This window comes from Phasianus colchicus, chromosome 7 (assembly GCF_987193195.1).
Source record: "Phasianus colchicus chromosome 7, bPhaCol1.hap1.1, whole genome shotgun sequence".
Lineage (NCBI taxonomy): Eukaryota > Metazoa > Chordata > Aves > Galliformes > Phasianidae > Phasianus > Phasianus colchicus.
Genome location: NC_143442.1, coordinates 28,952,734 through 29,184,572, shown reverse-complemented (window position 1 = coordinate 29,184,572; position 231,839 = coordinate 28,952,734). Strand labels below are relative to the sequence as shown.

At 46.9% G+C, this 231,839-nt stretch overlaps 2 protein-coding genes and 1 long non-coding RNA gene across 3 annotated transcripts; all 3 read right to left on the bottom strand.

Moving 5' to 3' along the window:
• Positions 1-626: 626 nt before the first annotated feature.
• On the bottom strand, positions 627-42,861 carry LOC116235970 (uncharacterized). Its single transcript, XR_016468381.1, has 4 exons — positions 42,302-42,861; positions 1,566-1,678; positions 1,094-1,156; positions 627-712 (listed from the first exon to the last, which is right to left on the bottom strand). It is a non-coding gene; the product is annotated as an uncharacterized LOC116235970 (long non-coding RNA).
• Positions 42,862-44,103: 1,242 nt separating this feature from the next.
• CAVIN2 (caveolae associated protein 2) lies at positions 44,104-53,200 on the bottom strand. Its single transcript, XM_031601137.2, has 2 exons — positions 52,778-53,200; positions 44,104-46,526 (listed from the first exon to the last, which is right to left on the bottom strand). The coding sequence occupies exons 1-2, from the start codon at positions 53,165-53,167 to the stop codon at positions 45,738-45,740; spliced, it is 1,179 nt and encodes a 392-aa protein (XP_031456997.1). The 5' UTR covers positions 53,168-53,200; the 3' UTR covers positions 44,104-45,737.
• Positions 53,201-67,001: 13,801 nt separating this feature from the next.
• On the bottom strand, positions 67,002-173,979 carry TMEFF2 (transmembrane protein with EGF like and two follistatin like domains 2). Its single transcript, XM_031601138.2, has 11 exons — positions 173,739-173,979; positions 173,200-173,309; positions 168,019-168,148; positions 165,605-165,631; positions 109,955-110,051; positions 92,516-92,664; positions 91,601-91,660; positions 72,396-72,519; positions 71,334-71,492; positions 67,889-67,975; positions 67,002-67,480 (listed from the first exon to the last, which is right to left on the bottom strand). Exons 1-11 carry the CDS (start codon positions 173,911-173,913, stop codon positions 67,384-67,386), a joined length of 1,215 nt encoding a protein of 404 aa, XP_031456998.1. The 5' UTR covers positions 173,914-173,979; the 3' UTR covers positions 67,002-67,383.
• Between the last annotated feature and the right edge of the window lie 57,860 nt (positions 173,980-231,839).

The following is a 231,839-nucleotide window of genomic DNA, read 5'->3' as shown; positions in this document are numbered from 1 at the left end:
AGCGTGCTGTCCCGGTAAGTCAGAGCCAGGTGTCCCCAGTCCTCCTGCTGCAGCAGACCTGGGCTGGGCTCACCTGTTTAGAATTGCTGAGCACTAAATGCATCGTAACTGTTGACTGCACGTGGGTGGCCTTGGTTTGCATGTCTTCGTTCTTAATTCTGCAACAGACTCCTTTAGTTTTTTGAGAGCTTTGCACCAGCAGGCAGCAGACTGTGTTGCAAGGCAGGTCCAGTACACAGCTTCAAAAATAAAACATGCATTAAATAAAAGGAATCTCACAACCTCAAGTGATGGACTAGTACAATTACCGTGCAAGCTATCCTAAGGAACTGTGTCTTTAAGCTGTTCCAGCACAGAGTTTTTGCCTAAAGAAGGGAGAACAGGAGTTATTACTGAATCATGCTGACTTTGGGTTGTATACAGTGATGTCCAGTGGAAGTCTCCTCTTTCTGCCTGTTTGTTTTGTAACACCAGAGAGATATATATGTTAGGAACCGCAGAATGATTGTGATTAGAAAAAAGTCCTCCAGAGAGAAATAATGACTCATAGTTTATGTTCTCTTGAGCGTTGCTATGGAAAGAGACGTTAGTGCCAACGGTCATACAACAGTATTAATCTCTGATGTGAAAGAGGAAATAAAAAGCAACCTCTCGTTTAAACCAAAGCAGATTTGGTCTGCATTACAGCAGCAAGGTCCAGTAAAGATGATAACTGCGTAAAAAAAAATTGAAGGTGACATTGATTAACAGCCTTCAGCACAGGCAGAGATACCTTTAAAAAGAATGGTCACAGCCGGGTTGAGCACGGGGCCGGAGGAGTAAGGGGAGGGAAGCAAGATGTGTGAACCAGGAGGGCAGGAGCACAGCCCGGCTGCAGGTCAGAGCCTCCTTGTGCTCGCAAGTGGGCCCACCTTAGGGCTGGCTCCAGGTAAGTTTACAAAACAGAATCTTAGTAACAGGCAGCTACAAGTGGCTATTGGCCTATTTTTTTCCCCGTTGTCCCAACATTGAATCTTGTTGGGACAAAAGCTATAGCCTAGTTATGGCAGGATCTTAAGTGAAATTAACTAGATGCCATCAAGATCAAAGTTACCTTCATTTGTGTTCTCCCAGATCGCCTTTCAAATTCCAGCGGGTAAAATATTTCCTTTACCTCCTACAATGAAGAGCCAGTCATCCTGTTTAGTTATGGCAAGTGCATCTACAATTAACCGGTGGTCTTTTCAGTTAGTTCTTCCCTGCTGACATAATACATTAGATAAGTACCACTGATTGGTTCCCACTGCTGATAGCAAAGACTGCAGGGTGTTGCAATGCATGATGCATTTGTTGCATCTGACACCCCATTTTTATTCTTCTTTGTCCTGCATCTCCTCACAATTGCCGCTACAATCCTGGCCCTATTCATCTCCTGAATATATTTCATTCTGTGCAGTGGTTGAAAGGGTTAAGCTTCTCTTAGAATTCGAATTCAGTCCATACACCCAGTAAGCCCAAAATAGGCATGGGACTGTGACCGGCCACTTAGTGTGACCAGATCAGCATAAGCCACGAAAAATATTTACCTGACAAAAATGCCAGTCCCAAACACTGATGATACCGCAGGGATCCCAGGGAAAGGAGCAAGGCAAGAAGGGAACTTGTGAGGCACAGCAACACAATCAGCATTTGTAAGCATCTGGAGAACAAAAACAAGAAGAGAACTTGTCAGTTCCAGAAGAACTGAGGTTGGCAAAGGCATAGCTGGAAAACAAAAGTTAACAAAAAAAATTCCTGGTCCAAAACAAACCACAGCTGCAAGGTAGGTCAACTCCAGTTAGTTTATTTTGTACCTTTCCTCCTGATCATCTTGAACCTTTCAGATATATTTGTTCAGAGGCTCCTGGCTGGTAAAAGGGACAGGACCAATGCACAGATCAATCCACATCAGTTGTTGTCCCAGTAACCATCCCAATAAGCAGATCTTTGATTAAGGGACCACGGGGCACAGTGGTTGCCAGTGGTTAAAGATATGCCAGGTTCCTAACAACTCTGATTCCTTTTCAATCAACAGGATCTCTTCTCTGCGCTAGCCACACTTTCCACACATACTCGGTCTCTGATTTCCTAGGGGTGTGACCAAAATCTTTCTTTAATTCAGACACATCAGTAGCAGAATAGGGGACCTTCTCAGTACGAACAACGGAGTACCCACCTTCACTCCCCTCATATGCATGCCCACTTCCTATCGGAGGGCAGAGAAGGGTCACCAGGTTTTATGCTACGTCTTTTTGGGCTTTCACATCCTCCTGATTTTCTCCTCAATAAAAGTCACTATCTGGGGAACTAGCATTTATCTCCCTCTCTTCTAACAACAGTTCTCTATGGCTTGCTGAAAGAGGGCTTGTTGAGTTTTTCTTCTTTCACAGTCCCGTTAGGTCTTCTACTTGATCCAGCACATATGTAACCAATTCTTACAAGGACTGAATAAATTGCGTTTCTGCCATGTACTGATCATTGCTGTTCTCCGAAGGGACACTAAGAGCAACACCTAGGACTATACAAATAATTGCTTCTAACTTGTCCTCCACCATATGAATCAGCCTGTGGACAGATTTTATTTGAGCCACAGCTCCCTCTAAGATGGGCCAATTATTCTGCACCCACTCCAGCTCCATGGGGAAAGAGTTTAATACCGTGCTTTTCTGAGAGGTTGAAGAGCCAATTCCTGCCTTTTTTTTTTGGGGAAAGGCTACTGCTGGGGAAAGGCTACTGCTGGGGAAAGGCTACTGCTGGGGAAAGGCTACTGCTGGGGAAAGGCTACTGCTGGGGAAAGGCTACTGCTGGGGAAAGGCTACTGCTGGGGAAAGGCTACTGCTGGGGAAAGGCTACTGCTGGGGAAAGGCTACTGCTGGGGAAAGGCTACTGCTGGGGAAAGGCTACTGCTGGGGAAAGGCTACTGCTGGGGAAAGGCTACTGCTGGGGAAAGGCTACTGCTGGGGAAAGGCTACTGCTGGGGAAAGGCTACTGCTGGGGAAAGGCTACTGCTGGGGAAAGGCTACTGCTGGGGAAAGGCTACTGCTGGGGAAAGGCTACTGCTGGGGAAAGGCTACTGCTGGGGAAAGGCTACTGCTGGGGAAAGGCTACTGCTGGGGAAAGGCTACTGCTGGGGAAAGGCTACTGCTGGGGAAAGGCTACTGCTGGGGAAAGGCTACTGCTGGGGAAAGGCTACTGCTGGGGAAAGGCTACTGCTGGGGAAAGGCTACTGCTGGGGAAAGGCTACTGCTGGGGAAAGGCTACTGCTGGGGAAAGGCTACTGCTGGGGAAAGGCTACTGCTGGGGAAAGGCTACTGCTGGGGAAAGGCTACTGCTGGGGAAAGGCTACTGCTGGGGAAAGGCTACTGCTGGGGAAAGGCTACTGCTGGGGAAAGGCTACTGCTGGGGAAAGGCTACTGCTGGGGAAAGGCTACTGCTGGGGAAAGGCTACTGCTGGGGAAAGGCTACTGCTGGGGAAAGGCTACTGCTGGGGAAAGGCTACTGCTGGGGAAAGGCTACTGCTGGGGAAAGGCTACTGCTGGGGAAAGGCTACTGCTGGGGAAAGGCTACTGCTGGGGAAAGGCTACTGCTGGGGAAAGGCTACTGCTGGGGAAAGGCTACTGCTGGGGAAAGGCTACTGCTGGGGAAAGGCTACTGCTGGGGAAAGGCTACTGCTGGGGAAAGGCTACTGCTGGGGAAAGGCTACTGCTGGGGAAAGGCTACTGCTGGGGAAAGGCTACTGCTGGGGAAAGGCTACTGCTGGGGAAAGGCTACTGCTGGGGAAAGGCTACTGCTGGGGAAAGGCTACTGCTGGGGAAAGGCTACTGCTGGGGAAAGGCTACTGCTGGGGAAAGGCTACTGCTGGGGAAAGGCTACTGCTGGGGAAAGGCTACTGCTGGGGAAAGGCTACTGCTGGGGAAAGGCTACTGCTGGGGAAAGGCTACTGCTGGGGAAAGGCTACTGCTGGGGAAAGGCTACTGCTGGGGAAAGGCTACTGCTGGGGAAAGGCTACTGCTGGGGAAAGGCTACTGCTGGGGAAAGGCTACTGCTGGGGAAAGGCTACTGCTGGGGAAAGGCTACTGCTGGGGAAAGGCTACTGCTGGGGAAAGGCTACTGCTGGGGAAAGGCTACTGCTGGGGAAAGGCTACTGCTGGGGAAAGGCTACTGCTGGGGAAAGGCTACTGCTGGGGAAAGGCTACTGCTGGGGAAAGGCTACTGCTGGGGAAAGGCTACTGCTGGGGAAAGGCTACTGCTGGGGAAAGGCTACTGCTGGGGAAAGGCTACTGCTGGGGAAAGGCTACTGCTGGGGAAAGGCTACTGCTGGGGAAAGGCTACTGCTGGGGAAAGGCTACTGCTGGGGAAAGGCTACTGCTGGGGAAAGGCTACTGCTGGGGAAAGGCTACTGCTGGGGAAAGGCTACTGCTGGGGAAAGGCTACTGCTGGGGAAAGGCTACTGCTGGGGAAAGGCTACTGCTGGGGAAAGGCTACTGCTGGGGAAAGGCTACTGCTGGGGAAAGGCTACTGCTGGGGAAAGGCTACTGCTGGGGAAAGGCTACTGCTGGGGAAAGGCTACTGCTGGGGAAAGGCTACTGCTGGGGAAAGGCTACTGCTGGGGAAAGGCTACTGCTGGGGAAAGGCTACTGCTGGGGAAAGGCTACTGCTGGGGAAAGGCTACTGCTGGGGAAAGGCTACTGCTGGGGAAAGGCTACTGCTGGGGAAAGGCTACTGCTGGGGAAAGGCTACTGCTGGGGAAAGGCTACTGCTGGGGAAAGGCTACTGCTGGGGAAAGGCTACTGCTGGGGAAAGGCTACTGCTGGGGAAAGGCTACTGCTGGGGAAAGGCTACTGCTGGGGAAAGGCTACTGCTGGGGAAAGGCTACTGCTGGGGAAAGGCTACTGCTGGGGAAAGGCTACTGCTGGGGAAAGGCTACTGCTGGGGAAAGGCTACTGCTGGGGAAAGGCTACTGCTGGGGAAAGGCTACTGCTGGGGAAAGGCTACTGCTGGGGAAAGGCTACTGCTGGGGAAAGGCTACTGCTGGGGAAAGGCTACTGCTGGGGAAAGGCTACTGCTGGGGAAAGGCTACTGCTGGGGAAAGGCTACTGCTGGGGAAAGGCTACTGCTGGGGAAAGGCTACTGCTGGGGAAAGGCTACTGCTGGGGAAAGGCTACTGCTGGGGAAAGGCTACTGCTGGGGAAAGGCTACTGCTGGGGAAAGGCTACTGCTGGGGAAAGGCTACTGCTGGGGAAAGGCTACTGCTGGGGAAAGGCTACTGCTGGGGAAAGGCTACTGCTGGGGAAAGGCTACTGCTGGGGAAAGGCTACTGCTGGGGAAAGGCTACTGCTGGGGAAAGGCTACTGCTGGGGAAAGGCTACTGCTGGGGAAAGGCTACTGCTGGGGAAAGGCTACTGCTGGGGAAAGGCTACTGCTGGGGAAAGGCTACTGCTGGGGAAAGGCTACTGCTGGGGAAAGGCTACTGCTGGGGAAAGGCTACTGCTGGGGAAAGGCTACTGCTGGGGAAAGGCTACTGCTGGGGAAAGGCTACTGCTGGGGAAAGGCTACTGCTGGGGAAAGGCTACTGCTGGGGAAAGGCTACTGCTGGGGAAAGGCTACTGCTGGGGAAAGGCTACTGCTGGGGAAAGGCTACTGCTGGGGAAAGGCTACTGCTGGGGAAAGGCTACTGCTGGGGAAAGGCTACTGCTGGGGAAAGGCTACTGCTGGGGAAAGGCTACTGCTGGGGAAAGGCTACTGCTGGGGAAAGGCTACTGCTGGGGAAAGGCTACTGCTGGGGAAAGGCTACTGCTGGGGAAAGGCTACTGCTGGGGAAAGGCTACTGCTGGGGAAAGGCTACTGCTGGGGAAAGGCTACTGCTGGGGAAAGGCTACTGCTGGGGAAAGGCTACTGCTGGGGAAAGGCTACTGCTGGGGAAAGGCTACTGCTGGGGAAAGGCTACTGCTGGGGAAAGGCTACTGCTGGGGAAAGGCTACTGCTGGGGAAAGGCTACTGCTGGGGAAAGGCTACTGCTGGGGAAAGGCTACTGCTGGGGAAAGGCTACTGCTGGGGAAAGGCTACTGCTGGGGAAAGGCTACTGCTGGGGAAAGGCTACTGCTGGGGAAAGGCTACTGCTGGGGAAAGGCTACTGCTGGGGAAAGGCTACTGCTGGGGAAAGGCTACTGCTGGGGAAAGGCTACTGCTGGGGAAAGGCTACTGCTGGGGAAAGGCTACTGCTGGGGAAAGGCTACTGCTGGGGAAAGGCTACTGCTGGGGAAAGGCTACTGCTGGGGAAAGGCTACTGCTGGGGAAAGGCTACTGCTGGGGAAAGGCTACTGCTGGGGAAAGGCTACTGCTGGGGAAAGGCTACTGCTGGGGAAAGGCTACTGCTGGGGAAAGGCTACTGCTGGGGAAAGGCTACTGCTGGGGAAAGGCTACTGCTGGGGAAAGGCTACTGCTGGGGAAAGGCTACTGCTGGGGAAAGGCTACTGCTGGGGAAAGGCTACTGCTGGGGAAAGGCTACTGCTGGGGAAAGGCTACTGCTGGGGAAAGGCTACTGCTGGGGAAAGGCTACTGCTGGGGAAAGGCTACTGCTGGGGAAAGGCTACTGCTGGGGAAAGGCTACTGCTGGGGAAAGGCTACTGCTGGGGAAAGGCTACTGCTGGGGAAAGGCTACTGCTGGGGAAAGGCTACTGCTGGGGAAAGGCTACTGCTGGGGAAAGGCTACTGCTGGGGAAAGGCTACTGCTGGGGAAAGGCTACTGCTGGGGAAAGGCTACTGCTGGGGAAAGGCTACTGCTGGGGAAAGGCTACTGCTGGGGAAAGGCTACTGCTGGGGAAAGGCTACTGCTGGGGAAAGGCTACTGCTGGGGAAAGGCTACTGCTGGGGAAAGGCTACTGCTGGGGAAAGGCTACTGCTGGGGAAAGGCTACTGCTGGGGAAAGGCTACTGCTGGGGAAAGGCTACTGCTGGGGAAAGGCTACTGCTGGGGAAAGGCTACTGCTGGGGAAAGGCTACTGCTGGGGAAAGGCTACTGCTGGGGAAAGGCTACTGCTGGGGAAAGGCTACTGCTGGGGAAAGGCTACTGCTGGGGAAAGGCTACTGCTGGGGAAAGGCTACTGCTGGGGAAAGGCTACTGCTGGGGAAAGGCTACTGCTGGGGAAAGGCTACTGCTGGGGAAAGGCTACTGCTGGGGAAAGGCTACTGCTGGGGAAAGGCTACTGCTGGGGAAAGGCTACTGCTGGGGAAAGGCTACTGCTGGGGAAAGGCTACTGCTGGGGAAAGGCTACTGCTGGGGAAAGGCTACTGCTGGGGAAAGGCTACTGCTGGGGAAAGGCTACTGCTGGGGAAAGGCTACTGCTGGGGAAAGGCTACTGCTGGGGAAAGGCTACTGCTGGGGAAAGGCTACTGCTGGGGAAAGGCTACTGCTGGGGAAAGGCTACTGCTGGGGAAAGGCTACTGCTGGGGAAAGGCTACTGCTGGGGAAAGGCTACTGCTGGGGAAAGGCTACTGCTGGGGAAAGGCTACTGCTGGGGAAAGGCTACTGCTGGGGAAAGGCTACTGCTGGGGAAAGGCTACTGCTGGGGAAAGGCTACTGCTGGGGAAAGGCTACTGCTGGGGAAAGGCTACTGCTGGGGAAAGGCTACTGCTGGGGAAAGGCTACTGCTGGGGAAAGGCTACTGCTGGGGAAAGGCTACTGCTGGGGAAAGGCTACTGCTGGGGAAAGGCTACTGCTGGGGAAAGGCTACTGCTGGGGAAAGGCTACTGCTGGGGAAAGGCTACTGCTGGGGAAAGGCTACTGCTGGGGAAAGGCTACTGCTGGGGAAAGGCTACTGCTGGGGAAAGGCTACTGCTGGGGAAAGGCTACTGCTGGGGAAAGGCTACTGCTGGGGAAAGGCTACTGCTGGGGAAAGGCTACTGCTGGGGAAAGGCTACTGCTGGGGAAAGGCTACTGCTGGGGAAAGGCTACTGCTGGGGAAAGGCTACTGCTGGGGAAAGGCTACTGCTGGGGAAAGGCTACTGCTGGGGAAAGGCTACTGCTGGGGAAAGGCTACTGCTGGGGAAAGGCTACTGCTGGGGAAAGGCTACTGCTGGGGAAAGGCTACTGCTGGGGAAAGGCTACTGCTGGGGAAAGGCTACTGCTGGGGAAAGGCTACTGCTGGGGAAAGGCTACTGCTGGGGAAAGGCTACTGCTGGGGAAAGGCTACTGCTGGGGAAAGGCTACTGCTGGGGAAAGGCTACTGCTGGGGAAAGGCTACTGCTGGGGAAAGGCTACTGCTGGGGAAAGGCTACTGCTGGGGAAAGGCTACTGCTGGGGAAAGGCTACTGCTGGGGAAAGGCTACTGCTGGGGAAAGGCTACTGCTGGGGAAAGGCTACTGCTGGGGAAAGGCTACTGCTGGGGAAAGGCTACTGCTGGGGAAAGGCTACTGCTGGGGAAAGGCTACTGCTGGGGAAAGGCTACTGCTGGGGAAAGGCTACTGCTGGGGAAAGGCTACTGCTGGGGAAAGGCTACTGCTGGGGAAAGGCTACTGCTGGGGAAAGGCTACTGCTGGGGAAAGGCTACTGCTGGGGAAAGGCTACTGCTGGGGAAAGGCTACTGCTGGGGAAAGGCTACTGCTGGGGAAAGGCTACTGCTGGGGAAAGGCTACTGCTGGGGAAAGGCTACTGCTGGGGAAAGGCTACTGCTGGGGAAAGGCTACTGCTGGGGAAAGGCTACTGCTGGGGAAAGGCTACTGCTGGGGAAAGGCTACTGCTGGGGAAAGGCTACTGCTGGGGAAAGGCTACTGCTGGGGAAAGGCTACTGCTGGGGAAAGGCTACTGCTGGGGAAAGGCTACTGCTGGGGAAAGGCTACTGCTGGGGAAAGGCTACTGCTGGGGAAAGGCTACTGCTGGGGAAAGGCTACTGCTGGGGAAAGGCTACTGCTGGGGAAAGGCTACTGCTGGGGAAAGGCTACTGCTGGGGAAAGGCTACTGCTGGGGAAAGGCTACTGCTGGGGAAAGGCTACTGCTGGGGAAAGGCTACTGCTGGGGAAAGGCTACTGCTGGGGAAAGGCTACTGCTGGGGAAAGGCTACTGCTGGGGAAAGGCTACTGCTGGGGAAAGGCTACTGCTGGGGAAAGGCTACTGCTGGGGAAAGGCTACTGCTGGGGAAAGGCTACTGCTGGGGAAAGGCTACTGCTGGGGAAAGGCTACTGCTGGGGAAAGGCTACTGCTGGGGAAAGGCTACTGCTGGGGAAAGGCTACTGCTGGGGAAAGGCTACTGCTGGGGAAAGGCTACTGCTGGGGAAAGGCTACTGCTGGGGAAAGGCTACTGCTGGGGAAAGGCTACTGCTGGGGAAAGGCTACTGCTGGGGAAAGGCTACTGCTGGGGAAAGGCTACTGCTGGGGAAAGGCTACTGCTGGGGAAAGGCTACTGCTGGGGAAAGGCTACTGCTGGGGAAAGGCTACTGCTGGGGAAAGGCTACTGCTGGGGAAAGGCTACTGCTGGGGAAAGGCTACTGCTGGGGAAAGGCTACTGCTGGGGAAAGGCTACTGCTGGGGAAAGGCTACTGCTGGGGAAAGGCTACTGCTGGGGAAAGGCTACTGCTGGGGAAAGGCTACTGCTGGGGAAAGGCTACTGCTGGGGAAAGGCTACTGCTGGGGAAAGGCTACTGCTGGGGAAAGGCTACTGCTGGGGAAAGGCTACTGCTGGGGAAAGGCTACTGCTGGGGAAAGGCTACTGCTGGGGAAAGGCTACTGCTGGGGAAAGGCTACTGCTGGGGAAAGGCTACTGCTGGGGAAAGGCTACTGCTGGGGAAAGGCTACTGCTGGGGAAAGGCTACTGCTGGGGAAAGGCTACTGCTGGGGAAAGGCTACTGCTGGGGAAAGGCTACTGCTGGGGAAAGGCTACTGCTGGGGAAAGGCTACTGCTGGGGAAAGGCTACTGCTGGGGAAAGGCTACTGCTGGGGAAAGGCTACTGCTGGGGAAAGGCTACTGCTGGGGAAAGGCTACTGCTGGGGAAAGGCTACTGCTGGGGAAAGGCTACTGCTGGGGAAAGGCTACTGCTGGGGAAAGGCTACTGCTGGGGAAAGGCTACTGCTGGGGAAAGGCTACTGCTGGGGAAAGGCTACTGCTGGGGAAAGGCTACTGCTGGGGAAAGGCTACTGCTGGGGAAAGGCTACTGCTGGGGAAAGGCTACTGCTGGGGAAAGGCTACTGCTGGGGAAAGGCTACTGCTGGGGAAAGGCTACTGCTGGGGAAAGGCTACTGCTGGGGAAAGGCTACTGCTGGGGAAAGGCTACTGCTGGGGAAAGGCTACTGCTGGGGAAAGGCTACTGCTGGGGAAAGGCTACTGCTGGGGAAAGGCTACTGCTGGGGAAAGGCTACTGCTGGGGAAAGGCTACTGCTGGGGAAAGGCTACTGCTGGGGAAAGGCTACTGCTGGGGAAAGGCTACTGCTGGGGAAAGGCTACTGCTGGGGAAAGGCTACTGCTGGGGAAAGGCTACTGCTGGGGAAAGGCTACTGCTGGGGAAAGGCTACTGCTGGGGAAAGGCTACTGCTGGGGAAAGGCTACTGCTGGGGAAAGGCTACTGCTGGGGAAAGGCTACTGCTGGGGAAAGGCTACTGCTGGGGAAAGGCTACTGCTGGGGAAAGGCTACTGCTGGGGAAAGGCTACTGCTGGGGAAAGGCTACTGCTGGGGAAAGGCTACTGCTGGGGAAAGGCTACTGCTGGGGAAAGGCTACTGCTGGGGAAAGGCTACTGCTGGGGAAAGGCTACTGCTGGGGAAAGGCTACTGCTGGGGAAAGGCTACTGCTGGGGAAAGGCTACTGCTGGGGAAAGGCTACTGCTGGGGAAAGGCTACTGCTGGGGAAAGGCTACTGCTGGGGAAAGGCTACTGCTGGGGAAAGGCTACTGCTGGGGAAAGGCTACTGCTGGGGAAAGGCTACTGCTGGGGAAAGGCTACTGCTGGGGAAAGGCTACTGCTGGGGAAAGGCTACTGCTGGGGAAAGGCTACTGCTGGGGAAAGGCTACTGCTGGGGAAAGGCTACTGCTGGGGAAAGGCTACTGCTGGGGAAAGGCTACTGCTGGGGAAAGGCTACTGCTGGGGAAAGGCTACTGCTGGGGAAAGGCTACTGCTGGGGAAAGGCTACTGCTGGGGAAAGGCTACTGCTGGGGAAAGGCTACTGCTGGGGAAAGGCTACTGCTGGGGAAAGGCTACTGCTGGGGAAAGGCTACTGCTGGGGAAAGGCTACTGCTGGGGAAAGGCTACTGCTGGGGAAAGGCTACTGCTGGGGAAAGGCTACTGCTGGGGAAAGGCTACTGCTGGGGAAAGGCTACTGCTGGGGAAAGGCTACTGCTGGGGAAAGGCTACTGCTGGGGAAAGGCTACTGCTGGGGAAAGGCTACTGCTGGGGAAAGGCTACTGCTGGGGAAAGGCTACTGCTGGGGAAAGGCTACTGCTGGGGAAAGGCTACTGCTGGGGAAAGGCTACTGCTGGGGAAAGGCTACTGCTGGGGAAAGGCTACTGCTGGGGAAAGGCTACTGCTGGGGAAAGGCTACTGCTGGGGAAAGGCTACTGCTGGGGAAAGGCTACTGCTGGGGAAAGGCTACTGCTGGGGAAAGGCTACTGCTGGGGAAAGGCTACTGCTGGGGAAAGGCTACTGCTGGGGAAAGGCTACTGCTGGGGAAAGGCTACTGCTGGGGAAAGGCTACTGCTGGGGAAAGGCTACTGCTGGGGAAAGGCTACTGCTGGGGAAAGGCTACTGCTGGGGAAAGGCTACTGCTGGGGAAAGGCTACTGCTGGGGAAAGGCTACTGCTGGGGAAAGGCTACTGCTGGGGAAAGGCTACTGCTGGGGAAAGGCTACTGCTGGGGAAAGGCTACTGCTGGGGAAAGGCTACTGCTGGGGAAAGGCTACTGCTGGGGAAAGGCTACTGCTGGGGAAAGGCTACTGCTGGGGAAAGGCTACTGCTGGGGAAAGGCTACTGCTGGGGAAAGGCTACTGCTGGGGAAAGGCTACTGCTGGGGAAAGGCTACTGCTGGGGAAAGGCTACTGCTGGGGAAAGGCTACTGCTGGGGAAAGGCTACTGCTGGGGAAAGGCTACTGCTGGGGAAAGGCTACTGCTGGGGAAAGGCTACTGCTGGGGAAAGGCTACTGCTGGGGAAAGGCTACTGCTGGGGAAAGGCTACTGCTGGGGAAAGGCTACTGCTGGGGAAAGGCTACTGCTGGGGAAAGGCTACTGCTGGGGAAAGGCTACTGCTGGGGAAAGGCTACTGCTGGGGAAAGGCTACTGCTGGGGAAAGGCTACTGCTGGGGAAAGGCTACTGCTGGGGAAAGGCTACTGCTGGGGAAAGGCTACTGCTGGGGAAAGGCTACTGCTGGGGAAAGGCTACTGCTGGGGAAAGGCTACTGCTGGGGAAAGGCTACTGCTGGGGAAAGGCTACTGCTGGGGAAAGGCTACTGCTGGGGAAAGGCTACTGCTGGGGAAAGGCTACTGCTGGGGAAAGGCTACTGCTGGGGAAAGGCTACTGCTGGGGAAAGGCTACTGCTGGGGAAAGGCTACTGCTGGGGAAAGGCTACTGCTGGGGAAAGGCTACTGCTGGGGAAAGGCTACTGCTGGGGAAAGGCTACTGCTGGGGAAAGGCTACTGCTGGGGAAAGGCTACTGCTGGGGAAAGGCTACTGCTGGGGAAAGGCTACTGCTGGGGAAAGGCTACTGCTGGGGAAAGGCTACTGCTGGGGAAAGGCTACTGCTGGGGAAAGGCTACTGCTGGGGAAAGGCTACTGCTGGGGAAAGGCTACTGCTGGGGAAAGGCTACTGCTGGGGAAAGGCTACTGCTGGGGAAAGGCTACTGCTGGGGAAAGGCTACTGCTGGGGAAAGGCTACTGCTGGGGAAAGGCTACTGCTGGGGAAAGGCTACTGCTGGGGAAAGGCTACTGCTGGGGAAAGGCTACTGCTGGGGAAAGGCTACTGCTGGGGAAAGGCTACTGCTGGGGAAAGGCTACTGCTGGGGAAAGGCTACTGCTGGGGAAAGGCTACTGCTGGGGAAAGGCTACTGCTGGGGAAAGGCTACTGCTGGGGAAAGGCTACTGCTGGGGAAAGGCTACTGCTGGGGAAAGGCTACTGCTGGGGAAAGGCTACTGCTGGGGAAAGGCTACTGCTGGGGAAAGGCTACTGCTGGGGAAAGGCTACTGCTGGGGAAAGGCTACTGCTGGGGAAAGGCTACTGCTGGGGAAAGGCTACTGCTGGGGAAAGGCTACTGCTGGGGAAAGGCTACTGCTGGGGAAAGGCTACTGCTGGGGAAAGGCTACTGCTGGGGAAAGGCTACTGCTGGGGAAAGGCTACTGCTGGGGAAAGGCTACTGCTGGGGAAAGGCTACTGCTGGGGAAAGGCTACTGCTGGGGAAAGGCTACTGCTGGGGAAAGGCTACTGCTGGGGAAAGGCTACTGCTGGGGAAAGGCTACTGCTGGGGAAAGGCTACTGCTGGGGAAAGGCTACTGCTGGGGAAAGGCTACTGCTGGGGAAAGGCTACTGCTGGGGAAAGGCTACTGCTGGGGAAAGGCTACTGCTGGGGAAAGGCTACTGCTGGGGAAAGGCTACTGCTGGGGAAAGGCTACTGCTGGGGAAAGGCTACTGCTGGGGAAAGGCTACTGCTGGGGAAAGGCTACTGCTGGGGAAAGGCTACTGCTGGGGAAAGGCTACTGCTGGGGAAAGGCTACTGCTGGGGAAAGGCTACTGCTGGGGAAAGGCTACTGCTGGGGAAAGGCTACTGCTGGGGAAAGGCTACTGCTGGGGAAAGGCTACTGCTGGGGAAAGGCTACTGCTGGGGAAAGGCTACTGCTGGGGAAAGGCTACTGCTGGGGAAAGGCTACTGCTGGGGAAAGGCTACTGCTGGGGAAAGGCTACTGCTGGGGAAAGGCTACTGCTGGGGAAAGGCTACTGCTGGGGAAAGGCTACTGCTGGGGAAAGGCTACTGCTGGGGAAAGGCTACTGCTGGGGAAAGGCTACTGCTGGGGAAAGGCTACTGCTGGGGAAAGGCTACTGCTGGGGAAAGGCTACTGCTGGGGAAAGGCTACTGCTGGGGAAAGGCTACTGCTGGGGAAAGGCTACTGCTGGGGAAAGGCTACTGCTGGGGAAAGGCTACTGCTGGGGAAAGGCTACTGCTGGGGAAAGGCTACTGCTGGGGAAAGGCTACTGCTGGGGAAAGGCTACTGCTGGGGAAAGGCTACTGCTGGGGAAAGGCTACTGCTGGGGAAAGGCTACTGCTGGGGAAAGGCTACTGCTGGGGAAAGGCTACTGCTGGGGAAAGGCTACTGCTGGGGAAAGGCTACTGCTGGGGAAAGGCTACTGCTGGGGAAAGGCTACTGCTGGGGAAAGGCTACTGCTGGGGAAAGGCTACTGCTGGGGAAAGGCTACTGCTGGGGAAAGGCTACTGCTGGGGAAAGGCTACTGCTGGGGAAAGGCTACTGCTGGGGAAAGGCTACTGCTGGGGAAAGGCTACTGCTGGGGAAAGGCTACTGCTGGGGAAAGGCTACTGCTGGGGAAAGGCTACTGCTGGGGAAAGGCTACTGCTGGGGAAAGGCTACTGCTGGGGAAAGGCTACTGCTGGGGAAAGGCTACTGCTGGGGAAAGGCTACTGCTGGGGAAAGGCTACTGCTGGGGAAAGGCTACTGCTGGGGAAAGGCTACTGCTGGGGAAAGGCTACTGCTGGGGAAAGGCTACTGCTGGGGAAAGGCTACTGCTGGGGAAAGGCTACTGCTGGGGAAAGGCTACTGCTGGGGAAAGGCTACTGCTGGGGAAAGGCTACTGCTGGGGAAAGGCTACTGCTGGGGAAAGGCTACTGCTGGGGAAAGGCTACTGCTGGGGAAAGGCTACTGCTGGGGAAAGGCTACTGCTGGGGAAAGGCTACTGCTGGGGAAAGGCTACTGCTGGGGAAAGGCTACTGCTGGGGAAAGGCTACTGCTGGGGAAAGGCTACTGCTGGGGAAAGGCTACTGCTGGGGAAAGGCTACTGCTGGGGAAAGGCTACTGCTGGGGAAAGGCTACTGCTGGGGAAAGGCTACTGCTGGGGAAAGGCTACTGCTGGGGAAAGGCTACTGCTGGGGAAAGGCTACTGCTGGGGAAAGGCTACTGCTGGGGAAAGGCTACTGCTGGGGAAAGGCTACTGCTGGGGAAAGGCTACTGCTGGGGAAAGGCTACTGCTGGGGAAAGGCTACTGCTGGGGAAAGGCTACTGCTGGGGAAAGGCTACTGCTGGGGAAAGGCTACTGCTGGGGAAAGGCTACTGCTGGGGAAAGGCTACTGCTGGGGAAAGGCTACTGCTGGGGAAAGGCTACTGCTGGGGAAAGGCTACTGCTGGGGAAAGGCTACTGCTGGGGAAAGGCTACTGCTGGGGAAAGGCTACTGCTGGGGAAAGGCTACTGCTGGGGAAAGGCTACTGCTGGGGAAAGGCTACTGCTGGGGAAAGGCTACTGCTGGGGAAAGGCTACTGCTGGGGAAAGGCTACTGCTGGGGAAAGGCTACTGCTGGGGAAAGGCTACTGCTGGGGAAAGGCTACTGCTGGGGAAAGGCTACTGCTGGGGAAAGGCTACTGCTGGGGAAAGGCTACTGCTGGGGAAAGGCTACTGCTGGGGAAAGGCTACTGCTGGGGAAAGGCTACTGCTGGGGAAAGGCTACTGCTGGGGAAAGGCTACTGCTGGGGAAAGGCTACTGCTGGGGAAAGGCTACTGCTGGGGAAAGGCTACTGCTGGGGAAAGGCTACTGCTGGGGAAAGGCTACTGCTGGGGAAAGGCTACTGCTGGGGAAAGGCTACTGCTGGGGAAAGGCTACTGCTGGGGAAAGGCTACTGCTGGGGAAAGGCTACTGCTGGGGAAAGGCTACTGCTGGGGAAAGGCTACTGCTGGGGAAAGGCTACTGCTGGGGAAAGGCTACTGCTGGGGAAAGGCTACTGCTGGGGAAAGGCTACTGCTGGGGAAAGGCTACTGCTGGGGAAAGGCTACTGCTGGGGAAAGGCTACTGCTGGGGAAAGGCTACTGCTGGGGAAAGGCTACTGCTGGGGAAAGGCTACTGCTGGGGAAAGGCTACTGCTGGGGAAAGGCTACTGCTGGGGAAAGGCTACTGCTGGGGAAAGGCTACTGCTGGGGAAAGGCTACTGCTGGGGAAAGGCTACTGCTGGGGAAAGGCTACTGCTGGGGAAAGGCTACTGCTGGGGAAAGGCTACTGCTGGGGAAAGGCTACTGCTGGGGAAAGGCTACTGCTGGGGAAAGGCTACTGCTGGGGAAAGGCTACTGCTGGGGAAAGGCTACTGCTGGGGAAAGGCTACTGCTGGGGAAAGGCTACTGCTGGGGAAAGGCTACTGCTGGGGAAAGGCTACTGCTGGGGAAAGGCTACTGCTGGGGAAAGGCTACTGCTGGGGAAAGGCTACTGCTGGGGAAAGGCTACTGCTGGGGAAAGGCTACTGCTGGGGAAAGGCTACTGCTGGGGAAAGGCTACTGCTGGGGAAAGGCTACTGCTGGGGAAAGGCTACTGCTGGGGAAAGGCTACTGCTGGGGAAAGGCTACTGCTGGGGAAAGGCTACTGCTGGGGAAAGGCTACTGCTGGGGAAAGGCTACTGCTGGGGAAAGGCTACTGCTGGGGAAAGGCTACTGCTGGGGAAAGGCTACTGCTGGGGAAAGGCTACTGCTGGGGAAAGGCTACTGCTGGGGAAAGGCTACTGCTGGGGAAAGGCTACTGCTGGGGAAAGGCTACTGCTGGGGAAAGGCTACTGCTGGGGAAAGGCTACTGCTGGGGAAAGGCTACTGCTGGGGAAAGGCTACTGCTGGGGAAAGGCTACTGCTGGGGAAAGGCTACTGCTGGGGAAAGGCTACTGCTGGGGAAAGGCTACTGCTGGGGAAAGGCTACTGCTGGGGAAAGGCTACTGCTGGGGAAAGGCTACTGCTGGGGAAAGGCTACTGCTGGGGAAAGGCTACTGCTGGGGAAAGGCTACTGCTGGGGAAAGGCTACTGCTGGGGAAAGGCTACTGCTGGGGAAAGGCTACTGCTGGGGAAAGGCTACTGCTGGGGAAAGGCTACTGCTGGGGAAAGGCTACTGCTGGGGAAAGGCTACTGCTGGGGAAAGGCTACTGCTGGGGAAAGGCTACTGCTGGGGAAAGGCTACTGCTGGGGAAAGGCTACTGCTGGGGAAAGGCTACTGCTGGGGAAAGGCTACTGCTGGGGAAAGGCTACTGCTGGGGAAAGGCTACTGCTGGGGAAAGGCTACTGCTGGGGAAAGGCTACTGCTGGGGAAAGGCTACTGCTGGGGAAAGGCTACTGCTGGGGAAAGGCTACTGCTGGGGAAAGGCTACTGCTGGGGAAAGGCTACTGCTGGGGAAAGGCTACTGCTGGGGAAAGGCTACTGCTGGGGAAAGGCTACTGCTGGGGAAAGGCTACTGCTGGGGAAAGGCTACTGCTGGGGAAAGGCTACTGCTGGGGAAAGGCTACTGCTGGGGAAAGGCTACTGCTGGGGAAAGGCTACTGCTGGGGAAAGGCTACTGCTGGGGAAAGGCTACTGCTGGGGAAAGGCTACTGCTGGGGAAAGGCTACTGCTGGGGAAAGGCTACTGCTGGGGAAAGGCTACTGCTGGGGAAAGGCTACTGCTGGGGAAAGGCTACTGCTGGGGAAAGGCTACTGCTGGGGAAAGGCTACTGCTGGGGAAAGGCTACTGCTGGGGAAAGGCTACTGCTGGGGAAAGGCTACTGCTGGGGAAAGGCTACTGCTGGGGAAAGGCTACTGCTGGGGAAAGGCTACTGCTGGGGAAAGGCTACTGCTGGGGAAAGGCTACTGCTGGGGAAAGGCTACTGCTGGGGAAAGGCTACTGCTGGGGAAAGGCTACTGCTGGGGAAAGGCTACTGCTGGGGAAAGGCTACTGCTGGGGAAAGGCTACTGCTGGGGAAAGGCTACTGCTGGGGAAAGGCTACTGCTGGGGAAAGGCTACTGCTGGGGAAAGGCTACTGCTGGGGAAAGGCTACTGCTGGGGAAAGGCTACTGCTGGGGAAAGGCTACTGCTGGGGAAAGGCTACTGCTGGGGAAAGGCTACTGCTGGGGAAAGGCTACTGCTGGGGAAAGGCTACTGCTGGGGAAAGGCTACTGCTGGGGAAAGGCTACTGCTGGGGAAAGGCTACTGCTGGGGAAAGGCTACTGCTGGGGAAAGGCTACTGCTGGGGAAAGGCTACTGCTGGGGAAAGGCTACTGCTGGGGAAAGGCTACTGCTGGGGAAAGGCTACTGCTGGGGAAAGGCTACTGCTGGGGAAAGGCTACTGCTGGGGAAAGGCTACTGCTGGGGAAAGGCTACTGCTGGGGAAAGGCTACTGCTGGGGAAAGGCTACTGCTGGGGAAAGGCTACTGCTGGGGAAAGGCTACTGCTGGGGAAAGGCTACTGCTGGGGAAAGGCTACTGCTGGGGAAAGGCTACTGCTGGGGAAAGGCTACTGCTGGGGAAAGGCTACTGCTGGGGAAAGGCTACTGCTGGGGAAAGGCTACTGCTGGGGAAAGGCTACTGCTGGGGAAAGGCTACTGCTGGGGAAAGGCTACTGCTGGGGAAAGGCTACTGCTGGGGAAAGGCTACTGCTGGGGAAAGGCTACTGCTGGGGAAAGGCTACTGCTGGGGAAAGGCTACTGCTGGGGAAAGGCTACTGCTGGGGAAAGGCTACTGCTGGGGAAAGGCTACTGCTGGGGAAAGGCTACTGCTGGGGAAAGGCTACTGCTGGGGAAAGGCTACTGCTGGGGAAAGGCTACTGCTGGGGAAAGGCTACTGCTGGGGAAAGGCTACTGCTGGGGAAAGGCTACTGCTGGGGAAAGGCTACTGCTGGGGAAAGGCTACTGCTGGGGAAAGGCTACTGCTGGGGAAAGGCTACTGCTGGGGAAAGGCTACTGCTGGGGAAAGGCTACTGCTGGGGAAAGGCTACTGCTGGGGAAAGGCTACTGCTGGGGAAAGGCTACTGCTGGGGAAAGGCTACTGCTGGGGAAAGGCTACTGCTGGGGAAAGGCTACTGCTGGGGAAAGGCTACTGCTGGGGAAAGGCTACTGCTGGGGAAAGGCTACTGCTGGGGAAAGGCTACTGCTGGGGAAAGGCTACTGCTGGGGAAAGGCTACTGCTGGGGAAAGGCTACTGCTGGGGAAAGGCTACTGCTGGGGAAAGGCTACTGCTGGGGAAAGGCTACTGCTGGGGAAAGGCTACTGCTGGGGAAAGGCTACTGCTGGGGAAAGGCTACTGCTGGGGAAAGGCTACTGCTGGGGAAAGGCTACTGCTGGGGAAAGGCTACTGCTGGGGAAAGGCTACTGCTGGGGAAAGGCTACTGCTGGGGAAAGGCTACTGCTGGGGAAAGGCTACTGCTGGGGAAAGGCTACTGCTGGGGAAAGGCTACTGCTGGGGAAAGGCTACTGCTGGGGAAAGGCTACTGCTGGGGAAAGGCTACTGCTGGGGAAAGGCTACTGCTGGGGAAAGGCTACTGCTGGGGAAAGGCTACTGCTGGGGAAAGGCTACTGCTGGGGAAAGGCTACTGCTGGGGAAAGGCTACTGCTGGGGAAAGGCTACTGCTGGGGAAAGGCTACTGCTGGGGAAAGGCTACTGCTGGGGAAAGGCTACTGCTGGGGAAAGGCTACTGCTGGGGAAAGGCTACTGCTGGGGAAAGGCTACTGCTGGGGAAAGGCTACTGCTGGGGAAAGGCTACTGCTGGGGAAAGGCTACTGCTGGGGAAAGGCTACTGCTGGGGAAAGGCTACTGCTGGGGAAAGGCTACTGCTGGGGAAAGGCTACTGCTGGGGAAAGGCTACTGCTGGGGAAAGGCTACTGCTGGGGAAAGGCTACTGCTGGGGAAAGGCTACTGCTGGGGAAAGGCTACTGCTGGGGAAAGGCTACTGCTGGGGAAAGGCTACTGCTGGGGAAAGGCTACTGCTGGGGAAAGGCTACTGCTGGGGAAAGGCTACTGCTGGGGAAAGGCTACTGCTGGGGAAAGGCTACTGCTGGGGAAAGGCTACTGCTGGGGAAAGGCTACTGCTGGGGAAAGGCTACTGCTGGGGAAAGGCTACTGCTGGGGAAAGGCTACTGCTGGGGAAAGGCTACTGCTGGGGAAAGGCTACTGCTGGGGAAAGGCTACTGCTGGGGAAAGGCTACTGCTGGGGAAAGGCTACTGCTGGGGAAAGGCTACTGCTGGGGAAAGGCTACTGCTGGGGAAAGGCTACTGCTGGGGAAAGGCTACTGCTGGGGAAAGGCTACTGCTGGGGAAAGGCTACTGCTGGGGAAAGGCTACTGCTGGGGAAAGGCTACTGCTGGGGAAAGGCTACTGCTGGGGAAAGGCTACTGCTGGGGAAAGGCTACTGCTGGGGAAAGGCTACTGCTGGGGAAAGGCTACTGCTGGGGAAAGGCTACTGCTGGGGAAAGGCTACTGCTGGGGAAAGGCTACTGCTGGGGAAAGGCTACTGCTGGGGAAAGGCTACTGCTGGGGAAAGGCTACTGCTGGGGAAAGGCTACTGCTGGGGAAAGGCTACTGCTGGGGAAAGGCTACTGCTGGGGAAAGGCTACTGCTGGGGAAAGGCTACTGCTGGGGAAAGGCTACTGCTGGGGAAAGGCTACTGCTGGGGAAAGGCTACTGCTGGGGAAAGGCTACTGCTGGGGAAAGGCTACTGCTGGGGAAAGGCTACTGCTGGGGAAAGGCTACTGCTGGGGAAAGGCTACTGCTGGGGAAAGGCTACTGCTGGGGAAAGGCTACTGCTGGGGAAAGGCTACTGCTGGGGAAAGGCTACTGCTGGGGAAAGGCTACTGCTGGGGAAAGGCTACTGCTGGGGAAAGGCTACTGCTGGGGAAAGGCTACTGCTGGGGAAAGGCTACTGCTGGGGAAAGGCTACTGCTGGGGAAAGGCTACTGCTGGGGAAAGGCTACTGCTGGGGAAAGGCTACTGCTGGGGAAAGGCTACTGCTGGGGAAAGGCTACTGCTGGGGAAAGGCTACTGCTGGGGAAAGGCTACTGCTGGGGAAAGGCTACTGCTGGGGAAAGGCTACTGCTGGGGAAAGGCTACTGCTGGGGAAAGGCTACTGCTGGGGAAAGGCTACTGCTGGGGAAAGGCTACTGCTGGGGAAAGGCTACTGCTGGGGAAAGGCTACTGCTGGGGAAAGGCTACTGCTGGGGAAAGGCTACTGCTGGGGAAAGGCTACTGCTGGGGAAAGGCTACTGCTGGGGAAAGGCTACTGCTGGGGAAAGGCTACTGCTGGGGAAAGGCTACTGCTGGGGAAAGGCTACTGCTGGGGAAAGGCTACTGCTGGGGAAAGGCTACTGCTGGGGAAAGGCTACTGCTGGGGAAAGGCTACTGCTGGGGAAAGGCTACTGCTGGGGAAAGGCTACTGCTGGGGAAAGGCTACTGCTGGGGAAAGGCTACTGCTGGGGAAAGGCTACTGCTGGGGAAAGGCTACTGCTGGGGAAAGGCTACTGCTGGGGAAAGGCTACTGCTGGGGAAAGGCTACTGCTGGGGAAAGGCTACTGCTGGGGAAAGGCTACTGCTGGGGAAAGGCTACTGCTGGGGAAAGGCTACTGCTGGGGAAAGGCTACTGCTGGGGAAAGGCTACTGCTGGGGAAAGGCTACTGCTGGGGAAAGGCTACTGCTGGGGAAAGGCTACTGCTGGGGAAAGGCTACTGCTGGGGAAAGGCTACTGCTGGGGAAAGGCTACTGCTGGGGAAAGGCTACTGCTGGGGAAAGGCTACTGCTGGGGAAAGGCTACTGCTGGGGAAAGGCTACTGCTGGGGAAAGGCTACTGCTGGGGAAAGGCTACTGCTGGGGAAAGGCTACTGCTGGGGAAAGGCTACTGCTGGGGAAAGGCTACTGCTGGGGAAAGGCTACTGCTGGGGAAAGGCTACTGCTGGGGAAAGGCTACTGCTGGGGAAAGGCTACTGCTGGGGAAAGGCTACTGCTGGGGAAAGGCTGCTGGGGAAAGGCTACTGCTGGGGAAAGGCTACTGCTGGGGAAAGGCTACTGCTGGGGAAAGGCTACTGCTGGGGAAAGGCTACTGCTGGGGAAAGGCTACTGCTGGGGAAAGGCTACTGCTGGGGAAAGGCTACTGCTGGGGAAAGGCTACTGCTGGGGAAAGGCTACTGCTGGGGAAAGGCTACTGCTGGGGAAAGGCTACTGCTGGGGAAAGGCTACTGCTGGGGAAAGGCTACTGCTGGGGAAAGGCTACTGCTGGGGAAAGGCTACTGCTGGGGAAAGGCTACTGCTGGGGAAAGGCTACTGCTGGGGAAAGGCTACTGCTGGGGAAAGGCTACTGCTGGGGAAAGGCTACTGCTGGGGAAAGGCTACTGCTGGGGAAAGGCTACTGCTGGGGAAAGGCTACTGCTGGGGAAAGGCTACTGCTGGGGAAAGGCTACTGCTGGGGAAAGGCTACTGCTGGGGAAAGGCTACTGCTGGGGAAAGGCTACTGCTGGGGAAAGGCTACTGCTGGGGAAAGGCTACTGCTGGGGAAAGGCTACTGCTGGGGAAAGGCTACTGCTGGGGAAAGGCTACTGCTGGGGAAAGGCTACTGCTGGGGAAAGGCTACTGCTGGGGAAAGGCTACTGCTGGGGAAAGGCTACTGCTGGGGAAAGGCTACTGCTGGGGAAAGGCTACTGCTGGGGAAAGGCTACTGCTGGGGAAAGGCTACTGCTGGGGAAAGGCTACTGCTGGGGAAAGGCTACTGCTGGGGAAAGGCTACTGCTGGGGAAAGGCTACTGCTGGGGAAAGGCTACTGCTGGGGAAAGGCTACTGCTGGGGAAAGGCTACTGCTGGGGAAAGGCTACTGCTGGGGAAAGGCTACTGCTGGGGAAAGGCTACTGCTGGGGAAAGGCTACTGCTGGGGAAAGGCTACTGCTGGGGAAAGGCTACTGCTGGGGAAAGGCTACTGCTGGGGAAAGGCTACTGCTGGGGAAAGGCTACTGCTGGGGAAAGGCTACTGCTGGGGAAAGGCTACTGCTGGGGAAAGGCTACTGCTGGGGAAAGGCTACTGCTGGGGAAAGGCTACTGCTGGGGAAAGGCTACTGCTGGGGAAAGGCTACTGCTGGGGAAAGGCTACTGCTGGGGAAAGGCTACTGCTGGGGAAAGGCTACTGCTGGGGAAAGGCTACTGCTGGGGAAAGGCTACTGCTGGGGAAAGGCTACTGCTGGGGAAAGGCTACTGCTGGGGAAAGGCTACTGCTGGGGAAAGGCTACTGCTGGGGAAAGGCTACTGCTGGGGAAAGGCTACTGCTGGGGAAAGGCTACTGCTGGGGAAAGGCTACTGCTGGGGAAAGGCTACTGCTGGGGAAAGGCTACTGCTGGGGAAAGGCTACTGCTGGGGAAAGGCTACTGCTGGGGAAAGGCTACTGCTGGGGAAAGGCTACTGCTGGGGAAAGGCTACTGCTGGGGAAAGGCTACTGCTGGGGAAAGGCTACTGCTGGGGAAAGGCTACTGCTGGGGAAAGGCTACTGCTGGGGAAAGGCTACTGCTGGGGAAAGGCTACTGCTGGGGAAAGGCTACTGCTGGGGAAAGGCTACTGCTGGGGAAAGGCTACTGCTGGGGAAAGGCTACTGCTGGGGAAAGGCTACTGCTGGGGAAAGGCTACTGCTGGGGAAAGGCTACTGCTGGGGAAAGGCTACTGCTGGGGAAAGGCTACTGCTGGGGAAAGGCTACTGCTGGGGAAAGGCTACTGCTGGGGAAAGGCTACTGCTGGGGAAAGGCTACTGCTGGGGAAAGGCTACTGCTGGGGAAAGGCTACTGCTGGGGAAAGGCTACTGCTGGGGAAAGGCTACTGCTGGGGAAAGGCTACTGCTGGGGAAAGGCTACTGCTGGGGAAAGGCTACTGCTGGGGAAAGGCTACTGCTGGGGAAAGGCTACTGCTGGGGAAAGGCTACTGCTGGGGAAAGGCTACTGCTGGGGAAAGGCTACTGCTGGGGAAAGGCTACTGCTGGGGAAAGGCTACTGCTGGGGAAAGGCTACTGCTGGGGAAAGGCTACTGCTGGGGAAAGGCTACTGCTGGGGAAAGGCTACTGCTGGGGAAAGGCTACTGCTGGGGAAAGGCTACTGCTGGGGAAAGGCTACTGCTGGGGAAAGGCTACTGCTGGGGAAAGGCTACTGCTGGGGAAAGGCTACTGCTGGGGAAAGGCTACTGCTGGGGAAAGGCTACTGCTGGGGAAAGGCTACTGCTGGGGAAAGGCTACTGCTGGGGAAAGGCTACTGCTGGGGAAAGGCTACTGCTGGGGAAAGGCTACTGCTGGGGAAAGGCTACTGCTGGGGAAAGGCTACTGCTGGGGAAAGGCTACTGCTGGGGAAAGGCTACTGCTGGGGAAAGGCTACTGCTGGGGAAAGGCTACTGCTGGGGAAAGGCTACTGCTGGGGAAAGGCTACTGCTGGGGAAAGGCTACTGCTGGGGAAAGGCTACTGCTGGGGAAAGGCTACTGCTGGGGAAAGGCTACTGCTGGGGAAAGGCTACTGCTGGGGAAAGGCTACTGCTGGGGAAAGGCTACTGCTGGGGAAAGGCTACTGCTGGGGAAAGGCTACTGCTGGGGAAAGGCTACTGCTGGGGAAAGGCTACTGCTGGGGAAAGGCTACTGCTGGGGAAAGGCTACTGCTGGGGAAAGGCTACTGCTGGGGAAAGGCTACTGCTGGGGAAAGGCTACTGCTGGGGAAAGGCTACTGCTGGGGAAAGGCTACTGCTGGGGAAAGGCTACTGCTGGGGAAAGGCTACTGCTGGGGAAAGGCTACTGCTGGGGAAAGGCTACTGCTGGGGAAAGGCTACTGCTGGGGAAAGGCTACTGCTGGGGAAAGGCTACTGCTGGGGAAAGGCTACTGCTGGGGAAAGGCTACTGCTGGGGAAAGGCTACTGCTGGGGAAAGGCTACTGCTGGGGAAAGGCTACTGCTGGGGAAAGGCTACTGCTGGGGAAAGGCTACTGCTGGGGAAAGGCTACTGCTGGGGAAAGGCTACTGCTGGGGAAAGGCTACTGCTGGGGAAAGGCTACTGCTGGGGAAAGGCTACTGCTGGGGAAAGGCTACTGCTGGGGAAAGGCTACTGCTGGGGAAAGGCTACTGCTGGGGAAAGGCTACTGCTGGGGAAAGGCTACTGCTGGGGAAAGGCTACTGCTGGGGAAAGGCTACTGCTGGGGAAAGGCTACTGCTGGGGAAAGGCTACTGCTGGGGAAAGGCTACTGCTGGGGAAAGGCTACTGCTGGGGAAAGGCTACTGCTGGGGAAAGGCTACTGCTGGGGAAAGGCTACTGCTGGGGAAAGGCTACTGCTGGGGAAAGGCTACTGCTGGGGAAAGGCTACTGCTGGGGAAAGGCTACTGCTGGGGAAAGGCTACTGCTGGGGAAAGGCTACTGCTGGGGAAAGGCTACTGCTGGGGAAAGGCTACTGCTGGGGAAAGGCTACTGCTGGGGAAAGGCTACTGCTGGGGAAAGGCTACTGCTGGGGAAAGGCTACTGCTGGGGAAAGGCTACTGCTGGGGAAAGGCTACTGCTGGGGAAAGGCTACTGCTGGGGAAAGGCTACTGCTGGGGAAAGGCTACTGCTGGGGAAAGGCTACTGCTGGGGAAAGGCTACTGCTGGGGAAAGGCTACTGCTGGGGAAAGGCTACTGCTGGGGAAAGGCTACTGCTGGGGAAAGGCTACTGCTGGGGAAAGGCTACTGCTGGGGAAAGGCTACTGCTGGGGAAAGGCTACTGCTGGGGAAAGGCTACTGCTGGGGAAAGGCTACTGCTGGGGAAAGGCTACTGCTGGGGAAAGGCTACTGCTGGGGAAAGGCTACTGCTGGGGAAAGGCTACTGCTGGGGAAAGGCTACTGCTGGGGAAAGGCTACTGCTGGGGAAAGGCTACTGCTGGGGAAAGGCTACTGCTGGGGAAAGGCTACTGCTGGGGAAAGGCTACTGCTGGGGAAAGGCTACTGCTGGGGAAAGGCTACTGCTGGGGAAAGGCTACTGCTGGGGAAAGGCTACTGCTGGGGAAAGGCTACTGCTGGGGAAAGGCTACTGCTGGGGAAAGGCTACTGCTGGGGAAAGGCTACTGCTGGGGAAAGGCTACTGCTGGGGAAAGGCTACTGCTGGGGAAAGGCTACTGCTGGGGAAAGGCTACTGCTGGGGAAAGGCTACTGCTGGGGAAAGGCTACTGCTGGGGAAAGGCTACTGCTGGGGAAAGGCTACTGCTGGGGAAAGGCTACTGCTGGGGAAAGGCTACTGCTGGGGAAAGGCTACTGCTGGGGAAAGGCTACTGCTGGGGAAAGGCTACTGCTGGGGAAAGGCTACTGCTGGGGAAAGGCTACTGCTGGGGAAAGGCTACTGCTGGGGAAAGGCTACTGCTGGGGAAAGGCTACTGCTGGGGAAAGGCTACTGCTGGGGAAAGGCTACTGCTGGGGAAAGGCTACTGCTGGGGAAAGGCTACTGCTGGGGAAAGGCTACTGCTGGGGAAAGGCTACTGCTGGGGAAAGGCTACTGCTGGGGAAAGGCTACTGCTGGGGAAAGGCTACTGCTGGGGAAAGGCTACTGCTGGGGAAAGGCTACTGCTGGGGAAAGGCTACTGCTGGGGAAAGGCTACTGCTGGGGAAAGGCTACTGCTGGGGAAAGGCTACTGCTGGGGAAAGGCTACTGCTGGGGAAAGGCTACTGCTGGGGAAAGGCTACTGCTGGGGAAAGGCTACTGCTGGGGAAAGGCTACTGCTGGGGAAAGGCTACTGCTGGGGAAAGGCTACTGCTGGGGAAAGGCTACTGCTGGGGAAAGGCTACTGCTGGGGAAAGGCTACTGCTGGGGAAAGGCTACTGCTGGGGAAAGGCTACTGCTGGGGAAAGGCTACTGCTGGGGAAAGGCTACTGCTGGGGAAAGGCTACTGCTGGGGAAAGGCTACTGCTGGGGAAAGGCTACTGCTGGGGAAAGGCTACTGCTGGGGAAAGGCTACTGCTGGGGAAAGGCTACTGCTGGGGAAAGGCTACTGCTGGGGAAAGGCTACTGCTGGGGAAAGGCTACTGCTGGGGAAAGGCTACTGCTGGGGAAAGGCTACTGCTGGGGAAAGGCTACTGCTGGGGAAAGGCTACTGCTGGGGAAAGGCTACTGCTGGGGAAAGGCTACTGCTGGGGAAAGGCTACTGCTGGGGAAAGGCTACTGCTGGGGAAAGGCTACTGCTGGGGAAAGGCTACTGCTGGGGAAAGGCTACTGCTGGGGAAAGGCTACTGCTGGGGAAAGGCTACTGCTGGGGAAAGGCTACTGCTGGGGAAAGGCTACTGCTGGGGAAAGGCTACTGCTGGGGAAAGGCTACTGCTGGGGAAAGGCTACTGCTGGGGAAAGGCTACTGCTGGGGAAAGGCTACTGCTGGGGAAAGGCTACTGCTGGGGAAAGGCTACTGCTGGGGAAAGGCTACTGCTGGGGAAAGGCTACTGCTGGGGAAAGGCTACTGCTGGGGAAAGGCTACTGCTGGGGAAAGGCTACTGCTGGGGAAAGGCTACTGCTGGGGAAAGGCTACTGCTGGGGAAAGGCTACTGCTGGGGAAAGGCTACTGCTGGGGAAAGGCTACTGCTGGGGAAAGGCTACTGCTGGGGAAAGGCTACTGCTGGGGAAAGGCTACTGCTGGGGAAAGGCTACTGCTGGGGAAAGGCTACTGCTGGGGAAAGGCTACTGCTGGGGAAAGGCTACTGCTGGGGAAAGGCTACTGCTGGGGAAAGGCTACTGCTGGGGAAAGGCTACTGCTGGGGAAAGGCTACTGCTGGGGAAAGGCTACTGCTGGGGAAAGGCTACTGCTGGGGAAAGGCTACTGCTGGGGAAAGGCTACTGCTGGGGAAAGGCTACTGCTGGGGAAAGGCTACTGCTGGGGAAAGGCTACTGCTGGGGAAAGGCTACTGCTGGGGAAAGGCTACTGCTGGGGAAAGGCTACTGCTGGGGAAAGGCTACTGCTGGGGAAAGGCTACTGCTGGGGAAAGGCTACTGCTGGGGAAAGGCTACTGCTGGGGAAAGGCTACTGCTGGGGAAAGGCTACTGCTGGGGAAAGGCTACTGCTGGGGAAAGGCTACTGCTGGGGAAAGGCTACTGCTGGGGAAAGGCTACTGCTGGGGAAAGGCTACTGCTGGGGAAAGGCTACTGCTGGGGAAAGGCTACTGCTGGGGAAAGGCTACTGCTGGGGAAAGGCTACTGCTGGGGAAAGGCTACTGCTGGGGAAAGGCTACTGCTGGGGAAAGGCTACTGCTGGGGAAAGGCTACTGCTGGGGAAAGGCTACTGCTGGGGAAAGGCTACTGCTGGGGAAAGGCTACTGCTGGGGAAAGGCTACTGCTGGGGAAAGGCTACTGCTGGGGAAAGGCTACTGCTGGGGAAAGGCTACTGCTGGGGAAAGGCTACTGCTGGGGAAAGGCTACTGCTGGGGAAAGGCTACTGCTGGGGAAAGGCTACTGCTGGGGAAAGGCTACTGCTGGGGAAAGGCTACTGCTGGGGAAAGGCTACTGCTGGGGAAAGGCTACTGCTGGGGAAAGGCTACTGCTGGGGAAAGGCTACTGCTGGGGAAAGGCTACTGCTGGGGAAAGGCTACTGCTGGGGAAAGGCTACTGCTGGGGAAAGGCTACTGCTGGGGAAAGGCTACTGCTGGGGAAAGGCTACTGCTGGGGAAAGGCTACTGCTGGGGAAAGGCTACTGCTGGGGAAAGGCTACTGCTGGGGAAAGGCTACTGCTGGGGAAAGGCTACTGCTGGGGAAAGGCTACTGCTGGGGAAAGGCTACTGCTGGGGAAAGGCTACTGCTGGGGAAAGGCTACTGCTGGGGAAAGGCTACTGCTGGGGAAAGGCTACTGCTGGGGAAAGGCTACTGCTGGGGAAAGGCTACTGCTGGGGAAAGGCTACTGCTGGGGAAAGGCTACTGCTGGGGAAAGGCTACTGCTGGGGAAAGGCTACTGCTGGGGAAAGGCTACTGCTGGGGAAAGGCTACTGCTGGGGAAAGGCTACTGCTGGGGAAAGGCTACTGCTGGGGAAAGGCTACTGCTGGGGAAAGGCTACTGCTGGGGAAAGGCTACTGCTGGGGAAAGGCTACTGCTGGGGAAAGGCTACTGCTGGGGAAAGGCTACTGCTGGGGAAAGGCTACTGCTGGGGAAAGGCTACTGCTGGGGAAAGGCTACTGCTGGGGAAAGGCTACTGCTGGGGAAAGGCTACTGCTGGGGAAAGGCTACTGCTGGGGAAAGGCTACTGCTGGGGAAAGGCTACTGCTGGGGAAAGGCTACTGCTGGGGAAAGGCTACTGCTGGGGAAAGGCTACTGCTGGGGAAAGGCTACTGCTGGGGAAAGGCTACTGCTGGGGAAAGGCTACTGCTGGGGAAAGGCTACTGCTGGGGAAAGGCTACTGCTGGGGAAAGGCTACTGCTGGGGAAAGGCTACTGCTGGGGAAAGGCTACTGCTGGGGAAAGGCTACTGCTGGGGAAAGGCTACTGCTGGGGAAAGGCTACTGCTGGGGAAAGGCTACTGCTGGGGAAAGGCTACTGCTGGGGAAAGGCTACTGCTGGGGAAAGGCTACTGCTGGGGAAAGGCTACTGCTGGGGAAAGGCTACTGCTGGGGAAAGGCTACTGCTGGGGAAAGGCTACTGCTGGGGAAAGGCTACTGCTGGGGAAAGGCTACTGCTGGGGAAAGGCTACTGCTGGGGAAAGGCTACTGCTGGGGAAAGGCTACTGCTGGGGAAAGGCTACTGCTGGGGAAAGGCTACTGCTGGGGAAAGGCTACTGCTGGGGAAAGGCTACTGCTGGGGAAAGGCTACTGCTGGGGAAAGGCTACTGCTGGGGAAAGGCTACTGCTGGGGAAAGGCTACTGCTGGGGAAAGGCTACTGCTGGGGAAAGGCTACTGCTGGGGAAAGGCTACTGCTGGGGAAAGGCTACTGCTGGGGAAAGGCTACTGCTGGGGAAAGGCTACTGCTGGGGAAAGGCTACTGCTGGGGAAAGGCTACTGCTGGGGAAAGGCTACTGCTGGGGAAAGGCTACTGCTGGGGAAAGGCTACTGCTGGGGAAAGGCTACTGCTGGGGAAAGGCTACTGCTGGGGAAAGGCTACTGCTGGGGAAAGGCTACTGCTGGGGAAAGGCTACTGCTGGGGAAAGGCTACTGCTGGGGAAAGGCTACTGCTGGGGAAAGGCTACTGCTGGGGAAAGGCTACTGCTGGGGAAAGGCTACTGCTGGGGAAAGGCTACTGCTGGGGAAAGGCTACTGCTGGGGAAAGGCTACTGCTGGGGAAAGGCTACTGCTGGGGAAAGGCTACTGCTGGGGAAAGGCTACTGCTGGGGAAAGGCTACTGCTGGGGAAAGGCTACTGCTGGGGAAAGGCTACTGCTGGGGAAAGGCTACTGCTGGGGAAAGGCTACTGCTGGGGAAAGGCTACTGCTGGGGAAAGGCTACTGCTGGGGAAAGGCTACTGCTGGGGAAAGGCTACTGCTGGGGAAAGGCTACTGCTGGGGAAAGGCTACTGCTGGGGAAAGGCTACTGCTGGGGAAAGGCTACTGCTGGGGAAAGGCTACTGCTGGGGAAAGGCTACTGCTGGGGAAAGGCTACTGCTGGGGAAAGGCTACTGCTGGGGAAAGGCTACTGCTGGGGAAAGGCTACTGCTGGGGAAAGGCTACTGCTGGGGAAAGGCTACTGCTGGGGAAAGGCTACTGCTGGGGAAAGGCTACTGCTGGGGAAAGGCTACTGCTGGGGAAAGGCTACTGCTGGGGAAAGGCTACTGCTGGGGAAAGGCTACTGCTGGGGAAAGGCTACTGCTGGGGAAAGGCTACTGCTGGGGAAAGGCTACTGCTGGGGAAAGGCTACTGCTGGGGAAAGGCTACTGCTGGGGAAAGGCTACTGCTGGGGAAAGGCTACTGCTGGGGAAAGGCTACTGCTGGGGAAAGGCTACTGCTGGGGAAAGGCTACTGCTGGGGAAAGGCTACTGCTGGGGAAAGGCTACTGCTGGGGAAAGGCTACTGCTGGGGAAAGGCTACTGCTGGGGAAAGGCTACTGCTGGGGAAAGGCTACTGCTGGGGAAAGGCTACTGCTGGGGAAAGGCTACTGCTGGGGAAAGGCTACTGCTGGGGAAAGGCTACTGCTGGGGAAAGGCTACTGCTGGGGAAAGGCTACTGCTGGGGAAAGGCTACTGCTGGGGAAAGGCTACTGCTGGGGAAAGGCTACTGCTGGGGAAAGGCTACTGCTGGGGAAAGGCTACTGCTGGGGAAAGGCTACTGCTGGGGAAAGGCTACTGCTGGGGAAAGGCTACTGCTGGGGAAAGGCTACTGCTGGGGAAAGGCTACTGCTGGGGAAAGGCTACTGCTGGGGAAAGGCTACTGCTGGGGAAAGGCTACTGCTGGGGAAAGGCTACTGCTGGGGAAAGGCTACTGCTGGGGAAAGGCTACTGCTGGGGAAAGGCTACTGCTGGGGAAAGGCTACTGCTGGGGAAAGGCTACTGCTGGGGAAAGGCTACTGCTGGGGAAAGGCTACTGCTGGGGAAAGGCTACTGCTGGGGAAAGGCTACTGCTGGGGAAAGGCTACTGCTGGGGAAAGGCTACTGCTGGGGAAAGGCTACTGCTGGGGAAAGGCTACTGCTGGGGAAAGGCTACTGCTGGGGAAAGGCTACTGCTGGGGAAAGGCTACTGCTGGGGAAAGGCTACTGCTGGGGAAAGGCTACTGCTGGGGAAAGGCTACTGCTGGGGAAAGGCTACTGCTGGGGAAAGGCTACTGCTGGGGAAAGGCTACTGCTGGGGAAAGGCTACTGCTGGGGAAAGGCTACTGCTGGGGAAAGGCTACTGCTGGGGAAAGGCTACTGCTGGGGAAAGGCTACTGCTGGGGAAAGGCTACTGCTGGGGAAAGGCTACTGCTGGGGAAAGGCTACTGCTGGGGAAAGGCTACTGCTGGGGAAAGGCTACTGCTGGGGAAAGGCTACTGCTGGGGAAAGGCTACTGCTGGGGAAAGGCTACTGCTGGGGAAAGGCTACTGCTGGGGAAAGGCTACTGCTGGGGAAAGGCTACTGCTGGGGAAAGGCTACTGCTGGGGAAAGGCTACTGCTGGGGAAAGGCTACTGCTGGGGAAAGGCTACTGCTGGGGAAAGGCTACTGCTGGGGAAAGGCTACTGCTGGGGAAAGGCTACTGCTGGGGAAAGGCTACTGCTGGGGAAAGGCTACTGCTGGGGAAAGGCTACTGCTGGGGAAAGGCTACTGCTGGGGAAAGGCTACTGCTGGGGAAAGGCTACTGCTGGGGAAAGGCTACTGCTGGGGAAAGGCTACTGCTGGGGAAAGGCTACTGCTGGGGAAAGGCTACTGCTGGGGAAAGGCTACTGCTGGGGAAAGGCTACTGCTGGGGAAAGGCTACTGCTGGGGAAAGGCTACTGCTGGGGAAAGGCTACTGCTGGGGAAAGGCTACTGCTGGGGAAAGGCTACTGCTGGGGAAAGGCTACTGCTGGGGAAAGGCTACTGCTGGGGAAAGGCTACTGCTGGGGAAAGGCTACTGCTGGGGAAAGGCTACTGCTGGGGAAAGGCTACTGCTGGGGAAAGGCTACTGCTGGGGAAAGGCTACTGCTGGGGAAAGGCTACTGCTGGGGAAAGGCTACTGCTGGGGAAAGGCTACTGCTGGGGAAAGGCTACTGCTGGGGAAAGGCTACTGCTGGGGAAAGGCTACTGCTGGGGAAAGGCTACTGCTGGGGAAAGGCTACTGCTGGGGAAAGGCTACTGCTGGGGAAAGGCTACTGCTGGGGAAAGGCTACTGCTGGGGAAAGGCTACTGCTGGGGAAAGGCTACTGCTGGGGAAAGGCTACTGCTGGGGAAAGGCTACTGCTGGGGAAAGGCTACTGCTGGGGAAAGGCTACTGCTGGGGAAAGGCTACTGCTGGGGAAAGGCTACTGCTGGGGAAAGGCTACTGCTGGGGAAAGGCTACTGCTGGGGAAAGGCTACTGCTGGGGAAAGGCTACTGCTGGGGAAAGGCTACTGCTGGGGAAAGGCTACTGCTGGGGAAAGGCTACTGCTGGGGAAAGGCTACTGCTGGGGAAAGGCTACTGCTGGGGAAAGGCTACTGCTGGGGAAAGGCTACTGCTGGGGAAAGGCTACTGCTGGGGAAAGGCTACTGCTGGGGAAAGGCTACTGCTGGGGAAAGGCTACTGCTGGGGAAAGGCTACTGCTGGGGAAAGGCTACTGCTGGGGAAAGGCTACTGCTGGGGAAAGGCTACTGCTGGGGAAAGGCTACTGCTGGGGAAAGGCTACTGCTGGGGAAAGGCTACTGCTGGGGAAAGGCTACTGCTGGGGAAAGGCTACTGCTGGGGAAAGGCTACTGCTGGGGAAAGGCTACTGCTGGGGAAAGGCTACTGCTGGGGAAAGGCTACTGCTGGGGAAAGGCTACTGCTGGGGAAAGGCTACTGCTGGGGAAAGGCTACTGCTGGGGAAAGGCTACTGCTGGGGAAAGGCTACTGCTGGGGAAAGGCTACTGCTGGGGAAAGGCTACTGCTGGGGAAAGGCTACTGCTGGGGAAAGGCTACTGCTGGGGAAAGGCTACTGCTGGGGAAAGGCTACTGCTGGGGAAAGGCTACTGCTGGGGAAAGGCTACTGCTGGGGAAAGGCTACTGCTGGGGAAAGGCTACTGCTGGGGAAAGGCTACTGCTGGGGAAAGGCTACTGCTGGGGAAAGGCTACTGCTGGGGAAAGGCTACTGCTGGGGAAAGGCTACTGCTGGGGAAAGGCTACTGCTGGGGAAAGGCTACTGCTGGGGAAAGGCTACTGCTGGGGAAAGGCTACTGCTGGGGAAAGGCTACTGCTGGGGAAAGGCTACTGCTGGGGAAAGGCTACTGCTGGGGAAAGGCTACTGCTGGGGAAAGGCTACTGCTGGGGAAAGGCTACTGCTGGGGAAAGGCTACTGCTGGGGAAAGGCTACTGCTGGGGAAAGGCTACTGCTGGGGAAAGGCTACTGCTGGGGAAAGGCTACTGCTGGGGAAAGGCTACTGCTGGGGAAAGGCTACTGCTGGGGAAAGGCTACTGCTGGGGAAAGGCTACTGCTGGGGAAAGGCTACTGCTGGGGAAAGGCTACTGCTGGGGAAAGGCTACTGCTGGGGAAAGGCTACTGCTGGGGAAAGGCTACTGCTGGGGAAAGGCTACTGCTGGGGAAAGGCTACTGCTGGGGAAAGGCTACTGCTGGGGAAAGGCTACTGCTGGGGAAAGGCTACTGCTGGGGAAAGGCTACTGCTGGGGAAAGGCTACTGCTGGGGAAAGGCTACTGCTGGGGAAAGGCTACTGCTGGGGAAAGGCTACTGCTGGGGAAAGGCTACTGCTGGGGAAAGGCTACTGCTGGGGAAAGGCTACTGCTGGGGAAAGGCTACTGCTGGGGAAAGGCTACTGCTGGGGAAAGGCTACTGCTGGGGAAAGGCTACTGCTGGGGAAAGGCTACTGCTGGGGAAAGGCTACTGCTGGGGAAAGGCTACTGCTGGGGAAAGGCTACTGCTGGGGAAAGGCTACTGCTGGGGAAAGGCTACTGCTGGGGAAAGGCTACTGCTGGGGAAAGGCTACTGCTGGGGAAAGGCTACTGCTGGGGAAAGGCTACTGCTGGGGAAAGGCTACTGCTGGGGAAAGGCTACTGCTGGGGAAAGGCTACTGCTGGGGAAAGGCTACTGCTGGGGAAAGGCTACTGCTGGGGAAAGGCTACTGCTGGGGAAAGGCTACTGCTGGGGAAAGGCTACTGCTGGGGAAAGGCTACTGCTGGGGAAAGGCTACTGCTGGGGAAAGGCTACTGCTGGGGAAAGGCTACTGCTGGGGAAAGGCTACTGCTGGGGAAAGGCTACTGCTGGGGAAAGGCTACTGCTGGGGAAAGGCTACTGCTGGGGAAAGGCTACTGCTGGGGAAAGGCTACTGCTGGGGAAAGGCTACTGCTGGGGAAAGGCTACTGCTGGGGAAAGGCTACTGCTGGGGAAAGGCTACTGCTGGGGAAAGGCTACTGCTGGGGAAAGGCTACTGCTGGGGAAAGGCTACTGCTGGGGAAAGGCTACTGCTGGGGAAAGGCTACTGCTGGGGAAAGGCTACTGCTGGGGAAAGGCTACTGCTGGGGAAAGGCTACTGCTGGGGAAAGGCTACTGCTGGGGAAAGGCTACTGCTGGGGAAAGGCTACTGCTGGGGAAAGGCTACTGCTGGGGAAAGGCTACTGCTGGGGAAAGGCTACTGCTGGGGAAAGGCTACTGCTGGGGAAAGGCTACTGCTGGGGAAAGGCTACTGCTGGGGAAAGGCTACTGCTGGGGAAAGGCTACTGCTGGGGAAAGGCTACTGCTGGGGAAAGGCTACTGCTGGGGAAAGGCTACTGCTGGGGAAAGGCTACTGCTGGGGAAAGGCTACTGCTGGGGAAAGGCTACTGCTGGGGAAAGGCTACTGCTGGGGAAAGGCTACTGCTGGGGAAAGGCTACTGCTGGGGAAAGGCTACTGCTGGGGAAAGGCTACTGCTGGGGAAAGGCTACTGCTGGGGAAAGGCTACTGCTGGGGAAAGGCTACTGCTGGGGAAAGGCTACTGCTGGGGAAAGGCTACTGCTGGGGAAAGGCTACTGCTGGGGAAAGGCTACTGCTGGGGAAAGGCTACTGCTGGGGAAAGGCTACTGCTGGGGAAAGGCTACTGCTGGGGAAAGGCTACTGCTGGGGAAAGGCTACTGCTGGGGAAAGGCTACTGCTGGGGAAAGGCTACTGCTGGGGAAAGGCTACTGCTGGGGAAAGGCTACTGCTGGGGAAAGGCTACTGCTGGGGAAAGGCTACTGCTGGGGAAAGGCTACTGCTGGGGAAAGGCTACTGCTGGGGAAAGGCTACTGCTGGGGAAAGGCTACTGCTGGGGAAAGGCTACTGCTGGGGAAAGGCTACTGCTGGGGAAAGGCTACTGCTGGGGAAAGGCTACTGCTGGGGAAAGGCTACTGCTGGGGAAAGGCTACTGCTGGGGAAAGGCTACTGCTGGGGAAAGGCTACTGCTGGGGAAAGGCTACTGCTGGGGAAAGGCTACTGCTGGGGAAAGGCTACTGCTGGGGAAAGGCTACTGCTGGGGAAAGGCTACTGCTGGGGAAAGGCTACTGCTGGGGAAAGGCTACTGCTGGGGAAAGGCTACTGCTGGGGAAAGGCTACTGCTGGGGAAAGGCTACTGCTGGGGAAAGGCTACTGCTGGGGAAAGGCTACTGCTGGGGAAAGGCTACTGCTGGGGAAAGGCTACTGCTGGGGAAAGGCTACTGCTGGGGAAAGGCTACTGCTGGGGAAAGGCTACTGCTGGGGAAAGGCTACTGCTGGGGAAAGGCTACTGCTGGGGAAAGGCTACTGCTGGGGAAAGGCTACTGCTGGGGAAAGGCTACTGCTGGGGAAAGGCTACTGCTGGGGAAAGGCTACTGCTGGGGAAAGGCTACTGCTGGGGAAAGGCTACTGCTGGGGAAAGGCTACTGCTGGGGAAAGGCTACTGCTGGGGAAAGGCTACTGCTGGGGAAAGGCTACTGCTGGGGAAAGGCTACTGCTGGGGAAAGGCTACTGCTGGGGAAAGGCTACTGCTGGGGAAAGGCTACTGCTGGGGAAAGGCTACTGCTGGGGAAAGGCTACTGCTGGGGAAAGGCTACTGCTGGGGAAAGGCTACTGCTGGGGAAAGGCTACTGCTGGGGAAAGGCTACTGCTGGGGAAAGGCTACTGCTGGGGAAAGGCTACTGCTGGGGAAAGGCTACTGCTGGGGAAAGGCTACTGCTGGGGAAAGGCTACTGCTGGGGAAAGGCTACTGCTGGGGAAAGGCTACTGCTGGGGAAAGGCTACTGCTGGGGAAAGGCTACTGCTGGGGAAAGGCTACTGCTGGGGAAAGGCTACTGCTGGGGAAAGGCTACTGCTGGGGAAAGGCTACTGCTGGGGAAAGGCTACTGCTGGGGAAAGGCTACTGCTGGGGAAAGGCTACTGCTGGGGAAAGGCTACTGCTGGGGAAAGGCTACTGCTGGGGAAAGGCTACTGCTGGGGAAAGGCTACTGCTGGGGAAAGGCTACTGCTGGGGAAAGGCTACTGCTGGGGAAAGGCTACTGCTGGGGAAAGGCTACTGCTGGGGAAAGGCTACTGCTGGGGAAAGGCTACTGCTGGGGAAAGGCTACTGCTGGGGAAAGGCTACTGCTGGGGAAAGGCTACTGCTGGGGAAAGGCTACTGCTGGGGAAAGGCTACTGCTGGGGAAAGGCTACTGCTGGGGAAAGGCTACTGCTGGGGAAAGGCTACTGCTGGGGAAAGGCTACTGCTGGGGAAAGGCTACTGCTGGGGAAAGGCTACTGCTGGGGAAAGGCTACTGCTGGGGAAAGGCTACTGCTGGGGAAAGGCTACTGCTGGGGAAAGGCTACTGCTGGGGAAAGGCTACTGCTGGGGAAAGGCTACTGCTGGGGAAAGGCTACTGCTGGGGAAAGGCTACTGCTGGGGAAAGGCTACTGCTGGGGAAAGGCTACTGCTGGGGAAAGGCTACTGCTGGGGAAAGGCTACTGCTGGGGAAAGGCTACTGCTGGGGAAAGGCTACTGCTGGGGAAAGGCTACTGCTGGGGAAAGGCTACTGCTGGGGAAAGGCTACTGCTGGGGAAAGGCTACTGCTGGGGAAAGGCTACTGCTGGGGAAAGGCTACTGCTGGGGAAAGGCTACTGCTGGGGAAAGGCTACTGCTGGGGAAAGGCTACTGCTGGGGAAAGGCTACTGCTGGGGAAAGGCTACTGCTGGGGAAAGGCTACTGCTGGGGAAAGGCTACTGCTGGGGAAAGGCTACTGCTGGGGAAAGGCTACTGCTGGGGAAAGGCTACTGCTGGGGAAAGGCTACTGCTGGGGAAAGGCTACTGCTGGGGAAAGGCTACTGCTGGGGAAAGGCTACTGCTGGGGAAAGGCTACTGCTGGGGAAAGGCTACTGCTGGGGAAAGGCTACTGCTGGGGAAAGGCTACTGCTGGGGAAAGGCTACTGCTGGGGAAAGGCTACTGCTGGGGAAAGGCTACTGCTGGGGAAAGGCTACTGCTGGGGAAAGGCTACTGCTGGGGAAAGGCTACTGCTGGGGAAAGGCTACTGCTGGGGAAAGGCTACTGCTGGGGAAAGGCTACTGCTGGGGAAAGGCTACTGCTGGGGAAAGGCTACTGCTGGGGAAAGGCTACTGCTGGGGAAAGGCTACTGCTGGGGAAAGGCTACTGCTGGGGAAAGGCTACTGCTGGGGAAAGGCTACTGCTGGGGAAAGGCTACTGCTGGGGAAAGGCTACTGCTGGGGAAAGGCTACTGCTGGGGAAAGGCTACTGCTGGGGAAAGGCTACTGCTGGGGAAAGGCTACTGCTGGGGAAAGGCTACTGCTGGGGAAAGGCTACTGCTGGGGAAAGGCTACTGCTGGGGAAAGGCTACTGCTGGGGAAAGGCTACTGCTGGGGAAAGGCTACTGCTGGGGAAAGGCTACTGCTGGGGAAAGGCTACTGCTGGGGAAAGGCTACTGCTGGGGAAAGGCTACTGCTGGGGAAAGGCTACTGCTGGGGAAAGGCTACTGCTGGGGAAAGGCTACTGCTGGGGAAAGGCTACTGCTGGGGAAAGGCTACTGCTGGGGAAAGGCTACTGCTGGGGAAAGGCTACTGCTGGGGAAAGGCTACTGCTGGGGAAAGGCTACTGCTGGGGAAAGGCTACTGCTGGGGAAAGGCTACTGCTGGGGAAAGGCTACTGCTGGGGAAAGGCTACTGCTGGGGAAAGGCTACTGCTGGGGAAAGGCTACTGCTGGGGAAAGGCTACTGCTGGGGAAAGGCTACTGCTGGGGAAAGGCTACTGCTGGGGAAAGGCTACTGCTGGGGAAAGGCTACTGCTGGGGAAAGGCTACTGCTGGGGAAAGGCTACTGCTGGGGAAAGGCTACTGCTGGGGAAAGGCTACTGCTGGGGAAAGGCTACTGCTGGGGAAAGGCTACTGCTGGGGAAAGGCTACTGCTGGGGAAAGGCTACTGCTGGGGAAAGGCTACTGCTGGGGAAAGGCTACTGCTGGGGAAAGGCTACTGCTGGGGAAAGGCTACTGCTGGGGAAAGGCTACTGCTGGGGAAAGGCTACTGCTGGGGAAAGGCTACTGCTGGGGAAAGGCTACTGCTGGGGAAAGGCTACTGCTGGGGAAAGGCTACTGCTGGGGAAAGGCTACTGCTGGGGAAAGGCTACTGCTGGGGAAAGGCTACTGCTGGGGAAAGGCTACTGCTGGGGAAAGGCTACTGCTGGGGAAAGGCTACTGCTGGGGAAAGGCTACTGCTGGGGAAAGGCTACTGCTGGGGAAAGGCTACTGCTGGGGAAAGGCTACTGCTGGGGAAAGGCTACTGCTGGGGAAAGGCTACTGCTGGGGAAAGGCTACTGCTGGGGAAAGGCTACTGCTGGGGAAAGGCTACTGCTGGGGAAAGGCTACTGCTGGGGAAAGGCTACTGCTGGGGAAAGGCTACTGCTGGGGAAAGGCTACTGCTGGGGAAAGGCTACTGCTGGGGAAAGGCTACTGCTGGGGAAAGGCTACTGCTGGGGAAAGGCTACTGCTGGGGAAAGGCTACTGCTGGGGAAAGGCTACTGCTGGGGAAAGGCTACTGCTGGGGAAAGGCTACTGCTGGGGAAAGGCTACTGCTGGGGAAAGGCTACTGCTGGGGAAAGGCTACTGCTGGGGAAAGGCTACTGCTGGGGAAAGGCTACTGCTGGGGAAAGGCTACTGCTGGGGAAAGGCTACTGCTGGGGAAAGGCTACTGCTGGGGAAAGGCTACTGCTGGGGAAAGGCTACTGCTGGGGAAAGGCTACTGCTGGGGAAAGGCTACTGCTGGGGAAAGGCTACTGCTGGGGAAAGGCTACTGCTGGGGAAAGGCTACTGCTGGGGAAAGGCTACTGCTGGGGAAAGGCTACTGCTGGGGAAAGGCTACTGCTGGGGAAAGGCTACTGCTGGGGAAAGGCTACTGCTGGGGAAAGGCTACTGCTGGGGAAAGGCTACTGCTGGGGAAAGGCTACTGCTGGGGAAAGGCTACTGCTGGGGAAAGGCTACTGCTGGGGAAAGGCTACTGCTGGGGAAAGGCTACTGCTGGGGAAAGGCTACTGCTGGGGAAAGGCTACTGCTGGGGAAAGGCTACTGCTGGGGAAAGGCTACTGCTGGGGAAAGGCTACTGCTGGGGAAAGGCTACTGCTGGGGAAAGGCTACTGCTGGGGAAAGGCTACTGCTGGGGAAAGGCTACTGCTGGGGAAAGGCTACTGCTGGGGAAAGGCTACTGCTGGGGAAAGGCTACTGCTGGGGAAAGGCTACTGCTGGGGAAAGGCTACTGCTGGGGAAAGGCTACTGCTGGGGAAAGGCTACTGCTGGGGAAAGGCTACTGCTGGGGAAAGGCTACTGCTGGGGAAAGGCTACTGCTGGGGAAAGGCTACTGCTGGGGAAAGGCTACTGCTGGGGAAAGGCTACTGCTGGGGAAAGGCTACTGCTGGGGAAAGGCTACTGCTGGGGAAAGGCTACTGCTGGGGAAAGGCTACTGCTGGGGAAAGGCTACTGCTGGGGAAAGGCTACTGCTGGGGAAAGGCTACTGCTGGGGAAAGGCTACTGCTGGGGAAAGGCTACTGCTGGGGAAAGGCTACTGCTGGGGAAAGGCTACTGCTGGGGAAAGGCTACTGCTGGGGAAAGGCTACTGCTGGGGAAAGGCTACTGCTGGGGAAAGGCTACTGCTGGGGAAAGGCTACTGCTGGGGAAAGGCTACTGCTGGGGAAAGGCTACTGCTGGGGAAAGGCTACTGCTGGGGAAAGGCTACTGCTGGGGAAAGGCTACTGCTGGGGAAAGGCTACTGCTGGGGAAAGGCTACTGCTGGGGAAAGGCTACTGCTGGGGAAAGGCTACTGCTGGGGAAAGGCTACTGCTGGGGAAAGGCTACTGCTGGGGAAAGGCTACTGCTGGGGAAAGGCTACTGCTGGGGAAAGGCTACTGCTGGGGAAAGGCTACTGCTGGGGAAAGGCTACTGCTGGGGAAAGGCTACTGCTGGGGAAAGGCTACTGCTGGGGAAAGGCTACTGCTGGGGAAAGGCTACTGCTGGGGAAAGGCTACTGCTGGGGAAAGGCTACTGCTGGGGAAAGGCTACTGCTGGGGAAAGGCTACTGCTGGGGAAAGGCTACTGCTGGGGAAAGGCTACTGCTGGGGAAAGGCTACTGCTGGGGAAAGGCTACTGCTGGGGAAAGGCTACTGCTGGGGAAAGGCTACTGCTGGGGAAAGGCTACTGCTGGGGAAAGGCTACTGCTGGGGAAAGGCTACTGCTGGGGAAAGGCTACTGCTGGGGAAAGGCTACTGCTGGGGAAAGGCTACTGCTGGGGAAAGGCTACTGCTGGGGAAAGGCTACTGCTGGGGAAAGGCTACTGCTGGGGAAAGGCTACTGCTGGGGAAAGGCTACTGCTGGGGAAAGGCTACTGCTGGGGAAAGGCTACTGCTGGGGAAAGGCTACTGCTGGGGAAAGGCTACTGCTGGGGAAAGGCTACTGCTGGGGAAAGGCTACTGCTGGGGAAAGGCTACTGCTGGGGAAAGGCTACTGCTGGGGAAAGGCTACTGCTGGGGAAAGGCTACTGCTGGGGAAAGGCTACTGCTGGGGAAAGGCTACTGCTGGGGAAAGGCTACTGCTGGGGAAAGGCTACTGCTGGGGAAAGGCTACTGCTGGGGAAAGGCTACTGCTGGGGAAAGGCTACTGCTGGGGAAAGGCTACTGCTGGGGAAAGGCTACTGCTGGGGAAAGGCTACTGCTGGGGAAAGGCTACTGCTGGGGAAAGGCTACTGCTGGGGAAAGGCTACTGCTGGGGAAAGGCTACTGCTGGGGAAAGGCTACTGCTGGGGAAAGGCTACTGCTGGGGAAAGGCTACTGCTGGGGAAAGGCTACTGCTGGGGAAAGGCTACTGCTGGGGAAAGGCTACTGCTGGGGAAAGGCTACTGCTGGGGAAAGCAATAAATAAATGAACCAATAAAACCTGTTTTACTGTTGACATGCACATTTGAAACCTGACAAATACAATCCTTATCAGACATTTATTTCAGCCAAAGTACTCGTTCCCCTGCAATTGGGGATTCAGGCCTTATAAGACCAACACATGATCTATTAATTTCCCATTTATCCTTATTCCTGGATCTCAAATCTATCTTCCAATTTCTCATCATACTTCATAAAGGACTTACAGCAGTCACTGCCACAGAGGCCCTCTCTCTGTCCCCCACCTTGGAACTCTTATTCCCCATTTCTCTCAGCAGCCTGCAGTCATACTACAGGAACTGCTCTTCTGCAGCACTGCCTACAGTGATTCTCAGTTCTATAAAATGAGGTGTACCATCAAGCAACCCTTCCTGTGAGACTTGTGAATACAGCATAAGAGTCCCTGACCTCAACCTCCAAGGCAGTACTTAATCACACAATTGTTCTTACCCTGGTCTGTGCACAGCAGACACTGCAAAGTTGTACTGCAAAGTTGGGAGGATTGGCTGACACACCCGAAGGCTGTGCTGCCATTCAGCAAGACCTGGACAGGCTGGAGAGCTGGGCAGTAAGAAACCAGATGAGGTTTAACAAAAGCAAGTGTAGAGTCTTGCACCTAGGGAGGAATAATTGCATGCACCAGTATAGGTTGGGGGATGACCTGCTGGAGAGGAGCTCTGCGGAGAGGGACCTGGGTGTCCTGGTGGACGACAGGTTGGCCATGAGCCAGCAGTGTGCCCTTGTGGCCAAAAAGGCCAATGGCATTCTGGGGTGCATTAAAAGGAGCGTGGCCAGCAGGTCGAGGGAGGTGATCCTCCCCCTCTACTCTGCCCTGGTAAGGCCTCATCTGGAGTACTGTGTCCAGTTCTGGGCTCCTCAGTACAAAAAAGACAGGAAAGAGTCCAGCGAAAGGCCACAAAGATGGTGAAGGGCCTGGAGCATCTCCCCTATGAAGAAAGGCTAAGTGAACTGGGTCTGTTTAGCCTTGAGAAGACTGAGAGGGGACCTGATCCAGGTCTATAAATATCTAAGGTGTGGGGGGCAAAGTGGCGAGGCCAGACTCTTTTCAGCAGTGTGCGGAGACAGGACAAGGGGAAATGGCCAGAAGCTGGAGCATAGGAAGTTCCGCACCAATGTGCGCAAGAACTTCTTTACGGTGAGGTGATGGAGCACTGGAACAGGCTGCCCAGGGAGGTGGTGGAGTCTCCTTCTCTGCAGATATTCAAGACCCGCCTGGATGCCTACCTGTGTGACCTGGTGTAGGGATCCTGCTTTGGCAGGGGGGTTGGACTCGATCTCTGGAGGTCCCTTCCAACCCCTACGATTCTGTGAATGCCTGCTGTCTTTCCCTGTCCCCCAGCTGTTCATATAGCCTGTCCTTGGGTCTGCAGCTGACTTCACAATGAACAACCACTACCAACACACAGTGTCAGTAATCGGTACTAAACTTAGCAATAAGGAACCCAAAGGCTTTCCCTTGGAGTTACTCCTTCAGTGTATTTGGGGTCCCAGCAACCATCTAATGCACTATTATTTTTTTTTAAAGAAAATCCATTCTAAGTAGTATCTGGTGGGGCCACCAAATATAATACTATAATGCTACAGTGTGATAGAAAGAACAACAGTAATAGCAGCATTGCACAATCCTAGGCTACAGCAAGGGAAAACAAGTCCAAATGTAACAATTGTGGATACAGAAACAAAAGAAGAAAATCTCCTTACCTTCACAAGCCTTCAGCTATGCAAGGAAGCCCCGTAACATACCTTTACCTCCACTGCCAGCCCTTAAAAGAGGTCTGGGAAGGGGTGGATCCTGCCTCCAGCCCCTCCGTTCGCTCAGATTCATTGCTTACACCTGAGCTCCCCTGCCTTGGCCCTGCCTTCCCACCAGGTGCTCAATCACTGCTGCAGGCCCTGGCTGCCTCACAATTCAACAGCACAGACAGCCCAGGCGTGTCTGGAAGCAGCTCACACAGTTCAACACAGATATGCTTTCAGGGCTATTTAAAGTGGTCTGATAAAGAGTGCATGTGGAGCTGGCAGGTTTGGGGGAACTGTCTGGCTGTGCTCGGGTGTGTTTGAGGTCTGATGGTGTCTGGAAGCACAGCCTGAGCACCTTTGGTGTTCGCATCACTAAATGGCAGCACTGAGGAAGAAAAGCAGGGGATGTCAATGCACTCAGAAATGCCTGACCTTTAAATTTAATCTGCTGCCTTCTCGCGCCGCTTCTCCCAAAGACTGAAAGACCTCTGTTTCTTGTTATGCTTTTATTTGTCATATTTGTCGTTAGTTACAAGTAAAAACATTGGAGATCCACTGTAGTTAATACAAAATAGAAATAAAGTCACATGAGTTACGCCTTATTTTTTCCTTGCAAACAGTATCTCCTAGATGACGCTGTATACTTCAGAGCTTAACTTCTAACAGTACTTGCCTACTGTAAGCTCTTAGCAACTAATTTCCAGTGTGATCTGGAATGTGATCTGTGAGGTCACAGATACCACCTCCATGGAGCAGTATCTGCTAAACATGTCACAATGGCATTTTTTGCTGTAGTTTTTATTCCCCCTATAACTGGTGATGCTAAATACAAGTTGAAGGAAGCAACCTTTTAGTGCAGTGTTAAGCATCTGTAGAATTATATTTGTACGTATATATAAAAAATAACCCAACGCATAAACAAACAAGGATGTAAGGTGATTGTTGCAGGTGCTGTGCTTCCCTTTCTTCGCTGCACCCTCATCTTTGTGAAGTGACAGGAATGAATGTTCATAGCAAACGGGCTCCTCCGGAACGTCTCATTTTCCACAAATCTTGAAAAATTAGGCGTCCGATTTTGACAGCACGGAGGTGATCCCGAGCTAAGTTATTAACAGAGAATCAAATCTCGTGCCTTTGCAGACTCGTTCCTATGTAAACTCATGCCTGTCGTCATATTCAGTCCCTAACGCAATTTGCCCTCGAGGCATGCCTAAAAAAGCATTTTCCCCTTTTTGAAGCATTGCCCTTACATCCCTGTTATTATCTAACTCTTTTGTGTGGATATAACTCTATATATGAAATAATTTGTAAAAAGATAAATTATACTGTTTCCAAAATACTCTGAGATACAAAGTTGTGCAGTGCAAAGTTCGATAGCAGTTTGTTACAAGGATTAAGGATTAATTAATTAGTGTTATCTGAGTATATATTCTTTAAGCTGGAAGTATAGACTTAATATAGTGGGCTTTTATTTTTTGCTCCCCCCCCCTTTTTTCCTTAACACTTCGTAGCGTTTCATACTTCCTTCAGACTATCTCTGTGTTTCTAATGTTTCTATCAAACTCCTCTCTCTCTTTTTTTAAACTACTTCCGATCCATTAAAGGTACAGCAGCTGATTACACATTCAAGCCTGTCGCTAACATATTTCTATAACTCCGGTAGTTTGAAGTACATCTTTTCATTTCCGTATAAACACTGTCATTTCTTCTAAGTGAGAGACTACTGGCACAAAAATCCTGTGCCCATAGAGACTGATGGAGCCAACGTTTCAGTTTTGCTATGTACTCTGCCCTTTTGGCCTTGCAACATTAGGGAGCAAAGCTCCACATCAGCTGCGCAGGTTTGCAGCTACAGAGGCTCTCAGCACTCACAGAGCATAGCGAAGAAATCACTTTCAAGTGTTCTCACCATTTCTACACTCACATACAAAATTACTGACAGTACTAAATACTCCGAGAGAGGGAAACAGAAGTATTTGGGCATTCCAATACGACGCGGTAAATTATCATTGCAGAGAGAAGGCTGGAAGAAACCCAAACACCGCTACCGCACGGGTAGCAGAAACCAGTCATTCACCTAGGCAAAACCGTGGGCATCTGGAAGCTGAAGGATGGCTTTGACGTCTTAGGCTGTTTGGTCTATCTGCAGAACAGCTGCTTGGGTTGTTTCTTCATCGGAATCTTCCATTTCTCCGCTGACCGGTTTGCTCCTCTCATCGTACAGTTTCTGGCTGGAGTCTTCGAGAGGCACCCCGTACTCTTCATCATCCTCAACAATGGACAGCTCAATGTTGTTGTTTGTCACGGCGCTGCTTTCCATCCTGGCTTCTTTCTCCAAAGAATCGATGACGGCTTTGCTCTCCTCAGCCAGAGACGTGGTGGGGGTCATATCTGAGTGCATGTCGGCGAAGGACATCTCCTCCTCGTTCTCGGCCTGCTCGGTGCTCGCTGTATCTGCCGGTCTGTCTTCGCCTTCAGCGGGGCTTTCTCCTTCACGGGATTTCTTCACGTTGAACGTGAGCGGAACTTTGAAAGGCGAACTCTTGGAAGAGGAGGATTTCTGATGGTGCACTGTAAGGGATTTCTTAATCTTCTCTCTCCGTTCAGGTGAGACGATCTTCGTGCTGATCTTGTTCATCTTCTTCTCGATGTTTTGGCGGGAGAACGCTTTCTTAAGGCTGTCGACCTTCTTCAGGCTGGTCCTTTTAATTTTCTCAGCTCTTGACTCTTCTGCTTTCTCGTCTGCGCTGTCGCCCATATCATCTTCGTGATGTATGTCATCCTCTGAAGATAATTCCACTGTATGCAAGGTTTCTTCCAGAGTTTTGTTCTCATCCACGGGCTCTTCTTTTCCTTCTGTAATGCTGGGAATAGGCTCCTTTGCAAAAACACTGGCAGGGATCTCATTTTCCTCCTGAAAGAAATGACAATATTTGAGTTTCATAGTTCACAGATTTAATAAACAAACCACAACCTTGAACAATTATTATTATTTTTTTTTTAAATTCCAACAGTGAGAGGAAGGATGCTGTACATCTCTTGCTGTTTCAGCGTATTTAACCAGTAACAAGCCACTCAAAGCCTGCTGAACCATTATCTGGTACAGTTTAAGACTAATGAGCTGTCAACTGTTAAGATTTCTCTTTCAGAGTGACTTGGAATGTATACATAATGGAAATTCCATTATTTGTCATTTAAATTAGCTTCTGTTTTTAAACACTTCGGAGGTTGTACACCTATCCTTGAGAAGAAGGGGTGATATCGTGGCTACGGAGGCGTTGGTGCAGACAGATCACCTCTGCTGGCTTCCTTCCCAACTAGAAGAAAAGACATTGAAGCTTCTTGGCTAACACCGGACTTAGCATGGTGTGTAAAGCACGACCCACAATTTATTCTTCTCCTTTCTACGATCACAGTGATCTGAATATTACTTTCAGGAGTTAAGGCTGTGAAGTTTTGCCCACTGGATGTATAATAAGATTTATTACTCCTTGCCTGACCCTACTTCCTCTGGATGGCCTCAGGTCTTTGGGAAGAGTTGTTTGGGTGGGGATGGCCCAAAACACTGGTGCTAGTGTTGATGTGCCTTAAACTCACCTCAAAGGCCTCTGTGCTACACAGAGGACTGCTCAGGCACTGAGAATGCTTCTCTTTCTTCATGGAGAGAGAATCAGGGAGTCTGGGGAAAATCTGTAGACCTTTCCTCTCCCAAGAGTCTTTCTGTAGAGTAAGCCATGTGGCCCAGGATATTTAGAATGCATGCTGTTCTACAGCTATTTAGAGCACAGAAAAAAATAAGAGGGAAATTTTCTTAGTGTACTGGGAAATAGTAGAAATTAGTAACTGAGAAATGAAAAAAAAGCTCTGTGATTTGGAAGGATTTATTTGGTCTTTTTTTGCGTTTGTTTGTTGTTGTTTTTTATAACAACAAAAAAAAATATCATTAGATATGAGAGCAACAAGTGCTGAGTGAAATGGTTGTAATAGCCTCAGCTCTCTCCCCAGTGGGCCTGAGCTTACAGTTAAAAGGGGAAAAAAGGCCACATACACTGCCAAGTACATGCTCGTTATTTCAGGGCTGGGCATACAATTGTGAGTGCTGAGAGCAGTGTCCTGGGTTAGATTTGCTGGCAAGGCTGTATAAGGATGGCAGAAGATGCCATGCTACTTTGTGCAGTTCTGTTTCTTTCTTTAAAAATAAAGCAGTAAAGGCTACTGTGCTACACCCTTCTGCAGCTCAGCGATACGCTGGTGAATAACTGCACACTAGTGGGACTTGGGTGTGCTGGCGAGCTACGCTGCAGGATAAAGAAAAGCGTCACCAAAGGGATGGCTGGGTACGGTCTGGATGCTCCCATGGTTTGGGTGCAGTTGCACAGACGGCGCTTTCTCTGCGGTGGGAGCCCTGACAAAGCCAGCACCCTTCTCCATCTGCTGCTGCAGTTCTCCTCGCAGTGACCACAACTACAGAAAACACCTGTGCCAGCTGTAAGCGAGCGTAACTCTTACTGCAGTACAAATATTTGTATTTTCTTCCTGCTGCAGATAATGAAATGTGGATTACGTGAGTGGGTGCAGTTTTAAATTACTCCCTAGAGCATGAGAACTCAGTAGAAAACATAATTTTCTCGTCTTGTGCATTCTTTGCAAACCTAGGTAATTGCTTATGGTTTTAAACAACTCAGCATTCAGCTGCGAGCTCCTGAATGGCACAGCAAACTGATTTCAGTACGTATGGATAGGCTTTTGACTTGTGACTCTAGGAGAGAGGCATCACACAAGCTGAGCACAGAGAGGTTAAACACAGAAGTGACCAGCATGGCTCTCTTCAGGGACAAACTGTGGCCTACTAAAAATACAAGCGTGGATTTTATTTCACCTTCTGTCAAATTTGCGACTCAGTAGAAGGGAAACAATCAAATTATCCTTGGGTTTTTTTTTTTTTTAGTAATTAATAAAACCCAACCAAACAACCCTCTGTGTGCTAATGAGCCAATGATACAACTAAAAGCTGATTATAGGGGGTCTTTGGCAATCAGATAGTACTGGCAGTTGAGAAATCGTGTGTGTCCAAGCTTCCTGTATGGCCTCGCAAACACCAGCCTCTGGGCACCACTTGCTCTGCTTGAAAAATGGGAGTAGCATGCTTTCCTATCTCACAAGTATAGAAGACCTCAGGATTATGGGAACCATTAAAATGCAAATAAAAATAAATGACTTAGAAGGCTTTGGAAACGCAGAGGTAGTGCAGTAGGAGTGTTCTGTGCTGCAACAGCCTTTCCCATTTCAGTCACTGGTATGGCATTATAAGTGAGCTGCTGTTAACTTTTAGGCCTAACGTGTCCACATGACATCTGTATTCTCTTCTGATAAACATCTGAGCTGTCTGGTATTTCATTTAGAAAGATGAGAACAATGCAGTTAAAAATGCTGACGGTTACGAACTGCGTAGCTATTTTCCATGAGAGGAGAGGGAAAAAAAAATAAAAAAGAGGAGCAACTTTTTACCTTTTCCTCTTGATCTAATCTAAAAACATAGGAAAGGAGCAATACTTCTTTTCATTATCTACGTTTGAGTTCAAAAATGGCACTTGCATTTTCTGATGTCAGTTTGTACGTAGCTTGTGAGCCTGAATTCTGTTTTTCCTTGTAGAGCTGAAAAGAAGGGTGCAAGATCTCTGCATGCGAGCTCTTGCTAATGCCAGGAGTATCAGCAAAATCGAAAGCAGAGCCTTCCTCTGGCTGTGACCAGCTCTTCCTGAGAACCTCCCATAGATCATCATCCACAGCACATGCTGAGAAGGAGCACGGCAGCCACGGTGAGTAGTATATCTGAAGCCTGAGGGAACAAGTGGATGTGTGCCTGATGCTGCAGCAGGGAAGTGCTTCCGTTTGGGTTTTTGTTGGATTTGCCATATTGCACGTAGAAAGAGGCCCTCAAGAAGGGCCTATAGCAGTCTGTGCTGCTAGGTGCTGTTACAATGCCTAAATGATTACTAGCCTCAAGCTTGTTTTGCTCTGCAGAAAGGTATTTCTGTCAGAACGTGACTAATGCTTCTAAAAGCAGCCGGAGCTCCACCTCCACCTCCTTCCCACCCGTGTTCTTCAGATCAGCATGTCCCAATGGGGCTGGAGCTGCAGGAGGAGGAGGATGCGTCTGGCTGCCCATCTCACGTCCTGTGCAGGCTGCGGTGTCTGTGGCTTGGCCACCCCATCCCATTGCCCTAGCTGGATCACATCCCAGGAGCCACGCGAGATGTTTCTGTCATTAATCTATGTAAGAGTAACCAATATGGAATCAGAGAATCATTACAGTTAGAAAAGACCTCCAAGATCATCTAGTCCAGCTGTCCAACTACACCAATATTATCCATTAAATCACGTCCCTTAGTACCAGACCTACACATTTCTTGAAGACTTCCGGGGACAGTGACTCCACCACAGGGCAGCCTGTTCCAGTGCCTGACAACTCTTTCAGAGGAGAAGCTTTCCCTAATATCCAGCTTGAACCTCAGAAATGAGAGCACTCATCTGGGGATGAAGCATTCACCAAGAGCAGCACCTGACATGGGTTTGAGTATCAGGGTGCTCAACCCCAGGCTATAATTTTGTCATACTGTATCTGGCCTAGTTTCACTAGCAAACGTGACATTTTACTGAAAAGTTAAACACGGGCCTTTCTCCTCTTGAATTCTGCTTCTACAGCTAAAAGTAAAACAGCCCACCAAACCACCACCAAAAACCCAGTCATGTGGCAAGCACAAAATAACAATGCCAAAGCTTAACAAGGATTTTTGAAACAGTCATTTCAGTGTTTTGCTAAATTGCTGTGTCATTTGTAATAACTTCAGCATCCCCAGACACTTGGATACGGTGCCATTAAAACATGCCACTGATTACTGCAAATATACTCAAACTAGGAGCAATGCAGACAGTCTAGGGAGAGAAAACTTCGGTTTTGATTTTCACTCTAAGCTCCTCCCTAAGCTGGAAAAGCAGGTCCTACTAAGAAAGGTGCTGTGTGACGTCTGTTTTCATTTTGAGTTGAAAAGAAGTCTCCCCAGATCGAAGAGAAGTTGCACGCAACCAGCTTTACCTTTGTTTTTAAAGAAATCTGGCATCAGTATGGCCTCGCTGACTTCTCCTTCCTGGTATTGTTTTTCTCTGGAAAAGCAGAAACCCCAGCCAGCCTTCTGCTCCCTTTTCCCTCCCTCCAATTACCCCACGTTGGCTAGCACTCCTCTAGCCCCAGCCCCTCCCGTGGAGAGGCTGCTTGTGCTCCTGGCAAGTTTTCACTTTCCTGCTGGCTGCATCCTCCCAGTGGAAAATCCCACCTCCTGCCTGGAGCGAGCCCTGGGCGCGCCCCGGAGCACCCCAGTCATTGCCTTCATCAGCTGAATGGCAGCCTTTCTTATGCTTCTACTCCCACTGTAGGTCAGTGATGTTCCCTTCCCCACCAGCACACGGTCGGTGACATCCTTGTGACAGAGGCTGTGTTTTAGGACCCAGCGTTAAGGAAGGGCTTTGACTTTAATGGATGTAAGCAGTTCCTAACTTTGCAGGGCTGGTTAGTGGCAGGAAGCAAGCTGTCAGTATGCTGCTTCGTCCTCCAAACATCTCCTGGTATGGTTTCTTTTGCTCACAGCCTGCAGTTGTTGTGGTAGCAGCGGGGTCCCTGCACAGCACACATACAGCTGTCTTCACTCTATGTGCTATGCCTTCTAAAAATGCTAAAAGTTTCCCTGAAGGAAAACACTGTATAGCTTGTAATATGTGTCATGAAATTTCCTTCCCCCTGCTCAAGTTAAGCGCACCCTCCCCTTGGGGTGCAGTCAAGATGTGGGCCGGGAGGTGCCCATTCTCAGCTAACAGGAGGTGGCCGTGCTCTGACTCACACAGGCAGCTCCCAAAGCCCTCAGAGGAGCCCAGCAACGTGCATCTTTCCATTTAGCTCTTCCAGGAATAATTTCCACATTCCTTCTGGGGTGGAAACTACAATGGCCCCTCCTCTCCGGGCCACACCACACACACTGTCATTTGGGAGAACAATAAGCAGAGCGGAGGGGGCTTCCTCTCCGTGAGGATGTGGCTGGGCACTGGCCAGACCTGCCAACTTTGTCAAAATTAAGGGTTTGTTTGGTTGTTGTTTTTTTTTTAAACAGGAATCAACTGTCCAAGAAGCAGAGTGAGCAACCGAAGCCATAATACGCAGCCGACAAACTCAGTGTACTGAGCTGTGACACACCCAAGCTGTAGCCCCACATCTGCTCTCCATCTCTGGTACATTCTGTAGGTCTCTTTTTCTTTTTTTTTTACCCCCCTCCTTTCCTTTTCCTTTTCCTTTTCCTTTTCCTTTTTCTTTTTCTTTTCTTTCTTTCTTTCTTATTTTTTTTTTTTTTTTTTTTTTCCAGATGTAAAACTCACGTCCTATGTTTAGTTAAAGCTCATGCCGCGTTCTGTCCAGCCCATTGCTTAAAAAGGGGAAAATATGCAAACTGCTGCTATCACTGGACAGGCTCCCGGGAGGTTTCGCTGCATTTTTAGCTCCTCTCTGATGGGGTGGGAGTGGGGCAGGAGCTGCACTTCTGCCCTGCTCTTGCAAGCAGATGAAGGGTGGCGTTCAGGGGCTCTTTCCCCAAGCTGGCCAAACATTAGCAAACTGGGAACATTCCCAAAGTTTGCTGAGAGTTAACTAAAGCGGCTCTGTGCCCAAGTTTGCTAAAAGTTAGGAAAACAAGGGATCTGTGTGCCAAGTTAGCCATGAGTTAGCAATACGGGATTGCGCTCCAAGTCTGCAAAATGGGCTCTTTCTCTGAGTTTGCTAACAGCTGTTAGCAAAACTCAGAGAAGGCTCTTTCCGAAGGTTTGCTAAGAGGGGTCATGGGGCCTTCCTCGAACTTCACTAAGAGCCGGGGAAAGAGCTTCCATCCCCTGTGTTTGCTAAGAGTTGGCAAAAGGAGACTTTTGCTAAAAGTTAACAGGCAGGGCTCTTTCCCCAAGTTTGCAAAGAGCAAAAAAAAAGGGACCTTTCCCCGAGCTTGCCAGGAGTTACAGCGGGCCCTTCCTGCAGGCTGACGAGGCGGCAGCAGCAGCAGCAGCAGCAGGGCTCCCTCCCTCCCCACGTCCGCCAGCAGCAGCAAAGCCCCGTCCCGCTCCGCTCCTCACCTGGAAGATGAGCACTTTGAAGCGGTCCCTGCGCAGGAGCTGCGCGTGGTGCTGTTCCAAGCGCCGCACCTGCGCGCACTGCCGCTCGAGCCGCTCGCGCACCGCGCGGGTGTGAGCGCACACCTTCTGCGACTTCTCCAGCAGCTTCTCCACCGCCGCGCCCGTAGCCCCGTGGCTGCGGCACAGCTTGCCCAGATCCCCCTGGATGCCCTTCACCGCCCCTTCCAGCCCCCGCTGCCTCTGCTCCATCTGCCGCTGCTGCCCTTCCACCGACTCCAGCATGGACACCAGCTTTTCCAGCAGGGCCAGCACGGTCAGGGCGTTCACCTGCCCTCCGCCCGCAGCCTCCGCCGGCGGCGGCACCGCGTTGCCCCCCGCCGCCTCCCCCATGGCTGCCCCGGCGCGAGCCGCCGCCCGCGGCCGCCGCTCTTAAGGGCTGCGGGAGGAGCCCGGCACCGGTGTCGGCCCGCCCTGGGCGGTGGAGGGCTTCCCGGGGCGGGCCGGTCCCGGCGCCGGGCTCGAATCCCATCGCTCGTCGTCGGTAGGTGGCGAGAGACACCGCGGAATGCGTACCGCTTTCCTGACTCCCGCGGCTCTTCCGAGCCTTCTCTAATGGTTCTGAAAGTGCTCGAGGTTCGCCCTGCACCCGTACTCTGTGCACCACCGGGAGAAACTGCAGTAACGTAGCCAGCACGAAATGCGAATGAAAAAAATACGAAACTTGTCCCATGCCCTAGCAAAGCAAATTCATGGGTAACATCTCTGTCTTAGCTGCAAGGCCCCTCAGCCCACACCATAGACTATTCTTTGGGAGACCCATGGCTCAAGAGGTTCTGCTTGGTGCCACCCACCGTGGGGATGCACCGTGAGAGGTGTGGTGCTGTGTCAGAAGCGGTGAGATGGCCCCAGAATGGTGCCTCTTCCAGCCAGCCACGGCATTCCAGCTGGTGGCTTTGACAGCAGCTGTCAGATCTGATTACATGGCGCATTTTTTAACAGAGATGTCAAGTCGGCTGAGCAGTTTGGTCTTTGAGGAATCAGCATTTTGATCACAGAATTGTAGAATCACAGAATTACTTGGGTTGGTATGGTGCCACCCACCAGCGTAGGCTGCCCAGTACCCCATCCAACCTGACCCTTAACACCTTCAGGGATGGGGCATCCACAGTTCTCTGGGCAGCCTGTGTCAGCACGTCACCATCCCCCGAGTAAAAAATTTCTTTCTAACATTTAACTTAAATCTACTTTCTTTCAGACCACTGCCCCTTGTCCTATCACTATCAGACCGTGTAAAAAGTCGATCTGCTTCCTGCTTGCGAGCTCCTTTCAAGTACTAGAAGGTCTCCCCAGATCCTTCTCTTCTCCAAGCTAAACAAACCCAATTCCCTCAACGTTTCTTCGTAAGTGAGGTGCTCCAGACCTCTGATCATCTTCATGGGCCTCCTCTGGACCCAGTCCAACAGCTCCACATCCTTGCTGTACCGTGGGCCATAGGTTAGGACGCAGTACTCAGATGGGGCCTCACGAGGGCACAGTACAGGAGGACAATAGGACAATCACCTCCCTTGCCCTGCTGGCCACCCCTCTTCTGATGCAGCCCAGGATACTGTTGTCTGATCCCAAGACAGACCCCTGGGCGACACGGTTTGTGACCGGCATCCACCTGGACATTGAGCCATTGACAACAGCCCACTGGCTACGACCATCCAGACAAATATACACTGAATCCTTCAAATCTATCTCTCTCCAATCTAGAGATAAGAATGTTGCGTGGGACCGTGTCAAAGGCCTTGCAGAAATCCAGGTAGGTGACATGAGTTGTTCTTTGTCTACTGATGCCGTCACTCCATCACATAAGGCCACCAGTTTGGTCAGGCATGATCTACCCTTGGTGAAGCTGTGCTGGCTGTCTCGGATCACCTCCTCGTCACACATGTGCCTTAACATCTCTTCCAGGAAGATCTGCTTCATAATCTTTCAGGCACAGATGTGAGGCTCACTGGCCTGTACATTGATGCTGATTTTATATTTATTAAGCTTTACTGATTAACTTGGAAGGGTGGCATAGGAGGTTTTTGCCAAGTTGTGTTGCAGGTTTTACTGGTGAAAAACTTTAGAGAGGAAAACATTTTACGTTTATTTAGAATGAAGAAGCATTAAAGAGATTAAATTTATCAGGGTTCATCTCCTCCAAGTCAAGAGTGATTTTCATGTAAAATCAATGTGCGTGAATTGTACAGACAGAAATTTGAGGTTAAGTCACTCATCAGTCACGTGGTGCTCAGGATAATAAATGTTTTATGCTGGAGCATTACTACTGATTTATTAGGCATGGAATAATAGGTAAAACTATATAGCAGGAGGGAAAGAGAGGGGAGATAATAGGGGAAAGAAGGACTGTGGGTACTGTAGACATCATCTTCGGTTTTCAGATCAAAGCTCCCACTGTGATGGTGTCGTGTGAGGCCATCTAGATGGGAAAACTGATAGCATCCATTTTGTGGTGTGCTATAAAAATCACGCCAAGATTCATTTATTCCATTGCATTTGGCACTAAGAGTGGTTAAGTGTTGGAACGGGCTGCCCAGGGGTGTGGTGGTGGAATCAGCATCCCTGGAGGTGTTCAAGGAACGTATAGATGTTGTACTGAGGGACATGGTTAGTGGGAAATATTAGTGATAGGTGGATGGCTGGTCTGGATGCTCTTGGAGGTCTTTTCCAACCGTGGTGATTCTATGATTCTATGATTCTCTGGCCCAGTACTGAGAACTCAGCCCTGGGGATCCTTAACTGCTCTGTGTGGCCTTGTTGTTCTCACTGGATCTGCTGGCTGCTCGTCACTGCCTGTAGAAAAGGGCTGATGCTCCAGCCCTGTACAAATTGGGCTTGTTGCAGGAGAACAAATATATGGGAATGGGAAATTTGGAGAATCACCGCTGGGAGAGATTTTAATATTTGGGGAAAGAGAAAAAGATGAGGATGCCTGACAGGAAATGTATCATCATAAAGGAACATGAAACTGCAATTTTGCTTCTTGTGCAAATGGCATGCAGTGGAACTTAATATGCCACCAAGAAATCCACTTCCACTTTATTGGCCAGACTAAATCACGTTATGCACAGGAGACTTCCTTTTGCTGTGTGCCAAATAGCAGTAATTCTGCGCAGACTTGTAGACAAGTGAAAAAATAAGCCACATAAAAATACCATATGTGCCAAGCATTTTCCGTGTATTTCCTCAGACGTTTGAGGAGCCCAATAATAAACTACAATTTTTCTTTGAAAAGCAAATTAAGTTTATGTGACGGGGGAAAAGAATAGCTTCCTTAGCTTCAGGTGCAGGAGGATTCTTCAGCTGCTCGGTTGGACGTTAAGCAGCTCAGACAAAAGTGAGGTCAGGACACCAGCAGACACAAATTGAATGGCATATGGGCAGGCCGGACTTGCCAATTTCTTGTTTTCATCTAGAGAATATGTGGGGTGCAGTGCAGGATAAGTGAGTCCACTTAGATCAGAATAATAACGTTTTAAGAGGAGCTAGCTGATATTAAATGGACATAAAAAATAGTAGGATCTGCAGAATGGAGCATGGCTACCTTCTTGGAGATGGCTTTGCTTTTGGAGCAAGGAACCAGCATGACCCTCTAAGCATCATCCCACATCCAGGCTTTTGTGGTGGGTGTGAACGCTAGGGAACTTGAGCTTGGTGGACTTCTTGTGGTGGTGTGTGTTTTTTGCTGAGAAAAAGCCCTTTCCAACTGGAAGATTGGTTTTTATTTCTTCCAAAGCTGTCAGCTTCTGTTGAAGGATGTGCTCTTTTTTCTTTTTCTTTTTCTTTTTTTTTTTTTTTTCCTCCCAATTTGAGGATGTATATGAAAACAGAGCTGTCTTCACCTTTTTTTTCCTGGACGTTTCTGTAAAAATGGAGATAGCTTTAATGAAAAGCAGAGCTACCCTGTCTGCTCTCTCTCCTCTAGAAGAGAGTGAAAATCAGAATGCTTTTAGAGTTTGACGCTGAATACACATGGTTACTTTTTATGCCAGGACACTATTACAATCTTTCCTGTGATTTATCATTTTGAGGAATTTCTCAAGGGACATTGACCAAAGAGACCTTCTTGGAGAGCAATGCGTGTTCCCGCATTGCTGTGCGGGGCTTTGCTCAGGATGGTGCTTCTCCCCAACAGAAGGGAGTTTTTGTAAGGGGAAATTGGGAATCATGGTCAGGATTACACTGAAAAAGAATCATCCTTTGTCTGGCACATACCTCATTATTGGTAAAAAGCTGATGGTGGAGCCTTTCTTCCCTTGTAATCAAGCTGTTTGGAAGAAGAAGGTAATGAAATCACCTATAATGAAAGCAAATGGAACATTAATTATGTGAAAAGCAGGTGAATTTAGCGATCCGTTTGCTGCGGATAGTTGGGGAGACGTGTGTAACTTTCCATCTGCAGACATACTGCCATCCCTGTCCCTTGAATCTTGTGCTTGGGGTGAGCCGCCACGGAACTGGAAAACAGCCAGCATCTCTCCCTCATTGCCACGGTAGCTGTCATGTTGTGTCATGGTGCTTCTCGTTGTTCAAATGACATCGTGGGAGATAACAGCGCAATGCGAAGCGAAGCGTTATAAATCCGACATGGCATGTCCAAAACAATACTTGCTTTTAGTAGATCAGTTATCCTTTAAAAGGGAGTATTTAGGTTTGTGCTTAGATAATTCAGTAGCTCCCGTCTCTGGTAGGAGTGATGTCAACCTGAGTTACTCCTTCTGATGAGCAGTGATGATGGGGCAAGAAGGCATGAAAAGGATGAAGAGCATCGGGCTTTGGGTGCACGTCCCAGAGCTGTCTCATGTGATCAAGGCAAGGATCCTCGGGCTGCCCACAGTAACCCTGTAAGAGAGAGGTGAACAGGATCTGCTATAGGCTGGCTGGCTTCGGTTCTTAATGGACATAATTTTCAGCTATTGAAAACTTGCTAATTTCGTCATATAAAAAACTGCGTATTTTTCAGAGTCCCTGTTGAGGTTAGAAGATAAAAAAGGTTAAATCAGCTCCTGGCTCCTGGTATTAATATCCTATTTATTATTGCGCAGCCATTAAGGGTGTTTATTCAGAAATATTGAAAGTCATCTACATAGGACACGGCTAAAATGTCAAGCTGCAAATTAGCTTGTTTACTCAATAAGCAGTGAGGTTTTTCTAAACGTTTTTTTATGAGCTGCCATACCCTGGGTTGCAGGTGAACTCCAGTGTGAAGCCAAGCCTTGGACAGGGGGATCTTGCTTTGTTACTCGGACAGGGCTAAAAAGTGGGCTGAAGAAACAGAGCCTCGGGACTTCTTATTTTGTAAATAAGGAAATAAATAAGTAGATAAAAGCCTGTTTCTTGATTGCTAAACGTGTCTGTTCAACTTCGCTACTCGCTCTGCTATGCACTCAGCATCAGAGCCACTCTGTGGCACTGCACTGTGCTACGGAGTGTTGGTTAGCTTGCTTCTCTCTGCATGATTTCCAGGTGCTAGAGGATACCCTGGTGTGTTAAGGCAAGTGAGGTGCAGCACTTTAGATGCTGTTTAGCTTTATACTCTCACGCACAGGCAGAAAAAAAAAAAAACAAAAAAACAAAAACTGGCTGTTGCGAACTACCTAAACCCCAGAAACACAAGCACATTCTTCAAGGTAGCACAACCTGAAGGGGCAGCATGATTTTAAGGATGCATTTTCCCCATATGCATTCAATGTCATTGGGTCAGGCTGCCGGCAGCTGCCTTCTGCAGCTTTAATGAGATTCAAGAAGACCGGGCCAGCAGGACCAGCATCATCTCTGTGTCTTTTCCCATAGCCACACTCATGAGTGTCCTGCATCTGAGAGCTCTCCATCCTGAGATATAGGAGCGTGGGTGTTAATAAAAATGAAGTGATTAAAAATAAAGCCTCTGGCCGAGCTGCACTCAAGATATTTGCCAGACGGATGGTGCAGGAGGCTCGCAGTGAGTCTCTGGCTGCTTTGAGAAGAGCAGATCCAGGCTAAAAAGAAAATAATTGAATTTTCTCCATGGAATATTTCAGCAAATACTTCCACGTCTTTTCCACTTACTAAATACTGTAATATTTAGACAATTGGAGCACATGAAATGTCAGGTTGTAGGAGCTTCAAGTCTTCTGATTTAATCATTGTAATAATTTATTTTAATAATTTCAATTTAATAGTTTTCCGCTCGCACGACAGATCTGACCGCCTTCAGGACAGCCCAGTTTGGACTGCCTTTGATGGTGGTTACCGTGCCAGCTTACATCTTGCAGTGAAACCTCAGTGCTCCCTGGCCTGGCTGTTGCCTGCTGCCCATCTTCATCCTGTTTCCAAGCCCATCCCATGCCGTTCCCCAAAGGACAGCCAGCTCGTCCTGCCTAACACAAACCCTGAAGCATGCCAGCAAGCTGCTGCCTATCGCTTGGTTTCTAATTAGGAAGAGGTTAATTTTGCACCTTGGTCTTCTCTCTGATATTATTCAGGCTCTGGTTACCTCTCCCTGCCGCCCTCCTTCCTCTGTCTCTCATGTAAAAATGGCCTTTTAAGATAAGTCGGCTTCTGATCTCTGTATTTTTGCCTTGTATGTCTCTTTTTAAAAGCTCTACTAGTGCCACTTTATGCGAAATTTGTGTCATTATTATTTTTTTTTCTCCTTAGGTTTGAAAGGATTTTGCTTTTAAAGGGAAAATAGCACATCTCTGCATTCTTCTCCATCGTACTGGGAGAAGTGGGGATTTTGGAACACTGCCTGCGGAGCGGTTTGGCACTCAGTGCTGATGGATGTTGAGAAGAGCCGACTGATGTCCCTTGACACCTTTGTTCTGCTTAGAGGTGAATAATGCCCACCTAGGATGGCTTCTCAGAGGCATGCTTTGAGTAAGTGAATTGTGTCAGCTTTTAAAGAGTTAATGGAAACCCTTCTCAAAAAACATTTACTTATTTCTGGTTTTGTTTTCTCGTCACAAATACGAACCAAGCTCAGCGTGACTTGGCCAGCCGGCCAGGTCAGGTGGGACTGGGTCCTCTTCCCCCAAGGACCACCAGCAGACCTATATCCTATGTGATGCCCAAGCAGCACATCCTGCATGTCCTTCAGCCCTGCCTTCAGCTCGCACCCCGGCACGACGATCCTCTGCAGTGACCCCTCATGCCTTGCAGGGCCCCACGGCACTGGTGGCAGAGAGCAGCCCGTGGCCCTGCTCCCCACCCAGGTAGGTCTGTCACTTTGGCCAGGCCAACCCCCATCAGCACAGCAGGGCTGCAGCAGAGCTCCAAGCAGCGGATACAGCCGTCGCTGCCACTAATGAGTTCGTTGCCGTGTCTCTAATGAGTGAGTGCTGTGAGTACATTTTCTCCTGTGCTGGTTTCCCAAGCCCCTTCTTGAGAAAGCAAACCCGATGCAGATGAAAGCAATATTGCAGTACGCTAGATAAAATTGCTTCCTTTGTTAATTTTTCTTTTCCTTTTAATTTCCTTTTAATCAGCGCAGAGTCTCTAGAGGCATCAAAATCAATACTTTTTGCATACACTCTGCTGCTGCCTTTGAAAATATTTGCCCTTATTAAGTAATGTTTTCCTACCAGACATGACTGTTCCTGGCTGACCAGCATCCCTACTGCCAGAAGATTTCTAGGAGGAGAGAGCTTAATGCAGCCACATACCGACTGATGCGCACAAACCAAAGCCAGCACTGCTTGTGCTTCTCTCAACACATTTTCCATAGACTTCTGAAAGGTTCTTTGTGGAAAGAGCAGCAGCTTGCTTGGCACACACACATTCTCTGACACCTCCAAGCAGTGGGAGGAGGTGCATGCATGCCATGCCACTCTGTGCCATCCACCATGCCAGCCTGCCCTGCTTGCTGCACCTTGCTGGGATCCTGGCTGCGGTGGGCAATGGCTCGGAAGCTCAGGTTTGTAGTCCATATGAAAGGCACAGAGGAAGGAGGAAAACCATTTAAAACATCCCATTAGAATGTCACTCCACAACTGAAAGAACCCGTTACAACTTTTATGGAGCTCCGTACATTTGTTTTCCTGTTCTGCACGATGTATTTGGCTCAGATGTGCCACCCCCCCATTTGTAACCAACCCTGGCAGCCTGACAGGAGCCCCTCTGTACCCACCCCAGGGCTCTGAGCACCTTTTCCTCACACTTCTGGTCACGCTGGAGGACAACTGCTCCAAGGTGCAGCCCCATGCCTGCTGTTGTAGTTTGTCTCTGTATCGTGGAGCTTGCCAAACCCGCTGGCCTTGCCATAGCCGAGCCCAGGCTGTTGGCAGCACCTCCTGCCTCACGTGCTTGCCCTCACTGCTAATCTGTCCTTGATTGCAGACCCGGCATTCATTGTTGTCAATTAGCTGTGCCTACAGAGATGCCGTGTAATGGCCTTAATGCTCAGGATCTGGCCCATGATCCCCTCTCTGTGGGCTGCCGAAGGATGCCTTTGGCTGTGTGCCTGGCCACGGGAAGCCAGGCATGGAGCAGCAGTACGTGGCTGCTCACTGCAGGGCAGGGTGGAGGTGAGGACAGCAAGGGGAGCGGCAGCCTGGGGCTGGGATGGGGCTTGCCATGGCTTCAGGAGGTGTGGAGCAGCCTCGGGACACCCTGAGGACAGCCTGACTGTCATCATCTCCTCCCTCCTAGCTTTGGGTGCAGTGCAACAGCCTGGGTGTAAATTTTTCAGAAGACTTCAGTGCAAAATGCTGAGGCAGCAGCACTGGGCAGTGCACTGGGGCTGCCATCATGGTCACAGCAAGCAGCAGTTCCCATTGCCTTCACATCAACAGCTCAGAGTTATTACTGCACTTTAAAGATCCCTAAAACTGGGCAGTCCTTTAAAAAAATATATTAAAAAAAAAAGAGAGAGAGAAAATTAACCAAATCTCAATCTCTGAACCAGGGGCCAGCAGTACCTGCAGGACTACGGGACCTGGAGTACAGAAGGACGCCCTGAGCTCTGCATCTCTACTCAGCAATGCTGTTGCTAAGCGACAGGTGATGCTTGCTCTAGCCAAAATTTGGCTCTTAAAGCTACGTTTGCAAAGAGCAATCTTTTGTGTGCGTGAAATTAATTTGCAGTTATGCGCCGTTATATTAGGTAAAAGTAATAGAGTTTTGAAGTGCTTCGGTGTGGCATTAAAATGGGACACAGCACGTCATGAAGACACTGCGCAGCCAAAACTTGAAGTCCTCCCCTTTAATTAATTGGAATTTAAAGTCAGGATACCTTCCTCACCAAAATAAATTAACAGTAAATCAGGCTGCAGAATAAATGAGTGAATTAAGTCGGTCTGGTTGAAAAGTTCAAAGAGAAGCATGTCCCTGGGCTGATGACTTGTGGTTCCGTGCAGCTCCCAGGGGCTGCTTGGGGAGCTGTGGGGCAGGGGAAGGTGCTCCGCTGTGCTGCTGTCAGGTGGTTGCCACATCTTTTCTAATTAAAATAAAATCATCTTAGGATTCCTGAAATGAATACTCGGTATAATAGATTCTGAAAGTGATGAAAATGTTTTCATTAAATAGTGAGAGAGGGAGAGAGACCCTGTGAGGCACAGCGTTTTATCTCAAGTCTCTAATAACATTAATAAACTCTTTAATCTTTGTCACGTTTATGACTTAATGGCAATCCTTACAGACGTGACAGACAAGTGAGCGCTGCCAGGTTTCTCTAACCTCCACATAGTCATATTCTTTGCAGCAATGTGTGATGGAGGACCGGGAGGTGTCATCCCCATCTCAGCTCCCTGTACCCCAGCACTGACCGGGGTCTGTGCTCTGTTGGCTGTTATTCAGCTGGACGCTGATGGCAAAATGAACCATCACCATTAATCCCTCCTTTATTTGCGTGGTTTTGATGCCGTCAAAACAGATGACACTGATGTAGCATAAGGAGAATTTTTAAACAGGAGCATTATGTTTTAAAACCCTAATAAAAGCGAAATAAATGCTGGAGTTTGAATCTAGAGAATGGGAGGAAAAAAAGGCTATTCTGTGCTGGTGAAGTAATGAAGGTACCGGCTGGTAACAATGCTTAATAGCACATTAATGCTGAATTACTTCGGAATTTCTGCAGAAGTCGAGATGACATCCACATAAACACCAAATGAATTCCAAATGATCGGTATTATCATAAAAAGCACCAAATGAATTAATAATGATGGAACACTTAAACTAAAACGTTCTCTTTCCTCATCTCCTGTCTCTTTTATGCGCTGCTCTAGTCACTTTCGTCCAGCCACATGACCCTTCCTTTCCTTCGTCTTTTGATTTTTAAAGAAATGTACTTTTGCATGACTGCGTCGTTCCACGTGTGGAGCAGGGCATGGACCGGTCCTCGTGACAGTGCTGCATTGGCACTGCAACGTGAAGGGCTGGTGGGAAGACATCTGGACTTATTGCTGGGAGAACGATGGTGACTGGTCATGACCGCGACAATAACGATCGCTGCTGGATGGCCCCACGTGTGCACAGGCCTTGGGGCACCTTGGGCAGTGCTTAGTTAAGTAAGTGGCTCTCTCTTGCAGGCCCAGCAAATCCCCTACTGATGCAACTGCTGGATTGCTGAGAACTTTCAGAGCAGGACATCGGGCTGCCAGGAGGATGACACTGCAGGGCTGTTTGTTGGGAAGGTATATACGTGCCAGGCATGGCTCCAGGGAACAGTGCAGCCCCTTGAGTTTAGAGCAGCACCTTCTGCGAGGGAACTCCTGTGCAATATCCTTCACTGTGCTGTTGCTGCTGGGCCCTGGCCCATCATGTGTGCGTGGCTTCTGTGACAGGAGCAGCATCATGGAATTACATTACCAATTAATTTGCAAATGATGGTGGAGATGTACTCAACAGTCCAAAAGAAAAAAAAAAAAAGGAGAGATGGGTTTCATCTTCCCGTGTGCCTTGTAGCTGGTCCTTCCAGCCCATTCTGCATCTGTCAGAATCAGCACCCTGGGAGCAGTCATCATTTTTATTAACCATTAAACAAGCAGCTCCTTTTTATTTGGAAATGTAAACCATGCAGGGAGTGCTAATCAATGGCCTCTATCCCAGCTCGCATTAACCTACGCTGCTGGGAGCTCCCCAAAACCTGTCCACAAGCAGGGCTGGCTGCGCCCTGAGGACCTACACCTTGCCTATGGGTGCCTGATGTGAAGTCATCCCTGGGTGCCTTACAGAGCCCTGAGCAAGCCTGAGGGTGGGAGGCTGCCGTAGGGATGGCACACGGAACAGACTATAGGGCAAACTCCCTACGTGCTGTTTTTTTAGATTTATTTTTATTGTGCTGCCTTGGCTGCTTCTGTGTGAGACTGCAGAATATTTTACTGCTTTGTGGCTCTCATTCAAAAAAAAAAAAAAAAAAAAGGAAAAGTTAACAGAAAAAGTGTGTGTGTTTTTTTTTTTTTTGTAGAAAAGCTCTGCATCTTTGTTTTCAGCAGCCTTTCTACTGGGATGAAACTATTAATCAAACAGCAACTGAACTAAATTAAGCCCACCTAATACAGACAGCCCTATGTCAGATGGAGGACGCAGTGCCACAGGACAGGTCTCTGTCCACCTGTCCTGCTGCCCAGCCCCGTCTAACACCACACTAGTGGCCACGTGCATGCGGAGTGAAGAACACAAATTTTGACATCCATGTCAAACAGGAGGATCTAATGGGCTCAGCTGGCCAAATTCGGGTTCATCCAGACTGTAATTCTGAATAAAACATTCTCAATGATAAAATGGCTCTGATGGCCTAGTTGTGATGAGGCAGAGGATCTCCATGTACCAAGACCCACTGAAGTTATTGGAGGAAAAACCCAACTCATTGCTAATCCCAGCCCCACTTTGCTTCCACGCCAATGGGTACCTGTAGATACCTTGCAACCAGCCACAAAGCCATGAGTCAAAGCGAGGTGCGTAGCCTTCTTGTGCAGTAACGAGCCTGCCCCTAATTGCGGTGTAACTTCCACTCGCACGCGGAGTTCGGAGCATGGCGAGGCGTGCATAATCAGGGTGAGAGCACGGCTGCGGAGCGAGATGCGTCTGATGTCAGATGAGAGGAGCGAGAGCCTTTAATCATTTTGTTTTCAAAGACGCTTGAGAGAACTCTTTGAAGAGGAGGCTTTCTCAAGAGCAACTTCTGCAAAACAGGAGGCAGCGCCACGCAGTGCGTACCACCGCTGGCCCCACGCTTCACCTGCGTGGGGCACACAGACACGCACCTATAGATACGTATGTATAGATGTGTACGTGGCCCTGGCACCAGGGAGCTCATCCAAAGTTCACCCCATCTCGCTCTGCCTGATGTCTGCTGCAGCAAGGAAGTGCGGCCCCAATTATTATCTATTCTGTGTTATCTAATATTAATCATCTCATGTTTAATTTTTCGTTTTATTATTTGAGGTAACCACAGTTCTCACAGAAGGCAAGCTAAAGGGGATGACGGCTACAACAGGATGCCCAGCCTCCCTCTGTTAATTCAATAATGTTATGCACAGTGTCTCACTAGCGTTGGATGAAGAAGTGCGACAGTGAGCGCTCGGAAGGAGAGGAGGCTGGGGAGGGAGTTGGAGCTGGAACTAGATAAGCTTTAAGGCCCCTTCCTGCCCAAGTCATTCTAAGATTCTGTGATACCTACAAACGTGGCTGGGGTGTTTACAGGAGACGGCACAGCGCTTGGAGAAGCAGCCTAAGAGGTGAGCATTTGGGCTCTGCCTCTTGTTTAATTCTTAACCGCCATACCTATGAAATTAATATTTCTCTTGCTCCCAGCATTTTTCAGCTTCAGTAGCAGCCTCAAGCAGCCAGTATCACTTCCAGCTTTGACCCATGGATCTCCAAGCAATAAAATTGTGATTCTTTTCCTCCGCAAACTGCAGTGTCCTTTTTTTCTGGTGACGTACCTGTCCTCAGCCCCAAACCCTGCTACTGTGGCTGCCTTGGTTCCCAGTACAGCAGCATGGGAAACTGTGCCAGCTCAGAATGCTCTTGTCTTTTCAGGAAAGGAGAAAAGCAACTCAAAGCCCAGTTCTCCAAATTCCTGCCCAGCTTTGATTCAAGTTCTGGATATGTTTGATGCAGAAATCTCCACTGCTTTCCACAAACCCCCAAGACACTGTTATTGTTGGTCTGCACACCCACACTGGCATGCTGAGGTTCAGTTTCAGAGGCACAAACAAGGAGGTCTCTGTTCCTGGAGGGAGCCCTCCCCTGGGCTTTGCCAACATCACCGCTCTTCCTGTCCTTATGTCTGCAGCTAGTACTCAAAACCAGCCCAGTTTTTGGAGGTGCTGCTGCTGGGGATGCAGCCACTAACAGCTCTCCAGCTGGGGCTGCTTGGGAATTCCTTGTGGCACTATACAGAAAAGGCAGGGCCAGTGGCTTTGCTGCCTGCCCTGGCACCGCACTCCCACTCCCATCAATCAGCACAGACCAGGTGCCGGGAAGCAGCTCTTGCCAATCGCCTTTTATTACCTTTAAAAATTCAAGAAACCCGGAACAAGACAAAAACTGAGAACGTGTGAACATCATGCAATGGATTCACTTTTAAGCAGATTGGGGTGGGGGAACCAAAAGCCATGTTAAGAGTAGAAATAGCGCTTCTCCCATGTCTGGATGCCAGATGGGGTGGGCTGTCACCAGTGGGGCTGGTGGCGACTGTTGTGAGTGATTTGGCTAATGCTGAAGGCAGCAGATGGAAACACACTCAGGAACCACCATCCCGAGTAACCCCAGGCCCAACAGAGAACCAAATGCAATTTCTCATGAGCGGTGATAGCAAAAAATAGGGACCCCTAACTTTTGGCATGGGCAGCTTTTGTTCAGGCAAAGCCTCTTGGGGAAGAGAGGCATGACGAACTACAAGTTGTTTTTTAGTTCAATTATGCTATTAGTCCAGCAGTCCATCAGCAGAGCGGATGCTATCCAGCATGACTGAAGTGACCACTCGCTGCCCTTCAGTGTCACTCTGCCTTCAACATTCAGAGCACAATATTTGCTTCTCAAAAGAGTTTTGGAGAGTTCGAACTACCATAGAAATCACTGCATCTTGTCCACGATGTGGATGCGACCAAACTCATGCCCTTGTTTCCCCAAGGTATAGGCAACATTTTGAGTTCATTACATTTAATAGATTAGGGTCACCCATGAAGTTGAAATTCATAAGGTGTTTTCTGAGTGGTTTTCACCTTCTCTTCAAAAAAAATAAATTATATCAGCATGTTCATGAGGTACAAACTGTGCTGGCAATTCAGCTGTTATTATGTTATTAACTTATTTAACCTGATAATTTTCAATCAACAGTAGGAAGCAATTTTCACTCACTCCAGTGACCAGTTGGAGATGCTTGCAATGCATGCTCTCAGGGTTCACCTCGGCAAACACCTACTCCCTCCCAGTTGGAGACAATTACCCCCGTCACTCCCATAAGCAGTCACCAAGAATTTCCATTTCCCCTTCAGCTGGGACTTAATTTAGAAGGCGAGGACTTTCTAAGCTATGGGAGAGTAAAGATAGATGGTATGGGAGAAGGCAGCTGATGAAATGTAGTTGAGTCCGGATCTGAAATATTTTATCCCTCCTCAATGTAGGTTAAATTATTCTTCACCTTTCCCACATCCATAATTGTCGCTGATCTTGGACCAACTCAAAACCCTACTACTGAGTTCAGTAGACTCAAAATTGCCACTAGAACTGGAAAAAGAAAAAAAAAAAAGAGATTTGTTAGTGTCCACGTACAACATCCCAAGACTATACACAGCTATGAGATACAGCAAATTTAAGAAAGCCAATTCTTTTTTTCTCATCACTGAGTATTTATTATATATAACAAATACATGAAAAAGAAAAAACTATATTGTGTGATATAAATAGTTTATTTACATTACAGAAAAACATCAAGACAATGTATACTATTTCAAATATATCCATACATAATCAAATATAGCTGTAGTACATGTTCTCATTGGTGTAGATTACCACAAATGCAAGGCAACATGTGTAGATCTTGTCTTAATCTTTTGTCTATAATACTGTATTTTGTAGTCCAAGCTCTCTGCAGTTAGTTTTGCCATTGTGGAAACATGCGCTCTTTAAATTAACCTTGTCGATGCTCTCGTCGTGTTGTCTGAACTGTAGTGCCCCGTGTTCTGCTTCTGTCTGTGGATTCTGTTGCTCCTGGGACATTTCCTGGAAAAGAGAGTGGTGAGAGCACGCAGTTTGGAACAAGTCTCCCTGCTGGGGACACGCCGTGACAGCAGCGCATGCGAGCGCTAAAGTGGAACTTCTGTCTCACTCCCTATTGCCAGGGGAAAAAATAGCAAACCTTAGACAAAAATACAGCAGGGAAACTTCAAGAGCGCCGCTTCTTGCTACAGCACCGAGGTGCTCAGCTGTAGTTGGGCTATTTTTATAAATAACAGGACCAAGCTCTACGGTGCTCCTTAGCAAGGGCGCGCTCCAACCTTGAACCTGAAGCAGCATCGGCTGCGGGGGTTGCTTGGGCATGGTTCTAACTGATGGAATAGCAGCAAAATGCAGTGAAGTTAAATTTTAGTGACCCCTTCCCATCAGAAGGGCTATGGCTTCTTTTCAGTGTTGAATGAGAATGATGCTATAGTTCTGTGACTCCATTCAAAGGGCTAGATGAGCATGAGGACTCCCGGAGCATTTCACATTGTTGAAACACAATTATATAAGCGTCTAACATAATATGGGCCAGATTGTCCCGACGTGTCTCATTTCTAAGCCAACAAGACTACCCCCTCATGAGAAGCTGTACGGCTGTGTGCTGTATTTTGCCTTTTTCCTTCCTTGGGAAGCCGGCTGCTATCATTACTAGGGGAAAAATGAGCTTGCCTTCCCAGTGCTCTCAGAGGTTATGGCAGAGCTCTCATTAGGAACTAATGCAGACTTGAGCTAGTTTCTGATTTCCCAATGAACTTGTTACTTGCTGCCTGCTCCCAAAAATTTGACTGAACTTTTCAGCATAAGGCACTTGTGATGGAACCACTGCTAGCAAACATGGGGCAGTTCTATTCTGCAGCACCAGCTCTGGTAGCACAGCAGGACCCCGTAGGGCATAGCAGGCTGCCAGCAGCTCCTCTACACCACCCGTGATGGGGGAAAAGCCTGTAGTAGGACTGGTTTCAGCAGAAACACGGTGGCTGGGGAAGGTCAACAGCCCTAGGGCAAGTGGCCGAGTGCTCTGGGAGATAAGAGGATGTGGAGTACCCCAGCTGGAAGTGAGGAGAAAAACACTCAGGAGGTACTTCTCCAAAATCTGACAGTACCCAGATGGTAGCGCAAGGTTGAGAGAAATCGATACACATGTAGAGATTACTTCAATTAAGGCCATGAAAAACCACCACTTCACCAACAATACACATTTTAATTGCATAATACACTACGGTACCAATCGATGGAAGCAAAGAAGTGCGCTGGAAAAACACCAGGGCCAAGTACTGATACCACAACTGCTTAAACGTAGTGCTATCGGACTTACAGGTGTGTTGTGTCTGGGTTCTTAAGCGGGATGCTGGCATTTAACCAGCCTTTCAGACGCAATCATCTGCTTAAAACTAAGTGATATCTTTACCTTGGCCCTTAGCTCTCTAACCAAGTTTCTCTGCTGTGTGTGGTGGTGGGGATACACTCGATTACAAACACACTGGGGTACTGAGGCAGTGGAGCACAGCCTGCCTGCCTGCCTCCCCAGAAGCCTGCTCACAAGCATGACTCACTCGTAATGCAATTCATAGCAGGTAAAAGACGCATTACACATTCATTTTTAATTAAGTTATTTCTTCCCATAAATAAGCTGTTGTGACTAAACATTACTAAAGCACTAGAAAATGCAAAGCTATAAAGAAAACTGCTGAGAATCATTATGACACTCAGCCATACCTACGTTATTTTCTATCATCCTTCACTTCTACCACCGGCTGTCTTTTGCTGTACTTCTAAACCTGGAAGCCTCCCAGTGTGAGGATGATGGTCCTCCCTGCTTTCTCCCAGGAACCTGTGAAGGTGGCTTTGGTGTTTTCAGGGCAAGGAGTTCAAACCAGCACAGCCAGGTTCTCCGAAGGAGTTGACTTCAAGAACTCAATTACTTATGCACATGCTGCCACAGCATTCTCCTGTCACATGGATTCCTCTTAGCCACTTACGGCTATGCTTTTGCAAATGTATCTCAAATCATTATGCCGGGATGGAGGATACTCTGCAGTAATTACACGCATTACAGAGAAAAGTCAAAAGATCATAAATTAACTTGGTTACAAAGCCTCTGGGAAAAGGTAACATCTATATAGGAAAATGGGGTGATGGGCAATTTACATCGCAGTGCCGGGTCACTCAGAGTGCAACTGTCTTCATCCTTCAGTATGAAGTAATTTGCTTTACTGCATGAAGGTGACGAAACCAGACTCACTCAAAAAAATGACACGGAGCATTTTCTCCATTATCAGTCAGTACACTGCCTTCTTTTTCTTCCTGCACACTGCCTTTCTGGTTGTTTGAATGACTTCTGCGGATGCCACCATGATATTATCTATTGCCCCTTCTGGCATCCAGCACTCAGGCGATGGCCAAAACCCAGCTAGGTTTTATCAGATGGTTTTGTTTTATGCCTTTAGGCCACAGAAGGATTTATGAACCTTTTTTTTTTGTCTCTTCCTGGAGGAAATGCGGTGCTCGTCTTCCAGCGAGGCAGTGTAACACAAGGAGCGAAATACATTAGAAATGTTATTTCCTACAGCGTCATGACACCTGGCTTTTACTTTCTTGTCTTTTTAAGAGAAATTTATTTCTGAAAGAGTCCTGTATCAGGGTTGCCAGCTGAGTGAATTTAACCTTGTAATTCCAGAGAGGAGGCTGAAGACACCTCAAGTTCAGAACACCCTGAGACAATAAAGTGGTTCAGTGGGGAAGAGCAGCACGTGCAGAGAGACTGAATTCATCCCTCCCCTCTGAACCACCTTGGGGCTGTCATTCACATTCAAACAAACTCCTCTTCCTCATTAAAAAATGAACAGATTCATACACGGCTCAGCGTGCCACTGTCTAGAGAAGACCGTAAGCACATGCAATACCTGTGAACATGTATACAAGCCTAATGAAATCATTTAATCAATGGGATTGCAAACAGGCTTAAAAGTTTGTTTGTGTCGCCTGATTAGGACTAAGGGAATGGGCCCTTGAGGAAACCAGATGGGGATATGATTAGTTTTATTAAGTGTCGATCCAGCTGCTGTATTTATATTCCCCTTATTTATGTGAACAATAGTTGTCCAAGCATCTGAATACAAAATAGGAAACTTCATTTGCTGCAGGCACCGTCGCTACCCAAGTTTGATTAAGATGGAAGTAAAAACAACAATAACAGTAACAGAGCACCGGCTGGTGGGACCTGACAACATCACCTGTTTGCTGGTGAATTAAGTAGCATTTGTTATCACAAGTGTCACAGCAGAGGTCTGTATAATCAGAGTATAAAGCAGGAAAATAAAAAGTTCTTTCGTGTTCGACAAATATCTGAGATACTGACCTTGTAATACAGAGGACTACAACACAGATGATAGCAATCTGGATAGTTCCAATCACAGCTGCTATTAAGACATACTGAAATCGTACCGGACCTGGAACCACATATAAAACGCTGTAGTCCTTTTTTTCACAGTGTTGTCCAGTATAGCCGGCATCACATCTGAAACAAAAAACACTTTCCCCAGTTACACCTGTTGTTAATTTTGAAGCACTTTGAAACAAGTTATCTGAAAAAAAATACATATTGGTGTCTTGAGCACAAGCTTACATGGATTTTTTGAAGGATGGGGTCCCAGCAAGAGCACTGATGCCTCCCTGGACCTCTCTAAGGGAAAGCTTCCAGACCCCAGCATCACTGAGGTCTGTGCAAGCCAACAACAGAAGCAGTGCCGGGTGGTGCCCAAAGGACCAGGACTCATCCAGCACTTGCACATCAGGATCCATGTTGTACTCGCACATCGTATTTTAGACTTCTCTCTTTCTTTGGGGAGGTGGGGGAGGGCTGAAAGCCATCTAGTCATGGCTCCTTATGCAGATTACCCCTAAGGAGGTGATAAGCAATCATTCGAGCTCCATACGAAATGTGATTAGATGTTCCTGCAAGTGGATACAGCATTTACATTTTGTCTGGATGCTATAAAAAGCCCTCTGTTGGTGCTGCAACCATCCGCCCTGGGCCGCCCAACACCTCCCTCTGACTCTGGGGAACAGGCAGTGCCCTTCCCATTATCTCTCGCCCTGTTCCCACTCAAATCCCCAGCAATCTGCTCGTCTGGACTGCGGAGGCTACCTAGCGGCCGCCTGGGTGCTTTGTGGAGTGCTTTTACAAAAATATTTAAATACAACTGAAGGTTACCGAGTGTTTTCAACAGCAACCGTGCATGACTCAATACCATTTTGCCACAGATGACGGGGACATTGTTGAATAATTAAAGTCTACTGGGTTTTGTGGCACAAAGGGACCGGTTACCACCACTTCCCATAGCTTATCTAGAGTCAGTGTATTCTCTAAGACAAGATTTTTGTGTGGGCAGCCTTCCCTTCTTGGTAGGCGAAGGGTTACCTGCAGGACGGCTCCAGCATGTTGGTGGAGTGCTCGCACTTGCCGTGCATGCAGAAGCCATTGTAGTGCTCTGGACAGGGGATGTAGATCCCTCGTGCGCTCTCTTCCAGTTTGTTGGCATTCTCTGTGAACACAGGTGGAGGCAGCGTTAACCTGGCTGCATGGGAAAGGGGAAGAACTCAACAAAGAAAGGACAGAGCTCAGAGCTTCAGAAAGAATGTCTTCCTTTTGCTGCTGTCCAAGGAGAGTTTCAAAAATTTCTGACAACTTGCACTAATAAAGGAGGCTGTGCTGCCCTTGTGTTAAGACAGACAGGAACAAGCTCCCAGAAAACGTGAATGACAGGGCAGCCTTCACATCCCTTTAGAGCACTGCCGGCTCTTTCATCTCTAGGACTTTTAGGACATTTCAGGATCAAGCACTAAATCCTCCTCTTTGGGAGAGATGAAGAGATTAGAGATGAAGAGAAAGGAGGAAGCGATGCCGGCCTTATTTTTTCACAGCCCTAGTTGTTTTCTCTTAACTTGAAGAAGAAACCTGCAGCAAACACAAAAACGCGGCCCACAGAGTCATAAACGGAATCAACAGCACTTAATTTCTAGAGGAAATTCAATTTGTATTCTTCCACTGGTCTACAGGAGAACAGGCCATACAGCTGGGTTTCCACAAGGTTGGTACCACCAAGTGTGACGTGTGCCAGCCACCAGTGGACCCACCTGGTGCACACAGGAGATCCCAATGTGCTTGGGATCCATTGCGAGGATCCTGCCTCTCTCAGATCCGCCAGCAGCATTACTAAAACAGTAAGGTGCCATTTGGTTTCTTTTTTTTTTTTTTTTTAAGGCACGCTTCAAGCTGGTGAGGGAAATTTCAGGGCAGATTAATGTGCTAGGAACTGATGGGGATGCAGACGCTTCCATCGCACGTTGGCTGTGGAAGAGAGGAATGATTTTTCCTTCCCCTGCAATCTAATGGGCAGGAACAGTTCCCTTTAGAAGGTTCCCCAGCATACTTTTACACAAATCTAGGACCTTGAGGAACCTCAACTGCATGGTAAACATACACCAAATTCAGCCATGAGCAGTCCCTCATTTTGACTGCTGACCCTTCTAAAACAGATAGAAATTAAACTTAAAGGCAGAGAAGGGACAGAAACAAATGAATTCTTGTGATCTGCCATTTCAGTCACTCACTAGGCAGACCACAATAAAAGCACAGTTTAGCTCAGCCAGACAAGAGTTTGGGACAGAAAGATGTAAAGCCTAATGAAAAACCTGGACTGACTCCATCACTTTCCTATCTGTGGACGAATGTAATTCCTGCCACTGTCCTCACAATGCTTCTCCTTTTTGTTTTAAAAACAAATACATCCTCACCCTTCAGACGAACAGCATTCAGAAACTTATCTCTCGGAGTGTTTCTCTGACAGAAAATGCCAGCTTGATGAAACCAACATCTTCTGCATTTCTGCCGCATTTTTTTTTCCGCATCTTTAGCCTAACATGACATTTCATATTGTGCACATCTTTTGTTACTGCCAGAACATGACATGATAGCCTATCATGTAAGATACACTAGTCAAAACAGATTATTTTTAAACACATTGAGGCCAGATGCTGCTTTGTATATACTGAAGCCGCTTATCTTCTTGCTCGAAGTCTCCTTCTGGTTGCACGTTGCTCTCCGGCCTTTCTGTGGATGGCAGGGAGATGCTAAGCTCTTTTGCTGGGGTAGGGAGCTGGGGCCTGAAGCTTCCCAGTGTGACTGATCTTCATTCTCCTGATGGATTATCCTTTGAAAAGTTAAACTAATTATTTAAAGTTATCTTGTCTAAATTCCTTAATATATCTGCCTGTTCCTGTTCTCCCTTGAATAAAAAAGTTGGAAGAATTATTTCAGATATTCTTTTAACTTATGACTTCATTATACGTCTTTTCTTCAAGGTTCCTGGAAACTGAACGAGCTCCAGAGGATTCTCAGCTAGGGTATCAGTGCAGGCTAAAACTCAAACCATGAAGCAGACTGTCCAGCTGTGGGACCTGAATCTGCAAGTGACAAAAACAAGGCATTTCCAATTCTTCAGCAAAGCAGAGGCACGGAGTTTCTGGAGTAGCACCTCTGGCAAAGGGGAATAAACCCATTAATGCCCTTGATAAAGATCACATGAAATACCGCCTGAATTGCACCAAAAATTCCATCCAGGCCTAAGTTCCTGCAATCCACTGGGAAAAAAAAAGATTAAAATCTAGTCAAAACTAGGATTCTTATGTCCAACAGCTGACTGCCAGACACTTAACAACCAGTTCTGCAGGGCTATGAATCCTATTGTTCTGTTGTTCATTGAGCCTGGCTGAAACGGTGACTTCCAGGTGACTTCAGGCAAGCCAAGTGCAGAGCCACAGTCTGTCAATTCTCATCTTAGTATTTACACTGCTTATGGATATAATATTGGATAGGTTACATCCATATGTTAAAATATTGGCTCAAGTGCGGTGCTAATGCCTTGTGTACAGTCAATGCTGTGGTGAGGAAGGTCCCGCAAATACATAAATTTTATCAAATGAAAGAGGAGATGGTGAATGATGTGCAGTGAAAACTATTTTGACACCTATCTCATCGAAGACAGCAGTTACAGAGAACTGACTTAATAATTTAAATCTCTTAATAATACTGAGGTCAGTCACACTGGCAGCCAAAAGCTCTCAATGATACCGAGGTACCAACTCTTTGCACGTCACATTTTCAGGGGATTTATACAGGGTGGGAAGGAATTTTGTGTCAAAAATACATCCTTAACCTTCCCAACCCTTTTTGGAAATCTGTTCCCCTTTTCTACGCCCTTGGCAGGCCTCCCACAAGGATGCTGCAAAGCACAGCACTGGGAACTTACTTAACAAAGTTCTTCTGATCTGTATGATAGTCTTGGTGAGACTGCTCTTACCTGAAATCTAAATAAAGATCCAGAGAAGGATGCCCTGAGGTTTGTGAGAGTGACTGAGTGGGGATGGGAGACCTTATCCTGTGGATAAACCAAGGGACAGGACATGGACCTCATCTGCTGCTCTTTTTGGAGAAAAGGGAATTTCCTCAACCCAGCAACGCTCGCACTACATGCAGAAATTTAAATGCGCTACTGCAAAGTCAGGAGAAATGAAGTAGAAATGGTGTCACAACCGAAAGTTCAGAACTGCTTTAGCAGGATTTTTGGCACCTTCCCCCTCTTGGTAGCACCTAACAGCAACTCTGAGGGAGAAGTCCATCAGTAGGCTTCCTCCTCACCACCAATGAAGAAGCATCCTGACAAATCCTGGCTCTGCAGTCCGCCAGCACAGCCCTACTTCCTCACTGGCAGCTGCTCTGTTCTGACCTATTAATTATCTTGACACAGTATTTCGTTGTTAACACCTTGTTGCTGGAGATCTTGTGAATAGAGTGTCTTTTCACAAAGAAGAAAGTATGTGAAAGAATCTGCCTGACAATTGCTGTTTTAGTAGGCGTTGGACTGGAAACTGAGGAGGAAGTACTCACTGCCACTCCAAAGGGGATTCACCAGCCCACTCCCCTTGGAGGAGAGATACCAAATGTTAGCTGATGATGGCTGGCACCAGTATGCTGTAGCCCTGAGCTAAACGCATCCTGCAGCCATCCAAGTATACATTTCAGGCTAATCTTCCCACACAAAGTGCACAAAAATACCATCTCTACATTAGCTACTTCAACAAGAGGAAAAAAGAAACGGAACCTTATGAATTAAATTACATTCACTTCTTTTCTCAGGCACAAAATAGACTTGCTTGACACACTAATTTATTAATTTCAAATGTCCCCATGCAAATGACTTTCCTGGAATAAGCTAACATCCACTTTCCTTTTTAAAAATAATCTAGTGCTTTTTACATTTGAGATGATGGTAGGATGTTCTAATATACTTGAAAAAAAAAAAAAATAGTGTCCTCTCTTTTGCAGCAGTGTATTGTAATTATTCAGTATGCTGCCATAATTTATTACAGAAGTGAATGAATTAAGACACTAATAGCCCCCAGAAATTCAAATGGACAACATAATATTTTAAGCCAGTCTGCTATATACGTCAGAGCTAACTCTAAACTTCTGAAATGCAAGAGTACTGCTACTTGTAGCACCTCTGGATGGTTCTTCCCTATTGGAAAAGACCTGTACATCTTTTTCCTGTACAAAGCCTCTTGTTGAAGGAGAGGTGACAAAACACATCCACACTTGGGTTCATTGCTGCACGGTTCCAGGTTGGGTGCAGCATGGTGCGTGCTGCCCAGCATTAGGGCCTGTTAGGTTTTCACTGCGAAACGGAGGCCTTCAGCTCCTCATGTTGTCTCTGTGTGAGCTGTCCTCAAGGCACTTCCCCGTGCTTCTGGGGATAAACTAGACTTTTCAAAGACCACGACTGTGAGGTCAGGTCTCGGGACCTGCAATCATTTCTATGGATGAAATGTAATGGTGCGAGGCCTTATTGTAGATGCATCAAAGCCCTGGGTAGAAGGGGCCTGACAGTTTGTGCTTTCTTCTTTTGTACCAGGATTGAATAAATCTGCGTTAACACCATTCCTAGAATAGATTAAATCCCTCGTTGTGCTAACTCAGCCAGTCTCTGGCTTGCCATTGATGTCCCTGTCACTCAGGTCCCCCCCCACAAGAGGCAACACTGGCTCCATGGGAGCTGCTCCCTCCCTGCTCACTAACCAAACAAGCAGCTGGGCCTGTAAAGGAATAAAACAGTGGTTTTTCCCCTCCTCTATGATCTCCTTAGGCAGTTCGTGACAAAGCCCTTAAGAGGATGAGTTAACTTTATCATTATTGTAATTCTGTTTGGAAAAAAAGTTGGTGTCAGTGTGGAGATTTGTAAGGCTCCCTCCAATTAGGCTGTGTGCCTGAAGGCAAAGGCTGCATCCATCACACGTGGCACTGCACGGGCAGAGCAGATTGCACTGCTTCAGTGAGGAAGTCCTCGATGGCCCAACAGATGGCTCGCCTTCCTGGCCATCCACCTCTCCTCCAGTACTTGGTACTGCCAGTGCTGGAGGTGGTAAGAAATGGACAATGGCTTCTCTCTATGCATCCTCCCCTCTGAAAAACTCTGCTGGAGATTGTAATTCACTCTTTAATATCAGGCTAAACAGAGATGAAAACACCATCCCTGTTTATGAATGCTTTAGTGGCAGAAGTTACTTCTTTGTATGACTGAACTGGATCATCTCTGCAGCCAACAGGCAATTCAGCAGAGTGAGGCAAAAAGGTGGCCAAGAGCAGAATTACATAGGAGCCATAACATGCTATCTCCCAGGCCCACACCAGCATGTCCCAGAAGGAGGACTTTTTGCATTTTGCAAGTGCCCCAAAGCAGGAACTGAACCTTTGTCCCTGCTGTGCAGCCTCATTCAGCACTTACAAACATTAAACGTCTCCCCTAGAGCAAACTCAGCATTGCTCCTATGAGCACTGACAGAGCAACAGTAGTTAACTTAGTTAAGTGGTGATTTAGGAACAAAACTCAAACTTGACTGAGTGGTATACTGCTGTTTCTGCTTTGTGTACTATCATGCATTTTCTATATCAAAGTAGCCTTGCTAATGCAGCACTCAGAGAGCAGCTTATTTATATGTAGATGCCGCTATATGACATTTCCAAATGCCATCATTTGCATATGAAGGTTCCACTTTTTTTTCCCCCTTTGAGTAAACAGAGTCTGCTGCTACTCCAAAGCAATGCGTTCATGAAAGTAGAGCTTTCTGAGAACCATCATCCTCCTTGCGCAACTAAAAAAATCTGAAACAACTCATTTTCATAACTTGGCAGCCTTGGCTGTCAGTGGTGTCTATAGGCCAGTCTTTTGATTCACAACTCCAACCTTGGTACCAAACAGAGTGCAGAGAGAGCAAACCTGCAAGATCTTAAGATTTCCTATGAAACTAGAGACAATCTGCAGGATACATCAATATCTGCAAATAGGCCTCAGACATCTGATGGAACTTGTGGTCATCCTAAAACAAATAGGCATTGGGTCAAGCTCATTATAGCTATGAAGCTAGAATTGATTTTTGTTGAGGATCTGTCACTGGAACAAGAGCAGGAGCTTGCTGCAAGAGCTGCTTGGGACCTCTGAAACCTTACATTACACCATGAAAGCCAAGTGGACGTTACATATGCAGCTTTCCTGTCAAAGAAAGATAAGGCTGGAGCAGATGGTATGTGGGCAAAGTTTCAACCTGAATACACTGCCTTCTAAAAACCTGCAGTGCGAAGGAGACATCCCAGTTTCAGTGCACGAGGCAGATGAATGTGTTATCTGTGCATTAAAGAGCTGCTCCTCTGCTGCCTGATCACTGAGCAGGAAAAGCACCCACCATGGTGCTTATGGACAACACAGACCCTTGATACCTCAGCCCTCTGAGGCCCTGCAAAGCGTAGCCAAGAGTGCAGCTAGAGATTCTTCTGTACAGTACTGGGGCATCAGCAGAAAGCACGGAGCACTGCTGCCACTTGCAGCACACAATGGGATAATGGGCAATCAGCTGTTCCCAGCTCACAGTGCATCCAGCTCCTAGGCAGTGAGAAGACACCCCAAGGTCATCCCACCCTTCTGGCGTGAGGTGGAACACCCTTCTGTATGCACCCTTTTGGCAGGTGGTGACAACAGGAGCTTCCTGACTGTAACGGCAGGCACAAGAACCCCAGGACTCATCTTTAACCAGGGCTGCAGCCTTCTTCACCAGGGCTAAAAGACTTTCACCCATCTGCCAATGTATTTCTAAAGGAACTTTGTGCCCTTGACTTTGTAGATAGCATCAATACGACAAATGGGACAAGGCGCCAGAAAGCTGATAAATACTTTTGACACAACCCTAAAAATAGTGATGTGTGTACCCTTCTGGTGCTTTTCCAACAGTAGACAGATATGCACGAGCAAAGTTTTAAGATGGGTGTCAAGAATACTGATGTGCAGAATGAAGCTGGATTGTTCAACCAGCTCTGCCACGGCAGATGGCTGCATGATCAATGACAATTCCCATAACCAGGAAGGTGTGTGGGGAGGGGGCGTGGGACGCTGTGCATTTGGAGCCTGTGTAGAAATAAAGGGGTCTGTTGCAGTGGTATTTCTGTTCACCAAGGATGCACCTTTTCCTTCATGGGATGAAGGACGGGAAAGGCAACGCTCTCAGTACCCAGGGGACTGGGCTTGGCTGGCTGCCACACAGCTCTTATCAGCTGGGACTTCTGTATGGACTGAAGGATTACATGGGAATTCAGCTGCCTAGAAACACACTTCATAAACACAACAGGACAAAGCATTCTCCCTTGCTCAGATGGAATAAACAAGATACATTGGGTAAGACCTGTAACAACAATTTGGTGTAGATTTTCTATGGAGGAGTAATGAAAAAGGGCAGTGTAGCACCCTATGTGCTTCACAATTACAGTCCTAATTCAATTCAAGATTCCTGACCCACCTCTGGAAATACGGATGTCAAACTCGTTTTTTTTCCTCTCCCCTCCAATCCCTCTACTAGTGTGTACTCTAAAGGCCACACATTCACACATATAATCCCAGTGTCCTCAGGCTATTCCAGCTCTGGCACCTGTGAAGGTGGCTGGCAGGAGTTTTTGCATTGACACAATTGGTGACACTTCCAATTTTTAAGGACCACATTGCTGAAAACTGCTTTTAGGCAATGTAACAGCAGATTAACAAAGCACATTTTTGCATCTGTGCAGAAGTGTACTTATGCTCTGTATTTACCTGATTACATTCAGAGAACATGCACATACTATGGAACAAGATGTTGTATTTTCTATCAAACCTCACCCTGTCTCTTTAGTGATGTGAGTGGTTTTTACTGGCAGAAAGATTGGGCAGACAATCAATGAAACAAAGCAGGAGCTCCATTCTGAGATGCTGCTGCAAATAAAAACACACCCTAATCCAGTTACCAAGCTGTTCCCTAACTTCTAATTGTTTTCTACCAGGATCAATGGATGGCATGAAGCACTATTTGGAAAGGTCTCCGATTTATTTTTAGGCCTGCCACCATGATGCTGCTAGAATTTACTGTTTGGTTGCATGCTTTGAGCAAAGCTTTCTGAAAAATACAATTGAGAGCAAGTGTGAATGGCAAACCTGTCAGAGAGGTTTGATGGGTGGCATGCAGATGGAAAGGTTAGCCCTGGTGTGCGACAGACTGGACAAGGACAGCATTTTGGCCACAGGGCATTTCCCTCAACACTTTTGACAACCTGAAGATTCCACAACCCTAATTTTACTCTGATTTTATATTTCATTTTGATTACTCTAAGCAATTTTTTGCCTTTTTTACTGGAGAGGCTTGTATCTATAAGGTGCTGCTGTGCTTGCATGTAACACCCACCAGCTCCCTTCCGTCCTTTCTCTTCTTTTTCAACACAACATCCATGCTTGCAAGAACATTCCGCCCAAGAGAATTAATCCAGGAAACTGAATAAAGAGCTGCAGAGTTATGGGCAAGGATGTGTAGGAAAACAGGAGACTGAAGCAAAAATGCCCAGCTCCTCTTCATGCTATTTTGAATGCTTCTTGAATCATACACCTTGCAAATCCCTCATGCAAACTTTAGTTATTTTAGTTAGCAGAATATGACCCTGAATGGCTGAAGACTATTTAAGAGAGAAGCCCAACATATACTAAAAAGCATAGTTCCAGCCCAGCTTGTCACTGCTTCTGTTCAAGATCATTGGAGAAATAAATATATTTTACTGGCACGTTGGACAATGTGATCACTGCACTTTGGGGAGATGAATCCTCAGTTTGCTGGCCTCTATTCATTCATCTCCCCAACTCCTGCTTCATAAAAAGGTGACAGTAACAGGACCATGCAGCCAACAACTTGCTTTCTGTATCTGCTCCATTCTGCTGCTGCAATTTTTAGCATCTGTTCAGTTTTTAGCAGACTGTATGTTAGAAATTCCCACTGGGTAATGAGGAGTTTGATATGTTTCCTCTCCCATGCCTGAAGCTGGAAAGACATCCCTAACTAGTCTCAATTTTATGTATAAAAGAAAATAGTAAAACAATATAAAATGCCACTGCAGCAAAAACTTCCGTATTCTTCTACCTAGTTTATCAAAGATACACTTCATGTCCCATCTGTCACTAAACCATGCAATCACAGATTCACAGGAGAAGACAATAACTGGACCAAGCCCCAAACTTCTACTTGTTGCTGGTTTTGCAATGAAAGGGGCCAATCCCACCATGTAAACTGAAGTCATCTTTTTGTTACTCAAATGATAAAGGTCTATCAGTGAGATATGGCGAGAAGACTGCCCACTGCTCGAAGACAAGCTGTATATACCTACCACCAGCTGCAGGAGCTCAAAGTGCCCCCAAAACAAGCTGAAAACGAGCTGTGGGAGTTGACCTCCAGCTTGCTATTGTGTCCCTGGGATGTCCATCTCTGTGGAAATACCACGGTCTCCACATCAATGCTCTGTGATGTGTGACCAGACATGTCATGAGTAGGACCTCATATGGCTATTTGTTTGCACAGAGACCAGCAGAACTTTCTCACATTCTGAGGTTCATTGATGGTCACAAAGAGAAGCACTGCCACGGAAATCTATCAGGAGGGTCACTTGTATAAACAAACACCTGCACTCACTATTTTTACACACCACTGTTAGTGCCTTACGTAACTGCAGCAGAAGGGAGCTGCAGGGATGGCATCTGTGTAAATAGCAGGATTGGTACTTTATCTCAGCACATGCCCCTGGCACTAATATTCAAAGGGGGAGAAGCTGAATGGATTAAAAAAAAAAAAAAAAAGAGCAATTTATAGAAATTGAAAATTTAATAAGAATAAAGATGGATTAAAAATGCCCACAGAAATCACAAAGCCATTTAAATTCAGTAACCGTTCTCTCACTAGCCTCAACGAGGCCAGAATTCTGCCTCCTGCCTCTTTAAATCTCACTCCCTCTTCTAACTGCACTTTAAACAGCTGACATCCTCCTGCCCAGCCAAGGCCCTTTAAATCACTGAAACACAGGATAGGAAAAAAATCTGCGGTGCCAGATGTGTCTGAGCCCAGTGGCAGCTCTAGTTGAGGCAGGCTGCAGCAGAAGATGTTTAGCATACATTATGCCAGACAAAACACTAACAGCTTATCAGTTTCAGTATTATAGACCAATAGCACGCCCTTCCCTGGCTACTTCATTTGCAGAGCACAGAGACAGGTGAGATGTATGCTACTTGATTTCAGAACAATATTTTTTACTTAATCCTTTCCCATCCTAGCTAGATGGAAGTATGCTACTGTTATTAAATGAAATTGTAAATGAAATACCCCGGGGAGGGGGTGTTTTTGATGTACACCTGACACAGCTTAAAACCACAGATGAAAGAGGGAGATTAAAACCACAGGGAAGGTTTTAATTTTTTTTTTTTTTTTTTCCCCTCCTGAAAAATATTTTTGCCATTATGTAATGCTGCCTAAAATGCACAACAGCGATGGGCAAAGAACTGCATTTCAATTCAGCGCCCATCAAATTACGAGATTCGCTGCCACTGCTTACATAACTGCACATTTTGGGTACAGCTGTTGCATTCCAGGAGGGGAGCTTCACGCCAACCTAACACTGATGGGTACAGGCTACACGACAGCCTTGGTGGGGGAGAAGTCACCTTCCTATGCAAGTGGATGCTGCTTTTCCAAGCTCGCTTTTTAGCAGCACTTCCTCCCGCTTGCCGGTCCAGATGTGCACCTCCAACCACCTGAACACCGAGCAAAGCTTCTCTGCAAAGAGGCAGTGCAGAAAGGAGAGCTGACATGCAAAACGCTGTACCTCCCCGTTGCCTATTCACTACCAGCAGTATCCATTCCTCCTAAGCCATGAGTTCTTGTCACTGATAGTTTCAGTGTGAGGAAATAGGGAAAGCCTAAGTACGTTGCACAGCTTGAACAACCAGTACCAGAAGTAGAATTTAGTGGATGCGTTCAATGAAAAGAAGGAGAACCACTCAGAAAAGTGGACCATAGAAACATAGAACAGTTTGGGTTGGAAGGGACTTCTAATATCACCTAGTTCCAACCCCCTGCTATAGGCAGGGATACTTTGCCTTTGCTATCTTTACCATATACATGAAACCAAGCAAAAACTGCTACTTTTCTCCCCACAGCCTGAAGGTCTATTAAAAATAAATACACCAGTTCTTTCTTTTCTTCCCCAAACAAATCTCTTTTCCTTCTACCAGATGCATTTGCAATTCCTGTGTCTGTGTTAAAGCCTTATTTATCTGTAGGCTCAGGTTACCATTTCACGTGCTGAAATGAGCAAATAATCTTGTGTTTGTATCCTAATTTGACATGATAATACTCCTTCTGGGAAAGATGTTTCAGTCAGTTCTGAGCAGCAACTTCCCTTAACATACAACTTATTTTTCGCAACTGTCACATGCTTTCATCTCATGATTTTTGATATCTAACATTTCATAAAGAATGCCAAAATATCCTATGAAATAAAATTCTGAAGAAATTCAGTTCTATGAATATTTCAAAATATTTTTTTTTTTTACATTTCAGACTAGATCAAACATGAATACTTAAATGCTGATGTCTCCTGAAAATGGATACTCCAGCAGCTCATTATAACTTTAACTCTCAAATCCTTGGGAAGAATTCCTCCTAATGGCAGATCTTCAGAAACCTAAAACAGAGCTGCTAGGCATAAAAATACACTTCTTCATAACCATCAACTAATTCAAATGAGTGTTGTGGATGGCAAACAGCCACTGGGCACCACCTCGAGCAGCATCTTTCAAGGACAGCTGGAGCTGATAGAAGTGCCTGGAACAAGGGTAGGACAGAGAGTGAGAGAAATACCCCCTCCACTCCCCAAATCCTGACAGATCTCTCTCTTTACAGACTCTATTTAGGAATAACATAAAGGGCAGCTTGAGAAATCAGGTCTACTTCAAGCTGTAATGAGTTTTAGGGACCACATTTTCATGTTGTACAAGCAACAAAAGAACACTTAGAGTATCACAGTGAGAAGGCAAAGGAACAACCAGAGAAGGAACACTCACCTGCACCCAAAGATTTAGGCTTATGATGAAAAGCTCCACCAAGGAGGGATCTCCAGAAGAGAACCTTCCCCAGGGGCAGTCAGCCCTTAAATGGGGTCTAAGAGAGATGCAGTCAGGCTGCACCCCTTCCTGTCACACAGCTGAACTGCCTTCACCTGTGCTCCCAGGGCTGACCCAGTTCTTGCCTCAGGTGATCAATCAGTGGTTCAGGCTGTGACTCAACAGTTCCCATACACGAGTGTAAGCAGAACAGGCTCTCTTCTTTTTTCTTATTCACTCCTCTGATTAAAACCCATGGATATGGAGCAGAGGACAAAAAGATTAATGGGTACTGAAAGGTTTGGATTGCTCAGGAAGATTTCTACGTTCCAAATAAGATGAAACACAGATAAACCGCTTACGTGATGGCATAAAGGAAAAAAGGAAACATAAGGTTCTTTGCAAAGCAGAAGCAGGAGACAGAGTTTAGAACACGCTTTCCAAACCTTGCACGGTTCAGATGCAAACTGATGGGAAAACAAACTTGTATTACAAACTCCACTCCCACCCTCAATCCCTGACTAAGCTTCACGTCCAAGACTTTAAATATTTCAGTGGAGCTGGAACAGCAAAATAGCTTCGTCCAGCTTCATGGTTCTTAGGCTGCCTGTGTCTGCCCTGGTGCTGCGAGCACTTATTTTTCCTGTTCATTCCCTGCAGATCAAATTCTTAGCCTGGACATACTGTATTTCCAGGCTACCGCCCTTCTGCACAAATGAAATAGCTTTTATTATAATGCTCATTCACAACATTACCGGATTTGTTTACGAGGGGGAAAAAGCACAAACCAATTCTGCAACTTTTGATTCACATTCATTAGCGATTAAATTAAGAGCTAAGCTTTAAAGGCACAAATGGAAATGCTCTTTTTTTTTTTTTTTAACTTGAGTTACATAAATCTCAGTAAAGAGATGTGTAATAGTTCACCTGAAACCCAATTTCAGTTTTAATGCTAACAATTACAGGTTCCATGAGCACGACACCGGGAAATTGTAAGTAATGAAAAGGTGCAATTTCTCTCATTACAAAACCATGCAGACAAAAAAAAAAAAAAAAAAGCAAAAAAAAAAAAAAAATCCAAACAAATGAGGCACATTTTATCCAGCTTATCATATGCAATTCAAAGTTAAAGGAGAACTCACAGGATCTAAAGATGAACTGCTCTGTATAAGAAGAACGCTCCATGGAACTACTGCCAGTACCAAGACAATTACATTAATGCTCCAGATTTTCCTATTTTTGAAAGAAATCATCTGGTCCCCATGATGACACAGAAAAATGCCAGAGTGGGACTTTCTGCACCGCACCATTTGAAAACTAGGAGTTATATGACAAAAAGTAGCAGCTGCAATTTTTCATTTAAAAGAGCTCTCAGGGACCAACCTGACATTGCTGGCCACTCAGACTTTAGCTCAAATGTAGCTGACAGTGAGATTTATTAACCTACCAGCTGGCCTCTATCTTCACTTTTTCATTTCCTTCTGGATATCCTCAGAGATGGAGGAGCTGAAAGGCAGCAGAGGAGCTAGAGACCGGGGTGCTACCAGAACACAGTAATCTCTCTTTGGCCTTTGAAAATCATTCAGAAGAATCCCGAGTTCATAATTTTCTTATATGTGTTTTACAGTCCTGCTATGAAGCTGAGTTACACACAGTCATTATTTCTGAGTCAATGCTATATAGCTCTCTGTAAGCTTGATTTTGGAAGCCTCCAGATCCCAGACAGAGAATGGAGAACTCCCTCTGGTTGGCTTTTGTGGAAAGCCATTCTATCAGGATTGCCCAAACTGGGAATGCAAAGCAAGGACCAAAACAGCCTCTCCACCTGAAATTATTTTGTAAGTTTAGACCAGCTCTGCACTTACATCATTTTGCATAGACATGTCCCAGACTTCAATTTTTGTAGACCTCTGCATTTTTGCACGATCCAATGAGCTGAAGGACATCCAGGCACATGAGGCACGATATGGTCGCATCTCCCAGCAGGAGGTGCCCTTTTTGCTTTCCTCAAGTCAAAGGCCAAGAATACCTAAATTGAACAGCCTGAAATACTGCCTATATTGGGCTCTTCCATTGTTTTGAACAGCTTATATGTCTTTTGTGCATTTGCACTGTGAGTAAACCTTACGTGCATTTTAATTGCACTTGTAAATGCAGCGAGCAATCCTAGCAACATTTAAATGCTTTACATTTTTAAGAAATGCATCAGTTGTATTATTCTTGTACTCACAAATGCCAGGAATGTGTGGGAGTATGGGCGGCAGCCGCAGCCAGCAAGCATTCCTGCTACCACACAGCTGTCCAAATAGTAAAATATATTCTTAATTTTATTTTTTCTTTAATTTTTAAGTGATTTACTGAAAAAGTAACAACATTTCCTAACTAATCTATTTGTTTAGAGACAACCTCTGACTTAAGAGTCTGCTACACTGAAAGCCAAGTAAATCTGTATAGGCAAGGATGCAATTTTCCTAGTGCTTTTATGAAGCTGCAGATGAGAAACTGTTTCTCTCTATCTGTGATGGATGCACGGTGCTCAGCTCTATGTCTCACTTGCTGATTCCATTAAGGAGAAAGGAAAGCCTGGTTCACAAAGGCAGAGCAGATGCCTGCACAATAGTTTATACGCCATAGCTAAGCTCTGGGGCTTTATCATTATTCTTCACCAGTTTTACATCTGGCTGACATGGTAGTAGACACAAAATCTAATTTAAAGGGACAATGTCAAGTGCTTTACACTCCAAACTTAACCTACTTGCAAAATTTTATAATCTGGAGAAAGAATCCAGTCTGCATTCCCTATTTAATTCCTGGGACTGGAAAAAAAAAAAAAAAAAATTCACACTTTGTAAAGAAATCTAATGCTGCTGCTCTAATTCTTGGAGCTAACTCAGGCACTGTTACAGATGATTAAGACAGTGACTGAAGCCAGGAGGCCTGTGAAGGAAGGCGTGCATCAGCCCAGAGGTGCTTCCTACATGTTCTTAATCACAGTTTCTTTGATAAACATTACTTCTTCCCCCATTCAAAGGAATTAGAAGACAATGGTACGGAATGTTGGAGTTCAGTCACGTTTTAGGATATTTTTCTTTCTTCAAACGTAAACATTACGTGGTATTTATTTTGGAAAAGGGGTGGTCCAAGACCCTTCTTCATCCTTGGAGCAAAGAATCTGCGGTCGTTTCGTGGCCTCCATCCCACAGGTTTGGCCCAGCCAAGGGCAGGCGATGTGTTGACACAGATGGATGTTGCCCTTTTTGGTGGAGAGTTCAGTTTGCTTTGACAACACAGCCATCTGTTCGCAAGCAACCCAAGAATACAGCTCAAAATGACTGTCTGTGAGTGTGCATTTTCACCCAAGGAGACTATCATGGCTGGAAACACCCTTTCTCACCAACTTCACTGCAGAGACTTGATCTAATCAATGCTCATAGAGGGAATTTTGTCTGGTCTGGAAGACTGTACTATTGAGTAGGTCTATCAGATCCATCAGTGTCGTCATTGACAATTTTCATGAATATATAACATAGAAATGTGGCTCATCCATATCTACTTATTCTTTGAAGTGCTTGGGAAAAAAATCTCTGTAAGTTGATAATGAAAAAGGATAAAATCAGTAAGGGGTATAATTGCTAATATCCAGATCTTAAGGAGGGAGTGTAAGTATAGAAGAGCAAAAATAAACTGGCAAATGAATAAACAAGATGAAAACTCCCTGATTGCCCAGACTCTGAAAGCAAAAATGCCACCGAAACAGCCATCTTCTTTATACATCTAATGGAAAAATTCAAGAAAACATCCTTCACAGGACTTTCAGTTGCTACCTTCTAAAACGTATATTGCATTTAGAATGGTTAAAAATGTCCTTCCATGGAAACTTTGAGATCAAGCATGTTTCTACTGGATTTGAAGAAAAAGCCCCATTGGCTAAAACAAAATTGCCATCTCACAAGCATGATCAACATTAACAAGCCGGTATTTGTTGAAAAGAGTGAAAACTGCCCAAAGTCTGATACATCATTTGGGGTGCCAGAAAAACGAGAGGGGCCAGAATGTGCAAGTAGAGACACAGACACACACTGTGCTGACACATTTCCAACTTTAAAAACAAATCTTACCTCTATCAAGTATGAGCACTCAAAATAAACAAGGCTATGCAAACTTAAAGTAAAGATTTCTGTTCCAAAGGAATGAGTGCTCTCAGCTCTGCAGACCGAAGGATTCATGCGTTCATTAGCAACAATCAATAGGCTTCAAAGAAGAACAGTAAGGAGCAAAGACATTGATTGAACAGACAGAACGAATAGCTAACAATGAAAAAAAATCTGCTGGTTGTTGGGTTGTTTGCAGAGAAGCTGCCTCCCCAGGATCTCCAGATGAGGATGCAAGGGTTTTGGTGAAAGAGTACGCACCATTTGGTTACTACCATCTTTACAAAGAGCATTACCGCTACATTAGCACAACTGACAACATACAATCAGAGAATCATGTAGGTTGGAAAAGACCTCCAAGACCATCAAGTTCAACTGCCACATGAATTTACCCAGTCCATCACTAAACCATTTCTACAACAAATATCCCCACTTATTATTCTTGTAGTAAACATAATAAAAGTTTCATATCCTTTATAGAATGCGAGGATGGCATGAAGCTTCCTGCTGGATAAACCTTGAAGCCAGAACCTAGAACCTAGTCTCAGTTTTATACTGCTATCCCCCTTCCATTTACCTACTTACTAAAGGCTGCAGTAACAACTTCTTGTTCCAGTGGTCCCTTTCTCCTAGGGTTTTCTTATAGTAGTATGCCACAAACATTTAGGGAAACTGGACTCGTGGCTTATCCCACATGAACTTGCAGCTTTCAACCTACATGCTGTTACCGTATGTAAAAGTGAAAAAATAGGTGGGAATAATAGTTAGGTGCACAGAAAGATGTGTAATCAACTTCAGTACCCTGCTGTAGTTCATTATATCAATGGATAACACCCAATGACATTGGCCCATGCTGCAACATCACTGCCCTTAAGAAACCCACTGGAGCCTGAGCCATAGCAGAAGGCCTGAAGATCTGCTAGCTGTGGTAAAATGATGGCACCTTTCTGTGCCACACACGTACCTATTGGACATCACTGATGGTTCGGGATGTGTCCACCCATTTAGGGGACTGAGAAGCACCGTGTCCCCTGCACAGTCCCATCACTTCTGGCTGGACCCGTGGGCACACTCCTGATGTCTCAACGCATCTCTGCTGTAGACTCATTCCTCGGTGCTGTTGCTCTGCCCCTCTCCCTGCCCAATAATCCAGTTTCCCTTTGTGTTCCCTTCTTGGCTCCCAACCTCACATCATTTTCCTGCAATCAATTTTCCCCTCAGGACTGCTACCCACACCTCTCCCTTTTGAGTGTGGGCTGAAATATCATCTCCGCTAAAGTGAGGCTGCTCTCCTCCTCCTGCCCACTCTCAAACTGAAGGTGCCTTCTATGCTCCTTTTCCTCCATGACCCCACGACTTTTCTTTCTCATCTCATTGCTGCTATTTCCTCCTCCACCCTAATCCTCAAGCTGCCTTTCCTCCCGTTTTGTTGCAACTCACTTGCTTCACACCCAAATGTGCTAAGTTACCAGGCTGGAGCAGAACAGGATGGGTTATACAGCATTCAGAAAGGGCCTGCAGGCTTCCATTTTAATTTGGAGACTCCAGTCATCTCCCCAGCTCTCCAGCAAAGAAGAGAAAGGATCTAACACAGCTGTGCTTCTTGCTGTTGTTTCTATCTCAAAATAAATCATTTTGTCCTACTTTGTCGTGCACCCTGCCCACCATGGGATACAACCTCAGGCCTTCCAGCTTTTTAAGAAAACTGACTGCAGACTTCTTTCCTTGCATGACTTCACCACGGAAGGGCTCCTTGGCGGTAGGAAATATCTGGACCACGGCACTTCTTTGATCTTCTGGAAAGTAATCCTGGCATCCATTTTCCATAGAAATTTCCTCCCTTGCTAATTTGTCCTGCAGTCACCCCGATACCTCAAGCTCCTCTGGCTCACCAAGCCATCATTTATTCATAGCTCTATGTTTTAATCATCACGCATCATTGTTAAGTAGGAACAGAACAATCCCTTTGTAACGACTGGGTGTCATATTAACTCAAGGACATCCTGCATGCAGCACCCTGACAGCAGTGACCAAACTGAGTCATCATGCTGCACGATTCTCTCGATAAGAAATTTTAAGAGCTGTGAAACCATCAGCTGGACTTCACCTAAGCAACGCAGCAAGATGCTCAGGTAAAGTCAGCAACTGGCATCTACTCTCTAAATAGCTACTTTCAAATTACAACAATCTGAAAAACCTAAGCCACAAATACATCGCTTGACACGTTTTCACCTTGCCTTCTCAATTGCTTGAATTTTCAGCACGAGCTGTGAACATTAGCCTGCGTGCATACACATACCCAAACCCACATATATATATATACACATTCAATTTTCTAAATCAGTCGTCCTGGGCAAAGGGTGTAAAACAAATACCTCCCAAACCTCACTGGCATTTGCATGTTTTTAATTTCAAATGCCGTATAAGGTTATTCAGCCGTTATGTTTTACTGTAGCTTCTAAATAAATTAAAACCATTTATCACTTTAAAAAGCATTTAAAGAACCTTGTTAACTTTACAGGTAATAATATCTTCTGTGGCAATGTTTCACAGTACCAGAGCTGTGCTATGGTCTGGATTTTCTCCTTCTTAAGCCTGCATATTGTGAAAAAAATATGTATATTCTAGGCATGGTAATTCAGTACTTTTCATCAGTGTCCACTCATTCTGGCAAATAGGTTACTGCATTTGTTACTTTCACTGTCCGAATGGGTGTTTTATGTCTGTACAGTGATAAAAACGGAAGAAGACCACTTATTAAGAAGAAAGATAGTTTCTAGCAAAAGAAAGCAATGAGAACACAGTGGTTTCTTTTAAAGCAAACAAACAAAACCATAGCAGAAGACAGGCCACCTCTGTAAAGAGAGGAGAAAAGTGACTCGGCACAGCTCTCGCCAACGGTGATTCTCACACAATAGGAACCATACCTGCATAATCTGTCCGTGCGTAATGCCCATCTTCAGATTTTGTAGTTGTTGTAGTATTATCTGTGGGAAAAGAAATACACTGGATTGCTTGGGGAGTCTCTGCTCGCTCCTGAATCCACCCCACTACCCACGCAAACCCAGCATCCCTTCTGTATACAGCATTGCTGCTGGCTGCAGGGCTCCCCTGGGCTTGCCAGGTGAAAACAGCAGGAGCGGGCTTTTTGGAACGAAACACCAAGCATCTTCCATTAAGAAAACACATTTTTCTAACAATATGTGACAACAGATTGCAGCTGGGATAAATATATCAGTGCAAAGCAGGACTTGTCATTTCTGCTCTATTTGAAGTAATCGGGGAGTTTTAATATGTACCCTGAAATGAACCTCCACATAGGGTGGTTAACTTTAAGGAAATGGGAATAAATGAGAACGTGTTTAATAGACAGGTAGAGTGTGGCCTTGTAAGTAGATGTACTGAGGATTTATGGGTCAGAAGCTAAGGGGGAAAAAAGCTATTCAGTGTCCGAGTCCCAGTAGGCACTTTATTTACAGGAGCTATTTAAAGGCAAATTTGCATCATTTTTATTTCAGAACAAACCGGAGTTTTTAAAGCCAACTCAGGGCCTTGTGACAGAGCACCCTAAGAGCCAGGCAGGAAGCAGCACGGTAGTCATGGCAAACATGGCCAGTCTGCAGCTAGCATTAACATAACTTCCTTCCAGGCACCGCTGGCATCCCACGAGCCCAGCAGATGAGAAACAAGCACCAGCACCACGCACCACACACATTACAGCAGCCTAATGGAAATGCGAGAAGTGCCAAATGAGAAGGCAGCCCCAGTTCTCTTTTTCTTTTTTTCTTCCCTGAGCAAAAATTGAAAACATTCTTTGAAATGAGTTTTGTTATGAGTGTTACCTTGACATCGACCCAAAGACATGACTTCAATTTTCTCCTGTTTCTGGCATGATGCCTCTTTGATTTGACATGCATTATCATAAGATTTCCCATCGGAAGCACAAAGAGGATTGAAGTTGGTTTGAGAACAGTCGATGTTGCACACACACCTGAAAAGACAGAAGAGAGAAAAAAGAAGAGGCTAATATGAGTGAGTTCTTTCCCGTCATCAACAATGCATCTCAGAAAAGCGAGTGTTCGTATTTTCCTGACTGAATAATGTAAATCAACAGAACGAAAGTGGAAAATTCTGTTAAAAGGTCATTTGTATTTCTGGATGGAAAAGAATGCGGGAAAAGAGGAGAGAGAAAAGCAAGAAAAAGGACAGATTAAAAAGAGAGTTATACTTGGAAAACTAAATGACAGCGTTACCAGCTGCAATTCTTGTAAACCAAAGAACATCCAAACAGATATGTCAGTAATTTATGCTGCTACGCCCTCCTGCAATTAAAGAAGCCACTAAATTTACCCCTGTTGAGTTGCTGCGCATTGCATGTAACTCAGCATCTGTGGGGCTTTGTACTGATTTATCATTTGGATGATAATGATGGCAGCCATGTGCACACTGATCATAATAAAGGAAGAAATGCTGCAACCACACCCCATCCGGCTGGGTAAAACCACCTGCCAAAGCCCAGAGTGACATCAGTGAGGCACCGTGTCCCACTCGTGAGCTCCTGCCTGCCCCATGACCTGAACCAAAAGCCAAGTCAGGACAATCGAGGCATTTAGATATTAGGAGGAAATTCTTTACTATGAGGGTGGTGAGACACTGGAACAGGTTGCCCAGTGAAGTTCTGGATGCCTGGAGGTATTCAAGGCCAGGCTGGATGGGGCTGTGAGCAACCTGGTCTAGAGGGAAGTGTCCCTGCCTATAGCAGAGGTTTGGAATTAGATGGATGATCTTAAAGTTCCCTTCCAACGCGAATCATTCAGTGATTCTAAGGTTCTGTGATTTGCTCCAAATGCAGGGTCTGGATCTGAAATAACATGTTAACACGGCCATATCCACCAACAGTAGGCTGCAGCCTTTTTCTTTTAGGTTTCTCCTATTTCATCATCATCAGTGATGTCAGACACCCCTGGGCATCGTTGAAGGCAAGGCATGCTCATTTTCCATCCCTGGTGCCTCATAACAGACAGCCCAGCCTCAGTGAGGTCACATTAACACCAATGTGAACCTGCTCAGGGGCAAAGCCAGAGGTTTAACCTAGCAGCTGCTTCGACTTCTCTGAGCATGTAATTGCAAACTGCTGCTATCTCGATTTGTCCTGGCTCCTTTCGACGTTAAAAGCAGGGCAGCGCTAGTGCTGCTCCATCTCCAGCTCCACCTCAGCCTCACCACACGTGCTCACAGCTCTGCCTTTTGGAAGTTAAGCAATGAGCAGGCCAGGCTGCTAGCTTAAAAGTCAGCTCCTCTTCCATTCACGTCAGGCATCCGGACGCCTTTGGGTACAGGGAGTGGAGAGGGATGTACACAACAGAAGAACTTTGGTGGAAGAGAGGATGTGCAGGAAATGAAGCGCTGTCAATCAGATTCCTCCATCACCCCTCAGCCTCTGCCCTCCACAAATGTGCCCAGCGTAACAAAAATCAGGGGAGCTGGGACTCACCTGCGCTCAGACTTATTTTACATTAGGTAGATCACTACCAGAAAACTCCAGCTCGGAAGGAGGCCAAAGGTGAGAAGCATGGCTATAAATTAAATTAAATGATTTCATAACTAGCAGAAGACAGGAGCCTGGCTCCCCGTGTAACGCTTTCACCACGCTGATGAATACGCAGTATATAAGAAAAAATCCAGTCCATTTCCTAAGAACCTCCTTATCAGCAGAATAAGGATGTTCTGCTCTACCAAAATATTAACTGCCCTCATTTCTTCCTGCAGTCATTGCCAGCTTCCCACCTTACTCACACTCATTTCATTAGGAACCGTTTACCGCTCGAGTAATCGGAATTTTTTCCACGTAGCTCCACCATTTGCATTTCAGATGGGACACATTCAGCCATATGCTCCTTTCTTGTAATAAAACAGCTCCGAAACAGCTTCAGTTCTCAACACCTTGCCGCAAAAAATGAGTGCAGGCTAATATCTATTATGTCTCAAGTCAAGAGACAATTCAGTCAATGAGAAAATTAAAACAAAAGGATACTCTTCAGGGGAAGTCTGGGCACCTTGGGATGCAATTTAAAAAATGCCGAGGGATGCACGAACCTATGCTTAGAGTTAGGCACACAAGAGACACATTTTCAAAGGTGTTTAGATGCTTAAAGACGCATGCAAACATTTTGTATGGGATTTCTGAGAGACTTCTCGCTGATTTCAAAGAGCATTTCAGCGCCCATTAGGCATTTGCTTGCATCTTCTGATACCTTCCCGAAACAGAAGTTCCAAAATGACTTATCCGACCTCACTCAGCAAACGTGAGAAGAAAACAAAGATTTTCCAAACTCAGTCATTAATTGTGAGGCCAAGCTTTTCCCCTCTCAGGAAGGAGCCCTCCAGCTGCACGCTATGAGCAGGATGAAGCACGCACTACTTGCACTCATAGCACAGTGCTCGTGCCAGAGAGACAGCAGAAAGGGGCCCTCAGCGGGGCACCACATGCTCAGGTCTTGTGGGTAAGGCTAATTTTCAGGCAAGACTACATAGGTGGAGAAAAGCACCATAATATACTTGTCACCAGGATCTCCTTGCTGCGATGGGCTGCGTGCCATCCACCAATCGTACTTTAAGGCTGCACAACATTAAGTCTGTGTCAGGAAAAGCTGAAGGTAGGGTTTCATCAGTGAGATTAATGCACTGGGGTGGTGACTCTGTTTAATTTATAGTGCTCATCTCATCAGGGAAGACGAGAGTATATTCAAGCACATTTTTCTCAAACCAGAGGAACAAGCAGGCTGCCATTTCAACCGTGCCCCCGAGGTTGAGAAGCGTAAATCGCAGAGAAGAAGGTGGGGAGTTTTCTGCAAACGTCTGCATCCAGGCACATACACAGCACGCAGCAACCTTGAGCAGGATCCATCCTGCCGGAATGAATACAGAATGAGTGGCACTTAACACGTGCCATTTAATGAAATCCTAGAGCAGCCAGTAAAGACGCCCTCACTTTTTAAAGCAGGATAAAGCAGAAGCGGGGCCGTCTCCTGCTGAACAAGCAGACCACGCTGTGATGTCCCTGATGAGGTCCCAGGGAGGTGGCAGTCCCCGCAAGACCACGCTCTGTCCTTTGGGTCCTGCAGCACATCGGTGCTGGGGCTGCTCTGTGCTCCTCCAAGCTGGCAGCGTGGCAGCTTCCCACCTCTAAGGCTCTTCACTACATCCCTGACTGTAAGTAATTTGGTCATCTGACCGTTTTATCATCCTGGCCGTGACTTCCGATTATCGTTATATCAATAAATCTATCTGCTTGCTGTATTCCTAAGTGCAGTGCTGAGGAAAGCTTGGCAACAGAAAGGCTGACTGTTCTTTTCTTCGGGCTCAAGAAGCTGCGAGAAGGTTAATGAGGTCTCCTAAGGGTCACAGGATGAAATTGTACCCAAGAGCATACACAGAATACACATGTAAGGTTTAGCCTTGCTTTCTGCAGAAAGAAAAGCAGCTTAAAAGCATCTGTGAGGAATAACTGCTTCTAAGAAGTCAGCTGACACTCTGCAGCTCCCCAGAGAAGCGAAGGAATACTGAGTGCTGTCCCACAGGCCTGCTGCTTCCTTCAGGTAATGGGGCTCACACACATCAATTGATTAAAATCTGGGCTGTCACTGTAAACAGCCACTACACAAGGCTCACTTTCTTACATTTATTCTTTCAGGTCGTTGTGATCATCTCTGATGAATTCAATGGTTTTTTTATACATTTTATTCCATTCTGTTTGGTACAATTAAAATCTTGGATGAGCTGAACACCCCACTCGGTTATTTTGCTGATCACAGAAGCATAAAACCAAAACAAACCAAGGAAACCTCCAGCCAGCAAACCAGGGCACCTTCTCAGGGGATTCTGAGCAACCTGGTCTAGTGGGAGATGTCCCTGCTGATAGCAGGGGGTTGGAACTAAATGATCTTACAGGTTCCTTCCAACCCAAACCATTCTATGATTTTGGGCACTGACCTGGTCTCTGTAAAAACTACTGGCGTCAATAAACCTGCCATGGGTGAGCACACTGGTGAGCGCCTGCACTCCTCACTCTCCCCTCCTCTGCACATGACAGATGGTATTGTTCTCTGAGCAGTGCCTTTGCCTGCAGAGGGAATACCACTGAAGAGCAGATTCATGGCTCTGAAGGGCTGTCCCTGGAGGGAGGAACAGCATTTTAAGACACCTTAAAATGGTGTCTCAACAGGAAGAGAGGATGGTTCCTCACCCATAAAGTGGAGGAAAATGCTGCAATTATCTTTCCTTAGTTCATGAATACAGCGTGATCATCAGTGACACAGCGACGATAAAAAGAACCCCATTCCACATCTTATCTCCACTCCTAAGACAACCATCCTGTCTTTGTTCTCAGCAATGTATTACTGAAAAACAATTTAAAAAAATTACCACGCAATATCAGCACGTAGCCCGAGGAAGGTTTCATATGTAGCCTGATGGTAAGGAAGCAGATAAATGTGACAGTGCCTCTAAAAGAGCAGTTTTACTGGGAACAGATGCAGAAGCGTTTACAGAATGGCAGTTCTTCCCTATTCGACATATTTTAATTAGCCCTCTGTAGTTTGGAAACCTGAGAGCATTGTTGGTACTACCGCTGTTTATTAAAGATTCATATTCAGACTTCACTGGCCATGGGTCATTTGCTTTTTGGAAGCAGAGCAACAGAAAATTGTGTCTGAGATATCTGCAAAAAGTACTTAATGAAATGACTAACGTCTTCAGCCAAGTGTCTCGTTGATTACAGGGTCCAAACAGCAGAACAGCAATAAATCTGCCACAAAGAGAATTGTCAGTCAAGAAAAAAGGCATAAAACCAACCAGACAAGGAAGCTGGAGCTAAAAATGTGAAAATGCAAATCTAGTGTTATTTTTACTAGTCAGAGCTCTGATATTTGAGTGCATATGCTAATTTGGTCAAGTGTGAGATCCAGCCATATCTCAGTGCACACTATTTTACAGGGAAACCGATGTTCCATTCTGCAGTCATTTAAATATGTCGTATATTTTCTTCAGGCAAAAATAAAAAAGCAAGGAAAAACCAACAACATTTTGCAGCATAAAAAAAAGCCCAAAGCCCTCCCTTTGCCATAAAGCAGTGTATAAATAAAAACACGGCTGTTGAACATTTATGGCATTGCCACCAGTGAGATTTCTTACCTTCCTCTGCTCTGACTAGAAAGCAGCCATCAGAAACTCAAATTTCTGGTCCTCTCTGAACTCCTGGCTCTCCATCTAGGACATTAAATGGCCATTAAAGCTAACCTGGCAGCACATGCCAGCATCGAGAGCCTTGCTATCACTCCCAATCGCCTTCTCCAACACTTGGATTCTTGCAAGGTTTTTGGTAGACGGGGCACCTTTGTTGACATAACCAGCAGCAAGCTGAAACGAAGCCAGGCTTAACATTACGACTCAACACTCAAACACGCTTTGCAGTGGTTCATCTGGGTGTCAGCAGGCAGGCAGGAGGGCCCTTTACCCAGACAGCTTTGGGTATGTTTAATACATCTCAACACATCCCCACGTGGAGATATTCGCACCAGGTCTGAGCAGGGGCTGCCCAGGTTAGCCAGATCAGGAAGGTCTGTACTCACACCTACTGCCTCCGCTCCTCTGGCCATCTCTGTACTGCAAAGTTCCAGAAACATCAATATTGAGTCTGTATAGACTTTCAGTAGCTTGGCCAAGCTCAGGTGGGCTCTGCAGCATATGGAGCACAGCCCAAGAGGATGACACCGAAAACATGTTCCTGCCAGGAGGCTGAACTGATGCAGACTGAACACTGTAAATGCACAATTCATACTGTATCCACATGAAACAGTACATACAGAATATATTTAAGATGCACACACACACACCATTTTTAACACATTCTATGAATCATACCATAAGATCTGCTGGGAGATTGAAATCCTATCACCACACACTTGAAAGCATCACTGAAAGGCTTAAAGTATAAAGGTACTGCACACCTTCTTCAAAATAAACTCTGTTTTATATTTGAGGTGGATGCAAAACTTCAAATGCAGTGCAGAACAATAAACAATACATATTTTATAATGGCAGCACAAAAATAGCATGCAATATTACTTTCCTGGATCTGCTCATGCTTTTGCTCTGCTTTAAGATCACAAGAGAAGAAAAAGCATGGCTTATTTTGAGTGCCTCCCATTCAGTACTATGTATTTTTTTATTTTCCATTCTGGTCTTTTGCAGCTCGGCTTCTGCTCCGAGCATGTCTACTGCTCACAGTGGCTTCCCTGGATATTTCACTTATTTCAACTGTTCAATTGTTTATCTTCACCGTGAGTAAAAGGAGAAAAGCTTGATTCCCTCAGGGTGATGCAATGTTTCTGCATGGCATTTCAGTAGCACGCTGTTATTCAAACAATTAGAAATCACAGAGACCATGCACGGAATTATCGGCATACTGCATGGAGAGTTTTATTATTATGTAGTGCATAATGAAAATGATTTGAAGGACCCCAAAGCATCATAACAGAAGGAAGCGCTGAATAATCAAGTGATTTTTTTTGTTGTTGCTGGACTATGAGAGACCAAAATGTTGTTTACTGGACATATGTCAAGCTAAAATGCACTAAAGTGGTGAATGTATTTATGGCTGCCCTTCCTTGCATACCAAACACAACACAATCTGTGAGCCTAGCTGGAGCAGGGAGCCTGAGTAACCGCTGTACAGCTGCCACGCTGCTGCTGGAGAGCAGGGAGTGGCCAGCGATGCTTACAGAGGTAGGCATTTTTCTGAGCACATCTGCTCCGAGATCATCACAATGACAGCTCATGAAGGTTGTTTCAAAGTGGTTTCATGAGTGCCATCCAGGCTCCTCCAGCGAGTTGCCCCATGTGCCCCAGCCAGGAGCGGTCCCAGCTCCACCTTCCTCAAGGCCTCAGCCCAGCAATGCCTGCCTTAACCTGCTATGTGAGACTCTGCCAGCAGGTGCCTAATTCTCCTTTCCTTTTTTTTTTCCCTGTAACTTTCTTTATTAAGTTTTCTGCAAAAACATCACAAGCTCCACCTTTGCTTCCCTCTTACCATTCAAAGCACCAATTATAATATGACCTTCCTCTGGCTCCCCGATGTCTCTGCTGCCCTTAACAATGCAATGAATTGTGTGCTAACACCTTTAGGGCAAAATAAATGTTTCCCTTCATTTTGCTAAATATTGTTTCTTTTTACAAGGAACTAAGCTGAGCAGGACAGCCTCTACTAGCCTCTGTGCTTTAGTCACAGACAGAAAATCACAAGCTTGATGGCTGGGTTTGAAAACCAATGGAAAATGCTCACCCTAACTGTGTGACTAGAGAAGAAATTTCTAATTCTTTTCATATGCCAATTCAAGGGTCTGCAGATATCTAATACGTGAAGTTTATTTAAAGCACAAAGAATAAAATAAATGCGTTCCTGTGGCTTGCCAGCACTTGGTGTCCTTCACGTCCCTGCAGCCCGTGTTAAAACAAAGCTTTGCTGAGTGTTTCTCCCCCTCTGTAAACATCTGAGGCTGTCCTTCACCAGTGTTTTATCGCTGTGTGCTCCAACTGCTGATACTGTTTGTTTGCTTCAATCCTGCAGCCCACAGAAAAACAAGAGTTGTTGCAAAAGCATCATCGTGCTTCAGCCCAGGCTGTGAAGCCTGCCATGGGAAGCCCTGCTCACCAAAGCATGGTATCACCTGGAAGGGAACCCATGACAGATTTCAGACCTCTACTGCCACATAACAGCTTTGTCAACTGGTTACTACTGGAAGTGGACCCTGATTACCAGAGAGACTAAAGGGATGGATGGAGGCCTGTGTGCTATAAGCCACGCAGCACATGAGACATCCATTGCCAGTGGGGAAGACAAAGCCAGGGGTGATCTTCATTAGCAGCATTGAGACGAAAACCACGGTAAAACAGTTCTTGCTTATAAACACTTGCTTCACATGTGCAAAATCAGCCTAACCCTCACCATACCCTGCTCCATGTCCTCAAAGACGTGTGCCTGCCTGAGGCAGAGCCATCCGAGCCAGCTGCCTTCTCCAGGCTGCTCTGCTCCAGGGGCTGACTCAAATGACAAAACAAAATCCAGACTAGCTACCTAATGAAATTTCAGGAGGTTACTCCAGGCTTTTCCTCCAGGCTTTTCCATCCACTGCCTGTGCAGATGGAAATAACACAAGATCCCCTCCTGTCATCCTGTACAGCGGTGAACTGAGATCGTGGAGCAGCCCCACAGGTGTGAGACTGGGACCTGGGTAACCCTGAGCAAATCACTTCACCTGGACAAGGGAAGCACAGCACCAACCCTCTATTTTCTAAGAACCCTCTTTTTTCTGTAGCTGAAAGCTACTGCAGAGGAACCCTCATCAGGGGTGGGACACAGACCAGTGACACCTACCTGCAGCTCCCCAGGGTATGTGTGCCCAAGAGCACCTCAGCGTGGGCAGGTTTCATTACACAACAGGCAGGCCGACAGACAGCAATTAAGTCTTTGTGTCTGGGCACATCCCACACAGGCTTTTAGCAGCGATTTGACTTCTAGAGAATCGTCTGCATCTTGTGAGCACATGCGGGAAAAGACAGGCGTCCCTGAGGATGGCTGCCATGGAAAAGGGACACCTAACCCCGGGGTCAGCCCTACACTTCAGCTCAGATTGAGCTTTCGTCAGGCTCATATTTAATGCATGGGATGTATTTTTAGTGGCTCGGATGTGTGAACACATCGTGGCCTTGATGTTCCAACATGGGTGTGTGAAGGAGCCGCCGACCTTCTGCAACGGATGTAGCTTTAATTTGATAGTTAACATGAAGTGGGACAGAGGAGATGAAGCGTTATATTAAGACGTTTGATAATAAATCGGAAAGTGCTTTCCCAGGGCTTTACATAGTTCTTCCCTCTGCTGATCTATTTAGGCGACACATGTAATTCTGAACTACAAAGTTGTATCCCTGCTTTCATAAACATACTTACATAAAACCCAATAACAACGCGGCCTATTTATTGCTAAAACGCTAGTAGGAAATTGAAAAAGGTATAAATACGATTCATTGCTGGTGATCTCCTGCCCCCTGAAGGCACTGTAGGGCTCCAAATCTCACTCAGTGCACAGCATCATAAAACTGAAGCAATAAATGTCACTCCTTCCTTGATTGCGCATTAGGCCAATCGGCCTTTTATTGCGACTAAATAGGCTGTCATGAAGGCAGCTTACTACCAGGCTATGGCTCTGGCGAAATGTGGGGCTGGGGAGTGAAGAATGCTTGTTTTTAAATAATAAGTAAGCAGGATGGAAAGGAAAGGTGCAAACACACGTAGCTGTCCCATGCCTCTGCGCTTGTTCTTTCATGCGGTAATGCTCTGACATACACAGGCGGTTATGTGTCAATGCACATTAATATTTGATGTGCATTATTATACTATCCCCTACAAGCACTCTTGCAATCTGGTGAGCCCAGGGTCTCCTGGACACGGAGTTACACAACGGAGTGATGGCTTCAGCTGGGAGCACCCAAGCACAGCTCTTCAATGCTGAAGCGGAGCCTTTGGTGCACCTCGCGCAAAGTGCAGGGCTGGGCACAGCTTGCACAATGCCCTGTGCTACTCCGGGAGCACAAAACTGGCTGCCAAAACCCTTCCTTCAAATGCAAATAAAGGTGTGTCCTCCTAGGAAGGACTGAAGGACGCAGTCACAGAAAGATGCAGTCACAGCTTGTGGGAGACGAGTGAAGAAAAAACCCCAGGTTCACGAGTACCCCTGTTAACCGAAGCACATAACCGGCTGCTTTCTGCATGCTGGAGGACATCCATGCTGCCTCCCAAGCTCAAGGTGACTCCTCTGTGCCCTCCAGCACACAGCAAAGCAGACCGACCGGGAGCCAGCCTTCGATTCGCAGCCCTATCCCAGTCCCTCCTCATCCTTCCCTGCCAGGACCATCTAAGTCTTTGCTGTCTCCATATCTCCTGTCCACAGCCATGTGAACCTGACAGACAAACTTGGCTACTTTGAGCAAGATGCCTAACACTATTGCAGCTTTTCCTTTTTTAACTGAAAAGACTAATCATTGTAAAGACAAGTAACAGCCTTCCACGGCTGATAAGCCGTTCCCCCCTGAAATTTCAGGAGAATTTGTCTTGCTACTATAGGAACAGGGTAAGACTGTAAGACAAGGAAACAAAACTAAAAAATCTCAGAATCTATTTTTAGCTTTTCAAATCAATACTTCCTCCGAAACAAATGAAGCAGTCAGTAAGCCAAATTCTGCTTTTATCATCACAATTTCCAAGTTTGCACTCTGTGAGCAACTGTACATTTACACTCTGACCGAGTCTGTTCTCCCTTCTGCCTGCAAAAGGCTCCACTGGCTACTGAGAAGTTACTGCATGGTTATGATACCAGCAGAGGTTTTCTCACTGAGCTGGTAGAGTAACATTTATTGCTTTCATAAGCCAGAATTTCTCCCTCTGAAGCTGAAAACCAAGTCTGGCCCAGCCCCTGACAGGAGGAGTATGAAGATAAAAATCTGTAAGCTCTATGACTTCGGGTGGAGGGTATTCTCCTTGGGCACGTGGTGAGTTTTGCTGTAATTGCAAAAGATAAAAAATGTATGTATCATATAGGGTCCCTAAAAGACCTGCTTGGGTGAACAGTACAGATGGAACACAATGCAGTTCTGCATTTATCTGAGAACATTTAGAGCCATGATATATAGTCTATATGACAGACTTCCTTGATGCATAGAGAAAATACAGTCAATTTCTTCGGGTAGGCTGAATTATTTACCAGAGCGTTCCAAAGAGTATTGGTAATAAAACACTATGAAGTATAAGTAACTCTAGACAATTTTGGCTTACGTTAAAACCAGGGTGTTTTTTTTTTGTTTTTTTTTTAAGAACGTTATTAAGAAGATAAATCCTGAGAATCTGGAAAGGCAGGAGTTTGCCAAATGAGCATGAGATTCTCAAGGACTGTGGCCTCAGTGGATGGAAAGGTCCATCCAAAGTTAAACTCCACAGTCTCACTTCCAAATTAAATGGGATACTTTGGCACAGGATGAAGGATGAAAGGATGGTAAGCCGATTTTCTGAAACTTACCAGACAAGGAAAAATAGCTGTTTTTGACTAGAATCAAATAAAATGCATGCAGAGTAAAACAATCTCAGTAGATGACCAAACAAACCATCATTTTCCAAGCAATACCTCTTTCTGGCAAAGCCAGTAGTGCATTTGAGTTAGAAATAGAATGTGCTTGGTCCTTCCCCCTGCTTCTCAAAAACGACTGGACCATATGCTCTCAGAGATGCTCTCTGCAGATAAATATAACTTCTTGTACCCGTATCTTGCCCTGCTCTTTCTGTGGACTCATCACCGAGAAAGGAGAAACCTCATACTGATCAAAGGCCCTTTCCAAGTACGTGGGAATCTTTCTTTGGACATGGCTGAGCACTAACCAGGGCTGGTTTTATGTCTGAACTGCCTGCTGAAAGATACCTCTGACACCTCAGCATCCTGCCAGTAAGGAACACGACAGGAATTGTGGCTGGCAGTTGAGGTGGCTCTATTAGGCCAGGGCTAAGATCATGAGAAGATGTATGCTGCCTGGTTGTCTCCTGTTGTGCAACACAGAGAAGGCACGCTGCAGGCCCTCTGCTTCCCTCTGTGAGTAGATATGAGCACCGTGCTCCCCATGAAGATCTGCACAGCAGCAGCCGCATTTTGCACCCTAGGTATGATCTGAAGTGAAGCAGAAATGTTAGCCTTTGCAGGACTGCAGTTTTTAATTATTTAATTCCATTTCAGTGCTTATTTGAACCATGAGCCCAGCAAGTATGTCTGAAGATGTACTTTTCTTCTAGAAGAGAAAGGCAAGCAGCAAGAAACTGCCATATAGCTACTGTATAATGCACGGGATGATGCAGATGTTAAAGGAGCTTGTTGTTTCTGCATCTGGAACAAGTAGGTCACACACAGTTATTATACACACTGCTGAACACGAAGCAGCCAATACCCGTGTAATGTATGTGAGCTTTCAAACTACCTTTTAGTACTTCAGAGTAGTACAGCATCTTGTTTGCGGATGCTTTCGTTGAGAGCAACTGACAGAAGGGGGAAGGGACCCGAAGCTGACTGACCTAATTGCTGGGTGGATTGAGAAGCTGGCAGAATCGTTCATTTCTTTTATATGTTTTTCTTCTATACTATAATAAAGATAGATATTGATTGCTGGAGCAATATTGATTGCAGGAGTAATGGCTGATGGCAGCCGCATGATTTGCACAGACATCTTCCATGTACAGTGCAGTTTATTTGCATGAGAATGCAATTTCACCATCCTCACGCATTGTGGATTGCTTGCTTGCTGTATAGGAGTATTCACTCAATATATATATATCAGTGATTAGCGATAAAATATGAAACAAAAGCTTGGAACAGTTCATATTCTTAATCCATCTTGGGTGTCTGTTTGCTCAAGCTAAGTAGAGTTTGTTGTTTCATCCATGCAGAAAGAAATGCAGGATGGAAGGGACTCACCGCAACTTCCTCACCTCCTCTGGGAGCACCACCCAGCTCTATGTCATGCATGAGATCCACATCCCTTCCTCCATCACACTTGGCTCCCTAGGGAAGCTGACATCACTTTTTCCCTGATCTGAGCAGAGAGGAGCTGGTATCTGAGGGATGAGCAGGGAAAAGGAGAGGATTGTTCTTCTCTACCCTGCCCTTGTGAGGCCCCATCTGAGTACTGTGTCCAAGTCTGGGGCCCCTGGTACAGGAGGGAAGTGGAGTTGTTGGAGTGGGACAGAGGAGGGCCATGAAATGATCAGGGAGCTGGAGCACCTCTCCTAAGAAAGTCTGAGAGAGTTGGGCTTGATCATCTTGGAGAAAAGAAGGCTCCAGAGACACCCCAATGCAGCCTTCCAGTACTCAATGCAGGAGGGGATCTGACTTTTTACAAAGTCTGATAGTGACAGGACAAGATGGAATGGCTTTAAGTAAAAGAGGAGGAAATTTAGTTATAGATTAGGAACAAATTCTTTGCTGTGATGGTAGTGCTATGCTTGCACAAGCTGCCCAGTTGTTAATGCCCCATCCCTGGAGACGTTCAGGGCCAGGCTGCATGGGGCAGTGGGCAGCCTGATTTGGTGAGTGGCAATTCTGCCCATAGCAGGGGGCTGGAACTGGATGATCTTTAAGGTCCCTTCCAACCCAAGAGATTCTGTGATTCTATAACCCCATCCTCCTGACCTGGGCACTGAACACACTGCAGTGCAAAGCCCTAAGTGGCCTGCTGGAGCCAGGCCCCTCCTGCCAGAAGCACTGCAGCATCCCCTTCACCTGCAGCCTCCAGGGAAGGCTGGCAGCATGCTGCAGATGGCCTCCTTGCTGCCAGGCCGCAGAGTAAGAAAAGCACTCCCACATCAGGTATTTCTGCGTCCTTCCTACAGCTACCAAACCGTGGCTCATTCTGGGCAGTCCTCCACTTTGAGTCTCTGCTGCTTGCTGACCTGCCGATATTGAAATCCTAAGGAAAAGCATGCATACTTAACCCCAATTCATCATTCTGATTTTGATTAACTCTACAAGTCAGAGGTTTAATCTCGCTTTAAGAAAACACTCCCGTCCTCTCTACTCTGTATCTTCCAAAAGGAAATGCAACAGAAGGGGTTTTGCTATTACCTATCCCCTTCCACTTGCTCGGATGTTTCAAGGACCTCCGAAATACTGCCCAGCATCCATCCCAACCATGGCCTGCCCAATGTACAGAGCGCTCTTATTTCCTCAGTGGCCCATAATGAGGAGATCGATACCGGGATCTGGGTTCTTGACGTGGTTATGTACTGACACTAAGCCACTCTAGCAGATGAGCAGGCACTCCATTTGGTGAGTACTATTTATATACAGTGAGTATTTCATGGATGCTTTTTGGAGGATCTCAGAAACACACCACTGTTCAGCACGTTACGCTTCGTTCTTCATTTCCTTTTAAGTGTATCTCTCGGGGTGTTATGTTGAGTAGCCCTGTCTTACAAAATCAATTATTCCTTAGCCAGCTCAGAAATAAAACCCAAAGTAAGCAACACCAAATGTCTGATTTACCAATAGATTGCAATCCTGCGCTAAAGAGCACAGCCCTGGCCCTGCTTTAAATATTCATGAAGCTCACTGGTGCAAAATGCATTAAAGGTGGGAATAATGCCAGTAATGCACGATCCTCTTAGTGACAAGAAGCTTTCACATATTAAAGTAGCAAGATGTTAAAGACTTTCAACTGAACAGTCTTTGTTTTTAACCCAGAGAAAGAGATTCACTAATGGAATGCCAAATTGCATTCACTCTTGTGATATTAGGCTGCGGAATAGGATAATAATATATGTGTGCTTTAACATGCCTCAGAAAACCTGTTATTACAGTTGGTTCTTTTCTGCCTTTTCTTTGTACCTTCCAGAAAATGTTCACATGCACATCTTACCCCTTTGAGTTGTCTTTTATGTGGCAAAAACCCTATAAAAATCCCAGGAGTATAGCCATTAACAGATTGGTTTTAAGGAAATGAAACAATTTAAAAATAATGGTGACACACTACAATAGCACAATTCAGCTGAGTGACAATTGGTGATGAATGATGAAAAAAAAAAGAAAAAAAAAGGAAAAAAAAAAAAAAGGAGTTAAACCAGAGACAAGGGACTGCGAAATAACAGACTGTGGCAATGCAGAATAATGTTAATTGTCGCTTTAAATCATCAGCAGCCCAACTACATCTGCTATCACACCTGTGCTCTCCCTTCTGATCTACCCTGACACCGAGCTACAGCAGGCAGCCAGCCAGCCCTGCATCTCCAGCTCTGAGCTCTGGCTCTGCTGCCAGCTCGCATCCCCCTCACCTACAGCAGACCGGGCACAGATCCTATAAGCTTTGATGGATGGGGACACTGCTGCTGGGGGGCTCCTCACCCCCTAACTGCAGCTCCCAGGGCTGCCGGGAGCTCCCGACATCGTTTGAACTTTCAGGAACCCCAGCAGTTGGGAATCCTGCTTACATCTGAAATTAGACATTAGACAAGCACAGAGCGAATAATAAACTGGAATTCTGCTTCCCACTTAATGCAGGGGAATTTTTCCACACACTAAATCTTCGCAGGGACAGGGGGAAGTGCATCAGGATATGACTATCTGGTGCCAAACACAGAAATTCAATTAATGTACATTTTGAAAGAGGGATCTAGGTTTCCCATACACGGCCTGCTTTTATTCCAGAAATAAGAATAACAAAGAACTAACACCCAGAAGGCTCATTTTTTAGAAAGACGTTTATCCACGACTAATCATGGGGCAGAGACAGGAAAGCAGGGCTCTGTTACGGCATATGAAGTTGTTTACTTCAAAGCAGCCCTTTAACAGGCTTTGCACGGTCTTTTTACTTCTGCTTAGAAATCTGCTTTGTTGCCTTTTAGCATCCTCCCAGCAAATGCCCTTCCCCTGCTCCCCGCCCTGAGAAGCACCTTCCCCTGCAGAACGGCTGCCTGTCAATAAAGATTGAGAACTTCAGCTCCCGCAGTTACTGCACAGCTCTGCGTAAGCCGAGCTGTTTGGAAGGGGAGGAATTAGTTGCAGAAGCTGCAGTGAGGACGTTGCTGGGCTAAGTTGGAGCTGGCTCCTTTATCAAGCTATTTCCGGAAAAAAATAAACACCGCTCCTCAGTGCTTGTGATTAATAATGTTATCTGGGAGCTAATTTTATTCCTTACCCCTCTCTTCTGCTGCCTTCCAACTTGCAAGTGCACTTAATTATGAAAACATGAGCACTAGACTGTGGATTTTGATGTATTAATTTTACCACAGCTTTTTTTTCAGCACTGCGCCACCAAATCCCTCAGGGATAATTGGTCAAGGAGACACTGAAATTCCGACACCAGAAGTCACTTCCTTAAACAAAGTCAACATTAAGAAGAATCTTCCACACAAATTTCACTGCATTATTGCAAACCAAGATGCATCTTGCTCCGATTTTTCAACACCTGAATTTCTCTTGATGCCTGGAGGCAGAGCTAGACTCGTGGCTCGTTGCTTGGTACTTTATAAAGATTGGGTCCAGAAGTCACTAGAGGTTTGGCAAGACCAAAGCAGAATGAGCACGAGTTGATCACCATATCCCTAAGCATCTTCACTGCATAACAGAAATTTTATCTTCTCACGTGTGGTCAAGGATGTCCTGCCTGGATGGGGCCAGCTGCCCAACACTGGCCCCAGTTATCACGTTCACCATTCATTCGTTCGTTCATTCATTCCCCTCTGCTCTGCTCCTGCTCTAAGTGTCAGAGTTCAGGCAATACCATTTTATTAATATCTCACTGCCCAGTTTCTGTATCCATCCTTTAAACATCAGCAGCCTCCACCTTAAGGAGCATCACTTAGATCATCGACTCTAACATTTGCATGATTATTCTGATGTCTTTCTAAACTTGTACCAATTACTTAGAACTAGGAAAATATGATGCTTGACATTAAGGTGGTGTTAGAAATACAACTGTGTGGATAGCTGCTTTTTGCATCAGCTGGCTGCTCCAAAATTACAGCGAAATGATTAGCTTAAGGTCGACTTACTACAAGGTGTTTGCACAGTACCTAGGCAAACTGAGAAATCCAACAAAATATTCTAAGTAGAAAGAATGATTTCCCTTCAGCTTACGTCACTAAGGTTTAAAACAACAACCAAAAAAGAGTATTTTTACAACCTCTTTCCAAAAATAAAAAATAAATTTCCACTGAGAGGATGTCTGAATGCATACTCTTTGTAATTTCTAACATTTCAGGGTTAGGTGTTTGACTCCAGGAGCCTGGAAAAAGCGAGACAGATTTCCCAACATTGCTAATGCCACACATGACTTAACACAATGATAATATTAATGATACTTTTTAACTGGAAAAGCTGTAGGTCAATTAGTTTTCCCAATTCTGTTTTTATCGAAGAATAAGGCCGTAAAATCCCAGATGGAGTAACATAAGTTATAATAGCAACAAAATGGACAACTGCGTTTCTGGACTTCTTCTAAACTGTGCATGTTCCAAAATTACAAACATTTTTTCAGCCTAACAGCCACTCTGGTCACCATTTAACCCATCAACACCATCTAATGAATTTCTGGGTGCAAAAAATGAAATGTCTAATATTGTTAATGCTTTCTAAACCACAGTATCTTTAAATAATACAACATTGATTAAAATAGAAGAGTAGACCAAATTACTGTACCAAACATCCTCTGCATCTTCGTCACACTCTGCCCCAAACTGGCAAATGTCACAGGTCGATGTCTCTTTTTGATTGGTTTCACCTGAGCCTTCATTGACTGTTTGATGAAAAGCAGAAGAATATATATTAGTAAAGACTGCAGCAACAAAGCACTTCCCTCTAGAAAAATCTGTTCACCATGTCAGCTGAATGTGATGCTCACAAAGCCCATGCTGGCCAACAGACAGCATTTTTAAATGAGCCCAACACAGAGATTTCCTTGTCACTCTGTGGGAAAACTGCCTGGGTTATGGAGTGAAAAGGAAAAAGAGAGAAAACTGCTCCTCTTCCTTCACCCTTCCAACCCTGCAGCCTTGGAGCATCCCCACCTGCCCCCACCGCAGCATCCCACAAGTCCCCATCGATTCTGCAACTAAGGGCACCAAGAGGAGGGTCTGTTAGAAGATCCAACAAAAGCATACCTATGTTTGTACACAAGCATGCAAGCACTTTTTGCTATCTTTCAAAGACTGCTGTTTTCTAACAAGCCTCAGTACCCAGTGATACCCATCAGATGGCTGCAGAATGATTACACCAGCCTGGAGGGCAGGTAGCAGTCAGCCCCAATGGACACTGCTACGTGCAGAAACAATCTCTGTGCTCATCCCTTCATTCCTTTCTCCCATGCGGTGCAGGGTTACTGCACACACTGAATAAGTTATTTAACCTCTGGCCCAATCCCTGTTTGTAAAATGGGAAAAATGATGCTTTCTGATGATAATAAGAGGGGAAAAAAAAGTTTTGCCCTATTTGTCTCTTATCTTTATATGCACAATGCTCATGTACTGGAAAAAAAAAAAGAGTAACCTCAGAAATCATACTCTGGCTTTTTGTTCTGCACTGTCAGGGTCTGGGATATGTAATTTCTGCTTCCTTAAATGACTCAGGAACTCATTATGTCCCCATCTCGTAAGAGCTAACGTACAAGAGCGGACAAGGTGTCCACGTGCCTCACACCATTAGCATCTCCATGGCCACGTGTGTCATCCTGAACCTACAGCCCCGGGAGCTCATGCTGCTGTACAGCTCTCCCCATTTCCCTGCAACCATTCCCAAGCCTGGGTTTTTCATTGATTTTTTTTTTTTCTTTTTCTTTCTTTTTTTTTTTTTCTATATATAGAAATCTCTTTTTCTGAAGAGACAACTTTGACAGCCTGGCTGAGGATTTCCAATGGTTAAGATATTGGGCAGGATACATGATCTGGATTGATCAAGTCCTGCTGCTGCACTGTGCCACAGTTCCTCTTTCTGTACAAGGGGAATGGAATCTTTGGAGCAGTAATATTATCATTACTGCATGCGAAGTACACAGAGACCTATGGTCGGAAGACTTGTGACAGCTATGCACTCCTCACACACCAGGAATATGAGATCTGCTCCAGCCCAGGAGCGTGAATCAATTCTTTAAGAGCTATCGTGTCTGCAAATCACTTCCCTTATATTTCCTTTGAGTTAAAAACATACACCCTATTTTTTCCTCCCTCTAACGTTTCTGCTAATAAGAATCCAGCAGGTGTGGGCTGATTTCACATAGGCCCACATCACAAACTAAGCAAAATAGCTTAAGTCATTAAAGTAAGTAATGCAAAGATTTAGTAACTGATTTGGAGGGGAACATGCGTCCATATGCAATGCAGTTCTGAATTTCTGCTGAAAAGTACCAGGTAACTCCTTCATGTTCTTTGAAGAAGCTCTGCGTGCAGCATTCCAATGCACACACTGTCATTAAATGCCCGAGCATGCAGCAGTCTTGATGACAGAAGACAGCTGCTTCTCTCTCTCTCTCCTCTTCCCAGCACCTACAGATAACATTATTATTTACCTTTCCTCAAGGTGTGTTTTCCCTTCCTACACAAACACGCACACCCGCACGAGCACCCGCGCCCACAGCCTGCCAGACACAGAGCTTTGCTTTCTGCATGCTGTGCAGGTAAGCACCTTGATAAATGTGGGCATCTTAGAGTTATTTTCCTGCTGCTTTTCAGCCCGAGGACCAGCGGATGCGTTTTTTCTAAGGGGACTCTTTTCCTTTCTGTTCCTTGCTGCATCACTGATCTGCGCTCCCTTTCATAACTCAACTGAAAAAAAAACGGTAGTGGGAATAATGCAGTTTGTGAATTCCTCTTGCTAAAAATGTAAGAAGCGTGATTCTTTTTTTTTTTTTTTCATGCAAGTTACAAAGTTCTCAAATTAGCAACTGTTGAGATGATACGAGGGATGTGTGGTACCCTGCTGACAGATTGTACTGTGAGGAGTCAGTGGATGTGCAAAGGGGAGCTGTGGAGCCATGAGGGAGAGAGGCCAGCTAAGCACTAACCTTGGCTAAAACTCTTAAGACATCCTTTCCTTGGAAGGCAACAGGGGAAACTAAGGAGACTCTCTGGTCAGTTTTCATTGCCTTTGTAGGACCACTAATGGTAGCATAATAATCTTTAGTCAATATATTTTAACTATATTGGAGAACACAGCAGGAAAAAAAAACATTAAACACCACCATCACACACTTGAATATACAAAGATATGAGCAGCCTGACCAAACTCTAAGTGTCTATGTTCACTGCAGGGGATGTGGACTAAATGACCTTTAAGGATCTCTTCCAACTCAAACGATTTGATGATTCTATATTCTCTTTATATTGCTTTGATTGGTGTGATCAGATAAAAGCTCATCACAGTCTTGGAGCAGGTATGATCTTCATGCTGTCATCCACCACGCTTGATCCTGACCAAAAACTTTGGGATCACCCCAGCAGGGTGCTGAGCCCAAGCCAATGGATCTCGAGCCTTTTAGCCAACACGACTGCAAGACACAATGCCTGGGGGAACTCACTGCATTAAGATGCCCGAAGTCTGGTTTGTACACCCTCTGCAGTCCCAGATGTGCTGCACATTTCCTTACACAGCCCAACCAGCAAGCAGCTGCAGGGATAGCCCAGCTTCCTTACCTGACACTAAACATCTCTCTTACTAGGGCTTTTTTTACAGATGACTGAGCTAACTTTGAACTATGACAATTACAAGTGACAAATGTCAGCATTCTGGTCACGTGCAGAAAATATGACATAATTAATACTTGAATACTTGACTTGTCACAGTGGGATGTCTTTGCTATCGCTGAAAGAAGAACATCAAACAAAACTGCTCTGGATCATTCTAACAGGAAACCCAGTTCATTTTTAGCTATAAAATCTAGGCAACAACAAAAACCACATGAAGATCGGGGTTGATGGCCATTTTGGAATGAAAGATAATGTGCAAATTAAACTGGAGGAAGAAAAGAACAGTAATATCCAGAGCAGCTGAGGTGATCCTGTCACATGCTTCAGTATTAACAGGATTGCTCTGGACAAGTGACAAGGAGAGCAGGCAAAGTGAGAAACGAGGGCAGGGAACCAGCAGAATTTACTAAATGTGTCAGAACAAACACTACCTGCATCTCTTCCAAACAGCTAAACCACCTCACAAACGAGACCAATAAAAGCCCAGATGCTGCGAGTGACTTCCTTCTAATCAATAAGCCCTTTTTCCTGAAAGCATTAGCTCAGTCAAAACCTGCAAAGTGAGAAAAATGAAGGGTGCGAAGCAGGGGGTGGACTCTGCTCTCAAAGCCTGGCAGAGGGTGAGAACAACATTATGGTCAAAATGAAAAGAAAATGCTCTACTGCGTCGGTAATAAATCCCAGCTCTGACACGTGGCGTTGTGCTTTCCTCCCGCTGGCTCCACCTCGATAAATACACACACTTACTCTCTCTTGCACACACAAACACGCCGGGGCAATTACACACGGTACAATGAAGCCGTGCCTCCAACCAGCAGGGGCTCTGACACAGAACTTCTCAAGGAGAGCTGCCATGTCTGCCTTCACGTCAGCGGGCACCTGGTTGGGTTCTTTAAACCACCAAGGCTCAGCCCTGGAAATCACCTGTCCGCTAGTGAAGGGCAGACTCTACAAGTCATGGCAAGGCTGTGCCGTGGCTGAGCAGGCTGCCAGGAGAGCAGGCAGTGTTTCACAGGGTTTTAGTGCCCTGGGGCTTACCTCGGATGCCTCCATGCCTTTCTCAGCCAAGTGCTGAGCTCAGCTCACGCACATACTCAGGCAAGGTTTGCAGGATGGAAATAGAGGGATCCAGCCAGTTCAGATCACTGATAAACCACGCTCTTATCTCCTTGCTAAAGAGCATGCAGATACAGCCAGGCACTGCTTTGACTCCAATCAGATTCAGTTTGCAGTGTTTTCCAGATCTCATACATCTCCTGTGACTCTCAGGTTATTTACTTTCTTAACCTCATAGCCGGTGGATTATCTCGATGTATAAAGACCTCAGTTTCTATTTGTATTTGTTTAGAAAGGTAGGATTAAGTTTTAGGGCTGTGGAGAAAAACCCTGTGAGTATAATAAATACCAGGAACGATCAAGTTTATCATTTTTAAAACTAATTATTTTTATAGGGCTGATTCACAGTTCTTCAGTCCTGTGCACTGCTGCGTTTATGCTGAACAGGAGAAAAGCACTTCTCAAACAGAGCTCGTGCTGTACTGAGCTCACCTGCGCCTCGCGCTAAAGGCTCTGCTTCTGCCACGGACACAGAATAATTAGTGCAGAAAACAGACTCTGAGATGTGCCTCGAGTTCAGCCAGTAACTACTACCTGAAATGCTTCACATGATCACCGAGCACTGCTGCTCTTTCTGGTTCCATCTTTCTTTTTACCCCCCGTCTTGCTTTCTCTCAACCTTCCTTCCAACAATCTTTCAGCTTCCTTCCGTTCCCCCACAGCCCCAGTTTTTCATTTTTGACAAGGAAAGTAAGATGTAATCTGGTGGATTTTCAATAAATGCTTACAGAAAGCATTCAGGGAAGAGCAAAGAGCCCCTCAGCATCAACCACCTCCTGAGTTCAAGACGAAGCACCTTTCAGCAAACACAAGAAGGGCCTTTGGCAGCCTTTAGCTGGCTCCCATCTCCCACAGGATGAGTCGTGTTTATTATCAGCCTCGTGGCACCCACCTGGGAGATCACTTTAACCAAAACCCAATTTGGGATGATCCTGATTAAACTCATCCTTGTATTTTTCTGTTAATTACATGTGTATGTCTGTGCCTAGCGATGGGAGAGGTGTCTGATTAAATAATGTGAGAGTTATGATTTACAAATTCCACTTCACCTCCTCTTTAGTGAATAACAAGACATTGGCTTAACAACACACACACACATGGTTTCAAAGGAGCAGGATTGCTCCTCTTCATCTATCTGATTGCAATTTGCTCCTTTCAGCAGGTGCAACTGGAGGTTTCCAAGAGCACCTGGGTCTGAAGTCAGGACATGACTCTCTCCACGGACCTGTGCAGGGACTTGCCTGTATTTGTACAGCTGTAGCCAGGAGGCAACGCATTCAGTTCATACTCAAAGTTTATTTGTTCTAAATCAACAGTATTTGCTTGTTTCTGTCTCACGCATATCCCCGTTGCTCCCACGGTGCGTTTGATAAAAAATTAAATATGATTAGTCGAGGCCAGTTTCTCCTAGCAAATATCTCTAATGGCATTTCAAAAGGAATGGCTCATTGAATAAAATCCTATTGTAGGCTTGCTGAATGCTGACATGAAACAGCTGTGATTATTGCACCCTTGTGTGGTCCCCCTACAAAACTTGATGTTTGCCTGGTGCATGTGGGATGCCAGCATCTCAGATTTATGAAGGTGTACGATGACCAGCACCGACACTGTTTGCCAGCTCGAGGAAGAGGAGGTTCATTTAATTTTGCCAAGAGCTTCTTCTCATAAACAGCTTTGAGCGAAAAGCCAAATAGCATGTGGGGACTATTTATCTTTGCCCCGCATTAATTTAAAGAGAAATCACTTCCTTGCAGGAGAATTTTCAAGGAATAGATACAGCTAGTTATAAATATGCCTGCAATGCTGCCAAAGCTTTGGTGGCACCCAGCCCTGCTCTCATGTATTTCAACATGCCCGACAGCACGAACAAAACAACCAAGTGGCCATGAGCACAGCTGGATGGATGCAATAGGACGGGTCAGCAACCATGGCTGCTATTAAAGGGCGTGGGAGGAGACTAATACAGTCCTAATTGCAAGTACTGGATGACCCACTGGGATTGAAGAGAAACAGAAGATGATAATGCCTGATTCCTCCCTCAGGTAGGCTAGCCTGGCTTCACAGATCATTAAACCCTCACACTGTGCCAAGGGAGATGGGAAGCTGCAGTCCAGGTACAGATCCAATAGGGAAAAATTCCATCCGTGGTTTTATAAACTCTACAGAAAGGAAGCTCAAAATGGGTGATGTGACTTTCCAGGGCTTTGCGCACTGAAAGGGTGCGTTGCCAGCTTCCTGCATTGTGGAAAGATTAACAGAAGACTTGAATTTGAACCTATACAGCTTCTCATCTTTCAAGAAACAAAACGAAAGGAACAAAGATAAAACCTCAAAGAGCTGCATAGCATCCACTCGGTGACTACTTCAGTTTTAAGGTCTTTGTCATTTTGCTATTGATTTAAGTCTGTGTACCCTTTTGAATATTAGTATGGCTAGCAAGATAGCAACATCATACATAAAAACGTTCTTTATTCTAGAACAGATGAAACTCCCAGTGGTAAAAGAAGATTTAGGTATCTCTGAAGATTTCTTATCACTGTGCAACATAACTCTCTAATGGTTCAGTGCCTTGGAGGGTCATCTGAGATCACTTATCACATAAATCAAATAGGTGGCAGGCTATAAGAGCGGAAGCCTATAGCAATTTCATGTCTTTGCTCGCAGACATCAAATCTATCTTTTAGGCAGACTATAGAGGAGATAATATGCCACTCCATTTAAGCCACTGAAGAAACTCAAATCTGGGTATTAACCAATTTTAGGAAGCTGCTCCTAGTCTTGACTGCACCACAATTACCTTGGGAAATGACTGGTTTTAAATCTGAACACATGGGCACAGGAGCCGGGCCTGGCTCTAATTTACTCTGAGGCTTCTGTAAATCACTCTGGCAATGGAAGGCGGTGTCACAGCGAGGGAAGTCCAATTTACTTTATGTCCCATTTACATAATCAGGGCGGTGTGAAGTGGCTCACGGTAAAAATGAGTAGGGTCTACCTTTCAATGAACTCAATAAGGGAAGTGCAGCATTCTTCTCCCACTGCACTTTTCTTTCATTTTACGTTAATTTCTGTTTATCTCTGTGGTGCTAATGCAAGGTATACACAGAATTGAGCAGTCTGGGGCTCAGAGTGGAGAAGATACTCATACCTGTGACAACCTTATATCCTGGGATGAGACCTCAGAGGGAGGTGCTTCAGGTGAACACCATGTTCAGCAAGGCTGTGCCTTCCTGAAAGGGAACCACAGGTGGACTTTTGTTGGCTTCTTCCCCCAGCAGCTCTGTCAGCAGCCTGTATGCAGGAGCAACCCCCAGGAATAATTCCTGCCCAGGAATAATTTTGTGTTTCTGCAGTATCCCTAGACTTTCACCTCAGAGCTGAACCTATAGGCTTGCACAGCCAGGGCTCAGTCCTTTGTTCGCCTGTTTCTCTGCAGATGAAGAAAGTATGAAGTGGACTGCAAAGCTCTGAGTCCTGCAGGAAGTACAAGATTTATGCAACATAGCTCCAGTCTTTTATATAACAAATACATGTGCACATTGCAGCATACAACTGTGTGAAAACGTCTGGTAGTAAGATGGGAAAAGTCATCCCATCTTCTGGTTTTTCTCTTTGTATCCATTATCAGTGAGCAAGCTGAGGCACTGTGAGAATAGAATCACAGAATCACAGAATGGCCAGGGTTGGAAGGGACCTCAAGGGTCATGAATCTCCAACCCCCCTGCCACATGCAGGGCCACCAAGCTCCACATTTAATACTAGACCAGGCTGCCCAGGGCCCCATCCAATCTGGCCTTGAACACCTCCAGGGACGGGGCATCCACAACCTCTCTGGGCAGCCTGTTCCAGCATCTCACCACTCTCTCTGTAAAGAACTTCTCCCTGACGTCCAACCTAAATCTTCCCTCCCTCAACTTAAAACCATTTCCCCTTGTCCTGCTGTTATCTACCCTTTCAAAGAGTTGATTCCCCTCCTGTTTGCAGGCTCACCTTAGGTACTGAAATGCTGCAATGAGGTCACCCCGCAGCCTTCTTTCCTCCAGGCTGAACAAGTCCAGCTCCCTCAGCCTGTCTTCATAGGGGAGGTGCTCCAGTCCCCTCATCATTTTCGTGGCCCTCCTCTGGACCCTCTCCAACAGCTCCCTGTCTTTCTTGTACTGGGGGCTCCATGCTTGGACGCAGTACTCCAGATGGGGCCTCACAAGAGCAGAGTAGAGGGGGACAATCACCTCCCTGTCCCTGCTGGCCACCTCTCTTCTGATGGAGCCCAGGACACCATTTGCTTTCTGAGCTGGAGTGAAAAGCACTACTACTTGCCATTGCACTCCTTGCTCTGCCTGTGTGGGATTTTACATGACCATGTACAGGAAAACAACCACGATCCAACTAACAGGACACACAGGATGAGTGCAGCATGCCAATCTCTGCCTCCACACAAGCAGAGTGCAGATCCATTTACACCAGAGTGATGTTGCCTCCCGAGTACAGATTTACAGGTATGTTTATGATGGAAGGAGAGCCATATGGTATGGAAGGTTTAAACACTTAGTCTCGCTTGATTTCAATACACTTCATATACAGAAAATCAGAAGTCCAGCAGGAAAACACAAGATTTCATTGTCTTACATTGCCTTAATCACTTAGCTGTGATTAACCTTTGTGAGCTCACACAGACTTTTGTCACCTGGAAACTCCTCCAGGCTGGGAAGGATGCCCTGACATTTAGGCTCAGCAGCTGCTGAGCTTGAGCTCTCCAAAGGCTGCAGGAAGGTGTTAACCCCAAACCAGTCCCATAATCACACACTGCTCCTCACCTTACCCCAGGCATGGCCAGCACAGAGGGGACCACAGCATGGGGACACTTCCCATCCCCATCTCCTCCCTCAGCCACCAAGCAAGAGGCTGGTGGTAGCCTGCTTTGCAAACATGCTCCTTCTCATTAATATTGATTCACCCACACAAACACTTTAGCTATATTTGCTGATTGCATTACCATTGCAGAAGTGTAATTAACAAATTAAAAGGGAGGACTGTGATTCAGATTAATGTGGGGAAAATTTTTACTTAAAAAAAAAGTGAGTCTGATGTTTGAGGATCATTCCCCTTTGCTATTTATTTCAATGCCTTGGATATGCTCTAAGAGCAGAGCTCTCATAAAAAAGAAACATCCTGATATGCTGCAGTACTACAGGTACTTAAAGAATGAATCAGGCAAAAACCAAAGAAATAAAAGAAGTCCTCCACGCAACACCAGATGCTTGATTGCAAATGGATGTGTATCACCACTGCGAGAGGAATGGGGAGACACCAGTTGGAAGCTGTTTGGACTGCAAACAGCTGGAGAGCACCAGCCTGTTGGCCAGCACTTAGAAGTGACACAGACTGTACACAACCAACCCCGGAGAGAGCAAATGCCACAGATATCTGTAGGGGAGGGAAGGGAAGAGTCTCTGCACTTGCTGCCGTTCTCTGTGCTTATGTGATAAAATACATCAGCAAGTCGTCAAAGCTTCCAAGCAGCAACCAGAGTGCTTTCCTCTCCAAAAACCAACGAAGCACATATGGAAGAATGGCCACAAGATGATACCTCCCTTCCCTCCCATCTCCTCTGAAAAATATCTTTCAGGTGATCTAATATTATGAGAAACCATAATCATTAAGGATTGATCATGCTAATATAATTTTCTGGATGGCTTATTAACCTACTAAGACATGTTTTTCTCTACTTCCCTTCATTAGCGACAGCAATAATTAGGTAAGGCCAGAGTAGCAAAATTGATCATCTGCTGCTGCCGAAGGGGACAGAGGATGTATCGTGGACATTTAGCGTAATGTTCTCTGAACTCCAGATGCATTCATTACATTTAGCAACACTGCTATTTCCCACCTTTAATAGAAGGAATCCATTAATGTAGGTATCGTACAACAGAGGCTCGGTCCCTTCCAACCCACACCACTCTACGTTTCTCTCGCTCTGCCGGCACGGCGAGCTCGTGTAAGCACGGGATCAACAAAGGCAGTGTTGATGAATTCTTCCATTTTTTTCACATTCCAGCAGCTGGCTTTCCTGAGCTCCCCCCCCCCATGTAAGCAGTAGGCAGCTCTCAGTAGATAACAGCATTAAAGGGAGCTGCAAAGAGTTGACATTACAAACCTGGCACTCTGATGTCACGCTGCACAAACAGCGAGAGGGAGGATCTGCCGGAGTGAAAGCCAGAGATAATGCCAAAAGCATAAACCCAACACATTGACCTTATTTAAGCCCAAACAGTTTAACACTAGGATATTTAACACAAAAATGTCGAGAGCACTCTTTATTCCATGCACACACGGATGTTTTCTTTAAATATGCAATTGACTTGATATCTGCAATCCCCCCTCTTCAGATGCAAAATCCAAAATAATGATTATATCAGTCATTGCTTAATACATTCAACTGTGGCCCTGATTTTCATGCATGAATGGTCATTTACATATCATTACCCATAATGCCTTCCGCTCGGATTTCTCCTTCTAAATAGAGTAATACATTTAAAGTCGTCATTCTAAAACAAAAAAATGCTTAAAACGGGGACTTTCTTTTCTCGTTATCTTATCTATGCTCTTAGCAGCTAATAGACCAGAATATTAAAACGGAAAAGTCTCAAGTGCGTGTGACAACTGCTCCAGTCAGAAGATCTTACAGGAGAGGCAATTACCGAGGGATTTCTCTGAACTTTGGAAACGCAGATAAACACCAACAGAAAAGCCAAAGCAAACCAATCAGAAGCAAAACACTAATTATAATATGCTCTTCTATTTTCCCAACGCAAGCCCTTGTTGGGGGCAACACTGGTTCCTTGCTGCACTGGGAGCTGCATCCTGCTCACCACTAATACTCAGCCCCCTGGTATTCACAGCCAATTTTACATCTTTTATGCAATTAATAAATAATGGAATCCTCACTGGCAGGCAATAGAGTGTGGGTTTTCTTTTAAGAGTGAAGAGACAAAGGGTGCAAGCTGTATTTGCTTTAATGAGCAGTGAAGGAACAAGGTATTCACCCGGAGGACTTAAGATCCCGTGAACGGCGTATTGCCGTCAGTGCTGAGAGAGTATCAGGTTAATGCTTTCTTAAATTGAAACCCAAGGCAGAGCAAGAACAATTATTTAGTGGAAACTCAGACCTACAAGATACTGGGACGTGTGAGATGCTACCCTTTGACAAAGAGGGTAAACAATTATCTCGGTCATTTTCCTAATGGAGTGGCTGGACATCATAGCAGAAAACACAGAGGACACTCACAGGAGGGAATTCAGCCGGGCAAAAGCCCAGCCCCACTCCCTGATGAACTGGGACCCAGCTGGTTCCATGCTGTGGAAGCTCTCAGCACCAACCTCCTGGGGACAGGAGAGGTCAAAACAGGACAGTTGCTGGAAAAATATGAGCGATGCAGAAGGAACTCTCCTCCTCATTTTATTCTGGACTCCCAAAACCAAATCAACATTTTGGCTACTCTGATGCCTATCGACTCTCTCCCACTTCGACATGTTTATAGAATGTTCTCATCCTGCTCTGCTGGATGCTGGCGTGGCTGCGTGCAGGGAAATGCCCTAGCAGAGCACCGAGGAAGGGACAGCCGGTTTAGCAGATCCCAAGGCAGAGCCACGAGGGTGACACGACCCACAGAACACGCAGTGAGCTCAAGAGAATGGAAAATTTTGCTTTGGGAAAAAGAAGATTGAGAAGAGACTAGTCATCTGATATAAAAAGGAGTGTTAAAAAGGTTGCTATAAAAAGAAGGATAATCAATTGTTCTCCACATCCACTATTTCGGAGACAAGAAATAATTGACTTAATTTATGGCAAAGGAGATTTAAGGTAGATATTAGGGAAAAAGTCTTTCCAACTTCTAAGAATGATGACGTACTGGGCAGGGATGTGCAGCAATGAAGCAGATGGATGCTGCACTTTAGAGATGGGTCTGCACAAGGCAAGGGACAGCCTAAACTGCAGCCAAGCCCAGCAGACCTGAGGATGGATTGGATGGTCAGCTGAAGCCACTTCCAGAATTATCTATCTATATAACTAAATATCCACAGCTCTATGATCCATTTTCTGCAGGTTAGGCAATGGTTGGGCTCCATACTGCACATCTCAATCTCATCCAAATTGCCATTTAAACTAAGGGTGTTTTTTGGTAATACAACTACAACATCTTTTTTGGGTACGTGATGTCCATCCCGATATGAGGCTGGTAAGTATTTTTACACCATTTCTGTAAGTTGCAGACTCCTGCAAAGCCAGAGGATGGGGTGCAGGACCCAAGCTCTTCCGACCTCAAGAAGCAGGGAACTGATTGCTTCTTCCTCCTCCCCTAAAAGCAAATTTGCTTTTTTAAGACGTGGTGACCATCTTCCAGCTGACCAATTGTTTTGTCCCATTTAAAAAACTTTTTTCTTTTTCTTTTTTTTAATTGTTAAATGGGTTGCAAAATCTGTGGTAACAGAGCAATACAGGTAACTCAGTGCAATTCCCAGAGCGGGTGGTGATGTGTTCCAGCTTTATCACTTGGTTTCTCCTCTCCTTCCTCCTTTGTCAGGCCCAGGGCAGAGTTATGGTTTATTTGCACAGTGATAGCACAGCCCTTCAGAAAGGAGATGTAAAATGATGAATCAGAGGGCCAGACACAGCCATCTGTCACATCCAATAAGCACGCGTGCGCTATGTGAATGCCTGGTCACTCCAGTAATTAGCTGGTAAAGCTGAATGGGCGATTCTCGAGCAGAAATGCATGAAATGCATTTTGATGCACAGAACAATTATGAATGTGACGTGCAAACTTCCAGATACCTTAAAATTGTCTCTTCACTTAGCTTTGGGGGAACTTGATCTCCTTAACCCTGCTAAGTGCAAGAGGGCACAGCAGGAGGGGGAAAGTGGGAAGCGAATAAATCTTAGCAAGGCATCCATGTTTTTAAAATGCAGCTTTTCCTTCCAAAAACTCTTAGATAATGATGGAAAAATAGTCTGCAGTGAATTCTGATGAGAAAAAAAGAGACATACAGACCAGAATAACAAATGTGTCCCATGTGACTGCTGGGAAAAATGAAGGGTCTGATTCAAGTTCTGTTCTAATCAACGGGACTCTCTCAATTACCTCTGCTAACAATCACATTCAACCCTCTGTGTTTGGCTGAATAGAGACAGCAAATAGATGAGAAGCAAGGAAACCCCACGATCCAAATGGCAGCTAGGCATCAGGTGAGCCACCTGAACTCACTGTGATGCTGTAAACGTACACGTATGAACGCAGATGGAACGCACGCAGCTACAAACAGACTTGGATGCTACTTTTTTTTCCCCTAGATGAGGGGTCTAGACAAAAATGCAGACAGGGAAGGTAGCCGAGTCCTTTAAGTATAACTAAGCAGCACAAACGAAACTAAGCAATACAGACCCATCCATGAAAGACATGCACACTGGAAAACGTGGCCTGATTTTACCATTAACACATATTGAAATAACATTATCACATATTGAATATTTGCAACAGACGATGAAATGTTCTTCCTGCTCAAAGTATGCTGTGCACATGTGGCTTCTTTGGGTAACTGTTCTCCTGCATACAGCAGCCTGAACACACACAGTGCTGTAGTGTGGGATGCAGAGCCCTGTGGGCCCAGGGAAGGCTCCCTGGCTTCTGGAGGGTTCATACCAGGTTTGTGCTCTGTGTCAGCAGAGCAGAGCTGGCTACCAGCAGCTGGGGAGCCAGCCCTGGGTGCTAACCAGGAAAGTTCTTTGGGAGAAGTTAATGAGCTGTTTGTGGCGCTGAGTGACATGGCTTAGTGGGCAAGGTGGTGATGGGTTGAGGTTGGACTGAGTGATCTTTGCAACCTTAATGATTCTATGATTCATATGGTAGATGTGGGTATGTTTCTTTGCAAAAGCCTTTCCAGAATAGAAGAAACATAAACATCACTCAATTTAACCACTGCTTTCATGTACCTTATTTTACACTGAGTTGCTGTAAACTATCCCTGTAGTATTTTGTTGTAATTACACGCAGTAAAAGGAACAACTGGGTAATTAGCTCAGGCTCTGCAATAATATTTCCACATTAAAATGTACGTACAAGGTGCACAGCTCGTGTCCATGTGTTAATCACAGGAAGAGCAGCAGAATGCTCATCTGAGGGGAACAACACCCATTGCAAAGCCAGCTACCAGAGCTCCAGGGCTGCCACCACAGAGGCCAGGTACTGCCTTCATTCAGAGCTCCGCCACCAGCAGTGCTGGGTCACAAAACCAGCAGCTGGTGCTTCTAAAGGGCACCTGTCCTCCTGGGAGCCCAGCACACACAGGAGGCAAGGGTGGAAAAGGCCATTTACACACAGGTGAGGGAAAGGAGTGCTGATGGAGGCAGAGTGGGGAAGACAGTCCCCAGGCACGCTTCTGCCTAGGCTAGGAGGCACAGCAGGGAGCTGCTGCTTTGGGCTGACAACTGTGGCTGCTCTGGAAGGTGGCACGGGCTTAGCTGTAGTTTGAGTCCAGAGGGCTGCCTCTCACGTTGAAGGATTTTCTGTCTTTCATGAGCGTTTGCGCTTCATTTAAGCCCTAAATAAAGCACAAATATCCCACGGGAGCAAACTTTACTCTCTACCTGTCAGAATAATTCCCTACCTGAATTAACTTGTGGATGCACTTTAAAAAATAGACGCATCTTCTCTCTAGCATGATTACTCGCCTGCTTTATTTTCCAAACATTTTTAATACTGCTTTTCCATTCAGGGCGGAATCGCAGTAATGGACCGAGGGGGTGAAGAATAAACACAGCCTCTGATTTTGTGCAGCACACGTGCTCTGGTTTGTACAAATCCCCATAGGCACGGCTGTTTGCTTAATAGCACCTGCCTGCTTTGCAGATATATGTGCAATGAATTCTTTTAATGGGAATTTGGTACCCTCTGTTATCATCCTGCATCAGGCAGGGCTACGCCCTGGGGGGGGGGGAGGATGAACCTTTAGGATCACAAGCCTTAGAAAAGCATACTTCAAAGAGCAAAAATGTTGGGGAGGGGGGCATGGGGGAAAAGCAAGAAGCAGCGTTGGTTGAATAATATCACTGGAAGCGTGGATAGTTAATAAATGATGGGGGGTTAACATGGAACAGATCTGGTTTGTTTAGACTTTGTTCTGAGAGCCAGGGACTGCTTCAGCTCCTCTCTGTGGGGTGAGCCTGGCTGCCTCAGGGGACAGTCCTGCCTGGAGCCCAGCTCATTACCTTCAGTTCCATGCAATTACCTGCAATTTCTTTGCTCCTATCCCTGAGAAATCATTATTTTACAGGGAGCAGCTCCCTAACATCTGAGCAGCTCCACGGTCCTACACTGTACATAGCTGCTTTGTTAATGCAGCTGTTTTCCTAACAGCATTTCTGCGGTAAAACAAAATTCACACACTCTGAATCCCCTGAACAATAAAAGACTTTTCAGAGGATAAAGCATAATTGCCTGGTGCATCAAGCATGATTGATCCCTCTACATTTCCTGGTAATTACCCTCCAGAACAGTGTGCATCAGACACTCCCTGCTATCAGAAGCAGTGCCTGGGGTCTTGTGGTCAGGTTACTAAAATGCCCCCTGCAGCACATGACCTACAAGGCATGTATGCATATCCTACTTAAGTGCATCTGTCTTTCTTCTTGGATTTGCAACTGATCAAAGGAAAAACAGAAGTTGCTGGATTCAGAAAGCTTCCCTTCCTCTTCCAGCAGGTGTTCCTGCAGGAGGTGCGATCCTTTCCCTCCTGCCCAGCACCAACAGCACTACACTGTCTCTCCCAACACAACCAGAACAGACTTCTCTTGCTCTGAGCCAATCCCTTCAAACACAGAACATGAGGTGGAAATATATTGCTATTTTTCCAGTAGTATTATTACTTCAGCTTCAATTCACATTATTTCTGATCCTTCTAAAACAGTGACAAACCTAAGCATATGTGTAAATGCCAGCCTGAAGTGCTTCTGCTCTTTCAATGCTGTCAAGGTAAGAGAGTGCACCTGTTCTTTGTCTGCTTCTCTATTATTGGCTTTGGAGTGCTTTTAATAACAGCCAGGGTATTAAGCAGTTAAAAATGTTATAATCAACATCCTTGCCAGGCTGTGAATAGCAGGCCTTTGTGAGCTGTTCTTCTCTCTTGCCACCAGTACCCAAATGGATGGAGCTAAATGGTTGAACCTGCTGAGCTCAAGATCACATCAAAGGTGTCATTAACAAATGGAGTAAGTTACACAGGTCCTTCCCTGACACTTCTCATTTCCTGCAGCTTATGCAAAAGCCATTATCCCCACCCTTCCTGTTCCCCACTTCCTATGTAAGGTTTTGGAGCACCGCTGGCCGGTACACAGTGTGGGAGAGGCCAGCCCTGCCCTGCATACTCTATAAAACATCCTGAATGGGTCTCAGGACACCACGGCTTCTTGCCTAATTGCTTCCACAAATACTAAGCATTGCTACTGCCTCTTACTTTGGCGTTAGATGGGAGCGAACCACAGCCTTCACCAACTCCTGAGAACAAAATACTCGCTCAGATACATTTTTTCAGACTTCTTAAGCACAGCTATAAATTATAGCAATTTGGTACACTGCCTGTACAGAGGGTGACAGTAATGTTTTCAGACTATTGCTAATGCATTTTTCTTCTCTTTACATACTGCAGCACCCACCTTCTTCATCAGGTTTGGGATATTAAGTGATGAAACTTGTCTCTAGGATGCTCATTCTGCCAGGATGACTGTCCAAAGTCACCACCATGCTCCCCTTTGCAGGTCAGCTGCTCCCCCAGCTGCTGAAGGCTAGAGAAAACTCATTGACAGTATCACAGTCCAAGCTTTGTGCTTTGTGCTCAGACTCCTGCAGTACATGGGGCACTGCACGGACTCAGGCCAGCATGGGTCCAGCTCTGGATGCCAGCAAAGCTGCCCCAAGTACATCGTCTGTGCTGGTGCAGCCAGCCTGTGCCCACAAGGATAACGTCAAGGAGAAACACAGAGAAATATCCAAAGGGAAAATAATCCTGCACTCGTGCCTGGGCAAAGCACAGGGCTTTGTTTTTATTGCTCCTCTCTCGATGCAAATATTCCTTTTCCACATTCACCCTTGAAATCATGGTTTACTTTTTGCGGATGTGGGCAGGTCTCAGCTGCCACAGCAGATATTAACCAGGGTGATCCTTCCTGGGGCCTGAAGGTTTCCTTAGGTGGCATTATAAGTGCATCCAGCCAGCCTGCACAGCACACAGAACAACTTGAAAGGGCTACAGGTTGAAGCATCTCACAGCAGAATATTACAGTGGATTTAGCGCTAATTCCAGCTTTATTCCTTTCCTAATTCCTGTATCACATAGCCTCATCTACACAGATAAGGCCTTTTGAAGCACACTTCCCTTGATGCATGGAAGGAAGACTTCTGTCAGAAAATGTAAGATTTGCTTAGAAAATAAATCACGGCTGTATCTAGACCACAGACCACTCCAAATGCCTGACAGACTTCTGTGACAACAAGCAAATCTCCCCATGGTTGCCCACCAGAAGTACATCTCAGACAAACCAGCACTCTACCACCAGGTTTCAGCTGGGACACAGGTTTTCTTTTCTTTACAGCATCTGGTAGGATGCTATGCTTTGGCAAACAACTGTGGTGCAGAGCTGCCTGCTGGGTTAAAGCACAACACAAGGATATTTCAGTCTCCCAGAGCGTTCTATGGATGGCCACCACCATTCTCAGCACAATGTCTGCACACCATGCAGCTGAGTCTCCGGCTGCTGGGGAGTATCCGTGTCCCTGCAGGCTGTCCTATTGATCCACAGCAGACTGTGTTAGCTGCTGGGCACTGGGAGATACGCAGCCTTGCAGAAAACGGCCGTATTTAATGCACGCTCTCCTGACATCTTCAGGAGCCCTTCAAGCCAAATTGTAATGGCGCAAGGCATAGATCTTTTGATGTCAAATCCTGTATGATTTTACAGCTGGCAACAAAGAAATTTACATTTATAGTAGACAGCAACTTTCAGCCAGGAGGATTTCAAAGCACTTTACAAACTATCATTCAAAAAAAAAAAAAACAAAAAAACCCACCAAAACGCTGAATGAAGACATTTCTGGGTTGAAATATAGAAAATATTGAGCAGAGCTACTCAGCAGCTCAGGGTAAAAGGTGAAGAATACCCCATCCAACTGAGCGTGTGCGCTGCAATTTTAGCCAGGCAGGATGCAATTACAAAAGTTGGAGGCTGGCCAAGCCACCAAGGTTAACTACTCTACTTTTTCAAAAAGTATCATGGGATTTTTCTAATGACCACAAGTTAATGATGTTGTGTCTGAAAGTCAGCACCTCTCCCCTTACAGTGGCCTTTACAATCATTTAATAGCAGCAGTCTGGTACTGGACCCAAAGAGAGAATCCGAAATCACCACTCTCACTGCAGGAGAAATGAAGTTCCTCTTAGAAAAATGGGACTGGAAGGCAGTAAGGGAGTTATTAGGTCCAGCTCTCCAGAATCACAATGAAGATCAAACCCATGGTCACATCACTGACCTGGAACCTAGAAAGTTCAGTACATCTTCTTCCAGGCTGGATTCAAAACTAGAAACACCAAAAACTTAGTGCCTTTTACAAAAGGAGCTTCATAGATATGTGATAAAGTCAGCTTAGTAGCATCCCTCAATACTTCAAAGCATAGTATATGTTATGCACTTTATGGTAGCTTACCATATACTTGGGCAGTGACATTGAAGGATCTAAGATTAAATACACAATTGTTGCATTGGATTGCTATGGACACTAATAGGAATTGATACATGGATTACTTTAGTAACAGAGGGATGCTATCAACCTATTCTTCATTAAACCATCCAAACAGAGATACAATTAACTACATAGTAAGAACATATCCCTGTCGACACAATGAAAAATCACCTGTAAATCAACCAAGACTTCTAAAAAATTAATGAGTGGCTCGTGGAGTTTAACACAATCCTCAGCACAACGACCTCTGTGTTCTTTGTACCAGTTTTCCTAGCCTAGACACGGGGTAGAAATCTTCAGCTGAAAAAAATACAAAGATGAACTTACAATGGACCATTTTAATTTTATTTGTCATGCATACCTTTGGCCAATCCATTACACTCATCATTACCTGCTATAAAAACTGCATGCATCAGTCAGCCTTGGGAGCCACGTCCCCAACCTACTGACCCAACACAGGTGCTGCATCCAACTCTCACATACCACATTAAGATTGCTCACCCTCAGAGAGCGACACGGCTCACTGTCCATGTAACTCATGTAACTCTGCTGAGCGCCGATCTGATTAGGTAAATGAAGTATTATGTCTGACCTTTTAGAAAGTTATGCATTATGCTTTTCTGATGCAGGATATTAGATAAAGAAATCATAATAGCCCGTGGTAGTCTGGCCTCAGAAAGTCTAGTGCTCTAAAACAAACCAAAGCAAAACAAATCAGTCTTGGAGAAGCCAGGGCAACTTCTCAGGTGGAATAAATCAGAGCTCCTCCGCCAGCCACCAAGATCTCAGTTGCCATCAGTGATCCCAGCACCTCGCCCATAGGATCCATCTTGTGGCAATTCATTAAATACCAAGCAAACCACACAATGGCCTCACTACTTTTAATACTTAGCATATTCTATTCTCTTTTGCCAACAGTTATTATTTCTTGGTGCCAACATCAAATTCACAGTAATAATGAGAACTTAAAGGAATTGACATTCACATCAAATTTGCCAGAAGTTTCAGGACTTTTTATTTTTGGAAGTTATTAATAGATGGTTGAGTTCTCACTTGTTTAATTGTTTGGAGGTGAAATGGCAAATCTGATCTTTGCTCTTACATTAGCTGGGAGTGAGCATCCCTTTCTGAATATCTGTCAAGAATTTTTCATCTGCGAATTCATTTCCTGCAGATGAGAAAGCTATCTTCTGGTCTTAATACTCTGATCTTTATTTGATTAAAAAGACTCATTCAGATTCATTTCCCTGTGATATTGCATAACACCACGGTGCCCTGGCAGTTCCGTGAGATCTCCCTGGAGGTCACTTCTTGGCCTTCCTCAACATCCCCCAGCCCGAAGTGCTGCTGTGGCCACATGCCCCATCTCCTTTGCAGCCCTGAAGAACGTGAAGATGTTTAAGCATGCATGCAGGGTAGCTGAGCTCTATTCAAACTGAGAGTCTAAAACCTGACGTTAATATTAATCAACAACGGCTCAGGAACGCGAGTTCCTGCTGAAAACAGAGGGATGTGCATATTCTCTTAGTTCGGATCAAGCCTTTGATGACTGAGACACTTTCCAGCTAGATGCGCCCGAACAGAAATGAAAAGAGATTGAAGCTAGTGTAGCTGTTGGCACTGCCTTTCCTCCCAGCAAGGAAGGTTTTATAGCTGTGTTTTTGGAGAAAGAAAAAAAAAAAACCAACATTTATGTACCTTGGTATGAGTGCAATAACTCAACAATAACCCAGCGCATAAAAAAGGAGCACACGAATGGCTCCAGGTGAAACTCTCTGCTGTGCAGATAGCTCGTCTGCTTTGTTGGTTCACCTCTCAACCCTCCACAACGGCAATTCTAGGGCTGGCAGAGGGAGCGGATGACCCTGAGGCTTTGCCCACTAAAAGCAGCACAGACAGCTGTCTTCAGGTGCTCAGCTCTTTGCACTTGAGCACAGCAACCAAAGGCAGCACAGACACAGCTAATGTGTTGCAAGTTATTACAAAACTAACGTTAACTGAACGTTCAACATTTTTCTTCAAGAAAAAAATATCCTTTTAAAATAAAATGGAGTTTTATGTGCCCAAGTTTCTTTCTTTCTTTTTTTTTTTTTTTTTGGATGAAATAATTTAAACTTCTTACTTAGTTGATCCTATCCATCCATTTTACAACCATGTCAGGCTCTCCACATAAACTGGTATTTCCTCTGCCATCCCCAGCTGTTACAACATACTTATTCTACTGCTGTGTTAAGAGTAAATGAACAGGCATAAGCAACAATTCAGTTGGCATTTTTCTGATATAAGAAACGACTGGGATCCAATTCTGTGTGATGTATTTTCTTAGCATGGTGATGCCAGCAGGACTTGTACCCACTTGTCTCTCTGGACAATGAAATGAAAAGGTGTTTATTTTCTTAAAAGGTAATAACTACACAACTCTACCTGGAGTTAAAGGTTAAAGAATAAAGGTTGTTATGTTCACAGACTGAAACTATTTGAGTGTGACTGAGAACCCATACAGTTATACCTCATACTTAAAACCAGGTTTTTTTCTGATCAAGCCCTTGGAATATATATCTTTTTTAAAATGAAAACATTAGCAGAAATCTCAGTATGAGTGTAACCACATCTGAAAAATGTTGTTCCTTTTTCCTGTTTTTTTTTCCTAAGCCACAGCCTATTGGGTTTCTGGAAATCTTTGCCGAGCTGAGCTTTCTAGGAATTGCAGATTGTTCCGGTTCTGACTGCATCTGAAGAGTTACTATTTTTTATTTTGGCATGAAAACAGATGATGTAGACACTGAAGTGGTTTTGGCCTTTAAACCTCCTAGCAAACAAAGTATTTTTGTCCCGGTGACTCCTCTCAGACTTTTTGCTGCAATTCACGTATCTCTTCTCCTCACATCTCCAAACAGACATTTGAAGAAGGTGAAGTATGACACGTGTGCCATGTATTCTTGTGTATAAAGCAAGAACAATCTTGCCAAAACATCAACACAGCTTCTATATTATATACATACTATTTCAGAAAATGGAACAAACCCCAGACATGTCCCACTTCCTCAGGATAAAAGAAACCTGTTCAAATCCACTACAAATCAGAGCTTTTTGTAGGTTCTGCTCTTCTGCAGAAGAGCAGAGGTCTTCCACCACCCTCCATTCTTCCTTCTGGAAGAAATCTACTCAGTTGGAGATTTCAACACTTTCTACACAGCCTTGCTTTCCAACACCAACAAGGTTCTTGGCCAGCAAAAACATTCCCAAGCCACTGCTCTGCCCAGCCCTCCCCTTCTCCAACAGGCTTGGTCTTTTTCCTTGTTGTCTACGTATTTGAAGTCCTGGGACTTTCCCCAACCTTTAGCATCATTCCCATTACCTTCACACCTCTCTGGCTCCTACCAATGTCATTAGTCCACACTGTAGCCTTTTCTACAAGACCTACAAGTAGGTAACCCTTCATCACAATTCTCCTCAACATCACCTTCTGACATGGACTGTGCTCCAAAAGAGAAACAAAATCAGAGGGGAGTTTCTTTGGTGTGGTGTGACCACAATCCCTATTTACAACTTTGGACGAATCCTGCAGTCTTTCTGCAATTATAGTCTCCACTCACTCACATTTATACTTACAGGATCTGGATCCCCTTTTTCAGCCACAAGGAGATTAACAGAGTATGGCTATTATAACAATAAATAATAAAACACTCTTATATCCACCTTCATCAGTAGACAAGCATGAAACTCTTTAGGTGCTCCTGTAGAGCATTTCTTCTTCAGCTCAGAACTGGGATTTACACAGGAGCGTCAGCTCCGATCCACGGATGTATTAGGAACCATGATTTTAATGGGTGTTTAACAGCCTGATGCATTATTTGATTTCCAAATGTAGTTAGCGTCAGACCATCATTAAACATCAAGGCAATAAGGTGGCCTCAGGGGATACTTCCCCATAGGCCCTAATCATCACCAGTGGCCCTTAAATTTCACGCCAAAATGTTAGTTCCTTCAACAATTTGCTCCTTTTTGTTACAGCTTAAAGAAAAGGACAGAGGGTAATTTCATACGCAAATGTGCAAGAGATTTGGTGTTCAGCTGGTGTGAAGAAGGTAATTTAAAAGCCCTTTTATCTAGATAATGTAAATATAAGAAACTTTGGCCTTCATTTATTGGGATTCAGAATCAGGTCTGGAGACCAATAATAGTTTAGCTCACAAACCATAAAGAGATGTAAGCCCCACTAATTTCATGCTCCTTTAATCTGCTTTCATCAACTGTGTGGATTTTGTAAAAGCACTCAAAAATTAAATGTTACCATTTAGTAAAAGCATTGACTGATTTCTAAAGGGCTAGCTTGCAGCACTGCTGAAAACATTAGTGACACGGCAAATAATCCTGCACTGTGAGCTTCCAGCGCGGCATGATTTCTATTCCATCAACGTAAATATTACAGTATGAAAGTTATTCTCTTCTCTTAATAAAGAGAGGAGAGAGTACGCTTGGCCTTAATGCTGATCTGCCTCTGATGAGGCTATAAATAAGCTGCTACTCGTGGTCTCCAAGACAAACCAGTTTGGATGTCCTCAAACATCATGCTCATTAACATAGATTATATTTACACAAATAGAAAAAAGACAACAGTGAACAAGGCCATTGATTTCAATGTAATGAGCAATGCAAAGCAATTGAACGTTGTTAAGCAACAGTATGAGCAATATTGCTTTTACCAGTTTTGTAATAAATTTTTCAACACGTATTTTCTTCATTTCAGTGATCATTGTTATCATGAATAATTGCATTAAAAGTGCCGTTTCATCAAATTAACTTACAACTGCAATAACCTCTCGTGGAGATTTTTAGGATAATAGTTGCTGTGAATGCACAGAGAGCTCAGTTTTGAGAAAAAAAATAGAAAACGATTAGCACAAATGGAAACACATTGTGTACAGAAGATACCAGCACTGTATAATGCAGTTACAAACATCATTAATGGAGAGCAAGCCTCATGCCATCCAGCTCATCAACTAAAATCAGTCTGTTGATGAGGAAAACTGTAGCTCCTCATCCCTTTGCCCCAGCAAAGCACAATCCTGAAGAAGCTCCTGTGAGCAGCAGCCCCTCGCATGTCAAAGCAGAGCTCACTGTCCTGTTTATCCATTGAGACAACATTAAGGCATCCCACATGTAATCCCACACCTGACCTACACTCCTTCCCTCCTCGGAGGTGGCTGACACAGAACAACATCTTGCCACCAGCCAAAGTGAATGGACTCCAGCCATTTTGCCAAGTACTGGAAGCACTATTTTGCGAAATCTTCACCGTAAAGTCAACACAACCCTTTCCAGCACCATACCTTCCAGCAGTCTCCAACCATCTAGACTTTGGGCTCAAACAGACACTGGCAGCAAAGACCACGGCTCCCCTAGACATGGGAAATGTATTGGGTCTGCAACACTGCTGGGGTAACGAGGCTGTGATGGAAAGCACACAAGCCAGTCTGGCAATAGAGTGACTGTGAGAAAGGCAACAAAATGCTGGGATTTGTCAGATGCCACATCTCGACCAGGAGAACTAGCTAAGTCTTGGTACCAGTACCTGAATGCTCTGCTCACTCTGGTTAGCCATGCTACAGGAACTTTGAATTCAACAGGACTTGTTGAAAAGAATGGCTAAGGAAATGGAGAAATTACTACAGGAGATTGCGGCCTGTCTGACCTAAGGCAGAGGCTGACAAGAGCTGTGATGGCTATTATGGGATACTGCAGGAGTGGAGAGAGGGGAAATACGTTGTGAGATTAAAGAGATGGGGTCTACAAGAATGCTGGGGCTGAACATAGCTCTCAGCTGGCTCCCATCACAGGAGGTTTAACCATGGTTGCCTTGGCCAGCTTTTTTCTATAATTCCTTTTCCTAATTTCCTGATCCAAACCAGCAATTCCCATGAAATTCAACTTTTCTGTTTGAATTTAAACATTAAACTTTTCTCTTCTCTCAAAGAACTTACAGCATTTCTATAAGGTTTTAAAATCTGCCATTGAGTCTCACAAAGTAGAAAGGGAGAGAGAGACAGAAGAAAATGCATACAGATATATTATTCCTTGCTGAAATCAGCAGATACCGTTTTTGATAACATTTGCACGGTTTTTCTCATGCTCCCTTCTCTCCCCCATGTAAAATTTGGACATTATGAGCTCAGCTGAAGCTTGCTCTGGTTACTGAACGGCTTCTGCCATAATGAGATGTAGGCTGGGTTAACGTTTTCAAAGGAACAAAGGTGTTTAATAATTCTAACTCAAAGACTGCTGCTAAAACTCACAGTACGTTCATTTTGATGGCTTTGGTGCTCAGAACAGATGGGCTCTGGTGGTTTTATCACAGCCCCAGTATAGCTGAGACTCACTGGAAAGAAAAATCACCCATTTCACAACCGCTTTCTAGAATCAATTGGTAAAGCCTTTCATAAACAGAAAGCAGGGGGGTGAGGAAAAGCGCTATGTGCATTTGTTCAAAGTACAAAATGTGCAAGTCAGATCTAAGGAAATATTACTTGATGACTGGGTTGGAATTACGCAAGGCCAACCTTCTCCATACCGTCTAGAGACCCGCTGTTCATAACCTCGGGCTACTATCAGCACTATGAAGCCTGCAACAAAGTACTGTGTGCGTATCAGTACTTGATGAACCGAATGAATAAATGTTAAATCCTGAAGCAAGATGTTCCTTGTGATCTCTGTTAAAAGTCTGCAACCCTTTAAAACAAGAGCCTTAACATCCTAATCTCTGTGGCATCTTTATCATCCTGAGAAATGAGTTAATTTTCCATACACTGTGTTCTGCCAAGCAAAGTTATTTTTCCAAGTATTTCTTACGTAACTGTGTGATGGGAAAGGCGAGACCGGAGCTGAGCCCTTGTGTGCAGCTCAGCCTGATGAGATGCCTCCTGCTAACTGGGGCAAGCTGCCCTTCAGCCTCAACCTCCCCTGGCTCTTCTCTTTTGTGCTGCTTGGGGCAGGCGCTGGCAGAGATGGTGATAAGCAGCTTCTCCACTCCTCCTGCAGTACAGGAAAATCAGCCTCGTTCTGCTCTTTATCTCCCAAAATGTATTTGTGTCACAGTACTTCACTGAGGTTCAGCCTTAAAGAGAACAGGACATCTGTGTGCAGGGCTCAACACACAAAAACAGATTTCTGTTGAGTAGGATGCTTGGACTGGATCCACAAATCTGCATTTCCACAGCTCACTTTTCTCTGTTTCAAATATAGGCTTCATTAAGGGACCTTCAGGTGTTTCGATTCTCTACAGTTACTGTGGATGCCCATAAACCAGGCAAGTCAAGACAAAAAGTTAATGTACAGTACTACTGTAAGGAGTGAGAAGGCAAAACTTTAGCAAGAGTGGACAAGGAGTCAAGATGACAAGGGAGCACCAGGAGCCTTGAGACTGCCATAAGAATATTTTCAACAGGAAAAAAAGCAATGAACCAAGTTAAAAAGGTTTTTTTTGCCCTGGTTTTGCAGACTGCGTTGTCAGCTTGGTTCCTACCACAAAGGGGCAAGAGAATCTCTTTAAGAATGATCAAAGAAAGTTCAGGAATTTCACTAAACCTCATGCAGACGACCTCGAGCTTGCATATGAATTCTGAGCACAGCAGAGCCCACAATACAACCACAAGACGTGGCAACAAGTGGCACTCCTTGCTACATACAACTGGCACAAGCCATCTTCCCAGAGCTCACAAGGCATTTACTGCTCCTTTGCCAATATACACCTACAGCCGGACCCTTTAAGCCAGTATTAGCATTCCCAGTGATTTTAATAAGGCCCCCAAAGACTTCCATTGTCAGACACAGACAACTCAGATGGACGTTTCCTCAGCACCCCAGAGGGAAGAGGATGAGCAGCAGCTCCCAGAGGCTTGGGCTCTTGACATGGCCCCAGGATCGAGCCTGCAGCCGTGCTGAAATAAAGAATGCCAGATCCGATCTGGGCATAAATGAAGAGGAGATAGGACTGAGCCTAAGGGGAGCAAAAAGAAGATGGAATCAGGAAACCACAATTAATCATTTATCTTCTTGGTATCCTGCTAACATCGGAAATTTCCAGACTAATGACTATTTGAATGCAGCCTTACAAGTAATGTATCATCACCGAACACAGTATTAAAACATCGAATGAAGAGTGCTAAGATTAACAGGATGTTTACAAATAATTATTAGGTGATTGCCTAGTTCGCGACTTCAGTTTGCTGTATTTACCTTCTTGTAATCAAACAGCTCCATACTTTGAAATAACTACATCTATCTAGTTTGTGGCTTCACATAGTATTGCTATAAAATGCTGGTATACTATTTATGCAGCATACTATGCACTTTACATGCAATTTGCCAAGCTGTTTTATATTTTTTCTTCTGTAGTTCTTTTAATTTTCCCTTATTTATTTTGCTTGATAAACTTTCATGCATTTTGCTCAACAAATAACAAAGTTTGGTTCCTGTTTAAAAAAACAACACACAATTTCTAAGAAATAAAAGGTCTTCAGTTTTAACTGTTGGCCTCACTCTATTCAATGAGAATTACAGTATTGAACACTCATAAGGTGTCACACCATGTATGAACTGCAGTATTTTCTGTTCAGTGCTGGTTATGCTCAGTCGCAAGAAAAGAGAATTGCTAAGCAATAGAGGTCAGCGTGATTTATGGGCTGGTGCTCTGCCACCAAAGAAGGTTGGCACGTGCCCTCCCTGGGAGCAGGAGGGGCGTTGCTGATCTGGGATGTTCTTGCTGTGATCTAAGGACAGTCTGTGGCTCGGCTGTGTCAGGCACATGACACATAACCCACAGAAATGGGTACGTTCTAGCTATTGCAGCGATATTCAATTTCTTCAGGGTGCAACAGACATATAATAATTCTTACAGGATACGGTAAATTGACTTTAACTCATATTTTGAGCATATTTCCCTGTCCATCATATCCCATGGATAATGCCAGCTGAATCACAAAGAGCTTGAACAGAAAAAAAAAAAAAAAACCCTAATTTATTCCATGTGATCATCCTTATGGCAGGACCAAGAAAGTCAAAACGCTCACCATAGCATCAGATGGGAGACCAGTACAGGACAAACTGCCCCTACTGCCTGTTCCAGCTTGAGGAGTGAGGGCAGGTTGATGCAGAGCTATGGAGGGGGGCAGATGCTCACAAATGCTTTTCTCCTTCAGGCACTGGCATCTGTTATCTTTAGGGTTCACACACAGGCAGAGATAAAGACTTTGGAGGACTTGTAACTCATAAAGCAAAGAATTAACTAATCTGAGCGTCCTAAATATCCCACGGCCCTACCTGTCCCACTTGTATCACCCACATGGGGATGCTCAGAGCTGAGCTGTCCATGCAGGCACCTACAGCCGTGGACACGTGGACAATGCAGCCTCCTCTCTTCATCTGCACGTACTCCCTCGCATGAGTAATTATAGTAGAAATCACACATTGCCAAGGGAGGAGTAGGCAAGGAGCTGTGTGTTTTTTGGGTTTTGGTGAATGACACACCTCCCCTTCAGAAGGCAGAATATAATTCTGCCACAGCGATTACATGAATCATAAATGATGGAATCATTAAAATTGGAAAAGATCTCTTAGATCATCAAGTCCAACTGTCAGCCCATCATTACCGTGCCCCACTAGACCACGTCCCCCAGTGCCAAATCTGCACAGTTCTTGAACACCTCCAGGGACTCTACCACTTCCCTGGGCAGCCCGTTTAAAGTAATGACATTCTTCTCATAGAGGAAAATGCTGTAAAATTCTTTAAGGCTCAGTAATGCTGACATTTTGTTAGTGTTTTGGCTCCTTCCATCTCAGTATTGTTGGAGCTTCAGTGCTTCAAGCCACACGCTGAAATGCCAGGGAAAGAGAATGATATAAAAATACAAACACAGAAACACATCTGAAAATGACGACTTTGATCTTTCAAAAGACAAATCACACACCTCTGTCTCTAATGAATCACAGAATTACCAAGGTTGGAAAAGACCTTCAAGATGAGATGTGGGATGATAAAGGTAACGTTGAATAAAGGACTAAGCTGACGGACCGAGCCAAGAGTTTCAAAAACTGATATTGCTGCTCTTGTCCCATCAGGCAAAAAAAAAGTGATCCTTTGTATGTCCTGTACCAGAATACTATAGACTCACTAAAGAAATCCATTAACGGTGCTTAATGCAAGGACAGCTCTAAGCTCACCCAAGGATGTGAAGGCCGAAGCACAGCACTGCGGTATTTTAAATGCCACAAAATCTTACCATTTATTCTTTCAAAATACATTTTCAAGCAGAAACAAACAAACAAACAAAAAAGGCTCTTCCACCTCTACACATCTTTCTGAGGATTATTAATGTGATACAGTAGAAGTTGCTAGGTGACAGTAAAAGGACCTTTGGTCAACAGTAATTTGAATTAGCTCTGCTGGCATGAAAAAAGAGATGCAGAGTAACACAGCTCCATTCAGTTGGGACTTGTTAGTTCAGGAGTTGATGCAAATCTGATATAGGTCAGCTCAAAAGTAAGAGCACCTCAGCAGATCACTAGTGCTAATTCCTGATGTCTTGCTGAAGGTTTTTTTGGTGTTTCCTTCACTAAGGTGAGCTGGGGGGGAGTGCTGTCTTACAGATCACATCCAACAGTGCTTCCCACTACATTATGAGAACTAAAAACCTGCAGTCCCACACCAGAAGTGCATGGCTGCTTGACTCTACCTCCTGCTCCTTTTTGCTGAACTGGCCTGTCCATCCCTCCTGAGGTCATCAGTAGCAGGTAATGCCTTAACACAACACTAAGCAAGAAGATCTGGAGAGTTTATCCTATGTCCCTGAATGTACAAATGCCACAAGACATAGATGAAAAAGTATAATGCTCTCTATGTTTCAGAAACCACTTTAAGCTTCTTTTAGCTAAATCTACAATTACGCTTTTAGGTAACAATCAGGTTGCAATGCAATAAGCAGCTGCAGCAGAAGGCACAACAAAGACCAAGGGAAGCTGCAAGCTGGAGAAGACACATAGGGGAGGAAGCGGTGAAGAGAAAATGAGGCGGTTTTGCTCTTTTATTTACTGCCCAAGTGCGCTCATTATTGCCCGTGGAATAGGGGGAGATTGATTAATTGCAAAAGGGCTTTGCCTGGACATTCTTGTTGTCCTTTTAATTCCAAACAAATACAGTATCATACAAATTGCATCTAAGAGGAACAAAGACGTCTTTTGTCCCTCCCAGCAGTAAGGAAAATACTAAGTAAACAGTGTTAATAATAGAAACAAAGGGATGGAGTCTAGCAGAGCTTTTAGGTCACTGACTCCATTCATAACAGGGGGAAAGAAAGGAGAGTAAGGTACAATCTAACCTAATTATGGTTTTGTAAAAATTATTTTCAAGCCACTAACTGAGATTTGGCCTACTTACATTACGAACTTCTAGGGGCAAAGACTTGCTCTTTTCTGTATTTTAATGTCTTGTGGAATGCAGCCCATGCCCCTGACCAGCGCTCCTGGTGCGTTAACACGGCTTAGCACAAAGCTGTGCTAGCCATGTGCCTGCAGCTGGGCCTGCTGTTGGAGAGCCTCCCAAGTAGCCCTAAGAGCTGAAGGCAGAGCTTGGTGTGACGGCTGTGAGGTGGGGAGGTCTGAACCCGTTAGTTTAACTATCGGTTCTTCCTAGCACTTTCCCACAATAATGAAATCCCAGCACTGTCGGTGCTAAAACAGATAGCCAAGCTCTCCAGGCCATGAAGGGGTTCTGCTGAGAGCTCCTGGGTAGTATACATGTAGTCCCACCCAAAACTCGTCACCCAGAATCTGGGTCAGTGTAAAAAAAATTGGAAGAGTTACACTTTTGCGGGGGAAAAGACCCATTGGGGAACAATCCCAACCACCTTCCAGGCTGAAGCGCTATTCACTACGAATGAGCACATTCTTTTCGATTTTCTATTCCTTCCAGGTCAGCTGCCTGCAATACCTGCCATATGCTGAGAACCACTTACTGCCACGACTGCAGTGTGATATGTATGATACCTGCTGCTTTCATGCAGGTGCCCGCTGCTGTAAGCAAGGGATGCACAAAGGTGTTGGTGGAGCTGGGGAAGGAGTGCGGAGGAATCCTGCCCGAGTCTCTGACTGCAGAGTGAAAACTTGAAAATATAACTGCGCCCTCAAAGATCCTGAAATCAAAAGGGAGTAATGGAGCTAAAACACATTATTTTAAAAATAAACTGATATGAGAGTCATTCCTACATTGAAACGTGCTGTGACAGAAAGAGTGGTGCAGAAAGTCTGTGTTCTTAAATAGCCCACACCTTCCAGCAGCACCGCACTGATTACATTTCAACTGCAGGTGAAGAAGTTCCACGGTGTAATTTATAAGTCATCTCAAATCTGTGGAAAGCTCAGGTATATTACAGGGAAAAGTGCCTCACTTCTTACAGAGCAATCATCAAATGCCAGAAGCACAAGTGCTTGGTTCTGCTGGTATTCAGCCTCATGCACAGGTTGGAAAAACACGTGCAGAAGATTTGGCCAGCAGCATTATTTTTTAATTAAGAGAGGAAAAAAAAAATCTTTAGAAAGCATCTTAAACTGACAAGGTGAGGTGTGCAGAATGACCTAAGACAGACAGGCAGTGATTGAAAGCCATTGAGGTAATTCCAGAAGTAATTAGATCTTTGGACAACAAAGTGATGAAACAGGACAAATGACCTTTTCTCATTCGCACACTACCAGCTTACTTTTCTGATTTGTTTCAGTCTCCAGGAACAGTATTTCTTTTAAACACGAGCAGAAAAAATATGGCTCCAGCACTGAGCTGTGATGCCTGGGGTGCCTGGCTCTGCCACAGATTTCCAATGCGACCTTGGGCACACCCATTAATCTCTTGCATCTCAGTTCTTTAGCAGCAATACGGGAGGAGAGCTGCTACTTTTTACTTGCCCACTCGCCTGCTTTTTCTATGGAGACCGCAAGCATTTTTTTGAGCCGTTTGCTAGCATAACCACATCTATAAATTCAGCAGAAGCCTGGGTCAAACACTGTGCTAAATGCACACAGAGGTCACCACAAGCTGCCTGAGTCAATGTTGGGAAGCACTCCCTCGAGTACACACAGGTGTACTAGTTCTACCCTGCCTCTTCACTTCAGGTCCGGAGACAGGAGCATTCCTCCAGCCTGTGACACATCCCAGCACAGAGCTGGGGCCCTACCTGCCTGCTCACTGTGGGAAATGACATGGAGCATCCATTTGCCTGGCCACCAGAGCCCACCCCGCTGTACAGCACGTGCAGGACAGAGAACTGTCTATCGGCTGCAGGTTCCCACTCTACCCTTGAGATAACAATCCTCCTATTAAGCTCTACAGGCAATCTCTTAACTTCTATACAACGCACAGTATCAGATCATTATAGATTGCCCTGATGAAGTTACTGCAAAAATTTACAATCCCTGGCATCAAATCACCACTTGGCTGCATGAATGTGAGTGCAAATATATAAATACATACCCAGACGCTAACATACACATTCTGTCTATATATAATATGCAGAGATACTCATGTGTGTATGCATACTTATCATTACACACCCACACACGAACACATTTCAACATAAAGAGGAATGTCAGAGCTGGCCTAGCATCAGAATAAACATCCAACTCGATATATTTTTCATAAGACCTCTGTAAATTTGGTTTAACTACAATTTTGAGGATGTATTTTGCAAACGTGCCGATAATGCCAGAAGCACAGCTTTGAGTTGACTGCATTCTTACTCCCACCAGTGTCCTTGCTGTGACAGTTTTGATACAAACAGTGTGTATTAGATCATTAGTACAGAGACAACTCTCTCTCCCTGCCATGCTTTCGAAGCTCAGGCTGATGAATGGAAACTTGCTACTTCTGCATTCAGCTTGGCCAATATATCAGAAAGCTATGTCCAGGTAATGGCATCTAGATTGCCTCTGACCACACTCCTAGGTTGTTCCCTATCAGCCACAACAAACAAACAAAAATACATAACGTGCCCACGATCAATCAAGACATAATTTTCTGGAAGCAGATAGAAAGTCATTTATTGACTAATAAGGCAGCCAATAATCCAAGGTCCATTAAGTGATGCGAGCACTCTAACCTCCGCTTGTATCTGTAAGATTTCTCAGTGCTGCATGCAGACAGGAGCACGTGTGCACACCTCTGTGGGCACTACGGTTCCTCCCGTAAAGCAGAACGATCTTTACCTTAGGGAAGCAAGCACAGAACAACGAGTCAAAGATTCCTGTGCATGAAACAGAAAAGATGACTTTCAAAGAAAAATCTTGAAATGCTGGGAGAATATTTCAAAAGGCAAGACTTGTAAAACGTCTCTGTTTGCATGAAAAGATCTGGAAGAGGTGGCAGTAATTACCATGAGGATGCAGCTTTGTATTCTGAATCACCCTGTTGCTAATCAAGTGGCTGTATTGATCACTCTCCTTGGGTGCCTTCCCTTTCACCGCAGGGTGTGTGCTGTGCTCTCTGTGCAGAGGTTGGCTTGAGCTTTCACAGCTCCATTATGGCAAGGCGCTGAATTTAATTTGGGACAGAGCTGCGGGCCCTGCACAACACATGCTACAGACAAGCACAAAACGCAAAAACTTTTGCTAACAACTCTTCCGTTACCAAGCAAAAAAGGAAACCTCCTTACAACACAATTTACAGACATTGTTATTTTGCTTTGAGATCAAGGTCTGGCACAAACTGATCCCTTCTCTGTTGATTCTGCAAGTGCACACAACACTTACGCTGGCTACGTGCTCACCCTGCTGATCCTCTCTGTCAGATCTTCCTGACGTGCTCCCATGCAACCTCTGCTCTGAACACAGCAATGATGCTCTGCTACTCCTCGCAGTCAGCGACTGGTTTTAAAAGATTTATCCCAACTTTAATTAAAAAGGCACGTATTACATTCACATTTGAAAAGCACTTTAAAAAAAAAAAGAAAAAAAAAGCTTCTTTTCTGCTATGCTCGTAAAATTGGAAAACTTCTGCTGGAAAGTTCTAATGATACCACTGTATATTTAAATTTCAACACACACTAACTTTAGAATAAGATAATGTGGCATTTTAATTATGGCTTTTCTATTTCTGTATTTCCTATGTGGCACAAGACCCCTTTAATGAAAGCACGTTTTGGAACAGCTTCAACACACAGCATTATTGCAAGTTTTTGAACGTGCCAGCAGCTTATCAGCTAAAATATGTTAATTTCTCTAATGGGGTAATGAAGTCTAAATGCTTTCAGGAAGACATTGCTATGATAATGGGTCTACTTAAAACACAACATTAGGAGAACCTTGATTACAGGTTGCTCGGTAGTTTTTGACTTCCCTCGGAACCTCAGTTTTTTCCATACCTCATTTGCTGCAAGATCTGCTGGGAAGGAGGCTTATCTCCATTTACTTAGTCAATCACCTCTGACAACATAAACAAGGGACTGTGTGCTATTTGAAGAAAATCAGCTATACAGTTGCTGTTTTTTTCTATGGTTTCTTACTGTGACAATTGCCACCAGGTATTAATTTGGTGTAATATTCAACTCACATTCGTACAGCTTGAAGGGGAAACTATGGATGGCAGGATATAGGCAGTCAGAAAAAAACAAGCTGATAGGCTAATGATAGGGGTGACAATAATACATAGGCAGTTTTACATGCACACCCATGTGGTTTGCTTACAGCAGCACCAAACAGGTGGCATTATGAGATTGAGAACTGTGAAGGCTTGGAGGATGAAGCAAGCAAGGCTGAGCCACGTGCAGGAGAGCACAGGACAGGGAGGTGATAGCACTTCCATGAGAAGCAGATGGACAATCAAAATGAAGAGACAGGTTTGATGATGAAATAAAGAAAGGGAAACAGTTATGTAAAGTGATGAAGATGGTGTGCCTGCTGAGGAAGCCACCTGGTCAATGTCAGTACCATCTCCAGAACAAGATTCAAGATCTAAACACTTGCATTTTCTAAAGTGGGTGCTCCTCTTAGCTTACTAAAACTCCTGACTTCCCAAGATATGAACCTTATCAACCAACCTTCCTTCTGCCTTCACCGCACACCCACGAGGACCTCAGTGTTCACCTTCTGCTCTCTCACACTTTGGTCCCATGTGAAGTGGGATAACCTCGTGCTAATTCTGGAGCATGAAAGCACAGAAACTGAGCCATGTTTGGGCTCTGTCCCAGCCAACACTTTTACACAAAACACACAGAGCCCCAAGCAAAACCCCCAGCAGCTCAGCCTTGAGGGAATGTACCTAATCTTGTTTCGGGGATGGACTGATAGATGCAATCTGTATTACATCACCTTGCATGGCAACAGCAAACTTCTCCTATGGCTATTTTCCACCATATCCACTGCACCTCAGTGACAGCTGCCTTGAATTTCATTTTTGCTACGCTGTGAGCTGGCTGGCCTGATCACATGCATGTATTTGTTTTCTGCACATATCCCATCAGCTGCTGAACAGGCCATCGCTGCCCGCATCAGTCAAACCTGCAATGATTCAGCTCATTACTGAAGGTGAGAAAACATATGAGGTACGTAAGGAAACTTCTTGTCAAGCTGCACCCTATGCATAAGTAAGTCAGCAAGTTTATACTGAAAACTGGGTAAAAACCAGAAGAGGGAACCAAAAGAAAGAGATACTTCCCTGCTTCCCAGTGCACTGCACCAAGCTCTGACCTCAGACACCGAGACATCACAGCTGATTTCCATGTTAGAAAAATGAAGAAAGCCTGACCCTGTTGCACAGATGCGCTCCCTGAAAGGCAGCAAGCTTGCTATTTGTCTCAGTGCGTTCAACAGGGACGTGCCCTCCCGCATTTAGGAAACAAATGGCTCTGTAAATCCAGCAGCACTGAGCGCAGCGTGATCTAAGGGAACTAAATACTCTACCTTGGTATTCGTACTTCCTCTTTTATCAAAACAAACAGTAATCCACTCATTAAATCCAGCATTTCTGGAATTAATTCAGCAGTTGCTGCAAATCACCTTTAATTGGATTAGCTATAATTACAATAAAATAATTATCCGAAATCATAAGAAGTTGTATTTGTAAGTTGTTGGGTTTGTTTTTTTTTTTGTTGTTTTTTTTTTTAACAGAGATAGGAATGTGAGGTGAACATACAATAGACAACAAACACTTCACAGGTGACTATCAAACCCTCCTTGCTCTCTTTTTTGCTAAGCATGCTTGTGCGTTGCCTGCACCCACCCCTGGTCACCCTGCTGTGTGCCCCCACAGACCCCAGCTAGCCCAAATGGTGACTTCAGGCTGCTCTGCGGCCTGATCACAGCACGGCAGCCCCAAGGGCCAGCGGCTAGAGGGCCTCCATGACCCCCCTCATGGTGGGGCACCAGCACCAGGCCTGTGTGTCCCAAACTCATGTTTTCAGTATGACACGCTGGGGCTTTAAGGAGCTGATTCCTCCAAAATCTCAGCTTTTTCCTCGATTCCTCACAAGTCAGGCACCCACAAACTACCTAAACAGCCTGAACTTCAATCTAGGTCAATAATCAACCTCACCCAAAGCCCTCTGCCTTCGGGATGCAGCGCTGTATCATACCTAAGGTGCCATGTCAGGTGAGGCATCAGGCAGCAGCACCTGAGCACGGTGTGTGTCTGAGGCATGTTCCTTCTGCCGCACAGGGCTTCACGGCCTCAGAAGCCATACAGGTTTCTCTGCTCATATTCAGAGATGAAATCAAACGCCGTGTAAGGAAGGAATCAAACAAAACAGGGCAATGACCTACGGGCACGGCTGACCCTAGACAAATGGAATAAATCTGTTGGAAATGCAGGGTTCTCATTCAAGACCTTTCATTCTTAAAATAAAACTGTACGGCGCTTTGGCAGGAGCTCTGACTCTGCTCTAACACCAGGCACAGTTTCACATTTAATACACGCCACAAAAATAACACATTGGATTCGCATGAGCATGTCACCTCACATAAATGTAACACCGTGCTGCAAGTGACATTTCTACCGTGTGTACAAACACGCTGACCTCCCTTCCACACACTCCAGCTCTCCTCATCAGAAGTACAGCAAGAGTTAATCAGACTGAGCAATCGCCAACGCGTTTTGAAATAAGCAAAGACAGATTAGCTGCTACGAAGTATAAAGCACAAAAAGTTCTCTGGGAAAAAGAGTTAAACCAGGTGCTGGATTTTAAAAAATACTCATAAATTATGCACATTTTATGCAATCTGACTTCGTCTGAGGCTCTAGTGCTTCTTCTTAACTAATCCCTTAAAACAAAACATTTCTCCAGGGCTTTCAACACCATCTTTCCTTCCTTCACTGCTGCTAATGGCTATACGACAACCCCATCCCTCTCCTGCTCTCCATATCCTACAAAGGCTCAGGGTTTGCCTCACTCAAAAGCAGATTCTTCTGTGAGAAAGAGAGAAGTGGGACCGAGCACTGCTGTTTAACGATACAGCAGCTGTAGCATCAGGCACAGGTCAGCCCACCTTACCCCGCCTCGTGCCGCATGCCTGAAGAAGCTGGGCCCTGGAGGCTAGCAAGGCATGGGGTGGCTGCTTCTGGAGAGGAAACCTTAACCCCACATCCCTCTCTGTCTTAAGGCCCCAGGTGAGGCAAGCAGCTGAACCAACTCCCATCACAAAATCAGGGCTCAGAATGTCTCCAGAGAGGCAGGAGCCAGCACAGAGGTGCCCCTACAGCCACCTTGCCCACACATAAACTCGAGGTGTGCTGGCCGTGTCGCTGCGAGAGGGGGAGCCCCGTGCTGAGCCGTGTCACTGCGAGAGCCAGCAGAGGACAAAACAGTGGACACGCCAGCACTTTCCTGCTGGTGTGGTGAACCGAGGCTGGGAAAACAGCAAAGCCAGCAGAACACAGGGCAGGACCTCGGCCACCCGCAGAGAGATGTGCCGAGATTGCTGCGCTTGCCAGAACAGGCGGATCAATATGTAAAGGAGAAAGAGGGTAGAGAAAGAGTAATTAGGGGGGAAAAAAAGCACTGCCTTCCTTAGTTTCTCTTCAAGTTCCATTGCCAATCACGGCACAAATACCCGTGGAACTCCTATTTAGGATCTTTGTTCAAGAAATTGGGTGCCCCAATTCATTTTGCTTACAGCGCGCATGTGTGCGGAAAGAGCCTCAGACTTGACGCTCAGACTTATTAAGCACGTTAATATTGCAGTGGTAATTACACGGCTTTTTTCTTCTAATTTTGGAAGGCTAATTCTTTGCAATAATTACATGGAGTTTAACTAAGTTCTGGGGAACGTCTGAGTCACCGAGAAGCACATCTGCATTCCAGCAGAAAGACTAGGTGAAATTCTGCAAATTTTTAACTCTGCTAATTACTAGAGCTGGGGAAAGCAAGATGGGAGCTGTTGGGTCCTACTTTAAGGAGAAAGACGGAGTCTGCGTGGAAGATGCTTCGAAGATTTCCTCTAATGGAAATAACATTGATGCTGTGAGGAGTTTCTGCCTTAAAATTTGCTGAAGACTTTCCAACTCACAATGAGAACAGTATGTTTATCTCATACTTTCATGCTTAAAGAGCCCACAGCCAAATTACTGGCAAATACCTCCCAGATTGTACAAACTGCCCACACAGAACTGCAGCACGGAGGCAGGGATGAGGCACAAGAAGGCACGTGGTCCACACCACAGACTTCACTCTATCGCACAGTCTCTGCATAATAAGGCTCTAAAATACTCCCAAAAGAATGGAAGAAGAAAATTGCATATAACCCAAACTGCCATTTAAATGTCAGACTTGCAGAATTCCACCCCTGAATCTGCTCTTATTTCAGAGCAAGCAGCAACCCTCAAATAAATAAACAAATGAAAAACAAATGGAACTTTTTGGTGTTGAGAAAATGTGATTTTATAACTGAAAGGTCTAATGTCTTAGAGCCAGCAGCAGATGAAATAAAGTTCAAGTGGAGCTGTTGTACTCTATTTTCCTCCTTCCTTGCCCACTTGTAATGGGGATTCATTTCAGCAGCTCAGGGTCTCTCCTGATATTGTCTGTGAGTTGCTTGTAGGCCTGCAGTCCTCTATTCAATCGCATTATTTAAATAATAATGCATACGTATAATCCCCATTCCTTCCATAACTGTTCTACTTGAAGAACCAATTAATTCCATTTGTTATTTCCTGGTGTATCATTTCTTGTCTGGAAGCTGGAATCCCTTTAGGATCCATCCTTGTCTGCCCTTGACTACTGCTGATTTCCTTGGCTTTTCAATCATCACAGCCTTCTCCTTTGGATTTTAAGGCATCACTGCAATTGCCAATTTTAATAATTCAGGTTTTCATAGGCTGTGCCTACTGTAAGACTTAAGTAAAAAAATAACAATCTGGCTTTCTTTAAATGGCTTTGCAGACAACACTGAGTGCTGCTCCTTGAATTTGTAACCTGCTAGGGAACGGTACAAGCCATTGTATCTGACATAGCTACCTGGCAACTTTTTCCAAAACATTACAAGCAAAAACATTTTGTGTGTTTTCAGGAATTCAGTTGTTGTGTAAACACTCAACTACATGTTCTCTAAGCACTTGAATAAACTCTCCGAGGCATACAATTTAGAAACAAAGGCATTTCCTGAGGCATCAGACTTAAGGGATATCAGTTTCAGATCTGCTTGTACTCCCTTTTTCACTATTACACGATTAGGATAAGAATTAAATGCTGAAATACCCCAGTGGTGAGGCAAATGGACTAATTTAAGTGAGGACAAGCTGGCTGGATGTCAGATTTCATGCAGAGCTACAGGACTAGGCTCTCTCTCAGGAGAGAAGCAGTGGAAGTTTTAAACCTCCAGCCAACGTCACAAGTGCTGTCTGTTAGCCTACACCCAGAGCACTACGGTTGGGAAAGAGTGAAGGGTATCAGAAATCTGAACCGTTCTTCTGCTTGTGTTAAAGCAAAGTGACACTTCCCTTTTAACAAGGGTTTCCACTGATTTCTGATGGCACAGCAAACACTATAAATGCAAACCGAAGAAACATTTTCCCTACGTAATCTTCCCACATCACTACCACCATTTGGAGCTGACAACAAGAGAATGGAACGAGGTCAACGGGAAGCTTTTTCCTCCTTCCCATTATTTTGATATCACAAGCCACAGGAGGCCCAGCTCTGCAGGACACACGGCCTGCAGTGGCAAGGACTGATGTCCAAAATGCTGTTGCAGGGTGTGACAACTGGACTCTGAACACAAGCACCCAAGTAGCAGCAATGCAGCCCATGTCTCATCAGCAGCAGTTCGGAGCCTGGCATGCTGCTGCCTCCAAACAGGGAGCATCCGTTTGCTTCTCTTTCTTTGGTCAGACCACAACTGTTTTTTCAAACTGTTCTTTGAGGCAGCACAAAATTAGGTGCAGATCAGAGCTTCCAATTCTGTCTCCCTGTAAACAAGCAGAGCATCTGCTATCAGAGCTGCGCAGGCACCAAGAGGCTGACACTGCTGGAGTCATCCAGCACTGGTGGAGATTCAGCTCTGCCCCAGTTTTACCCAAATCATGACTTCCAAATTAAACCCACCATAAGGCTTCTGACCAGACCACGAGAGAGCTCGCAGGCTTACGATATCTGTAAGCTTTTAAATGCTGCCTGAGTTTCTTCCTTTTAGTTACGATCAATGAGAGCATACGAGTTCATCCATTCTGAAAGAAGCATTATAAAAAAATACAGCATACTGCAGCCAGTTATGTCAAGTTATGGAAAAGCACTGCAGTCAATCACCTAACAACTAGTAACGCTACTCCTTATAAATAAAATTAATAACGGCCCATTAGCATATAAAACAGTCTACACAAAACTCATGGGGGAAACGGGCAGGTTGAAATGCTGGGAAGGGAAATGTTCTCAAGTGTGCATGTGCTTCTGTAAAAGGCCACGTCTCTTCTGCAAGAGAACTGAATCCGAAAGGGCAGACAGAGGCAAACAGAAGGAAGACCATGCACAGAGAACCTGACAGCTGGTGTTCAACCTTCAGGATCCCAGGAAAGGACAACAGCCAAAGAAACACATTTCATTCTGGTTAAAGGGATCACTAATAAACTGATGATCACGTTGCCGGACTCCAGAATTGGTGTCTATTCACTGCCAATTCACACACACAAACACATTCTCTTCCCTCATACATGACTACTCATGGCCAAATGCAGACTCCCACCTCGACACACGAGCCAAGCGTTCACTGGCAGGTTTTAGCAAGCCATATCTCCCACTAGGGTAGCTCAAGGATGATGCTTCTTTCACCTTCTTAGGAAACAGCTGCTTCTGGCTATCACCAGCGACATGATTGGAAATACACTGACCCTGCTCTGATTCATCATGAATATTCACAGAGCAACATAAAAACTACGCGTATGCATTTATGCACAGCAGCACACACAGAATATGCATTAGGCTCCCTTGTAATGCTCACACCTACAAAAGGTTAAATAGCCCTAGGTGACAGAATGCTATTTAAATGGACCTTTTTATAATGACAAACAATAATGCATTCTGGTTACCTTCTGACATGGCTTTCTTCCAGTCAGCATTAAGGAGAATTACTACCTGATTTCAATACATCTCGCTTCAATTGCATGCAGGCTTACTGTCTTCTAATTATCAACACAACAATTTGATCTGCATCCAGATTAAGGCATTGCCCTGACTTCTCACACCGGAGCAAGGCATGTGGTGGTGTGTCAATTTCTCAAGCAGTAAGCAGTTTGCTGTTGTCTCACATCCCCAAGGCACAAATAAGCAGATGCTGCATTAAAGCTTGTTTTACAAAACTGCTTCAGTTGTGATATACATTTTTAATACAATATACTGAGTGCATTAAAATAAAAACTGCCAGGGCCAGAAAACCCATACAAATTCATTAGCAAGGCCAGCTTCCCAATCAAGCTAAGCTAATGACCACATCCAGTTGAAAAGCATTGTCCAGACCAGCTGAAAAGAGTGAAAAAACTTCACTCTGTTTGCCACACGTGAGCCTGGTTTACCATTTCAGTTTTCTGAGCATCAGTTGGGATTGTTTCTCATCAAGGACAAGCTTCACTGACCTTTCTCTTCTTTTCGTCACAAGGATATTGTGGCTGGCTTGAAAGCTTGAATTTTTTAGAATATTGCTATTCCGAGCGTGAAAGCAGAGGCGCAGCTTTTCAGACACAGAATAGGCTCTGCATAGCAGACACCAGCAGCCAAATATTTTGGAGCACACCCTGACACATCTTCATTCATGAATAGGTTTCAAAGATCAGAAATTACATTTTGCACTTATGAAAGACAAGCCAAAGGAGAAAGCTGCGTTTTCACTCTCTTCAGCTTATTTGCATTTCTTACCTACGCTCCTCTCCTCAATTGACATTGTCACTGGTAGGATGATAAGTGAAGAGCACCTCTGGAGTGCTCTGTAGTTAATCTGCTGCAATGCCTGTAAACTATATGGTGAAGTGGCAATTACAACAGGAGTTTCTGAAAAGCACAAATTTTGCTCTTGCTGCAGCAAGGAATCATTGTTGCTCACTTTGAGGAAACTCAAGTTACCAGAGGATTATTGTTACAAATATATTTGTTTAATGATGATGCAACATGAAATACAGTGAAATTATTCCAGTCAGCAGCAGACAAAGGTTTACAAAAAGCATCTGCTGGCTGCCTCTGGTAGAACATTACATTTGTCTCAACTTTATTTAAGGCACAACTGGCTGCACCTCGTCAAGAGATGTGCTGTTGCACAAGGCTGCTGTAGGTTGCCTTAACAGAGGAGCAGCTCCTACCACAACCTTCTCCAGCACAGCCTCAGGACTGCTGTCCTTTATGAAGCCCCCTGGCACTGAATTTTTCAGACAATGCAACCACAGAAAAGGTGATGAGCTGACGGAAGAACTTTCCCTCTCAACTGCTGATTCTTTTTTCTGTGCTTTTGTTTGGCTTCACTGCACCTTGAGGATGTACCCAACGCACATCTCCAAGCAGTGTTTCCAAAGGCTGCTCATTGGGCCAGGATGGCTGGTGATGTCCTCTCCCTCCCCCTTCTTTATGTCTATACATCCTCATGAATATGCTCACCTCTGCCTCCATGAGATAACAGAACCTTCTTCACAAGTTTCTCTTGTCATGAAGATAACTGAAATGAGGGTTCCTGGGACTTTTAGTATGTTTTTAAGTTCAGCTCAAGACATCAAGTGTAACTTGTCCAACCCCTTGCAAAGGACACCAAAAATGACACTAAATCCTAAAAAACAAGGAGAATTTTTCATCACCTGCTCCTCTCTGAGACGCTGACATTTGAGAAGTGACACGACAAAACGACTTCTCTGTGCCCTTAATTTCAGGGCGGAATTTGCAGGGATTTACGCAGCGATCCTTGTATCGTGTGTGTTAGCAGCTTCTACCACTGTACAAGTTGCTGGGCTCCCATTTAACCTGACCTTAGCAAGTTGTGCAATCTGACAGCACACCATGCTGCGTTTCCTCCACATCCCTTCAAATTAACAGCGTATGATCAGTTAGCGCTACGATGCCATTAAACACAGAAACACCAAAGATGACTTTCTGTGGCCCTAATTTGAAGTCACAGCACTTTAGAAGGAAAAAAGAAATCAGCTCATATGCCTCATCACTGTGTACAAGACAAATGAGGGTGCATACTCCTAATTACATGAATTGCACAAGCAATCTCTTCTTCTAGAAAGAAGAGATTACTGAAAAGTCTCATTAAACATGACGAGAAGATTTTTTTTTGTGAGTTTCCATGCTACTAAATGTTCGGGTTTCCTCCCATTTGTTTCTCAACTCTGAACCCTCTGGTGCTCTGTGTTTGCAATTGCTTTTAAATAACAAGACTGTTCTGGAAAATGACTTAATATGTTCTTACTAATGCTTAAATTACTGATAAATTTTCTCAGCATTACTTCCACATTAAGGGTATTTGTTTTTCGCCTGCCCTGGCAGTAGCTTGAGCCAAAATGTAGATTATTTTCAATCTAGTTGACCTCTATAAAAGACACTTAGCTGAACAGGACTGCTTGACCGCCCAGAGAAATCAAAAGCATCTCTTCTAACAAACAAATGCTGTAGTGCAGCAGACAAGAAAGGAGATATTTAAACCTTAAGCAGGGGGTAGGCACAAAGAAAATGCAGAAAGATCCTGCTGAAGACAGCCCAGCACTAGACGTTGCCTGCTAAAACTGCTGTTTACAAGTAGCAACAATAAGCATCTTAACTATAAAACCTTTCATTTCTTACATACTACTGTGAACTCAAAAAGTGCTCATGGTATTGCTCTCAAATAGAAAAAAAAAAAAAAAAGAAGAGAAAATCCTTCTGAACCACATATGGGAAAATTCAACCTCAAAGCACCTATCTGTCACCCAGATAAAGACATCCAGGAAAGTGTACCTCCTAGCAGACAAGTCCTTACCCATATGGAACACTGATGGCTCAGCTACAGAGCTACTTGCACTGGTTGGAAACGTCTGCCTGTGTAGAATATTCTTTTTGCCAGTAATATTTTTGTTGCTGCCTATAAATGATGCTTAGCCCTTCGGTGCCCTCTCCTTCAGCAGAACACTGAAGCACTGAGAGGGAAGGGCTCAAATTTGAACTACCTCACATGCTACAGCCTCGTGGAGCAGAGCGAGTCAACAGCAATGAAAACCCAAGGAGAACATCCCAATGCGTTTTTCCAGACCCACAGCACAGGTAAGTTGTGAGCTCCCCCTGCTGACACGAGGAAGCCCTGCCTGGCACTGCCAGCAGTCTGTGCCCCCACAGCACAACAGGTGACCATCACCACCAGGGCATGAGGGCAGAGAAGCAGGGGAACCAGATGGAGCTCCAACAGAGGGATGGAGCAGCGTGGGCCTCAGCCTCATAGCCTGACCCTGTATCTGGCTGAGCCTCACTGCTTTGCATGGCAGCAGCTGGCACTCTGACCCCACTGCGTGGACCGAGGAGCTCCCAGCCCAGCTCCCACACACGGCAAGGCTATTCCCAACACAGAACCACTGAGCACCTCCACGCTGCCTGTAAAGGGTTCTCCTTCAGATGTCCCCTTCTGCTGCTTCGAGTGAGCAGCAAGAGCATGCCCACAAACTCCTGAGCCACCAAACAAGGCCAGGTCCCACCGAGCTAAGGTTTCATTCCCAGCACCAACAGTCCGGTGCACAACCACAGATGCTGGCACACCAGAACACAGGAGAGATGAGACACCAAGAAGAGGCTTTTTGAGAGCCAAGGAAGTTAAAACTAACAAAAACATTTGAAAAAATATTTGTGGAAACCTGTGCCAAAATCTCCTTCAGTGTGTATGTATGACTAAGCATTTCAGCTAAACAGCTCCTGCTGTAAAGAAGGTGCTGCTTTCTGGTCACGAGCTGAAAGCGCCGATGCAACAATAAGCACAGCTTAATTGTTGAGAAGCTCACATGTTGATAGCAGAATTTGTGGTCAGAAGCACGTGAAAGCCTGTAGGGCTTTGGAGCAGTAAGACAGAACTGGGGCCATACGGTGGCTGAACAAAGTCTGCTGAAGAGCGATGTATTTCTGCCTTTGATAGGGACTTTCCAGAGCTGTCAGCTGAGCTGCAGAATTAGAAACCTGACATTGCAGCAGTCAGTTTTTAGATTTCAAGCTGTTCAAATGACTTGTCTCCAGGGAAGAATATAGAGTGCAGGAATCAATAGCAAAACAGGTAAAGATGCCAATGTCCAGGGGCAGCCACCCAGCAAAATGCCCCAGCCAGCCTGGTAAACCTACTGCTGAGATGCGAGAGGATGAAAGTGAAAAACTTGTTCCCTCTTCGAATTGGTATAAGAGAGATGTTATGCACCATCCCCTGCATTTGTGAGATTGCAGCTTGATTATATTTGATCCTCACTGCAGATTGATCTCCCACATGCCCCGAGTTCACGCTATGCCAGTGCTCGGAGCCACTCACCAAAGGGATTATAAAAGAGCCTATTTTATCATATCTTCACCTCTGAATGCATTACAAGTGACATCGCTTAATTTTAGCCAATCTGAACAGCTAATTAGATGTAAACAGATTGAAAAATTGTACACACGGGACAACTCATTTTTCAAAAGGCCACTAATCTAAACAAACCTGAGTCCATCAATTTACTTCAACATTTGTCTAAATGAATTACAGCATAGGCTTGTCCTGCACTGGCCTTGTGATTCACATAACAGGCTCCCTCCTCTTTTGATGAAAATCTCAGGCGCAGTACAAAAGAAAAGACTATTTGTTTATCAAGGCTGTTATAACAAAGATGAAGATGCCTCTGAGTCTAGTGGAAGACATGATGAGCCAAAGCAATTAATCACCGTCTACTCCGGTACGTTCTCTCCCACCTCCCAAACCCCTCACACATCCTAATACATCAAAGCTGGAGAGGCTCTTTGCAATAACAGATAAAATCAAATGTTATTTAATCACGATCAATACACGTTCCAACTTCAGAGCTCTGCAGGTGTGATCCTCCTCTCTGCTCTGTCTCATTATATCAGAAGAAAGAGAAAGGAGACGAATCCCCGGTGGTTCCTCAGAGCCTCCAGGACATTGCCTGTTTGTGCCCGGGAAAGGACCAACAGCCACAGATGATATGCAGTGCCAGACAACAAAAAGATGTGTTGGAGTGAAATGCACTGCAGTGAGAGCTATTTTTAAATACATAACAATTAGCCAGGCATTATGTGTGAGGTTTTCACTTCGCCCACATTTCTTCCACTACCTGCATAGTAAATGCACGTGATTACATGGGAAAGGGCAGAGATGAAAAGCTGCCGTGGATTTTTAAGTGAATAAGCATATAATCAATTTCCTTCCACGTTTTTTAACATAGGAATCTTACTGAATGCAATCTCAGCCTGCTTTGCGTGCAAACTAATCTACAGCACCAAGAATTAAGGGACCAACATGCATCTGCTGTGACCTCCCTCATGACAAAGGTCCTGTGACTTTTAAACCCTTCCATGTTTGAACAGAGTGATCTAGATGTACAACTGTGAAAACCTCAAGTGACAAGAGAGAGTCCAACATAACTTTTAATTGCTTACTTCTATGTGCTTCTTGGACAAATTTACAAATGTCTAACTCATACTTCCAGCCTGACATCTCATTAGACCTTTATCTGTCAGAATAAAGAACACTTTTTCTGCTCACCTGTTTCCCACAGAGATACTTACAGACAGTGCCCCTGCACATACTTTTTCTTTCCCCTGACAAAGCTAAGAGTGTCAAGGCTTTCCTAGTAAAGCTTTCTTGCTGGGAATCTCCCAACCAGCCCATTAACTGCTAAGGCTCCAGCTTCCTTTCCATCAATCCTCCTTTTTTTCAATATCAGAAGGGGAGCTACAGGAAGGGAGACAGACTCTTTAGCAGGGTCTGTTGTAATAGAACAAGGGGAAATGGTTTCAAGCTTAAAGAGAGTAGATTTAGGTTGGATATAAGGAAGACGTCTTTTTCAATGAGGGTGGTGAGGCACTGGAACAGGTTGCCCTGAGCAACCTCATCTAGCTGTGCATGCTCATTGCAGAGGAGTTAGACTAGCTGGTCTTTAAAGGCCCCTTCCAACTCTTGAGGACTCCATGATTCTCTTCCAGGAACTTTATCAACCTCAAGCCCCTGGTTTTCCATCTCTGTTCGATGGCTGTGGTGTTACATTTGGCCACATCAGAAGGCATGCTCCTTCTTACGCCAAGGTGCCTGGTTGACTCAGACTGGGTTGTTTCAGTCATCTGTTCACTTCTTACTCCTCCAGCCACGTTAGCTGTACGTTGGCCAACGAGCAATGCACGTTCCCACCCAAATTACCATTAAAACAACAAACAGCATAAGGTTGACCTGTGCCGTCCATAGAAAAGTGATAAAACCACTAACAATCAAGTTGTGAAAGGCAGTTTTTACTCTACTAATCGTCTATGCTGTTAATTTTGCATGATTCCTATTCTTTAATCATAGTGTCGTGTACTGGCATGCCAAATACTTCACTGACATCCATGTACGCTACATCAATACTCCCATCTTTATCAAGCAAATTGGTAGCTTCATAAATAACATTTCAATTAGTTGACAAAATCTATTACATCAGCCCATATTGCTCAGCATTAGTTCTCATTTATTTCTTTATTAAGCAGGTCTGGGTCTGCCACATCCTGCTCTACCTCGATCAATGTCAGATTGACAGGCCTATAAATAACTGGATGTTTTCCCTACCCTTCTGAATACTTACATACCTATATGCTAGCAGACCTTTACAACTTCTCCATGTTCTCAAATGCACAAAAAAGCACATTAATGTCCTTAACTAACTTCTTTTAAACTCCTGTCTGTAAAAATATTTGGAGCTGCTAAACTAAAAAGGGTCCTGCTTCAGCAGCTCACTTTTTAATGGGTCTAAATAAGCACCATCATTATCCAGTTTGCATGTAGCTAGAACAAATGAGATCAAGAAGCCTGAAGCATTAAAAAAACATGAAACAGCATAGAAGAGTTATGACATCTTCCCCAAATCACGATGTTTTCAAAATACCGTTTGGAGTTCTTCCTATTATCGTGCATTCAAGTATTCTCCTGACCAAAGAGGACTAGATAACAGACTGCCCAGAGAGGCTGTGGATGCCCCGTCCCTGGAGGTGCTCAAGGCCAGTTTGGATGAGTCCATGGGCAACCTGGTCTAGTATTAAATGGGGATGTTGGCAGTCCTGAATGTGGCAGGAGGGTTGGAGGTTGATGATCCTTGTGGTCCTTTCCAACCCTAGCCATTCTATGATTCTATGACTGGTAATCTAAGCATCTTCTGTAATTATCCAAAAGCCTGGGCTGGAAGAGTTGTGTCTACATCTGAAGAACCAGTAGCACTGTACCATAACATTTTACCTTGTCTGAACACTGTTATGAGCTGTGGACTCTTGAGCTTGCAATACTTCCATTAAATGTGCTCTATATGTGCATTTACATGAAGTAGCCAGGAATCTCTAGCTTACCAGGTGTCTAACAAGCAGTCATCTCAGCGAGAGAGAAACTCTCACTGACTTCAAGGAGAGCTGGCAAAATTTCTGCTCTTATTTACCAATGTCTGAAAGGGAAGAAATCTTCCCAGACAAAAGGAATTTAAGCATCCAACGCAGAATATATTCAATTCGCCAGCTGCAGCTGAGGCCTGACACGTAAGAGTTAACAAAAATCAAGTACACAAACCTTGAGAGAGACTTGGCAGCTCTCACCCCATTTGTACTTTGCTAGATCTCATGAGAGCATCTAACAAATCCTGTGTCACGCCAGCAGCAGTTCAAAGCAAGCGCCTAGTGAATCAGCTTCTTCAGCCACTAGGGCACAGAGCACGTAACTAAGAAACAAATCAGGACCTGAAGAACTTCTGGTAACTCCAAGACCACCTCAGGCCCCACTTGCCAAAGTCATTGAGAAGAAAAAAGTCAACAGCATTTAAGGACAGGCTAAAAATTAAACACGCTCTGACCCCATAAATTATTCTCAGCAAGCGTACAAGAGTCTGTGGGAAGCTTGAGACACGTCCTTCTTCTTGTGGAAGAATTTCCTGCGTAGGAAAGCAAAATGATGTGCTACATTCACCTCTCACTGTCATCACGCTTAATCTTCAGTGACTCCATGCTTGTCACAGGAAAAATTAATCCAGGTTTACAGAGATGTAGCAGACAAATCTAGACCACTACATTTCTCTCTCAATACATCTGCAGTAATGGACCAACACAGGAGTGCTTGTGATAGAATGCCCTCTTTATAATCTGTTTGCTGAAGTATCATAGGATTTGTTTGCTGGTTGGGTGACTTAGTTCTTTGTGGATTTACATGATCAGGTAGGATATTTTGGATTTTTTTTTTTTTTTGCTCAGTTTCTGTGTGGATGGGGAGTTTGGATTTTCAAAGCAACACTGGAGTATCTTCAGCACGTCTTGTTGTAGGTGAATACCCTCTGCTCAGAACTCCTTCTGTAGCTCTGAACCATTTAATAGGAGTGCTAAAATATAAATATCTAAGGAATACGGTCATTTAAGAAAGAGGCTATGAATGGAAGTCATAACTGCCTCTTGCCTTAAAAAATTCTGTGGATCTTCACTGCATCTTCTATTCATTTACATGGTTTTGAAGTAACAACTGAGAATGAGCCACAAATCATTCACTACTATCAATTGTTTTCCTCAGTGTTTCTCAGCAGCATCTGTCTACATGGTGGCATTTGTGCCACAACACAGCGAAGACTGGGCAATTAATGGGCCAAACTAAGAATGGAGGGGGAGGAAAGGGGGAAAAAGCATCACACTGCATGGAATTTTTGCACTGTAATTTCAGAAGTAGAAGAGGCGGTAAGCAAAACGTGGGCAGAACTCAGGCAACTAAATCCAAGACACATATCTTCCAAACTGGTACTTATACATAAGCCTGGACAGCTTCAAGCCCAGAGGAACTCCAGGGATTTGCTGAGCATCTCAGGCAGGCAGGGTCGATTAGCTCAGTGCTCAGCTCAAATGAGAGCTTGACAGGAATCCAAAAGCTGGATATTCCTATCATTTTCATACCTTCCTAGGATTTCTAAAACATTTACCTCATCCTGCTCAGCACAAAATGCCAGCTGCAAGGACCTGAAAGTTCACCACTTGGGAAAGCCCAAATGCTTCTCATGTAGCCAAGAAAAGCAGAGAAACTCCATCCTTACCCAATTTTTTAAAGGCCCTGAAGAGACATTAATGGCCTTTTCCCAAGCTAAACACTTACACAGGTCAGATGTGTGCCAGCCCTGAACTAAAAGTCATGTAATCACATTAGGACAACAAATAGCTTGAGCTAATAAACCCAGCCTTTCAAAGAGCTTATTGGTTTGGGCTCGGTGCCATGTCGAGGTTAACAAGGTAAAAACCTGTTTAACAAAGGAGATATATATCTGACCATCCACAGTCAGGTCAATCATTTAAGATTTAAACATTCCCTTCAGAGGTATTTACCCAGTCAGTGCATGCTGCTTATGGTTGCTTCTGTACCTTCCGATGATGCTTTAAATCATAGCTCCCGAATGAAATTAGAGTAGAAGCTTTCCTACAGCCTTATTGCAGATGGTAATAGCGTGTGGGGTCAGCAAATATTCCAAACTCACAAGAGAGACTCCTGCATTATCTGTTACGTGCAGTCAAAAAAACAAAAGCAACTCACAACAACAACAAACCAATAGGTTGTATAGCTCAAAACACACATTTCCTTTCTTTTGGAGGTTAAACCAGAGCAGTCCCTCTATTTTCCCATAAACTGTGTGTGTCTGCATACGTGATGTCAGTATTGCCTTTAATACAGTGCCTCATTCAAACCAATATATACTTCAGGTTTTATGGAGTATTTTGGCTCAAATACTATTGCTAGGATGGTGTTTACAGCAATATCCATTGTGTTCTGCATAGCCTTGCCTATCAATCAGCCTTGTAATAAAGCAGAAAGGGAAATCTGGGGAAAAGCAGCAGAGTTGCTGAATTCAAGCTAGTCAAGCAAAACCAGCATGGAGAAAAGTGCAAATACAACTGGGTCAAAGCAGCTGTTTGGCTGTTGATTGTACAAGAACACGTAAGCATTGCATTAGAGCTTGCCTCAAAGAAAAAAACTCAGGCTTTTAAGTGTTAAGCTTTTCTTCTCCCTTTTGACTGGGTTTCAAGATGACTTGTTCCACACAGATTCATGATGTGCATGTGTTTACTCACATTATCTCCAAGCTGAATGGACAGGCAGATCAGAATTCCAAATCTGTCATTAGATCAACATGTTGGTACCTACAAAGAGCCGCAGGACTTCAATTTTCTGGCTAAGATTTAAGGGATAAACTGAAGAGAACAAACAAATAAAGAAGCCGCTCTCACCCATAAAATACACATACAAAACAACAGACAAAGGCAGAAAAAAAAAGGATGGCCCAAAAGGCTGCTGATTCTCAGGTGTGCCTAAGAGCAGCAAATTAGGAACAACTGTAAGAACAGTGCAATCTGCCATTCTTTTTGGATTGTGCATGGTTCAAAGGACACGGTGCTGGTTTGGCTGTGAGCAGTGATTGTTATCCCCAGGCCAGCCCCTCTCAGCCTCTGCCTAACTCACACACATTCAGGTTCTGCTTCAGGGATTTCTTCCTGTGCCTCACGGTGAGGAAGTGCCTTACAATAGCAGTATGTACCACCCTGGAGCACTAATCTTACAATTAGTGCCTCTAGCTGCTGCTGTGAATTAAATAGGGAGATGATATTGATGAATTACGATTTTTTTTTCCTTTCTGCTTTAGTCTTCATCATAAAGAATTAACATAAAAATCAAACTTGGCTAAGATGCACACACCCACAGGCCCCGTACGGTTCCCATTAAAGTAAGTAAGACTTCAGTGAAAATTGAAAAAGGCTCTGGAACCAACTCAATGGAAGTGCTGCACTCTGCAGCACTGGGACCACAGCAGCAGCGAGCACCATCACCACCCACTGCACATCCATCAGACTGAATGCAAGGCCATCGACAGAACTAGAAACACAACATGTGGGGAGGGGGAAAGGAATTCAGTGCCAAAAAAAAAAACAACAACCAAGAAACCCAGGAGTGATGCTCTTAGCCCACTGAGAATAGTAATAAAATACTGCATCTCAAGTTGGTCGCTGTTTGAAGGAAGCTAGGAAACAAGCAAGAATTCATTATGAAGCTGCTCAAGACCAAACCATGAATCATTGGGTTCTAAAAAAATCCTATGCTGTCTAGAGAACAGCATGGATGAAAATGAATGGAATCTCTTTAAATTACTCTCTGTATAAACTCCTTCACATTCATTCTTTCTGCCACTGATTAGCCTCCTTCTATGATACGGGTTTTTAAATTATTCCACACCACACTCCCAGCTTCTGCAATCAAAACAAAGAAGCAACTCTTGATTCTTCATTTTTAGTCTCCATTTACAGGAAAAAGCATCTTCTGCAGTGCAAAACTTGAACACCTACTGTTCTTATGTGTTTCCTGGATATCCCCAAAAGTGAGTGCGTGCTGATAGCTCAGTAAGCTAATGACCTTAAAATCCTCCCACCGCTCCGCAAATAAGGGGACTTTTGTGTCGCTGTACTGAATATGCTATTGCTGCCTAATGGAGTATTAAATCACCTCTGGAAAGCCCCCAGGATGTTAAAGCACAGGAAGCTGGAACCCCCCCCCTCCCGATCTCAGCAAGCCTGGAAGTAAAGACAAAAAAACCCCAAATCCCAAAGATTAAATTGGGACATACTCACTGCAAACTCAGGTGGGAATGAGCAGAAGGAAATGTGGCTGGCAGAACACACCCCCTGGTTATACCATCCCTGCTCTAGCCTGGTTCCTGAGAACATGAGGTTTTTGTGACCACGCTGTGTAGCTGTATATCTGTCCATTGCACCAACTCCTTTTCCAGTAATTTCTGAATCGACTGATTATAATTTCACATGACAGAGACTCACAGAGGATGAGGTAGTATTGAGAGCTCAACTGTTATCAACCATCTCAAAGCAAAAAGCTTGCTATGCTCCAAGAACTGGAGAACACTATGACCTATACTAGCTGGCAAATTTGAGTTAATTCCCTGTTAGGTGTGCATGTGATCAGACTACATAATTCCAATCACAAGATAAAAGTCCACTGGAAAGCTGGGCCGTTCATCTCACAGCTTGTGAATGATACACAAAAACGTGCAGGAAAGTCCTCAACAATTCACACTGAAAGATCACCTCTTGGAGGTGCCTTCAGCTAGAAGTCCATCTACCCTTGGCCCAGGGAAAGCAAGCCCTACCCAGATGCTCTCCTTGTGCACCAAGTACAGATCCTTTTGTCCCAAATCCTGCACCAAGAAAAAGATCTCTTCGATATCCCAGCCCTGATGTCACTTGCCTGGATTTTGTTGGAAAAGGCACTCACTGAGAGCATCCTAATCCACTGCGCCAAGGAGAACGTGCTGCCCTCCCATGCCCACCACAGTCCCCAGGGCTGTTAACCAAGACTGCTTGGAGATGCATCAGAAAGGGAAATTTTCAGTAAAATAAAACAACAGCAAATAAACAAGATTACTTAAGATCTCAGACTTCTCATAGAACAACTTTCCACTCATGACCGTTAGAGTGGATTTTAAAAGACTTATTGTAGTGACATCCGAAATTTATTACAGCTTTTACAACAAGACTGTGTGTAGTAAAGAATGATGTAGTGACAATATTTACTTGGCTGGATTTAGCTTCTTAGGGCACATAAATATACTTTTGTACTTCGAGAACAGCAGTGGCTGCCTACTAAATCTTGTATAATACAAGGCAGCTTTGTAGACCTTTAAACACACACCAACTTGACTCTGTCTACTTCACAAATTTGCTTCCTTAACTATCTGCCTAGTCAGTCCCCATAGCCCTCTTCTGCTTGTCTTCTGTCAACCTTAGCTCTTAAAATGAAATTGCTTAGAAATCCTGCTTTTAAAGTCCAATGCTTTTTAAGTATGGATTTTGTTACTTTCAGACAGTAGCCAAGTTTGTTTCTCCACCCAGCAGTTACAAAACAAACTGGAAGTCTTACATTCTCCTTGGTACACACCTGAGAAAAGCCATACAAAGTAGATTTATTAACCATGTGCGTGAAGGACCCATTGTAAGTATAAACTGAAGTGTAGATTTCTGTTAGTCTTCGAAACTCTATGAACTGGTCCAGTCAGAAAGACAATATAGAAGGACTCGAGAGTAAGACAGGAACAGTCAGACAAAGTTTTTGAATACGAGACGTAATACTTTCAATTGTGAAACTTGAAGTCCAGTATGTGACGATTAGATCTCCTGCAAATACCACTTCACAGGTGAGAAGTGCACAGTGCACACTCCAGTGTACTGGTTAGCAAAACTACAGGACTGGCTGCCCCAACTAGCCCTCCTGCTTCACAGCCTCCAGGAAGCAGCAGCTCCCAGAGGGCACACTGCCCACCTACCCTGAGGCAGGGCTCTACCCAAAGCCACCACCATGTATACTCCCAAGAAGCACGAGTCACACGTGCCAGGATCTGTGGCAAACCAGCAAACCCATAAAATCGCTCCATCTAAGAAATAAAAACAAGAAAACCCACAAATTCACCCTCCAGTTTAAATGCAAGTTTGCTGCTGTTTTACAGTAGGCTCCAAATGCATCAAAGGGTTCGGACTATTTCTGTGTTTGCTTTCGCTGCTGTTGTTCTTACAAAAACACACCATTCTTCTCCCATGACATTGCTTCATAACTTCAAAAGAACGCTCTCCACTGCCACAAAATATTTGCTTTGAATCCTCCAGCAAGGAGAAGCCAAGGTTTGGCTCACGTGTTAAAAACAGGAAGAAATAGCTCTCTAAGAACAGAGCAAACAAGTGCAACAGTAACAGTAGATGGAGATAGAGCTCCTAGCACAACCTATGAATAATTCCAAGTCCTATTAGAAGGAACACAGCTTTCTGAATTTCCCTAGAAAACAGCATGTCATTACTGGGTTGCAGCTTGACTAAAATGCAAAATGTCACTTTTTCAGAAAAAAAGCCAAACAACAGACAATATGCAGTGTAACAACTAAACTGCAAAGCACATCCACTTAGAAGCTGAAATTGCAAAAGACAACGAGTGTAGATATAAGCAGAGCAATATTAGAAGAGGGCTCTTACCTCCGTCCCCAGATCCTGAGCCAGCATCTGGGAAGAGAACAGAATGAAATTTATATTCATGTGCTGCTGTATGTCCTGTAAGCATGTAAGGCAAGACTGTTCAGTTAAATGCATTACATCGTATCTTATGTTTGATGTCATCCCTGGGTAAATTACAGAGATCTAATCTGAACACAGTTCACTCAAGCTGCCTTACTCATGTCTGAACTCCCTTACTTTATAGTCTCTATATAAGACTAAAATAACTTAAGCCCTGGAGTGCTGTGATGTTCTCAGAAGCCTCTGCCTCATCTGTTGTACTGAGACTGATAAAGCAGCTCCAGGAGCTTTGTTCCCAACAGTTGTGCAGAGTTGCTTCACATGGCCACTAGGAAACAGTCAGCATCAAACAGGGCTTAAAACAGGGTTTAAAAACACATCTGTCTGAGCCCAGACTGACTGGAAATGCGTGCCATCATCTGTACAAAACACCTCAGCAGATCATAACCAGTTAGAGTCAACCACTGAAACTCTCATCCATACCTCTTCAGATAAACAATTAAAATGCCATTTCTCTCAAAGTTGTTGCTGAGTTTCAAAGCCAAGTGCTTTATTTTGCTCCTGCTCACTGTTAGGATGGAACAACCAGCTTCACAAACCCAAGCGCAAACCCAAGCGCGATGTCTCGAAATCTCCAAGCCCAGAACTTCATTATGATACTTTCTAACCGAGGCCAAGTACAGAGATGGCCACACTGGGAAGGGCTACAAAATTCTCCCAGAGAGAAAGGATGCACTCCTTAGCAGATGTTTATCCATTCATCAACATCAAGAGGAACAGAAAGAGTCTGGGATGGCTGCTTGGGGATCCAATCACCCCATGACTGTTATGTCAAGTTTACTGACAGTAAGACCTGGTGGATCTGAACTGCCTTGCATGTGCCAGTTCTGTTTCAATGAATGTGTCACAAAAGCAGCTCAGTCTTGCAGTGCAAACTGATCATTCTAAGTGGGAGAAAAGCCAAAGGTGTTTGGAAAAGCGAACAGATAACGATAGTGTTTCCCTGTATTCTCTGTCTCTTTGCAGGGAGGGATCTCATATTATCCTCCTTCCCCTACATTCGGGAGCCCACACCTCCACCAAGCCCCCAGCAGCACAGGTCTTTGTGGAGGCTGGCAGCCCTTTGTGTCACTCTGCACCATCCTATTGCCAGTAGTGAGCTAGACTAAGAAAAGATGAAGCAATGCACTCAAACTTGATCAAATCCCTTTAATCAAAAAGTTAGGTTGTTTTGTTTGTTTGTTTGTTTTCAAACAAACAAGAAAAGAAAGAGTTGCTGTGCTGAGAGAATTTACTAGGTGAAAGGAATCCTGTGCCACAATAGGCTTTGTCAGTCTGAGCTCCGCTAAATATCACTTTATAGAGGAAAGAAAAATTGAGCATGTGTGTTACTTTTTTTTTTCCACCCCTATTGAAAATTGCCAGGTAGCAGCTTCAGAGAAAAACAAAGTTTCCAGGAAAAAAGCTTTTTCTCTCTGATGCACCAAACACAAAAATCATGGCACTGCACAAAGTTTGTCTGATGTACTTTTTATCGACTCCTCTGTCCTCACCCGAGAAAAAAAAAAATCTGCCTTAAGTTTAAAAGGCTCTCTCAAGAACAAAGCCTTACTCCTTCTATTCTTTTCAAGTGAACTTCACTGCCCAGCTCCAACAGACACTGAGCACAGAAGAAAAACATCAAGAACCCTTGCACCTATGCAACTCTGTTTTTCTGATGGATTTTGCTCATTTGCTTTCCTTGCTGCTCCATGAAAGCAGAGACACAAATAGCTCTTGATGCTCAGAGTTAAGCAAGGGAGTCTCAAACACCAGTCAGTTTTCACATGTGCTCTTCAATGAGACCTTCCAACAAATCCAGGAAAATAAGTGATTGCACGGACCTGCTCGTTAAGTGTGGTGAGGTTAAATCCTCAGCTGGTGGAAGCTGCTGTGGCTCACTACAGACAGCAGAGCTCTGCTGAGCTACACCAGCTGGGAACCTGGCCCCGCAAGGAACAACTAAAGAGGTTGCCTTAGGGGCAGCACTGCTCCAGCCCCACTACTCTCTGCAGATTGCAGAGGGGGTTGCTATGAGCCAGATGCCCATCCATTTATCCAGCATCTGCTTGCTATGGTTATCTGCTCCCAGTGACTTGTCGTACTGCCCCCTAAGCATACACTGACTGACCAGCAACACAAGATACAGATTAAAAAAAAAAAAAAAAACCAAGAATCACCAACTTCTGCATTGCACTCTGTCAACCTAAACCTATTTAGAAGCAAAGGACAGCAGCAGCATCTTCTCCCAACCAAGACTGCAATGAATTAACCCCCAATGAGCTCGAAGGAAGGATTCACAGGGCTCCAGCCCTCGGCAGCTCTCTACTACGTACCGGTCGCGCACGATCCTTCGGAGACGAGCAGTATCTCGCTCTGTTGCTTGCAGGCAGCCTGCTTCAGGTAGCACTCGTTCTGGTAGGTGTCACCGTTGGAGCCGCAGACGGGCACGTAGTCATTGTTGCACTGGAAGGACACAGAGCGGCAGCGTTAGCCGTGCAGAGGGATGGGGCAGCCCGAGGTTGTGTGCCCCCCACCCCACAGCACGAAACCACCAGCAAAACCAGTGGGAGGGAGGCACTGCCTCTGCCCTTTGCTAGAGAAGAGGGATGTGTAAAAGAAGGGAGAGAATCATGAGACAACCCCAGGCAGATACCCACAGAACTGCCTCCCCATGAGGATGAGCACTTCCAGGCAGGGAACACCTGGCAAGGAAAGCAACTCCCCAGCAGCAGCTCATGTATTTCTATTGGATGGTAACAGGCAAATAGCAGCCAGCAGACTCTTCCCATCCTCCTCCCTGCTACAGAGCCGGTCCTTTGCATGCAGAGAAGCGTCCGTCTGCGCGCACATAACTCTCTATTTAAGCACTTAGCCATAATGAGAACTGATGGGACAGAGGGCAATCATTTCCAAGAGATCCTGGACCAAAAGGCATCCATCCCTTCTGCTATGGGCCGGATGCTGCACCCAGGATGCTGGGGGCCCCAGGTCCCCACACCACGGCTGTGCTCCCACCAGTCCTGCCCCACAGCCCACACCGTCTGCCTTCCCCGTCCACCACTGCAGGGCAGCTTTGCCCTCTTCTGCTCGTTTTAATAAAAATAATTCCATTTAGTAGAGAAAATTGGGCAACCTACGGGGTGCAGTTATCATCAGATAATCACACTCCGAGGTTTAAAGATTCTTGGATGTGCCCTGTACGTGGTAATTACGCTAGGGATATGATTATCTCGTGATTACCGTACTCCTGGTATGCCTCATTGTTTAATTATAACAAATGGAATGATCACAATTATTATTTACAAATGCTCACCTCTGCTTAAATCCAAACGAAAATTAAAGAAGCCATACCACCTATTTGGCTACCTCGTGCCACAGAGCAGCTGAGGTGTGCTCACAGCCCAACGCACAGAACTGAGCCATACAGACCAAACAGGCCTCGAGGTGAGCGACTACAGAAACCAGCATCACAAACAGTTGCATAGATTGCATTCATTGCAGGCCTCCACACGCAGCAGCTGCCAACGGATTATTCATAGTTGGTCAGAGTGACATTTTGACTGGGCTAAATCAAATGACATTTTCCCCATGTGCTGTATTTTCTCAGATCTTCCAGAGCTGCGTCCCACCCCCAGCATCCTCTTCCTTTGGAGCAGGACAGCATAGCAGCAGTGAAAATCTTTCCCTTCCTCTCTTGATGAGGTGTTACCCCATGCAGACATTTTCAACAGCCCATTAAAAAGTGTTTCTGCTATTGTCACAGTTGTGCTCCAAACTCGAGGAATGTTGCAAGCAAAAAACACCAACCTCATCCAGCAGCTTGACAACAAATGCTGGAGGGTGATCTGGAATACTTAACCAGGACAATTAACACAATCATGCAAATTTTCTAAAGCATGAAGTGTCAAGTCAGGCTTGTTTTACACACCCTCTCTCCTTGATGCCCATGGGACTTCTTGGCAGAATCCAACCCACAGCATCTCAATAGGCTTTGATACACACACAATGCTGGACCCCATTCCCAAGAAACACAGTGGGATCCCTGCTGGTTTTGCCCAGAGCCAAAGATGATCTTTTACACTGACTTAGCTTCAAATCTGAAAGGCCAAGCAGCCCTACGTTAGCAATGTGAGATGTCAGGAGTGAAATCCTGAGCCACGGGTCCTGCTGGTTTCTGGCAGCTGGGCCAGAACTCCTTCCAAATCTCAGCAGCTCTAGAATGTATCTGAGAGACACTAGGCAGGGCCCTGGGAAGGTGTCATTCTTTTCACAGAGGTTCTTCCATCTCTCCTGTGGCTCCTGACTCACCCAAATTTGGCTGTGGAGAGCAGAGGTAGCTGGCCCATCACAATTGACAACTGATGATCCACCCTTTCCCTTCTCAAGCTGGAATGGTCCTTCATGCATTTCTTCATCACTGCCCATCTCCCCCATCACTCATTTCATACAGCTGCTGCTTGGATGGAGAACGCAGAAGTGGGGAGCTGCTGGTGGGAGTGCAACAGGTGAGAGCTTCCAGGTAAGTGCTGCCTTGCTCTGAGCTGGGCTGACTCTAAAGGCCATGATGAAACCATTCTGGAAGTCACCCAGTAGAAAAAACAGGACCGCTGAAGGGAAGGTCACAGCATCAGTGCTCAGGTAACTGGTGAGCTTCTTCCTCACAATAGAGGATATCAGATCTTGACTTGGCTTCCCTGGCATGGCTTCCTCAGTCTAACAACATATTTTTGGTACGGGTTTAAGACTTGAGAGATCAAGCTCTGGGCATGATCACAATTCTCTATCCCTAAAGGCCTGTTGGAACGCACAGTGAAATCCATGTCAAATCTCAATAAACCCAGGAGCACAGTGCCATATTGTCAGATTCTCTCATATGCACATGGGTTCTTAAAATACACCTGTAAAGAAGGGAAATAAGTGCATCCAAGTCACCTCCATTCTCAGCATATGAGCAGCCTTTTGCAGTCACTACTATAGCTGGAGACAAGGCAATCCTGCAAGTGCTGGGATCAGTGCTAGAAGTACAAGGTTTGTTTTCCAAAGAGACCAGTGAACCCATGCACCTCCTCCTCCTCGTAGCGCTGTTGGAAGTTTGACCTCCTCTTTCTCTCAGGCTTCACTCCCCAAATACTGGCTGTGTTAGGAGCCACGTAGCATGACACTATATTCCAGAAGTGAAATAGCAGGCAGCAAGCTGGCAGGTGAGCTACAGCTCCACCAGTACTGAAGGATGCGAGGGACTCAACGCACAGAAGGAGGGCTCCCCTCACACAGAGCAGTTAACATTTGCCATCTTGGTCATGAGGTGCAACCTTGATGGAAACGCCTTTTGGACATGTTCACAAGATCTGAGCTGAAGAGATGTTGGGCTGCTGACGGCTTTGGAGGACCAAGGCTCAGTGCATCCAGCCACAGCCCTACTGGGCTTTGTTGGCAGGGTAGGAGGGGGGTGGTTGCCACCACACTCAGCCCCACGGCTGGGACAGCACATCCCCTGGGCAGAGTGAGATGTGATACTGTGCCCCACAGAGTGGCTCACCATGGGGAGACAGGGAACAGGGCATGGCTTTGTGAAGGAGCAAGAGGGAGCCAAGCAACAGGACCTCCTGCCTCAGCATGTGCCTGCTGCTCTATGGAGAGGGAGCCCCACTCACACCTTCTGCATCAGTCCGACTGGGTATGCCCTGTCAAACAATATGACATGAATTTTATCAATCATGTCCACCGAAATGGAGCTAGTATCTGCAATTCTGATTTGAAAAACTAAAACAAAAAACACACACAGACACAAAAAAAACTGCACCAAAGAAACAAACCAAGCCAAAGCTGCAGCAGTTTGCCTCTGCAGCAGTCCCAGTTTGCCTCTGCAGCCCCCCAAGCCCCACGCTGGCCAACCCAGGCCTTTCACACAGTGAGGAGGCAGAAATTAGCTTTCAGTCCCTGTCTGTTTTCTCAAGCTGCAGTGAAAGCCCCTGGCAAATTCTGGAGAAAACATAACAAGTAATTATAGTGATGAGGCGTCTGCTATTGATTTGCTCACTATCACCCAGCGAGCTGTCACTGAAATGGGGCACTGAGTTCTGATGAAGGACCCCTCGCCCCGGACACCCAACCCTGGGGCTCTGCCCGCCTCACCCAGCCGCAGGCACCTCCCTGGGGGCTCATCTCCTACCGGCACGGAGCTCCCTGCCCGTCACCTGCTGCTGCGTGGGGAGGCACATCCCTCCCGCAGAGCCCAGCAGCGCATCTCAAAGACATCGCCCTACAGCCATTACCCAGTTCCCTTCCATGTGTTCCTACGTCCCCTGCAGGACCGAGGGCAGGGCCGGGTAGCAACACACCAGCCCCCGCGGTGGGACCGGGCAGCGCCACTCCGTGTTACAGCACATTCTTCGAAAGAGAACCCTGAAATCCCCGCACACGCTGAGCCGCAGCACAACGCCCCTCGGCAGGTCGCTCACAGCGGGGCTCTGTCTCCGGGTTTGTGATGCAGGCAAACCAGAGATGGAATTAAAAGCCACACGGCGAGTAGGGAACCACAGCACCTTAGCAAACACCTGCCTTGCTCTCATTACTGAGAACTCCTTTGCTGTAAAGGCAGGAGTTGATCCGCCTGGGATTTTTCTCCTGAGATAGATTCCAGAGATAGATTTAGCTCTAGGAACAGCACGGTACTCACGGTGCTTCCAAGCAAACAGCCTATCAAAGCCCAGTAGCGCATCAGTCACTGCGGGCACACACCATCCCGAGCTGTGTCACTGGCCTGCCCGGCTGCAGGCGCTCCTGGCAGCACCACAAGTTGCACAAGTTGACGTTAAAACACCACCGATGACAGGGAATACGGGCAGAGACACGCAGGCAGAGACACGCACAGCCCCTCGAACGCCCGGGCTCTATTCAGGTCAGAGCAGAATGCGCAGCTGCTCGCGGGTCGGCCCAGCACCACATGAATCCTTCCTAAGGAAGCTGCCCGACCCTGAGGATGCCTGGGATGCTGCGGGGAGGAGAAGGAGCGGAGGCAGATACCAGAGCCCGCTGCAGCTCCATTAACCCAAGGGAGCTCCCGGCTCGGAACAGAGGATTTCTCCCTAATCTGATCAGCTGGGCAGACACACGGTCAGAAGCGCCGTCACCGCGCAGCCCTTCCTCAAAACATTGCATAAGCACATTACGGATCCATTTCTTTAACGAGATCAGAACTCCGAATACAATAAGCCGCGATCTGTATCGGAGCCCTCCCTAAATTCATTTCCAACTCCTCCTTCAAAGGGCAGAAGAACAGACAGAAACGCACAGCGGGAGCTGCGGACCGAGGGGACGCGTGAAGCCGCAGCGTCTCCCTTCCCCAGCAGAGCTCGTGTCCCCGTGCCACCAGTTGGCTCCCCGGCTGCCCGCCGCACGCTGCCAGGCTGCGCCTCCAACTTCCCCGCACTGCCGAGTGACAGGTGACAGCGGGAGCGCCGCGCCTCGTGCTCTCATTAACGAATTAGGAGAGGAAATATCAATCTCCTTACCTTGAACTGACAGACGCAAGTCACGCTGTCTCCGATCCTCAAACACTCCCCATCGAATTTACAGGTGTTGGTGTCGCAGAGAAAGAGATCGTTTTCTCTGTCATCGTAACCTCGAATGCAAAGCGGAGGAAGATGTCAGCATCGGGGAGCGACGGATGATTTCCTGCCGTCCCTCCCTGCCCTCGGTACCCCACTCCTTCGCCCGTTTCCCCCTCGGTCTCTCCGTCAGCCGTCGTTTAACGCAGCCCCGCGCACTTTTTCCCTATCTCCCTTTCCTCGCACCACCGCGAACACAAGTCCCGATTCCTGCAGCCGCGACCGAGCGAGCCGCGCTCCGCAGCCCCGCGCCGTTCCCGGCAGGAGCCCCGCGGCTCTCGGCCCCCGCGGCTCTCGGCCCCCCGACCCCCGCGCAGCGGCCGGACGCGGCCGGGACACGTCGGGCGCAGCTCGGAGCTCCCGCCGGACTCGGGGCAGCCCGCGGCTCTGCCCGACGCCGCGGCCACGCGCGCCCGGCCCCGCTGGCTCCCCGGCGCTCTCACCGGAGCAGTTCCAGCCGGTGGGCGTCTGGCAGTCGCTCAGGGAGGTAGGGAAGGCCGCCAGCTTGTCGGGGCGGGCGAGCAGCAGCAGCGCGGCGGGCAGCAGCAGCCAGCAGCAGCAGTCGCACAGCGTCCAGCCGCCGCACTGCCGGGGCGCGGAGGGCTCCCAGGGCACCATGACTCCCTCCCTCAACTCTCCGCCGAGCCCCCGGGGCGCCGGGGGCCGCTGGGCATCCCGGGGCCCCGGCCGGCGGCGGCGCGGCTCAGCGAGCGGCGAGCGGCGGAGCCCGGCGGGGCGGCGCGGGGCTGCGGGGGGCGGCGGCGGGGCGGGGAGCGGCTGCCATAGGGGCCGGGCGGCGGGGAGCGGGGGTTGGGCGCGGAGGGGCCGCCGCCGCGCAGCCGCCGCCGCCGCCGCCTGCCCCGCTCTGCCGCCCGCATCCCTCTGCGCGGGGGAAGCAGCGGGTCCCGGCCCGCCGCGTCACGTGCCGCCGCCGCCGCGCCCCCATTGGCCGAGCGGCGAGCGGGGAGCGGCGGGCGGGGCGGCGGAGCCCCGAGGCGGCGCCCGGGGCAGGGTCTGGGGGGGGGGGAGAGCGGGAGCGCGCCCCGCGCGGCCGCGTGCACGCGCGCCCGCCGGTCTCGCCGTCGCCGGGGGCGGCCGCGGGGCGCGGGATGCGGGGCGGCCGCGCGGAGCGGGGACGGCAGCGGAGCGATGGGGAGCGCGGGGGGTGCTCAGCCGGGCCGCGGCGGCACGCCCCGCTGGAAAACTGCACCGTCACGGCGGCGAGCGCACCTCGGGGCGCGGCGGGCGGCGAGCGGGGCGTCTCAACGTCCCGCCGGCTGTCCCGCGCCGCGCGGTGCCGGCGGCTCGCGGGGAGGCACGCGTTAGACCTTACGGGGAACGAATCCCCATCGGATCCCTCTGCGCAGACGGCAGCGGAGCCCGCAGCGCGGGGCCGCCTCGTCCCGCAGCGCACCGCGCCTCCGCCCCGACCGAACTGCTGCGGCTGGGACGGGGCTGCAGCTGTGCGCACAGCGCTGCTAAAGGTGTGCGCGCAGCGCTGCTGTACGTGTGTGCGGAACCGCTGTAGGTGTGCACACAGCAATGCTGTCGGTGCGCACGGCAGTGCTGCTGCTCGGCATCCCAACAGCAGCTCCGCACGCTGTGACGGGGAGCGTTCCGGGTTTGCGGAATTCCCATCTATTCCAAAGGCGCCGCAGATTTCCTGCATCCCCGTCCCGTCCCGCTCAGCCACCCCTGCACCCCGTTAGGCCACCTGCGGCTGCCTGCATTGGCTCCTCTATGTGTCCGTACTCCAAAAGCCTTCGCTACACTGAAGCGCACATCAGTCTGCACTCTCCTGCATGTGCTGCAGTGCTGCTGAAGATGCACGCACGCCCCTGTGCCTCCCGTTTCCTACCAACTGACCAAGCCCTAAGAAGCACCTCGCACGCAGGGAATACTCCTTTTTACTGCCTGCTAGTGGCTGAACGGAATCTTCATCTTCTGTGGGTTCACAGAAATCTGCCAGCTGAGCAGATCGATTTTTTTTTTTTGTCTTTCCCTTCAGCACTTTATTTCACTTTTTTTTTTTTTTTCCCGTGTCATTATTCCCTTTACTATCATATTCTATTTCCCTCTCACCTTCCCCTTCTGTATTTAACTTGCTGATTCTTTCTCACATCCATCATCTGTTGCTCACCGAAGCGCTCTCTGCCTTGTGCTTAAAGACCTCCATCCCAGCCGGGTGTGTGCCGTCCTCCTGCCTGGCCCTTTCCTATAGACCAGTATTCCCAGCCTAAGAAGGCAATGAGACCATCAGGTCCTTCCTGACCTGCCTCTCCTGCCACCACAGCTCCCACACAGGGAGCACAGCAGCAGCAGCCCAGCTGCAGCCCGCCTTCTCCCCAGAGTGCCATATAGCACGGCGCTGCCCGGCTCTCTCGCACACAGCTCTGACTTACATTTGCCCTGCTTTATTTCCAGCCGCTCAGACAACAGGCTCTGTCTGCTGAGACAAAAGGAGCCCCTCTATTTTTGTACTTGTTTGCTGACTTTGGAAAATGGGAGCTCCACCAGAGGTCCTGTCATTGTCACAGCGCCGTGCTTGAACTGCAGACCTGAAGGGCAGCCTGGTTAGGGCACGGTGCTGGAGGTTTTGCTGTGACTAACTGCTATTTTCCTCAAAAAGATTTTCCTTGTTGATATAAAGGCTTTACTCGTAAAACATTTTAACGATAAAAATACATCTGCCAGACCCACGAGCCCCATTTCTCCATCACCCTCTCCAGCAATTTCTCCTGAATTAAAGAGACTGCAACACAATTACCTTTCCATATACTTCCCAGCCCCAAATCAGGCATCCCTTTGCCCTTCTAATCCGGTGCTTCACACACAATCACTTGGTAATGTGTTATTCCCAGCTGTGCCCCAGCGTGTGGTTAGCTGATGCCTGGTGCTCCCATCCCATCTCCCCACCACACAGAAACTACTCCTCATAAGCCATGCAGCCCATTTGCTGCCTAGCAGGCAGCTTACTGCGAGGGTGATGGACAAGTTGCAGCTACCATGGCCTCCAAGATATGTTGGGGTCATGGCACCTGTGCCCTGGCTCTCTGTTCTCCAACTCAGAACCAAGTGCCACAGAGCAACAGAGCAACAGCCATCAGTGTGGTTCCTTCTAGCTCTTAACACATGGCTCCATTGCAAGATAATGAGTATGCAACGGGCAGAAATGACATCCTGAGTGTTAAACCTATTACCCTTGGAGATGTTTTGGGACCTGTGCAGCTTTTAGTTGCCTTTACCACAGAAAATGGGCAGATGAAAGACCTCAGAGGCAGTACTGATACAGCGTCATCCAACACACGTCGTCACACCAGACGTGCAGTGCTTGCAGGACATTGCTGACATTGCTCCCAGATGGTTGAGATGTTTCAAATGCCCTGAAGGGCAGGGGGATCTGTGCCAGCCTGCAGCATGCTCCTCCAGCCCCTCATGGTCTGGGCCCGGACCAGGCTGCACCCACTGCCAGTCCCACGTCGCACATCTGCAAGCACTGCCTTCTGTTGCTGTGCTTGGCAGGGAGACGACGTGTTACTGACAAGTTATGTAACCTCAGTTATTCACACTTGCATTGCATCTTGGCTGTGCTGCTCCTGGAAGCCTGCAGTCTCCCAGAAGTTTCCCAGAACTTGGGAGCAGCCAACTGGTGCAGAAGAGTGTAGCAAAACCTCCTCGGCAGTACAAGCTATGGGTATGTGAGACCCGTTCTCCTTATGCTCTGTCTACCCAAAGCTGTAAAGCTGAGTCCTTGTCTTTAAAGCACTGCATGTCTGAGGTCTCCTAAGGCCCTAGGACAATACTTTCATCAAGAATATTAACAAAAAAAGGCTTCTTTTTACAATACAGCTTATGTTCATCAACATTTTCTTTGGATTGGTGCTAAGAGTACAGGACTTGGGTTCCATATCAGCTAAGAATGAATCCCTCCAAGGGACATTTAAGTTAGCCTCTTCACCACTCACACTGTGTTACCATATGTTTGTGAAACACGTAAATACAGAACTTAAAAAAATCCCCTCTGCACGGTTCTTGAGAGGATAAGAGGCATTCTGCATGAACAAACTACTGCAAGATACCTAGAAACAGTGAGAAAAATCTATTAAGTCAGAAAGAGAACTGACCAAGCAACATCCTAGCCAGCGCCAACAAGAAGGGGACATAAGCATCACCTATTTTCATTGGCAGTCTTTCAAAGCAAAAGATGAGGTCTGATTCCAGTATGCAAAAATCCCACCTGAAATGGCTTGGGAGCCCAGTTCTCAGATGAAGCAACCCAGAAGGAAAGGTGTGTGACGGATGTCACCTGCTCTGGCAGAAGAACAGCAAAGGATGCACAGCCTATATGGACTTACGTGTATGAAACTAGAGCTTTCCCCTCTTGGAAGAACATTTGCTTCAGGTCTGTGTATTTTCAGGTTTGGCTTGACCAAAAATTGGCAGACTTAGCCCTCACATGTGTTCCTGTCAGAAGTCTGTGAATCTCAAGTAGATTTTTTGATCATCTATTTTTCACGTGTGCAGGAAAAGTGCACAGGGGTGCCCTCAGACACGCAGTCGGTAAGGCGCTCTATGCCTATATGCCATCTTACAGGTTTTACACAGCTTTCGGCTAAATCACATCTCTTAAAGTAAAGTATACCAGTCTTGGACGTCACATGGATTTTTAATGCTCTGAGGGATCCTTTGGGTCTATAAACAAGAAGTGGATTACACTCATCTACATGCTGTCAAGACTGCTTTCCTCCCTACTTGTGAAAGAAACATGGCTCTCATACTTCACTTGATCTAGTGTGTAATCCAAGAACAATTCATGGCCAGCTATGAGAAAAGTGTGCTGTATTTTTCATTGTAATTAACCGCTTCAGAGGAAGACTCCTCATGTATAAAGATGAAGAGAGGTCTCAGCTTTCCTTGAAAGATGACTTGCCTCTCAGCAATGCGTCTCACACTTTGATTTTTGACTGAAACATTCCACTGCTTTGGTGACCTGTTATGCCAAAAAAAGCTGTCTTGTGTTCTGCTTTACTTTTAACTCAGCGTTCTGGCACACGCCAAGAAAAAGAACAAAGTATCACAATGTATACTGGAACAGCATTTCGTGCTGCTCCACAGATGAAATTGATGTCAGAAAAAATTGCACAAAGGGCATGGAAAATATGAATAAATGCTGAGGTCCTTTTTACCTTCGGTTTTAAATAGAAGGATTGAAAGGCACGGATGATAAAGATTTATGCATCCATTTACAGTCCATTCTGGAATTTTAACATTTCATGCAGCTTGTAGGAAGGAGTGTATTATTTATATAAAGCCATAGTTATTCAGCAGTGTTTATTCCTGAAGAGCAACAGAACACCTTCGGGGGAGAAGAAGAAATTCATAACTCTGGTTGACTACCAGGGCTAACCAACTTAGCTCTCCTATTTTTCAATTGATTTAGAAAGAGCCTTGCTCCTACACGCACCTTTGTAGCACTAGACATTTTGCTATCAGCAGCAGTCTTCACCCTTTTCTCTTTCCATCTACCTTGCTTCATTGGAACTATAGAAGTTGGGTTTGATTTTTGTTGTTGTTGATTCGTAGTTGTGGCTTTTTTTCCTCCTAGCAGTGGCTCAAACTGTCTAAATGACAAAGAAAAACAACCTGGAGACATACAGCAGAACTTTCAAACAACATTTCTCAGTCAACTGAGTTGTAGCTTCAGCTGCTGTGAAGATGGGTCTTGCAGAAGTTAAATTTAGCTCACCTTAAATGACTGTACTGCATCCTCTTCCTACCTAGGTACGATTCCTTCTGACCACCAAGGACAGTTAGTAGTTTAACCAAACAAATCCCAGGTCTTGTTCAATCCTGGCAGTGCTGCCAACAGAAGCACCTGAATTACGTGTGCATCTGCAGAGGTCTGAGAGCCAGATAGATGTATGAGCCATTCCTGCTCGCTTTCAGTAGATCCTAGAAGATGGGCAGACAGGACCGCTCAAGCGTTGAGCAGATCAGATACAGTGGGGGAAGAGTACTGTTTCCTTTGGGATAGACATCACTGCTGAAGTCCCATAGAAGACACTACGCACTGTGATGAAAAACTTCATATGGGTCCTCTGACATAGAGTAGGAGATCCAAATAAAACCATGGTGGAGGTTTCCTTATAACCCCGCAGGCAGCTGGAAGCTGTCATCTGTTCAGGACAAAGCTGGGACAAGAGATAGTGTCTGTATGTTTAATAGCTCCTGATAGATTGTCTTCCCATGAATTTCCCATGAACCACACAGCCATATGGCATCCAGAAGGACCTGTGGCCACAAGCCTCGAGTCCTGCGTGAGAAGATACTCTCTTAAACCTGGCACCTGCTAACATCATTTGATACTCCTATTTCATGCATTATGAAGCAGTTACAACCTTTTCATATTCAGCATCTTGTGCCAGCCCATATCTGTAAGCCCTGTTCCGTGTCTCCCCATGTATTGCTAAATCATTCTAACAGACAACAGCCTGACCGTGCTTGCCTTTTGCATATGGGTGGAGATCTAGCATCAGTGTCCCTTCTTAGGAGAAGTGCCAACAGGCAATGTCTGACCTCTGTGTGCACTGCCAGTGAGCATCCCCTGCCATGATAACCGAGCACATGGTGTGGGTACCCAGAGACACTGTCATCTGTCACACGCAAAGCTTTTGGGAGCAAAGGGCACTTGTATGCCCCAGGCAAGTATCAAGAAATGAATGAATGTGGACTTCAGTTCAGCCACAAAGGTATGGTACAGTGCCAAACTGACCAACTGGCAGCGTGGTCCCTTGCACTAAGCAGTGAAAAGTTGATGGGCAGCATTCAGCTGGCTGATAGCAGATGAGAGGGTGAAGGATCACAGGGGAATTCCTTGTTGGTCTTGGGAATTGGTATCAATGAGAATTAATACAAGAGAAAAATCTTTAGACATGGAAAATGCTAAGACTCTCGAAGGATTAGCCTAAGAAGGATTCTTACCAGGATCAGAAATCAATGTCCTTAGGAAATTTTTATACATACATACTCATGCATAAAAATCCAAAATGTAGGCCTTATAAAACCTGATTCCATAGGTGAGAAGAAAAAGGCCCAGAGAGATCTAGTTCTGACAAAACGATCCTTGGGAGCCATCACATGTATATTTAACTTTACTTTACAATGAAACAAAACAGCAGCAACAGAGAACATTGTTGAAACCAGAAAACATTTCACTTCTTATCATGTAATTAATTTTTTATTCAAAATGTCATTGCTTGAGTATGATAGAAACATTTTTTATGATCAGTCAGGCAAAAGTATTATTTAGAAATGATTTGAAAGCATACCAACTCAAAACAGAAAAAAATGCAAATGAAGGTGCTTTGCTACCTAAAACATTGATGCCAAACAATATAAATGGTAACTTCTTCAAAAAAAAAAAGACTGCTAAAGTACATCAAGTAGAGCTCTACGATAATAAAGAGAACCTTGCTGCCTTAAATGGAAAACTTAATAGCTTCCATTTAAAGAAAGGGGCATTATAGTCCTAAATATCACTCCCACCTGCTCTGAAAATGACAGCACAGTGATTTTTCTGAAGTCTGTGATGGACATAAACAGAGAGTATCCTGGGTGCTGATTGCCCAACCCACAAAAATAAAACTACCTTTTGCATCATTGCTCTTGTGATAGCCATGAAGTTACGCATCCCTCTCTGCAGCCTCTCCACTGTTTTCCCTTCTGCTGAAGGTCTCTGTCTTTGCTGATCCTGCCCCACTCCCAGCGCTTGTCCCACGAGGTTCTGAGGGACATCACACACCACACTGTTGAATGGTTCCCAGCTTTCTTTTGCTTCATAAAATATGCTACAGGTTTGGAGCAAGGTAGCTACCATTATTATTATTGATCACTGTATGGAAGAAATATGGAATCACAGAATTGGAGGGGTTGGAAGGGACCTCTGGAAATCAAATTCAACTCCACTAAAACAGGTTCTCTACTGTAGGTCACACAAGAAAGTGTTCAGTTGGGTCTTGAATAGGGGTCAGCCCTATTCATGCTGGACAGTCCTTTTAATGGCTGCAGAACAAACCCCTTGTCAGCAGGGTGAGCTCTTACAGGATGCCACTCGTGTGTAAGGTCCTCTAAGAGCTCTACATGCTCACATGTGAGGCTGACTCCGATGTACCACTGACCAACCATTCAAATAAATGCCCATTAATTTGAATTTGTAGACTGGGGTTGTTTTGTTTGCTTGTTTGTTTGTTTGTTTTCTTTTAGCTTACACAAGAGGCAAAAATCGGATCTAAAGCAATGGCAGTGAGGGACTGGTCCCATGGTCAGCATCAGCTATGATCTCACTGTGAGGTTGGACAGGGCAGGGAGGTATAAAGGTCTCAGAGCCCCGTGCAGATGATTTATGAGGCTAGGCTGCTTCAAACAGTTCTTATTTATGTCACGGCAGGAAGATGTAAAATCTGCTGCATTCCAGCTCTGTAACTGAGGAGGGTTTGTGAATGTGCAATCCGTGGATAACAGATAAGGTGCCAGTAGATGGCTCTCAAGATATGAGGCCCATGGCTCATATAGGACTGAGACAACTTCTTGGCTATTGAGTAATAGCTGCTTTTGCTGCATGGCAGGAAGTAAAAAAAAAAAAAACACAAGGGAAGATGAGAAGACAGAGACTGCATGAAAAGGAGGCATTTTCTATCCAGACCCGCTCAAAAATATCAGAGCTCTAAGCTTAGCTATTTGTAATGATTTGAGGCAAAAAAAAAAAGCAAACATTTTTCAGTAAAGTGTGATTGAAATTCCCCTTTAATTCTTTAAGTGAGATTTAGGGGCAGTTCAAGCAGATTGGATATAGCTGAGAGAATACTTTCACAGTCCCCCTGTTTCTCTGCAAGAAGAATTGTTGCCAGCCCCAGCAGAGTAATGCAGTAAGTTACATTTTCTTAACTAAATAGCAGAGCAGTGTCTAATTAGAGTTGATTTTTTTTATGAACTAACACCCTTAAGGGGAGGGGATCCACAAGGGAAGCTCATAGTTTGCAATTCTACAGAGGTTTGAAATGAATTTTTAGTACTGTGTGAGTAAGGTAGGTAGTTACAATTTTTCATGAGGGGAGAGGGAAGGAGAGGGCGAGAATTTGTACAACATAGTTTTATTCAGACCATAGCATACAAACTAGAAATTCTGCTTGAAAACGTATCCCATTTTTTAAATTAAATTTGTCTCTGTCTATGCTTTAAATACTCATTTTCCACGTAGCATGTCCTAAGGCCTACGCCATCCCACTGAGATGTATTTTCCTGGTCAGCGACCCCAGTCTATATTTATTATACTCCTTCTGTTTCCTGGTTTCATGGCAGGGACAACTGGAGTGATTGCTGACTAAATAATTAGCCAAGGGAACTCTTTCTCTGTATGTATCTGTACTCATTAGACTAGTGGGAAAACGTAACTTACTTTCATAATCTCTTTCCCTATAGGTACCTGGCACTTTCTGGGAGCAAAGTAGGGAGAAAATGTAATTGCTAAAAGCTCGCACACTCATTATTAGACTAATGATACCTTTTCCTCTCAATCTTGCCTGATAAAGGGAGCTACAGAACTGAAGGTATAGAGCTGCTGCTTGCCGTTATAACAGAAAGGAGAAATGCAGGTTTCCAATATTCCCCGCCACCTCCAGCCCCCCTCAAATAACACAGCATTATATAATAAAATAATGTGGTAAAATAACACAGTGACATTATCATGCACAGCCCAAGTCAAATAAGGATGAAGGCACAAGGCACACCGTAACATTGCCCAGCATTAGGAATCCCTTATCCCATTATCCTTAACCTAGGACCTGTTTTTCTTCTGTGACCACTGCAGAGAGAGTCTGTGCCCTCGGGAGGGACAAGAGTTCCTAATTCCAGGCCCTGCTCATGCAAGTCTTTTTCCTTTTGCCCTCCCTATTCCACTCCCACCATGGACCGCAAAGGGAATTTAAGGAAGGTGGCTGGATTAGGTTGCTCAGGTAAGTTTGGTGTCTAGCCCGATTTGTCCAGACTATTAAAAAACAAGGATGAACTTTAGCTGAGAAGTTGGGCTGAGCTGGGACCAAATTGCTTTATTTTGGTTTCTGCACTTCTGCTTTTTACAGAAGATGAAAGTCACTCACCCCATGATGCTTCTCAAACCTGCAGGGAACTCTGCCCTCAGGTTTAAGTGAAAACTGCTGAACTTAGAGTAAATCGGTGTAAATTACAAGTACATCCCTGAACTACCACCTTTAGCATATGAATAGATGTACCATAAGCTTTGGGAATCGTGTGAAAAAGCTTCCATTCTTCCACAAGATCCTAATCTCTATTTTTTCCAACACTCCTCCTATGTGAGGAGGTAGAGAATAGTATCAGCATTGGGAGAAAGTTGTATGACATCACGGTTCCACTGAAATCAGTGTGAGGTAGTTGTTATTTTAGTTAGCTGGAATTTCTTTCATCAGCTTTTGTGACTAATATGGTCACTCCTTAATCTACATACTATTATTTCCTCATGAACTACGGGGAATCCAGCACCCATTTCTTTTTACGTGATCACTAGAAACTATGGAAGCAAAGTTCACCTTGAGGCACTGAAGACAAAGTGGTTCTTCTGCAAATATGGGATATCTATTGAATTCACAGCTCTCCCTCCAGACTTCTTCAGGTTTTGGTGAGGGGTAATGGGAATTTTTGAACAGAAATTCAATAGAATGGAAATGTGGAGCTTCACTCATCGTGCTTCTAATTTTATGGATCTATGCCCTGATTCAATCTGCCACTCCGAACATCTGGTGCGTCTTGAAAAGAAGATTCTTTCACATGGAGTCTCGTTCCTGATTTCCTCAGCTATTATTTATTATACCGGTTGGGTTTTAGAAGGGATTGCTGAACCAGTGTGGATAATCTAAAAAATAAACTTAATCTAAAACTAATGCAAACTGCACAGCATAGGAGATTTAGAAAAGCCTACTTAACAGTCAAGCAAAACCCTTTCATTTATCTTGGTACTTCCGAATCTAGCTCTGAACAGATACTGGACCACAAGTCAAAAATTAAAAGGGTGCTTTCCAAGTGAGCAGAAGGCAGAGATTCTGCACACAAACCTGCTCGAAGAAGATGGCCAGAGCAACACCGAGGGGTCAGTGTTTTGAACTCTGGGCATTGGCCAGCGCCTGCCACACTCAGTCTTCTGGCCCTCTCCATGTCAGCGTGCCGCAGTTCCAGAACTGCACGGTGGCATGGGGAAGTTTCAGCTTTTGTTTTGAGAGCGGTGTCTATTAACCACACTTAACCCCAAAGCGTCTTTTTTAATTTAAATAGTGGTTGCCTTAATGGCTTACTGCCTGAAATGCGCTCTTTGATGCTGAAGCATAACGCTCTCCAACTGTGCACAATCCCGTGTAAGGCGTCTGTTAACGCTACCTGCTGGCACAAACTGTGTTTGGGAGAAGGGAAGGTGATTAGCACCTCCTAAACTCAGTCCAAACAGGAAGCTAAAACAAGCTGGGATGGGTGTGAACATACATATAAAGTGCTTTAGTGCCATGTGTCTTCAGAGTAGTGATGATGATGTTTCAGAAAAGAGGAAGAAAGTGATCATTTGGGGGGCGAGGGAGGGGCAATACTTATTGTTTGAATACAGTAATTTGTTTGCTTGCTTTTTTTAGGGCTAACCTTTGCAAACAGTCTGCTCTCCACTATCAATGCATTGCTCTGCAATAACAAGAGGCCCTTCTGTGTCAGGCTGGGCAGTAGCGGCCCAGGACTTGGGGATGTGCGTGAGGCTGCACAGGAGAGATGGAGGCAGGGGCATTGCTTATCAGAATAGCCCCTGCTGAAGCAGACGCTTTTCTGCATCCTATAAGTGGTCTGTTTGGTAAAGGACATCAGACAGTGAAGAAGTTTGATTTCTGGAAAATGTACAAAATGAAAGCAAAATTACAGCGCTGCTGTAAATAGTGACAAAGCATGAAGATACATCAGCATTAAGTAAATAGCTAGCTTGGGGTTTTCAATTGCAATTACCACACACACGCTCTGCTTCTAATACCTAGGAGACCCATAGCGCATTACAGAATTTTGTTAATTACTAAGTAAGTGAAGAAAGAGAGAAAAAAAATACTGTGTCCGAAATATATATTGTGTATTGATTTAGAGAATTGTAATTTAGGTTTAATAATTTATCATTCCTCTTAACAGGCTGGGCAGTATTTTATAAAAAGTAATGCAGCCTTAGGAAAACAGAGGAAATCACTATAGCCTCCACTACTTGATCTCTGCTGAGAAATGGGAAGGAGTGGTTTGTCTTCCCTTTGCCCTATTTATAAAATGTGCAGCTTGGCAAAGAGTAGATTAGCAAGATTACAGACTTTTCTTTGGTGTTATTTATCATGCAACAGTGGACAAAATAGTAACTGGTGTTCGATGTTAAGAGAGTCTTCCCAGGTAATACCCACAGGAAGTAATCACAGCAGCACTCAAAACGATCACAATCATTGTCCCATCAATTTGAGCAGTTCAAACCAGCAGAAGTTCCGTGGCTTATAGAATGATAATGAGATCATCTCACTGTTGCTGGAAAAGCAGAGCCTCCTGAGCCAGTGCTTCTGCTAGTTCAGAGCAAGGACCATTGGCTCACGTGTTACCAGGGGATAATCACAAGCAAACTACCTTGTAATAAGAAATTATTTAACCCTGCTGCAGCACATGCATACATCTGCAGTCTTAGGCTCTTTTCAATGTATGTGTCCTTTTATGCTAAATAATTCCTGGGAAAAAAGCTTCATAAACTTCCAGCAAACACTAGGTGCAAAGTTCCCAAATGTGCCTTGTTTGTAGACACATTAATTGTTTCCAGTTATTGCTCATTTTCAGTGCTTGTAACTGCTGACATCACAGGTGCCACGCATAGCTTCGTGGTGCAACGAGGAGGTCGGTCCTCAGCTTTGTTTCTGGTGGAAATAGGGCTTATGGGATCCTGCTGCTGATGAGCACGCAACTCTTTCCTCCCTCCTCTGTTGTGTATTCCATTGGCTGCTTTCAACCAAACTTGAGAAGTACAGATTTCTCAAACAATGTTAAATCTAATTCAATTTCTTTGAAGTAGATAAATAGGAAAGGACAGAGCCCCAGAAAGGCTCTGAACCAAGCTCATTTGTCACAGGCACCAAAAGACCTTAAGAGGAGGGCCTCAAATGATCCCAACCGTGGGCAAAAACCACGTGAAACCTCAATCCTTGCAGACACCTTTAGACACACATCTACCACTGATCTTCATGGAGCCTCTTGTACACAGAAAGGCCTCAAAATCTGAGACATGATTGGTATCTCCTGAATCCAGGAAACACTACAAGACTGCTCCAAAGTCAATTTGATCACCAGTTAAATAACAGTGCAGGCTAAAGGTGCTCCAGCACTGCCAGCTGCCCTGCTCCTCAGGCATGCCCCAAGGCATTGGGAAGCCATGGAAGAGGTTTGCATGGGTGAGCTTCACACATCTCACATTGTGTTTAAATATCCCACATGTTGAATGGGTAGGTTAAAGGTTAGGGAACTGTCCTAAAAACTTGGAGAGAGAGCATTTCTCCAACTCACACTTCTGGGGGACCATAGCATCGTTGTACAAATCCTCATCCATAAAATGAGGATGACAGCATTAAAAAACATGCTACAGACTGTAAGGTACCCGAACAGCGTGGGAGCAGAATGAGGTCACCTCAAAGACAGAGATGAAGTAGCTGCTAACATCCCAGGCCAGCCGACACACTTCCAGAGGCAGCCTGTGCTTCAGAGAACCAGGGCTGTTTGCCTACAGTTTGATTCAGGTCCTCTATTAATTACCGTGGGCCACGCACAGGTATGTTTTATTTAAGACTTGCTCATTATACATTTAACTCCTCAAATTTAAAAATTTGAACACAAACAAAAGCATCACAAGTAGGAAAATATATATATGTGGTTATCACCTATTAACAGCCATAGACGTAGGGCATTGCATTTAATCCATTAATCCCCAACAGCTGGAGAAAAGTCATTACTTGCAGACAAGCACAGATCTCCTTAAATCCGGGCGTCCCTTTATAGCTGTATTCACTTTTTATATGCTATGTCTACAGAGATGGGATGCAATAGTAACAGTGAGGTAGCTTTTCTGATCAGGAACATACATAGGTCACATATAGGAAGGCCGCTCCGATAGTAATGCCTCCTATTTTATTCTGTTGGCCATGATGTCAGAGGTGGATGCTGGTGGTATGGCAGTAGAGGCTGAAACATCCCATCAGTATTCCGTTACATTTGGTTGCCATGTGACAGATGGCAGCAGAGGGGCAGTCTGACAAAGCAGCATCTGACATGGAAATGTGGATGAAGCAAACGTGTGTCACTGAATTCCTCCAGGTGGAAAAAATGACACCCACTGACATTCACTGATGCTCGCTGAACATTTATGGAGACCAAACAGTGGATATGAGCACACTGAGGGCTGGGTGCTGCATTTCAGCGGTGGCAACAGACATGAAAGACAAGACATGTTCCAGATGGCCACCAACAGCTGTCACACCACAAAATGAAGAACGTCTCGATCAGCTCATCCACACGAATTGACTAATGGTGGTGACTGTGTTTGCACTATCAAATAGGGTTATTTTGCTCTTTGTATCTGCTGTAATTTCCATGGAAATAAATAGGAGGCATTACTTTCAGAGCAATCTACATATATCCTCAAATGTATACTGTATAGCTCTTTTTTCCCCTCCCAGTTTATTAATATTTTTAAAGCTCAACTTTTATTAATTGGTGAAGTTTGGCTCCACTTAGGATAATCCCTTTCATTTTCTCTTCACCTTTTGCAATTCCCAAACCATCTTTCTTTCTGAAAAAAAAAAAATAATAATAATAATAATAATCTGAAATGTCAAATGCTCAGGTAAGGTAGCTTCCATTTATTTCATCTCTGTGAAATGAAAGAATTAGTCATTTCACATGCAGTAAGCAGTCCAGGGCAAAGACAGAAACTAAGTGGCTCCCCACAGATCCTCGTAGCTCCGCGCACAGATCATCTTACTGTTGTGCAGGGGATAATGAAAAGCAACAAAGGCGCTCCCATGTTGCCAGAGCACTCGTCTTCTGCTTAAAAGGCACACTTAATGAAATAGCTACCCACGATTATTTGTATCTAAGCAGATCAACAGACTACACAGCTTGCAGATAGCTAAGTGGATCTTAAAAGAGCAGAACGTGCCCCGTGTTGTACCTGGGTAGCATGGTCTATTACCCTGCTAAACTAATGAAGCCCAAATCAACAAAAAAAAAAAAATCAGGGTAGCAAAACAAGATGCATCTGCCAACTCGAGATGGACCACTGAGCTATCATTCATCTGCTCACAAAGTTTGGTTCCAATTACACATCTGAATTGCTCATTCCTTGAGGACATCTGGTGCAAGTTGCTTTCTGAAAGGTAGCCACATCTTTCACAAAGTAATGCAGAGACAGCAGCTGTTGTATACACGGTCACTCGAAAGCAAGAAGTGGCATTCTGTTTCTCCCCCATCTTGGAGCATCAGCTTATTTCTTTGCATCTACTGTACAAACAGTTTGTCTTTTTAATTTTTTTTTTTTAATTTTTTTTTTGCTAGCTTCATTTCATCACATGTAAACTTACGATTGCAAATTACAGATGCTGTGCTGCTAAGTTCTGGCTTTACACCTAGAAGGCACTTGAGAGAAAAAAAAACAAAAACTTGGCTGCAGTTCTGCTGAGTGCGAGGCGGGCTGCTTTGGTAGCAGCTGTTTTCTCTGAGTCAGCTGGAAAACAGCTGTTAGGTAGATACCTTCCCTTGGTCTGAGGGTGCTCACTAGGCACAGCTCCTGGCTTCATTTGCAGGAAGTGGCTGTGCAGGTACCTCTGCCCTCCAAAGCTCTGCAAGTAGCTGCCACGTGTTTTGGGAGGTGGTACAGTTTCCTTCAAGAGTTCGATTAATCAATATAATGTGAATTTTGTTCAAAACTGTATGGGCCCGACCCTGAACTCACTGATACCAGCAGGAAAGTCTCCCCACACTTCATTGCACTTCTAGTTAGATTGGGCTAAATATGGCATCCCTCTTATTTTTTCCACCAGCAGAGGAGGGTTGGAAACTAAACTCGTCTGTCTGCAGAGAGATCAGAAAAATCTATACCCAACTCAAGCAATGCATAAACTTTGTGCTGCATGGTTTCATTCATCTCTCATTCAGACTGACTTGGGTTCAGTGCAACTCCTTTGACCTCAGCAAAATTACTCTGCGTTTACCCTGAAGAATGGGGCAGAACAAAGGCCAACATCAGGAAATAGCACAATATGATGCTGGGACAGGTCCTTTAAAAACATATGAGAAACATCCTGTATCAATGCTTACCAGTAAAGGATATTTGTAGAGAAAAATATGGATGCTATTTACCTTTTGTGACCTACTGTGAGATAGATGGGGTGACTTGGGTCTTGGCCCTGCAATAGTCAATGGCAGGAAAATCAGTCAGTCTTTTCTAAACTGCATTTCTACAAGGAATTTTTCCTGCTGCAGGAGAAGAGGCACCTTTGCTCATATCAGCTGTAGGCTTGCTTAATAAGGCTAAATGATTTGGCATAATACAGATGAGCAGTATATTTATAGGAAATAGAATTCTCTTGGGAGAAAGGGAAATAAAAGTATTTAAGGTAGACAACCCAGGAAGCACCTCCACAGAAGGTTATTTGTAGCCTTCACTGTGATCAGTGTTCTGTATGGTTTCCTCCCTACTTGTGTTTCTGTGACTACCTCCTGCTTCAGTTTTATCTGACTCAAAGACTCCGCTCCTGCCCCCTTTGGGATGCAGATAGCACACCTGGGTTACTGCAGCCTAAATAATGAAACATGGCTATTAGTAGAGCAATTATTGAAGAAACAGAACTGAGAAGTGCGCTAGCTGTATGCTAAATGGCAGGGCGTGATACGAGAAATACAGAAACAAATATGCAGAGAAATGTGCAAAACCCCACAGACCTCTTTAGTTTTTCCCCAATTTCTTGGCATTATGGATTTTTTTTAATCCTCATCAGCTAGTACCACAAGAGGCATGTGAAAGTATGATCATATAACAAGCTATCTAAATATTTATAGTACCAGGGGATGAGAAGACATTTTAAACACTTAATTGCAGCAAGTCAACACACATACTGATGCTCAACCCCTCCCTGCTAAGGAGAGGGACAAACATTAAATAACGCACAGCCAGCTGCTCTCCATGAATGGTGTTGAGCAGAAGTCTTTACAAGAAGTTCTGCGCAGTCGCACGGATGGCATTGCTGCTGCTTTACATGGGCCCTGCACTGCAGCAAGCTGCGCCCAGTCTGCACAGCTGAGAGATGGGCTGCTGACCTGCGGCCCTGACCGCCTGTCCTTCTGTCTGTCTGTCTGTCCTCCCTGGCGTCGCACCTTAAAGCACTGCTCCTGGTTGTGATTGGGACGCAGGGGCAGCAGGAGTGATTTTCTTCTTAAGAGGAAGCTGTTCCCCAGCCAGTGCACGCTCCCCTGGCCTGCTGCCACCCTGCTCTCTATGCGCACCGCTCTTCCTCTGCTTCTTCACTGAGAATCAGCTCTCCTCAGCAGGGATTTATTTTAAGGGAAAAAACAGAGGACAAGAGTCCTTGCAAAGAGCAGCAAACCTCCTGAATAAATTGCCTCCGTGACCCCAGTCTGACACCGCCCAGGCACTGAGATGCTCCTGCAGAGGCTTCAGGATTTGTCCTGCCTTTGAGGAACCTTAGGTTGCTGTTGCACATTCTAATAGAAATTAAAGAGATAATTACATGCAGTTTAGGCTGCACAGGAGGGAGGTGGGCTCAGCTTCCCGCTGAGCTGGGTAAATCATAATTGCTTGGTTGAAGGAGGACACAACTCCAAGACTGGCAGAAGCAGCTCTGCGTTCTGGGTTAACAGTCATCAGAGTGAGCTGTGATTGTACAACTATTAGCATCCCAGTTTGGATCCAGGAACAACAACGGTTAGGAATAGGCAGTGACTGTGCAGATCAGACCATTAGACCCTACAGGCAGCAGAAATAATGCCCACTAACCTAAATGGCAGCATTAGCACCCTCCTCCCTGGCACCAGTCCACCCTGATCTGCCTCTTTGGTGAAATACCTGGCTGCCTTGCAGTTGTGAAGCCCAGGAAAACCCAGCAGAAAGACAGCATGGCTTGCATGGCTCTGAGGTGCACTGAAAGGAGCTGGAGCCTCATGCACCCATCCTATGGGGACTCTGTGGCCTTGTGCTGGGGGGCAGCACTGTGGTTCAGGAACCACAGAGCATCACCAAACACATTCTTCATATTGCTATGAAAAATGCCTTGGTAATGAATGTAAATACATGGATTTTAGGGAACTTTTGGTACTGGTTTCTCCTCAGCTGTTCTCTTTTCCCCAGAACGCTCCCCTTGCTCCTCCCACTGCCTTCGTTGTGCACCACCTCCAGCTGCGCACAGCCTGAGCTCAGCAAGGGACGTTGTTTAAAAGCTGCTGAGGATTTAAATGGCATCTTTGTGCTGACAGATCCCGTGCTATAGTGCGGGAGGGAGAAGCAAAAAAAACAACAGTAAATTAGGAACTTGCAACAACAGTGAGATTTAACGAGAGAGCATTCGCATCTAGTTGCTGAGGGCAAACCACATGAACCAAGATGGATTGCCATCTGGTTCGGGCAGGCTCCCCTGGCACAGGTCTGAGAGCAGAAGGATGGCCTAGTGTCCAGCTCAGGGCACCCACTGCCTCCAGCAGGCCCCAGTACAGCGCTGGGATGGAGCCCTTCCTGCAGCTTTCCCCAGGACAAAGCACCACACAGCCCCCTGCGCCGTCCTGCTGGCTGTCTGCCACATTCATCTTGCAGTGGGCGAGGACGGGTCTCTGGCTTTATCTGTGCCATTTTAATTGTGGCCATGATTCAGTCATCACGTCCTTTTTTGGTGATCTCAGTGAAACCGTACCGCATTTATATGGTGATACGCTCACTTTATTAAAAAGATAAGGGAGCAAATATAAAATGGGAGCTATTAATAAACATAGGGCTGACTTACTGCATCAAGCTACCATGTGAGTACTCATAATTTAAAAGAAACTAATCATGTCAACCTCTGAATTAGTGTGACTGAGGTTCAGGGCTCCATTTCCTAGGGACTACACAAATCCATTATTAAAAAAAGTCTCTGCTTTGAGGCAAAGCCATTGGTTAACTTCCAGCACCAAACACCCATCATCCACGGGGCACAGACAGGCAGGGTTGCAAGTAAAAGTTACACGACCTCTGAGAAACAGGCTCAGAGCTGTACCTACAGCACCATCAGAAAGCTGACTGCAGAGAAACAGCAGGAAGCACTGGTAATGTTGCTGAGCGTGAGCCCATACTGGCCACTGACTGAGAACTTTCGGAGCAACAAACATAAGAATACTGCCTTCTTTAATCCTTTAAGAGCATCTCCAGCACTGCTGTCATGACCCCCCACACTCCAGCTTCTTCCTTAAATAGCAGAAAGACTGCTGAGCTGGGAGAGTAGAGTTTGCTTCTTACCAGGGAAAGAAAACGATCCTATTAGTGCAATCAACTCCTCTCAGCCCTTGCTATTCCAGAGCTAGCACACTGCTCTGCAAAGGGAACATTGCTGCAAGGAACGCCAGTTTTGCTGGTGCCAGCGCAGGGAAGAACATGTGCTGTCCTCTGGTCCACTGTGGCCTTCTGAACCTGTACAGAATGTTTAAGTTACCCTTCAGAATTACAGAACCATAGAATATTCCGAGTTGGAAGGGACCTACAATGATCACTGGGTCCAACTTCTTGCTCCACATGGGGCTATCAGAAAATCAGACCCTATGACTGTGAGCACTGTTGAGATGCTCCTTGAGCTCCAGCAGCTCGGGACCATGCCCACTGCCCTGGGCAGCCTGTCCCATGCCCACTGCCCTGGGCAGCCCATTCCATGCCCACCACGCTCTGGGGCAGAACCTTTCCCTAACCCCATCTGATACAGCTCCATGCCATTCCCTCGGGTCCTGTTGCTGTCAACAGAGAGCAGAGCTCAGCTCCTCACACACCTTGCCCTCCAGTCCTTACCCCATCTTTGTAGCCTCTTTTGGACTCTCTCTAATGGTTTGATGTCCATTTCATACCATTGCACTGAAAGCTGCACACAATACTCAAGGTGAGGTCGCACCAGAGCTGCACTAGTGCAGTTTTCTTCATGTTCACAAAGACCAGAGAACCACTGTCTTTAAATAAATCCAGCTTCTTGTATCACCACAGGATTCTTGGAGCTCTGGCTAGAAGAAAGCATCCAAGCACTGAAAGTATATGAAGATACTTTTAAATTTGGATTCTATAAAGGCTGGGAGTGCTGAGAGCCCAGTAGCAACCTAAACTCATTTTGAGATGCTACCTGCAGAAGCAAGTAGGAGAGAGCAAGACCTTGAAGACAAGTACGGAATGGGTAATTACGTGGAATTCCCACTGCTTTTAATCCTAGTTTTCTGATTTATAAAAGTGATATTATCTCGTTCCACCACTGTAAAACAGTCCATATTACAGCACAGAATATTACACTGTGAACACATTCTGGTGGGGCTACAAGCAACGGCAGCCAAATGTTCCATGTTGCCAGCTTCATTTAATTCTAAAGAACATCCTCAGGTTTGAGAACAATACACTGATCAAATCCTATTTGCTAACAATATACTGACTGTCCTGGTGGAATTTAGCAATACACTGCTAAATATGTATCTGCTGGCTCACATGAAATCACGTATAAAACAATACTAAAAATTGCTGACAAAGTTGTACGGGATTATATCAAAGCTACCAAAATAAACCAGTGTGATAGCAGATATAACGGGTTTTAACAAGTGTCTCATTATTTCATACTGCATTCAAAGCTATCCTTCGTACTTTGAGAGGTACACAAGGGTTAAGCTTGAAGAATTAAAAATAATTTATTTGGAATGCCTTTGTTCAATCCGCACAATAAAAAGCAACGTCCAGAGTGGGCCCAAAACATGACACAGATTAATTGCTTCATTCTATTTCTACACAAGGAATGAATTGGATATTGCTTAATTAAGGAGAGATACTTTGAGATGAGATAGACCAGAATATTTCAGAGACCTTTCTAGTTTGCTATTAGAACTAAAGCACAACAATGGATGTAAGGAAGACAGAACAACTTTCTTATTTACCAGGAATCTGCCATTAAGGAAATTACTGGGTGTTACAAAACTGTGTTGCTGTAGACATACTACCCAAGCCAATACCTGCTGAAGCTGGCAGATTTGAGAGCAGACTGGTAATTACCTGTCTGAAAGCCAGAACACCGGTGGATGTTAGGAGGAAATGCTTTGCTATGAAGATGGTGAGGCACAGACTGCCCAGAGAAGATGTGGGTGCCCCATCCCTGGAGGCTCTCAAGACCAGGTTGGTGGTGCTCTGGGCAGCCTGAGCTGGTGGCAGAGGATTGAAACTGAGTGGACTTTAAGAACCCTTCCAACCCAGCTATTCTGGGATTCTATGATTTGATTTGCTTTGGTGGAGCTGAGCTGGTTACACTAGCTCAGAGCACAGCACAAGGAAGCGTGTTGAGAGCCCAGTTCTATGGCTCATGAGCAACTAGGATTTGCTGAGACACAGCAGAAATGTACATAACGAGGATCTTCTCCAACATTTAATTATGCTTAATGCTCTCTTCTAAGAGAGAGGTGATAAGAGACTCCTCATGCCTGATTGTCAACAGAAATACCAGAGCCAACAGTAGTCTAATAAATCCCATCTTTAACTTCCAAACATGACCTGCTGTCAACTCCTCCCATCTCCACTGGGAGATGGGACAAGCCAAGGAGTGTGGACTCCCACTCTTAAATACTGGACAAATAGATTGCCATGACACAATTGCTTTTCCCATCGTGTCAGGCTTTCCCAGTGTCTTCAGCACAGCACAGTCTGCTTCCACTCACAGTAACAAAGGTTTGGGCCCAACTGCCTGTGCAGCCACAACCCTTCTGCAAGGCATAAAGCTGGCACTGCTCATGTTTTAGGGAAAAGAGGGAGGATGAGCATGCAGATCAACTCATGCCACCTGGTTTCCATCCTGAAATAACAGGGAAACCTATCTGGGGTGACTTCTGCTGTCACTCAGCAGAATGCCAGAGCCCATCTGTTCTGATGTGTTCCAGAAGTAACAGAATGAAGCAAGGCCACTGCTCTGTGTTGGAAGAGACAGAAAGCTTTGACTGCAAAGCTAGACACGACTCCTTTATTTTCAATTTCTACTGGATGTCCAATAATAGATCTATTTTGAAATACTGGGGAAATAAGAGCTTTGGTTCTGCTTTGTATCTGGTCTACTAACATGAAAGAATCAGAGAAAGGAAGTGTATGGGCACCATAGCTCTCAGACACACCAGAGGTGATGTCCTCAGGGCTGCTGCAGTGATACATAACAAGCAGTGCAGAAAAAGCAAGAAGACTCTCTCCGGCATGGTGTGGGATGGGATGTGCTCCTGTCTCTGCACCCTTGCAGACAGGGCTTGGCTGTGCTAGTGGTGCTCCTCCCTGACCCCCATCCCTCCCTGTGTTACAGGCTCTAGTTCAACAGAGCAGGCGCTGGGCAGGAAAACCTCCCTCTGGTTGGGGTGGCAATGGCAGGGCTGGGGCTGCAGAAAATCCATGCTGTCTTGGCTTTGTCATGATGTCGTCTATCCCACAGCCCAACATACAGTGCCTGGTGGGCATCTCAGGAGAAGTCACCTACAAGAGCTGCTCCCGGACAACTGGAAAGACCTTGAGAAGTGATGGAAATGCCCAGAGCTGTTGGATTTTGTGATGTTTTCCACTGTAAGACAGAGGAAGTTGTTTGAATCCTCCAGTGGAAAAGATGAGAACCCATAAATGCAAGCTAACGGAACGATGCTCAAGCTGGAGACAACCAGAACTTGGTACTAGACAAGTCAGAAATCACAGACTTTCAGTCCAGAGAAGCTGCAGGCTCTGTGCTCCACATACAGAGAGGGAAAAAAAGTGCAGCACCAATATTTTTTCTTATATATACATACATATATAGAACACATAGTAAGTGTATAAAAGAGAACTGCAGGTTGCTAGAAAAACTGCTTTCCTCATTCCAGTGAAATAACTAATATTCTCTTCCAGCAATTTCTTGTGGGGTGCACATTTGGTTTCCTGCAAACTATAAATTCACAAGGACAAGCCCCCACAAAGCAGCATGAGTAGGGACCATCCTGAGATTTATGTGTGTGGGCCACTTTCAAAAAATTCCTGCAAATCACTTATACAGCAGGATGGGTACACATTGGCTGCGAGCAATTAATCAGAAAACACTTCACATCCATTTGAGGTGGAGCCTGAAATATAGTAGGGTGGGGAAAACAGAACTCAAGCACCCTGTAAATACAGGCAAAGTCTCGCTGTAAGCCCAGACAGGAGAATTACAGAAGAAACAAGACCTGCACATGCATTTGCTGGGGATGAGAGGAAGAGCTGCCAGCATTTGCTGATTTCTCTCTGGGTGGCTGCCCAGCTCTGTGTCCATTTAGATCATGAGCTCCACCAGCCATGGAGGAGCAAACTGCAGCTACAGGAGCCTCGGGGGATCCACACCAAGCTCTTCCTAAACACTCCTGAGCTGCACTTTTGCATCCTTTTATGCACGGACCCAGTGATCCCGCTCCCATAGCAATTTGTTATACATCCCTTACAGTATAGAAGGAAAGAGCAGCTCCTGCTGGAAGTAGCTGACAAACACCTATTTTAAGGATGCTACAGAAGTACCAGGAGACCCAAGGTTTGAAGGGGATTCGTGCTATGCGGTTGCTGAAGTTTCATGAGAGAAAGTGTGGCTTGTGGCTGCACACTCAAATAACAAATTGATTGTAAATTCATGGGTTTTGTCATTTCAGGGAATTGTCAGCAAGTGCTCCAAAGCTGAAAATCTCTCAGGCTCTTTAGTGGTCATGGGGGGAATTGTGAACTGCAGTTCTGCAACAGGAGTGACTAAAGGCTGAATATCATTCCCAATTCAACCCCCCATGGAAACATTCCTCATTCTGTAGCAGAGCAGCCTTCAAATGCAACTCAAACAGATGCACATCTCCAAGTACACAGTGGAAAAACACACAGTTGAAAAGCCAGATGCTGGCCCAAATGAACAGCGCAAAGCATGGCTGTGGCTTCCACACCAGTGGTTGCAAATTCTCCTGTTTGATGAGGGGGGCTTTGCTTCCACCAGTGGGTGGGAAGGTGGCCACAGTGGCCGCAATTCAAAATCAAATATCAGCTTTTCCAATGCAAGCACGGATTCTGATTTCTTCCTAGCTGGGATAAATAATACAGGTATGTTTCGATTTGATATATTCTATTGGTGAATCTACCAATCCAGCAGCAGCGGATTCCCATCCTCCTTCCCCAGCCAAGCCAAGATATTCCTGAATGTTTTATAACCGAAAACCTTTCTCTCTTTGCTCTCCTATGCAGATTCCCACATTTCGCAGCCCAGCACAATGAGCTCTTTGCTTTGGAATATTCAGCCTCTTTCAGCAGGCCTTGTCAATCATTTCCACCTATTTCAACTGAGCATTTCAAAGGGAGTGAGATCAGAGCAGTGTCTGAGGTGGGTGCACTGGTGGTGAGGGGCTCTCCTTGCTCAGCTCCAGCCGGAGCCATGGGGTAGCTCATGCTGAAGGCAGGATGGATGTCAGCCTCCTGGATATCAGGGATGAGAGCTGGGAGTGATGAGATAAAGCGTTCCAAATTCAGGAGCTGTTTGTTTTTAAGAATGAGTTTGAAGTTTTTCACACACAAAAAAATCACATCTTTCAATTACGCAGTTCCATGCTGCCTCTGTTCCCCAGCTAGGGACAGGACATGGAAAATCATCCTACTTTTCATACAAGTTTCACTATTCTTTTCTCCACCAAACCTCCCAGTTTGGGAGGCTGGATCACACTGGTAGCTGTGCACCCAGGCCTGCTCTAGATGCAGCATCATCTGCCTGCATCCCCTCTGACTTCTTTCCAAAGAAAATCGATGGAAAACACTACAAACTGGATTCTACTCACACCTCAGTCAAAGCGGCGGATACGTGGGTTTCCATTCTGCTGTAACAATTTAATCTTTAAAACGCAGTCTGAACTACTACTGAACGGCCATTAAGTCTCTCGTGCACCAGCCTATATCACACGCAGCCTGTAAAACTTCTGGATGGAAAAGATGGTGGCATAAGATGGCTCCCCTGGACCCCAGCCTCATTTCTTTGTCTCCAGGAAAAGCAGGCTTCAGTGGAAGGGCTGCAGGGAGAGCAGCTGTCTGCACCCAGAAGCTCTGCTCAGGGCACTCTGAATCTTGGTGACTTTTGGCTCCGTTAGCTTCAGGCAAACTGTGAGAGGCTGAGAAAAATCGAGACTGAATGCAAGTCAGTGCCAAGGACAGACAGCATTTTCCTGAAAGCAAGACAGCCAGAGAAATATTGCTAAGACATCCTGACGTAAGAGGATTTTTTTTTTTCCTTTAAATCATGGGTTTGTACTAGCTGGCAATGATACTGTGAAATTAATTGTTTCTCTGTGTTGTCCCAGGCAGAATCCCCTGCAATTCATTGATAAACTCCTATCTCACACTCATGTCTCCATCAATTTATTGTCTTTACTTCTCATTAGAATTAGTTGTTCATGGTTGACAAATATTATCTGTATTTTCCTTGCAAAAATGATCATGGGGATAAAACTTCCATTTTTATATTCACAAATAAAGCTGAACAATTATGTGGCTTTTGGCATAAACAGGAACACGACAAGATTTCTTTCTGAATATTTTTCCTCCCTTAAACTCTCTATTGTGGTATTTTGGATTCAGTGCCCAAACATTCAGTGTAATTAATTAAGCTTTTTATCCTCAAGAGTATTTTAGTGGGATTTGCCAAAAAATGTTTGGAAATTGGCTGTGCATTTAATAACATGTGCGTTGGCTATTGTCACAATACTCCATAGGAGTGGGTGGTTGCAATAAGCATAAAGCCATGGTTAAGTCTGGGAACCATAACCCCATTACATGACTCAGATTTTGGGAGCCTGGAGTTGACGCAGGATTCTCAATGTCACAGTGTGCTCCCCAATAGAAGCAGCCTTTCCCAGTCCTCAGTGCAGGCTGGGTCTGATCCCAGCATCTCTTTGCACAGGATCCAGCCTCAGTACCACTGTAATATCAACAGCAACGAAAAAACCAACAAATAGCAAGGTTGCAATGATTACAGAGGCTTTCATTCTGTGAAGCCAACTGGGCTACTGGTTGCCTTGCTCTCCTAGGAGCACACTGCATGAACTAGGGGCCTGCCCAGCACTTCCCAAAGCTAATCTGATTTTTTACCATGATGCTCGCAGGGATGGTTTTGAGCCCCTAGAGAAGAAGCTGGCTCCAAATTGTGCGTTTTCTCTCTTGTCATTCAAAGAAAGAAATTCTACATGCTCTGTTCAAGATGATAGCTGACTTTTAAATTCATGCTTTTATTTTGTTTAAAGACAACCAATTTCTTTCAAACAAAATGGCTAGCAGGGTTCTAGCACATCTTTCTGGGGTCAACTTCTAATAATAGCCAGGACAAAAAAAAAAAACCCACACAAAAAACCCAGTTGTGACACATTCATTCTGCAGTGCAGCAAACAATGAGACTGTAATGACGATAATGATTGTGTTTATTTTTGCTCCTGGACAAGTGGCATCCCATTCAGGCAATGAGTTTGAGCCCCGGCCTCCATGAGGATGGGCCGGCACCGTTCCACCTGGCCCAAACTCACCACAATCTGCTGAAATATGGTAAACATTTTTTTTTCCCCCTGTCCTTTTCTCGCTGCTGAATATACCTCCTGTAAGAGTCATTACCTTTAATTTATGTTACCAAGCTAAACGGAAATAATAGGTGCTAATGACCCATTTAGGATCCTCCTGCTGCACAGGACTGTGGTGAGCACCATGCCTATGCTACAGAGGTCCTTCACCTACTCAATGGAGAATCACCTTCAGCAAACAAACACACCTCTGCCAGCACCCTGTCCTCTTCCAGCTGCCCTTCTGCCCCATTTTAAAGGAATGCCCTATGCAATTCTTGCTACTGAACTCAGATCTGTATTTTTTTAATCTGCCGAGCGTTCAGAAGATGTTTACATGACAGCTTTTCAGGGCCCGCATTTTGCGATTCAGAATCACACAGGGATGGCCATCCACAACCCTCTGTCAGTAAGCTTTCCTTTTCTAGAGGTGGCACCATGAGGAAAGTCTGGCCTGCTTTTGTAAACTCTTATGTGGCCCAAATGGTTGCTGATGGCGATTCATTAACTATGAAACAAAATACGAGGTCTGAATTATTCAGAACTAGATAGATAATCCCAGTGCCCAGGCGTTGATTTAAATAAGATCAGTGAACTACTCGTTCTCATGATGGTTTTCAACAACTTTCATTGTAACCAACAAAGTAGGCTAGAAATATTAGTTAGAAATGTGCCAGGTGAGCAATCAGTAAGTAATTCAGAAGACAGTGGGATGTATTGTAGTGACAAAAGCTTGGTTTAGTTAAGTTCAAACCTCTTGCAATCTTGCAGGTGGCCACCATTCATGCCTGGCAACTGTGCACCTGGTGCTTAAGGATACAGAGGAAATCAGTTTAAAAAGATGATTCTCTTATCAGTGTTTTGAGTTATCTGATATCTACCCCAAATTGTTCTGGAAATTTTACACAATTTTATTCTGGGGAAAAAAAAAAAAAAGGATGTTTCTGGAAGAGCTGTATTTTTACCTATCAAATATGTGTTGCAACAGCTAGGTGTAGATCTGAAAGACAATTTACAAATATCCAGCAATGTGTACTTTAGAATCCTTCATATTACAGTGCTCTCTCCTTCACAATAACCCCACGTGGGGTCACCTTTACTAGCACAAGATTTTCTCTCAGAATATATGCCCAAACGGGCAGCCTGCAGGGACAAGCACTATACACACTATTTTCTTTTGAACCAAATGTGTGTTGACACCTGCGTGTGACATGCTCTGGTAGCTGTCACCTCTGCACTTCAGACACACGTTAGTGTGATTAAGTGTGAGGCAAAGCTAACACATGGAGACCGCGCCAGCTGACTTCAAATCCATTTTGGACTCCACTGCCATGAAATGTCCTCTCACCAGTGGTGCACTGGGTAGATACAGCAGCAACTTGACAGTCACTCAGCTCTCCCTTTGACACCATGAAACCAATCACAGAATCACAGAATCACAGAATGGCCAGGGTTGGAAGGGACCTCAAGGATCATGAATCTCCAACCCCCCTGCCACATGCAGGGCCACCAACCTCCTCATTTAATGCTAGACCAGGCTGCCCAGGGCTCCATTCAATCTGTCCTTGAACACCTCCAGGGATGGGGCATCCACCACCTCTCTGGGCAGCCTGTTCCAGCATCTCACCACTCTCTCTGTAAAGAATTTCCCCCTGACATCCAACCTAAATCTTCCCTCCCTCGACTGAAAACCCTTTCCCCTCATCCTGCAGTTATCTACCCTTTCAAAGATTTGATTCCCCTCCCCTCTGTAGGCTCCCTTTAGGTATTGAAATGCTGCAGTGAGGTCACCCCGCAGCCTTCTTTTCTCCAGGCTGAACAAGCCCAGCTCCTTCAACCTGTCCTCATAGGGGAGATGCTCCAGTCCCCTGATCATCTTCGTGGCCCTCCTCTGGACCCTCTCCAACAGCTCCCTGTCTTTCTTGTACTGGGGGCTCCAGACCTGGACGCAGTATTCCAGATGGGGCCTCACAAGAGCAGAGTAGAGGGGAACAATCACCTCTCTGTCCCTGCTGGCCACCCCTCTTTTGATGGAGCCCAGGATACCATTTGCCTTCCGAGCCGCAAGGGCACACTGCTGGCTCATGTTAAGTTTTTCGTCTACCAAGACCCCCAGGTCCTTCTCTGCAGGTCTGCTCTCAAGGACGGCTCCTTCCAGTCTGTAGGGATGCCTGGGATTCCTCTGGCCCAAGTGTAAAACTCTGCACTTTGCTGTGTTGAACCTCATCAGGTTCACCCGGGCCCACCTTTCTAGCCTCTCGAGGTCCCTCTGAATGGAATCCCTTCCTTCCACCATGTTGACCGCACCACTCAGCTTGGTGTCGTCAGCAAACTTGCTGAGGGTGCACTCAATTCTGTCATCGATGTCATTGATAAAGATGTTAAAGAGCATCGGTCCCAAGACAGACCCCTGGGGGACGCCACTTGTTACCAGCCTCCACCTGGACATAGAGCCATTGATGACCACCCTCTGTCTGCGGCCTTTCAACCAGTTTCTTATCCATCGAGTGGTCCACCCATCAAATCCACATCCCTCCAGTTTGGAGATAAGGATGTGGTGGGGGACCATGTCAAAGGCCTTGCTCAAGTCCAGGTAAATGATATCGGTCACTTTTCCCTTGTCCACCAATGCCATCGCTCCATCATAGAAGGCCACCAGCATGACCTTCCTCTGGTGAAGCCATGCTGGCTGTCACGGATCACACGCCCTTTCCTCATGTGATCAAGCATGTCATCCAGGATGATCTGTTCCATGATCTTCCCAGGCACAGAGGTGAGACTCACAGGCCTGTAGTTCCCGGGGTCCTCCTTGCTCCCCTTCTTGTAAATGGGAGTGACGTGACCCTTCTCCAGTCATCCGGGACCACACCTGACAGCCATGGCTTTTCAAATATGATGGAGAGCGGCTCGGCAACCACCTCAGCCAGCTCCTTCAGAACCCTGGGATGCACGCCATCCAGCCCCATAGACTTGTACACATTCAGTCTCATGAGGCAGTCTCAGACCTGTTCTGTCCTCGCAGCAGGGGGGGATTTACCACCCCAGTCCCCACCCAGAGGTGTAGGGATGCAGGGCTCAGGAATGGGAGAAGTACTGGAAACACCAAACACTGGAAACACCAATTGCTATTTCCATTGAAAACAAATCTCCGCCCCTTTCAACACTGAAACAGAAAAAACTCAGCTTCTGCACCACCACATTCTTCCACCACTTTTTTTTTTTTTTTTTTTTTTTAATGCAAGTGAAAAATACAACCACTACATTCCATTTACCATCTTCACTTCTTGCCATACAAATTACCTATACAAAATGCAAGGCCAGTATTCTCTCTGTTTTTTCAGCAGCTGTGAAAGCTGCATTGCTTTCAGCTTCGCTTATATAAGTCAGGAAGTGTTTATGACCCTTAAAGTAAAATATTTTCCCTCTAAATCTGCATGTAGAAGAAGCATTTCTAACATGCTGTAAAACAACAGAACACACCATTTCTACAGTATGAGAATAGCTTATTTGAGAGGCAAGCATGGAAGGTCAGTATCTGGGGTGCAAAGAGTATTAGCTTCTCCTGGAACAGATTTCCCTGTCACACCAAGCTGCATGCTGAGACAAGAGGAAGGATGAAGGTGGGAGGGAGGGAAGCAGAGGCTGTGAAGGGAGGGACTGATAGAAATCTTACATTCGTGGTAGTCTGTTTTTCACAAATTAGGAATTAACTGGAAGGAGCCTATGTAGTTTGAACATATTTTGAGTATATAGCTGAACATGTATTTCAGGTGGTAATACATCAAGAGAAACAAAAGTATTAGCACCTGTATTTCACCAAGAGAATGCCTACACAGGCACCCAAATTATTTGAAATGTACCTTATCTTTTGCAAAAGTATTTAGAAATTGTATTGAGGACCTGCAATACAGCACAGCAATGGGATGACTCTTTATAGCAGTTCCTACTTGATGCGTGCTTATTTTTAAGAGAACTGGTCTTCCTAACCTAATTCTTGTTTTTTCCCTCTGCTTTTGTTAACACGCTTTGATTTAATAGTTTCTGTTGAAGATGTAGTTCATCACCGTATCAAAGATGGGAGCATCCAGCAATTTACCTGTCAACCTCTTCTCGATACACAAGCAATTTTTCATGTAAAAGAGGAACTTACTGGAGCAGTGGTCTATCGTTATGGTATATGGACCTATTAGCATAGTAAATTCATCATTATACGTGACATAAAAGATGCATTATCATCCATTAAGTTCAGGTAGAAGCAAACCATTGGATGCCTACCACGGGATCTCTCTCACACCACAATATCCTTTCCAGTAATGCATGAGTGGTTGTTGAAAAGAGTTTTCCTTCTAAATGGTAGCCTACAATTAAATGTGCACAGCTTTAAAACATAAGCCAGCTCTAAGCTACTAGCATCAACATTTACTGATGTGTACTGAGGCCCAGCCCAGTTAAAAGTCCATAAATTATTACTTGGTTTATATGGACAGGAAACCTGTTTCTGCCTTCAGCATTTTATTATTATTACTATTTATTATTATTTATTTATTTTCACTCAGAGCTCTTTCATTACCATTTTTTTTTTTCCATTTTGTTTCAATGCAGCAGTGCTGGAAAAGAGGGAAATCTGCACAACTCTGAAGCTCTACAGCAGAGGAATAGGCAAAAAGGCTTCATGCCTTGGAAGCACACAGGGATCCCCAAGGCCTTTTCCCCATTCCATAGTCTCAGTAAACATCCCTCTTTTCAATAAAATGATGTAAAGAGCAAAATACTACAGGGCTGCCCTGAAGAAAGTGTGATTTGATCGAAATTTACACCTGTAGCTGACTAATTTCAGGAAGCTGATTTATCTATTGAGTTTTGCCCAATTTAATTTTTATATCGTTCTTTGGGAAAGTTGGAGGGCCATGTTTTTCTTGTCATTCTATGTCCAAGCAGTTCAAGGTAAGTGCAACCAGAAAGCTGCCAGCTCTGAGTAATTTGTCCTGTTGCTGCTGAGTGGAGATGAAAATGAGGAGACCAAGGGCAAAGCACCCAAATCTTACACTGTTCATCAGCAAAATCTTCTTCTGATGAGAATGGAAAAAAAGGTTGGATTCCACCCAACAGCGACAGCTGGATCAAGCCCTGGGCAGCCTGATCTAGCTGTGCATGTCCCTGTTCATTGCAGGGGAGTTGGACTAGATGACCTTTAAAGGTCCTTTCTAACTCAAAGGGTTCTATGATTCTCTGACAGTACTGTCCTAGGAAGTAGCTCATGCAACAGCAGGCAGTGTTCTTTAATAGGTGTCAGATACCTAGACATAATTTTTGCCTTTGAGAAAGCTCCTTTAATGTCGTCTTCTGGGGAAAATAAACACCTTTCTTTGTAAAAAGGCAGAAAGCAGAAGGTAATTAGCCTCACTTAAAACAGAGAAAAGCTAGCCATGCAGTAGCCCTCTCTCAGCACTTGTACCACCAGCAACCATCTCAAACCAGTTTTGTCCTTTTGTCTGGAGCATGACAAGCCTCAGGGCTCCCACCACATTGGATTGCCATGGCACTGCTACTTCAAGGAATCTCTCCTGGGCGCCAGGAGCCATGTCAGACTGTCCTTCCTTTGCTCGCCAGGCTCACAGGTTAGCTAGAGGAAGGCAAAGCACTCCCAAGATGCTTATGCTCTTTCTCATAAACTGGTGAAGGAAGGAGAAAAGCCTCTGAAATCTCCCAGACCTCCATTCAAATGCGTTTGCAGAAACATCATGACCCTTTTATGTATCAAATGCTTCTGGAGTCCAATTAAGCGAAGTATAGAAATGGAGGAAATGGCCCCAAATAACCTTTGTGCAAGATAATGCTAACACGCCAGGAGCATGAAAAGCCATAGGAGCTACTTAAACCTATATTTTTTTTGTCCATTTGCACTAACAGCTATCACCACATGCTATGTCTCAGCGGGCTGACTTGTCACAGGGTGAAGCCTGCTATTAGCCAACGAGCAGCATGGTTTCATGCCCCTCAGAGCTTACATAGTTCTGCTTTCACAGGGAAATTTGTACATATGGACAACACATGCATTTCAGAACGCTACTGGAACACCTGGTACACTTTGACATTAATTACGTTTTACTGTAGTACTGGGTCCTGTTGTGAATATTTAGCATTAAGTGTAATTATTTTATTTTGTTGAGACTATCCCAAGCTCTAGATGTCTGTACATGATTTATTTAAGAAGAGATCCATACAGATTTCCATATATTCTGGTATAAATTTTAGTTCCAAAGCTCTGTCAGTCCAGACAACCTTTCCAGAGTGCCTACATCCCAGTATCTCTTCTAGGGAGGGCCAAATTCTAAGCCTGATTCACCCAAGTTCATCTGAATGACAGAGAGAATAACCAGTGAGCATTTCAAAATAATAAAAACTCAGATAATTGACATCTCTAGCCTGAAGCAAATAGAAAATAAGAATAATTAAACAGCAAAAATATATATATATATATTTCATTACACTGGTCACAACATCGCATTTACAGACTGTAGGAGCACATGTCACCGCATGGCAGCTACACATCATTTTACCATGAGAGAGCTCTGAGGAGGATGTTCCCAAAGTCAAACTCAACGCTCCTTCCTCCTCTTCCTCTGCCCATTGCTCACACAGCTTGCACTTCTTCCCCATCCCACTGCTACAGGTCTCCAGAGCAATCCCAGACAAGACCCTGGAGCCCAAACCTTAACACCCCACTCCTTTTAGAGCACTGAGATACTCAGGGATACCATGAGACACGGACCTTCAGCTCCACACCTTGAAAAGCCACGATCCCAGTAGGTATTTGTCTGTTTTTTCCAGCACGCCCTTCTCAGAACACATGACAGCACATGTGCAAAGCACTCCCCTCACCTCTCAGGGGTCCATTTTTCAGCTGTGTTAAAGAGAGGGGTGCTGTCTTTCAGCAGGGCACATGTGAGAGCCAGCTGGGGACCGCGGCGGGAGGAAGGTCAGCCGGGAGGCTGCCAGCAATCCTAGCAGAGGAGGCAGCGCTGTGATCCTTAAGGCCAGAGGGCTGTGTACATTCCTGTAATGACTGTATTTTTCTTCCACTTCTATGAAGTGTCTCGGGTAGCTGTGTCTGGTATTTCTCACCAGACAGTGTCTCACCACGACGTTTCCATCTGAGACAGGAAAGCTCTCTGGACTGAAACTATTTTTAAAAAAATACTTTAAATTCACCATCACATATTTCTTCAAACAAGAAGCCAACGCTGTGCATCTTGCATGGGACCAGTGAGAAGGGTCCTCCGTGCATTTGATTGTTCACGGCGTTAAAAAAAGGATCAGTTACCATTAAGGATTTATGATTGTGTCCATCACAGTCAGTTATAGCAGGCAGTGTTTTTCTTTGTTTGACCAAGAAGAACGGAATATTGTAACAAGGATTGACCCTGTCAGCACTGCTCAAGGCAGTTAAACATAAGATGTTATCATTGGAAACAAATAGCTAGCCCTTTATTTTTATGGATGGTGGAAGCAGCCTGTTACCATGGCAATGTTGCATTTTCGTATTTCGAGGCTACAGTTGAAAGGGGCAGGCAACCTCTAAACTTCACCAGTGATGCTGTGGGACAAAGTAGAAGGCAAAAAATATTAGCCTTTTTGTTGGAAACATATTTGTAGTTTTGGGAGAAAAATGCTTAGTGTATGGTGTGTGGTTCGGCTATTGTGCGACCTCGCTCTTACAAGAACACAGCTCATCTTGGTGTTGATTGAACAGAAATTCTATTGCTGCTCACATCACTCGTCTTCATTACCTACTACGTTAAGTGGACATGGGTGAGAAAATGAACAATTTTACTTTATTGTTGTAAAATAATTAGCAGAGGTTTTTATATTTACTTTATAAATACAGCAATTTTGCTTTCCTCTGGGAGAAAGGAAAACATTCCTGAGTGGAACTGCAGTTTAAGATCTAAAAAAAAAATGAGAACGTGTGTGTACAGGTATGCAAATATTGAACATGCACATTAAAACTCATCAGCATCACGGTCATTTAAGCATCAGGTGAAGCATTCTCCTTTGAAGACTTTGCTTGACTACAAAAAATGCCAGAATAAAATGAAGGAAACATCATCCAGTGTGTGAAGAGAATCCTTCTAAGCAGACATTTGCCATAAATGGAGGCAATGGACGTTACCAAAAGACTCCTCTCCAACCTGCTGCTTTCATTGTCTGCTAAAAACTAGCAGAAAGAAGAAGAAAATAAAAAAGTGACCACCCTGCAAAATCAACTTGTAATTCCTTGTATAGCAAATGTTTGCATTTGAGTACCTGAGCTGGACAAAGGGCACAGATGGAACAGAAGACAAAAAGAAACAAGGATAGCACAGGAAGATCTCTCATTATGGCCTACCAATGAGCTGATAGTGCAGCATTAATTTACTTTCCAAGCTGTTTCAAATACATATTTTAAAATGTATTAAACTTTGGTCATTTTTATGACTCCTACTAAATTTCTAGTGAGTCATCTTGTGGCAGTCCCTTCCATACCTTAGTACACATTGCATGGTATAAGCATCCCCTGCCTGCCTTCAATTGCTATCATTACATTTTAACAAGAGATTCCTTTGAATTCTTGATCATGTAAGGAGGGAAAAATAACCCTCCGGCAGATCAATGCTCTGGTTCCTCTCTCCACATTCTATCTCAAATAAATAAAAACTTTCTGATACCAAAGGTTAAGATTTTCTCTTTTTAATGAAAACCAGTCCAAGGCAAATACAACTGCTTGAAATGTTGGCCATGAAAACCTCTTACACAGTGAATTACCCATCTGCAGGCTTGGAACGGGGACAATGCAGACCTCGTATTTGGACTGATGTTACCATTTAATGCTCTTTCCAACAAACCATTCATAGAATTCATGGCTACAGCTGATCCCAGTTATTCTGCTCTTTTTTTTTTTGCATATTTGTCTTGGAAAGCCTATTCCACATCTTTACAAAGCTGGGCTCGGAAGAGTAATGATTGACCTACACCAAGCTAAAGGTTCAACGCTCCTGTCTGCAGCTATCATGCAGCAGTGGTCAAATAGCAAATTATACAATCACTGACAGCATATTTGATGACTTTTCATTTCTCTCCATTTCCAAAACATGTATCCCAGAAACAGAAAACTCTGCAGGTTCATTATTTGTTCTCATCCCTTTGCAGGAAGTGGGAACCGTGCCACTGATTTCAGTGAGAAGAGAGATGAAACCAAATGCATAATTGGATGAACCTAAAATGCCACATTTCTGTGAACACTAATTTCTAGCTATTCCCCCCATTATTACTTGTCCCCTTCCCCTTTTTTTTCTTCCTAGAGGCATGGTAGCTGAGGCTTTGACAAAAGGATCTCATAAAAGCAAAGCTTCTCTCACTGGGATTTTAAACAACAGATTGCTGCTTTTTTGAGGGAAAATGTCCTGCTAATGGCTGTTTCTGTTCATCACCAAGTAAACAAAAGCTGATGCTTCTCAATAATATGCTCCTTTACAAAATGGGGTTGGTCAGTAAGAATGTAGGAAGAAGTTGGAATAGTTTCAGGAAAGGATAACTCAGGTCTCACTTCCTAGATGCATCTCAGCATCTGGTGGCACTGCAAAGCTATTTTAAATGAGGTAATGTCCTCCCTGTGGATGTAAGTAGTACCTGGCAATCTAGTTTTTCTGATGACTCTAGGCAGAGCACTTCAGTACCAAGACACATCACGCCTCTGTGCTCACATTTAATTTAATTGCTCTTTGGACTGTCATCTGTGGATCATCACTGAAGAGAGCTAGAAGACCAAAAGTCACATTTGATAATACATGGTATTAATATACGGTAGCAGCTGCACCTTCTCTAAGGGGTATCGCTGGCCTCTCCATTGGTTTCACTGCATTAGATAACAGCTTATATAAAAACTTTGTACTTTGCACACCAATTAGTCTGAAGCAAAAGAAAGTGCCACTGAAATCAAGTTGGCAGAAAATTTAATTTCTAAACACTCCTTAGAGCTGAAAATTAGCTGGTTGTATGATGGATGCGGAGGGAGAAGTGGGAGACAAGAATGTGTTGGTAGCATTGTTTGATCCACTCCTGAACAGACAGTTTTACACTTGTCGGTAGTAGAGAGAAGGAGATAAAGGATGTTCTCACAAAAACTGTGCTGGAGGCTACTCCACTGTCCTCCTACACAGTACACCTGCTTTGCATCACAGAGCTCACCAGCAGTTCTCATGGCTTCACCTGCTTTGCATTTCCATATTTCCTCACAATACTTTTCTTCTACTTAAAAAAAAACCAAACAATAGCCACCATAAAGCCATCAGGAGCTTTGCTATTTGCCATGCTCTATACATCTAAAAAAAAAAAAAAGAAAAAGAAAAAGAAAAAAAAAAAGGCTCAGACTTTACTCAGAGCACTGCAGATTAATTTAGTTTAACTTTATGTCTGCGGAAGAACATTTCCATGATTAAAATTTGGATGTCAGGGAGGATTCAGTACTGTATTAGGAAATGAGACATCTGTTATGGCAAGCTTTGGCCAGGAGTGATGTTCTGTAATTGAAATGCCCAACCACCGGTGGGTATCTAACTCAATAAACATCCCCAGTGTTGGTGAAATTTTTACAGACAGAGGCTTCTTAGCAAGTGAAGCCAGTAAAAGACTTTGTTTTTCTGTATAGGAAAAAATCTGGCCCTCACACATACGGTTCATATGATATGAGCAACGAGGGACACGAGACAACTGTATTTATTCAAACAGAATGGATGACCCCTGTTCCCCTCCTGAAAACACTTTTCAGGAGGTGTTCATTCCAAATTTGGATATTGGCTGAGTGGCTAGATCAATGCTGTAACATCTGTTTTGCAGTCATGCACAGCTGCTTGAGCTTTATAAAACTGTCAGTGTTTTGTTTTCCATCATCATGACTGTAGTCTCTCTCAGTTGCAGATCTAATCCCCAGCAGTAATATTCTTTAATCTCTTCAAAGTTGAAAACAGTTTTTCCTCTACAATCCTGGTCCACAACTTGTACGTTTGATACATTATCAGGTTTCATTTGATTCAAGCAGCTAGCAGTAAAATGTCTACTACTGTCTTCACTGAAATATCTGTACAAGCTCTGCATCTTTTTTCTTTTTTTTTTTTTCCTTTTTCCCTATATAATAGTTTGTTATTTCAAATAAAGAAGATACCTCACCTATTCTTTCTTTTACAATAAACAGCATTGTGCCAAATAAAATCTTATTCGAGAACAACATGGAGTCAATAACTTGCCATGGAAAACTAAAAATCAGAGAAATATTGAATCTCTCATCCAGCAGAAAGCACACACACAAACTCCAATACATTAACAGTCCCATGAAACAATCCATATAATAAACAAGGAAAAAAGGCACAGGGCACAGGAACAGCAAAGATCTATATCATCTATATATTAGATCTATAAGATCTAATCATCTCTAAAAGGAGGCAACAGCAGTGGAAGAAATTATTCTCCATACTGTGCATCAAGAAAGGAGAGGAAAAAAAGGGCGAGTCACTTTCATACAAATTCAGTTTTACCACCCCACTTAGAGCCCAACAGCAGAATCAGATCATACTTTATCATCACTGACACTTCAATATCCCTTTATTTATCTCTAATTTTTCTCCCAGTCATGTTCATCTCAAGCAGACAGACAAGCAGGGAAAGCTGCTACTTCATTCTGAGTATTTAAAGGTTCCACTTCCCTTACGAGTGAAGAACTGCTTTTTAAGCGTAAACTAGGAGATGCAGATCTCAGATTAGGGAACCTACCTGTTGCTCTGAAATAAAACTGATTTCTCAGTGGTTTAATGCTCTTAATATCATCTCTGTTCTGTTAAATGATCTTTTGATTCATTCAGTTGTTTAGTTTTAATACTTAATTTGCACTTAATCATGTTACTTTGTGATTAGCAACACTGCTAGAAAAAAAAATGCTTTGAATGAAGTGAGTACCCAGGGTGACCTGTTCTGTGTTGTTCTTCTTTTTCTGTTGAAGAAACTGAACCACAGAAGAGTGGAAAAGAAAAGAACAAGAGAATCTGTGCTTCTTGGTGTGAGCCACTATAGAATTATTCCCACTCTGGTCACATTGGCTTCTCCTGCAGCATCGATGAATGCATTTAATTTACTGCTGCATTCTTGTTGAGGGTAAGGGGTTGTGGTGAGACCTGGCTTAAAACAGAGGGAAAAAGCACTGAAATACCTTTAGCTGAAGTTATTTCACATGCCACTTCACTAGCAGTTCATACCAATTTTCAAATGTTGGATTTCAATACATAGCTAGATTCTATTAGATCTGAAGGAATATACAGGGGACAGGAGTACTTCCATCACAAAAAGCTGTACAGTTCAGAAGTTGAAGGCTCCTCTCTTAGGTACTCAACATAATGCAATTACACCTCCAGAGCCTAAAACAAAACACAAGTTCTACAGTCTGCAATTCTTCTATTTTTCAAAAGCCTCTGAGAACCCAGGGCAGGGATTCAAACTCAGGAAAGAAGAGAAGCAGCTCACTAACAAGTGGAATCAAATATTTTAAAACTATTTTAGAGTACGAACAAGGGCAGTGAACTAAGGGGGGCACAAATTACTAGCATTTAGGAACAAGTTAGACCTTGACTCTGGCATTTTTATGTTCTTTCTGCAACACCTTTTGAATTATCTTCTATGTAATAGATCACACTGAGCATAGAGATTCTCCAAGCTGCTGTACTACATGACTTGCAGGCGGTAATGAGGAATATAATTTCAAAGCCACAGAACAACAAACTGGTGTTTCTTTGCCTTCAAAAATTTTCCCTTAAGGATAGGATAGGCTTGCTCTCCTGCTTATATTTTCGATAAGCATCTTGGTTTTTACTATTTACCATGAAGAAATAAGACAAGGTTTTATGTAACACCATGGTATCCATAAAACACCATTATTTGCCATTCATAAGACTACATACTTCCATCACTATTGATTGACTGTAGGTGAAATGCTCCTCAATTACGTTATCACACATTGCTCCCATCCAGCCTAGGTTTAAGTGCACTCCAACTTTTCATGCTCTCTTCCCACTGCAGCTTGAACTCACAAAGGAATTCACATGAACACTGGTTACCACTCTACATCTATGTCATCTAATTTTTTGGAAACCTTTCTTTGAAGGTTTCCCTAGACCTCTACTGAGAAAAGCAAGCAAAAGAATAGAAAAACAAAAAAAGCTAACCTTCTGTAAACACGTTATTATATCTGTGGTGCTTCTGTTTAGTACTCCTAGATAGCTTTGTATAAATCTATAACCAGGTATATTGCAACTATTTTCATAGTTAGGCACACATAGGGAAGAACAACTGCAAAGAGGTGGTTAAAGTAAGAGGTCTGCTTGGAGGTGAGTACAGTGAACTGTAGGATCTAGACAACATGAATATAAAATATAAGCACGGGGATAATAGAAAAAAATATCAAGACCTACAGAGACATCTTTGTAAATGTCAGTGCAGAATTTGACCTTTTGGTATCTATCATACATTCACCTGTCTTTGTTTGGGACCGATATCTCCAACGTCATTTTGCATGCCTTGCAAATCTGGTCATGTCTGTGCAGAAACAGTGCACCGGGAGGATCCAAAGAATAACACAGACAACTCCAGAGACAGGAGGGACAAACTTATCTTCTATTTTTTGTTCTGTTTGTTTAATTAAGTTAGCAGTACACCATGAGGGGAAATGGACTTATTGCCCATCCCAGGGCAAACACAGACACTGAATTCTGCTACTGCGCTCTATCGCTGTCCCTATTTAAATAGCACCCCACAGTAACTGAGAGGTCCAGACACAAAAAGGATGCTACATAAGCCCGGCAGTTTGGTATTTTCATTTCACTTGATAACTTGAGAAAGGGGATGTAGGGAGGAGAAAATGAGAGGTGAAGAGAAGTTATTCCATTAACTAAAATGGGACCTAGAGGAGCTAGATGTAACCTAACGTTCTTATGACACAGTAATGAAACACTGATGTCACCAGAAACCAGTCAAATTCTACATACTAGCCATGACGAAGCAGATGCTTTACCAACAAGCACCAGATGACACCATGTTCTCATTGAAAACTACTAAGTTTGTACCATCACATGGAAGGTGAGGTCCCCACTCAATCCAACAAATACACACATACAAAAGGCAGGAGAACCGCTGGCAAGAGGGTGATTCTCAGCAAATCACCAGCTTTCACACATCCTGAGCTGCCCTTATTGTTATGGTTATTGATCTCATCTCTGAACACTGCCTGGAGCAAACTGTGGGCCAGTGACCTCAGAGCATCTGCATGGCACCTAGAGATAACCACCAAATGGCAAAGTCCTTCCCATCTGCCTTTCTTCCTAACAAAGAGATGGCAATAGAAAGTTCTATTATTGGTCAAATCCATCTTTGTCAGGAAACAATTGAAGACAGCAATTCTTTGTGATGGAGAAATTTTTCAAATTGTCCAATGGCCACATCATCAGAAGTAATGCCAAAGGCACAAACGCTCTGTTTAAAAATATACAGGTTGTGGCAGTTTAGATTATCAATGTAAACAGTACACTCAACCCTGTAGTAACAGATTGATAACAGATGCTTGAATTTTTGATATGCTCTTTCTCATGAAGGAGAAAGGAAAGTATGTCGGCTGAGGTTCTCATATCACCTACAGTTCTGCAGAAATGCTGGAAAATTCTTGAGTGGAAGGAAACCACTGACAATTCTCCCTCCAAACCCATTGCATAATGGTCAAACTCACCGCCTCACTGATTTGCACACTGCTAAAATAAGTGGGTAATGGGCTACCTTGAAATATGCTCCAGCTGGAACAAGCTCAAAGGAATCTGGAGGCTGATCCTGTGCAGAAGAGGTTATCCATAATAATGTTAAGGAGTAGGATTTTATTCCCCCCATACGGGTGGGTAGTAGAGCATATCCTACATTTTTCAAGTCAAAGCATGCAGCTGGGACTGTGCATCAGTCACTGCAATAGGATCACATTTATGGAGGGCTGAGGTTCTCTGGAAAGCAGCAGAGGGCTGCAGCTCAGCTGTGTTTCTGGACTGAAAAGACATCTCATTTGGCACTGGAGTTTTATATGGGCATACTGGATTGAATAATAAAACTCTGAACAGTAGATGTTTCAAAAAGTAGACTTTTTGTTATTAACAGCTTTGTTGTTGTTGTTGTTGTTTTTAAGACGTACAATAAATCATTTTGTTTGTCCTTGCTATAACAAACAGGAATATGGCCTTCTGACACTGATGATTGGAAACAGCCCTCATGCAGACACTGCTGACCACCACAGCTGCTAGCAGATCCTATCTAGGCAGGAGAGTGACATTTCCAGAGAAACAAACATCCATTTCTCTCAGAGGCATTAAATTGTGTTATTTTTGTTTACTGTTCAGAAGAGTGGAGGAAGGTATAAAGGAGATAGAAGCTGCTCAAGATACGATCAACTGGAGCTAATCTTCCCTCCGATGTATGAGCTCTGTCATCAGTGCTCTAAGTGCTGTGTTACTGATGCTGAAAGAAACACCCACATGGGACCTGGTCCCATACAGATGGGATCATTGCCCTGTGCAGAGAGGTGAGGACACTTGCCCTATGTGCTCTGCAAATCGGGATATTTGGGCACCCACCAGGCTGCATTCCCATTCAACAACACACTTAGTGAGGCACTTTATTCTCTTTGGGGGCTCACTAGCTTTGTGGAACAAAGACAAGATGCAGGCACACTACACATCTGTGTGATGGTACAGCCAATGCTCCCACACTGACCTCGTTTAATGGAACAGCTTTCCTGACTCTGAACAAATCATAGCATGTTTTAGAATAAAAATAACCTCCTCTCCATACCAGCACACTGATAATTTATTGACATATTGCATGCAACTAGATGGTCACTGCAAGAAATACCTGTTCCTAGCATTATTTTAGCACTTCTGTATTTCAGAGATTTGTGTTCATTTCACAGCACAACCACTAATTCATTCCAGAGTAAATATTTTGTGTTGGTTTTGATTTACTTTCCCTCCCTCCAAGCAAAAATTTTCTTCCTGCAAGTTGCTTATGTGCAAAGCAGAAATCTTTTCTGTTTTCTAAATAACCTCTAATTCAGATTAATATTAACGGTTCGTATGTCTCATTCAATTAATATTATCAAAAGCAGATACAAAAAAACCTGAATGATTTCATTTGGAAAGAACTTTATGAACAAACGTCAACTTCCTCCAAAACACTCTTTCAAAGACCAGCAGCCAACGAATGCAGAGAGATGGGAGCTGTGGCCAGCGAGCACCCACTGGATCATTGGGTTTACTTGATATCTGCAGCTTTTGCTCCTTTCTGGCTCCCAGTGCTTTATCTGCTCAGTTTAGCCTGCTTCCTCACATCTCGCTCTTGCTACAGCCCCAGCATGCCCTTCCCTTTCTCAGCAGGCGATTCCTACTGGCCATAACTCAAGACCTCACGGATGCTTAGCTGTGTTACCCTCCGGATCAAAATTATTGATTTATTTACTGCTGAAAGATTGAAAAGAAAACCAACCTACTTTATTCCAACACTCTGAAAAATAGATCTGAACTGCACGCTTTCAAGAATCGGGGTCTGCCTGAGGAAAGGCAGGGGTGATGATCAAACATGCCGGCTAATTTATTAACAGTGAATAATTCTGATCAGCTCCAGTGGCTAATATCTGCTTATAAGAACCAGATTTAGACCAAAAACGTCTCCTGTTTTCTGCAACAACCTGGTTGCAATCAATAGACGTGCTGACAGCAGACACCTCAGGGATGTGCTGGTCAATACACATGTGAAGAGATGCTTCTCTTCCCGAGCTAACAGTGAATAAATTCCTGCTGTATGCATCCACTGGTGTGCTCTTAGTGCCTACTCTTTATTCCAAGCTGCTAAGCCTGCCTATTTGGCGACATTTATAAAACAATCATACATTATTTATGTGATCCATCATAAAACCTTCCTATGCATTTGCATAAATATATTCTTCTGTATATCTACTCGTTCATTTACATGGGAACAATTTTACCAGAAGCTGATCAGAATTGGAAACTCCAGGCTGTACTATGATCAGATGCTTGGTTGATAGTTATATGGCATTTAGCTACTTTCCATGCCCATCGTGAATCTGGAAAGCTTTGTTCCCTTCTGAAGGTTTGAGCTTTCATACCCTTCCATGAGTTTAACTGTCATCCATTCTCCTACATTTGATGTTCTAACCAAAACTTGATCACCACATGAAGAGCTTACTCTCCTCCTCCTCACCTTGGGCTGTTTATCAGTAATGACCTCCTACCCTTACCTAACCTTGTTTTAGGATTTACTCTCCTGCAATCTCAGGTAATAGAGTTCTGCAGGTTTTGTCCCACAAAATCATCACTGTTTTTTCATTCATTTACAATATTGGTTTTACTTACTAAGACAGTCAAAACCCAAGCAATAGTTGCGTGGCTTTCCCTTAGAAAGGAGTCCTGTCTCCTTCCACAAGGCAACACTGCTATTTCCGCTAAGCAGTGACAGAAATTTTGGCTATTACTTGAGCAAGTCTGTTGCTTAATTTGTTAATGCTAAAAAGGATCCTTCAGCCACTAACTGATGGAGCATTAATCTCAGGCTGTCTAAAACGGGGCACATTCTTTTACCGATCCAGATTGCAGGAATATAATCAAGTGTCACAGCCATCACAGCATTTTTCTGTGATGGTGGCTTACTCTGATCCAAGCTAATCTTCTTATTAGCGTGCAAGATCTACATCAGCATCTTTCCATCATAGCTTTGCACAGTTTTCTGATGGATATAGTGGTCTAAGGATGCTTGAATAAGTGTCTTTTATCTAACTTTTACTTCAAATAATAACTATTTGAGCTTTCCTCTTGTTTCAGCCCACATCCCCTTTGTTACTGCACGTACAGATTGTATACGGTTACTGGTTTCCATGACACGTGGTTCTACATCCTCCCAAATGACATAACTTAGAAGTTGTTAGAAAGTAAGTGCTTTCTGAGGTTAGAAATTGAAACACGCAAGAAGCCACAAGAAATTGTTTCAGCCCGTGCTCTAGCTGGACCATGCTCCCCACATATAATGACCTGGCTACTTCCTAAATTGATGAGTTTAGCCACTGTCACTTCCTCAAGCCCAGCCAAGCCAACACATGGCTGTCTGGTTGGCACTGACAGGCTCTGCTTTACCTGACACCACTTTTGGAGGGTCAGAGGCTCCAGAAGGCAAGCCAGTGCTCAAACTGGAGCTCCTGCCAGAGATTTCCTGCTGTAATTTGTCAAGTAGAATGAGCAAATCCTTGCTTCCTGGTGCGCAGCCTGCCCTGGGTCGTGGAGCGGGTAATTTCAGAGCACTCTGCACAGCTCCTTGCGCCTGCCTGCCCAGCTCCCTGCCACCTCCCGCCAGTGCTGCAGGGCAGCTCAGGAACTAACAGAGGCCCCGTTCTTGCCTTTCTGGCATGGAAATAGAGCTAGGTGCTTTGGTGACACATGATGCATGGAGAGAGATGAAAGAAGCCAGCCATTCCTGCCGACGTGTGCCATTTGGGTGCCTGTCTCGTACTAATATCAACATAAAGCAAAAACAATTTATCACTAACACAATTTATTACCTATTTGCATTGAGATGTTAAAAATAGAGCAGATGAATCATAATGCATGATGCTCCCAGTGATTGCCATTCCCTAATTATGCTGATAACTTGCTTGATTAGTGCGATGCTTTGTACAGCAGGACTAGCTGGAACAGACAGAATCTTTATTTACTTCAGAAGGGCTGCGGATATGATTAGTAGGAGTGCATAAATGCACATTAATGCAGCAGCTAATCTAGATGGTGGACAGAAACAATACGTATTGTATTTTTCCACCCAGTATGTTTCTATTCGAAAATTCCTTCCACAACAAGTGCCTCCGAGGTACTTACTTTAATTTTCCTGTTGCAATTTGTAATTACTTTAGATTGATATGTCTGCTATTCTAAATAAATTGCCTTATTGGCAGAAATATACCCTCTTTGTAAAGAGATAATAATTACTGCCACACAGCACACTTTTTTCTCATTGGGAAATGGTCTATACTCCTTGCTGTTTTGTTGTTTGTTTGTTACATCTTTTTCAGTCCTAGGAAATGAAGGATGTTTTCCATACAGAAACAAAGTTGCCCTGTAAACGGTATGGATGGTTCTGACAACCATTTTCATATTAAAGATATCTGTAGTTTACAGATTTCCACTCAAGTCCTTGTGTCAGTGATGAGTAGCTTTTGTACACAAAAGCTAGGGTCCCAGAAAACATGGTTTATTTCTGTGTTTTCTAGAATTATACCTCTGTATGCCTTTGGTATGACTTACATGCTTGCTACTCACCATGACAACTATTTCCTATACAATCTAGGAAACAAAAATTCACACTTCCCATACAACAGCAAAGTCCCTAAGCTCGAAGAAATGAAGAAGAAGCTCATCCCATTCAACTGTGGGCAAAAATGAGGGGTGATGGGGATGGCAGGGGCAGGACAGAGGCTGGCCAGTCCAGCTTGCTGCTGAAGAGCAGGGGTGCCTGAATGGAATGCAGAACTGCTTTGGGGGTGACACCTTTACTCAGTGGTGGCTGCAGTTCTGTGGAAGAAATGCTGCCTTCCCCAAGTTCCTCTCACCACTACCCATTTTTGATGGAAAGTTTGTCAGTTGTTTTAAAGATATTTTAATTTTGATATGGAAAGACATGCAGGGTTTTATTTTTCTTCTACTGCTCAGAAAGCTCTTGTTATTCTATTATGACATGGAGTGACTGGTGTTTAGCATTGCAATCGTCTGCAATAGAGCTTTTTGGTACAAAGATAGAGGGTGAACAAGCTTCTGTTAAAAAAAAAGAAAAAAGAAAGAACATTAAAAAAAAAATTTCCCTTCACCTCCTGACTCCTTCTATTACAAGATATGGAGTAGTTGCTGTCAACACAAAGCAGACGCACAAGTTTTCTCTTCCTCCATTGCCTCAGAAGCAATATGCTTACTTTCCTTACACTCACTTGCAAACACACACTTTGCAAAGCCACTTACATTCCTCCTAATTTGGCCACAGTGCAATACATTGTGCTCTAACTTCTCGGATACATTCTGCTCGTCTCTTGCTAATCAGGTTTCATTGCTGGCAGCCAAATGGATGATGCCCAGATTTCATGAGATTTGGAGCACTGAAAATTCCCATTCTGCTGGGTATCTGACCATGTCAATATGGTCTCTTGCTTACACTTAGCTGAGCAATTTCATGAGGTTAAATGCCAATACCAAATCACTAGAAGGATTACAAAGGCTATAATTCATATGTACATTGTGTATCGCTGTGCAAAAGCAATAGAAAGAAAGGATGGCCACAACAGCTGAAAGGAAGAAGGACAATGCAGAATGAAATTGTCTTTAAAACCGCATGGCTGATCACACCAACGCTTTGAAGGCTGCGACACGCTTCAGATGAGCCTACAGCTCAGCATGCAAAGAGCAAATTGGAGGAAGGAACACTTGGCACTTTGTTTAACTGCAGCCAGACCAAAAACGTCTCACCTTCTGCCTTCAGAACAGGGCAGTTAGATTAGAGACTATGAAATTGCATAGCTTTTCTGATGGGAAGCAACTCCGCAGTATCTATCATTTAGCTTTCAATTTCTTAGCAAGAGTTATGGGTCAATGGCTAGAGTCAAGTACAGCCACTTCCTTGTGCTTATGGTAATTACTAACTCCCACTTTATCACACTGCCTTTTATGTGAAGTATCCCAAAGCATTTTACAAATTCAGCAACACATCTATGTTGGACCTGATCCAAAGCACATTAGGGTCAATGAAGTTAATATACAATGTATTATATGCATGTAAACACTGGATAAATTGCTTGCAATTGCATAATTACAGTTGAGGGCATGCAAACAGCCTTAACTCTGCCCTATAGGGATGGAAATAATAAAAAACAACTGGATGAGTCTTCCAAAAAACCACACGGCTACTCCAAACTGAGACCATATTCAAACAGTTAAATTGAAATCATAATAACACGCAATGCTGGCAAAGACCTGGCTTAGTTATGTGTGTACCTGAGCTGAACATTCCCATTCTTTTTATTTACGCAGTTTAATGATCAGCTGAAATTTCCTGGGTTAAATGCAGTTTATCTGATAAACTCTGAAATAAATCATCACAGCAGAAGAGATGACAAACGCTAGTTCTACTTTAACACAGGATTTATCTGTGACTAGTGATGAAAGATAGGCCATCGGTGTGGCATCTTGGCACTCCCCAGAGCACTGAAAATGCGTTCTACCCTAGGAAGTCCTAATGTTAGAGATGCAGTAGGGAAAGGATCGTCATCTGCTTCTCCCCATTTTTTATGCTCTTTCCTTAAGTATCCTCAAGTGGTTACAGTTAGAAAAAAGACAAGCTGGACGGACCTTTTGCTCGACCTGGTGCCACAACACTGTTCTAATCACACGTTTTGGAATAAAAGCCTCGGGCATTAGACCAAGGCTTTTAAAGCGTTCAAGCTAGCAAATCTATAGACCCATTCCAGCCACCATCTGTGACTTCATATATCCTGACCAAGTCTAACACTGCAGAACTAACGTCAGAAAAACCTTATTTCTTCCTCAGAGCGAGGCTGATATGTTAAAGCTGGAAACCAGTATTTTAGAGTTGTAATAAAAAGCATCTTGAACGTCTGTCATCAAAACAGCTTCAAGTCCATAATTATAAACACCTACATATTGTTTTGAGTTTGGCTCTCTCTTTCTGTTAGTGACACTGTAGGACTTTTACTGAGTAAATGCCCCCCCCCCAAGTATTTTTCTGTGTGAGTTTCTGTTTCTCTCAGCACTAGAAGGAAGGGGAGGTTGTGAAGAATGAAAGAAACAGCAGGAGGGCGAGTAAAGTTCAATAAACCAAAGGAAGCACTCCCTTGTGTCTACCATGGGTGACAAAGGGATGGCTTTTTACAGTGGAGCAGCACGCTGCACTCAGCGTGGTTCCATCCCTGCACCCAGTCCATGCTCCAGTGCTTCAGCTGGAGCAGTACGACTGCCAGCCTCCTTCCCAGTGATCCACAGAGACCATGCCTCAATCCACACGGGAGGGATTAGAGCAGAATCACAGTGCTTGAGGCACGCCGGGCTGGCAGCCGCAGCCACCAACGCAGCAGGCTATTCAGCAGAGACTCTCCGACAGGTATGAAGCAGTACAAGCAATGTCATTTCCTCTGCTGGAAAGAGTTCAGCTCTGGAAAAGCTCTCTGTCTGCCGTAGATCGAGCTCCCCAGGGACAGCACAGCTTTTCTGCCAGCTGAAGCACAAATGGATGTCTCGCTCAGCTTTGAGATAGCTGATGCTGAAGCACCTAGGCACTGCTCAGCAACAGCAGTAACAACCTTCTGCCATTCGAATGTCTGACATAAAGATATGGAACATTACAATATAATGTTTCATTTGTCTGAAAACTCCGCTGACTTCAAACACTGCAGATATTCTTTAAAAACTGTGAAGGAGAAAGGGAGGGTAGAAACCTCTCCAGCATGAAAAAGGTGGAGGAGAAGCAGATCAGGGACTAGACTGGTCATGCAGTCTCCATGGCAGAAAGTCTTGGAGATGGACTGGCTTAAGCCCTGAGCAGCCTTACTTTACCCCATAGCCAGCGCCTCTCACAGAAGGCTAGCAGAGAGATCCCTTTCAACCTGAGCTATCCCACGACCTTGTGAAAGCATTTGTCTGACACAGACACAAGGCAGTAACTTCAAACTTGTATTGGATTATCAAAGTGTTTGATAACAAGCATATTTAAGACAGGAAAATTCCCCTCTGCTTCCCAAGCACAAAAGAACAAAGATCTGACTGATAAGTCAACAATGCTGGTATAACGTAGCATTTTACCTTGGTGTTACCACGACTGTTCACAACTTAATCAAAAGTCTCTTGTCAAATGCTGTGATGCACATATTAATGAACTGTATAGCAGCCTAAAACAGCTTGCTTCAAAATTTCAAGACTTAGAGTTACTACCAGACAAAGTTGACAGCGGCAAACCAGACATTACCTGAGTCCTGAAGGGATTACATTTGATGTAATGCAGTAACATTGCACACTAATACTAGGAAAAAAGTTGTCCAAGTCCCACTTTTGGCAGTAAGATGTCAATTGGTTACAGTCCAGTGACACAGTGAACTGGCAACAAGACAAGACAATGCGTTTAATATGGCCATATGGAAAGAAAAGAATGGCTGTAGCTATGAAATGAGAATCTTGGGATCCCAGGGAGCATTTAAGGAAGGAAGTTCAGTCACTTAAGAGGAGCTCTTAGCTAACATTAAGTTAGCAGGGCTGGTGTCACCCTGAGTTATGTATCAAGGGAAATACAGTTCTACGTATTTTATCCAAGGTTGGGAACTCATATTTTAGGAAGAACATGGAAATAACAGCAAGTCAATAAAGTGAAAAGAAAAAAAACCTTCATCTTCTGTGACCAAACAATAATGGCTAATTACTCGCACTGTATGAATTAAATAGACCAGGCAATGTCAATTTCAGACATAAAATTTCACTTTTTTGATGCTTTCTGTTCCCAAAAGCTTCAAAGAAAACTCCCAAAGTATATCACAGACTAGAGGATTGCCAGTCATATAGGATAAAGAAACAACAGGAGCCAATGACCAGCTAAAATGTAGCTTCAATTCCTATGAACCACATTTCAGAACAGGGAAATAAGCTAGCAGAAAAACCTTCAAGCCCCAGAGCACTCAAAAACCAAACAAAAAACCAACAACCAGCTGGCTGTCATTTCACATTGATGCTCATTCAAAAATAATGTTCCAAGAGGTAAGCGGTGCAATTCTGGATACAGGTACCAACAGTGCACATGTTTATTACTCATCTACAGTGATGAATTGTAGATTGATACTGAATGAACCATCAAATTTCATCTCTAGTGCTATAGATATCATTAGTCTCCAACTGGCTGTCAAGCTCTGCTCTACCTTCCTCCTGCTAGCCCTATTGTAGTGTATAATTGAACCTAAATATCTAAAATGTTTCAGAAGCTATGCTCTCATTTTAAATTGTCACCCCCTGTTCAATGGAGCTGTGAACATACAGCACATAGGCTATAAGTGTTAGTGGCAAGCATCTAATTCCCTTTGCCAAAGGCAGAAAAATTTGGACCGCCTTGAATACTTGGCATTGTGAGCGCATACAAACCTGAAAGAGAATAATTAAGATGAGCGTTGGCCTGCTAGGTCTTTTTTAAATGGTGCTAGTCATGAGGGGAAAAAAGAACCTTAGAAGAAAAAAGTGATTAGAAACGTTTAATCTGGTTGCTTGGCTTAATTCCCATCCTGAATCACAGTGTAGTAGGAAATACAGACACTTGATCTCTCTTCCCTCCTCTGTCCTTTCGTTTCCCAGTGAACTAAATGCCATGACACCCTATGTCACCCTTCCTGTTGTGCCACTTTTATACAGATCTGCTTTTTCTACTCTAGTTATGTCACTGTTCTCACTTTAGATCATACCATCATGCCTACCAAAAAAATAAAACGTGATCTGTTGACCGAAAGGCTTGTCCTCTGCGTAAGCATCTTGAGTAGATGATATGCCTACTTCCCTCCATTATAACTTAATAACATAGCTAAGGAGCATACTTCTTACTTTCAATTAATTAGAGCAACTAGGTGTAAAATAAGTTATAGAAAAAGTGAGCCATCTGCGGATTTATTTTTTTATTTCTAATATGGAACAATTTCTTGGCAGTATTCTCATAAGCTTTACAAAATAATACCTTTCTTTGAAAGAACCTTAAGGGTACTGCTAATAATCAAAGCTCCATACTCAGGAACATTAGAATCATAGAATATCCTAAGTTAGAAGGGACCTATAAGGATCACTGAATCCAACTCCTGTCTCCAGAATGGACCACCCCAAAATCAGACCATTTGTTTGAGAGCATTGTTCAGACTCCTCTTGAACTCTGGCAAGATTAGTGCCATGACCACTAGAGAAGCCCCAGAATTGCATGCAATTCCAAAGCATTAACATGCCTGCAAATTACCAGCAAAAAGATCAAATTCAGTTTTGGTCTTTCTCCAAAACAGTCTTGTCTGAATAGGAGTCCAACCACCCATCCACGAGGACACTGCATGGCTGCAGTGAGCTCAGCCAGATGTCCCACAGCATGGGCACCTCTCACTCTCGCAGCAACGGAAAGCTCCATGTTTACAACATGAATAAGGCAAGTCTTCAGAAAATATTTCAGGAAACTACCATTTAGCAGCACTTTATAAGGACAAAAAATGCACTGGTGTTTGAGACAAGTTTTACCATTCCACCTTGGCAGACCATTGTGTGACCTGGCATTCCTGAGGAAGAAACCTCCTCTTACCACTTTCAGGTATAACACAGAACAAGCTGTTCGGCAGGTGTTTCTTTTTCCTTCACATTAAATGTTTGCAAATAGGGCTGCTAATTGAATTACAAATTAACTCATTATCAGATACAGTAAGTAATTTCTTTAAATTAAGTGGAGATTAATTAGAATAGCTGGGCAGAATAACTGAAGCAAAATGATCCCACCCCCCTCATCAAGATCTAAAACTGTCAAATTATTCTAGTCCAACAGAAATTGATTTGGGATTAACAGGTACATATGTCAAACTAGCATGGAAGTCTTCAAAACCTCACTGTTTTTTTCCTATAATATAATTAGATACATAAGTATCTAACACCAAAGCATTTCACAGCATCCTTAAAAATGGGGAGTTATTTAGCCATTTTTCTTTAAAGAATGGATTTAGTCATGCATTTAAATGCTTATGAAGGGCACACTTGTTTGGTACTTCAGCAGATTAAAAATCCCAATAGTAAACAGCCCTTATTATCCTTTGTAACTTTACTATATATGAAATCACTGAGTATCAGGGTAATATTTCCTGATAGCTAATAATTACATTGAGGTTTCCTCAGGTTATACAAATATATTCACTGCCACCAGTGACACAGGAGCAGTCAAGGTTATCCCTCACATCATTGCTCTGCATCTATCTATAGAACAAAACAAGACAATAAACATGCTGAAAATCAGGCTCTGTGGAAATAGATTCTAATGCAGCGATTTTAAAAATCTGTTCCTAACAAAGGAGAAAATGATCAAACATTATAAATCATTATTAGCGACTCCAGCATTAAGGACAAAGACAATTTAGAAACAATCCATCAACTGACCAAGAAATTTCTTTCTCCTCCCTTGCACAAAGGGAGCACCACATGGTAGCACCCGCAAATAAAGCCTTGCAGACAACACTTTCACTGCTGAAAAACACCACATTTTAAGTCTTCTCATGTGACTCAAGATAAAACATATTATGACAAATTATATTTTAAGTGGAATCTATGGAAAGAAACCTTCTGTAGTGAGGAAAGATGCAGGTGTTTAGTGCCAGCATCATCCTGTAAACAGTTCTGTAACATTTCCAGTGGGATTCAGAATGTCATCTTTTTAATCCCCAAAATGAGTTAGGTAGGGAGGGCCTGAGAAACATGTTATAAGCATGTAAAATATGAATTAACATCTCAAAATACAACCTCCTTAGCAATGATTAATAGCCTGAGGGACAGGAGGGCTGCTAGAGGCAACCACTCTGAATTCTCTCCTTGGTGATCAGTACACAGCTGACAACAAAATTCACGATGGTTGTCATCAAATAATTACTGGAAAAACTGCATTCAGAGGCATCACGGATAGGTGCAATTGTACACGTGTGCTTGAGAAGGAATGGTGACAGATCCAGGTTTTGTCTACTGAAGTAGATCACACTAGAAGCAGTAAAAAATGAAGTGTTTTAAACTAACAGCTTGAAAAACTTATCTAAATTAATTCCTCGAAGTTTTTCTTTTCTTTCAGGGATCGTATGTAAATGCAACATTCACAACTTGTAGCTGAGGGTAAGGAACCCACTCAAGCACACCTATGCCAAGAGCTGAATGAAAGCCATCCCACCCTCTTCAGAGCTAAAAGGAACCAGTGCTGGCAGATTGTCATTTTACACTAAGAACCAGGAGCCAGAAGGAACACAGGTCAAATAATCTGGGGGGGGAACAACCCACACAAAGCAGCCAAATCACCACATTACCCTTGAAGAATAACTAAGACCACCTACCCAGAAGTTAGGCAGTGGGGTCAGATATACTGTCAGAAGGAGAATGTGCAGCAGCTAAACAAACAAAGTTCAATTTGGGTCATTTTCTGCATGCTACAGCTACCTGGCTAAGCTCTGCTTAGCAAAGAAAGGCGGCTTTGTACACTGGTGTTGGATAGTTTTGGTGGTGAGAAACATCACAGAATCACACAGAATCTCAGAATGGCCAGGGTTGGAAGGAACCTCAAGGATCATGAACCTCCAACCCCCTGCCACATGCAGGGCCACCAACCTCCTCATTTAATGCTAAACCAGGCTGCCCAGGGCCCCATTCAACCTGGCCTTGAACACTTCCAGGGATGGGGCATCCACAACCTCTCTGGGCAGCCTGTTCCAGCACCTCAGCAGCATCTCTCTATAAAGAACTTTCCCCTGACATCCAACCTAAATCTCCCCTCCCTCAACTTCAAACCATTTTCCCTTGTCCTGCTGTTATCTACCCTTTCAAAGAGTTGACTCCCCTCCTGTTTGCAGGCTCACCTTAGGTACTGAAAGGCTGCAATGAGGTCACCCCGCAGCCTTCTTTTCTCCAGGCTGAACAAACCCAGCTCCTTCAGCCTGTCCTCATAGGGGAGGTGCTCCAGTCCCCTGATCATTTTGGTGGCCCTCCTCTGGTCCCTCTCCAACAGCTCCCTGTCTTTCTTGGACTGGGGGCTCCACACTTGGATGCAGTACTCCAGATGGGGCCTCACAAGAGCAGAGTAGAGGGGAACAATCACCTCCCTGTCCCTGCTGGCCACCCCTCTTACAAAGGTTCAGGTTCTCCTGAGCTCCAGCTGTTAACAGACACCATCTCAGTCCTCGTGGCCCCTATGAGGGCTGTCAGCCCTCCTTTTAAGCCCACCACTCTTCGTGGGAAGAACTGAGCTTCCAGAAGGGGTATTTTGGGAAACCACAAAAAAGAAGGAAGATAGTTTGAGGTTTCTTAACGTAAATTCAAACAGTATAAAAGTCTATCAAACTGCCATGCATCTATGGACAAGGTCACACCGTAGTGAGTCTTCTACGTTCTCCTAATCATGATGTACTGGAGACGTCTGAGGAAGGAATACATTGGCTGCTACTCTCCGACAAGCAGACCTATTCCTACCCACATCTAAAAAGTGCGTGTGCTGCAACAGAGAATAGATGTAGGGAAATAGTGGATATGTGAGAGTTGCACAGCTGGAGACCTACCTTCTGGAAAGGAAAGAATGGGGAGGGGGTTAGAAGAAAGTTAAAAATGCTAACGGTAAAGCAATTAAAATTTTCTGTAAGACTATCCATGGTGCCGTATTAGAAAGCAGCCCATTTCCGCAGCCCCTAAAAGAGGTGCTGTAAATTAACCAAATGACACACTAAAAAGCTGAAACTCAAAGTCTGCTAATCCCTTTAGACTCAGTTTCTTACAGTTCTGTGAGAGGAACTGCAGCTCCTCTAGACAGAAACAATAAATCATCCCCTCAAGTAGTGTATCTTACCACAAATAGGTATGTAAGAAACTAAATCTGTCCCAGACGGTTTTGAATGGTGTTTTAGAGCAGCTTATGATTATATTTTAGAAGAACTTTCTCCTCATTTAAAAATTCTATCCGTTTTAAAGTTAAATCCAGAGATAAATGGAGCACTTAGAGATATTAGAGGCTTTCTCAATAGATGTGCTGGACATTGTGCTACCTGTCATGTTATTCCAGGGGCTAGTTAAGCTTATTGTGTGAAGTCCAAAAGCCTTTGGAAATTGATATCCAGGGCTCAACTTAAATCTTTAAACACCTTTCAAAAGGAACATTCGTTCTGAGAACCAAACAGCCTTAGCAGTCAGCCTTTTCAACAGGCTCTATTTGCAAAGATGCTTCTAAAATGAATTACTTTTTCTGTCTGCACCAATGAAAGACATTTTCAGGAAAAATAAATACAGCCTAATGCATCAATCTGTTGTATCCACAAAAAGCAGCAGCTTCTAATTTCTCTGTCACACAGCTGAAAGTGAAACCAAGATCTTAAATTCTTTATCCTTGGCTGGGGGGTTGGAGACATGGTAAAAAAGGGGAATATAGACGTAAAATATTGAGCTCCTTCGTTTGGACCTTAGATGAAACAACAGAGATACATGTATTGATTTGCTGCTCCACTAATTAACACACTGCTTTGAGCCTTAGCTTCCACCAAAAGACTCAGCTGTTTCTGACTGTTTTGAAATGTCGCTTCTCAGACTGATGCTATCTTAGAGCAAAAAAAAACCAAAAAAACAAAAACCCACTGTAATTTCTATCTTTAAATGGTATGCACAAACGCTCTGGTCCACATGTTCTGACATGCAGAGTGGTGCACAGCAACACAAAAGGCAAAACAGAACAATTTGTGGTGTGCTTGCTGGAATAGGGTACGAACATGGAAAAAGGCCCCCATGATAAACATGAAGACTTCAGATCTGTGTTCTTCATCTGACATCTCACCACCCTACTCCTCCCATGTACCCCCTGGTGACCAGCAGGTTGCAAACTCAATGCCCCATGCCATCATGGAGGCTGTGCTTCTCAATACTTGCTTATTTCTTGCACATTCTCCTCTGCAGCACAAAGCAGGAGAAATGTGATTATGGTCTGCATGAGTCCAAGTCCACGTTTTCCTTAACTCCACACTTCTCTCAGCAATTACTTGTAATTTTCACTTTTATTCAGGATATCTGCACAGATCCCTGACCTTTGTTTCTCACTACCTGCAGATAATTAACCCGCAAAAACAATACCTTCACAACAAGAAAGGCCAAGTACAAGACCACCGTCTGGGAGCTCATGCATTCCCTGGGCAGCACCACTGGCCTGAGCATACAGCCACAGTACAGCTCAACTCATTACCAGCATTAAGCCACGACAGAGGACTTCCCCTTACAAAAGAACCTCCAGGGGCAGGACTAGGAGGATGAGGACAGAGGAGCAAAGAGTTTTAATTCCCTTCTCACAGGTTTCAAAGGGTAATGAAAGAGGAATGTGTGACGTGAGGCTAAATACATACAGCAATTTCCAAATTAGCCGCATAGTTATGTTGCATAATGTTGCATATTTTTTCCTGTTGCATTTTAATCACTTCTTCAGTATATGAATGTCAAAATGACACCGTTTCCTTCCATGCTGAGAAGTCTGTTTGTTATTGACAGTGTTTTTATGTTGCTTTTTCTACTTGGAGCTCTACAGCTCCTGAGAACAAAACACAGGCAATTAAAAGGTGAAAATCAAACTCTAAACCCTTCTACCAAAAGGAGCAATTTGCTGACACTGTGACAAGATGGACTATAATGGCATTTAATAAACCCGCAAGCTCATGGAGAGTAACAGTATGACAACATCTTAAGGAAATAAAGCAAAAAAGTATGGCAGGAAAAAACCCACATCGTTTTGTTGCCACACATTGGGATTCTGCAGCAACCCAGAACAGAGCATCCACAGGAGAAGCCCTCACCAAAACAATCAGTACTTCTGTCTTGCATCTAAGTGCATGTACTCAGGCTTGCTTGCCTCAAGCAGGGCTGTACATCTTGCAGTGCAGCCCATTATAGCCTCTAAGTAAGAGATTTCTTCCCCCTGAAGGAACACTGGTGCCCACCATGCCCAGCTTCACTTGCACCACCCAAACCCATAGGCAGAACAGCCCTGCAAGCAATGCTGAGCCTCCCTTTGTTAAGGAATTAGGCAATCATCTCTGCCACAGCCTTCCAGTAGCAGGGAAATGCCTTGTCCTGAGCCCTCTTTGAGGGTTGTGAGGCACTGGCCAGATTGCCCAGAGAAGGTATTAATGCCCCATCCCTGGAGGCATTCAGGGCCAGGCTGGATGGGGCCCTGGGCAGCCTTACCTGGTGGGTGGCAACCTGCCCATAGCAGGGCATTGGAACTAGATGGTCTTTGAGGTCCCTTCCAACCCAAGCCATTCTGTGATTCTATGATTCTACCTATGGAATGGCTATCAGTCCAAAGAGCTGTATCATTCCAAAGAGCCAACTTTCCTGGCTAGAAGCACAGCTGCTTTCCAGGGTACAACTATGGGAAGAAGTCAACTGCATCATCCTGCAGACCTCAAGTACACGCGTGCTGGTAACCACAACAGAAGTGATTTGCCTCAATCTCCTTAGAACTGTTGGTTGTATGGAGTATGCCAAATGAGGGTTCCCTCATCAATCTGTAGGCTGGGCTCCATCACATCTGTACAGCCCGCTGCCCAGGCAGGTGGGAGCAGGAGATGCAGTTTGCCCTGCTGCTGCTGATGTGTGGGAAGGCAAAAGCCCAGCCAGAGGCAGAGCCTGGCTGAATGCACAAGGCTGCCAGGTAGGAAAAATAAGACAGCATTTTTCTATCAAACAGAGTACATTTTATCTGAA

Excerpts from the sequence above, each read along its gene's own strand:
- CAVIN2 (XM_031601137.2), bottom strand. The coding sequence starts at position 53,167 with ATGGGGGAGGCGGCGGGGGGCAACGCGGTGCCGCCGCCGGCGGAGGCT. Across the intron at positions 46,527-52,777 it reads TCAAAGTGCTCATCTTCCAG|GAGGAAAATGAGATCCCTGC; the intron begins GTGAGGAGCGGA and ends CATTTCTTTCAG.
- TMEFF2 (XM_031601138.2), bottom strand. The coding sequence starts at position 173,913 with ATGGTGCCCTGGGAGCCCTCCGCGCCCCGGCAGTGCGGCGGCTGGACG. Across the intron at positions 168,149-173,199 it reads CTTGCGTCTGTCAGTTCAAG|TGCAACAATGACTACGTGCC; the intron begins GTAAGGAGATTG and ends GTGTCCTTCCAG. Across the intron at positions 72,520-91,600 it reads CGCACGGACAGATTATGCAG|AGAATGCCAACAAACTGGAA; the intron begins GTATGGTTCCTA and ends CTGTGTTCACAG.